This window comes from Sebastes fasciatus, chromosome 3 (assembly GCF_043250625.1).
Source record: "Sebastes fasciatus isolate fSebFas1 chromosome 3, fSebFas1.pri, whole genome shotgun sequence".
NCBI classification, from domain to species: Eukaryota; Metazoa; Chordata; class Actinopteri; order Perciformes; family Sebastidae; genus Sebastes; species Sebastes fasciatus.
The window spans coordinates 22,993,528-23,280,514 of record NC_133797.1 but is presented as its reverse complement, the minus strand read 5'-3'; the positions used below and the strand labels follow the sequence as shown (position 1 = coordinate 23,280,514).

Genomic DNA, 286,987 nt, shown 5'->3' with positions numbered 1-286,987 from the left:
GACACTGAGGCTGGAAAAAGATGTCACTGTCAAATTAATTTAATACTTTCGGCACCACAAACAAAACTCCATTCACGTGCATTGTTTGTAGTGAAGTCAGCAATCAGAGATACCTTAAAACCTGCACAAATTAAACCAAATGTATCTGCATGGCTAGATACCGATATGGATAAGTGAGGAAATGTGTTTTTTTGTAATATGGCTGAACCATCCCTTTAATCTATCTGTGTCAGCTGCATGTACCTTTCTAACAAATCCTGTCGTAACTGGCGTCCGTGTGGCAAAGTGACAAGCTCCAGCCCTGATCCAACTCCCATGAGCGTCTTCTGCTCATCAGTCACCCCAACGATGCGTGCAACCTACAGTACCACAACAATGACAAATGGCCAGTCAAGTTTTATATTCATTTCATTGATGAGTGATTATTCAAGCTACTCTCAGTTTGTGGGAATTTGGCCTGTTGAGTTTACTGAAAACACAATACCGTAAACCAGGGCACCAATTTATCAAACTACTAACATTTTGGACTTAATTGAAGGATAGAAGTACAAATTCCTTGCTTTTACTCACAAACGTAAGAATAAAAAGACATTTATCAAATTTCTTATGACTTAAAAATACAAATATCACTGGTCATGATTAATAATACAGTATGTTAACTGAAGCAATATGAATCATTCAGAATAGGGTGGTTTTAGCCTATTATCTGCATTTGATAGGATGTTACATCTTTGTTTTGCACTTGTGTGCAAACATAAAAAATGAACCATGTACTGATTCTGAAGTTGAGAGGGTTTAGAGCTACCTGGCAGTCAACACTGAGCATGTGCAAAGCGGTGGTGTTGCCGCTTGAGCGGTTGAAGAGCTCTTTCAGTGCCAGCAGGACACCGGAATCTAGAGGTCGGTTATTCTCCGGCAAGAGCAGCGACTCAAACTGATCCAACTTGAAACACGAGACCGACTCCACCTGTGATGGAGTAAGATAGATATTAGACGGATCTGAAATGTTCCATACTGCAGGAGTGAAATGCTCCAACTTATTTCACAGAGTTGCTAATTACTGAAAGGCTGTAATTTCTATATAATAACAAACTTTATATAGCACATCAAATAGACAGGTCCCAGGTTAGAAACAACATGAGGATAGATGCATAGATTCAGCTTTAAAGTTGGTCCATCTAAACAAGACTGTAGGAACATGCAAAATGTCCTTTAATGCTGCTGTTGTTGCAGATATACAGTTTAGCAACAGTACACTAATTTGCAGTATTATAATCCTGATGAGATTCTCTTGATAAGTAGCTTGTTGCATGTTTTAGAATATTTACTACAAACAACATTTATACTTTTCTTTCTGTTTGATATGAAAATCTATTTGCAGACTTTTGAAACTTGCTTGTGTTCTGTAATCAATTAGAATGAACATCAAGTCTGCATTTATCTTTGTCAATGCTACGTCATCGTTGCATGGTAATACAGCTGCAACTAAACATTATTTAAATTCTCAATTAAACATACAATTATTTTCTTGCAAATAATTATTTTAGTCTTTAAAATGTGAAAAAATTGTGAAAAAATGTCCATCACAATTTCGCAGAAGCTAAGTGCCATCTTGAAAATCCTACTTTTGTCTGACCAACAGTCCAAAAGCAAAGTGTGATTACGTTCAGACTTCAAAAATCAGGTGTTCATTTGTGAAGATTATCTTGCTGAACAAAATGTGTAAGTATGAAAGTAAATGTTGAAACTATAAACCGTAAAAAAATTTAATTTATACAAACCTGTGGCTTTTCAAAATGCCAGTCTTCCACTTCTTCTGCCGACTTCTTCTGCGGCAGCAACGGCGCCTGTGATGACGCTTCGCTGTTCTCTGCCTCCAGAAAGCCAAAGGAAGTCTCTGTGAGGCGGGCGCGGCTCTGCCACTTTTCCTCTGCGCGCAATCGGTCCACATGACCTGTCCGCCCGGACTGTGGCACCTGGACAGCAAGAGGACATAAACTCTCCATGGAGGATCTACAGACAGCCTGTAAGGACTAATTTCCCCCAAAAAGAAAGAGATGACAGAAAAAAACATGATCAGCTGAGCTGTGAGAGTGATTTGTTAGGAGTTCTTTACCTGGACGACCAGCTCATCGTAGAAAGAGGAGGGGTCAACGTCCCGGTCTCTGGGTGGGGGAGGGACGAGGTTGCCGAAGATTGCAGAGACCCTGAGAGGTTTAGGAGGAGCTCTGAGGTGCAGCTGTCCATCTGAACCTCGCAAAGTTACACCACCACCTACGTACAGGGACGGAGGAGGGAGTTATGTGTCTGTGTCAATGGCAGTCTCCATATTTGGTAGAGGTGCTGCTGAACCCTTGAGCTGCCGGCTCATTCACAGACAAGCTGATTCCCAGGTTCAAGGGAAATACTCAGAATACATAGTTGGCAAGATGTTGTCACCAACTATGTGTGAGAAGTTTGGCCCTGACCTGAACTAGCCACCTCTGCATCAAACAATCAAGGCCATAATCAGGATCCTAGAAATACTGAGATCATGTGAAAGTCATACAACATCCCCACCCCTTAAAAGATAAATGGAATATGACATTAATAACTATGCTTTCATTAGTTTATAATCACCTGAAACTAAGAATCGTTGTGTTTTCTTTACCTTAGAATGAACCCTTCATATCTACATAGGGAGCGGGTCCTCTTCAGAGTCCGCTATGTTGCTCCGCCATGTTTCTACAGTAGCCCAGAACAGCTTGGGCCAGAGTCAATGGTGTTACTCGCTCCCGTCGCCGCCGCTCTCTCTCTCTCACTTCCCTCGAACACACACACACTCTACGCACTGGCTCTGCTCCAAATGACTCTAGAGAGGGCCATTCACGTTGGCCACCGTAGCTCTCCAACACGCTTGGCACAACAGTCTCAACTTCACCGTTTAATACCACCAGATCCTACACACTGCCCCTTTAAATCTGACCATAAATGCAAGTCTTCAAATGTGTGTGCGTTTCACCTGGATGTGAGGGGCGTGTTTGTCGTGGACGAGGGCTCAGCATGGGTTCGCTGCCTGTGCGAAACACTGGCGAGATGGGGGCGGGGCCGGTGTCCTCCGACTGAGTGTTCTGTGGAGCACCTGGATGAAGAGGAGTGACAGCAGGAAGTTGAAAGATAAACAACACGGTCTCGATGGATTCTGTGTTTTTCTACATGTTCTGATGATGGTTTTGCTCCACACTTTTATGCCTCCTCAACACAAACACAATACAGGCTGATCATACAGGAGAGGAGGCTGACCACAAATGTCCACTGGATGCGTTGCATTTTTTGTTTTACAAGCATTGAAAACAACTTTGCAGCTCATTTATAAAGAACGCGGCAACAGATCCTTTGTGGTTGAACTCGTTTTAACTACTATACAGAGCACGATCTATTATCTTCATTTTGTATCTGTTTCCTGAATAGTGCATATTGGCAGAGGGGGAACTAGTTATTTTGGCAAAGAAAGACCAAAAAAGTAAATGCATAATTAAATATTAATTTCATGTCAACTGCCAGTAAATATTAGCATTTATATACATTTATAAGCCAATTTCACGCTTCAGAGACACGAGCTGCTCTGACAAAAATAGACCTGGCGTCTCATTACAGAAAAATATCCCTAACTGTTTGTCCTATCTTAAGTTTCAAAAACAGGAAAAAGATGTTTTGGCTTCACTTTTGGGGAGCTGGCATGTCGTCCATCTTTATATACAGTCTATTGGGAAGTGTCTAGAAGGGAACCCGCAAGTTGGGGAAACTCTTGCGAGATGGTTAAGGTTAGGCATTGACTTCAAATAGTTAAGGTTAGCCATTGATCTTGTATAGTTAAGGTTAGGTTAGGTCGTTGGGCAGCGAGTCTTGCGAGAGGTTTTTCAAGTTTTTGCAGATCTCAGTTCAGACTTCGCAGTTTGCGGGTTACCTTCTAGACATGACCAGTCTATTGCTTGCTATCATGGACAAAAAAAGACGGGCGTTACGTTTTAGCTGTGAGGAGTCAGAGGCACTAATTGTGTCGGTGGATGAGAGGAAACCCCCCCCTTTTTAATTACATAAATGTAAATATATATATATAAAATTTAGAGTTGCCATGTGGTTTGAGTTGCCTTTCAATCATTATATTTCAGTGGTCATGTTGTTCCCCATCTTCATTGTCAGTGATATACAGACCTAGTGATTTTGAATTTAGCCAACCTAAATTAGGATTCCTAACTTGGGAAATCTTTAAGTTAGGACAGTTCTGTAATTGCTAAATTCCTATCCTAACATAAGATAGGATTCAGTTAGGAAACATGTTTCTGTCATACCAAATGTCATCCTAAGCTCAGATAAGATAGGATTTCAGACTTAGGAAGTTTCTGCAATGAGGCCTCTGGTGCGTAAACAGGATTGGGAAGAAGAACCACACATTAGCTGCAAGCAGGACGCTCTGCTCCATGACAGCGCAGTGACTGGAATGAGACAGAGCTGCATCCAGTGGACATTAGAGGTTAGCGGTGACGGACACATGTATGTATAATGTACCAGTTCGTAGGTTGCCGTCAGATTGTGCAGACTGAAGCGAAGGCCTGCGTCCAACGTTCTCCAAGTTAGCAGGCTGACTTCCACTCCTGCTATGCATAAAATTGAGTTAATGAGAATATCTATTTGTATTTGTGTACATGTGTTTCACCACTATACATGTGTACGTGGGCTGGGCTACATTGCAACAGACTTCCTCCCACCTTAGCAGTGGATTGATGACCTGCAGTGAGTCGGTGTGTGCAGAGCTGTAGCTGCGCCTTTTATTGGCTTCATAGTGTTTTTCTCTCCCTGCACCTCTATTGCTGCTGCTGCTGCTGCTTGTGGGCTCTGCGTGTCGCTCGATGATGACACGCACAGGAAGGGTCCGTGTGATTGGGTGAAAGATCACAGCTCCTGAGGCCTGGGAGATGGGCCGACGTCCGCCCACATAGAATCGGATTAGAGCGGGAACATTGTCAAAGCGATCCTCCTCAAATTGGAACAGCTCCCGAGAGTAGCCCTGTCACACAGATAGAGGCACACACATAATATACCAGGCAGAGCCTTTAAAGGAATAGTCCAACAAAAGTCTATCTTTTCAGTAACAGATACTCACCACCTAGAGGCTAGAAAGGTGGCTATGACCTCCGCTAAGCTTGCAGCTTAGCGGAGGTCAGCTGGGATTCATAGCAGAGATGGGCACCCGAGTCTGCGACTTGGACTCGAGTCACATTTAAGTTGCACACACGTGACTTGAGACTTGTCATCAAAAGACTTTAGACTCGACTCTGACTCAAAATTTGGAACTCGTGAACAATCATTCATCATCGATACCCCGGTGCCAGCTGAAGTGGACTATACTCCAGGTGTGATTTGAGAAGTTCTGATATGGCTTTTTTATATTGACTCTGGGTTTCAATAGGAGTCCATTATCATAACTGCTGTGAATCACAGCTGACTGCAGCTGCCAAGCTACAAACTTTTCAGAGCAACCTACAGGAAGAGAGTGTGTACAATAAACAAAATATATATTTTTATGGCTATGATCTGCACAGAAACTCTATTTACAACATACTTACTCTATTTACAACATACTGACAAATCATTTAGGATAGAAAATGTAGGGAAAAACTTATGAAACCGAGAAAAGCAGAAGAATTCCAGTGAATGACCAGTGAATGTCTGGCATTAAATTATTTTTAACAATCAATTATTCCCCACTTGCCGCACATGGACAGAACATAGACACACCTTTTTGGGACGAAGGATCACTCGTATGATCTTAAAGTGCATGGGCCCGTCCTTCCAAAAGCAGCTCAAAACGTAGTCGCCAGGGGCGGAGCTGGAGTCCCGGACCAGGAAGTCTCCGTCCCTCTCAAACAGAGACTCTGCAGCCTGGAGACAAGTCGGCAGGTTAAGCTGGTCAATATTATAACCTTCGTGAAGGTAGGATTTATTGCAGGACTGTGGTATAGAGAGGGGAAGTCCCTCCCCTTCCTGTGGACCCCATGGGACCTTATTTTGGAAAAAACATGTACAGTAGTCAACGGCGCTATTTCTTTAATCTTTTTTTTATCCTTTCTTTTTACCACTGTTTGCGCCACGAATCACACATATGATGTTTGTCAATTTAAAAGATAATTTTGCAAGTCAAGAAAGTCGCAGTTTGTTGTAGGTTTGTTGTAGTATCATTTAGTTTTGTGTGAAACCACTCAGTGAACTACATTTATCGTCTGCCGGGAAGAGCGAGAACGAGCAAGACTTGTTGACCACGTGAGTACAACCCAGTACGAAACACACAACGCAACGTAGCTTCAGAGAGAGAAACGTCACTACGCAACTTTTGGGTGTGTAGTCTTGTACTTCAACAGTTTGACAAGAAACTGCGAGTTCTTGACTTGCAAAATTATCTTTAAAATTGACAAACATCATATGTGTGATTCATGGCGCAATTCAAATGGGATCAAAAAATGATTTGTCTCTAGCCGTTGACTACTGTTCATATTTTTTCCCAAATAAGGTCCCATGGTGGTCCACCAGAAGGGCCGAGACTTCACCTCTCTATTAGACGACATTAGTTTTAGCTATGTGTACCTAATAAACTGGCAACGCAGTGTATGAAACTGGAGCCACCAGCCAGTTAGCTTAGCTTAGCACAAATACTGGATTCAAGGGGAAACAGCTAGCCTGGCTCTGTCCAAAGGTAACTAATTCTGCCAATCTAATATTTAATCAAACAGATGTGCGAGTGGTATTGATCCTCTGATCTAACTCTTCGCAATAAAAATTTAACGAGTGCATTTCCCAACTAATAGTCAATCTATTCCTTCAATTTGTGTGTATAAAAATGTGATTTAAGCGTAACTACAGAGAAAATACTACGGTAGATTGAGCACCTCTCGGCTCAGCGGCCCGTGGTACCATGCGTGGCTCGTCGGGTCGTCAGTACTGAGCTTCAGCTCCTCCTCCAGCTCCTTCTTTAATGACTCCATGTCTCTCCGACCACCAAACACCTACAACACACACAGCATCGGCCCAGGAGAAACCAGTTACTCTGCATGTTTTCTGTGCTCATTTTTTCTGCGAAGTTATGATGGAAAATATGTAGAAAAAAGAGGCCGCTAGTGAGAGACGGAGAGTCTAGGTGCTTAACCTCTTACCTTCAGCTGGCTGAAGTATGCGCTGACACTCCTCCTGTAGCTGAAAAACAAGAGAGAAGAGGTGATTTTGGAGCGACTAAACTCAACCCCAGGGAGCCACACATGACGGTGCCATGTTTTTCTTTTGAACGTGAACAGTACAAGGATGGAAGGCCACTGCCAAGGTCTGGATAGGTTATTAACACCACAACAAAAACTGAGGGACTTTTAATAGCTTTTTCCTCCTTCCTTCCTCCCAAAGCTTCCACCTTCCTGCCTCTTTAAACACAAGGCTGGCAGATGAACAGCTCAGAGAATCACAGCAGGGCTCAACTAGATAACTCCCAGCCATGTCATGAACAATTACCCATTCTAGCAAATCTATGTCTGCCTCTTGCTGTGTGTGAACATGGGTTAATAATGTGGAACAAATCGAGTGTTCAGGGATTGCTGAAGGGATGTGCAACAAACAGTGGAGTGACGTTTACTTGTTTACTCTGCTTTGACCCTGAATACAACTATTAACTATACAACATCCAACACACACACACTTGATATTTCTATTTACAGCAATTTGACAATTTATTAGGTACAATAGCAAAAACTATTTCAGTCAAATATAAGAGTCCTTGTTGAAAACTGTTTCAGAAAGGTGTTGCGTCAACTTTATGCTCATTTTGGAGGCCGTAGTTTGTGGTGCTGTTAAAATGAACTTTAAAAAAAGGTTTCCTTTAATTATAAATCCATCCATAACCTGTTATTACACCGAGTCATACCAGGATCTTAGAAATACTGAGGTCATGAGTCAATGTCCTCTAACACCACCCCCCAGACACCAAAACAAAAGTCTCTAAATATTTTATACCATTTGCATTTTTAATATTTCATTAATCATTTACTGAGTTTGATGGTCAATTATATTTTCTGCAAGATTTAGAGCAGTTCTTCCAAGCTTATCTGGATATCAATGGCCTATAAACTAGTTGTTTAAGTTTATAGTCGGGCTGTCAATCAAATTGAATATTTAATCACGATTAATTGCATGATTGTCCATAGTTAATTGTGATTAATCATTTGTTTTATGTTTAAAATGTACCTTAAAGGGTTATGATTGGTACCAATGGACTCCTTAGGTTTTATAGGGTTTTTTTGATAGCAATATCTTCACTCTAGCTTTAAAACTGAGCCCACTACAACCTAAAAATCTCAAGTTGCGTTAATGTGTTAAAGAAATATTAGTGGCATTAAAACAAATTTGCGTTCACGCAACCTAGTTTATAGGCATTTGATTATTATTCCAAACATAAATGTAAGACAATTAATAAATACACATTTAATGGAAAAATACTGAATCTGTTATATAAAGTCTAAAAAGGCCCACCACTTGTACATTTTTAACCGTAGAATGTAAAATCCCCCAAGATGGTTAAAATCTCCAAACTCCAAAAATGACAAGATCATGACCTCAGTGTCTTCAGTGTTACTGTTGCTATGGTTGTGCTAAAGCCCAAGATTGTCCCTTCAAATGGCTTGTTTTGTCTGACTAACAAACCCAAATAAATTTATATTCAGTTTAGGCTACCATCACATAAGACAAAGAAAAACAGCAAATTCTCACAACTGAGAAGCTGGAACTAAGCATTACTTTCCTGAAAAAAGGATGTTATCAAATTAGTTGCCAATTAATTCTTTGTTGATCGACTAATTGATTCTTTTGTTTTTATTCTTGTTTTTTTTACTGACCTAACTCAACATGTAAAGTGTCATTTGAGTATTTAGGAAAGCACTCTGTAAATAAAACATATCATAATTAAATGTATTGCACATGTATTGCACACAGAGACACATTTTTTATTTTTTTTCATGATGCTCAGCACGACTTTCAACAATGTATTTTTCATGCGTTTCCTACAAATGTCCAGCAACACGTGATGTATATGTAAATTTCCGCTCCAGTCTTTTCAAAATAAAACTAAACTTAGTTGGGTTTAGGAAAAGATTGACTTGGTTAGGTTTAGGCATCAAATTACTTAGTTAGATTTAGGAAATGATCGACTTGGTTAGGCTTAGGCAACATGTGTATTGCATGTGTATTGTCTAACCTTCGTGATATGTGGGGTGGATAAAATATTTAAAATAATTCCAACACCACCACAAACTACAGAATCCAAAATGACCATACACGTTGAAACAACACCTTTATAAAACCACCTTTCAACAAAAACTCAACACTATAACCTTCATAAAGTAGCATTTACTGAAGATTTGTTGTGTCACAATGAATTGAGTTTAGCTGGGTGTAGCTACCTAAATAAAATGGCATCTGCTCTAGCTTCATAGTCATAATTAAATAACCCAAAAACACTGACAGACACGCACATAAAAACACAGATAAATCACAGCTTTATGGGGTAAGAGGGTGCAACATCCTGTTTAAGGGGCGTTGGTCCAGGCAGCACAACAGAAACAGAAACACACCTGTGCAATGTGCTGCAGACCTGCTGACGCCACATTCAGCTATATGTTTCAAACTATTTTATTAAGCTTCACCAGTCAACTGGTATTCCAATCAATGTATAATAATCTGATACCTTAAAAGCAACTATCTAACATTACTTTTAACTGGAAAAGATCGACTCGGTTAGGTTTAGGCATCAAACTACTTAGTTAGGTTTAGGAAATGATCGACTTGGTTAGGATTAGACAACAAACTACTTAGTTAGGTTTAGGTAAAGATCGACTTGGTTAGGATTAGACAACAAACCACTTAGTTAGGTTTAGGAAATAATCGTCATGGTTAGGCTTAGGCAACATGTGTATTGCACGTGCATTGTCTAACCTTTGTGATATGTGGGGTGGATAAAATATTAAAAACAATTCCAACACCACCACAAACTACAGAATCCAAAATGACCTGGGTGTAGCTACCTAAATAAAATGGCATCTGCTCTAGCTTCATATTCATAATTAAATAACCCTAAAACACTGACAAACACGCACATAAAAACAGATAAATCACAGCTTTATGAGGTATGAGGGTGCAACATCCTGTTTAAGGGGCGTTGGTCACAGGCAGCACAAGAGAAACACACCTGTGCAATGTGCTGCAGACCTGACAACCACATTTAGCTATATGTTTAAAACTATTTTATTAAGCTTCACCAGTCAACTGGTATTTCAACATATGTATAATCAACTCTCTAACATTTACTGTAGTCTTTCTTTTAACTGGTCTCTATAGAGTTTACTTAAGGGAACACAGACTTGTGAGTCAAGATTGTGCAACAGGTAGTTTTAACTGCTACAGGTAACGTTAAGCAAGCAGCAAGCAAGAAATAACCAAGAACATTAATCACTGTCGACGTTTTGTTGTTCTGAAAGAGACTACAAAGTGATATTTAACAGCTTTATGTGTCAAAACAAGGAACAAAAGTTCAGAAAGTAGTTTACTGAACACCAAAAAGTTAAATCAACGGTAAAAAAAAAAACGAGAAAGTCTCGCGTTAATTTACGATAAGTTGTTCAAAAACGTTCTATTGATCAACGGTCGAACCAACGGTCGAACCAACGGTTCCTACCTGCCGGTGTCCTCTTCACAGCTCGGCCGTACCGGACATGTTGTGTTTTACGGTTTGTTGTAGTCCAAACTTAACACCGACAAACAACAGCTGTGGAGTCACAACGTCCAAGCCGAGTCGAGCCGGTCCCTCCCTGCTCCCCCCATCGCCCTCCTCCTCCCTGCGCAGTTTCGGGACGAGTTCCCACAAGTTCTCCCTCTTTCGCCCTCTCCTTCTCCCTCTCCCTCTCCCTCCCTCCGCCGCCCCGGGCCCTGGTGCTGAAACACCGCTATCTCTCCTGGCATTCCTCGGATACCGACCCGACCCAAGCCGAGCTAACGCATCACCACCTGGCTGCAGTCAGAGTCAGCATTAACGGTAGGTACACTGTAAAAAAGTGTAAAATAACGGAAATTTAAGTACTTAATAATCTTATCAACATGGGAGTGGGCAAATATGCTGCTTTATGCAAATGTATGTATATATTTATTATTGGAAATCAATTAACAACACAAAACAATGACAAATATTGTCCAGAAACCCTCACAGGCACTGCATTGAGCATAAAAAACAATACAATAACAAAAACTATTTCAGTCAAATATAAGAGTCCTTGTTGAAAACTGTTTCAGAAAGGTGTTGTGTCAACTTTATGCTCATTTTGGAGGCCGTAGCTTGTGGTGCTGTTAAAATGAACTTTAAAAAAAGGTTTTCTTTAATTATAAATCCATCCATAACCTGTTATTACACCGAGTCATACCAGGATCTCAGAACTACTGAGGTCATGAGTCAATGTCCTCTAACACCACCCCCCAGACACCAAAACAAAAGTCTCTAAATATTTTAAGTCATTTGCATTTTTAATATTTCATTTATTGAGTTTGAGGGTCAATTATATTTTCTGCAAGATTTAGAGCAGTTCTTCCAAGCTTATCTGGATATTAATGGCCTATAAACTAGTTGTTTAAGCTTATAGTCGGGCTGTCAGTCAAATAGAATATTTAATCACGATTAATTGCATGATTGTCTATTAAGTATTATGATTAAAGTATTGAAGTATGATTAAATACTAAGTATTTAATAATCTTATTGACATGGGAGTGGGCAAATATGCTTGATTTATGCAAATGTATGTATATTTATTATTGGAAATCAATTAACAACACAAAACAATCACAAATATTGTCCAGAAACCCTCACAGGTACTGCATTTAGCATAAAAAATATATGCTCAAATCATAACATGGCAAACTGCAGCCCAACAGGCAACAACAGCTGTCAGTGTGCTGACTTGACTATGACTTGCCCCAAGCTGCATGTGATTATCATAAAATGGGCATGTCTGTAAAGGGGAGACTCGTGGGTACCCATGGAACACATTTTCATTCACATATCTTGAGGTCAGAGGTCAAGGGACCCCTTTGAAAATGGCCCCTGCAGTTTTTCCTCACCAAAGTTTAGCATAAGTTTGGAGCGTTATTTGGCCTCCTTTGCGACAAGCTAGTATGACATGATTGGTACCAATGGACTCCTTATGTTTTATAGGTTTTTGATACGAATACCTTCACTCTAGCTTTAATTAATTAATGGTAGGTACACTGTAAAAAAAAAAAAAAAAGTGTAAAATAAGAGAAATTTTCCGGCAGCAGGGGCGCCAGAAAAACGGAAAAATACTGTCTGTTAATTAACATAAATAAACTGTAAAAATTTTTTTTATTTATCTTCATATAATTGGCCTTTATTACTGTAATATTACAAGAAATATTTTACTTTTAACATATATTTATTGTTAGAATAGAGTAATACACCGTAAATCTAAGACCATTTACATATAAATCACAAATGAAACATGTAATTTTACGTCGCAAAAGCCCAAATTTACATTAACTCAGCAGTTTTGCAAAAAAATCTGTATTTTTACAAGAAATATTTTTAGAAATCCTTTTCTTCTAACATAAATTAATTTGTTAAAATAGAGTCATAATCATCTAAAAAAAAGAATAATTATCTTTAAAAATGATCAAGAAAAGCTTAAATACAGATAATTACTATTGTGATTACAAAAAATACTGTAAATATAATACCATTTACATATAAATCACAAATGAAACTTGTCATTTTTACTTGTTTTTTCTGTCATTTTGAAATACAGACAAAAAATGTAAAATTTCTTGAAAAAAAATGTAAAAAAAGTTTTTTTTTTGTTTTTTTACAGTGTAGCTGTACAGAGCTGTATGTGAGCACAAATCCCACATATGGTACTGATTTAGTCTCCATCTGACTATGTTTTATTACACAAACTGAAATTGATTGCCTAACACACGCTGTTCTCAGGTCAGAACTAGCTAACCGTTAGTTAACTAGTCCACAAAAGCCACATTCTTACCAATTAATCTAATTAATGATTGTCTGTTTATTATAATTTCTAAAAAAAAAAAACATCTCCCATGAACACTTGTTTAAAAAGCTGCTATGGATGTATTAAAGGTACCATATTGTAAAAAGTGAGATTTTCAGGTCTTTTATATTATTAAGCAGATTTAAGTGACATATATAAATACTGTAAAACTATCAAAACGCTCAATATATGGAGAAATACACACAGCCCGTATTCAGAAATTGTGCGTTTGAAACAAGCCATTAGGATTTCTGTCCATTTGTGATGTCACAAATATACAATATATATATCATCACAAGGTTTTAAACATAAAAATTCTAAATGTGTCCCAGTTTATTTCCTGTTGCAGTGTATGTAAATTACATCAGCTGACAGGAAATAAACATGGACCCAAACTGTTGCCTAGCAACGCAATTCCATTGAAATGCACTAAAACGGAGCGTTTCAGTCAGAGGGTAAATACAGGTATATTCAGGCAGACAGTATGAGGAAAATAAAGTTTTTTTTTAACATTATAGCAAGTAAACATGTTCTAGTAGAAACATAAAATACAAGTATGAACCTGAAAATGAGCATGATATGGGACCTTTAAGACAACGTGGATACCTGTGAGTTTGGGACCGCGCATTAATATGTATCTGTCGTGTGGTTGGATGTGTTTATCAGTTATTTCCACCTGGTTTCGAACATGTCTCAGCCAATCAGAGCGCAGCACCGGAACTATCTACTTCACTGAGCACCTACATATTTGGTTTACAACCATTCAGCACATTATGACTGGTGAGCAGCAGAGAGATGTGCCTGAACTTGACTGCCAGCCTCCATTTATACACTTTGTCAGTTGTATAACTCAATTATGTATGAAAGGAAACAACTCTATCAGCTAAATTAAAGGGTTGGTTCACCCACATTACAAAAACATACAGTCTTGTTTCACTTATCTCTTATATTATTATCTAGCTATGAAGATAATTTGGGTTTTATGTGCAGTTAGGTATAGGTGCAGTAGGGATATCCTGATCATGTTTTCTGCTCTTGATCACAATCTGAGTATGTTTATATATTTTGTTAACAGCTGCACAGTACAGGCTTTTAAATGTTTGTCAGCTAAGTTGCTCTGCTTTAAGAAAATATAACTTGTGCCGCAGGCTTTTTTGATGTTTTTATATAGTTCGTTACAGCCTAGTATATCATAGCTGAAAAATATTTGATTAAATGATCAACAATATAAAACAAACATCAGGTTTATGTTTTTTTAAATAATCTAATGGTCTGTATATTGACACCCTAGATACAAAACAGTAGATGCAAACCTAATGTTGCATCTACTGTTTTATATCTTTTATAATATAAAAGTGTGATTATTCCATTAGTCATGATGATATAAAATTTATATCATCATGACTAATGGAATAATCACATTGTTTACAATGGCCACCTATGGGCAGCAACTGGTTGTCAGCTGTTCAGCACCTAACTGCTTGACCAAAATGACCAAAGAGACCAGGGAGGCTGGCATCACTTCCCACACGTCAGTACAGAGTAGATAAGAGATATATTTTTTACTTATGGATCAACTAAAGCTACAAAAAGTTAGTGAACTAGGTAACTTTACCGTTAGCTACCATGCAATGGACCAGCTGAGTTCTAAGTCAAAGTTATTGCTTATTTCTAGCTCAACAGCATTGATCTGCTAAACAGACGTTATTTTAATATTAGCTACACTAACTTAGCTCAAAGGTAACGTTATAACAAAGTTATTAATATTACCCTAACATCTGACCGCTATGCAGCTGATTCCATAATACTGAATCTATATAGGATTTCTACATAAAAGATATCGCTTAACGTAGTATATTAGCCTTTCAGAATACCAGACAGTTCTTACATATTAAGTTTGGGTAAAATTGAGAAAAAAAAAAGATAATTTTCCGCAGTATAAATGCACAATTACGATATCTTCCTGATTGAAAGCATGATTTGTTCTCTTGAAGCTATAATAATAAAAATAATCTACCCAAATCTTTGTTTTTTTTTGTTCAATTGAGACAGACACAGTTGTCTTACACTCATTACTTAAAATAAAAAACAGTATTGGTGTACTGGTAGAAAAATACAAGCGTTATAAAGACAGCATAAGCCTCTTTCACCAGGTTCCAATTACAGCAAGTTTAAAACTGGACCCAGGTAAGATAATTGGCAACTGTTTTGATAATTTAATTGAACTAATATCTTTAGGTTTCGCCGTGTTGGCCAGGCAAATGAAACTGGAACATTGTTTCTTGAAAGACAAGTTGCTGTAAAATTTCAATGCTTTCAGGACCACAAACACACAGAATTGTGGTGGCAGCAGAAATCTCAGGTTTCTGAAGGTTTGGATATCTCCAGACTACAGCACATAAAACCCAAACTATCTGTATGGTTTAATAGAATAGCACTAGGGTTAGAGTAAAAATGAACATGTCTTTTTGTAATTTAGGTGAACTGGCCCTTTAATGCTGAAAGTGAGCCTGCATTAAACCTTCTTCTTTTTATAGGTCTGGACTTCAAGATTAACAACTTCCAAACACACACTGGCCTTTGTCATTCAGTCCTTAACGGCTCTCTGGGGGGAAGTGTGACCAAAATATCAAACCAAGATCTGTTGTTTACTGTGTTAGTCATCAAAAACAGCTGTTCTCCTGGTCGATGAAAGTAAGTAAAGTAAAGATCATGATGTTATTTTATATCCTCAAAGGTATTTCATTCATATTGTCTTTCCAGACTCTGACATTTTATGAGGCACAAGTTAATTATTAGCCAAACATGAAGCTGGAGAAAGTGGGTCACACACACACACACACACACACAACTCATTGAACCATTGTGGTTCACCTTACCTGCGTTTGCCGTCCTGACAGCGCTCCGCCTCACTGATAGCGTTGTCTTCATTCAGGGGGCGGAGCTGGGAGCAGGAGGCGGAGAGGCGGTGTTTCTTATCAGCGCGCTGGAGGCGGGGCAGAACACTCTGACGAAACAGATCTTTCTTCGGCTTCACCTGCAGGAAACGGTAGAGACCATAGACTGTATATAAAGATGGACGACATGACAGCTCCTCAAACGTGAATTCAAAACATCTGGATCGCCCCTGCTGGCTGGCTGCAGTATAGGTCATAAAACCCACCCCCTCCCTGTTAGTGAATGGGACATGGGCGAAACTAAAAAGTCAAAGTACACGTCAAATACATTTTTACCAAAGATGGTTTCTGTCATTTTAGGTAGTTCTTATCACACTGATGTATGTTCAAGTGTTCATTTTTCTTATAAGTTTGGTTTTAATTAGTTATTTGATGCAATAAAAAGGGGGTGGGACGTCATGATTGACAGCTGTGATTCTCTATCCCTGTCAAGCTGCGGCCGTGTTCAGCTCGCGATTGGTCCGGGCGGGTGACCTTGATACCGCGGCTCCACCACTCGATCTCTACTACGCAGACTCTGACTCCGAATGACGTCAAGATCTCACGATGGCAGCTCCCGTATCCGGGACATTTTGGCTTCACTTCTGTACAGTGGGAGGATGTGGAGACGCGTCGTCCATCTTTTTATACTGTCTATGGTAGAGACCCAAATAGTGTGCGTCCAGCAGCTGATGATTGCGTTGTCTTATTTTTAAAAAAAAAGGACTGGAGATGTTACAGGTGACGTCTACTGTTTTGTGATGCTATGTAGCGCCGATTTAGTGGTCTCACCAGATCCATAGAAGATCCCAGGGAGTACTTTCGGCTCACCCTGCGCTCCACTTGCACACCTGAGAGGACAAAAGGACATTTTAGATTTTCACATTTAACTTCTTCAACTAAGCAGAAACAAATCAGTACACACCCCAAATAAATGTTAGCATAATGTTTTGACTTAAGAAACAGTTGTCTACAAAGTTAATGCTAAGCATGAATGATCTCAACAGATACTGCTCTCTGCAAGTTAAAAAGGATGATTAAAAGATGAGTTTATTTTTAGGGTTATCTCATACACAGAAATGCTTGAACGCATCAACAACTCGTATAAACTAATATCCAAGATGAGCATGTAAACACAATCTGCTGTAAAAAAACAAACAAAATAAGAGCAAATAAAACTTAGTTTGCACTTAAACTTTAAGTGTAAGCCATAGTGTATATATTCTGTGTGTTTGACGCTGTGTGTGACACATGTAATAATGTGCCACTGTGTGCACAAGCACTGGATGACATGGCTGAAATCAATATCAAAGGTTATTTTTCCATTTTCAAAATATATTAGGGGCGATCGATCCCCTGCTCCTCTAGTCGGCATGTCGAAGTGTCCTTGGGCAAGATACTGAACCCCAAATTGCTCGCAAAGGCTGTGCCATCGGTGTGTGAATGTGTGAATGATTAGTTTAGATCCTGATGGGCAGGTTGGCACCTTGCATGGTGTCCTCTGCCATCAGTGTATGAATGTGTGTGAATGGGGCAAATGTTGGCATGTAGTGTTAAACGCTTTGAGTGGTCGGAAGACAAGAAAGGCACTATGTTAATGTTAATGACAAATCCTTTAAGGTACATTTTGAACAGATAAAAAAGGTGATTAATCACAATTAACTATGGACAATCATGTGATTAATCGCGATTAAATATTTTAATCAATTGACGCCCCTAATTTAATTAGAAAATTTTTATAACGATTTGAATATTGTATTATTGTCCAGCCCTTGTGTGCTTGCATGTGGCCAGTGAGTGTCACCAGAGTGTGGGTCCAGGCTCTGTCGGTGTCTTGAAAGTTGATTGAGGATGGTTTCTCTGTGGGTTGCATCCTCTACCCCAGAATCCTTCAGCTCTCCGTCCGTCACACTCAGCAAACCCTGCAGAGAAACAAAAACAGGGAGAGTGAGAAAGGAACAAAGAGAAATTGAGGGTTATGAAGACTGAAGCACAAAACAAAAGAAATTAGAGATATCAACAAGCATACAATATACATTTCACACATTCACATACCTCCAGACCATAGTATTCACTCTCTAGTGTCTTGATGTACTGGGGCAGGCCGATCTGTTTGAGCCACCAGGCGATGGAGCGATTATTCATGTCTGAACAGCAGAAGCAGAGGAGATACTGATTACATACCAACACAAATGCACACACACACATGCTTGTACATGTTTTTCCTGCTAAAGTGTCTGAGTAAAGTACTAATGAAACAGTAAAGTGACATCAGCTTACTTTAAGAAATCAGCCAACCAGACACGCAAGCAGAGAGCTCCTGTGTTGTTTGCCTTGCAGCAGCTACAGTATGTAACACCTACCTGTTTGCAGGGTCCACCGAAGCACTCTGGAATATTACTTCTCTCCGTTCTCCTTGTTATATTTCTATCTCATAATGCCTCTTTCTTTTCTTACTTTCCCTCTGTTTTCCTTCCTCCTTTGCAGCTGCTCTCACCTGAGTTGCAACCTCTGTCATTAAGTCTGTCTCTCACTTTCTCTTTGTGGTAACAGTGGAAGCCCGCTACCCCTCAAACCTGTAGGGTCTCTCAAAAGACCAATCAGATTGTGCAGTGGGCACACAGTGCCCCTCAGACAACAGCAAATCACAGCGCAGGAATTACCATGAGCTCTCAGGAGGAGGCGGAGAGCGCAGGTTGAGGCATGTCAAGAGAGAGAGAGATAGAGTTCAGAAAAACAAGAAGAGGGGATATGAAAATGTAAGACTGTTAGGCAGCTGTCAACATGTCAAGTCAGAGATAGGCATGCATGCGTCTGGCAACCTGTCTGTCCAGGCAGGCTGTCAGGAGATACAGTATCTGCAGGAATAAAAGGTGATGTGTATAAGGCTGACACCTAGTGTTGAAGTAAAAAGTGATACAGGCCTTTTCTCTCAGGGTGATTTAAAGCAGTGGTTCCCAACCTTTTTCCTTTTCTATCATTGAATAAACTGAAGACCCCTGACTAAGTGACATATTTTATGGATATTTCATATTATATTCAATGCATAACAATAATAGTTTAGAACAACTGTATAATTAACCCAAATAGTGAACGCAATAACTGCAGGAAGTTTGTGTAAAATGAGCAATTTGAATGAATTTTGAGCAGATCATTTCCTATGAATATTGCATCAGAGATACGTTTTCCTGTTACAATTCTCTGTATTATGTCTTTTTTTGATTTACTTACTTCTTCTTTTTTTTGACAAATTCAGTGTTTTCTTCTCCTTGACGCTTGGCCATTGTTCAATTAGCTCTTTGGTTGATTTAACTGCATACATTTCTAATGCAGGATGCTGCTGTTCAGCAGAGAGGGAAGGCAAAAGGTTCATACCGGTATATTAAATAATAATCTACAGTAAACTTTAAAAATGACTATTTCATTTACTTTTTTATTCACAGAAATTAATGAAATGCTGAGATATTAGCCAACTGCATATTTATAAAAAGTTGATACACCCCTTAAAATCAAAAAGGCCTAGCGAACCCCCACACAGTTTTGGTGACCCCCAGGTTGGGAACCAGTGATTTAAAGGGGCACTCCACCAATTTTACACATAAAAGGTAAATTTACTTATCATGAAGACTACCACTCAACCTGTTAAATTGCATTATGTCTTGATCACAAACTAGGAGCACTGAATTAGAAAGACATGGGTGTTGTTTACTAGGCTGGGAGCATCTAAGAAAATATGCTATGGAGCATTATGGGTAATGTAGGTTTAAGCATTTATGGACTAAGTTAGCAAATCTCAGCTAAAAGTTCTCCACTGCTTTCATTTTGACTGTTGTTTTTGTTTTTTATCTATCTCTCACAGGTCCCCCAACTTTATGGACGTGCATTACTAAATCACTGGAGTGCCCTTTGAAGAAACCGTCCTCAATCTGCAAACCGTGTTTCAAGCTTTCACAGCAGCAACCATCTGTCCTATCAAAGTGTCCTTGGTTATGATGAAGCTCCAGAAGATGAACTGTAGCTGGAAAGGTGAAAACACAGTTTCCCCTTGGCAAAATGTAAGTTTGATGTATTATTATTATCATTATTATTATTCACTTGTCACTCCTTATGATGTTTTTTTGAGAGGATGCAGGGAAGTGAAAACGTTTGTGTCATATGAGTTATAGCCTACAGCAAGCAGTAAATGCATTTCTCCACCCCTCAATCAGGCCCTTAAAAGCTACTCTTCCTTCTTGATCACATCTCTTACATACGTAGAGTTTGAAACGTTCTGCTTCAGTGGAGGCATATCAACACACCCTTCCCTCTGTTATGTTTGACTGCAGAAAAGACTGCAACTTAAATATAGTTATTTTGTTCTCCATCGATATGCTGTGCTTCTAACACAGTAACATCTATTTTCAGTCAGTGAAGAATATCACAGTATACAGTGATATAGTGATAAATACAGTTTGTTAGTCTGGTCGAATCATTTATGCTCTGGACTATTAATGATAAAAACTCCTAAATCAGCCATACAAATTTGTGAATAGGAGTAAAAGCACTCATAATGCAAGAAAATTGTCCCTGTCGAAGTGTATATGTTGTAGCTGCTCGTCAGATAGATAATTTTAAGTATGTTACATACTGTTGGATACTTCATTTTTAACAGTTCATAATATTTTGAATTGGTCATGGGTTTTGCATGGAAAATCTGCAAATAACTACAGCATTCAAAATAATGTAGAGGACTAAAATGTACAATATTTCCCTCTAATTGCAGTGAAGGAGCAAGTACCTCAGAATTGCATTTGAGTAAATGTACATCAAATGTGTCACCCTGTGTTTTACATCAGAACTTAATGGCTTTAATTACTGATATCACTGGTTAAGTCTTTTTGCTGATCCAGTGACACTAAATAAGTGACTCATAGAGTCTTTGTTTGAGATGTTACATGTGAAGGAGTTTTGATTGGTGAGATTCTCAGCTGTGAATCCATTAAAATCACCACTGGGTGCTGTCAGTGTCCGTGCAGCTGCTCCATTATTCATTAAGCAGCTCCTGGATTTTTCTTTAAATGATATCATGACAGCAGTCTGTCTCGCTGCTGCTCATATATAGATATAGGATTTTACTTTTGTAGTTTCCTCTTAACATACTGTAACATATTTAATCTTTTGTTATTGTGTTATTCTTACAGCATTTTAGAGACATCTTGTGGATCTTTGTGAAGAAACTTTCAACTTGATGCTTCTAAATTGTATGGGTGTTTGAAAATATCGAGCATCACGATATTATATTTTGGGATACTGTATTGAGTCCCAAAAACACTATTGATTTTTTTTATTAATAGTTTACATGCAAAGATTAACTCAGTCAATACTTTATTTCTAGGGCTGTTAAAGCAATACTAACGCATTAATGCACAACTAATTTCTTTAACGCAACTTGCGATTTTTAGGGTGTAGCTCCTAGCTCCTGTAGGCTCAGTTTTAAGGCTAGAGTGAAAATACTGGCATAATATGAAACTAGAAACATAAGGAATCCATTGGTACCAACCATGTCATACTAGCTATAAATACTTGAATCGATTCACAGCCCTAATTATTTAATTTGCAAAGATATGCGCCCTCTCAGTGTATGTGCCCTCTCAAAGTGGTGCTATGATGTTGATGTTACAGGGACTGTGACAAATTAAAATGCAGATCCCACTGTTCTGATTGTATAAAAACGTTTTTAAAACAAATTACTCAGATTTTATGCATATGGCTTTGTGTTCTTTATACTATGACAGTTTTCCTAAACTAGATTTAAAAAATAGCAATATATCGCCTTGCTTACAGTATTGCAATATATTGCAATATATTGAATCGTAACCCCTGTATCATGATACGTATCATATCGCCAGATTCTTAATAAATTGTCCATATGACCTCCATAAACTTAAATAACATTTGCATCGACTACCTCAAATAAGGTCATTTTACCACATTAGAGGTTTGTTTGGGAGGGGCTGTCTAAATAATGTTGTGGTTGCCCTTGCAACACATTTATAGTTTGTTAAACTTGCGTTCTGTACTGCACGTATACACACTCACTCTTATTCTCTTCTATAATTCACACCATTTCACACAGAGATCACACTCTGCTTTTATCAACATGCACCACTCATAGCAGCAGCAACAGCCGCAGCAGCAGCAGCAGCAGCAGTTGGTGTGTGTGTACGTGTGTGTGTGTGCATGTGTGTACGTGTGTGTGTGTGCATGTGTGTACGGCTGTGAGGGTGCGTCAGAGGAAAAAGGAAGTTGCGGGATGAAGTTAAAAGTCTTCGACACAGTGCAGCTCTGCAGAACACCCACCACGGAAGAAAGGCAGAACGAGAGCGCTGAAGTCTGTCAATGAGATAATGAAAGGAGGAGAACACCGAGAAAGAAGACATAGAAGTGCCAGGAGAAACTGAAGGTGAGAGCTGTTTGTAATACTCATCCTACACTGATATAAAGGTAGAAAAAATGATTACGTTTTCTAGTGGAGTAGTGGCCTTTTTGTTATTTTACCAGGTTTCAAGAAGGCCGCTTCAATATTTCACTGAAAGGACGGAGTGAGAGTGGCTGCTGCAGTGTTCGCTGTAGGCCAACTGATTTGGTCTCAGACTGATTGAATACATCTTCAATAATTTCCATATCCAGGTTCCACTTCACCAAGGAAAACAGAAGTAAAACTGACTAAGTGAGATTTAGAACTTCTTTATTTGTGTAATGAGGGAGCAAAAGTTGTCACGCCTCAAGGGATTTTCATATGTGTGAATTCAGACAGTGAATACATTTGAATTCAGTTTGAAACTCCACAAATAATCTAAAAAACTTTGTTCCTGGCTTCTTGTGAAGCTAACTCCTCTCTGATTGTCAGGAGAGCGTTAACTTGATCTGACTGACTGATTTACTGCTACTGGGTGTTGTACAGAGCAATAGTGCTCACTCGTTACTGAATATTGTGCCTGTGAGAATATATGTGGTGTAGCAAAGTCTTGTCTCATCTATCTATCAGGAAACAAAGATGGAGTTGTGGCGGCAGTGTGCGATGTGGTTGATCGACTGTCGAGTTCTTCCTGAGAACCACCGGGTCACATGGGAGGGCGCACAGGTAAATCAGCTGTTTCACATACAACACACACACCTGCACATGAACACACATCATCTTGGTTCACCAGTCTGATTTTGTGTGTGTTTGTGTGTGTGTGCTGTACCAGGTGTGTGACCTGGCTCAGGCTCTGAGAGATGGTGTGCTGCTCTGCCAGTTGCTCAACAACCTGCTGCCTCAGGCCGTCAACCTGAGAGAGATCAATCTGCGTCCACAGATGTCCCAGGTAACACACTCACACACACACACAAACCTCTTCCTGATCCATTTCCATAGGCCATTTCCTTAGCGACCAGGCAGCAGCACTGAAGCCCCAAGGCTGTCCGATAGGAAAATACTGTGATCTGTATCTGCTCACATCGGGGGAGCGTAGAGGTGTAGAGTGTGAGGAGGGGATGATGATGAAGAAGAACAGACAAAGAGAAACAACTAGAAAGTAAAACAAAGCATGTGCAATGAGATTTTGTCAATATGTTTTAACTAACTTAGCTTTAAGACAGGGAACAGGGGAAAACAGCTAGCCTGGCCTGTCTAAAGGAGACATAATCTGCCCACCAGCACCTCTAAAGCTCACTACTAATCACATTATATCTGTTACATATGCCGTTATATCCAGAGTATCTCTTGACCGTGAGCAGTAACTTTCTGTAGCCTGGCAGCTAAATCTCAGCCGAGAAACAACCCGACGCAAAACCCCCTGTAAAACAGGTTGTCGCATTTACATTTTGTTTTTTGTACAGATTAAACAAACAAGATAGACTGTAACATGTTGATTCAGCCCGTTCTCATTCAAATACCGACGAATTGTCTTGCCGTTTGATGCCGCCGCACAAGGCACCCTTTAGCGGCGGTATGAGATGCAGCGGGCTTTCCATTAACTAAAATGTAAGGCCATCCACGGCAACAGTAGACGCTCAGGGAAAGTGCTGTGGTGACATAGTTTAAAGAGCGAAAGACACACACACACAGGGCGGATGGGAGGGGAGGTGGATGGGTCCAACAACACAAGGCTTTCATCCAGGAGACCGATGTTCGTGTCCCGTGCGTTTAGTTTCACTTTCACTTTACAATCGGCTGTTTGTTCGTGTTCCGTGCTAACGTCAAGTGCTAATTTTAAGCCCAACCATGATGTTTTTTTCCTAAACCTAACCAAGTGGTTTTGTTGCCTAAACCAAAGCAAGCGTTTTTGTTTAATTCACAACATTTACCATGTGTTTACTGCGACCGAAAAGTGACTGACAAAGCGTCAGTATACGACGAGTTGGGATGAGAACGTGTTGGTTGATTAGTGAACTTTTAGAGATGCTGGTAGGTGGATTTTGTTACCTTTGGACAGAACCAAGCTAGCGTTTTCCTTCCGTCCCCAGTCTTTATGCTAAGCTAAGCTAACTGGCTGCTGGCTGCTGGCTCCAGCATATTTATTGTACAAACTTGAGAGTGGCATCAATCTTCTCATCTAACTCTCAACAAGAAAGTGAATAATCATATTTCCCGACTATTACTTTAAGAATGTTTTTCTGACAATACCTGGGTTAACCCAAATCCAGATCCACACTAAAAACTTGGATCATGGACTGTCTTTTCCCCAAATTTCATCCTCTTGTCAAGCTTTTGAGATATCATCCTAACTAATAAACAAGCAGTCAAGCAAACTGGTTTGAAAACATAATCTGGCAGAATTAAGAAAAACACCAAGATGGGTTGTGTCTGAGGGGCAGAGAGGATTCAAAGTCAGGGGGTGAGCAAAATATTAGACGGAGACATGAGAAAGACAGAGAACAAAGAGTGTGTGACAAAGAAGAAGAGACAGGATGTCACGTGATTATTTGCCTAAATGTCTCGAGGGGAATCCTTGATTGTATCTGATAGGACTCACCGTGATGTCTTCAAGTGTGTGTGTGTGTGTGCAGTGGTTAATGTGCTTCGACATGTGCATGTGAAACTCTGGGAAATCCTGTGAGGTCAAGAGCGGTTAAGAAACATCCGGTGATTAACAGAAGACGGGAGTCCACTCTGACGTGTACACACACACTCACCTGATGATATTACACAAGTAGAGGATCTTCCCTGTGCTCTTGCAACACTATGCTATGCTGCATGGATGTATCACTGTGTGCCTGACAGAGTGATGTGATGTGTGCAGCAGTATCAGTTAGATCTCAGCGTTTCCCCTTTTCTCAAATTAGAGTTCCCCATTTCCCACTGCTGAACAGACAGAGACACAGAAAGAGCGAGAGAGAGCAGCTGGTTCAGGAAGTTATGTAAAACAACATATGTCTGACCAACTTGTCAGACACACTGTGCACTGCGCTCTCTGTGGTTTCTATTGTAGTTATATATATTAGATATAAAAGTCTGCCCTTCGTACTGCTTCTTTTAGTATCGGACATTTCTTTGTGTTGGTTCAGTGCTCTTCGTGTTCCTGTGGTCTGTGTGGCTGTGCAGCATTTACATACACTTTGATAAGAAGTGCAACTGTTTATTTAGTAACTGAATCACTTAATGTGAGAAAGTTAAATAATTTGCTCATTAGACAAACAGCTGATGTCATGATATTCAACCATAGACTATATAAGAAGTGGACGTATTCACCGTGACATCACCCAATTTCCCCTGCGGTGATAATGGTTGGCTCAACAGTGCGATATGCTGCATCATTGACAATTTTTTTTTTTTTTTTCGCAAATTACTTAATTTATACTAATTTCAGTGCTATATAAATAAGCTTTATTGTAAGACTATTATGAGGTATTCTGTTGCTTTTTAAATGACAAAGATGACAGTTTTAAAACTAATGCAATACTGAAATACTCATGTAATAACTTATATTTATAGTTAAATGCAGAACACTAGAATTGGTTGCATCTGGTTGCTATGATACAGATATCTGCAGAAGTAAAAATGTCCACACAAGGTAGAGCACTTGCTCTGGATATACAGTTTGCGAGCAATGAATCCCTTTGCAAAGATTTTAAAAAGAAAAAATGTGAACATAGCGGTTGTGGCGGTTGCTTGCCATCCCCTTGGCTTGTCAATAGTAGGGTATTGCAATATTGCGGTTATTGCAACAGCCCTAGTAGCAACCTGTCAATCACAAGGTAGCCACGCCCTAAATCATCCCCTGCTTTATGGTCTATTTGACTCTAAATGGGACCATAATTTACTAAATGAACATCATGCTGTATTGAAGACTTGAAACTAGTGATTGAGACCATAAACTCATGTTTACAATGTTTACCGAGGTAATAAATCAAGTGAGAAGTAGGGTCATTTTTCTCATAGACTTCTATACAATCAGACTTCTTTTTGCAACCAGAGGAGTCGCCCCCTGCTGGCTGTTAGAAATAAAGCAAGTTTAAGGCACAGGGTTTTCAGACTCCGGAGTTGCCCACTATTTTCAACAATATTTTGATCATACAATGGTCAAAAATATCTATTGAGTCTGTTTGAAATCTGGATGTTTTATGTGATGTTTAACACTGGTTTTGCTTTATATATGCCAGCTTTACGGTCATCTTCCATTTGTTTGTAATGCCACGTTATTTTGTCTTTTAAATGTTTAGTCTAGATTGTAGTTGTCAAGGTTTGTATGTGTGTTTATGCTGAATGATGCCACAGGTAGTGCTTTAATTTTTTTAGTGGTGCTATCAGCATGTCGGTCGGTTAGTTGAGTCGATCACCATCACTTTGGTCCGGACTGAAATATCTTAACCACTCTTTGATGGATCGCCATGACATTTTGTACCGACATTCACGTTCCCCAGAGGATGAATCCCACTGATTTGGTGATCCACTGGCTTTTTCTCACCAGTGGCATTTCCATGCTAATTAGCAATATTAGAATGTTAACATGCTACACTATAAGGGTAAACATGGTAAATATTAATCCTGCTATTGTCTTTGTGTTCATGTTAGCATGCTTATGTTAGTATTTAGCTTCAAGTACAGCCTCACAAAACGTCTAGCGTGGCTGCAGTGTTGATCTTTGATAAATGACTTAAACTTTTGATAGATTATCAATTTGATAGACAATAAATTCAAATTGTAGTTGATAAATGTTGTGTCGATCAATTAATCAACCGATCGTTTCAGTAAAAGTAAAGTAACTTTTGTGTTTGCTTTTAGTTCCTGTGCCTGAAGAATATCCGGACGTTTCTGGGAGTTTGTCAGGAGAAGTTTCAACTCAGAAAGAGTGAACTGTTTGAGGCCTTTGACCTGTTTGATGTTCGAGACTTCGCAAAGGTATCACCCCATCGCATCTTTCCATCTTTCCATCCATCCATCCATCCATTACAGTACAGCACAGTAATTATGACTCCTGCAGGAGGGAAACACATTGTGCACTCTTACTCCAGTCATTATGGTAGAAGTCAGAAGCGTGAGCAGAATCCTGACTCCTCACTGCAGCTTGCAGACACCCACACAGCCCTAACAGGAAGCACTTTGGTGATTCTCTAATTGAAGCGTCTGAGTGAACGAATGAATTCAGTATTTCACAGCTCTCTTTCACTTTCGGTGCAGTGCAGCCACAGCGCTTTAGTGTGAACAATAGGGGAATTGAAATGTGCACTTGTTTGATTTGTATGTACAAGGTAAGAGGAAGCTGTGTCTTTAAGAACGAAATGAGTCAACAGGAGCTGAACCTCAAGATGTCTGTGGGGTCTTTTTAGAGCACTTGTTCTTTTTGTTTAGTTAACAGAGTGTTACTGTCACTGAGCTTCTCTTTTCACTTTACTGCTTCCAGTCAGTCAACCAGTACATTAAATACAGTAAACACATAGGCGTGGTGTTATCTGAACAGCATGATTTATGGTAGAAGAAGTATGAAGATCCTTTTAAAAGTAGTAATACCACACTGAAAATACCTCCCTACAAGTTAAAGGTGCTAAATTCAATATTCAGAGCATTTCCATTGCCTCCACCCAGCTCTCAACATGTTAGCTCACAGCTAACAGTGCAAACAACGGCAACAGCGCTGACAGAGCTAACAGTATTTACCTGGAGGGAAACGGTCATGGTGGGGACGGCGTTATCAGCTGTAACCGCCGTATGAGCACAGTGCAGAGCAGCAGCCGTGAGCTAGCCAGTGGGGCACGCTCAAACATGCACTAAAAAAAAACACACACGGCCGGTCCGGCTATCTGAACAAAGCACAGATAAACTCAGATTACAAGACACAAAGGGAGAGCGACTTCATTCTCTGCTCAGGTAGACATTACTCCTCTATATCTTTACATAGGAAGTAGTTGTTCGCTGCTCGGTAATGCTCTGAATATTATATAGAGAACCACACCAGGCAACGGCGAAGTGCAGCTTGCCGCAATAATTACATTGTTCAGCGGCCGGGAGGCGTGTTCCTGTTTGAGGTGGGAAGAAGTTCTTTTTTAACATAGGTCAACATGTCACAGGAGTCACAGGACTCTGTTTACTGATTAGCTGCGGGTCCTCTCTGGCCGCACGTCCGTCGGCGCTAAAAGTTAAACTATCCCCAACTTTTAGTTTGGCCGCACTTCGCCTCAGCTTTCCATAGACATTGACATAGACAGCCTTGCAGATCTCTGGAGGTCGCAGCTTCGCCGCTGCTCTGGTGTGTTTTCGGTGTCAAAGTTCTGCATTTAAAAATGTGTTTTGGTAAAAACGACAGTTCACCATTTTTTGGGGGTGGTTGTGTGTAGTCCTGGATATATTCCTCCTTAAACAACAAGTTTTCATTTTTATACTTCCATTTTTTTATGTGGATTAAACAAACAAAATATAATGTGATTATTAATGAGATTTAGAAGTAGGTGGATTTTGTTTGTTCAAGTTCTTCATTGTCATGTGCACAACACTACAGTGTTTCCAGTCTTTGTGCTATGCTATGCTAAGCGGCTGCTAGCAATAAATTCATATTTAACGAACAAACATGAAAGTGGTATCGATCTTCTCATCTAACTTTACACCAGAAAGATTGTCAGCGTTTTTCCCAAAATGTCTAATTTTAAAGTCTTTTTTAAAGCATTACTGTAAATCAGTCTATTCAAATGTTTTTTTCTCTAAACTTCTCCTGTAGACTTTCACTTCTTGTTTTGTCTTTCCTCTTCTCTCTGTCTTGAATAAAAAATGTAGAAATCAGACTAAAAAAGTTCAGCAGTACTGACTGAGAAATATATTCCTTATTTGGACAGTAGGATTATTTTATTTCAACAGACGTGTCATGAAAGAGAGGCCCAACGTCTTTTTATTTGTCTCTCTGAAAGAAAAGAACCTTAGTTCAGGAGGCAGCTTTTGAATTTTGATGTGTTTCTCACTGCAACTCTGGAAGAAGTTACAACTAGTGCAGAAGTCAAAGGTGCTTTTGAAGAGGGAGAAGTTATAAAACATTAAAACACATAACACCAAGTCCAGATAGGCCGAGATATTAGAGCTCACTGACACGTTGTTGTTTAATCAGAAAAAACAATCAGTTTAATTTTGATGGCCGCGTGCTATCTTTGAGTTTGTTTCTGATCACATCTCTCATGAAATTGTTTATCTGAGTTAACTCATCACGATACTGCAGTTCTCACAGTCAAACAGTGTTAGAATAAGAGTGAAACCAGGTTGGTGGAGAATTATTCAACGTCAATGTTTGAAGTGTGAAACAGCTCTCACTGTTTCTCTACAAGTCTGTGTCTCTCTCTTTCTGTTCAGGAAATACTAACTATATGCTGTTTGTCTGTGTGTGTGTGTGTGTGTGTGTGTGTGTGTGCGTGACAGGTTATAGACACGTTGTCCATCCTCTCTCACTCATCCATTGCTACACAAGGAAGACTCCAGTAAGTAACTTCCTTCCTCTGTTACGTAATTGAAGTGATAATGCAGCGTTTGTGTTGCTTTATACCCCCCCTTTTTTAGCATTTATGAGCCGTGTAAAACATCTTTTAAATGGTTTATAATACACTGTAATGTAGTTGTACACAGATATAAGGGCACTTTTAAGTGTTTATTAATGTACAGTATTTGCCAACAGTTAGAACTTCTCCTATGAAGACATATTATATATTATTACAACTGGGTTTTACTCTTAGAGAACAATTCTCTGATTCCAGCTTCTTAAATGTGAATATTTTCTTGTTTCTTTACTCCTCTATAACAGTAAACTGAATATCTTTGAGTTGTGGACAAAATAAGACATTTGAGGACGTCATCTTGGGCTTGACTTAACATATGACAAAGTGAAATCCTTTACACACATTACAGTGTTGCTTAGTGCCACGGCAGTAATGGAGGCTTGTCTACTTCCACCTACAACCCGGCTTCGTCTATAAGAACATTAAATACTTGATAACAATATTCATGTTATTGTCATTCTCCCTACACCTTTCTTCCTTTAGGCCTTTCCCTCTGGAAGGATGCCTTCCTGATGATGAGATCTACAGTGGCCTGTCTGACCAGATAGAGTGAGTCTTTCTACAATGTTAAAATAATAATCTTGAGGATGAAGAGATACAATTTTCAACAACACATCAGTACGTGCAGACACATGGCATACAGTACATACAGGCCATACCGACTGCAAGAAATACAAATAAGTATAAAATAAAAATACAAAGCAAAATTACTTTAAGTGTGCAAGAAAATAGTTGCTATACAAAACTAATACTTCAAGTTTACCCTGATGTTCCCAAACCATATGGTCATTAGATTTCCATTAGAACAAAATGAGCAGTTAGGAGACTGAAGTGTTTTTATTTCAAATGATAATCTCCTCCCAAAGAAAATGTAATGATATTTTTTTACCATCAAGATCTTCGGCAGGTAAACCTCCATGTAAAAAAAATGACAGCTGCACCTACAATTAGGAAAAGCACCCATCATTCCAAACTCAGCGATTTTATACATAAAAAACCTTATTATCTGACCTGACCTTGATGGTCCAAACATTGTATCATTAAAATGTGTCTTTTTCTTCTTTTGTTGTTTTTCTTCTGAAGTTGTACCCAGCTGATACCTCTATATATTCAAAAGAGGGCATGAGGGCTGACATCTCCCACACTGAGTCAGTTCATAATGTGGAAGGATAGCAGCAGTAGCAGGGCAACAACTACCAGAGGGGACTGTGTTCTACAATACAGACGTAACAAGTTTGGTCTTCTAAATCAGAGCCACCACCTACTAAAAAATCAGTCTTCCCATTGAATTAAGAGAGAGCACTAATTACCAAACCGTTAAACATAAATTTAAGAGATGGTGTAGTGGCCGTTTGTCGGAAAAATCACAATCAAACTTAAATCAAAGGGCCACTGACGCTCCAGGGATATGTGGTTTACGCAGGCAAAAGTCCATTGTCCATACAAAATGTATGTGTGTCTGATGATTTATTTATCAAAAAAAGCAAGCAAACAAAACACAAAGAAAACATGGATGTTGCTGCCTCCCTTGTTCTGGTAAAAAAAACATAAGGCCACCCAGATGCATGCTGGTCCTACCTGCCTACCTACCTATATAACCGAGGGTGCCCACAGAGTTACCCAACTCATAAACAAAAGAAAACAAAATACTAATTACACAAAAACCAAATTCACTAAACAAGAACATAATTCAGCTAAACAAATAACTAGCATAAGAAAACACTATCAAAAATCAAATCTAAATAAAGTAAACATCTAGAATAATAAATCATACAATACTACTTATTATTACACAGCATTGATGTATACTCAATTCTGATTGGTTAATCACGGCGGTCTGCTATTTCTTTATAGCAGACCGTTGTTATGAGCGCAGCTTTGATGTCGCACTCTGGCGGACCGTTTTGAGTCAAATTATTGATTTCTTAAGCAAGTAGCCGTGTAATAAGCGGGATAATGTACAGCTAGCGGGTCATTGTTGTGAAAGAAACCCCTTCAGGGCGATGAGAGACCCCTCCGCTTCTCTGTGGCGATTGTACTGACAAGACAAATATCATGATGATGACAATGTTGTGTGCATGTATCTTGTATATCAGTGACACCGTGGACGAGGATGATGACTTGTACGACTTTGTGGAGGACGAAGAGAACGAAGGAGACGAGATCTATGAAGACTTGATGAGGACGGATGAACCACCTGAAGCAGTGAGTCGACCCCACACAACATTATACCTCAAACAAAAACAAGGGTTTGGGCTGTCCGGAGGCTTTGACCATCCAAGAAATCCAGGGTCTGGTCTCTGTCTGATCATCTAAATCAGTGGTTCCCAACAATATTGTCTTGTGACGCCTTAAAATTAAGCAATTTGACCTCTTGTCACATTTAGATTATAACGATGGCTGTCAAAGTTAACACGATAATAACTTGTTAACGCATATTTGTTTTAACGCCACTAATTTCTTTAACACATTAACGCAACTTGTAATTTTTAGTTTGTAGCAGGCTCAGTTTTAAAGCTAGAGTGAAGATACTGGTATCATATGAAACTAGAAAACCTAAGGAATCAATTGGTACCAGCCATGTCATACTAGTTTGTTGCCAAGGAGGCTAAATAAAGCTCCAACCTTACGCTAAATCTTGACGAGGAAAAACTGTCATGGCCATTTTCAAAGGGGTCCCTTGACCTCTGACCTCAAGATATGTGAATGAAAATGAGTTCTATGGGTACCCACGAGTCTCCCCTTTACAGACATGCCCACTTTATGATAATCACAAGCAGTTTGGGGCAAGTCATAGTCAAGTCAGCACACTGACAGCTGTCGTTGCCTGTTATTACACGGCGATAATCGATTCTGATTGGTTAATCACGGCGTTCTACGGTCAGCTATTTCTTTATAACAGACAGTTGCTATGGGCGCAATTCTGATGTCGGACTCTGTGGACTGTTTTAGTCAGAGTTTCTTTCACAACAATGACCGGCTCGCTCTACATTATCCATTACTTGTTTTGAGTTGTTAATTGGTTTACAATAATTAATATATACATACATTTGCATAAAGCAAACATATTTGTCCACTTTCATGTTGATAAGAATATTAAATACTTGACAAATCTCCCTTTAAGGTACATTTTGAACAGATAAAACGTGCCATTAATTTGTGATTAATCTCGATTAATTATTGACAATCATGTGATTAATAAAGATCAAATATTTTAATCGATTGACAGCCCTAATTATTACCTTAGACGGTACAATTATTCAGTTATTTGCAAGAAAAAAGCAAAGATTAGAGGACAGCCTGAAAAAATAAACACAATTTTTATGTTGCATAAATATAATTTCTGCTTTCCTTTGCTGTTAATTATCTCGACCCCTCAGATTTATTTTGTGGGTGTTTTGACACCCAGTTTGGGAACCACTGATCCAAACCACCCAGAGTTGTGCAGAGATTTTTTTGCAATGTGTCTCCAGGAGCTACTTTAACAGATAACTTCAGATAGCAGCCCCATCCAGGAAATACATTATGTGTAAATGTCACCCAGCTGCATAATTCATAAAATCTGGTTATGATACACTACGGTTGCTGGTGCAAATGAGGCCTCAGGAGAGTCAGGGTTAGAAATTAACAGGGCCTCAAGGGACACAATGCCAGTATTGTACCATTTTTTGTCAAATATTTATGCATCAATTGGACTACTGCTTCCACAGTTTTATGTATGAAACAATGGAACAAATTGCCTCCAAAAACAACCAAAAATGCTGCCTGAAGTAGCAAAAAATACTTTATCACATAACCAGTAGAAGAAAAAGAGAACGCCTCTAGCATTCAGCATCAAGATACAAGTTAAAACAAATCTTAATGCTACAAATGTTGTCCTTTACAGCTAACATATATAAAGATTAAGACAAAAATATCCTCTTTACTGGTCTCTTCATGCTTCATTTGACATGTTTCTGTATGTGTTTCTGGAGCAGCAGAAGACCGGGGTCGACAAACGAGAGTGCTGCCTGCTGGAGATCAGACAGACAGAAGAGAAATACTCCGATACACTGGAATCTATATTACAGGTGTGAAACAAGTAACATATTGATGATAGGAGATCCATGCATTTACACACATATAAATCACACATGGGGAAAAAGTCACTCGCACACAGACGCACACAAGCAAACAGACATTTATACGCACATTTAAAGAGAGAGTAACAACCATGCTTTCTGTTTTTGTGCAGCACTTTATGAAGCCTCTTCAAAAGTTTCTCCAGGCTCCAGACATAGAGAGTATCTTCATCAACATAGTGGTACGGGACGAGATTATCTAAACCTGGATACGTATACAGTTCATCTTTACCTTTATTTATTTCGCCTTGTTTATATGTTTTCTGCATATTTGTAGGATTTGGCCGACACCCATCGTAATTTATTGGTGGAGGTTCGGAGTTCCATCTTAGATTATGGAGCCAAGAACCTGTACCAGGTGTTTCTGAAGTACAAGGAGAGGTACACACAGATACACCTTTTTCTGTTATACACTACAAATACATGTACGTTATAAGATGTTCTAATATACTTCGCCCCCACTCAGGCTCTTACTGTACGGACGTTACTGTAGTCAAGTGGAAACGGCGACAAAACACCTGGACAAGCTTTCGAATACGAGGGAGGACATCAAAATGAAACTGGAGGTGAGGAAGACACACTCTAAAACACAGAAGCACTGAACAGTATTTTTTTACGCAGCAGAAGATTAGGAAGTAGCTTAACACTGTTAGTTCTGTCAGCACTTTTAGCACCGTTAGCTGCGAGCCGTCGCTGTTGTGTTGATTACTGTTTACTCCGTAGATATGTTTCCCCCCTACCTAAACCTGAACCAACCCTTACCCTTAAACACACAAAACACTATTAGACGGGGGAACAGACTTCGATATAACACCGGCTCGTTGTCGCCATGTTGAGAGCCATTGAGAGGCAACAGATATGCCTCCAGTCCAGTATTAGCGCCTTTAAAGGTAGTTTCAGATAGTTTGAAGTTCAAATTTGTGCCGATTCAATCTGAACTAAAGGTAGTGTCACTGTACATTATTTCTACGCCTCAATTAGGTTTGACAAATTTTAAAACTACATGGTTTAAGAATGTATAATACAAAGAGTAGTAACTGGCCCTGTGTGCCGTTTGAGGTGTCCTGTCAGACATGGCTTTTATAATGATGGTCTACTGTACATGGGAAATGCTTTCATAGGGGCCATAGGGGAGTTTTGTACAGCATTTGGCCACGAGGGAAAACTGAAAGGCTGAGTCTGCTGCACAACATCCTCTTAACACGTCTATGGTTTACTGCAGATGTTTACTTCCCTTTCTCTCTCTCTCTCTCTCTCTCTCTCTCTCTCTCTCTCTCTCTCTCTCTCTCTCTCTCTCTCTCTCTCTCTCTCTCGCTCTCTCTCTCTCTCTCTCTCTCTCAGGAGTGTTCAAACAGAGCAAATAGTCGACGTTTTTCTCTCAGGGATTTACTCATGGTCCCTATGCAGAGGGTCCTCAAATATCACCTGCTGTTACAGGTATGTTTGCACAGGTGTGTGTTTCATGTGTTTGTAGCATTGATGGAATGTAACTAAGCACATTTACTCTGTAAGTACTTTACTTATTTGAGGTATTTGAGTAGTCTTTTTTGTTTGTTATACTGTAAAAGTGCAGTTTACAGCGATAAGAGGACTGACTGAAAATTAATTTGCAACTATTTTGATAATCGTCATATTTCATGCAAAAACATTTCATGGATTTGCTGCTTTACCTTTTCATTATTTTTAATTAATTTTGAATAGTTTTGAGGTTTTGGACTATACAGGGGTGCAGGAATGACGTATTTTTGTAGGCCAACCAGGAAGTAAGCCCCTGTTCTCTCGACAAAAAGCTAATGGGATTTTTCCATTGGATTTTGGATTATTGCAGAAAATAAACTCTGTGGGAAACAAACGTTTATGATACGTACACGTTTTGTTCAGTAAGATAATCTCCACAAATGAACACCACTTTTATGATTTCTGAAGTGTGAATGTAATCACCAGAAGTAAAAAGCTAATGTTAGGCTATAAACAAACTACACCACGGTCACATGATTAGTCTCATTTAGCCACTTGTTAGCAACCGCCTTTTTTAAGACACATAAAGGCTTTAAAATTCACAAGTGGGGTATTTACTGACCTATTTTAGATCGTAGAACAAAACGTTAAAATCTCTCTTAAGCTTGTGTTAACCACAGACCTTATTTCAGGCATCAAACTTAAAACCCATTCAAATAACCCATTGACTTCCAGAAGAGAGAACCGGAAGTGCTAAAATGCTAACTCATTTCCGGGTTTAAGGACTCATTCCTGCAACCTTTTGGCTGTACAAAACAAGCATTTTGATTTGGGCTCTGTGTAAATGTAACAGGCTTTTCTCACTATTTTCAGTTTCACAAACCAAACAATCAATTGATTAATTGAAGAAAAAATAATCAGCAGATTAATCCATAATATAAATAATCAGTGGTTGCAGTCCTAGACAAAATAGTTCCACCTCGACCAACAACAGTAAAATCGTGCTTTTACATTAATGCATGAGTAATAATAATCTAATGATATAATATGTAATAATTGATGCATTGAGTACATTTCATATTTTATTTTCCTGATTATTATCCATTGTCATTGATTATTTTCCATGATTATTATCTATACTTATATACTTTTATTTAAGTACATCAATGCAGGACTTTTACTTAAAAAACTTACTTACTTCTACTTGTATTTCTAGAGTGTGGTATTAGTACTTTCACTTAAGTTAAGGATCTGAGTACTTCCTCCACCACTGGTGTGTAGCTGCATTACACCCGTGCATATTCATTTCTCTAGTTTGTCTATAATTTGTCTGTTTGTGTCTGCAGGAGTTGTTGAAGCACACCACTGACTGTGCAGAGAAGGACAACCTCCGCACAGCTCTTGATGCCATGAGAGTAAGTGTGTTACGTATATGTGTGTTTATGTCAATCGCCAACTTAAATTTAGGATATTTAAACATTCATTCATTCGTCTATGTGTGTGTGATTGTTTGCAGGACTTGGCGCAGTGTGTGAACGAGGTGAAGCGAGACAACGAGATCATCAGGCAGATCACCACCTTCCAGTTGTCCATAGAAAACATGGTGAGGTCACATGATTCCGTTTTAATTTATTTTTGGCTCTTTAATTGAGTTTTTTCCTCACCGGTCATCCTCTTCTGCTCCTCAGACTCAGTCTCTAGCTTTCTACGGTCGCCCCAAGATCGACGGAGAGCTGAAGATCTGCAGCCCGGAGAAAAAGTCTAAACAGGACAGGTGTGTGTTGTTTGTGTCTCAGTGTATCCTATACCCCTCATGTGTTAAAGTATCTGACCTGTTGTATCTGTGGCTGTTCGTCAGGTATGCATTCCTCTTCGATAAAGCCATGTTTATCTGTAAGAAGAAGAGCGGAGAGACGTTTGAGCTAAAGGATATCATTGAGCTACAGCAGTACCAGATACGAGACGAAACCACAGGAGAAAAGGACAATAAGAAGGTCTATATACTACTCTATAACACCAATTATACCAGACCGTACATCTATTAGGCGTCCATAATAAGCTAACAGTGTGTGTTTGTCAACAGTGGTCCTATTCGTTCATCCTGCTGGACAGCTGTGGGGGGCCTGGATACGATTTATTCTTCAAAACCAGAGAACTGAAGAAGAAATGGCTGGAACAGTTCGAGATGGCTCTGTGAGTTATCACACATAAACAAATGGAAATACACACACTGAATTTTTCCCAAGGATGAGAGTAAAGAGGGTCTGTTTGCATCGATGTAGTTATCTCATGCAAGTACAAGATTTTGAGTAGTAATTTGGTACTTTTGCTGATCAATTATTGTCTTTTATAAAGCCTCATATACAGCATCTGATATACAGTATTATTCTTGAGATATACTTATTCCTGCAGTCTTCAAATAAAAGTTGGACAGTCTTCTTTAAAGCTTCTATAATCAATATATTTAAATGATTGTGTGTAATGTGAAAGATTCAATAATTCATTATGAAACATTGACTGGATACGACGGAGTAGAAGCGCTGCTGGGTCTTTGTGGTAATCACATACAGGGGCTCTTTGGATCCTTCAGGTGTACTGTGCTTATTCAGTCTTGTGAAAGGGCTTAAATGCATGGGTGGAATATGATCTCAAAAAAGTCTAAAATGCAAGTCTCCTTCAAAAATAATTCAATGCAAACTGTAGAGTTTGTACAAAATTAAAATGCCTTTATTTTACATGGTAATAATTGTTTTTAAAATGACCAACGTGTTGCGACCGCCATAGGTCTTCATCAGGGTCATTGTCAGCATTCAGTGGTTTACCCTTCATCTCCTCTTTCTTTCTTTCACTTCCTTACAGTTCCCCTCCCCTTATTTCCCCATTTTTCTCCTCTCGATTGATGATGTACAGTATCATTTCCTTGTTTTGGACCGATACTGTAGGCTTGCACATTGGTGGAGAACTACCCACCAACTCTACTGATTAGTGTAACACAATATAGGTGTGCAAGCTACTGCTGAATGCTGACAATGACCCTGATGAAGACCTATGTCAGTCGCAACGCGTTGGTCATTTTAAACAATTATTACCATGTAAAATAAGGGTATTTTAATTTTGTACAAACTCTACAGTGTGCCTTGGATTATTTTTGAAGGAGACTTGCATTTTAGACTTTTGTGAGATCATATTCCACCCATGCAATGAGCCCTTCACAAGACTGAAAAAACACTGATTGGAATTTGTCTTGGTGTGTGCAAGGTTAGACAAAAACAAATACACATCAATAATACAATATAAATACACATCAGCATAAACATGCAAATAGTCTTACAGAGTAAATTTAAAACACAAGTGTTTGGTGCATTAAGAGACCCGCTAGGGGACACAGTTTAGGTTAAGTTCAAGGACTGAGCTGATGATGAGGAGTTAAGGACCCTCACTGCCTCAGGATATGTGGTGTTACAGAAACGAGTAGTTCTGCTTTTAATGCTGCCAGGCGGCGCACTGAGAGTCAGTTTCCTGTATCTGTGTTACATGGGTTTCGCCACTCCGCCGCTTCAAGAGACTAGTGACATGTCCTGAGTCTGTTAACTCCAATGAGAGAAGTGAATGTGAACACAGATTATGACCGATTCTGTCGCCCCATGGTCACCAAAGTAAATATTGGACCCATTTTTCACAAACCACATATCTTCTGCACATTCTGACACTAAAATGACATTTTTCAGACAGACAAATCAGGAGAAAATTTTACTTTGTACGAGACCTTTCTCTGTTTCAGCAACACACGAGATCTGGCAACTAACGCCTTAGCAAACCTATTAGCTAGCTAATTTTCATGATGCTAAATATGGCTTTTATCTGTGTTAAATCTAAAAGGTAGGCAAAAGAAAATATAAATACAATATGCAAATATAATCTAATCTGCTTTCATCCATCCACATGGCATGGCCACGCCCACTTAGGAGACAGGAAGTGTATACCATTTCAAACCATGCTTGCAGAGCATCTTTGATATTATGCAACCTTTTCCCTGAAGGGCATTGGCTGGATGAGAGGGGTCTCTGATCATTTTCAGACCCATCCTGAGCATGCAAGAGTTATAAATATCACAGATACTTGGCAAATCTTGACCAAAGATTTTTGATGCTGCTTTTACTACCTTATTAAGCTCCTTTCTGTCATCGCTGAGCAGTTTCTATACAACACTGTGATAGAGAATGTGACAACGCTCTCTATCACACATCCCTGCCGTTGATACCTTAAACTTCCTGAGTTGTCGCAGAAATAACATCGTTGTTGGGCTTTCTTTCTTTCAATATGGCCAACATTGACATTTCATTCACCTGCGAATCCATATACGCCGGCACCTCTTGTTCTTAGATGTTTCAGCAGACAGGATGGCACAGTTAGCATTATGACCCGTACAGACCTCTGCTATAGCAAACAAACTTTACCTGCCTCAGAGCTTTGAAACACATTTTTCCGCAGTGGCTAACGATCGGATCGTACGGTGTGAGCACATAAATCATGAGCTTTGGCTTTACATTGCAAACGATCTAGTCGTACAGTAGGAGTAGGAATTACACAACAACATTTCTAAAATCGTACAGTGTATGCCCAATTTAGGGGCTGAAGCTCATCTGTGTTTTTGGGGAAGTCAACAACCATCTCCTTGGTTTTAGAGATGTTTGAGATTAAGTTGTTATTAGCACACCACTCAACTAGTGAGGAGACTTCTGCTCTGTAAGCTCTTTCATCATTACAAGAGATCAGACCCGTCACGGTGGTGTCATCTGCAAATTTAAAGATTTTAACTGAGTCATAGTGAGAAATACAAACGTTAGTATACAATGAATACAGGAGAGGCGACGGTCATAGCCGTCACGCTGTCGACGCTGTCCTGTCACAGAGGATTGTCACCAGATTGTCACCTAGATTTAAATGGAGCATTTAGCAGCAAGATATTCCCCTCAGGTGTTGGTGGAGACCAAAAACAGAGCTAAAAGAGAATACAAATTAGACTCACATTTGTCTTGTGACTTCTTTGTTCATTGCTTGTTTCCCCTGCCTCCAAGTGGCAAAAGATTTGTCAGTTATCACAGGTTTAAGTTGATCAAATATAGATTTTAAATTGTGCTTATGTGTGATTCTTTGTGGAAAAACTTAGTTTTACAGATCTGTTGATTTAATCAACTAATTGATTAGTCGATAAAATCAAATAAGTATCAGTTGACTAAGAATTTCTCTGGTCGAGGACATCCTTAATTTCAAATGATCAATCAGTAAATTACATCATGTAAAACACATCAGAGGAGAAACAAAACTAAATAAGTTCAGTTTAGTTTGTGTGTTGCAGCTTTGCTGATTGCTCAACCCTGCAGGGAATGAACATGATTTGTTGATTATTTTATTTGGAGTCTGCACTCATGTTGCTGCTGCTGTTGTTTTTTTCAGTTTCAAGAATACCAAATAGATGTTCTCTTGGCAGAGGGCAACAAGTGTTTTATTTTCACCCAAGTCAAACTACCTGCCAGTGAAAACCAGCTCTGTGAACGCTTGTTACCCCAGCGTTGTCAAAACAGTTTTACTTCATGTGTTGCAGGTCGAATATGTGTCCAGATAACTCCACAGCCAACAACCATGACTTCCAGATGCACTGCTTTGAGGAAACCACCTCCTGCAAGGCCTGCTCGATGCTGTTAAGGTACTTTGCCTCTCTAGCTGTTTCTCTCTGTTTCATCTCTTAGCTCCATTTTTTGAAAAGTTTTGTCCGCTGGTGCTGAATCTCTCCTTCTGTCGTCTGCAGAGGGATATTTTACCAGGGCTATCGCTGCACTCGCTGTAAAATGGCTGCACATAAAGAGTGTTTAGGCAGAGTTCCTGCCTGCGGACGAAACTCAGGTCTGTGTATGTGCATGTGTGTGTGTTTAAACACTTCTGATTAGTGTAATTATCATGAATTTGCGTAATTATCACTTCTCTGACATTGATTGTCCTCTTCTAATTACAGATCATGCTGGTACTGTGAAGAAGGTAAGACTATATTTATCTTTGACATTGTGAATATGTTTTATATTAATCAGGTCAAGGTGATGTTTAAGCCCTTGTTAAACGTTTTCCTCTCCCTGCACACCATTTTACACGTCAATATTAATGCTCTATTTTTATTTAAAGAGGACCTATTATGCTTATTTTCAGGTGCATACTTGTATTTTTGGTTTTTGCTAGAACATGTTAACATGCTTTCAAAAAATGCTTTACTTTTCTCATACCGGCTGTGTTGCAGCACCTCTTTTAACCCTCTGTCTGAAACGTTCCGTTTGAACTCCTGCCCCCCCCTCCCGAAAAGCCCAGTGTGCTCTGATTGGTCAGCTCGGTTTTGATTGGTCAACTGAACCAAACTCTTTGGATTCCGCTCCAGCGCCGCTCTAACTAGCTCTGTTTGAGGGCGTGCCGAAGTAGCCGCTAGGCAGGTATTATGCAAATGTGTTACTTGGTGACATCACCATGTTACGGAGGAAAAGGCGGGACTTCAAGCGAGGCGTTTCAGGCAGTTCAGGAGCAGTGTTTCTGTGGGGGAGAATAACTCCCTTTGGCGTGGACTTTGGGCTTTGTAACTTGGCAGACATTTTACAAGCACAAAAAACTATTAAAAGCACACTAAAGGAAAGGTGAAAAGTACAAAAGCATAATAAGTCATCTTTAACTTAGATATAAAGATATAAATAGATCAAACTTGAGGCACGATTTATCAACTTTTTTTTGTCTTGTGTTCCTTAAGCAGAAAACACAGAGGTCCTCCGGACATTCCAGCCTTGGTAAGACATAATGTGTTTAAACAGCACATTTTTTTACTTTGAAAAGTCTTAAACAAAACATTAGAGCCCTTCAGTGTCATGTTTACTCTCCAAGACAACCTCCGAAATGTTCAAGAGTAAATTAAATATTTGATGGAGTCAAAGTTCTGGCATCAGATCTCAACGTCTCCTCTTCCTCCTCCTCACTCTCTGTCTCAGGATTTCCTAAGATGGAGGTGTGTCAAGAGTATTATGGCTTGCCGCCGCCCCCCGTTGGCTTCGGCCAACCACTTCACCTCTCTAAAGGTGACATCATTGAGCTGAGCCGGGCCGATGTTGACCTGCCATGGTGGGAGGTAGCGTTAAAAAACAAATACAAGCGTATACACTCTGGGGGGGGGGGCACACATTGTTGTGTTGTCTTTTCAAGCCTTGCTTCCTGTGGTTAATGTGTAGGTGTGAGATGCTTTTGTGTCTTTCAGTCTCTTTTGTCATTTTCCTCTCTGTATCGCGTTCCACTTCCTCCCTCGTGCCCAACCAGCACACCTCCTGTGTGTGAGTGATTCATTTAAAAGGTTTTGATATGGAAAATAAATCAAAACACATGGCTGAATTCCATTTAGCTGCTTCGGTTTCAGGTTCCTGTATTGTTGATGTTGGCTCACTGTTATGCTGTCCTGGTTTACAGGGACACTTAAATATAACAGAGCCATCGTTAATGTTATTAGGAGCACTTGTGCTTTTCCTACTATGACAAGTCTGCTGTGAAAAAGACCGATCAGATGACATTTACCTTGTTGCAGATCATTTTTCCAAAAGTAAACTATAGTTTGTAGGCTGATGTGTGCATTTTGTACTACTTTGCATAGCATTGTTGCATGATAAAGCAGCTTAGATATTGTTTACTTGCTGTTGTTAAAGAAATACGAGGAAGTGTCTTCCTGTTCAGCAGCTGCTCAAGTCTTGAATGTTGAATCTTTCTTCACAAGTACAATTCCAGCTTTCACTGCCTTTAACTATATTACGACATACAAGCAACTAACTAAAGTAACTAAAAGTTATTTGATTCATTTAGCTCTTGCTGTGTGCAAGTTTCATTTTAAATGAACACAAATAAACACAAATAGAGGGGAAAAAAGAGATTTTTCTTTATTTAAATCTTAGATTTGCTCTCTTTTGTTCTAGTAAAAGGGCTAACGCATGCAATCTGGTTTCGTACTTTATTCTGGCATACTGTTTCAAGCTTTGCAAGACTGTAGAACCTACTTCCAAGGTGCAAGGAGATGGGAAAAAGTCTGAAGAGGTCAAAACACTTATAGTATATAGAACAACTTCACTGTAATACCAACGCCTTTTGGCTTAAGCCTTCATCAGGGTCATCAGACAACACATTATAATGCTGTTAAATGCTGTTTGTAATGTGTTTCATGATGAAGGCCTCAAACCGAACTGCATTGGTCTTACTTTAAAGCTGTTCTATGTACTTGTAGTACATAGAACAGCTTTGCAACGCTTTGCAAGACTTCCTCTGTAATCCACTCTTACACATTTGGTATGAATTGCTTCAGATCAATATCAACTGCATATGAGTCATTTATTTTAGGGTGGTGGTTTGTTTATAAGTTACTTATTCGTGTCGATCTGATGATTCATTTGTATGTTGCAATGACTGCGTGGTCCATCCTGTCCGTCCATGTGATTTGCTGTTGTTTTGTGTGTGTCACTCAGGGAAGGAACCTGACTGTTGGTCAAATGGGATGGTTCCCCTGCCAAAAAGTTCAGCCCTACATCACTGTGAGTACGATCCACCAGCCAACATGAGATCCTAAACAACAAACACTCACCAAGAAACTGAAATTCCATAAAAACTTAAAAAAGCAAAAATACCTGAGCACAAAAAAACAACCAAATGACAGACGTTCAGTTAAAGGGGACATATCATGCTCATTTTGAGGTTCATACTTTTATTTCGGGTTTCTACTAGAACATGTTTACATGCTTTAATATTCAAAAACACATTATTTTCTCATACTGTCCGTCTAAATATACCTGTATTCACCCTCTGTCTGAAACGCTCCGTTTTAGCGCCTGTCTCTTTAAGATCCCCTCCCGAAAAAGCCCAGTCTGCTCTGATTGGCTTGTGAGAAAAATATGGTGCACCTTTGTAATGGTAGTTCTCAAGCTGTGGGCTAAATATTCTAATGAGCCTACATGTGACATAGGAAGGGGAGCCAAATCTGAATGGCTTGTTGAATCACATGTTTTCTGATCTAGACAGCCCACAAAGAACTGACTGGGTTGTCTTATTTCACAGTTTGTAGGTTGGTAGACACTCCAGATACCTAAATGTATGAGCACAAGCACTGAACAAGTTAGTTTCTCATGGTATGTCCCCTTTAAGTCCAACGGTATGTGTCTGCTTGCACGTTGGCTACCATTTCATGAACTGAAACCAACATTAGCAGTATAGGAAGCGAAGAACAGTTACCACTATGACCACAGACCTTGTTTTACATCTAACCTCTGTGCGTTCTCACCCTTTCCCAGAGGCAGACCCCTGACCTGTCTGGCTTCAATTGGTGAGTATCAACAGGAACTAGGTTACATCACCAAACCCCTGGTAACCTCGTAGCTTTATTTCTTCCTGTATTGCAGCGAACTGCAACAGGCACCACAGAGCTGTTACAGAAAAACACCAACAGCCACAAAAACAGAGCCAGATACTGAAATGTGCTGATGTTTTTCTAAAGCAGCTTTGGGAATCTAGCACCTCACATCATTGTTTCACATGTATAAAGTAACCTTTAGTTCTTCGTCACTTATCTCCATGATACCCATGATCATTTTCACAGGAAATAATCTGCTCAAAATTCAACAAAATTGCTTGTTTTACGGAAACTTACTGCAGTTATTGCATTCATTATTTGAGTTAATTGTACAGTTTATCAGTTATTCTGCACTGTTATTGTTATGCATTGAATATAATATGAAATATCCATAAAATATGCCACTTAGTCTCAGGGGTCGTCAGTTTAGTCCACGATAGAAAAGGGGTTCCTTAAGGAAAAATGTTGGGAACCTCTGGTCTAGATGACTCAAACTGCTGCAAATAACAATGAATAAAATCTGAAACAGCTTGTGAAAACACTGGTATTGTCCTTAAAGTCACCATGTACAGGACTTTAAATGAGGTACTTTGGTGCCACCTGGTTGTAACATCAAATATGACACTGTTGAATTAAACAAAAACACAAAGTAATCCCACTGACAGCACCAAGCTTCACCCACATCATTTTTCTACAAACAAAAACGTACATCATCAGAGTCATTTCAAAGATGAGGCAGTCACATAATATAAAAATAAATACCACTTTGCTGGCACTTTAGTTTACATTCCCCTATTGAGCATTTGTAATCAGTAAATAAACATGTAATAAATTGTTTATTGCAACACTATATCATAGTTGTAAGCAGATATAAGTGTTTGTTATTTGTATAACTCCTCCTGTGGGCACCCTTAAGTGGAGGCTGGTGTTTAAACAGCTAACGAATGACACTACAGTAAAATACAGTTGTAATAATATAGAATGTCTTTATATTATAATTTATAACTGCTGACAAATACTGTACATTAATAAGCACTTACAAATATCCTTATAGCTGCATACAAGTACATTATAGGCTGTTATAAACTACTTATTACTGTGTTACTTTCAAACTTTTATTGAAACAAGACACTTTGACATTTTAGAGTCCAGCTTTAAGCAAATAATAATCTGATTCTCAATGTGCTTGAAGGTTCGCAGGGAACATGGACAGAACCGCTGCCAAGAACCTGTTGATGCCCCGGTCTGATGGGACGTTCCTCGTGCGGCAGAAAGATGGAGGAGAGTTTGCTATCAGCATCAAGTAAGCCTTCACAGGTTTATCAGTAAAGAGAGTTTTATCAGGAGGAATGTTAAGTTTCTTTTCTGTTGACAGATTGAAGATGGCCTTTCAGTAAATACTGATTTGGTCATTTACAGGTCAAAAGATGGCCAGATATCCTGATTAAAACTGGGCCAAATTTGGTTAAAAAGTTAGTTTTTTTTAGATGCCGTGGTCACCATTAGCCATTCATCTTTGCAGAAGTTGAAAAGTCTGTTTTCCTTCTTTTGAGAGGTGCAGCGACACCATTCATCTATCAGACACACTGACCTTTCCCTGTTATGTTATTTATCTCAGTTGACTTCCTTTAATGTTATCTCTTTTATCTGTAACCCTCTTTTTGCTCTGCCAGGTTCAACATGGACATCAGACACATTAAGATCACGTCCACCGAAGGCCTGTACCGCATCAATGAGAAGAAAGCGTTCAAGGGTTTAATCGTAAGTTTCACAAACCTCATCTGGCTAAAATATGATGACACTGACCAGAAGAAATCAGTAACCTTATTTCCTCATGTCAAAACCACATCCAACATCTGTTTCACATGTTACTGTTGTTCTTCCTGTGTCAGGAGATGATTCAGTTTTACCAGCAGAACTCTTTGAAGGAATACTTCAAGGATGTGGACACCACGCTGTGTACGCCGTTCAAACAACCAGAGCAAAGCAACTCGCCTAACGACACGCCAAACTCCACACCAAACACAACACCAGGTACAGTACATTCCTGTCACTTCACACACTTCTACCTATTATGATCACGTTAAAGGAATAGTTAGACAATTTGGTAAAAAGAGAGGCGAAGTCTCGCCCCTTCCGGTGGACCCCATGGGACCTTACTTCGGAATAAATATGAACGGTAGTCAACGGCGAGAGACAAATATTTTTTTGAACTGTTTGAATTGTGCCATGAATCACACATATGATGTTTGTCAATTTAATAGATACTTTTGCAAGTCAAGAAAGTCACAGTTTGTCATAAAACTGTTCTAGTATAAGACTGTGAAACTACATGATAGAGAACTCCAGGGATGACATATTTTTGTAGGTCAACCAGGAAGTTAGCGTCGCCCTGGTTCCCTCGACAAAAAGCTAAAGGGATTTTTCCATCGGGTTTTTAGATTATTGCAGAAAATAAGCTCTGTGGCAAACAGACATTTATGATACTTAAACATTTTGTTCAGCAAGATAATCTCCACAAATGAACACCACTTTTAGGCTTTTTGAAACGTGAATAGAATCGGCAGAAGTAAAAAGCTAACGTTAGGCTATAAACGAACTACACCACGGTCGCATGAGCGCAAGTATACACAACGAGGCTGCAAAGGCGGACGAGTCGGCGTGATGACGTTTAGTAGTCTCATTTAGCTACTTGTTAGCAACAGCCTTTTTTAAGACACATAAAGGCTTCAAAATTCACTAGAGGGATATTTACTGACGTATTTTATATCGTAGAACAAAACGTTAAAATCTCTTCAGCTTGTTTTAACCACAGACCTTATTTCAGGCATCTAACTAAAAACCCATTGACTTCCAGACGAGGGATACTAAATGATACTACGACAAACTGCAACTTTCTTGACTTGCGAAATTATGTTTTAAATTGACAAACATCATGTGTGTGATTCATGGTGCAATTCAAACAGGATCAAAAAAATATTTGTCTCTCGCTGTTGACTACCGTTCATATTTTTTCCGAAATAAGGTCCCACGGGGTCCACCGAAAGGGGAGGGACTTCACCTCTCTATACACCGATTCCCTTTCTTGCCGAGAGTCAGGTGAGAAGTGTTGCTCATCAAACTCTCGACAAGAAAGAGAATAAGGTCATTTCCCAAAATATCCGACTATTCTTTGAGGCTTATCCGTGTTGCCACGTTGGCCCTGTCTGACAGGAGGCAGTCTGAGGAGTTTAGGCGTAGTGAGGGCCAGGTACGCCTTCTCAGCCAGGGACCGCTCAGAGCTGTCGCTGCAGGAAGGAGACACCATCAAGATCCTCTCCAAGAAAGGTCACAGCGGTTGGTGGAAAGGAGAGGTGTACGGCCGGGTGAGGGATTTGCAAAGATGAAAAAAAATTAAAAAACAACATTTATAGTTTGTGAAGCGTCTTGTCTTATCCGCACTGCTCCTGCGTTTCCAGGTGGGGTTATTTCCAGCCAACTATGTGGAGGAGGACTACTCTGACTACTGCTGACGTGGCTCCAGAGGAGACGTGAAGACCTGCACTGTATGTTTGGAGGTCTATGTGATACCTGGTTTCCATCGATTGCATTAACCCATATGCACGAGTGTGGCTGTGTGGATGTGAGAGAGATCTGATGACTGTCTAGTGATGTGAATAAAACTTTTGTCCAGCTGACCCGATGAACGTCTGGTTCATGTATGTAACAAAGCGTGCACTTGAACTTTACACCCACATGTGATTGTTGAACATCTCACTTCAAAACAATGGGCTGCTAGGACAACCTCCACTGTTCTGGGAGGGATTTCCACAACATTTGGGGATCTGGCTGCAGGGATTTGCTCCCATTCAGGTTGTCACTGATGTTGGGTGATGAGGCCTGGCTTGCAGTTGGTGTTCCAATTCATCCCAAAGGTGCTGGATGCGGTTGAGGTCGAGGGAGAACCGTTTCTTTATGGACCAGGGACTTTTTAGCTGTAAAATTAGAAAGTTTGCTCCGGCTGGTGGGCGGTGCTTGGTATTTCCTCAACTGATCTCAACATGGCGACCGGGTCACAAACTTTCTCATTTTACAGCTAAACAGAACACTACAAGATGTTTCTGAAAACATTTGAGGAGAGAAATAGGCATTACAGTAACAGAATACTGATTTATATTTGATCAGCGCTGCCTAAATGACCGTTTGATCGGAGTTTGTGAGTGATTGACAGCTGCTCAGAGACGGCAGGCTCCAGCTCGGTTCTGACTGGTTGTTTTCCTCCGGTCTGTGAAATCTTGCAGATGCCGTTAGGAGCACCCGAGGACAGTGGAAGATTTAGATTACCTTATTATTATTTTCCCTTAGATTACCATATCAAACTATTCTATCATTGATTATATCTCCCAGACATTTAGAGAGGTCACAGTTAAGATTACAGGACAACAACGACAAGCACACAGCCTTGTGAGTAGGTAAATATCTGCTTTATTTCCAAAATATCAAAACAAAAACTGTAGAACAACAACAACAACAACATGTCTTTCACACAATTAGTGGGGGGAAAAAAATAAAAAAATCATATGCTAAAACTGAGATCTATGTGTGTGTGTTTTCTGCTCCTTCTCTCTTTTAGTTGTGTCGTCTGATCATGGTGGTTTCCTGCGAACGATCCCATCTGTGTGTGTGTATGTGTGTGTGTGTGTGTAACCAAGAACTATGGAAAGGAGGCTGGGTCACGCGTCATCAACGCGTCATATCTTCGGGGCTATAACACATGCGCAGTGAAATCTGGTCTGCACTCACTGAAATTGAGCCAATCGCAACGCACGACCGCAGCTTCAGTTACACTGCGAATGTGTTATACCCCAAGACCCATGTCCGCCCGTGACCAAGCCTCCTTTCCATAGGCCTTGTGTGTAACGAGGAAGAAGGTCATCTGTGTGGCATTAACTTTTGGTCCTCCTCTGGTCTACTGGTAGTACAGCTCCAGGTTCATCCCATCATGGATTTCATCTGCAGAGGTCGTGGTTAAGTACAACAGATCAAGATGAAATAGTTCTGCTTGGTACAAATTTACTACCAATAATATGATATGATTAGCATCAGAAAAATGCTCCTTCTGTTTTCATGTGGGAAAAAAATACCTTCTTTACTCATCTTTAAGTATAAAGATAATTTAGGACATTATTTTGATGTTATTTAAAATCAACATGATCTCCAAAAGTAATTAAAAAATGCAACTGCAAGTATATTACAAGGGTCAGTTCATCCAAATCAGTGGCAGATAAGTAGATACTACTAGTGCAAATAGTTTGGGACTTTTTACCCAAAGGTGTTAAGTTCCTTTCGACCTTTGCCTCCAGCCCAATACAAGAAAAGGTACACAGAATTTCAGATTATTGATAATCTGAATCTCACTAATTGTTGGGATTTGATTAGGGATGCACAATGTCTCCTAGGCTGATTTGTCATCTGCTGGTAAATTAGGAAATTGTTATTGTTCCAAAAAGTGCAATTTCAGCCGATAATTACTTCTAATAATGTGGAGGCTTTTCTTACAGTAACTGCAGTTCTTCGGTGGCTGTGAATGAATGTCAATGATGTCATAGACAAATTTAAATTAACAGCATTACTGCCCGTTATCAATTTGAGAAAAAGATAAACACAATGTCAGAAAAAACTTCACTTTTTCTTATGCCAACTATAATTTGTTTACAAAATGTGCATTAAAATGTTAAGAAGATTTAATGTCACTAATTTCTTTAACGCAACTTGCGATTATTAGGTTGTAGCGGGTTCAGTTTTAAAGAGTGAAGATACTGGTATCATATGAAACTGGAAAATCTAAAGAAGCCATTGGTATCAACTATGTCATACTAGCTTGTAGCGAAGGAGATTAAATAACACTCCAAACGTATGCTAAATTTTGGCGAGGAAAAACTAGCCTCTGACCTCCAGATATGTGAATGAAAATGGGTTCTATGGGTACCCACAAGTCTCCCCTTTACAGACATGCCCACTTTATGATCATCACATGCAGTTTGGGGCAAGTCATAGTCAAGTCAGCACACTGACACACTGACAGCTGTTGTTGCCTGTTGGGCTGCAGTTTGTCATGTTATGATTTGAGAGATTTGTGAGAGAGCAGCTAGAAATATTGTTTAAAGGATACAGTCACCCAGAGACACGTGGTCCTTGAATATGGTATACCTGCGGGAACAGAGGATGAACATTTAGCTGCTAATAGGAGACACAGAAACACTTGTTATGGTCAGTAATCCAGACGAGCAACTTACCATTTCTTTAATACAATCTTGTCAAATCGTGTTCCTGTCTGGGCAGCAATGAGCTTCTTTAGATCTCCAATGGTGTCCTCAGAGCTGAAACGTGTCGGTTAAGGAAGTAGCAGCGTGATGACACAAAACAAAGGAGGACGGTCTGCAGGACAGATAATAATGCACACAGTGCACTTTCATAGACTGAGCTACTGGAGTTACCCTGCACTATACTCATTTTTAACAGTCTCTTCTGCACTATATTCACTTTTTTTAATAGTCGTGTATCACAGCTGTTACCCTGCACTATATTCAGTTTCAACAGTTTTCCTCATCTCCTTGTATTTTTGTATCTGGTATATTTTTTTGTACTTTGCACTACTAACTTTTTTACTGCCTTTTTACTAACATGTTTTGCACTATGGAACTGTGATGCTGGAAACTTCAATTTCCCTCTGGATCAATAAAGTTACTATCTATCTATCTATCTATCTTATGCATATACATTATTACATTCCTGTTTACATTACATTTCATTCATTTTGAAAATTACTGTACACCTGTCTACCACAAATATAACCTGTATTTTTTTATATGTATATGTTATATTGCATCCGGATATTTTAACTTCTGCACTATTTTATGTCAGAGTCTAATTTTTTTTCTTGTATTTTTACCTTTTTATACAGGACACTTTCAAAAAACACCTCAAGCACCACCTGTTCATCAAGGCCTATGATCTTCCTACACATCACTCTTTTAATTACTTAGCTATAGTTTCTCCTCTGTGTTATTTATTAGTATGGTTTTGTGTGCCCCCTTTGTAAAGCATCCTTGGGTTTCTGAAAGGCGCTATATAAGTCCAATTTATTATTATTATTATTATTGTATGAGTATTGTTGGAGTGAGCCTGAGATGCAAGGACTGCTTCTCTGTAATTGTTGTGCTTAATAACAATAAATAACCTGAACCTCATCAACTCCACGTTGACTCAGCTATTACACACACGTGTGTCAGGACTCATTATTCAGGATGAATCTCCAGTTTCTCTGAAGGATACTTGCACTTGACCCGGACTTTCTTGCCCAGGCGATCGTTGCAAACCACCTCGATCATCTTCAGTCTCTGTCAGCAGGAAGGAAGGAGATGAAGAGTTAGTTATCATACTGTAGCATGTGAGGGCTGAGTCGCTTTAAAGCTATTCAACAGATGATTTAGGACAATGATACTCGTGTGTGTATAGTAGTTAAAAGCTATAACCAGACTGGTTCATTCACAGCGTGCCAGGAGAGAAACAGAAACCGATAAATGAGTTTAAATCAGCCAGGTGTTGTTTTGATGTGAGCTAACATCAGCTAGCTGAAGCTCACATCACCATTCACATGTTATACATTACCACATGTGCGTATTGTTACAAAGCACACAAGTAAAGATAGTCTTGAAGATGTCGAGCGTTGTGTTACATCTACAATAACTATGTGTTAAATGTGACATATCCTACCTGGAAAGATTCACAACAGAATAAGAGATATCTCGATGAGGTGCTGTAAGAACGAGCTCCGACCGTAAAGCGTAGTGATGTGTCGGTCCAGAACGAGTCGGGTCATTGAGCCGGCTCTTCTAAGTGAACGATAAGAGCCGGTTCATTGAGCTGACTCTTTTAAGTGAACGATAAGAGCCGGCTCCCGTCTGAGAGCCGTTTTTTTTTTTTTTTTTTAATTGAATCAAGGCAGAATGATAGGATGATCTTCTCCGCGGCACTGGCACTCCATGCACTGACTGTGACTGAATGTTGTATTATGATGTCCGTGCGACCAATCAGGTGATGACAGACAAGGATCATACCATCAAGCAGAGAGGGTCGAAGGGGCGAAGGTGCGCGGCGTGCTGACGGTCTACAGCAACGGTGCCCAAACTTTTCCCTTGGAGGGCCAAAACTGGATCTCAATGGAGGGCCGCGGGCCAGAATTAAACACCTATTGTATTGTATTGTTAAGATGCAAAATGGTACAAGGATCCCAAGTTCCCATGTATACTGCATTCAAAAAACTGCATGCTTTCCCCAAAACTGCATAGGATTATTATAAAGTGGGCATGTCTGTAAAGGGGAGACTCGTGGGTATCCATGGAACCCATTTTCAGTCACACATCTTGAGGTCAGAGGTCAAGGGACACCTTGACAAATGGCCATGCCAGTTTTTCCCCACCAAAATTTAGCCCAACTTTAGAGTGACATGGTACGTGTCCACAGGGGCGTTTTTTATCGCGAGGGGACGCGACGCTTGGTGGGCTGTCACTAGACACAAGGCTGTTCCCACCTGATTGGACGAATGCTTTCCCGCCATGGGTTGCTGCTCCCAGCTTTCAAACCGGAAACAGTATGGAGGCTCGTTTGGAAACTTTCTTCTCTTATTTCACGAAAATAGTTCACCGAAATGTGTTTCTGAAAACATTTGAGGCGAGAAATAAGCCACGCAGTTGCTGAATATGTCTTTATTTTGGATCAACAACGTTTATTTTAAAAGATTTTCTCGGGAGTTTCGAGAGGCGGCGAGTTGCGTTGGACGCCCCGTGATTTACATAAAGTAGACGAGCCTTCAACTTTATGCAAATAAGGAGCGGGCGTCGTGGCGCAGAAGTGAAGTTTGGGAGCCGAAAAAGCCGGCTCTTCTTTGGTGAGCTGAGCCAAATGATCTGACTCACTAAAAAGAGCCGTAATTCCCATCCCTGGTAAAGCGGGTCAGTGTGTGTGTGTGTATTAAGCCTCTCGACCAATCAAATGGGCATACTAATGATTGACAGCCCCCGCTAGCCAATGACAGGACAGTAAAAAAGGCGGGACCTGATTCTGAAAACAACTCGTACCGTAAACACGTTGCTGACTGTCGTACGTTGCCTAGCTGCAGCCTCAACACACAGAAGCTTCATTGCTAAATTAAACCTGAAAACGCTGCTGCAGAAAGAAACAATGGCAGACGAGGAGAAGTTACCCGGAGGATGGGAGAAAAGAATGAGCCGCAATTCAGGTAATGAACCAGAAACCCCTTTAGAGGAGCTAATAATGCTAAGCTAAGCTACATGTGTAGCTAACGTAGATGTTAGCATCTACCAAACATCTGTGTTTAGTGATGCAACCAGGCAGCTGGGACTTCAACTCTGATGGTGATATGCTGAAACTAGTGATGCATAACTCTATTGTACAGGTGTGTTGTGTTAAATGTGGTGTTTGGTGTGTTGTTTTGGTTGTTTTGTTTCATTAAAGGCGCTGAGCAGAGCTGATGCATGCAGGGCCTGCTGCATGACGTCATGCTGCTCAGTGCCTCACCTGCAGACTGATTGCACGAGCCTCAGCAGGTTATTTTACATATTGATTATGTTGGGAGGCCAAAGAAGCTTAGGAGAGTCTAATTCAAGCATAAATAAATCTTTCATGTCATCTTTTTCCCACTCAGCTTTGTGGCTTAAAGGTTACAGTACAACAGTATTCAGATCCTTTACTTAAGTAAAAAGTACTTATAACAAACTGAAGATCCTCCACTACACTTAAAGGTCATGCATTCAAAACTTTACTTAAGTAAACGTTTTTTTTAACCTTAACCTTATCCTAGAGAATGGATTTTTGACTTTGGGCTGGCTCTGATACCTCAATTCATCTTCAGAGCTCTCCTTTTCACACATTTAACATCTGTACATCTCTCAATATGTAGAACTCACTGGAATCATGTTTATGATTCAAGATGTTTATTGTCACGCAGGTTATATGTACAATCGTGTGAAATGCTTTTTGCTGGGAAGCTCCATTAAAATAATAAGTTATAATACAATTATAAAAGGAAATACTTTGTACAAGGGCACATTAAGAACATATACATATCAGGAAGTATGAATGTACATATATAAGAAATACTTTGTACAAGACATATTAAGAACATATACATTAAGAACATATACAGTATATACAGTATAAGATATATTTTTGTGTGAGAAGGTGTCGTATGAATTATCTATTTAAAAGTCTGATGGCCTGGGGTAAAAAACACTGTTCCTCAGTCTGCTGGTGAGAGTCCTGGGGGTCCTGTATCTTCTACCAGAGGGCAGGATGGAGAACAGGCTGTTGTGGGTGTGCGTGTTGTCCTTAATAACACTCAGGGACTTCCTGAGGCACCGCTGGGTGTACAGCTTCTGCAGGCTGGGCAGCTCGCACCCAGTGATGTGTTGGTTATGTGAAGTATTATAAGGTGCTGTGTCACCAAAATGTAGTTGGCAGCGTGCTGTGACTGCATGAATGCAAGTGGCTGCAGAAACCCTGAATTTTATATGATGATGATGATATGACAATATTGACAAAGAATCTGTATATCTAAAGTGCATCGGTCTCATCAGAGCCGATATACGATCCGCTAGATAAGGTTAGTATTGCCACTGATACCGATCTGGGGTATTGGATTGGTGCATCCCCAAATACAGTTGCCATAACAACTTAATAAGGTTAGGGTAATATGTTAGGTTGCTCAGCCGTCTCCATGATGAGAGCTGTGTGGAGGCAATAGACATGCTCTGAATTTCGTATTGAGCACCTTTTAATGTTGTGTCTTCAACTTGTTCTGCTGCCTTCATTTGCATAAAAAAAGTCAATGAATGCATCTTTAATCTCTCTTTCCCCTCCAGGTAAAGTGTACTACTTCAACCACATCACCAATGCCAGCCAGTGGGAACGTCCGGTGGGAGATGGCCATGGAGAGCCAGACAAGGTTATTATGTGTAATATTCTAAATGTATTTATTATTATAATATCAATACACTTTTTTATTATAGAGCACCTTTCAAAATAACAGTTACAAAGTACTTTACAAGAAAACATAAAACAAGACTGAACTAGTTTGATGATTAAAGTTAGTGATGGTTGGTAGAGGCCACATGAAGCTTTGGTACTTCCTGCCAATAAAAGCTTTGGAGCACTGAACTAACCGAGAACAGTGACATCTGGTGGTTTGCAGAAACTATAGCAGCCCTTTAAGACGAGCCAAAGCACTACAACACCCCGCTGATTCATACTGTGGTTTTAGTCCTGTGTGTGTAATAAAAGGCTTCATTTTGTTTATTTTAATCTATATTATAAGTGTTGCAGTATACACACATTTTGTGCAATAGCGTAGAATAGAATAGTAAAAAAAAAAACAATGAAATAAGTCAGCCTACATATCAAATATCTTTGACATTATATATGTATGTATTTTTTTGGTGTGTGCTTTTCCTTCATGGTCGACATTTAGGCTCTAACAAACAAGCTTTGGTGCCAATGTATCATCCACACATGCCAGGTCAAAATTTACGATGAAGTCAAATGTTACTCTTTAAGATTTTTAACAGCAGGTTTAATGTTAGAAGATAAGCGTTGGTGCTACCTACTCAGCAGTATGTTGAGAGCCGATAATAAGAATATCTGTCTTGTCAGAGTTGAACTGTAGAGTTTACAGGAGACCGGGGAGGTTTTTTATTTCCATAGTAGCTCAGTTTCACTAGAAACACAATTTGTCTTAAAGTTAACATCTTAATATCATGTTTTGTAAATGGTTCAAGAGGTCAGAGTAGTTCATTCATTAGATAACATTTCCCTGTTCCACACCTGTGTTGCTGCTGACATTACATTGATGATGTACACACCCTGTTGATCACATCTTTCTAATGAACTGTACAATTAACCGTTCCCATTCAGAGAAACACTCTGCTCATGTGTCAAACACAGAACAAAGGAAGTAATCAAACTGGCACGGGGTCATCCAGGACACTTTGTTGTTTGTAGGACTTCTTCATTTGATCACACAGTACTTTACACAGTGATGTACAATTGTGATTTTTCTCACCAATATTACGATTTTAGATTTAAATTATGTTCTATAAACTCCAGGCCTGTTTCTGTGGTCTATACAGTATTAAACAAGGTGCAACTGTGCCAAGGATAAACACAAGCTTATGTTATTTATACATGAATAGAATCAGATAAAATAACGCATTTTAATGTTGCTTGTCGTCGAAGTTCTCACAGGGTTGTCTTTTCTTTTTTCTTTTTACAAATCATCAGTCACTACTTATTTTAAGATAATGTTTTGGGGCTTTTTGCCTTTATTATAGTACAGCTGAAGATAGACAGGAAAGGGGGAGAGAGAGGGAACAACATGCAGCAATGGGTCTGATTCAAACCCGAGCCGCTGCTGGACTTAGCCAACTGTTTCCTAGTTGAAAAAATAACCAATTCAGCCATTATTTATTAATATACTACATGCTTGTGTACTTGACATAAATAATGATAGTTAGAGTTAGACTTTAGGGCTGCATCTAACAATTATTTTCATTATTGAATAATCAGTTTGTTTGTTGTTTTATTTTGATAAATCCTTTCGTCTATAAAATGTCAGAAAATAGTGAAAAATGTCCATCATAATTTCCCAAAGTTAAACGCGACAAGGGCTTCAACTGACGCTTATTTTCATTATTGATTTGTCTGCAGATTGTTTTCTCGATAAATTAATAATTCACCGTTTCTATAAAATGTTGGAAAATATCTACACAGGTGCCTCCAACAATTTATTGTCCTTTGTCATCACTTGTTAACGAGATGCACCTCGTAGTTTCGACACAAGAATGACGGCAGTGTGGTTTTTCATCCTATAATTAGTTATTGTGTTGTTGTTAAGGATTGTTATTATATTTAAATAGCAACTAATGGCACTATTAAAGGTTATGATTTATTAATTGGTGTTTTAAGTGAGGGATAAAGTACAGCAAGCCGGTCATGGTTGTGAAAGAATCCCCGACGGGGCGATGCTGAAAACAATAGAACAACAACATTTGGGTTACTAGGAAAGATCCATTTGGCGGGTTTATGATACCTTTGCGTTTTTAATGAGTTCTTTCATTCGTCAGGAGATGTTTTGATTTGTAAAAGCAGTATAATTAGCACTGGTGTCTTTAATAACATTTACAATGTTCTGTTCTGTTCAAGTGTTCCAGGAAGCAGAAGCAGTGACAATGAGCCAGCATGCACAATACCAGGACTGAAGCAGCTAAATGGCATTCAGCCATCATTTAGTGTAATAAAATCCATTTGTTAAGTACGGGGTAATGTACAGCAAGCCGGTCATTGTTGTGAATTAAACCCCGACAGGGCGATGCAAGACCCTGAAGGGGTTTATTTCGCAACAACGACCCGCTAGCTGTTCATTATCTCCCTTATTACACCGCTACTTACTTAAGAAATCAATACTAATTTTGACACAAAAATGATCCGCCAGAGTCAGACAACAGAACTGTGCCCATAGCAACAGTCTGTTATACATAGCAACGGTCTGCTATAAAGAAATAACAGACCATAACTTACTTTAATTAGATCGGTATCTTTATTAGAACTTCAAATAAAGTTTTGTGGGTTTAAACAAAGTTTGGCTGCACAGGGTCAGTTTTATACTGACTGGTGAGTCCGTGAGGTTTAAGGGGTTAACAACTTTATTAACGTTTACAATTCCTGACCCAATCAGTTAATGTCATGGGAGAAGTCGTTATGCCTAATTCATGCAACTAAATTAAAAACTCAAAACACTTTATTAATAATTTACTCACTTTAGTAAATCTTAAATGAATAGGTCATAGGTTTGTCACTTTCTAATTAGCCAAAGAGCGAATTAATATGATTGCATATGCATTTTTCTCCTTTCTTAAGATCTAATTTAAGAACAAAGTTAGGAAGATATTGGTGAATGAAGCCCAATGTTATGAGAAGGCTATGATTATCAGATCAATACGAACATTCAGGTCGCCTCACAGCAAGAGGGTCGCAGGTTCAAACCCAGCTTGGGGCCCTTCTGTGTGGAGTTTGCATGTTCTCTCCATGTTAGCGTGGGTTTTCTCCGGGTTCTCCGGTTCCCTCCCACAGTCCAAAAACATGCAGTTTAGGTTAATTGTTGACTCTAAATTGCCCGTAGGTGTGAATGTGGCCGTGAATGGTTGTCTGTCTCTGTGTGTCAGCCATGTGATAGTCTGGAGACCTGTACAGGGTGAACCCCGCCTTTGCCCAATATCAGCTGGGATCGGCTCCAGCCCCCCGCGACTCTGAATAGGATAAGCGGTTACAGATAATGAATGGATGGATGGATGGATGGATGGATGGATGGATGGATGGATGGATGGATGGATGGACGAACATTCAGGCTCCTTCCTGTGGCTTTGAAATTCTTCAAATTTATTTGGCGACCCTAATAAAACCTCCTGCGACCAACCTTTGGGTCCCGACCCAGTCTTTGGGAATGACTGGTCCAAGAGAAAAAAAACAAAGACTTGCACTCAATAGACCAGTCTTATTGATTCTGAGGTGATTTGACACTGATCAGTTTTTTTTTTTCCCACTCACTCAGGTACGCTGCTCTCACCTCCTAGTGAAGCATAATCAGTCACGTCGTCCATCTTCTTGGCGGGAACAAAATATCACACGAACTAAAGACGAGGCCCTGGAACTCATTCAGAGTACGTACGGCATCGGGTGGGGAGGGGGGGCGGGGTTGGAAATGTGGCTCGATCAGGTCTAATCAACATGTTTCATTTGTTCTTTATTTCTCTGTTTTGGTGCAGAGTACATAGAAGAGATCAAGGGTGGAGAGGAGAAGTTTGAGTCCCTGGCGTCTCAGTTCAGCGACTGCAGCTCAGCTAAGAACGGTGGCGATCTGGGATTATTTGGCAGAGGTACATACTCGCACACACACACACAACGATGCAACAGTATACGCATCACACTCCTATTCATGAATATACAAACCCACAAGAGTTGTACACATTACGTCAAGGGTTGCTAAATATGTGTGTGTTAATATGTTTTTGTTATTTTATTTAGCAGGACAACAAATATTCAACAAAGCTGTGTGATAAAAATATGTAATGTATGTAATGTATAGACTGATACAAAAACAATCCCTCCCAATAATCACTTCTGACCCACTAGAAGTGTGTTATTGTGTCTGTTTCTACAGAGACCCTGCAGCCCTCTGCCTGTAATCTCTCTTTTCTTATTATTTTGCGTTACTCTGGACGCTGCTGGGCATCTGAAAACAGCCTTTACGCCCCGCGTGGGGGTGTAACCCCCAGCCAATAACAGCGTACAGGGAGTGCTGCCTTTTCAGGTGGTCAAATATCGCCGCTTTGTCACGCCCCTCGGCTTCTGATACCGACTCACAAGTTTACTTTGCACCATTAGATAAAAAGCGACCGTATTTCACAGATTGGAACGGGTTGTGTTATGTGCATGTGTTCCAGTGATCCAGCAGACAGGAAGCCTGCTTTCATTAAAAATCCGGCAACTCTGCACCTTCCCGCAGAGTCGTGCGGAGTTAGTTGCTTGTTTATTAGTGTTTTTTAGAACGCAACTGCCGAGAAACAATCAGAAAATAACGCTTTATTTCTCTGATTTCGCTGTTTTGTTATCACTATCGCCGCTCCCTCTGTCCAGTCACTGTATAGCTCGCTCGACCATCGCTGCTCTCTCTCTCTCTCTCTCCTCTCTCTCTCTCTCTCTCTCTCTCTCGGCCTCTCTCGGCTTGTTGAGCTGTGGAGGTTTGGCGAACTTTGAATGCACCCGACAACAGTTACATATTATACCTTTGATAAGCATTACTCACCGGCCGTGCCCCAGAGACACACCCAAACTAAAACTTAATGAAATGTAATTAAGAGAATGCAGGACTTCATGCATTGTACACACAGGTCACAGATGATTTGTATTTGAATGTTTATAATCATTTTATTACTTTAAAGGTCACATATTATGCAAAATGCACTTTTCCATGTCTTTTAAACATCAATATCTGTCCCCAGTGTGTCTACAGGCCACCATAGTATCATAAAAGACCATCCTCTCTCTTTTTCTCCTCCTCCGTTTGTCCGGAAATGGGTGCAGAAATAAAAATTTGCTTTTTTCCTAGTCTTCTGACGTCATTAGGCAGAAATGCAAGCCATATATGGCTTTCCTGTTTCCAGTGAAACAGAACAGCACCCCCCTCACCCCATACCCCGGCTTGGTAACCCCGCCCACGGAGTAGCCGGCTCAGCAAGCTGCGTCCGCCATTGTTATTTCGACTGTTTACTAGTAAACATGCTGAAAGGAAAACCCGCTTGTTCTGTTGTTGGCTGCAATACTCCACACAAAAGCTTGCACCATGTACCCACTTCGGATCCTCTGAAGACCCAGTGGATGGACTTTATTTTCGCTGGTGCTGTGCCCAGGTTTATAAACTTTATTCTAGCTGCTATCTCTCCACTCGTCTCTCAGAGAGAGAAAGAGAGAGAGAGAGAGCTTCTCCGGGAGGGAGGGGGAGGGTGACGCTGTTGTTGTTGAGGAAGTTTGCTCTGATTGGTCAGCGTTTTCTGTCAATCAGAGTGGGAGGAGACAGGCTGTGAATCAGTGGTTTTCAGACAGAGGCTGAATTAGGCTCTGAGGCAGGCAGACTCAGGCTGCAGTATGAGAAGAATAAAGGGTTTTTTGAACATTGCAGCATGTAAACATGTTCTAGTGCAACATTAAAATACATCTATGAACCTGGAAATGAGCATAATATGTGACCTTTAATATAACATATCTCTTTATGTTTTAGGTCAAATGCAGAAGCCTTTTGAAGATGCCTCCTTTGCTCTCAAAGTGGGAGACATGAGCGGTCCTGTTTTTACTGACTCTGGAGTCCACATCATCCTACGTACCGGTTGAAAGGAAGAAGCCACATACTGTACTTTCCTCTTGTGTCCTCACACACACGCAAACACACACACACACACACACACACACACACACAGTCCATCCCAACCTGACCTGCTTTATTTTAATGACACCCAATAGACAAAGCTTATGGGCTGAATCGCATTAGTTTAATGGGATCATTTTGTTCCAAGCTCTATTGAACATGTATGAATAATGTAATCACACTGAACGTCAAGGAGTATTGCAGATTATTCCTTAAGACCTAAAGCTTTTATTAACCATGGCAATGGCATTATATAAAAACATGAGTGCCTGTGACTCTGTTGAAGTGAGTGCCCCCCCCCCCCGTGGAAACAGTTTCACACGATGCGCAGAGTTTGAGAATGCGTCTGTAAAAGCTTGTGTTGTGCATGTCTTCAAAAAGGACCATTTAATGTATGTTTTCCTGTAACCTTTTACATTTCTACTGTATGTGTGCCAAAGCAGTTCCTCGATCTTGTTTTGGAAAATGGATCCATGAGTTCTTTAAAATACTTTCTAGTCATTGCAGACCCCCTGCAGTTTGAGAAAGCACCGTTATTCTGAGTTCTTGACATTTAGCGTTGATTTAAGTTTGTTGTCCTTTGCGGATATCCAGTAACATTGAATCATTTGTTTTCATAATACACTCAGTAAAGTGCATGTCCCCCCCCCTCCCTTTAGGATATGCAAAGATGGCACAGCTGAAAACTTCCAGGTTTTAACAATCAGCTCCGCAGCTTTTAAAAGCATCAGAGTTCAGATGAACTGTTCCACTGTCGTGTCATTGATTGGCGTTTTTCTTTCATCAATAAAAAAATCTCTTTTTTTGTAATTATTATAATTATTAATTATTATTATTGAATACAGACAAGCTCATTCGCATCCGTTAGGATTGCACTTTTAGCTCGCTTATAGCTTTGCTATATGGCAGTGGTTCCCAAAATTTTTTCATGACAAGGACCCCTAAATTGATACACATTAGGTTACAGACCCCCTTTTGATAAGATTTCGCTTCAGGGACTTCCATCTGAAATGATTTTGATTGTTAGATATGATTAAGACCAGAATTATATACAGTGCCGTGAAAAAGTATTTGCCCCCTTCCTGATTTCTTATTTTTTTGCATATTTGTCACACTTAAATGTTTCAGATCATTAAACAAATTTTAATATTAGACAAAGATAACCCGAGTAAACACAAAATGCAGTTTTTAAATAATGATTTCATTTATTAAGGGAAAAAAGATATCCAAACCTACCTGGCCCTATGTGAAAAAGTAATTGCCCCTCCTTGTGAAATCATGAATTAACTGTGATCAACCACATGTTTTGGAAAGCTGAGTTCCCCTTAAATAGAACCTGTCTGACAAAGTTAAGTAGGCTAAAAGATCTCAAAAAGCAGCACATCATGCCGTAATCGAAAGAAATTCAAGAACAGATGAGAAACAAAGTCATTGTCATCTATCAGTCTGGAAAGGGTTACAAAGTCATTGACATCTATCAGTCTTGAAAGGGTTACAAAGCCATTTCTGAGGCTTTGGGACTCCAGCAAACCACAGTGAGAGCCATTATCCACAAATGGAGAAAGCTTGGAACAGTGGTGAACCTTCCTAGGAGAGGCCGGCCTATCAAAATTACTCCAAGAGCGCATCGACGACTCATCCAGGAGGTCACAAAAGAACCCAGAACAACATCTAAAGAACTGCAGGCCTCACTTGCCTCAATTAAGGTCAGTGTTCACGATTCAACAATAAGAAAGAGACTGGGCAAAAATGGCATCCATGGGAGAGTTCCAAGGCGAATACCACTGCTGACCAAAAAGAACAAGGTGACCAAAGCTGACCAAAGTTGAACTTTTTGGAAGGTGTGCGTCCCGTTACATCTGGCGTAAAACTAACAGCATTTCATAAAAAGAACATCATACCAACAGTCAAACATGGTGGTGGTAGTGTGATGGTCTGGGGCTGCTTTGCTGCTTCAGGACCTGGACGACTTGCCATAATTGATGGAACCATGAATTCTGCTCTCTACCAGAAAATCCTGAAGGACAATGTCCGGCCATCAGTTTGGGACCTCAAGCTCAAGTGCACTTGGGTTATGCAGCAGGACAATGATCCGAAACACACCAGCAAGTCCACCTATGAATGGCTTAAAAAACTAAAATGAAGGTTTTGGAGTGGCCTAGTCAAAGTCCGGACTTAAATCCGATTGAGATGCTGTGGCATGACCTTAAACAGGCCGTTCATGCTCGAAAACCCTCCAGTGTGGCTGAATTAAAACAATTCTGCAAAGACGAGCGGGCCAAAATTCCTCCACAGCGATGTGAAAGACTCATTGCCAGTTATCGCAAACGCTTGATTGCAGTTATTGCCGCCAAAGGTGGCGTAATCAGTTATTAGGTTTAGGGGGCAATTACTTTTTCACATAGGGCCAGGCAGGTTTGGATATCTTTTTTCCCCTAATAAATGAAATCATCATTTAAAAACTGCATTTTGTGTTGACTTGGGTTATCTTTGTCTAATATTAAAATTTGTTTGAGGATCTGAAACATGTAAGTGAGACAAATATGCAAAAATATAAGAAATCAGGAAGGGGGCAAATACTTTTTCACGGCACTGTAGTTGTCAACTACAGATGAGGAGATAACCGTGGAGGAAGTGAAACCATCAGAGAAAGTCACTCTTATGACTCTCACATTGGGTTCACTTCTATGTAAGGGATAATGTACAGCGAGCCGGTCATTGTTGTGAACAGTATTGTTGAACTCTTTTTAGAGCTTTTGGCCGGCGTCTGTTCTCAGCACCAGATCCAGGCCAAGTTGTGGAAGCTCTGTTGTAAATGTTTAACAGTATGAACGAATGTAAAGCAAGTTGCATAATATAGTTTGTTTTTGGTGAGAAGATATTGTTATTTCTGATATGAAGAGCGATACATTTTGGGGGAAAAAGTCTTTTCTGGTGTTGTTACTATTTTGTGCACCATGGTTAATTGCAATTAATCACACATTTTCATCATCTGTTCAAAATGTACCTTAAAGGGAGATTTGCCAAGTATTTAATACTCTTATCAACATGGGAGTGGGCAAATATGCTGCTTTATGCAAATGTATATAATTATTATTGGAAATCAATTATCATAACATGGCAAACTGAAGCCCAACAGGCAACAACAGCTGTCAGTGTGTCAGTGTGCTGACTTGACTATGACTTGCCCCAAACTGAATGTGATTATCGTAAAGTGGGCATTTCTGTAAAGGGGAGACCGGTGGGTACCCATAAAACCCATTTTCATTCACATATCTTGAGGTCAGAAGTCAAGGGACCACTTTGAAAATGGCCATGACAGTTTTTTCTCACCAAAATTTAGCACGAGTTTAAAGCTTTAAAACTGAGCCTGCTACAACCTAAAAAAAAACAAGTTGTGTTAATGCATTAAAAAAAATTGTGGCGTTAAAATGAACTTTGACAGCCCTAATATATGCATGTATGCATGCATACATACATTCATACATACATACATGCATACATACATAAGAGCCTTATGGGATGGTAATTATTTTTCTAGGTATTAGCAAGTCCTCAGGGTTACCAGGGAAACGGAGTGAATGGATTGTATATATAAATATAAAAAAATATATATTAATGGTCTTAATTTTTATTTTCTTTGGCAAGTGATCATGGTAAAAGTGTGATAATGCCCTTTGAGGCATCCATTATCAGTAATTAATGGACGACGTGGAGGCCAGAACCGTCGGACTACCAGCGGAGGACGATTTCTTCCGCGAAGTCGGGCATCATCGTGACACCAGGAAACGTCACCGGTAAATAAGATAATTCTAATGTTCCTGATAATTATTAAAAATGTTGTTGATCAAGCTTGTTGGAACAAATCCAACTGCAGCTGTGAGGTTTGTCCTTTAATTGTTTCTTCAATGATGTCACTATCTGACCTGTTAGGTAATTGCTATAAGTATAAATTCACTCCGTTGCTGTTCCCTCTTTACAGTCTCACCGCATCCCGGACTGACGCACACTCCTCATCTGCTGAGACCTGAAGAGGTAATATCATCTTTTTGCTTTTTGATTTTAGAAGAAAAATTGTTGACAGACTGAATATTTAAAGGGTCAGGATGACAAAATCTCACCACTAGTGGCGTTTTTTCTTTTTAAATTTTTTATTCTTTCCTCCGTTTCTTCTGATATGAAGACAGCTGAGATTTTTAACATCATCACAAATACTATGGACGTGAAAAATGACATAAAATGTCATAAATTCTTTGCTGTTTTGTTAATCCAATGTCATATTTTGGTGTTTTTAGTGCCACATATATAAGATTCCATTTAAAATCACTGCATTGGGATGGCAGTAGTAATCTCAAACCCATAGCAAATAAGACAACAGTGATCTAAATGGTTAGACATGGCTAGTGATAAGTGGGGACTTTTGTTTTCATTGTTAAAATAATGCCTTCCCAGAGCTACACATTACAGTGGTATTGCCAATTTCTATGCAAGTCAAGTTTATTTTTATTGCATGTTTTACTGGAGTTAAAGAGCTGTACAAGTTAGAGTGAACTGTGAGTAAAATTTTATCAACAAAAGCAATTAAACAACAATAGATTGCAATGGAAAAATACAAGGCAAATTAAAATTCTAATTACTACAATGCGTGTGAAGAAAAACAGCTGAGGCTGAATCACCATCATTCCTTACTGCTGCACCTATTATACTGGCATAACAGCAAGACCATTAACCTTGCTGATCAAGCTTTTAAATTTCATCATTATCACATGTCTTGCCGTTTTTATTGTTGTACCCACATGTACCACACTTTGATAAAAGCGTCAGCTAAATAAATTAGGCAAAAATTCCATAATAACCTTTCAGCATATTATAATTCAAGTGTTCTGAGAGAAAACTAGACTGCTGCACCTCTTCATGGCTATGTTTTCAGGCTTTAACAAATCTAGCCCTTGATGGGAGACTTTGACCAATCACAGGTAATTTCATTGAGAGAGCGTTCCTATTGGCTGTTCATTCAATGGAGGCAGCTGTCAATCACTCGTACTTTCTCATTTTACAGCTAAACAGTGCACTACAAGATGTTTCTGAAAACCTTTGAGGCGAGAAATACAGTAACAGAGAATTGATTCATATTTGATCAGCGCTGCCTAGTTTGACCGTTTAATCAGAGTTTGCGAGTGATTGACAGCTGTTCAGAGACGGTAGGCTCCAGCTCGGCTCTGATTGGTTGTTTTTCTACGGTCTGTGAAATCTTGCAGATGCCATTAGGAGCACTACTGTCAGGATATAGCGTTTATACCGTTTTATAAAAATAGCGTAATCATCTTTGCTCCAATCTCGCCTACTGCTGCTTTAAGAATATGTTATTAAAAATTCTGCAAATAATTTGAGGGTTAGAAAAATGACTCAAAGGTATAAAATAAGTTAATAAGCCGTCTCACAGCCACATCAAGGTAAAATAGCATGCTAAATACATAATAGATACATCAGATGAAAACTTGGAAATTCAAATTGAAAGAATTGCAAAGTCTGTCTGCTTTGCAGTTCATGTTAACTTCATTGATAATTACATTACAGCTGAAATGATGCTCACTGATGTCCTTTCCTACTCTCTTTGTCTCTCTGAAATACTTCAGTGTCTCTTTGACACCAGCCATGTTCTCCTCTTCAACCCCACCCCTTCTCTACCTGAGTTTCCTGCTCTTTCTGTCGTCCACTGTCCTCTCCTGCCGGACTGGGAACCGCAAGGAGTGTCGTGCTGCTCCCTTTGTACCGGGCCACAACCTGGCGGGGGAGGGCTTTGACGTGGTCACCCTGAAGCGAAAAGGAGCCTACTTGGTCGACGTGAAGACCTACCTGAACAGAAGAGGCACCTGTAAACTCTGCGTTAACCCTCTTCAAGGCAACAAGCTGCAGAAAGTAATTCAAATCAGAAAAGCACAAAGACAAACTTTCACATTCTGCAGCAACTTAGACACTTAAACAAGCACAACCATCGTCTTCTCGTCTTTATGCACTAGAGCTGTCTCACCTTCACTGGCGGCTTGCTCTTTGCACTATATGCACTCTCCCATAGCCATACGTTTTATACTACTGTTTTATAGAGAATTGATATTACTGTCTGTACTGTACATATCAGATTTATAGTGTATACACCGTATTCATATCATACCAGCTGTTTATTCTGTATATAATTTCTTACTATTAGCATTTCTTGCACCTACACCTGCACTATATTTATTTTCAGCTGCGTTCAGCCACTATTTTCTGTTGGCCGGTCCACAAAAATGTCCCCACCCTTTCGCCCTAGGAGGTTGAAATTCGACATGGGGGTCAAGTGTGTGGGTGTGAAAGTGTGTGTCTGTGTTCATGCCAATTGGCAAAAAGGGGGTGTGGCAGTGAGAGTGGCCTATAACAAAAAGGCACATAACTTCTAACTGGATTCACATACTATGGTCAAACCATAGACTGTATTAAACCAGTGGGCTGTGAAGCCAATGCTGAAGTGCCTTAAACTTGCATTCTTTCTAATATCGTGCAGGGAGCAACTCGTCTGGTTGCAAAAAGAAGTCTGATTGTACAGAAGTCTATGAGAAAATGAACCTACTTCTCACTTAATTTATTACCTTAGTAAACATCGTAAACATGAGTTTATGGTCTCAATTGCTAGTTGAGGGAACCAGGGCAATGCTAACTTCCTAGTTGGCCTACAAGAATACGTCATCCATGGAGTATTTTATATGATTTAAACAGGTGAGTCATATAGAAATGCAACCCACGTACAGTCATTTTTTTGTACCAGGCTGTAAACATGTAAAGATGGGCATTTTATTCTGTTTTATTTTAATTTGTACATGAAGGTCTGTGGGGATTGACCCTGTAGAATTGACTCGCTTTTGGAACCAGCCTCAAGTGGCCATTTGAGGAACTGCAATTTTTTGCAATTTTCAATTGGCTTCATTTTTCAGCTTCGGAGGTTGCTGCTTTGGCCAAACTCATGAACCGTTTGTCGTAGACTCTTAAGGGAGAAAACATTGCACCCCGCAGAGATTTCCTGTTTCAGTGGCGTGAGTTAGCCCGGCCCCCTATACTTAAGCCACAACAATCTAGTCAAGGTCCACAAAGCTGTGCGCACCCTATAACAACCATTCAACTTTCTACCCATAAGGCTGAAATTTGCCATGGAGGTCAAGTGTTTGTGAGGTTGTGTGTGTGTGTGTTTGAATGGATGCATGCACGTACGTGGTCGCAACTATTGCGAATTCACGCTTGTTTCCTCATACCTGCACTGTCTAGCATATTCATATTTTCTTCTTACCATTTATTCCACATTCTATATTTATTCTATATATTACTGTTCACTCTGTTATACTCTGGACACGCCTCACTTTACTGCTTTTTGCACTACCGGTTAGATGCTGAACTGCATTTGTCTCAGTGCAATGACAATAAAGTGGAATCTAATCTAATTTATTTTCAGCTGCCTCTCTCTGTGTTGGACTGGCGCTCATTCAGCAGCTGTAGTCATCGGAGCCAACAGAGTCAAGACTCCTCTGTCAGGTATTCTACATCATTATAAGCATAAATACCAAAATGTAAACCTTGATTCCCTGTAGCTGGGCCTCTTTGGGCTTCCTCAGTTACTGTTGCTGCACATGTGCAGTTTACAAACAAAAATTCATAGTATTTTTTTTAAACCATATGTCCTTGATTTCAGGCAGACGTAGACAAAAACAGGTTTAGAATTTTTTGCAGGAAAATGACCACTATGGCTGCAGATTTTATCTGCTGTAACTGACTCGCTAATTAAAGTTAGCTCCACGAATTGGTTGAAAATGCTGTCTCTGGCAAAAATCTCGGTTTCAAACTAACTTATTTCATAACGAGAACCTCATAAAAGTCATAAATATGCACTTGATGGCGATATTACATGATATATTATATACCTATGATGTGGACTAACGTGTTTGTAATGCTATTAGATCATTTTGATGGGGTTGCTGTGTGTAAACGTCCCCTAAATCTAACAGAGCGGGACAGAGCTGATAAAGTAGGATCCAGGACCAGCTAGTTTCCACAAAGTGGAAGTCAGTGTATGTGCTATTGTGTACATCCTCTTTCTTTTTTTTAACATAACTTGTAACCTCGTATAATAACGATGCATGAAATGCTTCTTGGGCTTGGAAATAACGCTAGGTTACCACTGTAGGTAAGTTAGTTAGCCAGGCATGCTAAAGTTTGCAGCCTATTTTGGAACAGACGAATACACTGTTTAATAATCCATTCATTACATTTGGTCTTTTTTTTGGTTTTGGTTTTGGAAGGGCAATAAAAAGACACCACCACCCTCCAACTATTTCTCTTAATACAGCCCCTTGCACATGCTTCAACATGTGGAGAAATGTATGTGTGTTTAGAGAGTTTAGATTACAGAAAATTAGTGGACAAATCATCTCAGTATTTTATGGTCTTATGAAATTGGAGAGATTTTATCATTTATGTCCTGTAAATTGTGTCCACAGCTCACTGGTGAGCAGATACACCTCCCTGTTCACTTCAGGTTGGAAGGTAAGAAACATTTCATAGATAATGTTGAAGAGAAACATACATTTTGTAATATTATTACTGTATTGTAACTGATATGTAGACATATATTGTTAGCATAATCAGCTGAAAACAGCACATGAGAGAAGGTTATTCTTATTCTACAGCGTTCGTTAGAGCAGAGGAGCACCCTGCTACTTAAATAAGATGCATAATTATGAGCTTTCGTATCTAAAGGTAATTGTTGAACCAATTATAGCCCCTCGGTGCTTTAGGAAATTAGGTTGATAATAATTTCAGCCCTCATTACAATATAAAAGTATTTGCATTACTTCAGTACCAGTTGTGTTTATTTTAAATGTTATGTTAATGTGGTGAACTATCATCTTGTTTCTAACAGATCGGCTTCAGTTTTAAGAAGAAGCTGAATATAGATCTGGCGGGAACTCGGTCCTCTGTGTATAACTTTGCTTCATCCAGGACCAGAAAGGACAGCTACTCCTTTAGCACTCACAGGGTGACCTGCAGCCATTACAGGTAGGGTGACATCGCCTCAGATTTTTAAACTAAGTTTTCATTCACAGTAAATTAACCAGTCTGTCTTTTTGTGTTTAGGTACCGTTTGTCGGGAAAACCGCGCCTCAGCAGGGAGTTCCGCAGGGATTTGGAGAGACTGCCCTATTCCTACAGCCACTCCACCAAGGCCCAGTTCAGACGTCTCATAGCTATCTATGGCACACATTATATCCGCCAGGTCAAAACACACACACTCTCTACCGCATTTTTATGCCTCCGCGCCAGCGCCAGCCGTGGCCAGAGCAATTAGGTTTTTGGGTTGTTTGTCCATCCGTACATCTGTCCGTCTGTACCTTTCTCAGGAACACCTGGAGGGCATTTTTTCAAAATTGACACAAACATCCACTTGGACTCAAGGATGAACTGATTAGAATTTGGTGGTCTAAGGTCAAAGGTCAAAGTCACTGTGACCTCACGTCTGCACCATTCTCGTGATAAATCAGGAAAGCCTTGAGGGAATTTCTTAAAATTTCACACAAACGTCCACTTGGACTCAAGGATGAACTGATTATAATATGGTGATCAAAGGTCACTGTGACCTCACAAAACACGTTTTTGGCCATAACTCAAGATTTCATACACTAATTATCAGACAAATGTCTAACAGGATAAAATGATCAAATGATGACATTTTGGACAGACATGGATGTAAACTACAACTTGACTAGTTGGCGGAGGCATACAACCGCGAGGCGGTAATTCTATTTTTTTCTTAGTTCACAGGAATAAATGACACTTTTTTTGTCTCAACAACATTGTACTTTATTTCAGGTTCGACTTGGGGGGGAACTCAGGAGATTCACAGCTACACGTACCTGTTTGTCTTCACTGAATGGATTTTCTGCACAACAGGTACACGTGACATGTGTTTCTGGACACAGTCTATTATTACGTATTCATTTTAAATAAAAAACATGAGTAAGCTACATCAACATTTTTCTACATACAGTAGATATATACGTATATACCCAGACCATCTTTTTAGAAGAAGCACTGAAACACAGTAATATACATAGAGCACCATAAATAACATCTTCTTTTCCCTCCTGTTCTCTAGGTGCACTCCTGCTTAACGCTGGGTTTCTCTTTTGGCTTGGGGAAGTTGACATCATCTAATAAACTCCGGTCTTGCAAAAAAGTCCTACAGAACCGGGACTTCTCCACTTCGTCCAGGTCCAGTCTCTACGACCATTATACAGAGGTGATAGGAGGCAGAGGTTGGGTCGGTGAGTTTTCTTTCACCCGTCAAGACTTCAAGGGCTACCGAAGGTGGCTGTCGACCCTCAAGGATCACCCTGATATTGTTCAATATTCCCTAAGACCAATGTACGAGCTGGTGTCATGCGAGGCACAAAAGATAGCAATGAAGGCTGCCATTGAGGCGTACGTGAATGAAAACGCCGTCAAGAAGATAGTCAAACTGCAATGTGGCATCAACTGCTGTCCTAAACAGGCCTTTTGGGGAAACATGGATGTGACCATCCTCCGAGCCCGGGGTCTGAAAGGAGATAGATTTGGCAGGACTGAAGCGTAAGTAGAGAAAGGGAAACAGAGGTGTTGACATAGGGGGCACTGTGATCATGATTCATCAAAGACAAATATGAATTAATTTGTTTATTTTCTTTCAACCGTTTTATCTAATTCACAGGTATGCTAAGATGTGGTTCAGTCATTTCTACCGCAGGACTGGTATGATCAGGTCAAACCGCCCTCACTGGAATGCTCGTTTTAATCTCGGCAAGGTCAGTAAATCTTCTTAGTCTTGATTTTCTTACGAGGTAATGACCATAGGAGCTTTTATGTTTCTACAAGCACTTCGTTCTTTTGCTACATTTCGGGCCCTATCCTTTTTTCATTGTATTTGCTGCCCTTGGGGTCCATTTTTAAGATACACAATATCTCTTTTCATTGTTTTGCTGATGATGATGCTGAAAAACAAATAGTGATGATTCATTGCAGCCTCTGTTGAACTGTTTAAATGATATCAGAACTTGGATTGATCTAAACTTTCTAAATCTTAATGAAAATAAGACTGAGATCATTACGTTTGGTCGACTTGACCTATTAGATGACTCCGTTGGTATTCTAAGCCCTTTGCCTTCACCAAAATTACCTTTTGTTAAAAAGTGTTTGTTTTTTTACAGCGCCTTCAAATTTGATAAACAAATTAGCTCAGTTGAAAAAAGAAACAGCTTTTTCCAGTTAAGACTCTTAGCAAAGGTAAAGGCCTATCTGTCATGCAGGCCTCTCGAGATAGTTACCCATGCTTTTATTACCTCTCGGTAAGACTACTGTAATTCTTTGTATGTGGGTGTAGAACAGTCGTCTCTTCGCCGTCTGCAGTTATTTCAAAATGCAGCTGCTCGCCTTCTGACTGGAAAAAGAAAACGTGATCACATATCACCAGTTCTGGCCTCCCTCCACTGACTTCCTGTCCATTTCAGGATTGATTTTAAGATTTTATTACTTGTTGTTGAGGTTTTAAATGGGCTGGCACCACCTTATCTAGCAGAACTATTGCACCTTCATACTCCAGTTAGAGCACTGAGGTCAACCAATCAGATGCTTCTGGATGTCCCCAGAACTAGACTCAAAAACAGAGGCGACCAAGCCTTTGCGGTGGCCGCCCCTAATCTCTGGAACAGCTTACCTTTTCATATTAAAACAGCTCAGACCACAGAATCATTTAAGTCGCTGCTGAAGACTCACCTCTTCTCGCTGGCATTTGATTAAGTTTATCTTTCTATCTATTATGTGCACATTATCTTTATTGTTTTTACCCTGTTCTTATTGTTGCTTGCTTTGTATTAATTTGTATTATGTTCAGCACTTTGGTCAACTGCAGTTGTTTTTAAATGTGCTCTATAAATAAAGTTTGACTTGACATGACTTGTAGAAATGCATAAAGATAGTGTTGACAAATTTGATACTTTAAGGGTATATGTTTGTTTCATTTTTACATTATTCTGATTACATTTTTATTTCAAATCTTCCTGAAGGCGAACACACGCGCAACTTTGAAGGTCGAGGTCTGGGACAGGGACCCAGGCAGGGATGACCTTTTGGGACAATGTACGATCAGTGTGCGCCGGGGGACACACCATCAGAGATGCTCCACCAGGAGAGGGTCCTTCATATTCAAGTACACTCTGACCTGCGACCGTCACCTCACTGGAGACAAGTGCAACAAGTACAAACCATCTCCATACTAAGAAACACATTGTGGGTGTGCCGCTTTCTTTCCTTTCATCGCAATATCACATCTGTTGATCACTTTTTTTAGGTTGTCATTGAACACAATCAAAGGGGAAACATTTGCAATCAATTAGAGGTACATTTACGAATTTATGAAACTTAAGTGTTATAAAAGAAAACTGATCGTGATTGAAAAAATAGGTTTCAGTTTTGACTAATATTTCTGACTTTAATAATTTAGATTCGGTGTTTGGTTACTGTTAAACTGTTTATTATAAGACAATTTGGGAGTGATAGAGTAGGACTATCCTTTGGTTTACATTTGAATCGCAGATTAAGCCTTTACGGTTACGGTTAAAATCTTTCTAATGACATTTTTGTGTCCTTTGTCATGCCAATAAAACCTATGAAAACTAATGATTTCTGTTGTTAGCATTTTTCTTTTGACAAATTCTTCAAAGCACATTTCTCTTCCGTGTTGTTTTAACATAGAGAAATTTACTCTATTAGGTACATTTCGACGTGAGGGCCATTCCCTGCTCAGCTTTTACTATCCTTTTCTCCTGTGATTTGCTACACCCTTCTTTCCTTTTATTTCCTCATAAGCACCATTAAGATAAAAGATAAAAAGCTCCCTCCTCCGTTTATTTCCAATCGAAGAAAAATAAATGGCTGTTTTTCTTGCTCGGTCTGATTTTGATGACTAGAAGAGGAGCAGTGAAATCAACTTTTTGGGCATTTTGAACAGATAGAAAACTATTTTTAAAATGTTACAGGAAGATGCCCACAACCATCTTTAATAAATCAGACTGGGAATTAATTTCAAAAGACTTAAACACCTTAAGATGCATCATACAGTAGACTGAGAGCATGGTTTGAGTTCTGATGCTGTCTTGAAAGTCCACATTCTGTAAATGTCAATCTCTATGTGCATTTACTCATCTCAATTCACTGGATTAACTCTGACCCCAGCCCCATCTCCCTGAAGATCTGGTTTGTCCTGTTGTTTAAGTTGTTTTTGTAAATTTGGCACGTGCAGTAGACTGAGGGCGTGGTTTGAGTTCTGATACAATATTCTTGCATTATGTGGTTCCAAAGGAATTAACATCAGAAATTGAGGATACAAATTTTATTGTGATGTATGGTCAATAATATTCAAGTGAGCATAATTCAACCACAACTACTGGGTTAAATGTGTTACAGTCCACAAAGGTGCTACAGTTATCTCCACTGTGGTGGTAGCTTTAAAACAAAGGTTGTGATCCATTTATTTTAATACTCTGTTTACCCAGAGCTAATAGCTACTAGGACAATTCAAACTCCCAACATGAGATAACAGCAATATAAGTAGTGTGCAGATGTATAGTTGACGAGGTGTGGCAATGCCAGGAACACAAAGCCCTGGTTGCAAACATCTGCAGTTCACTGATACTCATCTACAACTGAAATGATACCGTTCTATTCTACTCGCTTTGTCTCTCTCTGAAATATTTAATTGTTTTCTTTGACTCCAGCCATACTCTCCTTTTCAACCTCACCCCTTCTCTACCTGAGACTCCTGCTATTTCTGTTGTACCACTCCCCTATCTACGACGGAATATTAGGGCCACATTGAGGGGGAAAAAATCAGAGATTTCGAGCATAAAGTCATAATATTACGAGAAAAAAGTCGTAATATTACGAGAATAAAGTCATAACTTTATGAGAAAAAAGTCATAATATTACGAGAATAAAGTCATAACTTTATGAAAAAAAAGTCGTAATATTACAAGAATAAAGTCATAACTTTATGAGGAAAAAAGTCATAATATTACAAGAATAAAGTCATAACTTTATGAGGAAAAAAGTCATAATATTACAAGAATAAAGTCATAACTTTATGAGAAAAAAAGTCGTAATATTACAAGAATAAAGTCATAACTTATCGAGAAAAAGAGTAATTTCCTCCTCCACAAAAGAGGCAATTTCCCCCAGTTCCATTTGGTTCTTTCTTCGGAGTAAATTCAGTTTCTTGCACAATCTTTTCAAGATCCTGATACTGATGATAATGTGGTGCAGAGGTGCCAAAAGATTAAGTATTTAATTATTTGTGAAACCTAAACTAAAGTATAACTACACAAGATGCTCCACGTTGTTCATTTTCACACAGGCAGCACATACTAGCTTGTCATGAAGGAGGCGAAATAACCCTACAAACTTGCATTAAATTTTAGTGAGGAAAAACTGGCTTGGCCATTTTCAAAGGGATCCCTTGACCTCTGACCTCAAGATATGTGAATGTAAATGGGTTCTATGAGTACCCATGAGTCTCCCCTTTACAGACATGCCCACTTTATGATAATCACATGCAGTTTGGGGCAAGTCATAGTCAAGTCAGCACACTGACACACTGACAGCTGTTGTTGCCAGTTGGGCTGCAGTTTGCCATGTTATGATTTGAGCATATTTTTTATGCTAAATGCAGTACCTGTGAGGGTTTCTAGACAATATTAGTCATTGTTTCGTGTTATTAATTGATTTCCAATTATAAATATATACATATATTTGCAAAAAGAAAGCATATTATTAGTATTAAAAACTTGACAAATCTCCCTTTAAAGTACAATTTGAACAGATAAGAAACGTGCGATTAAATATTTGAATCAATTGACAGCCCCACAAATTGGTTTTATGGCTCACCTTGTCTTTTGTCTTATGCAAACACCCATCAAAATACACACCCACATCACTCCGACAAACACACTCATTATTTTTACATGATGGGATTTCTTGTAAGTCATCTGGTACACTACAAAAAACACCGGGAATGTACCTTTACAGGTTGAATGACACCTGAAGTGAAAAGGGACAAAAGCGTGTGTGTGTGTGTGTGTGTGTGTGTGTGTGTGTGTGTGTGTGTGCGTGTGTGTTGTTGAGTGTGAGTGTGAGTGTGAGTGTGTGTGAGAGAGTGTGTGTGTGCATGGAAAGTCCACATACTGTAAGTGTCAATCTCTATGTGCATTTACTCATCTCAATTCACTGGATTAACTCTGACCTTGTCAACTCAAATTCAAAGGTTTACAGGAAGGCGTGATTTTTGCAGCCCCATCTCCCTGAAGATCTGGTTTGTCCTGTTGTTTAAGTTGTTTTTGTAAATTTGACACTGAAGATCACCACATCATCCAGGTATGCAGCGCTGCAGTTGTCACAACCCTGGAGTACTCTGTTCATCAGTCTCTGGAAGGTGGCTGGTGCTCCGTGTAGTCCAAATGGCATCACTGTAAACTGGTAGAGTCCAGCTGGGGTTCGGAACGCCGTGTAGGGTCTGCTTGTCTCCTCCAGTGGCACCTGCCAATATCCCTTGCAGAGATCAAGGGTGGTGATGTACTTTGCAGCTCCGATCTTCTCCAGCAAGTCCTCGATTCTTGGCATGGGATAGGCGTCAAACTCTGAGATGGCATTGATCTTCCTGAAATCAATGCATATTCGGAGGGAGCCATCCTTCTTGAAGACGATGACCACCGGACTACACCACTCTGAGTTGGATGGTTCAATCACTCCAAGTTTCAACATCTCCTCCACCTCCTGCTGCAGTTTTCCCACCAGCTGCTGCGGAATACGGTAGGGACGTTGACGAATTGGTCGTCCATCTTTGAGGCGAATGACATGCTCCACTAGAGTTGTCTTCCCTGGGCTGGCAGCAAATAAGGACGGAGTCATCTTGAAGACCTGGAGGAGCCGTGCAACTTGTCCTGGTTCAAGATGTGCCAACACAGGAGCAGCTGGTGTAGTAAGGGTCTCCAGTCCCATCTCCACCTCTTCTTCACTGTCGACCTTCCTTGCCATCAGAACCTCCCCTGGTACCTGGATCAACCGGTCCTTCCACTCTTTCAAGAGATTCACATGGTAGGTCTGCTTGGGTTTCTTCTTGTCTGGGTGATGGACCTCGTAAGTGACCGGACCCATTTTTCGGGTGATGAGGTACGGCCCTTGCCATTTTGCTAGGAGCTTGCTGTTGGATGAAGGGAGAAGCAGCAAAACTTTTTGGCCAGGCTGGAACTCACGGCGCCGGGCCTGTTGGTCATACCAGGTCTTTTGGCTTTTCTGGGCCTCCCGCAGGTTAACCTCTGCCTCCTCCTGGTACCTTGCCAGCCGATCCCTCATCTCCAGCACAAACTGCACCACCCCTCTGTCGTCTTGCGAGGTGGAAGGTGTCTCCCAGCCTTTGCGGAGCAGATCCAAGGGTCCCTGTACCTCCCAGCCATAAAGCAGCTCGAATGGGGAGAAACCAGTTGATGCCTGGGGAACTTCACGATAGGCGAAGAGCAGGAATGGCAGCCAACGGTCCCAGTCCTTGCCAGTATCATCCACGAACTTCCGCAGCATATTCTTCAATGTCTGGTTGAACCTTTCAACCAGACCATCAGTCTGTGGGTGGTATGGCGTAGTTTTGATTGCTGAGATGCCCAGCTGCTTTTGGAAGAGCTGCATCAACCTGGAGGTGAAGTTCGTTCCCTGATCCGTCAGGATCTCATCAGGTATTCCCACTCTGGAGAACAGTTGCACCAACGCACGCAGCACAGCAGGAGCGGTGATCGTGCGCAGGGGAAAAGCCTCTGGGAAACGAGTAGCATAGTCACACACCACCAATATGTACTGATGTCCACCACTGCTTTTCACCAACGGGCCCACAATATCCATGGCAATCCTGCGGAATGGAGTGGAGATAACAGGTAGTGGCTGCAGAAAAGCTCGGTCAGACTTGCGGGCGATGCATGTTTTTTGACATGTTGGGCATGTGGCACAATATTTCTGAATGTCTGTGTACATGGAGGGCCAATAAAAGCGTGAACTGATGCGCAGATATGTTTTGTGGCGGCCAAGGTGTCCAGACCATGGGAGTGTGTGTGCTAGGTGCATGACGAGTGACCTACAGTTAGCAGGAACTACTAGGCGTTTATGGTCATTATCAACGGTGTACAACACATCCTTTTCCACAATAAACCTTTCCCTTCCCACACAATCTCCCTTTGCTGCCTCCCCCACCTTAGCAAACAAATGTTTCAAAGTTGTATCCCCCCTCTGTAGCACAGAAATATCATCAGGTACTGCCCACATTTCATTTGACAGTGTACTCTTTGTTTTGGGCTCTGCTGACTTCAGCTGCTTCTCAAAGCGGCGTTGGCGACGGGATTTTCTTGGGCCCTTGGTGCCACCATCGAACAGACTACTGTCAAAGTCTGGGAAAGGATGAGCACAAGGTTCCTCTTTTCTTAGCCCCTGAGTGCCACCCTCACACAGACCACGGTGAAGGTCTGGGAGCGGTTGGACCCCAGCTTTCGCCTGGGCACGAGTGATCACAGGACAAGAAACAGTGACATTGACTTCCCCCCTCTGCCCAGAGTCAGTTTCCACTGGCCTGTTCTCCCGCAGCAAGTCCAGAAGTACAGGTAAGTCCCAACCCAAGAGGGCAGCAACAGGTAACTTTGCAACCACCCCAACAGTCAACAAGTAAGACTGTTCATCAATGGTAACAGTTAATTCAGCTGTGGGATAAGGATGCTTATCCCCATGAACACATAGTATGTCCTCTTGTCTGCTGTAATCCACACTGTTTACAGGCACCAGATCCTGCCGCACCAGCGACATGAAGCTACCACTGTCCAAAAGAGCAGTAACCTGCTGGCCATTAACAGTCACAGTTTTGTAGCGTTGTAACCTCACTTCACTATCCTCCACCTCAGGCCGGGGAGCATAGCAAGCGCAGGTGAGTTTAGCTTTGCGTATGGGACACACAGAAGCTTTGTGCCCTGGCTGTTGACAATAAAAACAAACAAAGTCCTTACCGGGTCCTCGTTGGTTTAGGGCCGAGCTGAAGTTACCTGGTGGCTCCTGGCTAAACTCTCTCCTCGTAGGCCGGGGCTGGGGTAACTGAAGTGTAGGTCTGCGGGCTGCACTGTAGGAACGTGCAGCTGGTCCTCCTCTCCGAGCGTTGAGGTACTGTAGCGCCAGCTTGGCAGCGGAGAGTCCACCCTCTGGTTCATGCTCCTTCACCCAGGTCCTCACTTCAGGGGGGAGTATCCGGAGTAGCTGCTCCAGGATAATGGCCTCACCGACCTCCTCCTTGGTGTGCTGCTCTGGCCGAATCCAGCGTCGATAGAGACCCTTCAGGCGGTGGTAGGTCTCTGTGGGGGTTTCACCAGGTGGTACCACTGTGGACCGGAACCGCTGCCGATACGTCTCTGGAGAGATGTCAAACTTGGTCAACAGTGCTCCCTTCAGGTCGTTGTAGCAGTGGGCCCTCTCCTCATCCATCATGGTGTAGGCCTCCAATGCCTTCCCCGACAGCAGTGGAACGAGTCTGCATGCCCACTCATTCTCTGGCCATCTCCATGTTTTGGCAATACGCTCAAAACGTAACAAATAGTTCTCAATATCCTCCCCCATCTGAAACGGGGATAATTTGGGCTCGTTGTAATGTCTCCACCCTGGCCTTGGATGCTCAGGGCTGCTGTTATAGTCTATAGCTGCTACTATAGGAGAGAACGTCTCTGTTGGTGCATGCCATTGCCCACGCTGGGGTACTGGCGTCGGCAGATCAATTCTTGGACTGCTTGCTGTCACCGTGCTTGGAGTAGGAGCAGCGTATCTCAGGCCTCGGATCTCTGCTAACAGGCCCTCCTCCCTCCTATTTTGTGCTGTCATAAATTCTCTCATCATTGTCAATAGTTCTTCTCCTGGCCCTCCCAGTTGATGATGGAGCTGCAGGTGCTATGAGATCTTCTCTGTACCTGCTCCCCTCCTCATCTTCCTCTGAGGACGACGTAGTATGATCCGTCTCCCCAGCCGGGTCCATGCAGCCGCGCCCTCCTCTGACTGCCCTTGCCGTTGGGAACGCAGTCCTGTGCGCTCCTGTGTGGTTATGTCCTTCCGACTAGCCATCCCACTTCTGACACCATATGTCGCGGGGTTCTATGTCAAACCTCCGTGCAACATGAAAAACACTAGCGTAGTCGGAAAACGTATTAATCCCCTTTTTATTATGCCGGCCTCCCAAAGTGCAATCATTGCTTACTATTTACAAAAAGTGAAAAATAGAAAATAAGCTCTGTACAAAACATCAAATAGTACTGAAAATCGAGTTCCTCAATAACTCCATGATTTCTTTCAGAATAGGCAAAAACAATCCAAAAATACAATCTATATTTTACCTTCCTGAGTGTGACCTTCTCTGTCAACACTTCAAGATCAGACTCACCTCAGCTGGCCAAGATGACCCCCTTTTAAACCAATAGCCCCTCCCCTGGGCGTATTCCTTACACAGAAAAATAACAATTAACATTATTTTTCATCATAGAAGATATTTATAGTCCCTTTAACCTAGGCATATTTTACATATAAATGATATACCTCTGTCTAAACATTCCCCCCCAACCAAAACAAGTTAATTTGCAACATAATCACAATTCCAAATAATAAACATATTTAAACTGATCACATGATCTCAAAAACGCGCGAGGGCACCCTTTATAACGGGGGGATTTGTTACGGCCCTGTTTGCTCATCAATCCCATGAATGGGACATGACAGGATGGACACGCAGCGTTTCAGCAACTGGTGAGTGAGAATAATGTTTGTGTAAATATACGCGTATGGGAAACAGCAGAACAATCAAGTGTGCACCTTTGGTCGCACTACTGATAAACAGTTTAGGGGAGAGGGATATGTCGCGATGTGTTTTAACTACGGAGTGAATCAGGAAGGGAGCAGAGAAATGTTTGGCGTGTGTGTGTGTGTGTGTGTGTGTGTGTGCCTGCGGCGCAGCGGAGAAATGTTGGTGTGTGTGGCCTGTGTGAGGGCTTTGGTTTAGGACCCAGAAGCAGACACAGACACAGCTGGATGGTGGTTGAAAGTCAGGTGGATTTATTGTAATAAAGGTGGTGAGGGCGCTGGAGAAGGCAGGGGACAGGCAGGCTGTTGAGCAGGGTGGAGTAGCTGGAGGAATGAGCTGCGGCGGCGTGAGGATGGCTCAATGGGAGGCTGGCACTGGAATCCAGAAGACAGGAGAACACAATGTTAGATATCAGAAGCACTAGGAACCACAAGAATAACTCTGGTAATTATAATACAGAGCGGCCGAGAAAATACCAACTGGTAGGCAGAACAATCTGGCGAGGACTGGCAGGAAAGCTGGTGTTCTTGTACTGTGGGTTGATTAGGTGATTGTTGACAGGTGCAGAGTGCAGAGTGGAGAGTGAGACCAGGTGCTTGATGAGGAAGCCGCGCCCCTGCCACACCCACAGGCAGGGGAGGGGGAGACCCAGGGGAAGCAGAACACTGAAAAACTACTGGAGTCAAGGCCAGAGACGTGACAGGACCCCCCCCCTCAACGGGCGCCTCCGGGCGCCCCAGGCTTGTCTGGATGCTCCCGATAAAAGTCCCGAATGAGGGAGGCATCCAGAAAGAAGCTGCGCGGGACCCATGAGCGTTCCTCTGGGCCATAACCCTCCCAGTCAACCAAGAACCGGAACCCCCGGCCTCGGCGACGGACGTCCAGAATCCGCCAAACAGTGAAGGCAGGGTGATTGTCGATGATCCGGGGGGGTGGAGGGGGTTCGGCTGGAGGGCACAAGGGGCTGGAAGACACAGGCTTAAGCAGCGAAACATGGAACGTGGGGTGGACTCTCAGAGATGAAGGCAACTTTAACTTGATAGCAGTGGGATTAATGATCTTGTCAACTTCAAAAGGTCCAATGTATCGGGGAGCCAATTTATGGGACTCCACTTGAAGGGGCAAGTCACGGGAGGAAAGCCATACCTTTTGACCGGGTTGGTAAGTGGGTGCAGGGGATCGATGGCGGTCAGCAAGGCGTTGATTCCGGACAGCTGAACGGAGAAGGGCAGACCGGACCTCTCTCCAAATCCGCCGACACCTTTGGATGTTGGCTTGGACCGATTGGCACCGCCACAGCCTCCTCCTGGACTGAGAAGAGGGGAGGTTGATAGCCTAGAGAGGCCATGAAGGGGGACATACCTGTGGCGGCGCTGGTGAGTGAGTTATGGGCATACTCAACCCAGGGTAACTGTCTACTCCAGAGGACGGGTGGTGAGCAGTGACACAAACGCAGGGCTGCCCCGAGATCTTGGTTTGCCCGCTCCGTCTGCCCATTCGTTGAGGGTGGTACCCAGAGGAGAGACTAGCTGTGGCACCCAGAGCCTGGCAAAAGGCCTTCCAGACCTGGGAGGAGAACTGTGGTCCCCGGTCAGAGACGATGTCCTGGGGGATGCCATGAAGACGAAACACATGGAGGACCAGGAGGTCCGCAGTCTCTGTGGCTGAGGGTAATTTAGGGAGAGGGACAAAATGCACAGCCTTGGAAAAACGGTCTACCACAGTCAATATGATTGTGTTACCTTCTGACGGGGGTAAACCGGTGACAAAGTCCACAGCTATGTGGGACCAGGGTCGACTGGGGACGGGCAGAGGGCGCAGGAGACCAGCTGGGGGTTGATGGGAGGCCTTGCTGCGGGCACAGACGGAGCAGGCGGACAGGAAGGCACGGGTGTCGCGGGTCATGGATGGCCACCAGAACCGCCGTTTGATGAAGGAGAGGGTGCGGTGGAAGCCAGGGTGGCAGGTGAGCTTAGAGGAATGGCCCCATTGTAGAACTTGAGATCTGGCTGAATCAGGCACAAACAGACAGTTAGGAGGGCCATTACCTGGGCCTGGATGAGAGCGCTGTGCCTCCCGTATGCGGGTCTCAATCTCCCATGTAGCTGCGGCCACCACACAGGAATGAGGTAGAATGGTTTCTGGCTCAGAGCAGGATTTCTCTGGGACAGACTGGCGGGAGAGGGCATCAGGTTTGGTGTTGCGTGAGCCAGGACGGTAAGTGAGAATGAAGTTAAACCTTCCCAGGAACAGAGCCCACCGAGCCTGGCGGGAATTTAGCCGTTTAGCAGAGCGGAGGTAAGAGAGGTTTTTGTGGTCTGTCCAAACTACAAATGGCTGCTCAGCCCCTTCCAGCATGTGCCTCCATTCCTCAAGTGCCAGGACCACCGCCAACAGCTCACGGTTCCCACATCGTAGTTGCGCTCCGCCGGAGAAAGGCGCCGGGAGAAGAAGGCACAGGGGTGCAGCTTGTGATCCTTAGGAGACCGCTGAGAGAGGACGGCCCCCACACCTGAATCAGAGGCATCCACCTCCACAACAAACTGCAAAGAGGGATCAGAGTGAGTTAGAATTGGAGCACTAGTGAATAACTGTTTCAGAGTGTCAAATGCTATGTCAACCTCCGGCGTCCAAGTAAAGGGGATGGCTGGGGAGGTGAGTTGTGTGAGAGGGGCCGCCACTCTACTGTAGTCTCGAATGAACCGTCTGTAGAAGTTGGCGAATCCTAAGAATCGCTGCAACTGTTTCCGTGTAGTGGGTTTGGGCCACTCAGCCATCGCCTGAACCTTTGCTGGGTCCGTCTTCACCTGCCCCTGCTCGATGATGAAGCCCAGAAAACTCACAGAAGTCACGTGGAAGTCACACTTTTTCAGCTTTTACAAACAGCTTGTTTTCCAGAAGACGACGGAGCACTAACCTCACATGTTGAACATGTTCTTCCATGTTCCGGGAGAAGATGAGTATATCATCTAGATAAACAAAAATGAAGTGGTTCAGCATGTCACGGAGGATGTCATTAACCAAGGCCTGGAAAACTGCAGGGGCGTTGGTGAGGCCAAAGGGCATGACTTGATACTCAAAATGGCCCAGGGGAGTGTTAAATGCAGTTTTCCACTCATCTCCCTCTCTGACTCGGATCAGATGGTAGGCGTTCCGGAGGTCCAGCTTTGAGAAAACAGTGGCCTTGTGCAGGGGCTCGAAAGAGGGGTCGATGAGGGGTAGTGGATACTTGTTTTTAATGGTTATGTCGTTGAGGCCACGGAAATCAATACAGGGGCGTAGGGTGTGATCTTTCTTTGCAACAAAGAAGAAGCCGGCACCAACAGGAGAAGAGGAGGGTCGAATAAAACCAGCAACTAGTGAGTCGTTGATGTACTTCTCCATAGCCTCCCTTTCGGGACAGGAGAGTTTATAGAGACGGCTCGAGGGAAGGGGGGCACCATGGTGCAGGTCTATAGCACAATCATAGGGCCTATGTGGGGGCAAGGTTTGGGCCCGCTGCTTACTAAACACCTCACCTAAGTCATGGTACCCCGGAGGGACTGAAGAGAGGTCAGGGGGCTCAAAAGTAGGAGCAGCAGTTAACTGAGAGGGAGCTAGGGCTGACTGGAGACAGTGGGAGTGGCAAAAGGTGCTCCAACTAGCAATAGATGCGGTGGACCAATCAATATGGGGGTTATGGAGTTTAAGCCAGGGCTGACCTAGGACCACAGGAGCATGAGGTGAGGGAATAACTAGCAGTTTTATAGATTCGTGATGATTACCTGACAGGATGAGACTCAGGGGAACAGTGTGATGAGTAATGCGGGCCAGGAGCCTTCCATCCAGCGCATTGACATCCTTAGGAGCAGGAAGGGCTTCAACAGGGATCCCAGCTTGGGTAACGAGGGTGGAGTCAATGAGATTATCATCAGCCCCAGAATCAACCAGAGCAAGAAGGGGGATAGAGTCACCCTGGCACACAAGGGATGCATTAAATTGCATTCGGGGGTGAGGGGCTGATGGAGAGGTGGAGGTGTGGCTCATCAGGGCCTCTCCAGTTCCGGATGAGCCTAATCTTTTGGCAGGTGAGGACAAGAAGCGAGGAAGTGGCCAGCCTTGCCACAATAGACAACACACCAGCCTTGACTCGCCGTTGGCGCTCTGAGGGTGAGAGACGAGCTCGTCCCAACTGCATGGGCTCCTCCATTGAGGGTGATGCTGAGGAACTGAGGGGCTGGCTGGTGAAGAACTGGCTGTCAGGGATCACCCGGGGGGCAGGTTTGGACTGGAAAGGAGAAGTGGGGGCATGCGGGCGGCTGGCTCTCTCCCTACGGCGTTCACGAAGACGGTTGTCTAAGCGTATGGACAGGGAAATAAGGGAGTCTAAACTATCAGTCTCATCCCTTGCAGCCAACTCATCCTTAATATTCTCAGCTAACCCATGAACAAACACTCCTTGTAAAGATACTTCATCCCACCCACTCTCTGCTGCCAGGATCCTAAACTCAACTGCATACTCTGCAACTGATCCAGAGCCCTGACGGAGGAGAGGAGACGGTTAGCAGCCTCTTTACCCTGAACAGGATGATCAAAAACTTTTCTCAATTCAGCTATGAATACCGGGTAAGAATTACAAATAGGAGACTGCCTCTCCCACAAAGCTGTAGCCCACTGAGAAGCTTTACCAGTAAGTAAACCCAAAATAAATGCTATGCGTGACTTATCTGAAACGTAGGTGGTAGGTTGCTGCTGGAACACGAGAGAACACTGGAGAAGGAACCGCCCACAAGCCCCCAAATCCCCAGAGTAGCGTTCTGGAGTCGGAATGAAAGGCTCACGGGCTAGTGGGGCTGGGGTGGCATGCCCTGGTGGAGGCGTTGGGAGCGCTGGTGGGGGGTCAGCTGGTGAAGCTGCTGTGGCAGATGAAGCTGTGAGATGGGCGTTGACCTGGTCCATTTGGCTGCCGAGTTGGATGACATTGGAGGAAAGGGCTCGCAGATTCTCCACCAATTCACGGAGGATCTTGTCATGTTGTCCAACCAGCGAACCCTGGGAGGCTAAAGCATGGCGGAGTGAATCTGTGTCTGCTGGGTCCATGGTGGCCAGATTGTTCTGTGAGGGCTTTGGTTTAGGACCCAGAAGCAGACACAGACACAGCTGGATGGTGGTTGAAAGTTAGGTGGATTTATTGTAATAAAGGTGGTGAGGGCGCTGGAGAAGGCAGGGGACAGGCAGGCTGTTGAGCAGGGTGGAGTAGCTGGAGGAATGAGCTGCGGCGGCGTGAGGATGGCTCAATGGGAGGCTGGCACTGGAATCCAGAAGACAGGAGAACACAATGTTAGATATCAGAAGCACTAGGAAACACAAGAATAACTCTGGTAATTATAATACAGAGCGGCCGAGAAAATACCAACTGGTAGGCAGAACAATCTGGCGAGGACTGGCAGGAAAGCTGGTGTTCTTGTACTGTGGGTTGATTAGGTGATTGTTGACAGGTGCAGAGTGCAGAGTGGAGAGTGAGACCAGGTGCTTGATGAGGAAGCCGCGCCCCTGCCACACCCACAGGCAGGGGAGGGGGAGACCCAGGGGAAGCAGAACACTGAAAAACTACTGGAGTCAAGGCCAGAGACGTGACAGCCTGAGGTGATGTGTGTGCGCTGCCCACAGTCAGTGACGGCTACTCCGTCACAGAGAGGTATGACAACACTCATTCATGTTACAAGGTCATATTCTCAGGCATCTCACACAGAAAGCTGCACAGGCTGGCACCGCTGCAACAATCTGCACAGTACAGAACTCTCACAAGCAAAAACAGGCATCATTCGGTGTGTACAGCAAGAGGTTTATAAAGAGGAGCTCAAGTGTCTCATAAATGAGAAAGAGGTCTCCCACCGAAGTCCTCTCGAGAAACTTGATCCCTTTATTGATGAAGAAGGGTTGATGAGAGTTGGGGGCCGCTTGCAGTCAGCTGATCTGTCAGAACTGGAAAAACACCCTCTGATAATCCCAGCCAACCACCATGTAGCCACTCTACTAGTCAGGCATTACCACAACCAGGTAGCACACCAAGGCCGTCAGTTCACTGAAGGCGCATTGCGCACAGCAGGACTCTGGGTCGTTGGAGGCAAGAGGCTCATTTCCAGTGTAGTCCATAAATGTGTCACTTGCAGGAAACTGAGAGGACGGCTAGAGGAACAAAAAATGGCCAACTTACCTGCGGACAGAGTCTCTGTGGATCCACCCTTCACCAATGTCGGCCTAGATGTGTTTGGGCCGTGGAGTGTCACATCCCGCTGCACTAGGGGGAATAGTGCTGAAAGCAAAAGATGGGCTGTGATGTTTACTTGCCTGAGCACACGAGCGGTTCATCTGGAGGTTGTGGAGTCAATGTCGACTTCCAGCTTTGTTAATGCCTTGCGTCGATTCCTGTCAATCAGAGGACCAGTCAAGCACCTACGGTCAGACCGAGGTACAAACTTTGTTGGGGCCTGCAAAGAACTCAAAATCAATGTCAATGACCCAGAGATCAAAACATACTTACTGGACCAAGGCTGCACTTGGGCATTCAATGCACCGCATTCATCTCACATGGGAGGTGTGTGGGAGAGAATGATTGGTGTTGTTCGTCGCATTCTTGACGGTCTCCTGCTGAAAACCTCAACCACTCGCCTCACACACGAGGTGTTGACCACTCTTCTGGCTGAAGTCATGGCCATAGTTAACAACAGACCTTTGGTTCCTATTTCAACTGACCCTGAATCGCCTGAAATTCTCTCACCTGCAATGCTTCTGACCCAGAAAGCCAGCGTTGTTCCAGCACCTCCCGGCGACTTTGAGCTCAAAGACCTCTACAAAAGCCAGTGGAGACAGGTACAAAGTCTCGCAGACTGTTTCTGGAAGAAATGGAGGCAAGAGTATCTTGCAACGTTGCAGACAAGGAGGAAGTGGAAAGGCGAGAGACCCAACATTCAAGAAGGTGATGTCGTCTTACTCAAGGACTGTCAGGTGAAGCGTAATGAGTGGCCTGTCGGGCTTGTAGTCCAGGCCATACCTAGTGCTGACAACAAGGTGCGGAAAGTCGAAGTTAGGATCATGAAACAAGGAACTGCCAAAACATACCTCAGACCTGTTACAGAGGTCATTGTGCTCTTGTCTGAGAATAGACAGAAGGACTAAATGATAGTGGCATACTTGTTAATATACCAGGCGGGGAGTATTCTGTTAAGTGCATTACTGCCTCCTGTGGACGTTTAAGGTAGTTAGTGTTTTTTCTAAGTTTCACTTTCGATTCTCCATGTGGTTTTCAGTTGAACAAAGAGCAGCCCACAGTATGCATGCAAAAGCAGTTATCTCCCTTCATTTGAGCCTTGGAGTATATATGTCCGTAAGTAAAGATGTGAATCATTGTTAGATTGACTGTTTTGATAAAGAAGTAGTCCTGTGGAAGGAAAATGTTATTTGATTGATTGTTATGAATCTACTTTAGTCTACACATGTGTGTATGCTCACTTTTCAGATTGCTAGCTAACCATTGCTAGCTAACCAAGGGAGATTTCAATGGAGGTCTAAGCTAATAACTGTGCAACTTGTAAACTAACCTAAGTTACTTACCTGGTGGATATGTATGTTAAGTTAAAACACTAACCTGTCATGTTATTACCTGAAAAGAGAGAGGGTTAAAATTCATGGTCATTTAAAAAGAAGTTTAATTCATGTTTATTACATTAAGTTAACAAGCATTTCATAAGCAGAACTATTTACATTGTAATTTCATTTCATATGCTTGTATCTGCTGTGTATGCAGAATATTAATACATGCTTTGTATGTATTTATTTCAGTTTTACAGAAACGACCATCAGTAAAGCCGCACCTTTTCAAGACACGGTTTTATTGGAGTTTTTGTTCACTATCTGTCTACCTTTGCTCTGACACGTAATTGTGAGGACAGAATACCTGCGATTCAAGCTTTTACATTTCAGCTTCAATATCATGCACCTGCACAGGTTCGACTTCTGCTTACTATATCATTAAAACCTTTATTAAAATATATTGTCAAAAATTTTGCAAATTAATAGAGGGATAGACAAAGATACATCACATAGTAGCTGTAAAATGTAGACACTACGACCCTTTTTTATCTATAAAACACCTTGATCATATTATCGTCTGACATTTTCATCCGTGTACAGTGTCAGGGAACAGAAATAATCACAAATGTGTTTAAAAATTGCAGTTATGTTAACTTTATTGAGCTGAAATGATGCTCACTGATGTCCTTTTCTACTCTCTTTGTCTCTCTGAATTATTTCAGTGTCTCTTTGACTCCAGCCATGCTCTCTTTTTCAACCCCACCCCTTCTCTACCTGAGTCTCCTGCTCTTTCTGTTGTCCCCTGTCCTCTCCTGTTGGACTGCGAACTACAGCCAGTGTCAGTCCACTCCCTTTGTACCGGGCCACAACCTGGCTGGGGAGGGCTTTGACGTGGTCACCCTGAAGCGTAAAGGATCCTACTTGGTCGACGTGAGGACCTACCTGACCCCAAATGGCACCTGTACGCTCTGCTCCAACCCTCTTCAAGGCAACAGGCCACAGAAAGTAATTAAAATCATCAAGGCACAAAGACACACTTACACATAACTACTAACAAAGCAACTTAAACAAACTCACATATTGTTAACATGTTAAACATGTTCTCACCTTTAATTTCAGCTGCCAGCCTCTGCGGTGGACTGGCGCGCACTCAGCCACTGCAGCACTTATCTCCACGGCAGTCTACACGACTCCGTCAGGTATTCTGTGATATGGAGTCATAATCACTCATAGTGTTGTAACTAGGGCTGTCAATCGATTCAAATTTTTAATCGCAATAATCGCAAATTAATCACATATTTTGTATCTATTGAAAATGTACCTTAAAGGGAGGTTTGTCAAGTACTTAATACTCTTATCAACATGGGAGTGGGCAAATATGCTGCTTTATGCAAATGCATGTATATATTTATTATTGGAAGTCAATTAACAACACAAAACAACCACAAATATTGTCCAGAAACCCTCACAGGTACTGCCTTTAACATACAAAATATGCTAAAATCATAACATGGCAAACTGCAGCCCTACAGGCAACAACAGCTGTCAGTGTGTCAGTGTGCTGACTTGACTATGACTTGACCCAAACTGCATGTGATTATCATAAAGTGGGCATGTCTGTAAAGGGGAGACTCGTGGGTACCCATAGAACCCATTTACATTCACTGATCTTGAGGTCAGAGGTCAAGGCACCCCTTTGAAAATGGCCATGTCAGTTTTCCTCGCCAAAATTTAGCATAATTTTGGAGCATTATTTAACCTCTTTGCCGACAAGCATGTATGACATGGTTGATACTAATGGATTTCTTAAAGATAGGGACAACGATGTTGGAAAGCTAGCATAATTTGAAAGTAGCATCGCCTCAGGAGCTCCGTCTAAACCCCCCCCCTCACCTCGGGGCTCCTTCCAAGGCAACGCCCCCCACACACACATGCACGAGCACCGCCGCATTGTAACTACTTCACAGACACAGAGCAGAGAGAGGACCTCAACTCAACAACGCTACCTCAGGTAACCGCGGCAGTGCTACTTTTGGCTGAGTTTTCTCTTCCATTTTCCAGTAAACGTGCAGCGACGACGAGTTTGAGTTCAGGCTGGTGCACGCCAAGGGAAGAATACGAGCAGGGAGGCATCTGATTGGTTCTTTCCAAGTGGACCGCGAGGCGGTGATTGGTAGACGTTTTTACAGGATTACAGCAGCTACAGATGACGGTCCTTTTTCAGAGCTCAGTAGTAATGGATCGCTGTCGGGGTGTAAAGACCATTTCCACCAATATAACAAATAGTGTCTACTGGATAACATCGTCAACCCTGCCTTTACTTTTTCTAGTTTCCTATAACGCCAGTAACTTCACTCTAGATTTAAAACTGAGTCTGCTGCAACCTAAGAATCGCAAGTTGCGTTAATGCATTAAAGGGACTGTTTGTAACTTTTTAAGCGTATAAATGTAGCGGGTCGGCACACATGCGCGTTTGCATATGCGTGCTCGCGTGTGGCCGGAGCCTCGTCTCCGCTGCCTGCTCTCCTTTACTCAGACGGCGCGCGCGTCCTCGCTGTCTTGCTCCACCTCTAGACGTGAACGCGCGATCACTACACACTGCAGAAGAGTTAGTTTAGCTCTGAGAATATCTAGTGAATGTAGAGTGGACGTTTGTGCAGAAATAAATGCTGCAGCTCCTCCGGACCAGGTTTTCCGTGTCTTGTGAAGTGACGGGGCTCCTCAACGAGTTACGTTATCGTCTCGTTACCGACCGGGTGCCGGTGTCTTCGGCTGCCGACTGCGGTCGGGAGGCGATAACGTAACTCGTTGAGGAGCCCCGCTGCTGAAGCCTGCGCTGAGCAGGAAAAGCCAACACTAGGATCAGCATTGATTCATGGAGAGACCTTCGTCTGGTCAGCTAACATTACTGCCAAGCAGCTGAAATATAGAGTGATATTGTGGTTTTAGCTGACGTGTGTCGCCTCACTGTTTTGCGCGATGCTCGTCCATGTCTATTTAGAGCGAGCAAGCGCGAGCTCGACGCTGACTTTCGTTGATTTCAAGGCCACAGGTGTCGCTGTTAAGCAGCATTTCTGAATCTTACAAATAGTCCCTTTAAAGAAATTAGTGGCGTTAAAACAAATTTGCGTTAAAGCGTTAACTTTGACAGCCCTAGTTGTAACTTTTATATTTTTTAATTGTAATTTTCCAGATCAGTCAATACTTTTTAACGTCCATCCACCTTTAGTAATTATTACTGTTTCCTATTTATTTTCTGTTGGAAAAAGAAATTTAAATGTTTTTGGGAACAAATTTCAAGGCGAGTATTTTGTGTCCACAGCTCACTGGTCAGAACATTCACCAACCAGGACAGTTACGACTGGAAGGTAGGAAAGTTTCACGGCTATTGTTGAAAGGAATATACATATCATATTACTATTATTGTAAACTGTTATGTATGCATTATTTTAGCCTGACTTGAAGTTTATGTTTAGTAGGAATGCACCGATACTGATATCGAATATCGGGCCGATACTGACTATACAGTATATAGCTGGATTGGGTATCAGTAACAATGGGGCTGATTTATTAAATTCAATTCTATGTGTTTATTCTATATTCATTAAAGACTGCAATTGTAATTCCTGTGTAAGTTTTAACGAATTTGTTGCTGCATGTAAAAGGTTTACACCTGAATTGTAATTCATGTTCATTTTGAAGATTTCTTACCAAGTTGCTGGTGTATGATTAATTTTGTGATAATTTATTTATTATTTTATTTATTTAAACTTGGAAAAAAAAGTTTAAAAATTTGTGTTTGGTCGATTATTTCTTTGTTGTTACAATGCTATTTGGCATTGTATTTTACATCGTTGGAAAGCCTGTTTGTTTACCTTCACAATGATGTCCAACTTGTAAGGATCATGCATTTATGGGATGAGCAGCACAGCTTATTATGTGGGTAGCGCCCAAGTAAAATTTGCCAAAATTCTCTGCCAATGCTTGACCAAACACAAATTGCCAAACTTTTTTGCCGAGTTTATTTAATTTTTTATTTATTTTAATAATAGATAATTCAGTAAATTTATATCTATGTATTTATTTGTTACATTTTGTTTTACAAAGTTAGGAAAGCAATGTTTAAGTCAAGCCTGATGTTGCCTTACACATAAAAGAATGATCCCAGTCACTTCCACACAGTAAATGGTAAATGGTAAATGGACTTGGACTTATATAGCGCTTTTCTAGTTTTCTAGCTTTTCCGACCACTCAAAGCGCTTTACACTACATGTCAGTATTCACCCATTCACACACACATTCATACACTGATGGCAGAGGCTACTAAGGTGCCAACTTTTCCCATCAGGATTTAATCTAAATACTCATTCACACACCGATGGCTATGCCTCCGGGAGCAATTTTGGGGTTAAGTGTCTTGCTCAAGGACACATCGACACGTGACCCGGAGCAGCCGGGGATCGAACCACCGACCTTCCGATTGGTGGACAACCTGCTCTACCCTCTGAGCCACAGCCGCCCCACAGTGACGCATAAAACGTATTAATTAAAGACTGGTATCAGATCGGTACTCGGCATTTGCTGATACCCAAAGCCAAGGTATCACTATCGGGACTGAAAAAGTTGAATCAGTGCATCTCTAATATTTATGTACCTTTGAAATGTATTGTGACTGCTTAGTTACTGGACTCATATTAGTACTTCCCATATTTAATGTGAAAACAAGATGTGAACCGTGGGTTTCCTGGATGAAAACCCTGTTTTTTCTGTGTTTTGTGTCATCCATCGTTCCCGACCTCCACCTCATATGGCGTTTCATACTGTCTATATTACAACGCCCCGCTTCCACGTTTGCTCCTGTCATTAGTCACTCCGTCACTAGAGGTTGCAGGTGCCTTCTTTTATAACTTCATTCGTGATTGACCATGCCAATAGATGACACCTACTATTGGATGTAGCAGGCTTATAACCACTTATACCGCCTGTGTAATAGCCTAATGGTCTAATGGGCTGGGTTTTAAGATATCGGTGGGTGAAACTTCTGCTACTAATAAGAATAAAATAAAATAAGGGGGAATGTGATTTTTTTTGTGTGTGCTGCTCATGCCTCCTTTTTTTATCAGGCTGGACTAGATTATAAGGACTCCAGTCTGGAGGTGGGAGGAACACGTTCCACTGCGTATAGCTTTGCTACCACCAGGAGCAGAGAGGACCGCTACTCCTTCACCACTCACAGGGTCACCTGTAGCCATTACAGGTAGGGTGTGAAGACCCCCGTATCACCACAGAATGTCAGATTCTTCATGTAAGTTTGCATACAGAGGTAATTTACAATGCTGTCTTGTTGTGTTTAGGTACCGTGTGTCGAGCAGACCGCGCCTCAGTTATGAGTTTCGTGGGGATTTGGCAAGACTGCCCAGTTACTACAACTCCTCCACCAGGGTCCAGTACAGACGTCTCATAGAGATCTATGGCACACATTATATCCGCCAGGTTAAAACACACTTCTCTTTTATTTTCTTACTTCACAGGAATACATTTGCTTTGTCTCAACAACATTTTATTGTATGTAATTTCAGGTTTATCTTGGAGGACGATTTAGGCGAGTCACATCTGTACGTACCTGCTTGTCCAGATTGAATGGCCTCTCCACAAACCAAGTATGTTTAGCACACATGTCTAGTGAAGGCAGTAAATACAGATACAAACACAGATACATACACTCTGTACCTCAAGTACAAGGGCGTAGGTTTCGTTTCAACATTGGTGGGGACCATAGACTGTATATAAGAAGTGGACGTAGTCACCGTGACGTCACCCATTGGTTTGTGTACTGCCGTTTTGATGCCCCGAATGCTGAGACATTTTTAGGCAAACAAAAAGGTTATAATTATCTTTAATGAACTGAAAACACACTGTGAAAGGGTTAAAGTTGTAAGACGAAAACACGGACAACTCCCAGAACAGACAAAGCCGTGGTAGCAACCTGTCAATCACAAGGTAGCCACACCGTAAAGCATATCCTGCTTTAAAGTCTATTTCTAAATGTGACCATAATTTACTAAATGAACATCATGCTGTATTGAAGAAGACTTGAAACTAGCGATTAAGACCATAAACTTACGTTTACAGTGTTTACATGTTTAAAAAATGTACCTTAAAGGGAGATTTGTCAAGTATTTAATACTCTTATCAACATGGGAGTGGGCATATGCTGCTTTATGCAAATGTATGTATATATTTATTATTGGAAAAGAATGACAAATATTGTCCAGAAACCCTCACAGGTACTGCATTTAGCATAAAAAAAATGTCAAACTCAAGCCCAACAGGCAACAACAGCTGTCAGTGTGTCAGTGTGCTGACTTGACTATGACTTGCCCCAAACTGCATGTGATTATCATAAAGTCAAATCAAATCAAATCAAATCAATTTATTTTTGTATAGCGTCAAATCACAACAGAAGTTATCTCAAGACGCTTTATATGTAGAGCAGGTCTATGACCGTACGTACACCATAGTTTTGAGACCCAACAGGATCCACCAAGCGCACTGTGGCCAGGAAAAACTCCCCAATTACTGGGAAGAAACCTGGAGCAGAACCGGGCGCAGGGCGGGCGGCCATCTGCCGAGACCGGCTGGGGGGACAGATAGATAGAGTGAGAGAGAGAGAGAGAGATAGAGAGAGAGAGATATAGAAGCAGCCACAATAGCAGTCTAGCAGCTGTAATAACTAATACAAGTAGGGCTGATAACACAAAACCAATAGTGGTGGATGGAAAGAGTGATAATACAACTATCGGAAAGCCAGCACTGTCCAGCATCTCTCCTCAGTACGTCCATGTGTATTGGTGTGGGACGTCCCTGCGATCGATGCCCGTGCATTGGTTCCTGCAGCATCAGCATGCTTGCTGGGAGCTCTTGATGTCTTTGGCAGTGATTGAGAAGTGTTATTCTCCAGGCTGCCACATTGTCATTAGGTGTTGGAAATCCCTCGTTAGCATTGGTAGTCCCTCGTACAGATGTAGTTAATTAGGGATGGTAGCAGTTGGTGTCAAGCAGGCACCGACGCGGCAGCAGATGCAGCCACAATACCGGAGACCACCAAGATCCAGGTGAAACCCTGCTCCAAGTGTACCCATGCTCCAGGTATAACCTCGCTCCCTGGTGTGATCCCCCTCCAGGTATGACCTCACTCCAGGTGTGACCCCGCTCCACGGTTAGCTGCGAGACAAGGAGGCACAAGGACTCCCGGGAAGGAATGAAGTTAGTAACAACATGGACATGGGACATGAGTATATACAGAAGGAGAGGGGAGCTCAGTGTGTCATAGGAAGTTCCTTATGACAGTGTGTCATAGGAAGTCCCCCGGCAGTCTATGCCTATAGCAGCTTAAGTATAAGCGTTATCGAAGAGGAAAGTCTTTAGCCTACTCTTAAATGTAGAGACGGTGTCTGCCTCCCGGACTGAAACTGGGAGCTGGTTCCAGAGAAGAGGAGCTTGATAGCTGAAGGCTCTGGCTCCCATTCTACGTTTGGAGACTCTAGGAACCTCAAGTAACCCTGCATTCTGTGAGCGCAGTGCTCTAGTGGGGTAGTAGGGTACTATGAGCTCTTTAAGATATGATGGGGCCTGACCGTTTAGCGCTTTGTAGGTGAGGAGGACGATTTTAAAATCTATTCTGGATTTTACAGGCAGCCAGTGTAGAGAAGCTAATACAGGCGTAATATGATCTCTTTTTCTAGTTCTAGTCAGAACACGTGCTGCAGCATTCTGGATCAACTGGAGAGTCTTAAGAGACTTATTGGAGCAGCCTGATAATAGGGAATTGCAGTAATCGAGTCTAGAGGTAACAAATGCATGGACTAATTTTTCTGCATCATTTTGACACAGGATGTGCCTGATCTTCGCAATGTTACGTAGATGAAAGAAGGCAGTCCGTGAGGTTTGTTTAATGTGAGAGTTAAAGGACATATCCTGGTCGAAGACAACTCCCAGATTCCTTACGGTGGTGCTGGAGGCCAGGGCAATGCCATCTAAAGTAACTATATCATTAGATAATTTGTTTCGGAGGTGCTCAGGGCCTAGTACAATAACTTCAGTTTTGTCTGAGTTTAACATCAGGAAATTGCAGGTCATCCAGGTTTTTATGTCCTTAAGGCATGCTTGAAGTTTAGTTAACTGGTTTGTTTCGTCTGGCTTGATTGATAGATATAATTGAGTATCATCTGCATAACAATGAAAGTTTATGGAGTGTTTTCTAATAACATTGCCTAAGGGAAGCATATATAAGGTAAATAGAATTGGTCCAAGTACAGAACCCTGTGGAACTCCGTGACTAACTTTGGCGTACATGGAGGACTCATCGTTGACATGTACAAACTGAGATCGATCTGATAAATAGGACTTAAACCAACTTAGTGCAGTTCCTTTAATGCCAATTAAATGTTCCAGTCTTTGTAATAGGATGTCATGGTCAATGGTGTCGAAAGCAGCACTGAGATCTAGCAAGACAAGTACAGAGACAAGTCCTTTGTCCGATGCCATTAGAAGGTCATTTGTAATTTTCACTAGTGCTGTCTCTGTGCTATGGTGCACTCTAAATCCTGACTGATAATCTTCGAATAAATGATTGTTCTGTAGAAAGTCACACAGCTGACTGGCAACTACTTTCTCGAGTATTTTGGAGGTAAAGGGAAGGTTAGATATAGGTCTATAGTTGGCTAAGACCTCTGGATCAAGAGTGGGTTTTTTAAGAAGAGGTTTAATTACAGCTACTTTAAAGGACTGTGGTACATAGCCTGTTAGTAGAGACACATTGATCATATCCAGTAAAGAGGTGCTAACTAGAGGTAAAACTTCTTTAAGCAGTTTAGTTGGGATAGGGTCTAGGAGACAGGTAGATGATTTAGATGAGGAGATCAGTGAGGTTAATTTGTGGAGATCGATAGGAGAAAAGCAGTCTAAATATATATCAGGTTGTACAGCTGTTTCTAAGGTTCCTAAGTTTGAGGATAAATTGGTACCAGTTGACGGTAGGAGGTGATTAATTTTGTCTCTAATAGTTATGATTTTATCATTAAAGAAACTCATGAAGTCACTACTACTGAGGGTTGTTGGAATACATGGCTCAATAGAGCTGTGACTTTCTGTCAGCCTGGCTACAGTGCTGAATAGAAACCTGGGGTTGTTCTTATTTTTCTCTATTAATGATGAGTAATGGGCTGCTCTGGCATCACAGAGAGCCTTCCTATATGTTTTAAGACTATCTTGCCAAAAGTGGGCATGTCTGTAAAGGGGAGACTCGTGGGTACCCATAGAACACATTTTCATTCACATATCTTGAGGTCAGAGGTCAAAGGACCCCTTTGAAAATGGCCATGCCAGTTTTTCCTCACCAAAATTTTGCGAAAGTTTTGAGCGTTATTCTTCACTCAAGCTTTAAAGCTGAGCCCGCTACAAACTCAAGCCCAACATGGTTGGTACCAATTTGTTTAGATTTTCTAGTTTTATGTGATACCAGTATCTTCATTCAAGCTTTAAAACTGAACCTGCTACAACCTCCGAAAGATTGATTGCGTTAATGCGATAAAGAAATTAGTGGCGTTAAAACGAATTTGCGTGAATGCGTTATCGCGTTAACTTTAATAGCCCTACTTTCTGCACATTAAAAACATGTCCCACATATCTGTGTTCTCTGAAAAGTGAGAAAAAGTAATATTACGAGAATAAAGTCGTAACTTAATGAGAATAAAGTCAATATTTTAAGAAAAACCTGCCCTGTGCATTGCGTTATTGCTCTGCACCCTTGCACAAATAACATCTAATATCCCGTCCTTTCATCTAGGTGCTCTCCTGCTTGACACTGGGTGTCAATATCGGCCTGGGGAAGACCAAACTACTTGCTAATCTTAAGTATTGCAACAAGGTCCTACAGAACCAGGACGTCGCCACCTCATACATCTCCGGTCTCCACCAACACTACACAGAGGTGGTAGGAGGCACTGGTTGGGTGGGTGAGTTTTCTCTCACCCGTGACGACTCCGTAGGCTACCAAAATTGGCTGAAAACCCTCAAGGATCGCCCTGATGTTGTTCACTATTCCCTAAGACCAATGTACGAGCTGGTGCCATACTCGGGAAAAAGGACAGGACTGAAGGCTGCTATAGAACAGTACTTAAGAGACAACGGCATCAAGAAGTCGGTTAGTGGACCGTACTGTGGCAGCCATGTCCCTAACCTAGATAACAACTGCTGTCCTCGAGAGGCCTGGAGGGGAACCCTGGTGGTGACCATCGTCCGAGCCTGGCAACTGAAAGGAGATGCGTGGGGCAAGACTGAGGGGTGCGTAGAGAACAAGTCATGATTCAGAGGTGAAGGCACGGTAAACATAATGTATACTGACACAAACACTGATAGTGATTTGCTTTTATTTCCATGTTTTTGCCAATTCACAGGTATGCTAAAATGTGGTATGGTTCCATTTACCACCAGACTCATGTGATCAGGTCAAACTACCCTCACTGGAACGCTCGTTTTTATCTGGGCAAGGTCAGTACTAATCTTCTCTTCACCCTGACAGAAAAGGAAATCACTTTAATCCCTCATTCAACTTCTGCATTTTGGGAAATACGCTTATTTGCTTTCTTGCCGAGAAGATTGACACCACTCTCCATGTCTTTGTGATAAAGATGAAGCTACACTGCCGCCCTACAAAGCCAAAACATAGTCACTCCATATTTGGTTGAAACAAACTTGAATTACAGTTGGGTAGCTTACAGTTAATTACTGAGCTTTAGATGTACCACTAGGTGGATTTAGTTACCTTCGCACAGAGCCCGGCTAGCCATTTCCCCCCGTTTCCAGTCATTGTGCTAAGCTAAGCTAATCGGCTGCTGGCTGTAGCTCCATATTTATTGTACAGAGATGAGAGTGGGACAGTATCAATCGTCTCATCGAGCTCTTTGCAAGAAAGCCAAAAAGTGTATTTCCCAAAATAGACTATTATATAAAAGACTATTTCATTCTGTGTGATATACTTGTATATACTATACCAGAAATAAAGACTATGCTCCACAGAGTTGAATTAGATATTACTATGTTTTGTTCCCTGAAATGAAGTACTAAAACTTAAAGTATCATGGAATATAACTAAAAACATTTACTCAACACATTCACTTTACTTGAGTATTTTCATTTTTATGCAACTTTATACTTCTACTCCACTACATATTTATATATCGATTAAAATAATTAATTAATCGTGATTAATCGCACATTTCTTTTGTTCAAAATGTACCTTAAAGGGAGATTTGTCAAGTTTTTAATACTCTTATCAACATGGGAGTGGGCAAATATGCTGCTTTATGCAAATGCATGTATAGATTTACTATTGGTAATCAATTAACAACACAAAACAATGACAAATATTGTCCAGAAACCCTCACAGGTACTGCATTTAGCATAAAAAAATATGCTAAAAGGCAACAACAGCTGTCAGTGTGTCAGTGTGCTGACTTGACTATGACTTGCCCCAAACTGCATGTAGTTATCATAAAGTGGGCATGTCTGTAAAGGGGAGAATTGTGGGTACCCATAGAACCCATTTTCATTCACATATATTGAGGTCAGAGGTCAAGGGACCCCTTTGAAAATGGCCATGACAGTTTTTCCTCACTAAAATTTAGCGCAAGTTTGGAGCGTTATTTTGCCTCCTTCCCAACAACCTAGTATATATATATTTATATTTATATTTATATTTATATTTATATTTATATTTATATTTATATAGTTGACCTTTTTACTTTCTACACTCTTTTTGAAATCCTGAATATTCATCCATAGTGTGCTTTGATGTGATAAGCTGTAAAAACCAACCAAAATAACTGTAATCTGTACAGGACATTAAGTGAACAAGTGGAACAAAACAGATACCTTTAATGAATATTAGGTCACCAAAACATTTCGTATGTTTTTATATTATTTTGGTCTAACTTTAACTCGTTCGCTTTTTTATTTTTTTAATAAAGGTGGACACACATCCAGGTCTGAAGATTGAAGTCTGGGATAAAGACGTGATCACAGACGATCGTCTGGGATCATGTACGAAGTACGTGAGACAGGGGACTCACACATTCACCTGCTATGCCAAGAGAGGTGGCGTTGAGATCAAGTACTCTCTGATCTGCGACCATCACCTGACTGGAGACAGGTGTGACCAGTACAAACCATCTCCATACTGAGAAATGCATTCTGGGTGACACGCTCTATGCAAATACTGTTGGCTTGTCTTTGATGAAGTGTGATATCAGATCGGTTGATTATGAAATTGACACACTCTTCAGTTTCCTATTTTAGAGACTCAATTACATATTTTTGACTGTATAAATTAGAGGTATAGCTATTCATTTATGTAAGTGTTTGACTTTTAAATATTATATTCAACATTGTATGTGTTTCTCAGCTTATATTCAGTTGTAGTTTAATGTGAGGTGATTTTCAAAGAGATAGTAGTCCTGTTTTATCCTGTTTGGATATTTGGTGGTGCGGCCACATTTGGATAACAGATTATGTCTTTGTCATATTAAAAAGCTGTTTTTCAAAACAATGAGTATGATTAGAGATACATTTTGTGCTGTCTTTCGCGCACTAATAAAGATTGTGAAAACATGTAACAATTTTTTCTTAAGCTCCACTGATCAACATTGGTAACACTTTATAATGAGAGAAAGCAGATGTTTCACTGATGCATGACTCATGATGACTTAAAGCTGCAGTAGGTAACTTTGAGCAAATATGTGATTTGTATTGCCATTGGGTGAACATATTGTAATGTATCTTAAAAATTGAGACCATCCCCGACTTTCTCGTTTGCCTATAACAGCCTGTGGACTGATTTCTATGTAAAGGACTTATTTTACTTTACTTTACTTTATACTTTATTGTCAGACAGGTCTGAAATTTGTTTTGCATAACAGCAGCTCCGTTTGCAACATCACAGAAAGGACAAAGACAATAAACAAGGATACAAACATTTAAACATTACAATCACAGAAGACAATATTCAGGGCCCTTTAACGCACATTTGATCTGGGATTAGGCTCCATATTTAGTTTAAGGATTGACTGATGCAAAAAAGAGTGCTTCAGTCTAACCTTATTAAATCGTGGAACCCTGTATCTCCGATTTGATGGTAACAGTTGATATTCACTGTTCAAAACATGATTGGGGTTAGAGACGATGTTGTTAGCCAGCCTTAAGATGTTATTATGATGGGCTGATTCATAGAGTTTCTCAAGGGGTTGACCAACAATCTTTGAGCAGATTTTCATTGGTTGGAGCAGTTTTGACTTTAAAGTAGCTGACAAATTCTTGTACCATGTAGTATAACAATACTGCAGGACACTCATAATCACAGAAGTAAAAAACAATAGAAGAATTTGTTTACTCGCCCCAAAAGACCTGAGGCAGCGGAGAAAGTAAATTCTTTGTTTTGTCTTTTTACAGACAAATTCAATGTGGTCTTTCCAAGATAACAGATGATCAATCATTACTCCCAAATATTTATATGAAAATACCTGCAAGATTTTTTCGTTATGAATAACAATAGGAACTTTATGAGAATCAGATGGTGAACCAAATACAATTTCTTCCGTTTTCTTTGTGTTAATCTGAAGAGCATTACTGTCACTCCACTCGACCATTTTGTTCACGCCATGTTGGTGCAGCTCAGGGTCGTCCGAGTGACTTAACAGAGATATAGCCGTATCATCAGAATACTTTAGGATGTATTGATTTGGTGTATTTGTACGACAGTCATCGGTGTAAAAGGTGAAAAGCATAGCTGAACTCACGCAACCCTGAGGGGCCCCGACGTTGGTCGTGATGGCAGTGGAAAGGGTTTTATTTACTTTTACAATTTGAACTCTGTTAGTGAGAAAGGAGGCATACCAGTGTATCAAATAGGGATTCAGTTCCCGCTGGACCATTTTTGACACCAAGATGTCTGTCTGTATTGTATTGAAGGCTGATGAAAAGTCTAGAAAAAGGGCTCTTGCATAGGTTTTTGGGACCGTTTTGCTTCATAACATTAGCTGATGAAGTAATTTGCAAATGGCAAGCTAGTGTTCTGGAGGTTGGACATTACAGATAGTAATGATTGTAATGTAATGTCACGTCACTGTTTTGGACGATGCCCAAAGTGCATCTAAATCATCTTTATGTGTGATGAGTGATATTGCTGCAAAGGAGGCCATAGTGTGTTTTCCTGTCTGTGTGACACACAGTGGGGTGTTTTTTTTAATTTAAGGTTAAAGGAATACATACACATACTTGTAAAGGGACATACAGACAGCAGCAATAACATATATATAAACAAAAAAAAAGAAACATAAGAAAACGAAAAGAAAAAAAAAGTACTACCCGTTGAAATAGTGCAGTGTCAAGAGATAAGTTCATATTGATATACATACAACCAACCTCATATATAGATATATATACATACAGTATATACATATGTCTTAATCTACACGCGCATTCATATACATATCCACTTAGACACATTCGCTTACACAATTATCTATTCTATTATGCAGACAAAAAAGGGACATATTTACATCCCTTTAGTTGACCTTTATCGACATTATTTATTTATTAATTTTGTTTAACTCCAATCCTCACCCTGACTCAAAGTATCCCACCAACGCTCAAAAATGATATTCTGTTTTTTATTTCTATTAACATCCTTCTCTAGAACCCAACGATGTTTCAAAAACATTTTGAAACGTTCAGTGTTCGATTGCTGTCTTTTTATAGCTTTAAATATAAATTCTTTCCCCATCATAATGATGATGTTGTTCAGGTTTTTTCCTTTTTCTTCATCCCTTAAAGGGACTATTTGTAACTTTCAGAATTGCTTGTTAACAGCGACACCTGTGTCCGTTAAGTCAACGAAAGTCAGCGTCGGGGTCACGCTTGCTCGCTCTAAATATACCTGAACGAGCATCGCTCAACACAGTGAGGCGACACACGTCAGCTAAAACCACAATATCACTCTATATTTCACCTGCTTGGCAGTAATGTTAGCTGACCAGACGAAGGTCTCTCCATGAATCACTGCTGATCCTAGTGTTGGCTTTTCCTGCTTCAGCCTCCCGACCGCGGCCGGAGTGAACAGTGGCGACACCGGCACCCGGTCGGAGACGATAACGTTTCTCGCTGCGGAGCCCCGTCACTTCACAAGACTAGGGAAACCTCTGTTGGTCTGGAGGAGCTGCAGCATTTATTGCTGCACAAACGTCCACTGTACATTCACTAGATATTCTCAGAGCTAAACTAACTCTTCTGCAGTGTGTAGTGTGCGCACATGAACGTGAGGTGGAGCGACAAACGCGCGCGTTGTGTGACTGAAGGCAAGCAGGCAGAGGAGCGGTCTGAACAGCGTAGCCACACGCGAGCACGCATGGGACACCGACCCCGGTAGATTTATACCTGTAAAAAGTTACCTTTAAATCACCAAACATAATAGATAAAGGACAACTATAGAAATTTGATTTATAAACAGAGATCCACTTTTCAACTTTAATTCAAAATAATGCAACTTCCTTACAATACCAAAATAAATGAATGTCTGACTCCTCTTCCTCCTCACAGAATCTACATTGTGAGGTATTAACACAGTGGGGTGTTAATAATGTAAAGCACTAATGACCCTTCCTGTCTCATGTCTTCATGTCTTCAGACCTCCTGTGGTAAAGGTTTCCTGTGTTGCGTTTAAGTACATGCGTAAAAACCAGCTCCTGCAGCGACCGCTGGATTCCTCCTCTCTCATCTCTGGAAAATACGGATTGATTCAAACAAAACGAGCTCAGTGAACAGCCTGGGGGCCTGTAGTCTCTGTCCGTCCCACAGTACACAGGACACACCGTCCCACACACACGTGTAACTCATTGAGCTGACTGCCCCCTGACAGCACAGCGGTTTCCGTCAGGAGGAAATGATGGAGAAGGAAAGTTTTATGGTCTGACGCCTCTTCTCCGTTTTGTGTTGCTCGCAGGAGAAAACTGGAGGTCATTTCTCGCTTTTGCTTTACTTTGGTTTGCTCGTCATCATCATAACGCACAGATACTGTAAATCTGAACAATCTGTATATGGATTTGGGATTAAAAGGGTCTCCGACACTGAAATGTCTGAGGATTGGAAATGCAGCTCCACGCCTGCCTGTTGCTTCTTATTATCACAACAGGTAAGGAAATAGATCTGATTATGTAGCCTTTTGTTATAATACTATACTATACTATATAATATAATAAAATACTTTGTATTGGACACACTTTTTTAACTGAAACTGTTGTTTCATTTTAAGCTACTTTTAGATTTACTCTATAGTACTAATACTACTATACTAATAGTGTTCGTTATGTATGGTTTTTCTTTTGATCCTTTTCCCTGATGATGGGCCTTGAGGCTAAACAAAAAAATTGTGGAAGATGTGTATGAATGTGAAATTTATATATGTTTGAAAATATGAGTGTTATTGGTGTAACACATATATGATGTTGTATATAGTATGTATGTGATAAATTAATGTACATGATTTCGGACCCCAGGAAGACTAGCTGGTGCCATTGGTATCAGCTAATGGGGATCCTTTTTAAATAAATAAATACTATAGTGCTGCTTTGTTGTCAGTAGGAAATAGGTGTAGGTTTCTGTAGAGTTGTGGTAACCTTCAAGCCCAGACCCAAATCAAAGGGGTCATCAGATGAGTAAAGGGATAAGAAACAAGGGGGAAATATCTGTAATATATTTTATAAAAAAATTAAGTTTTTTTTTTGTTTCTCAAATTTTCACTAATTTCTCTTATTTTTGCTTTTACTTTTCTTGCCTCAAAAATCCTTCAATAAAATACTGTGTTTATTATCACAACAGGTAAGGAAGGAAATGTGCTGTAGATATGATTATGTAGCCTTGTAGTTATCATTGGACTTTGTATTGGACACACTTTATTTTAGCTGAAACTGTTGTTTCATTTTCAGCCACTTTTATATTTACTCACTTTAGTGCTGCTTTGTTGTCAGTATGAAATAGGTGTAGAAGGTTTCTGTAGAGTTGTGGTGACCTTCAAGCATCAGATGAGTAAAGGGATAAGAAACAAGTGGGAAATATCTGTTATATATTTTATACAAATTTATTATTTTTTTTTTCTCAAATTTTCACTAATTTCTCTTACTTTTGCTTTTACTTTTCTTTTTTTGCCTAAAAAAAACTACAATAAAATACTGTGACTGTCCTCAACCAAAGAAATTCTTAGTCGACTAACACTCATACGATTTTTAGGGATGCACCAATATACTGGATATCGGGCCGACACTGACTCAAATAGCTGGATCGGGTATCGGTGACAATGGGGCCGATCGATTCAATTAATCTCTATGTTAATTTACTATCTACATTATATACTAGCATTTTAATTCATGTTTAAGTTTTGACCAATTCGTTGCTGCATTAAAATGGTTTACACTTGAATTCCTGTTAATTTTGAAGATTTTTTACCAAGTTGCTGGTACACAATTTATTATTTTAATAATAAATAACAAAGTTAGAAAAGCAGTGTTTAAGTCAGGCCTGATGTTGCCTTACACATAAAAGAATGATCCCAGTCACTTCCACACAGTGAGGCATACAACTTATTGATTAAACACTGGTATCGGATCGGTACTCGGCATCGGCCGATACCCAAAGTCGAGCTAAATCCAGCTAAGCTCAGCTATTGCTATCGGTATTGGGACTAAAAAAGTCAGATTGGTGCATCGGAAATGCTTTTGTTGAGTAATCGATTAGTTGATTATCGACAGATCGGTAAAACTGAGTTTCTCCGCAAAGAATCACACAAAAGCACCACTTTAAATCTTGTGTTTACCTGAGATTTGCTCATAAATTCTTTGGAAATAAGTCATTAAGCATGAAAAAAGCATAAAGGACTAATCGACTAAAGAAATCTCAGTCGACCATCATCCATCCATCCATCCATCCGTTTTCTTCCGCTAATCCTAGCAGGGTATTCCAGACGTCCCCCTCCCCAGCAACGTTTTCCAGCTCTTCCTGGGGGACCCCGAGGCGTTCCCAGGACAGACGAGATATATAATCTCTCCAGCGTGTTCTGGGTCTACCTCGGGACCTCCAAAAGCCTCCAAAGGGAGGCGTCCAGGCATCCTGACCAGATGCCCGAACCACCTCAGCTGGCGCCTTTCGATGCGAAATAGCAGCGGCTCTACTCCGAGCTCCCTCCGGTGGTCTGAGCGCCTCAGCCTATCACTAAGGCTGAGCCCAGCGACCCTACGAAGGAAGCTCATTTCGGCTTCTTGTATCTGCAATCTCATTCTTTCGATCACTACCAAAAGCTCATGACCATAGGTGAGGGTTGGAACGTAGATGGACTGATAAATCGAGAGCTTTGCCTTCCGGCTCCATTTACCCTCCATTTTACCCTCACTCATGAACAAGACCTCGAGATACTTGACCTCCCTCGCTTGGGGCAAAGACTCACTCCTCGGAGGGCGCAATCCACCGAGGTAGTCGACTAAAACCAAAACAACTGATTACTCCTTTGGTTGATCTGCCCACAGCTTATCTCCATAATAAATGAGTTAGTTTTCACACAGAGGTCAAGAGATGTATGCCAAAGTGATGCCTTCTTTACCAGCATATCTTTTGTTTCTTTCCTCAGATAAAACACTGGCCTTGCTGCAGCACCACTGTGGAGGAAATGTCAGCCTGGACAAAGAGCCTTCTGGTCACATCAACCTCACTTTACCTGGACTTTCTACTGACGCCAACAACACACTCAACCCCGTGATTTGCACTTGGACGATAGGTGTTCCTCTGGGTCGGACGGTTCTTTTAAAGCCAGTATGGTTGGAGGGTGGTTCGAGCGTATCAGTGCGCTGTGTTTTGAACGAGGAAGGTCAGAAGGTCCTGGAGAGCGGGGGGACGGTTCTGCTGTCCCGCTGTGATGGAAACAAAGCCACATTCACTTGGACAGGAGCAGGACGCTCCTCAAATGAAGTTCAGCTGTTCTATTATGGTGAGAAACCATGACTCAATTATCTAGTTTAATTTATTGGGTCAAGATGGCCCAGTTTCCTGCACCCTGATCACGAGAGTTTGATCTAATTGTCGTAATAACATCTGGATCAGACTTGTTTTAGAGCTGCTTATTAGCTTATTTCGTTGTTTACAGTAGAAGAATGGTTACTTTGGCTGTACGATGTGAAACATAGGTGTTTCTGGACAATATTTGTCAATGTTTTGTGTTGTTAATTGATTTCCAATATTATACATTTGCATAAAGCAAGCATATTTGCCCACTCCCATGTTGATAAGAGTATTAAATACTTGACAAATCTCCCTTTAAGGTACATGTTGAACAGATAAAAAATGTCTGATTCAGTTGCGATTAATCACAATTAAATATTTTAATAGATTGACAGCCCTAAAATTAAGCTACCAACAATATATACAAATACAGCTGAAATGATTAGTCGATTAATGAATTAGTTAATCGACAGAAAATTAATTGGCAACTATTTTGCTAATGGTTTAAGTCATTTTTTGTGCAAAATTACACAAAAATATATGTTTTCAGCTTCACAAATGTGAGGATTAGTTCCTTTTTTAATTATTTAAATTTTGTTTTTGTTTTTTTCTGCATTGGGTACTTTTATTTTTAATACTTTAAGTACATTGTCCTAATTATACTTACAGTAATTTTACACCAGGTAACGGTTTTCTAACATTAACAACTTTATAACTCTATTTTACTTATTTATTTACCACCTTTCATACAAAGATGCAGCCCAAAGTGCACATAGAAAAAATTTAAATAATAAAGAATAATAAATAAAGAATAAAAAGATTAAAACTAAAAATGACAACAACAAAATGTTAAAAATCTATAGATAAAAGTCGATAGAATAATATTGTGGAAATGTTGTTCAAACTGCTATGAGCTGTAAATCTGTCCGTCGGAAAGTTCTTATCACACTCACTGTGGTGTAAGAGGCAGAGATATGTTATGTTGTGGTTTCCACTCTGTCTCTCCTCACCCTCTCCCTCTCTGTTTTTCTGTTTGTTCCTGGTCATCCAGTCCAGGAAGATGAGAGGAATTCCTCGGCGGACCACACCAGCCCACATTCAGACCTCTCACGTTGGTCTCAGACAGGAACCAGCTTTACAAGCACAGCTCCTGTTGGTCAAGAGGTGTCGAGTGGGACGGAAGGGGGCAGAGGTCGCCTCTACAAGGGTCTGGAGAGGAGTTCAGGGACACAGTCTGCGTCTAGTCCCTCCTCTCAGGACCAGGGGCTGCTGCGCCCCACCTCACCCCTGCAGGGACTCACTGTGGCTGGGACAGCCGATAGCGAAACTCTCCCTCTTCCTGAGGAAGAGCCAAACAATGGAGCGGATACATCTGGAGCTGCTCACCTCGCTGATGGCAAAATGTCTGCCAAAGAGAGAACACGCCCGTATTTTCAGCAAACGCTCAGCACAGACGCACTATTTCACACAGAAATAACATCAAGCAACGAGCTCCCTCAAACCCACATGGCGCTGACACAAGCAGCAGCCAGTAGCTCCAACACCTTGCTTGGCACAGACAAATATACAGCCACTCAGAAATCTAAACTATCCATAACCACACAAGCTCAACCCAGCTCCAGCTCTTCTCCCCCTGAGCTTCCTTCCTGGACAACCTGGGAGAGTGGCACCATCCTAATCCCACGTGGTGGAGCTGTTAGTGGGGCACCTGGAGAGAAAGTACCCCCTTCCTGGAGGAGCCAGCGAAGCACAGACTCTGATCTGACCTCTGCCGTCACCTCTGATCCTTTAAAAGCAGCTACCGAACCCCAGCAGGATGGGTCAAGCAGCGCACACACTGATGCTGAACCCACTGCGCCATCATCATCCTCATCATCATCCTCATCATCATCCTCATCATCATCATCATCATCATCATCATCATCATCATCATCATCATCATCATCATCATCATCATCATCATCATCATCATCATCATCATCATCATCATCATCATCAGCCTCACAGGGCCCCAGCGAGACTTATTCATCAACCACCCACATCACAGTGGAGGCTGCTTCATTTCATCCAAACATTAGTCAAACTGACTCATCTGTATCAGCTGCATCAGATGTTACCAGTCAAACTCCTGAGTCCTCCGATAAATTTGAAAACACGGAGACACTTCACACGTCTTTCACTTCTTCCACACAAAGTCAAACAAACACGCCGCAAAGCACAAACTCGCCACCTCCCGACACATCCTCCCAAGAAGAGACACAAACGGCAACACACGGACATTTTGCGAACACCATCTCCTCCTCGCCTGACGTCACAAAAGTTGATGACCAGACTTTGAGTTTCACGGGTTCTTCTTCTACACCCAGAGCGGCTCTGACGTTGGGAGATGTTGTCCAGGACTCGTCTCCCACAGGAACCACTACTGACACCGAAACGTACACACCGCGTCCCACTTACACACTCTTACATGACAACTCACCCTCACCGACTCCTGTTCCTCTTCTGTCATCCAGTACATCCTCACACTCATCCACACCGTCACTCCAAACACATTTAACTAACACACCCCTGCTTTTGACCTCCACTACCACTGAATCCGCCACACCCCTCATCGACCACAAAATCACGCCTACACCCTCACAAACGTCAACAATCAAATCAGCATCTTCACCCACACCTCATACGCAGAACCCTCTGCCTTTGCCATCTTCTACTAATGTCCCAGTAACACAGAAACAGACCCACGACTATGTTACTACTGCACATAGGTCTCTAATCTCACTCACAACTGCAAAACCAGATTATGGACATGGAGATAGAGAGGTAGAAGAAATAGAGGATAAGTCTTGGCAGTGGTTTCCCAGCAGCACAACTACACAGTCTCCCACAGCTGGAGCTCCGACATGGACAACTTCGCACAAGACACTCACACCGTCTGTTTTAACCTCCACTTGGAGCTCCACCACTACTCAGACACCCAAGTTCTACGTCGTGCCAGACCAACCAGCCGCCATCAGAGGTATTGTACATGTTTGTGTGTAGTTAAATGATAGGTTGGTGTGTTCAGGTCTGTTGTAATGGAGTGTGTATGTTCTTGTTCTTTGCCCAGAGGAGAGAGTTGAGCTGCTGCTGCAGATCATTGTAGAAGAGTCCAGGTCGGCTTCTTCTTCTGGTTTGGAGGAAGACACCGCTGCCTGGGTGAGAGATTATGCACACACCAGGGTTATTATAGTAAACTGAAACTGAAACGAAAACGAAAACAAGCAGTGAAAAATATTTTCAGTTGAACTGAAGCTAAATAAAAGCTACATCTATATCTAAATGGTAAATGGACTTGCATTTATATAGTGCTTTTCTAGTCTTCCGACCACTCAAAGCGCTTCATATATATATCTATATGTAGATATATATATACAGTATATGACAGTAAACTGAATATCTTTGAGTTGAGGACAAAACAAGACATTTTAGGACATCATCTTGGGCTTTGGGAAATTCTGATTGTCAATTTTCACCATTTTCTGACATTTTATACGTTTTCCAAGCTTTGTCTGAGGGGAGGTCTACGGCCTCAGACTATGAAAACCACTGATCTAGTAGGTGCTACAAAGTTGTCACTTCCTGTTTCTTTCAGGTGGAGCCGTACCTTCAGAAGGCTCCGGGGTTCAGCAGGCTGCTGGGAGTCTGGAGCAGGTGAGGTCTCATAGAGTACATTTGTACTGTAGCCAAGCTTCATTTAGCCCCAGTTTGTGCTTCTTATGTATTACCATTAAATTCAAGAACATGGTTTAAACACAAAATTGACATTTTAACACATTTATAAAGTTGTTATTGGCAAATAGTTGCTTATTTAAGCACATTTATTTAATTATATTGAAGATGAAAAAGGAGAAGAGCCTTCTGTGTTTTTCCTCTTGACTTTACTCGCTGGCTTGTTTTCCTCACTTTCGTGTCTCTTCTCGTGCACTGATTCGTTTAAGCTAAACCACCAATCAGAGTGATTTCTCTCTCTGACGGGCGCCGCCGATTCAACATGCTGAATTGGCCGAAAAAGCTCCGACATGGGCAGACTAGAGCCGATGGTGCAGGACACACCGAAAAAACTAGGCTGCCGGACGATCACCGACGGCCCCAAACTGTCCGACGGCTTGGTGTGTCAGGGCCTTTAAAAGGTCTGCAAAGTTACAAAGTCCAAAGTCCACTCCAAAGGGAGTTACTCTCCTCTACAGAAACACTGATCCTGAACTGCCTGAAACGCCTCATTTGAAGTCCCGCCTTTTCTTCCGTAACGTGGTGAGGTCACCAAGTAACACATTTGCATAGTACCTGCCTAGCGGCTAGTTTGGCACGCCCTCAAACAAAGCTAGTTAGAGTGGAGCTGGAGCGGAGTCCGTAGAGTTTGTTTTGGTTGACAACAAACAAACAAATCACAACAGAGTGGGCCAGCTGACTAATCAGAGCGTTTCAGACTTAGGGTGAAAAGAGGTGCTGCAGCAATAAAGTGTTTTTTGAACATTAAAGCATGTAAACATGTTCTAGTAAAAACCCCAAATACAAGTATGCACCTGAAAATAAGCATAATAGGTCCTCTTTAATCGAATGTTCATTCTCCTTTTAGCTCCCCTGTGGTCTCCTCTATCTCCTGAGGAGGGAAATATTTGTCTCTTTAGCTGATGAATGCTTCACTATGTCCTTCAGCTATTTACTAGTTACTATCTGCCGTTCAGATATACCTTCAGAACAGCACTAAGTGTTGTTAAATAACCTGGGTTTTTCAAAAATGGACAGGTTTTTTTTTTAGAACATTTGATGCCTGGCTGAATATAGTGGTAACACATGAGAGGATTACATTGCAGAAGGTTGTGTGCAGAGAGCTACAACAGGTGGATGTGCTGTTGTTTTAGTGGCCATGCAGTGCAGAGTCTGGTGGAGTTTAAAACCAGCGGGGCTCTGCAGTGGCTCAGCATGACTGGACCCACATCACTGTTGGAACGAACGGGACTAGCTCAGGCTGTTTGTGACGGGAGGAGCTTCAGATCATCCAAGATCACCAACATCACACTGGGAGGTAAGCTTAGTAGGTAGAAATGCTCACCTATGAACAGCTGACCGAAGATGACTAACTTTTCAGGTGCCCTGGTGGTCTAGTGGTTTAAAGGGTAACCTCTGTATTTTTCAACCTGGACCCTATTTTCCCATGTTTTTGTGTCTAAGTAACTAATAAGGACAACAATTTCTGAAATTGATCCAGTATTGAGGGATAACGCTCTAACCGGCAGCCGCGAAATGAGCTGCGAGGGCAAGTGAGCAGCGTCAATGTAACATTATGTTTACTAAAAGTGTTTGTTTTTGCCACTGACAGGCTCAGATTGTTATTATAAGTGTCTGACAACATTATAGAAAGGACCCTACAGAGAAATAAAATGTTTTTCTGACCTTTCTCTTGATCCAGTCTGTTTGTTATTGTGTCCAAGTCCCGCTCAAGGAGAAGTCTTGTTGTAAAATATGAATATCCGGATACTCTGGCTCAAATAAATACGGGCGGCCATCAAATTCAAAGACCTCATCCACACTGTTGAAATCATCTAAATATTAAGCCAAGACATTGAACGTCTTTTAGATAACACTAAGCTACGCTTTCTGTACTTCAACACAACAAACTCCATAATGTCAGACACTTATAATTACAATCAGAGCCTGTCATGGCAAAAGCAAGCACTTTTAGTGGACGTAAATGACGGTGCCAGCTTGCCCCAACAGCACCATATTACAGCCTGTGAGCAGCTGCCGTCTACAGTCTCCCTCAATACTGGACCAGTTTCCGAAATCGTTGTCACTATTAGACACAAAAACATGAGAAAATAGGGTCCAGGTTGAAAAATACCAAAGTTACCCTTTAAGGCGAACCGGCCTAAGACTTTTTGTTTCATGTCGTTTTCCTCCTCTCTCCCCTCACTTCCTGTCATCTCTTTACTGTTGACTCTCTAATAAAGGCACAAAAAGTCCTTAAACTGCCAGATTAGCATCAACCACAGTGGCTACATTTACCTCAGGGGGAATTCCATTCTTAACCTGCTTACTTAATTAACCCAGTTACAGACAGACTCGTTTAAACATTTTAACTCAGTTAGATTGACTCAATTAAGCTCACAATCCAGTTATGACGTCTGGCTTACACAGATATTAAACTTGTTACTGTGGCATGTAATCATCTCACTGTACTCCTTTTACTTCGGGTGTTTGCCATCTGCACAAATTCACAACGGCACAACGGCACAAGTGCATGTTTGCTGTTGGATGAATTAAATTGACAGGCGTAATCTGTTGGCAGATTAATTGGGGCAATAGGGATTCTTGTTTGCAGAGAATCAAATAAGACAGTATAAACAAGTCGGCCATCTCTGCATGTAAAGAAAGTCACTAAATTATACTAAATATCCAAAACATATATGTCATTTTATTTGCTAATTATTTTGCAAGGTATTCAAGCAGACACATTTAAAGGGTAATGCTGGTAATATTGTATTTTACAGTCAGCAAACCCCTTAAAATAAACAAAAAACCAACAACAAAATGTATCCAGCTAACAAGTATCGTCTGTGTACCCAACGCCTGATATATCTTATTCCTCTGTGCAACAGAGCTCGATTGTCCAGAAACTATTTTTAAAAAACATAAATGAGACGCACTGTTGGACTGGCTGACATGTTCCATCATTATGATGAACATTTAATTTACTTATTTGTTTATTTGATAGGGACAGAGCACATTAATGAACATCTGTATAGAATACAAGATGTAAACATGCCCGAGTTAGCGAGATTGCTAATTTACATCCGTACTCCGTAGGCAGGTAACAAAAACAAGCGCCAATATACGGATACAAATCTACAATACCCAAGTAGAAAAGACAAAATACATTGTGCAACAAGTTAAAATTGATGATCACAGTTCTGGTTTGCCTTAAGCCATTGTTTTAGATGGGTCTGAAAAGTGGAATATGTAGGGCAGTCCCTTATTGCACGTGGTGAGCCTTTCCAATATTTACTTCCCGTTACTGAAAGCACAGTTTGATCAAATGTGGTGCGCCTATGTGGCACCTCTCAGTCCCCTCTAGTGGCGGCCCTGGTGCCATTGCCACTGTCATTTCTCTGTTTGATGAATTCATCTAAAGGAACATAAAACAAGCATATTTGAATTTTTTTAAAAGATTATTTCTTCTCAGAGTTCTCTGTTATTTTTATAAACTTTTAATGCAATTCTCTGTCTGTATTATGTATTTTTTTATTTTAACAATCATTCATACTTAACAGGCTTCCTTTTTGACAAATTCAGTAATTTCTTATCCCTGACACTTGGCCATTTTTCTATTAGCTCTTTGGTTGTTTTAACTCCGTACTTTACAAATTTTTAAGTATATATAGTAAAAAATAATCCAAACTTTAAAAATAACTATTTAATTTGGTTTTCTTCACAGAAATGAAGGAAATGCTGAGATATAGGCCAACCGTATATTTAATAAAAAAGTTGTCTTACACCCCTTAAAATCAAGGCCATCAGCAGAAAATAGCCCCCAAAAAATGCTCTATTTACTCCTGTTTGAGTAACATTTGCTAAAAAACTGCTGTTGCCAGCTGTTTTTGTACATTGCTTTTCCTTTTAAAAAATGACACGACGTATTTATGACCAATTTTTAAAGATGTACCTCTTCAGTAGGTACTGGTGGGCTTGGGAGTGAGTGCCACAGACAGACAGGGTAGGGAAGGACGGAGACTGACTAACACAATGTTGTTGTTGTTGTTTTGTTGACAGTAATAAAAATGTATAATAACACCAGCCTCATGGTTTAACACACGTCTTTCCTCCAGGTCTGCAGGGTGATGTGTGTGACTGGTTACTACAGTGTCCAGCAGGATACAAGTGTGTGTTCCAGCCTGGCTCTTCAAACTATAGCTGTTCTTCTGTCTGCCACTTTGACTACTGCCACCACCACGGCATCTGTACTCATCACCCGGGCACTCTTCCTGTTTGCCGGTAAGACCACACGGAGGCACTAACACAAACACTAATGTTGTATCCATCCGTCCATCCTGGGAAGTTCTGTGCATGTGAGCGTGTTTTTGTTTGTGTGTTAGCTGCCTGGTAGGAGAGGACTTCTGGTACATGGGTCAGAGGTGTGACGTGAGGATGACTCGAGCGCGGCTCGTGGGCGTATGTCTTGCCATCTTACTCATCATGGTGACAGTGATTGGCGTTTTGGCCCTCGTGGCAGTGCGACGCTACCGAGCCATTCTGATCCAGGCCAAAGTAGATCAGACTCGGAGCAGGTAGGACTCACACTTAAAATTACACCTAACATACAACCTGCAATACAAATATTAATACACCGAATTCACAGATACCACCCTGATACCCTGTACATGACATATGATGTGTAAACAATTAGACATTTAGAGGATGTGTCTAGTAAAAAGAAATATGTTGAAAATGAATGAAATGGTCAACTGTGTTTGTGTAACAGTGTATGTAACAGGGTTATTATAGTAAACTAAAACTGAAACTAAAATGAAAAATAAGCAGTGAAAAATATTGTTGGTACACTGAAACTAAATAAAAAGGATATCCTTTATGAAAAAAATAAAATAAAAGGATAAAAAAACTAATAAAATAAAGAATTACGTAAATTGTTTCAGTTTTAGTTTTTTTTAGATATAATATATCACTACAGAAAAAAAAAGAGACGGCATGAATTGCAGTTTCTGTGTTTCAATGAATGACATTGAACCACAGAAACTGAACAGACTTGACCTTCAAGGAGATGGCGCTAATATGCCACAATTGCTTCACTAAGTAGTGCAAAGATTAAACATTAAACATTATGGCAATTCCTACACAGTTCTCCAACCATGAGTTTTGGATGTATATGTAGCTACATACTTCTGAGACATTATAGCTGACCCTAAAAAAACTTAAAACTAAACCTTTCTGAAAAACTGAAACTAGCAAATGCTAAAAACTAAAATGAAATAAAAAAGTCAAAACTAAAATAAAATAAAACTAATTGAAAATTCAAACTATTATAACTTTGGGGTGAACAGTCCTTAAAATAACACACGTTAACACCCACACATTGAAGGTGTGTGTGTTACGGTGTGTAACACACACACCTTTGGTAAACATAATAATTAATTTGACTTAACATGACTCCAAACGACTCGGATTAGTGTGACACATGGCAATAAAACAATGGACACCTTGGGGGAGATCATGTGTCCTGACTCTGAGATGGGCATCTCTGCACAAACAGTAATTGTAGTTACAGTAACGTCCACTAGGTGTCATAGTCTGGCTGCCGAACAACATACTGATGAAGACTGTGCTGTAGACTTTATGTGAAATGTTGAGACAGTGTGACTGAATCCAAATGTCCACAGCCTGGACTTGCTGACAGCCCCTAGCAAACTTCAGTCATGCCTACCATGATACGTTCACTGTCATCACGTCAAGTCTGTTGGGGGCCACAAGGGGATAAAATGTGTTATTACTCATGACTTCAGACCTCACTCACTTCCACAATTTCAACCTTTTTTTTTTAATTATTCTTTTTATTGTTTCCTTAAGAAAAATGACTACAAAAACCTAAACCATAACAAATAAAATAATATGTACATATAATAACAGATAGTAGCTGTAAATTGAAAACAAAGTATTCAAAAACAAGGGAGGACAAAAAATTATAGTAGTAAGAATAATAATAATAATAATAATAATAATAATAATGATGATGATAGTAATAATAATAATAATAATAAAATAAAAAACAAATACATACAAATGATAAAATAAAAAAGATAATAAATTACAAAATATAATAAGTACAATTTTAATAGGAATAAATACATAAATAATAATAATTACAACAACAACAACAGCAATAATAAAGAAATATAAATTAATTAATCAAAATTTCACCTCAAAGTATTTTTCTGAACCATTTTCAAAGGTAGGCCTACTCACATTTGCAATTTATGGAAGATAAACTTCACTACATCATATATGTATACAGTATATATATACTGTATATACATATGTTATGACCTATGGGTAATCTTCCAAGCGTAGTCTGGAGAAATCTGGAAGGGGACTACAAGAGGGAAGAGTTTTATCCACCTTAACTGAGATGCTGTAGTTTCATCCAATTGCTGAGATTAACTTCTAATATAGGATGAGGACACAGACAGAGAAAGTTCAGCCTGAAGTTAAGCCTTAAATCCAGAGTGTCTCATTAACAGCAGGGAGAGAGCATCCTGTCCAGAGAAAGTTGGACTCTCAGAGCAGAAAGTGAGGCTTTCAAAACTCGCATAAAATGGGGAAAAAAATATATGTATGAAAAATATTTATTCTTACTAAATTGAAGCAGATAGAGTTAATATTGTACCCTGTGAATATACAGTATATACACATATTATGGTTTGTTGTGTGTGTGTGTGTGCAGCTATCGCAGGTTCAACCATTTCGATGAGCTGTCAGGACGGTTCTGGTTGCGTTCGTGGGCCGGATCAGCAGACTCACTAGATAATCCCGCCTTTACACGCTCTGATGAGTTACTGCACCTGCGGGCGCTCGACCGCCCCTGCTGTTACCACGACGACACGCTGTCGCTGGCCTCCACCTGCCCCAGCCACGGGACACGCATCAATACAATCTACCCTCACAGGTACACACACACACACACACACAAGTCCATATTACACATGAAAGGTTCATACGCAGAGTGTTATTGATCATGAAGGGAGCAAATGTCTCTGTACTCCTCAATCTAAACATGAATTACATACTACACAGTATGCATACGATATAACCCGACAGTCAAGTGTACACCATATGAAGGAACATCAGATTTAAATGACAACTAAGAACATTACGATACATGCTTACAACCTGTTACCTGGAGCTCCTTTACAAAAGCCCAGTGCAGCCATCAAGCAATAAGACTCAGCCTGTTGATGGTAAACACAACAAGATTTCTATCTAAACAGGCTGGTTTTGAAAAGATCCATCCAGCTAACTATCTACTTTTGCTTCCAATTAAATGTTACGTTGGGGTCTGTTGAGCAACCAAGCAGAAAATAGATCTACAAACCAAACTTACACACCATCTGCAATTAAACATCACTCAAACAGAAAAACTGATCACGCTTTAAAATTGCATGTGTGAACACTTTTACTTTAAGGTGTGGTGTGTAGGATTTGGCGGCATCTAGTAGTGTGGTTGTATATTGCAACCAGCTGAGTACCCCTCCGCTCAATCCTCCCTTTCCAAGACTGAGGTAACGTGAGCCGCCGAGTGCGAAACCGTGGTAACGCCGTTCGCCTCACTCAGAGGCCATCCATACCATAATAACACTACTCCAGGAACAATATATAAAGATGGACGGCGCGTCTCCACTTCCTCCCACTGTACAGAAGTGAAGCCAAAATATCCTGGATATATACTGCCGTCATTTGGAGCCAGAGTCTGTGCAGTAATGATCGGGGGGCTGGAGCCGCGGTATCGAGGTCACCCGCCCGAACCAATCACGAGCCGAACACGGCCACAGCTTGTCAGCGAGAGACTCACAGCTGTTAATCATGATGTCTCACCAACTTTTTATAGCATCAAACAACTAAATAAAACCAAACTTTTCAGAAAACTTAACACTTGAACATACATGAGTGTGATAAGAACTACCTAAAATGACAGAAACCATCTTTGGGAAAAATATATTTGACGTGTACTTTGACTTTTTAGTTTGGCCCATGGCCCATCCACTGACGTGGAGGGGGCGGGACTTATGACCTATATTGCAGCCAGTCACCAGGGGGCAAACCAGATGTTTTGGCTTCACTTTTGGGAGTTTCATTTCGTCCATCTTTAAGAACAATCTATGGGTAAAACTAAAATAAATGGTTAAAACACAACAACTGAATGAATGCAGATTAGTGACATTAAACGTAACGCATAACATAACAATAAGTGTATCATTGATTGGATTTGTGATTTGACTGTAGTTAAAATATTGACATTAATCCCTTAACTACAGCTGAATAAATGTGTAAAATTAAATAAAAGTTTAAATGAAGTGAAAAAATCATTAACATCCAATATCAGTGAATAAAACTACATTTCTGGCCCTTTCTTCTTTTTATTCCTTATAGTTTCCCTAACTTTTTCTTAACAAAAAACTATGTCTGTAAGTATTGACACACATTCGCACATACAGTGTAGAGACGATGTCTGTGTAAATAATCCCTTGGCTCTCTGTATTCCCTGTAGCTCTCAGTACGGTTGGAGGGGAAGCGAGATGAGCATGGGGGATGGTGTGTTGGACTCGGGTAAAGCCAGTGACCTCTCTGTCTGTAGCTGGCCTGTGGAACCCATTCAGTGGACTCCTTTTCCACTTCTGCAGCAACTGGCTTCCCACAGGACGCCCACAGTGAGTGTTTGACTGTGTGTGTGTTTGTGTGTGAGAGACAGAGAGAGATATATATCCGGTTCCATCACGTGTTGTTTCCCTGTGAAACCAGGTGAGGGTGTCGAGGCCACGGTCCTACTGTGAAGGCATGGAGCTGGTAGACCTGGGGAAGAGCTGGACTGCTTGATACACATAAAGAAGAATCAACACTGGATAATTGACACTGGTATTTGCAGCTCATGTTTTCATTGTAGTCCTCAAATGTTCTTGTTTTGTTGATAAAAAACTATAAAACAATAAGTGTAAATGTGTATATAAGTGAATATTTTTGTAAGATTGTTGCTACCTTCTCCAGTTTGAATCTACAATCTGTTTCTTATAAGCTCCCTCTGATGAGATGTAGGATATACTGTAAAGAAATGTCTATGGTGCAGAGTCTTACGTAATGCTTCAATAAACATAAATCTTACTCAGGGCAAGAATAAATGTATTCTATTTTTTTGCTTTTGGCAGTTAAAAATGTCCATACTGAGCTTTCCACTCTGAGGTCACCATTTAGCAGGGACAGTTTATTTATGTAGCACAAGTACATATAAATTATACATACACAAAGGCAGTGTAAATGATTTACATAATGCATTAAAGGAACAGTGTGTAACATTTCAGGAGAGCTATTAGCAGAAATATAATATAATATTCATAACTATGTTTTCATTAGTGTATAATCACCTGAAACTGAGAATCATTGTGATTTCGTTAGCTGAGAATGAGCCCTTCATATCTACATAGGGAGCGGGTCCTCTTCACGGAGTCTGCCATGTTTCTACAGTAGCCCAGAACAGACAAACCAAACACTGGCTCTAGAGAGAGCCTTTCGTGTTTTTACGTTACCTGAAGACCACCGTAGTTCTCCGTCATGCTTGTGAAACTGCGGTAACGTGAGCCGCAGAGTGCAAAACCGTGGTACAGCCAGCCGCCGTCTGACTTCTGTTGCTCCTAAAATAGTGTTATTATAGTAAGGATGGCCTCTGACAGTCTTGGAAAGTGAGGAGTGAGCGGAGGGGTACTCAGTTGGTTGCAATCTGCAACCACACCACTAGATGTTGCCAAATCATACACACTGTCTCTTTAACACATTTTACAGAAAGCACAGCATAAACCATTAAAACACAAATTAAGACATACAAAAATATGGGATTAATTACTCCTTATCCTTCCAAAATATATTCTGGTTTGTTCCAGGCAAAACTGGATTACCAGCTGGGCAAAGTAGGTAACTGCCCTATAGGGCCCCAGACAGTCGTTATTTAATTTGATTAATCACAAATTAGTTTAAGAATTTGCACAGTACAAGCACACTATCAATTAAGGTGGATTCCATATTATTACTGTAATCTTGTGGTGTCAAAATCTAGTTTTAAGACTTTATTTGGAACCCAAATCAAGTTTTCTGCCTCTAATTTGGCCATGGTTCAAGCTCTGGGGTGCATAGCAACTAAATGTTGCTTCTCCATGTTTAGCTTGGACTCTGGAAATGGTTATCAGACAACTGATTAGCTGAGAGACTGAGAACTATATGGTTAAAGACTACTAAAGACTATTTTGGCTGAAACCAGAATAGAATAGAATTCCTTTATTGCCATTGCACAGACTACAACAAAATTAAAAAGCAATCCTGACCGTGCACACATATATTAAACAGTACAATATAAAGAACAGTAAAAAATACATAGAAAATGTGTATTTGCTTGACCTATAAAAAAGTAAGATATTGCACTTCAGGTATTGCATGTTGCTGAGTTGTATTAGCTCTACACAAGTGATGAATAAATATGGGAGTATAAATGTACAAAGGAATAGAGTGCTACAGGAATGAGTTCTAAAACCCAGAAATTAGTTAGTATTTTAGTACTTCCGGTTCCCTCATCTGGAAGTCAATGGGTTTTTTGAATGGATTTTTAGTTAGATGGTCTGTGGTTAACACAAGATTAAGAGATTTTAACATTTTGTTCTACGACATAAAATACATCAATAAATATAATATAATGTAAACAGCTGTGACCATGACAACGGTAAACTCCCGTGGAAGGTTAATAAGCCTGCAATTTAACCAAAGACTATAGAAGCATAGATGCAAAACTCTGGGGCTTTTTTTGACAAAGAGATGGCGCAATTTTGGGCTGTAAACACCAACGAGTCCATATAAAGAGACTCTGTAAATCGGCCATTTCGGTGGAGACATTCAAATTATGACAATAGAATAGAAATAATTTAGTTTTAATTTTGTGCGGCACTTTCTGGGTGAACGTTTAACTGGTAGTCGACTCGATAACAGTCCAAAATGGCGGCGGCGTAGGTCTGCTGCTGGGCGCTGGCTTTGCAATGGAACGTATAATTGACTTTCACTTCTTAGCAATATACACTACGTTCTTTGATTTAACTGTCAGGTCCTCCAAATCAGAAGAACAGTGACTGTCTATGATTTGGTTAAAGACAGTCAGGAGTGTATTTTGGCTGAAACCGCTGTAAAGTAGTAGTAACTGAAGGCCGGTGCAGAGACCTGAGAATTGGTGTGATGTGTTCACTTGTCTTGTGTTCACTTGGATTTTTATGTAGAAATTTGTATCTTGTAATATTACATTTCACAGAATATTTCACATCCTCTCTCTGTTTCACTCGAGCACGCACACACACGCACACACACACATACACACACACACACACACACACACACACACACACACGCCACACCTCCTCTCAGTGCTGTGTATGAACCTCAGCTGGAATGTGATGCCATAAATGACTGGAAGAGACTGGTAGAGAGAGTGAAACAGGCAAATATGTACACTACATTGCACTCCTATAATTGTCCCTGTCCTGGGAAAGGGGAATAAAGGGAGTGATTGATTCGGGGAGAGAGGAAGTGTGGTGAATAAAGGAAGAGAGTGAATGTGTGTTTAAGGGAGAGAGAGAGAGCGCGCTAGTAGATAGGGATGAGTGAGAAGTGGTCAGAAGCTACCTGCTAGCTTCTTCCATATACGGTCTTAGTCAGAGCCAAGAGCAGGCCTATGAATTTCTCTGACTGTGTGAGTGAGCAATGCAGGGAGTGTCTACATCTGTGTGTGTGTGAGTGTGTGTGTTGTAATGCATGCATGAGTCACGCACGCCACCGAGTTATGAAATGGCATGAGGAAAGATACGAGAGGAAGGAAATATTGAGAAATATCTGTTAGGGGGGAGTTGATGAATGCAAAGTTTAAAAAATAAAAATGTTTTTTGACATCTCACTTTCTACGTAAATCTCAGGGTACAGAAATCAAACCTAAAGCAACACGCACATTCACATACACAGCCTTAAAAAGGGAGATTCATTCATTTCCTCAGACTGGTCACATGACCTGCTGAGTGCATTCTTCCCCCCCATGTGACTAGCTCCAATATCTCCTTATATGGACCTCATCCAAAGGAACTCTTAAAGGGATGGTTGTCCTGCCCTGGGTCTATACTTGGTGTGTGTGTGTGTTGAGTGTCTGGCAGGATAATACCACTCTGAAAAGCTGATCAGCTCATTCAACCCCCCTCTATGTTATCCTTAGCTGCTCCTTACTGGGTGACCGATGGGCATTTGGGTGTGTTTGTAGGTCTGTGTGGTCACTTCCTGCGTGCATCTACAGAAGTGAAGCACTGTGAAACCTACTTCCTGTCTCCTTTAGTGAACCAGCTCTCATATATCCTTATTAGGAACACATAGAGCCAGTGAGAATTCCTCCTGTAGGTTTATGAGTCTTTGTCCGGTGCCCTTATTGAGTTAAAACAGCACCCCGACCCACCCACTTTAAGTTCTCTAGTCAATTTATAACATGAGCTTTGCATGATGGCTTCCAAGTATGTTATCATAACAATAAGTTAGGTCCGTCAATTGACTGAAATATTTAATCGCGATTAATCGCATGATTGTTCATAGTTAATCGCAAATTAATCGCACATTTTTGTATCTGTTCAAAATGTACCTTAAAGGGAGATTTGTCAAGTATTTAATACTCTTATCAACATGGGAGTGGGCAAATATGCTTGCTTTATACAAATGTATGTATATATTTATTAATGGAAATCAATTAACAACACAAAACAATGACAAATATTGTCCAGAAACCCTCATAGGTACTGCATTTAGCATAAAAAATATGCTCAAATCATAACGTGGAAAACAGTCAATGTGCTGACTTAACTATGAATTGTCCCAAACTGCGTGTGATTATCATAAAGTGGGCACGTCTGTAAAGGGGAGACTCGTGGGTTTCCCATTTTCATTCACATATCTTGAGGTCAGAGGTCAAGAGACCCCTTTGAAAATGGCCATGACAGGTTTTCCTCTACAACATTTAGTGTCAGTTTGGAGCGTTATTTAGCCTCCTTCCCGACAAGCTAGTATGACATGGTTTCCATAGGTTTTCTAGTCTCATATGATGCCAGTGTCTTCACTCCAGCTTTAAAACTGAGCCCTCTACAACCTAAAAATCGCAAGTTGCCTTAATGCATTACTATCGTGTTGACTTTGACAGCCCTAAAATCAATTTAACATCTAAACATGTATTTCAGGTTAGAGACACCCAAGCCTTTTCTCACATATGGGTGTGTGCAAAACAGTGAGTAATACTTGCATAAGGCCTAACAGTTTTTAATTTTTGCACTAAATGTAGCTGCGTTGCGGAAATTACACACCTGTCTATTGAGGCAAGCAAGGTAAATCCGCCCCCTCCACTCACTTAAGTGATGAGAGGTGAGAGATTTACAGCCTCCTGACTGTTTGCTGTAGACATACCTCAGCTAAGCTTGACCACATGTATCACTGTCACTCTGCACTGCATGTGTATGTGTGTAGTGTTAGACACTGGTATGCCGGGGCAGACGTGTTAATCAGGGTGTTAACAGTGCTGTCAGTGACCCTGAGATTGTATCCTCCTGGCACCACCAACCTCGAGTGTCTGCCATGAATGTGCAAATGCATTAGCACACAGTCTTCAGTGCAATCCAGCTCTCTTGCATTTCCTTTATGTCATTCACTTAAAGGGACTGTTTGTAACTTCTTACACGTATAAATCACCCGGGTCGGTGTCCCATGCACGCTCGCATATGCGCGCCCGCGTGTGGCTACGCTGTTCAGACAAGACTCCAACACGAACTACACGGAAGCACCAAAACCGCAAAGTTATATCTAGTGAAGCCCATCTTGCAAAACAGTGTTGGCCGCGGTCTGAGGACGCGGGGGAGACCGTAGCTTTGGTCTCCAGGGCCGGAGACCAGGAGCAGGGCTCTGCTCCTCTGCTCCTCTGCTCCTCTGCTTGCCTGCTTGCCTTCACTCAGCTCGCTCCACCTCACGTGCATGCGCGCACACTACACACTGCAGAAGACTTTGTGGCTCTGACAATATCTAGTGAATGTACAGTGGACGTTTGTGCAGAAATAAATGCTGCAGCTCCTCCATACCAACAGAGGTTTCCCGTGACGGGGCTCCGCAGCGAGAAATGTTATCGCCTCTGATCAGGTGCCGGTGTCTCCCTCTGACCACGGTTGGGAGGCTGAAGCAGGAAAGGCCAACACTAGGATCAGCATTGATTCATGGAGAGACCTTCGTCTGGTCAGCTAACATTACTGCCAAGCAGGTGAAATATAGAGTGATATTGTGGTTTTAGCTGACGTGTGTCGCCTCACTGTTTTGAGCGGTGCTCATTCATGTCTATTTAGAGCGAGCACAAGCGTGAGCCAGACGCTGACTTTCGTTGACTTGACGGCCACAGGTGTCGCTGTTAACAAGCATTTCTGATTCTTACAAACAGTCCCTTTAAATGACATGAATAGTGGATCTGTTTGTGTCCTGCACTGTCCCTCCAATGCACAGAGATACAAACCGAAGACAATAACATGGATGTATGAATAAAGTGATTAAAACATGATGAATTACATCAAAATGTGCTCATTAGCTCAACAGAAAAGCACAACTTGTTTCAAGGACTGCTGTGTGTTTTGAAGCACCGATTTGTTGCCCCATACCTGTAAGTCATCCCCATTGCGTTTCATCATAATAAACAATGATGAAGACGGATATGAACACGTGTTTTATTGAACAGTGAACGGCCCCAGATTGATAGTATTGATAGTATATAGATTAGTTACTTGTCTCTCCTCTGTCCTGTCAGAGCTCAAGGAGCGTTATCTGCATGCGCCACACCCAGTGGAGGCGGCTCGACCAATCAGAGGCCGCCGTGCGGAAAGTTGTCCTTATATGGAGAGGGGGGCTGCAGCGCGAGCTCTGATAAAACCCTGCAGTTTGTATGCCTCCATTGCAGTCGAGATCAGACACTAGGTCCTACCGGAGTGTAACGCTCTCAGTCACAGCCCTCTTTTAAAGCCGATAACACACCCTCAAACAGGTAAGACAACTGGCGGAGTGAAGATGAAAGTTGTTTTTGTCATATTTCTAATGTATTTAGTTAACTTATAAGTGATGTTTTAGCCGGGAAAACTGAATTTTTGTGACTTTTCCCTCAAGTCGAAGCAACCGTTGGGATCGATCACGTTGCCATAGTAATCATTCATTGTATGTTTCTGACCGTCAGTTACAGTTTGAGAGGGATGCTAGCTACCAGATAGCGGTTAAAGTGTAGATATGGTGCTGGGATGCTGTCTTTATAATTTAACAGATGGTGGATTGCAGATGAGACGGATTCAATTTAATATATTTAAGTAAAAATTGCAGATAGTGCGTGTAGAAATGGTTAAAGGTTGCCATAGATATTACAGCTATAGGAAGTCATCAAGTTAACGTTACAGCTAACGAATATCAGTTGACCGTTTTCACTTAAACTTGTAACCATGGTGATCACGACCATAACGGTCATCTAACTGCAGCTAACGAATGTCAGTTGGCTTTTTTCCCCCACATAAACTTGTAACCATGGTGATCACGACATAACGGTCATCTAACCTATAGCTAACGAATGTCAGTTGGGCTTTTCTTCACATAAACTTGTAACCATGGTGATCACGACCATAACGGTCATCTAAACTAGCTAAGGAATGTCAGTTGGCTTTTTTCCCACATAAACTTGTAACCGTGGTGATCACGACATAACGGTCCACCTGATGACAGTGAATGGAAGTTAATTCACCTCAGCTGTTATAACGGCTGTGTTAAAGCGGTAGAGGTGTGTGTGTGTGTGTGTGTGTGTGTAGGTTGATCCCGGTGAAGGGAGTGGCCGGCTGTCTGGCTGTCTGTCTGGTGTCATTTGAGGTTTAACAACACACAGGGCGGCTTCACGGTCCCGTCGCCGCCGTCTCCAAACGTGCTCTCACTTTTTCCTTATATGGCCACAGCCAGACCCGAGAGGAGAAACTGCCCTTTGTGTTTCTCATCTCTCTGGATCTGGACTGGGACTCTGCGCCACTGCGACATCCAGCGTCCAGTCTCCATAATGACAAGTTGATGATGTTTGCCAGATGTAACACGTAGCTGTCACATCAGTCTTAAACATCCTCCCCTTTTCTCTCTCTCTCTCTCTCTCTCTCTGCCCAGAAAATGGATGACGAAATCGCCGCCCTCGTTGTTGACAACGGATCCGGTATGTGCAAAGCTGGCTTTGCAGGAGATGATGCTCCACGTGCTGTGTTCCCCTCCATTGTTGGACGTCCCAGGCATCAGGTACGCATAATATCATGTAAACTATAAATACAAAAGCTTGCAAAAACTGTCCTACATTTCATTTCATTTTTGTCCTGATTATAAATTGTTTCTTTCCTAGGGTGTGATGGTCGGTATGGGCCAGAAAGACAGCTATGTTGGTGATGAGGCGCAGAGCAAAAGGGGAATCCTGACCCTGAAGTACCCCATTGAGCACGGTATCGTCACCAACTGGGATGACATGGAGAAGATCTGGCATCACACCTTCTACAATGAGCTGAGAGTTGCCCCCGAGGAGCACCCAGTCCTGCTCACAGAGGCTCCCCTGAATCCCAAGGCCAACAGGGAAAAGATGACCCAGGTAATAATGGCTGATGCACTGACACAATCCCCTCACTCAGGAAATCCACTCAGCTCACCTGCAGGGTGTCACAACAGGAGAATGTGTTGCCGCTCAGGCATTTCTTCTTCTGCTCAATCTGTCCATTTCATCCTGCTCCTTCGATCTCCAGGTTTCTTCTATCCTGTGCTGATCTTTTCATCTCTGCGGATGCTTCAGGTTTCTATCTCTCTGCACTGTGATGCATCAGGAATGACTTGTTGCAGCATGGCCACTGCTGTTTTTCAAACTAGGGTTGTTTTAGACGTGCCAAAGTAGATGACGAGCACCTAACTACACTGGTGTCTGCATGATGCAACAGATGACAGTAGAGCAGGTTGCCAACATGACCAAACTAAAGCACAGGTTCTTGTAATGACTGGTTTTCACATGGTGTTTAACTCAAAACGAAACAGGCCAGTGTGCTGTGCTTTCCTGTACTGACTGTACTAATCCATACTAGTTTACTTAAGGTTACGTTGACTCACTGATTCAATGACTCATCCCTCGTCTCCTCTCTCCTCCAGATCATGTTCGAGACCTTCAACACCCCTGCCATGTATGTGGCCATCCAGGCTGTGCTGTCCCTGTACGCCTCCGGTCGTACCACTGGTATTGTCATGGACTCTGGTGATGGTGTAACCCACACGGTGCCCATCTATGAAGGCTACGCCCTGCCCCACGCCATCCTCAGGTTGGACCTGGCTGGCAGAGACCTCACAGACTACCTCATGAAGATCCTGACCGAGAGGGGTTACAGCTTCACCACCACAGGTTAGCACAGAAAACACTGACTTCAAAACAAACTAACATTTGAAGCTAATGAAAAAAAAAAATGGATCTGACTATAAACGGTCTTATCTTACAGCTGAGCGTGAGATCGTGCGTGACATTAAGGAGAAGCTGTGTTACGTTGCACTGGACTTTGAGCAAGAAATGGGCACTGCTGCCTCCTCTTCATCCCTGGAGAAGAGCTACGAGCTGCCTGACGGACAGGTCATCACCATCGGAAATGAGAGGTTCCGTTGCCCCGAGGCCCTCTTCCAGCCCTCCTTCCTCGGTAAATGAAGTCAGGGAAACTGGCTGAAATACACTTATGGATTGAGTTTGATAAATGCATAAAGGGAGTTGTTTTTAAATTTGATCAAAGTATGTTGAACACAAACTTACTTTCTACTTCTCACCCTCTCACAGGTATGGAGTCTTGCGGTATCCATGAAACTACCTTCAACAGCATCATGAAGTGTGACGTTGACATCCGTAAGGACCTGTACGCCAACACTGTGCTGTCTGGCGGTACCACCATGTACCCCGGCATCGCTGACCGTATGCAGAAGGAAATCACCTCCCTGGCACCCACCACCATGAAGATCAAGGTATAACTCCGCCTTCATTACTCCAACTGGCATCCTCCCCTGAGGCAATGATGTGAAAAATGTTCCAGAAAGCTCTTTACCTTTACTGCCACTCAGTGGACAAACATGGTTAATGCAGCAGTCAAGCTCTTCTACATATAACTTTAGAAAATACTTGCAGGATTTCAGTGCATTTGCCAACACGTATGGATTGAGTTTAGTATTTTAACCCCTTTTTTTCCCCATCCTTCTCCCTGCAGATCATTGCTCCCCCAGAGAGGAAGTACTCCGTATGGATCGGTGGCTCCATCCTGGCTTCCCTGTCCACCTTCCAGCAGATGTGGATCAGCAAGCAGGAGTATGATGAGTCCGGCCCCAGCATTGTCCACAGGAAGTGCTTCTAAACAGACTTGTCAGTCCCCTCGCCCTAAACACACACTGCTACAAACCCAAACGACCGGCTCTGCATACATGCCTACACCAACACACTGGTGTATGCTGAGCCCACAACACCTCTTCCCATTTTCCCTCATCACTATGGCTATGGCACCATGCCCCTTGATGGGGAGAAACACTGCAGGAAGTACAGAGCGTCACAGGCGGTGTGAATGTGTGAAGAACATGAAGTCCATTGTCGTGTCTGTGTAGGTCATTCCAGATGTGTTTGTTCACTACCTTATTTGCCTCTATGAAGGTTTATTCTCTGGTGGGCCCACTGCCCAACAGACCTGTAGTATTGCTTATGTAAATTATGTAATCTTTTGTTTTTGTACTTTCAGCCTTAAACAATACTTGGTCCAGTTTGTTTTTGTCATTATGCAAAAGACAAAGCTTCTACCTTGTATGGTGGTGTTTGAAGGTTTGTGCATGGGGCGTCAAGCCTCCGGTGTACACAACAACCCAATAAAGCGCACAAGTCTGAGATTCCAGTCTGTCTACTTGGTGTTTATTCAGCTTGGCTCAAATATTAAAGGAAACACTTTAACTATAACAAATTAAAAGTCTGCTGTGATAAAGGCCAGTACTATGGATGAATCTAATGTCTCATTTAAATATTAACAGCAAATGCTCTCTCAAGCAAGTATGATCAGACTAAATGAATTACACACATTACAATACAGCTCCTCAGTTAATAGTCTTGAACACTAAAGTCATGCAGGATTTTGGCACAGGAGTTGAATGAGAAGATTATTGAGAAGGATATTTGAATTGCATTTTTTCCATCTTGAAAACTTGTCAACATTGGAAACCATAAGTGACATAATTCAACCTGATTGTTCTTAAAAGCTTAAAGCTGAAATAGGCGAGATTGGAGCAAATATGATTAAAAAAAGTTATTTTTATAAAACGGTCGCTATATCCTGACAGTAGTTCATGAAACAGGTAACCTGAGAAAAATCATGTGCCTCTGTGTCCTCCGGTGCTCCTAACGGCATCTGCAAGATTTCACATACTGGAGGTAAACAAGCAGTAAGAGCTGATCTGAGGTCTGCTGTCCATCTGCTGATTATGAGAGCCGGCTGTCAGTCACTCGTGAACTCCGACCAAACGGTCAAACTAGGCAGTGCTGATCAAATATGAATCAATATTATGTTACGTTAATGCCTATTTCTCGCCTCAAATGTTTTCAGAATCATCTTGTAGTGTACTGTTTAGCTATAAAATGAGAAAGTTTGTGATGCCGCCGCCATTGTGAAATCTGGTGAAGGAAGTTCCAGTCACATGACCGGAGCACAGCCAACACGAACGCTCTCTCTCTGAAATGACCTGTGATTGGTCAAAGTCTCCCGTCACGGGCTAGATTTTCTAAAGCCTGAAAACAGAGCCATGAGGAGGTGCAGAAGTCAAGTTAGCTCTCAGAACACTTGAATTACAATATGCGGAAAGTCTGTTATGGAATCTTTGCCTAATGATGTCAAAAGTATACTGCCTACTGCAGGTTTAAACGCCACCTTTCAGTATCACTTCACTGTGAATCTTTTTGTTATAGTGCCATCATGTGGACAACAAAATTAATGTGAGAAGTAATTATTAAACAGATATTTATTTCGTATCAGTGAATTTGTAGAACGAACTACTAAGAAGTCATATAGTTGTAAAATTGAAAACATAGGTCACAGCAACTCAGCTAAGGAATTTTGATTTGATTAGTTGGAACACAAAGTGTACAAGACTCTGCTGCAGGAGTAGTTTGAGAAGTTTGTAGTGTGTTATTTCACATTATTACACGGCTTTGTTGAATACTCGATTCTGATTGGTCTATCACAGCATTCTACGGTCTGTTATTTCTTCATAGCAGACCGGTGCTATGTATAACAGACCGTTGCTATGGGTGCAGTTCTGATCTCAGACTCTGGAGGACCATTTTTGTGTCAAATTGATTTCTTAAGGAAATAGCCGTGTAATAAGTGGGATAATGTACAGCTAGCAGGTCATTGTTGTGAAATAAACCCCTTCAGGACGATGCAACAGTTCACAACAATGACCAGCTCGCTGTACATTATCCCTTACATGATAAATATCCATCTCTTAGTGAATATTTGATTAAAGCGAGACATCTTCTGTCATCGTCCTCACACATCCTTCTTTGTTTAAAAAGCAGGCTATTTCCTTTACCTGTGTCCCCACATATTGGCAAAAATGTACTTCTTTTTTAACAGTGGAATTAACATTTGAAGCAAACGGGCTAATTCACTTTGGGTTGTAATAATTGTATAACAGTGTTTAATAACTACAGAAACTAGTTTGTAGTTCTGGTGCTGGTTTGTTCATTTCTGTCTCAGAATTTAAGAACCCAAACAGTACATATATTTCCACAAAATAAAACATATAAAATTGTTGCTAAATTTGATTTGGGCCCAGTAAATTCACCAAAAAAGTATGTATTGCTGTTTTTTATAAATAATCTAAAAAGTATATTAAAACCATTGGTGGAAAGTAACATTTATTCAAGTACTTTAAACACTTGTACTTTACTTGAGCATTTCCATTTCATGCTACTTCTACTGTGCTACATTTCAGAGACAAATATTGTATTTTTTACTCCACTACATTTATTTGACAGTTATAAGTTACTTTGAAGATGAATGTTTTATACAACATATGTGCTCAGTTTATAAAGAATAATGCATTATAGAGTACTTGTTATAGATTAAACTACCCAACAGGATAAAACAGTTTGAAATTAGCTTAATTTTGACCAGCTACAACATAAAATGCCATTTATACCAGTAGCCATCAGACTTTATAACTCCTCCACCTTCCTCAGGAAGGACAGCTAAAAACACCGGACACTGACAACAACAATAATATCAATATCACTGTTCATTGTGTGCAATATTAATGTCCAACATGTGCAATATTACTTATTTTTCTGTTTTTTAAGCTTACTTTACCTTTGTTTACTTTACTTATCTTATTTACTCATTTTACTAAATGTGTCTTACTTAACTGTTATTCTTTTAGGCGCTGGTGCTAGAAATAGTACTTTTTTATTTTATAAACTTGTATTTGATACACTTGAACTTGTTGTAATTTTTTGTTGTATTTTTGAGCAATCTCTGGCACAAGAATTTCCTTCGGGATTAATAAAGTTCTATCTTATCTTATACAGTCATGCATAGGTAATAGCCTAATAATCCAATAATATAATATCCCACTGACTGGGGTCATTCTGCTGCCTAATGAATTCTTTTACTTTTGATACATTTTGCTGCTATTATTTTTGTACTTTTTAGATTTTTAATGCAGGAATTTTAGTAGTAGTAATTTTACCCTGAGTTATTACTATTTTTTTTAATGTAAGTAAAGAATCTGAATACTTTTTCCACCTCTGATAAAACCATAAATCTTTCTATTATTATTGGTTATAAAAATTAATATCTCCTTTTTTTGGGTTAAAAGTATTTTTATTGGTATTCTGTACAAAACCCAATAAATCACAAAAATAATTGTATAGACAAATTATACCCCCCCATCCCTATAACAATATTACTGCACCATTAAATAAGCAGACTCAATTTCATAAACAATTACATTTATACATATAAATTAATTAAATCCGATAGAAACATAAACGAAACATATACAAAAAAAAAAGGAAAAAGGAAAGGACCAAAAACATAAAAAGATAAGTAAATTAAAAATAATAATAAATATATTTTAAATAATATATAATAAATATAATATCTCCTTTTTTAATTATATTTTTAAATTACTACTATTTTTTGCTTTCTTCATTGTGTAATTTCTAGCATTATTTAGGTGTTCTGCACATTTTTTGAAGGACAGTTTTAATTAATCAAATGAGGAAATTTCATAAAATTACAATTATTTTGTATGTAAGTAAACAATCTGAATACTTCTTCCACCTCTGATAAAACCATAAATCTTTCTATTTTTATTGGTTATAAAAATGAATATCTCCTTTTTTGGGGTTCAAAGTCTTTTTATTGGTATTCTGTACAAAACCCAATAAATCACAGAAATAATTGTATAGACAAATTATACACCCCCCCCCCCCCCCCCCCCCCACCCCCCATCCCTATAACAATATTACTGCACCATTAAATAAGCAGACTCAATTTCATAAACAATTACATTAATACATATAAATTAATTAAATCCGATAGAAACATAAACGAAACATATACAACAAAAAAAAAGGAAAAAGGAAAAAGGAAAGGACCAAAAACATAAAAAGATAAGTAAATTAAAAATAATAATAAATATATTTTAAATAATATATAAATAAATTATTATTATTATTATTATTATTATTATTATTATTATTATTATTATTATTATTATTATTATTATAATATTTTAAATTACTACTATTTTTTTCTTTCTTCAGTGTGTAATTGTTCTGCACTTTTTTTAAAGGACAGTTTTAATTAATTAATGAGGAAATTTCATAAAATTACAATTATTTTTGATGTAAGTAAACAATCTGAATACTTCTTCCACCTCTGATAAAACCATACATCTTTCTATTATTATTGCTTGTAAATATTAATATCTCATTTTTTCAATTAATAATAATAATAATAATAATAATAATTATTATTATTATTATTATATTTTTAAATTACTACAATTTTTTTCTTTCTTCAGTGTGTAATTGTTGAAGGACAGTTTTAATTAATTAATGAGGAAATTTCATTAAAAAAAAAATCGCCTTGAACGGAAGTGTGTCCGTCACTGACAGACTTCCGTCACTGTGCAGCAGTAAACGTAATCCGTGCTGTCACCGGTTGGATGTGAACGTTACATCGCCGGTGCTTCACCGTAAAGCGGATTCATCGGAACATGAGTCGTCGGCCCGGCTGGATGAACATCTGAAATATAAATAAAACATCCCGAGGACCATGAGTGGGACCGTGAGAGGAGTTTCAGAGGACATGGACCGACAGATTATTGTCCAGGTGGGTTAACCGACTCAACAACACATGAATAGTTAACGGTACCGGGACATGGACCGAGCAGCTGGACCAGCTAGCTCATGATAACTAGCGGAGTGAGGTTACACCAGCTCCACACACATCACTGCAGAGTTACTCAACCAAGTTTAGTTTACACATTGTGGTACAACGACGTGTGGTTTGGTGTCTCCTTTTTATTAACCTGCTAAAGAACAGAAATCCTCTTTTGTATGATTGGACAGACAGACAGACACAATGTGGCTGCTGCTAATACTCATATCAATATGTCTCAACATGTCTGTACATCTTGTATCAGGGTTCAAAAGGCTATACTTTCTAATAAGTAAAATAGTAATGGCATCATCTCCTAATCCAAAATTGTACTATATGTATGTCAAACTGTATAAGACTGAGCAATATAGATAAATGCCATTTTATATTGTACTATCCATATCATTGTCTTTTATAGAATTAAAATGATAAATAATAAAAACTATAATGAAATGTAAAGATAAAATAACCAGATAAAAAATTCTGATTTTGGCAAATCCAGCAAATTAAATACCTGACATTGATGCAAATTATATAAAAATCAAGTGTTGCCATCAGGGTCTGGAATCAACCTTTTTCCTCATCTGCCACTGTGGCAGGTCACTGAACATTTCTACCGGCTGCCACTTTGGAAATCTAGGTAGAACGCTTTAAAATTGTAAACACAGTCAGTGGTACCAGACTGTAGAATTATGGATTATATCATGTAACCTTAATGCATGACTATAATATTTCTTAATATAAGGAAAACCTGTCTGCCATGGTGGCAGGTGACCTGAAATCTTTACCTGCCACAGCCAACATTTACCCTGTTATCTGGCAGGTGGCAGGCGCTAATGTCATTCCCTGGTTGCCATAAAGCAGTCCCACTCATTAATTTGCAGCATTGCCTACAATGGCTTAATACAACCAGAAACATTAAAAGGAGAGCTACCACAGTATGAATGATAAGTTGTCATATCACCTCACCCAGCTATAATCTAGTGTCCTAATAACCACTTCTGTCTCTGTGTTTGAACTCAATAACAAAATACCAAGAATTAGTAATTGATACCACACAAATTTTCAGCATCTTTTCAAGATTCAAGATTCAAGCCCTTTATTGTCATTGCATAGTACAACGAAATTAGATTGTGACAATCCCATAGGTGCTAAAAAAGATAATAGAAATAAAAAAAAGAGATAGTGCAATATAAATATAAAGAATATAATAGATAAAATACAATATAAGATTTAAAAATACAATATGTATATTGATGAGATGACAGTTTTGCCAGATGACAGTTTTGCCAGATTATTGCACAAAGTGTCCGTCAGATAATTAAGTAATTATTGCACAGCATCAGATAATTATTCCTGTGATCAGCATATGTTATTGCACATATTCGTAACAGTAGATTGTCAGTATTGGTCTTGGTAATTCTTTCCAAAGGTTGACTGAATACACAGAGGGTCTAAAAGCATTTAACCGTGACACTGTTTGCTGTCTGTCTCAGGCTGTATTCGACGAGGACACAATGTCCTCTACCTCGGTGGGAATGTCAGATTTGTCCGATGAGATCCTGCTGTGCATCCTCCGCCACGTTCCAGTGTGTGACCTGGTGCAGAACGTGGCAAACGTCTGCCACAAGTTACACACACTGTGCTATGATAAGACCCTGCTCACAAACGTCAGCCTGTCTGAGGAGTATCTGGTAAAGCTGTTGAAAACGTTATTTATCATCATTTGAACTGATAAGGCATGTCTCAACATTGTTTTAGTGAAGATCTCTATCACAGTTTTCTATTAATCTACAAGTTCATGCACGTGTGTGGAACTATCTGTATGCTTTGAAACATTTCTTCAACACATACTTGTTGCCTTTTGAAACATTCGATAAAATGTGTTCTTTGTTTCCTCCAGGCTGACGATCTATTGGTTCAGAACGTATTGAAGCAGCTAGCCAATCACGTGCAGTCTCTCAGCCTGAATGGTTGCTACTGGCTGTCTGCCGCTACAGTGGAGCTTCTTGCTCGCTGCAGAGGAGTGACGCACCTCGATGTCACCGGCTGTCGCATCACTTCCCCCCGTCTCTCCCGTCTCCTCTCCTCTCTCTCTCTGCTCAGATCACTCGCCATTGATGTTACGGCAGGCTTCAGCACAGCTACGCTCAGTTCGGCGGCGGTGGATTCACTGAGCCGCCTGTCGGAGCTCAGACAGACGCTGTTGACACCGAGTTATGGTGTGGTGCCATGCTGCATCCAACTACGCAAGTAAGGATCTCTCAGATTACTGAGGTTTCACAGGAGGCCTGTGTCCAGAATCACCCTCTTTGGCAGACTGCACTATATACTTTGATCTATCTTTTTGTGATTCTCTTGACACCAAAATGTATGCATCATGTGTGTCTTTAGAAATGTTGCTAGGGGCTCTGTTAGGCTTTACTATGTAAATACTAACACATCTCAGTTTAGCATGTTAGCATGCAAACATTTTCTCATTTGCACAGAGTGCAGCTGAGGCTGATGAGAATGTCATTAGTTTACTGTTTATCATTTGCATTTATGCATATGATATTTACCCAGAATGACAAATAGGTTTACCATATCTGACACCTTCCTCCAGAGACCATCCATATAGATCAGGACTTGAAATAAATCAAATGAAGGATTGCCAGTTCCGATATTTAACCAGCTGTAAAGATCCTGCCAAAACTGTAATGTGATTGAACAAGAGAAAAATAGATGCTCAACAGTTTCAGGTTCTTTCAAGCAAAACCTAAAAGGATCTGTTTCAAAACGAAATCTTCTCCGTAGAGTTTCTGTCTGCACCTACTTAGCTGTGGAGACATTTCATTAAAAACTACAAAAGTCAGCCTCAAGGTGGAGCCAGAGGAAAAGTCAGGGGTTCCCCAAAGTCAGCAGGATATATCATCTGGGGATCCCGAATGGCTACGAAATGTTGTGCCAATTCCTTTTTGTAGATGTTGAGATATTTCACAAGATAATTTAAAGTTTGACCTGCTGGTGGAGCTACAGGAAAAGTCAGGATGACCAAAGTCATTAGGATATATCCTCTAGGGATCACGAATGTCTATTCAAAATGTCATGGAAATCCATCCAGCAGTTGTTGAGATATTTTTCAGTCTGGATCAAAGTGGTGGACCTAGAGCCATGGCATGGCTAAAAAAAAAATGCTTCACCTGCTTGTGTCACAATTAGGGCTGTCAAAGTTAACGCGATAATAATGCGTTAACACAAATTCGTTTTAACGCCACTAATTTCTTTAACACATTAACACAATTGCGATTTTTAGGTTATAGCGGGCTCAGTTTTAAAGCTAGTGAAGATACAAGCATCATATGAAACTAGAAAACCAACCATGTCACACTAGGTTGCACCTGTTGGGCTTCAGTTTGCCATGTTATGATTTGAGCATTTTATTTATGCTAAATGCAGTACCTGTGAGGGTTTCTGGACAATAGTTGTCATTGTTTTGTGTTGTTTATTGATTTCCAATAATAAATATAGACATTTGCATAAAGCAAGCATATTTGCCCACTCCCGTGTTAATAAGAGCCTTAAATACTTGACAAATCTCCCTTTAATGTACATGTTTAACAGATAAAAAACGTGCAAATAATTTGCGATTAATTGTGATTAACTATTTTAATCTATTGACAGCCCTACTAAAATGCAAAAGTGTAATGATTCACCTGCTTGTGTCACAATCAAATGTTGCTCTATCCTTTAGTAACATTATATACTAATTCAGAGATGTCAATCTGCATTTACTTGTAACTTAAAAGCACATTAATTTCTGGTCTGGTTATGTGCGAACAGAAATTCATCATCTTAATGCCTTTGGTCCATTGGGTTGAGTTTAGCGACACGATGCTCATGGAACTTCATGCATTTACATTGTTGTTGCTGTCTCAGGACTTTGTGTTACTGCTTTACTACCACATTGTTGAGTGTGTGTGTCTGTGTTTGTACCCTGCAGGCTGATGCTGCAGTTTGACATCTCAGACAGGACCAGAGAGGGATTCAATGTTTGCTGTCCTTTAGTGGTGGATCAGAGCAGTGTGCCACCTTACCAACATCTGGAGGAGTTCACTGCCAGGCTGGCTCCAGGAGGGGTGAGTTTGTTGGTGTGCATGTACATGTAATATGTTCTCATTAGGGCTGTCAACCGATTTAAATAGTTAATCGCAATTAATAGCAAATTAATCACAAATTTTTTCATCTGTTGAAAATGTACCTTAAAGGGAGATTTGTCAAGTATTTAATCCTCTTATCAACATGGGAGTGGGCAAATATGCTTCTTTATGCAAATGTATGTTAATATTTATTATTGGAAATCAATTAACAACACAAAACAACAGGTACTGCATTTAACATTAAAAAAATGGCAAACTGCAGCCCAACAGGCAACAACAGCTGTCAGTGTGTCAGTGTGCTGACTTGACTATGACTTGCCCCAAACTGCATGTGATTATCATAAAGTGGGCATGTCTGTAAAGGGGAGACTCGTGGGTACCCATAGAACCCATTTTCATTCACATATCTTAAGGTCAGAGGTCAAGGGACCCCTTTGAAGATGGCCATGATAGTTTTTCCTCGTCAAAATTTAGCGTAAGTTTGGTTTGTTATATAGCCTCCTTCTCGACAAGCCAGTTTGATATGATTGGTACCAATAAATTCCTTAGGTGTTCGCAAATTGCGTTAATGTGTTAAAGAAATTAGTGGCGTTAAAATGAATTTGCGTTAACGCATTATTATCGCGTTAACTTTTGACAGCCCTAGTTCCCATATGTCTGCAGTATACACTGCAGTATTGTGCAGTTTGTAATTAGTGTATCTGTGTGTTGATGTCCTTAGGCCAACCAGGAGTTGCTTCTGCTCTACCTGGCAGTTTTCAGCGTTCACATTCCAAAGAGACTCAGAGTTTTCCTTGTGTCGATTCCTGGCCCAAACCCTGCTCGCTGGCATGCTGCTCGCTCACTGGCCCAGACCTTGGGTCAACAAGATGACCTGGAGGCCCTGCAGCTCCCTCTGTCCTGGCTGGATTCCTCATCCCTAAAGCAAACCCTGGAGGGAAACAGTCCGAAGCACCTGAGCTTCAGCCGCTGCCCAGCGTTGTGGCCACAGGTTTTCCAGTCGTTGCTGGAGGGAGGAGTCAGAGACGCCACACAGCTGACCAGCCTGAACCTCAGCGGGATCAACAAGGTCCTTTACTCAGAGTGTACGAGTGTGGAAGATCAGCTGGTTCCTGCGACAATAGGCCGGTTGGCAGTTGTCTGCTCCAACATTAAACACCTGAACCTGATGCACACACACTATCATCATGAAAACTCACCTGAGCCAGGTGGAGAAACACACCTGTGTGCCAGCTTAGCCAAACTCGCACACCTGCGCTCGCTCACTCTGCCTGCCTGCGCTCTGTCAGACGGCTTAAACACACATCAAATCTCTAGAAACAACATGACTCCCTCTGGGTTGTTCCTGGGGTTGAAGAAGACGCCACGTCTGGGGTTCCAGAATTACAAGCCCGATTCAGAGTCTCCTCCGTCAGGGGACAGCACTTCAGGGCTCACTCTGCTCTTAGCTGGCTGCCCTTTTTTAGAGGTCTTAGAGCTCATCGGTCCAGGATTTGTCTCCGCGCTGCCTCGGCTCGAGCCCCGCACTCGTGCCAGCGTGGAGCCTCGTGGTATGTGTGCGTGGGCACAAGGAGTTGGCGACGCACACTTAGCGGCACTTGAGGCTTTCCCTCGATTACGTCGTCTGACTCTGGCTGGGCTTCCTGGGGTCCTTAGGGGGACAGGGCTGGTACAGCTGACCAGGCAGTGCAAAGACCTACAGGTATTATCCCTTGCCAACATGGGATCACTAAAAACCATGAACTACACCCCTGCCTTGCTGGACTCACTTAAACAGTGCACACAGCTACAGGAACTCAGGTTAGAAGCTCTCTTTGTGTACCCTTCATTTACTGTAATACTAAACACCAACTAGGGCTGTCCCGAATACCATTTTTTGGGCTTCGAAGCTTCAGTGAGAAATATTCAAAGGTATTCGAAGGTATTCGCGGTGGCTGATGTGTTCTCCTGTCTGTCTCCATCTCCCTTGTTTCAGTGCCGCTTCCGTTCTACTGTGCAGACCTCTACTGTGCACCTCTACACACAACAAACAGCGATGCCCGTCAGAGAATATGTTGAAAATGTTAAATATGACTAATGAATAATGTGGTCGGATTATTCCTTATTTCATGGGCTATTTGGGGATTTATACATTATTATTACATACTTATTTATAAAAATGAAAAAAAAAACAGAAGCATTCGAATACTGATTTGGAGGCAGATTACCATGGCAACGGTCGAAGCTTCGAAGCATTCGGGTCAGCCCTAACATTAACCATCAGATTGTACATGTCATAATTATTATTATATGTCCCTTTAGTTAACAGATTGTCCCTCTTTCCAATAAAGGCATTTATTATTAATTAATACTAATATTTCATTTATTATTTTAACTAATAATTTAATCCTAATGATATTTTCCTCCCTGGGGTGTTAAGTAGATTCAAAACCATTAAATGCTTGGCTGATAACATGAAGAATCAAAACATTATCTCTCAGCAGCAACATTATCTGTTGTGAAAATTTTGAATTGGCAGATTGTATTTTTTTTGGTGATAATTATGGGAACCCCCAAACTATGGAGGACAGAACCTGCCAAAATCAAAAATAAATAAATATTATTCATTAAATGCAGCAAAAATAATCATGCAAAATAAATAAATAAATTTAAAAATAAAAAAAAAAAAATACATAAATAAATAAAAGGGAAAATTAAACAGAAGAGTAAATAAGGGAATATTACAGAGATAAATAAATAAAGAAGCAAGTTAAACAAAAATATCAATTTATGTCACATTTTATCAATTGATTAATGACTACATTTATTTTTTATATTATTTTTTCTACATTTAATGACATTTATTTGTTGTCATTTATTTATTTATTCATTTATTTTTTTTACTTTGGCAGGTTCCATCCTCCATACTAAACAGGCAAACCATACAGCCAGATTTACCTTGTAGTGTGATGTAGTGTTTATTTCATGTAAGGTTGTTCCTTAGATTCACCACAAAAAATAGGGCAGTACACCATTTAGTCTAATTACATTTAATGGTAGAAATTCACATGTTTGCTCAGCTTGTTGTTTTTATTTATTGAACACTGTGTGTGTGTGTGTGTGTGTGTGTGTGTGTGTGTTTTAGGTTAGAGCAGCCCTACCTGAATGCCAACGCGTCATTCTTTGAGGCTCTGTCCTGCTGCTCCCGTCTGCAGCGTCTCTGCCTTATCTCACGCAGCGGTACCTTTGACCCATCGGCCGCCGAAACCTTCATGGAGCGATGCCGCCATGTAATCATGTGCCACATGTTCATGGGTGGCACCTTGGTGGCTTGTCGCACGCTGCAGAAAGCTCTGCTGGACAGGTCAGTATTTGTGTGTGAGGACAAACTCGTCAAACGTTAAATCTCAAATTCACCTTTTCTTCTGTTTTCTCTCCGTTAGATTTTCAGTGGAGCGCTCGGCCCTGAGTGTGGTCATCTATCCAATACAGCATGAAGATCTGCATTCAGTCATCAGAGACATCCCACTAACGCTGCTGGATAGGATTACTTTGTTCCAGAGCCACGTGGCCCAACCACCGCATTTATCACCATTGTGACATCACCAGAAAGCATCAGTGGGATTGGCGCTCAACAGCTGCTCAGAGGTGCTCAGACCCATTTTATTCTGCAGGAAATGAAATTAAAGACTGTCATCTGCACAGTGATTTCTGATTGAGTTATTTGTTACATCAACAACTGTTTCCAGCAGCTCTACTACAACACATCAACCATGATTGTTTTCATCTACATGACAGAGTAATGATGGTCTCGGTAGGGAGTTTTAGTTTATTGTTCCAGGTAGGGCTGCTTGATTATGGTACAAATTATAATCACAATTTATTTTGGTCAATATTGAGATCACAATTATTTACAACACCAAATTGAATCTATTTGATCCGTTTACATAGACACAAATTTCCTTCTTTTTTTTGTGATTCTCAGCACGAATTTCAACAATTTACTTTTCTTGTGTTTTCCTACGAATGTCCAGCAACACATGACGCATGATTTAATTTTCGCTCCAGTCTTTTCAAAATAAAACTACTTAGTTAGGTTTAGGAAAAGATCACGGTTTGGGTTAAAAAAAACTCCGGAAGTGCTGTAACTTAAGTACGTGACAAATAAATACACTTTGACTTGTGGTTTGACACGGGACACAAATACCGGTCTCCTGGGTCTTTTAACTTCCTGGTTTACTGTTACATGGATTACTTACAAATTGATTTTGTGCTGACCATCACAAAAACAAATATGAATTCATGTCTATGTACACAAATCAATACATTAAGTTTCATTACTATTTCACTAACTGCTGTGCGACTGGGCTGGTATTTAACACGATTACTCATTGACTTTGGAAACAAAATGCATTGAGAAAACATTTTGCAGCTCACATTTTAAAGTTAAATCCATCAATCTGGTGCACTTTGAGAGCAAAATTAATATGTTTTTGATGGAACTTTGTGCTCTAGTTAACAATTGAATCATAAACACATTGGTTTTGTAGAGATTAATTGTGATGAAACGGCAAAGAAGTCCCCACAAAGCATGGTAAACGAGATTGGGTCCGTGATCAGGTTGGCCAAAATCACCGCACTGAGGACAGTATGCCCCGGTTGACCATCGCTCCCGCAGGGTGACAGGCCACAGCGACCACTAAGCGGTGAGGTCTGGGCTTCACCCTGGGTCTTTCTAAGCCAACCTAGAGCCGTCTCTGACCTGCCGTGCGGGGTGAAAGGGCACCGCCGTAAAGGAAAGGGGTGCGCTGGATTTATAACCCAAGACAAAATGACAGAGTCATTGCAAAAAGGAATGCAGCACAATTATCATTTTATGTGTAGTGGCTAGAAGGGAGCCCGTAAACTGGGGAAACTCTCGCGAGATTGTTAAGGTTAGGCATTGACCTTGAATAGTCCTAGTTCCAGGACATTTCACATTTGCTGCCATTTGGGGCCTCAATTGTGGCGTCTCAGTCCAAAATAATGTCTGTTACTACACCACTCTGCTACTTTGAAAATAAATGCCAAAAATATAAGTTAAAGGATGTATTTGTTCAGAGACTTTGTACAGAAGATCTGAATCAAATGATGTAATAAACTCCATATCGATTATCTTTTAATTCTCTGTGTACCGTTTGTCTGTTCATGTCTTTTTTTAAATGATCACTACAGATACACAGTGATCATACTGTTGCTGGTGTGACCCAGTCCCCACAGTTGTGCTCGAGTAAACATTAAGGAATAATTTTGACATTTTGGGAAATAAACGTATTTGCTTTCCCGACAAGAGTTGAATGAGAAGATTAATATCACTCATGTTTTAGAGTGGTATCGATCTTCTCATCTAACTCTCTGCAAGAATGTAAGTAAGTGTATTTCCCAAAATGTCTGCATTAACACGTACAGGGGCTTGGCACTGTGATTTAGTTTATTTTTAAGGGAATGGTGTGTAGCATTTAGGGGGATCTATGGGCAGAAATCGAATATGATATTAATAAGTATAGTTTTCTTTAGTGTATAATCACCTGAAAATAAGAATTGTTGTGTTTTCGTTACCTTAGAATGAGCCGTTTATATCTACATACAGAGCGGGTCCTTTTCACAGAGCCGGCCGCCATGTTTCTACAGTAGCCCAGAACGGACAAACCAAACACTGGCTCTAGAGGGGCCATTCATGTTTTCACGTCGGCCACTGTAGTTCTCCTACACGCTTGGCACAAGGGAGAAGTTTCAGTTGGTTGCAATCTGCAACCTCACCACTAGATGCCACCAAACTCTACACACTGCACCTTTCATTTTTTCAAGTACTTTTATTACATATATACTCATGAACACTCATAAACAGTACCATGTTAAATTATTATTAAAAAAGTGCGCAGTCAAAGTTTAATTTTGGAAACCCTATAAAGGTACAATCAGCAATCAAGTAAAGTCACATATAAAACATGATACAGTTAATCCCTCAATAAAGTTGCAAATAGCACCCCAAATAGGAAGTTAGTTAAAAACTTTATAGTCCACAATGTAGAAAATTGTCTTTAGCTTCACCACAATCAACACGAGTTACAAATAAGACAATAGTAAGAAACAGTAAAAACATTGTGGGAGCTTGACGTTCAATCATATGCAATCAAATACAGTTCCCTAGGCCGATTACAAATGTACAATGTGCAAATTCTGCAAACGAGACGATTGTGCAAATTCAGCGCACGGTGGGGGCAATGATCGTAAAATGCAGTGTGAATTTTTTTCATATAAAATACTATATATAGTATTTCACATGTCACTCAGTTGTGGCTGAGAGAACAAATAGGGTGCTAAGTCACTGAATCTGCACTCTGACAACATCAAACTTTTTGGTTTCGGAGGTGGAAGGTGCCAATGAGTGTGTTTACATGTGTATTAGTGTCCGAGTCATAATGTAGATAATCTTTGGAGTATCCCACTTATGTGTTTGTACATGTAAAGAGCCTTTCTAGTTTTTACGTTACCTGAAGATAACTGTAGTTCTTCGTCATGTTTGTGAAACCGCGGTAACGTGAGCCGCGGAGTGCAAAACCGTGGTATCGCCAGCCGTCGTCTGACTTCCGTTGCTCCAAAAGTAGTGTTATTATGGTAAGGATGGCCTCTGAGCAAAGCGAACAGCGTTACCACGGTTTTGCACACGGCGGCTCTCGTTAATGCAGTCTTGGAAAGGAAGGAGTGAACGGAGGGGTACTCAGTTGGTTGCAAACTGCAACCACACCACTAGGTGTCGCCAAATCCTACATGTTGTCCTTTTAACAGTAAGAGTCTTTCCGATTAAAAAAATATATATATATATATATTTTATCAAATCTTTGGGTTGTCATAATTTGCTGACATGCAGTGGTGGACTCAGACTGTCTGAGGGACAGGGGCGATTGACATAAAAAGGGCACCAGCTGATTGCAATAGGGCACCAGCGAGCAGAAAGTTTTCTAGCATGTAGGGCAGCCTATATAGCACTGCATCGCGTTTTATCCACTGGAAGGGCACCCTAGACGGCATCACATGACACTTTTTGGCCGGACCTCTACTCCAGGTCACACAGCTGCGCGGTCTCTATGACCCACAGCCCGGGGTAGAGCGGCTTTGTGAACGTCGTTTCTTCTCTGTGCATCAGCTGCAGCGTCGTGTCACAGACGCAGTAGAAGGCCAGACAACCCGCCTTATGATCGAGGTACACGCCGACTCTGGAGGACCGAGGCTCCGGCACCGCAGTCTCCTCGTCGTTGTGTCTGAAACATCTATTGTTGTTGTTTATGTCTAAACTCCAGGATTTGTCGTTGCAGCCGAACGCACACTCGTGATAATAGTCTGATCTGCCTAGATCTTTGTAAGCCACCGCTACTTCAACAGACCCTTCAAACTCCACCTCCCAGTAACAGCGTCCAGTCAGACCCTCTTTACACAGCACCTGAAAGAGGTGAGAGAACCTGTCTGGGTGTTCAGGGTAGTCCTGGACTATAGATATGAGCTCCGCCTTTCTGTTCCCCTCAGACAGAACAATCTCTCTGTACACTGTGTTTGGGTCCAGGGTGAGGTGACAGTAATCTGTGAGAGGAGAGGAAGAAGTGGGTGAGTCTTTCCTTTATACACCTCACAACTAATGTGTTGTACTGTATTTCAGGAATATATCGGCACTCTCAACTGGGATGATTTAAAGGGGACATATCATGAAAAACTCTTTATCAGTGCTTTGCACATACTGTACATTTAGGTATCAGGCTCATTAGAACAGAGGTTCTCAGTCTTTTTAGATAAGTAATATATGTCCATATAATTATAAAATTATTGCAACCTTGCCCATTCTTGGCTTCGATACTCAACTGTATGTTCAACATATCCTAAAGAGTGAACAGCTCATTTTTATGGCATGTCACCGTTATCTGATTGTGTTTGTTCTTCGGTCTGCGAGAGACTGTTTGGTTTAGAGATTAAAACAAGACTCACATCTTAAGAAGTCTGCTCTGGTCTGAGGTTCATCTGTCAGTGAATCATCTGCTTTACAACACACACACACACACACACACACACAGCACAAATTCAGAGTCTTATTTTATAAATAGTACTTTATATGACTATTTTAGAAGTGCATTATCTCTGAGGAAAAGTATATGTAGAGCTGAAATCATTAACAATTAATAAGGATATTTTTAGACAGCAGTGTATTACATAATATGGCAGATCTCTACAAAATCACTCATAAAACAACAAAGCAAATAACATCAGATTAATTCAAACAAAAAATGTAATAACTTATTTTATAACAGCTTGCTCAAAACCATTCATCTGGACAACAGAACAGAATAAGATCTTATGATATGATTTTAATGAAATTGGATAAATGATAACACTGTAAGAAATGATAACAACAGTAATGTGTTTATATGGAACGAAGTCCAGTCATGTGTGCTGCTGGTATGTTTGTCTTGTGGGTGTGTACCAGGATCAGGCGTGGGCACAGGTTGGTCAGGTGGAAGCTGCTGGTCTTGTACAAAGATTTCCTGTAGAAATTAGTATTAGTATTGTGTTACTCTGGCAGAATACAGAACATTGTCAAAAACTGAAGCACAAGGACTGAACATTCATCCACTTATCTGCAATCCCAGTAAAAACAGTGAGAAGGTTGTGTATTTCTATACACGCTCAAAGTACTCAAAGAAACTTTATGTGATGAAGAGCACAAGCGCGAGCCCGACGCTGACTTTCGTTGACTTAACGGCCACAGGTGTCGCTGTTAACAAGCATTTCTGATTCTTACAAACAGTCCCTTTAAAGTTATCTCACACAGCCTCAAAAATATATGAAGAACTCAACTGATTCAAGAAGTAAAGATGTTCATAAACCATGAACCAAACTGTTGCAAATAAATCATCCATATGATGCTTTTATTTACAGACTGGCGTTTTAATAACTACAATAATTAGCTTTCCATGCCAGGATATTAAAGGTCCAATTCTTGAACTGAACTTTGGAGCCTCCTGCTGACACTAGTTAATACTCTGTTGAATGGCTTTTCCTTACATGGTAATCATGCAGACTGAAGATATATAACCTACTTTTGCACTCTGCTATTTATTGCCTTATTTATTTAATTATTGTTATGAGCGTGAAACTTTACAGATATCTGACTTTTTCTATACAAACATACAAAGTCAAATAATTTCTGAATAATATGAGTGTGTAATGAGGTCAGGTGTGTCAGACACAGATGACACACTTGTTATAATAAAAGTAATTTCTACCATAGGCTCTGGAGGTGCAGCTCCTTCTCTCTCTTCCATTGCTGAGGCTGATGCTTAAAACATGTGTCCAGGAAGCCTGTGTCGACTCGGACAGCTTTGCCTCTGTCTAAATTAATCAAAACGGCCTTTAAATACTACTTATTTAGTCTGGCTCGCTGTCTTCACCTTATTTCAACCCAGGAAGAGACTCCAAACATCAGCTGTATGACCAGCTGCAGGGAGTGGCCTAGATTTACATCCCACAGACATACTTATCTATCGCTGATGTAGTCGATCGAAGTGGGACTTCCTATCCAGAGTAGATGCAGCTTTTTCATCAATTCATGTAACTTATAAATAAACAGTGGTATATTTTAAACTCAATTAATGTCCGTGTTAATTCATTTTTAAGGACTAAAGCGCCAGACAGGGTGCTTTATAATTATTGTTCGATATCTATTATTCAGGTCTTGTCTAGTGTTTGTCATTGAAGCATCGTGGTGCGCACAACATGACAGAAGAATAGTTCGCTAGATAAAATCACTAAACATGTTGTCGTCTGTCGCCTGTTCGTGTTTGAGAAACGGGAGGAAAGTCTCGGTCCCGGTAGCTACGTGGTCCCTCTTTTCACCGGCTAAGACCTCGACCAGGACTCTGACTCTGACACACCGGTCACCGGGGCTCCTCACACCGACTCACCGGCAGCTGCTGTCCGCCAGATCAGTGTCTCTATCGGCCGCTTCACATGGAGGTACAGACCCTCTGGACGACCCTTCAGACCCACCACCACCACCACCACACCGGGAGGACTTCGGCTCCTTCTCCGCCGATTTGTCCTCCAGGAGGTCGTTCAGGAAAACCAGCCCGTTCATGCAGGACCTGCAGCACCGAGACGACGAGGAGGAAGAGCCGGTGAGAGGTCGCAGGAGGCCCGGGAGGACAAACACACCCTACTGGTACTTCTTACAGTGCAAGAAGCTCATCAAAGACAACAAGGTGAGTCACTTTGATGAGCTGCTCTGTTTGTCTGTCTGTAGAAACAAAATAAACAAATAAATAAACAAATAAATAAATAAGAAAATAAGAAATAATAATAATAATAATAATAATAATAATAATGAGGAAAACTCTAGATTCGTTTGACTAAATCTGCTGAGTTCTATTGTTGAAATTTGTTGTGTGTTGTTGTGGTTTTTTTTTTGTTCTTCTTCTTTGAGGTATTTATTTGTTTTGACTCTTTTATTTTATTTGTTTTCTTTATTAGATCTGTGAAATACATGAAATGTCATGTCTTCTCTTTCGTTGATTACTGTGGAAATTCTAACTAAACATTCTATTGTGTAATTTAATTATTAATATTAGTTAGTCTGTCTGTATGTGTATATATGTATACATTTTTATATGTAAAATTCAATTAAAAAAAGAGAACAAGGTGAGTCAATTTGAGCTGCTCTGTCTGTCTTTTCAACTCATGTTTGTGTATAAATAAAGATGATGTGATGTGTCCTCTCACAGCTGCAGGAGGCCCTGGATATGTTCAGCAGAGACATGCTGCAGGGAGAGAGGCTGCAGCCGGAGGAGTTCAACTACACGGTGCTGATAGGAGGCTGTGGTCGAGCTAGACAGATGAAGAAGGCCTTCAGACTCTACAATGATGTAGGGAGGTTTTATTTAGACACTTTTATCATGTACACTCAGTATTTTCATTAACATGTCAGATGATCAAATCAAATCAAGTTTATTTATAAAGCACATTTATATACAACCAGTGTTGACCAAAGCGCTGTACAATAAAATAACATAAAATAAAACAACAGTATAGAGATACTATAACAATACTATCCCATGCACAAATAAATAAGTTTAAGGTCCGATATCATGCTCATTTTCAGGTTCATACTTGTATTTTATGTTTCTAATAGAACATGTTTACATGCTATAATGTTCAAAAAAACCTTTATTTTCCTCATACTGTCTGCCTGATATACCTGTATTTACCCTCTGTCTGAAACGCTCCGTTTTAGTATACGGAATTTCAACAGAATTTCGTTGCTAGGCAACAGTTTGGGTCCATGTTTACTTCCCGTCAGCTGATGTTATTAACATACACTACAACAGGAAATAAACTGGGACACATTTAGAATGTTTATATTTAAAACCGTGTCATGGTCTAAATATTGTATATTTGTGACATCACAAATGAACAGAAATCCTAACCGATTGTTTCAAACGCACAATTTCTGAATACGGGCTGTGTGAATTTCTCTGTATATTGAGCATTTTGATAGTTTAACAGTATTTATATAATACTTAAACCTGCTTTATAATGTAAAAGACCTGAAAATATCACTTTTTACAATATGGGACCTTTAAGAAACAGATAAAACAAAATATAAAACACAGAAGAGTAAAATGTGAAACATAAAACCTTAAAGATCCAGTGTGGCAGAAATGAAATATAATATTGTGTGTGTGTCTTGCAGATGAAGAAGCGAGGTCTAGAAGCTACAGATGCCACCTACACCGCACTGTTCAATGCCTGCGCTGAGTCGCCATCCAAACAAGCCGGTCTCCAGCAAGCGTTGAAGTTGGAGCAAGAACTTCGTCGCAAAAACTACCCCCTCAGCACCATCACGTACCACGCCCTCCTCAAGACACACGCCATCGCCAACCACCTTCAAGCCTGTATTCACACGCTCAGGGTACGACAAGGGGTCACCTTTTGTACATAGGTGTATGGAAGGTTGGTTTACAGAATTGTGTCAGATTTCTTTATGAGTTTGTGTGTGTTTGTTAGGAGATGCTGCAGAACGGCCATGCTGTAACTCAGGAGACGTTTCACTACCTGCTGATGGGCTGTTTGAAAGACAAACAAACTGGATTCAGACTGTCTTTACAGGTAGATACATGACTTAAAGGCACCTAACCACGTTGGTATATATTCTCTTCCTGCTCCTGAGGTTTTTGGTGCACAGTTGTGTCAGCGCTGTGGCCATAGCGTATTTTGTTATATTTTTTATACACTAGACTGGCGCAGATGAATGATGCATGTCATTTCTTGCATCAGCTTTTTTAACCCATTTACATTACAGCAAAATGTATATTTTACACGCTGATACAGATTGCAAGCAAGACTTTCTTAGACCCAACTCGCACATTGAAACATAGAATAAGCTGGTAATGTTGTTGTTGCCTTTGCGGCGACCGCCCAACCTCTCCATTTAAGTCGCTGCTGAAAACCCAACTCTTTTCGCAGGCGTTTGATTAAGTCACTTTATCTTCTTTTATGCAGAAATTCTTTTACTACTATCATGTTCGCATTATGTTTATTGTTTTCCTTTGTTCCTATCGTTGTTTGCTTTGTGTTCATTTGTATTTTATGCCGGTCCAGCACTTTGGTCAAGATCAGTTGCTTTTAAATGTGCTATACAAATAAAGTTTAACTTGACTTGACTTATCACACAGTCAGTAGGCGCCTTACCTCTTTGTTTTTGTTTCAGGTTTGGCGCCAGATGCTGAGGTCAGGGATTCTTCCAGACTCAAAGAACTATAACCTGCTCTTGCGAACTGCCAGGGATTGTGGGATTGGCGATCCTGCCCTGGCCACTGGCGTGCTGCTGAGGCCCGACCGGCAGTACGAGAGGGAACGTGTGTCACATGTGAAGTCAGAGTCTGGACGCAAGGATCTAATAGACATTGACTTCCTGGAGAGGCAGTTGTTTCTCCAACCTGATCCACTTGGTGACAGTCAGCAGGACAGCAGAAGCAGTGAAGAGGAGTCCTACAGCAGACAAGACTCAACCCAGTTGGTCCCAGTCAGACAAAGAGAAACCGCCTCACTGCCTGTTGACTTAGCAGCTGATTCTACAGCCCCCAACCTGCTGGACCTTTTTGAGGGTAAGCGGGGTGGAGTGGTCTCCCTCGGCACCGTGGATGGAGCATCAGATAGGCTCGCACTCATCGGAGGAGCTAAAGGATTCCTGGAGAAGATGGCAGCTAAAGGACTCAGTCCAGACCTCAGAACTTTGACACTGCTGGCCGACACGATGGAGCCGGGATATCAGTCTCTGCAGATGCTGCTGAGGGTCGCCAAGCAGCACAAAGTGAAGCTCGACCGCGCCTTCTTTAACACTGTGATTCGCAGAGCTGCCAGAGCTGGTGACCTGGAGGAGGCAAAGGTACACACACTCTCTCTCTCAAACAAACCACAGTTACATTCAGTTCACCCAAATGAGAATCAAATATTTTCTTACGTACCTTTAGTAGTATCGAGCCATGCAGATAGTTTCGGTTGTATCTTGCCAGGTTTCTGCCTCCACCCCAATATATGGATTTTTATCCCCACCTGTGGTGGAAACTAACTACATTTACTCAAGTACTCAAGTATTTCCATTTTCTGCTACTTTAAACTGCTAATCTTCTGTGGGAAATATTGTACTTTTTACTCTACTACATTTATTTAATAGTCTCTTTGTGGTTGGTACGTGTCTCTTTGAGTAACATTTCGTAGGTGAAGGCCTGGGGGCCCCTGACACTTTGGGCCCCTAGGCCTATGCCCAGTAAGCCTGTTCAGTAATCCATCCATGAATATATAAAGTAATTAAAACTAGTACTAGCTTTCTATTGCATTTGCATCAATATTTCTAATCCAGTAATATAACATACATTATTCTGAAATGGAACTTTGTGCATAATGAGTACTTATACTTTTTGTACTTTAAGTATATTTTGATGCGTTTGATACTTTTGTACTTGTAACAGAGTATCTTTACACTGTTGTTGGGCTATTTTTTAATTAAGTAAAATATCTGATTACTTCTTCCACCTCTGGAATCTGCAGCCCTGGCTTTGAACAGTTTTCATTATAACTAATTTCTATCGAAGAAACCGTCCCAATGAAAACTTTTGACAGTGTTTCTGTCCACCGTGTTGATCTTTTTATTTTATTTTTCAATGCTGAAATTCAAAATCTGCGCAAATGAACCCAAACCGATCAGCTCCACTTTATAGCTGAAGGGACCTTTTTAAGTTTGTGTGCATATTTTTGAAACAATTCTTTCTCTTTCCAGGCTGTGTTGAGTGTAATGCGACAGCGCCACGTAAGCGTGGATATACAGACATTTGGAAGCCTTGCATTAGGCTGTGAGCGACAACAGGACGGGCTGCAGCTGCTGAAAGACATTGAGGTGAGTCACGTTATATTTTGTATAACTGAGATATTCTGCCACAGCTGCTTTTTCCAACTTACATTTGTTTTATGTTCATATAAACACAGAGAATATGGAAAGTATAAGAAAATAAAAGTGCTGGGTATAAGCTGCACTAAGAGATGAACTGTAACATTGTCATATGAAATCCTCCCCTAACACCAACAGTGATCGTATTAGGAGTTGTAGTAGTACTAAAATATGACATGATCTTTACACGTTTTTCGCAGGAGGCGGGACTTAGGCCTAACGTCCAGGTGTTCTCTGCTCTAATTGGCCGAGCAATTCGAAGACTGGACTACGTCTACCTTAAAACAATGCTCAAAAGCATGAGCAGCATGGGGGTGTGGCCTAATGAGGTCATCATCAGACAGCTGGAGTTTGCCTCACAGTATCCTCCCAACTATAACCAGGTAAGCAGTAAGCATACGTACAGTACATCAGGGAGTTCCACCAACTAGTCAATACACACCTGAGCATGAAAACACATCTGTGTGGATAGGTAGGTGCAGATTCTGATCACAACCAAAGAACCTAAATACTGTGCTGTAATCTTCATGGCACAATCATTTTAGTGGAAGTGAATGAAATAGGTTTAGAATGAATGAAAAACAGGTTTCCCAAAACTCCTTGTACCAAAGACTTGAGAGCTCTTAAAAAACTGTGTTGTGATAGTGGTTACGATAGTGGATTTTTAAAGGCCGATATAATAACGATAGTTTTGAGTAGGTAAAAGCCAATAGCCGATTAGTCAGCCGATATCTTCTTTACTTCTGCAGCAGCCTAGTCGGCTACTTTTACATACAGTGTTTTTAATAAATCCGTTTCTTCTTGACTGATTCATGTTTTTATGTTGCCTCTTTCCTCCTGCTCCCCTCTTTATTTTGCCTCCTTATCTTTCCTCTCTTCCATTAATCCCAGTACAAGTCCAGAAACAACTACCTGGTCCAAATCGATGGTTTCCGTGGTTACTACCAGCAGTGGCTAAAAGACATGCCTGCTCAGAGCGCTGAGGACGTTCAGGCAGAGCTGCAGTCTGAGACGGACGCTGAAGTGCTGAAAACAGAAGCTGCAGATGGACTGACAGAGAACCAGAGGAACCAGAGAGCAGCTTCAAGGAGATATAACTCTGATTACAAGGGCAAGACGAGCAGCGCTGCTCTGTAACAGCACTCCTGAAAATATCTCTTCATGTCTCTCATTGATCCTCTCTTGATCTGTTTGCATCCAGCTGTGTAACCCTGGATGGACTTCAGGTCAAAGTTGTAGCTCATGGACCTTCTGTCAGTTAACTTGTTGCAGATGCATTTTTCTCCAAAGATCGACGACACTGTAATTTATTTTGAAATTAAAGTAAAATGTAAGTTTGAGACATTAAATCTCATCTTGGTTGTCTATTGCATTATATTCTATTTTGAAACCACTTAGCCGTTTGCAATTAGTGTAGTGATGCACAATCGCATGCAAGATGCACAATGTGTTGTGGTCTTTATTTTTATTTGAATAAATGTCAAGTACATTACATAAGGACGCGTATAACAACCACCAATTAAACCAACAAAGAAGAAAATAAACGTAACATCCGGTGTCAGTAAGTTTGGAGACAGCCGCGGACGCCATCCATGGCGGGCGGGCGCCATCCATGGGGCGCACTGCCAAAATGTATTAATTAATTTTGTAGTAAATAATTACACTTGTACTGTTGGTACAATCTGCGATGTTTTTTTACACGTATTTAACTTTCTATTTTCTTGCCTTGAGGAAAGCGAGCTAGCTTCTTAAAAGTACAAAAACACGAATGTGGTTTGGTCTGTTTAGGAAAGTTAACGCTACAGAATAATGAAGTCGTTTTTGTGACAAAGACACGGCAAAGTCTCATCCGGATGATATGTCCTTTATATTTTATTGACATGAATATTTCTTTACTTATTCATCCATTTCTTAAACTTTATGCATTAATTTACTCTAGTGCGCCACACTGCAGTCCAGTAGGTGCCTTAAAGGTCCCATATTATAAAAAGTTAGATTTTCATGTTTTTTTATTATAAAGCAGGCTTAAGTCCTATATAAATACTGTGAAAGTAACGAAACGCTCAGTCCACAGGAAAATACACACAGCCCGTATTCAGAAACTCTGCATTTGAAACAAGCCGTCAGGATTTCTGCCCATTCGTGATGTCACAAATATACAATATTTAGACCCTTGACACAATTTTAAATGTAAACATTCTCAAAGTGTCCCAGTTTATTCCTGGTTGCAGTGTATGTGAATGTCATCAGCTGACAGGAAGTACACATGGACCCAAGCTGTTGCCTAGTAACGCAATTCCGTCAAAATACGCTAAAACGGAGCGTTTCAGACAGAGGTAAATACAGGCATATTCAGGCTGACAGTATGAGGAAAATAAAGTTTTTTTTAACATTACAGCATGTAAACATGTTCTAGTAGAAACACAAAATACAAGTATGATCCTAAAAATGAGCACAATATGGGACCTTTAATACCTCCATGAGTAGGAGGCAGAAGTAGACATATAAGCTGGTTTGCCAACCGACAATTAAACCAACAAAGAAGAAAAAAATCAACGTCACTTCCGGTGACGGTAAGCTTGAAGAACCGGGCGCCAAAAAAAACCTACTTTCTTATTTCGGACAACAAAGGTAAGAAGCGTCGTTAACACAACTAAAACAACTATTTAAACTTATTCTACATCTATATTGTGTAATAAATAAGTACACTTTTACTGTTGACACAAGCTGCGACAGTTTGTATACGTGTTTAACTTTCTGTTTCCTGCTTTGAGGAAAGCTTCTTAAAACTACTCTGGTCTGTTTTGATTGTTGTTTTTGTTCCAAACATCCTAAACAAGCCAGCCTGTAAACTCTCAATGAAGGGTTTGATGTGTGACCCTCTGAAAGACCAGACCTACATCTTACACAGAGTATCTGAGAGTTAAAGCCTTTAAAGAGGGACACAAATCCCCCACACCTCACCTCCATACCATTACTGACACACAGTACACCTGAACTGAATGGACTGTAATGCTGCAATATGCTGCTTTACACTGTGTTATTCTCTGAAATATATATTTTTAAAAATATTTTTATGAGAGTTACAAGTTCTTTTAACATGGTCATGGAGCATATATATATATATATATATATGTATATATATATATATACTGTATATTTGTATTCTGGTGGTATTGTTCCTATGCAGAGGGTAGTTTAGTTTATTTATTGACTACTAGTTTATATTATAATAATTGATTTATTTATTGTGTTGAGTTGAATGTGCTACTTATTTTGTACTGTAATTACCTTGTGCCTTTTCTACCTTTTTTCTTTTCTTAAAGCTGACTCGGTGTAAACTGCTCAGGATTACAATGTACTTATATTAGGGTGCAAATGGCAAATAAAACTTGAATCTTGAATCTCTCTTTCCCTGTTTTTGTGCCAGATATTTCTGATGTGTACAACAGTGGACACTGGAGAAATCATCATCATCCTCAGTGATGATGATGAAGACTGTGAAGATGACAACATATCCTGCAATGAACCCTCGGTTCTCATCGTGGAGATGGATGATGTGAAGAAGAGTGGTGGTAACAACCGTATTTACTTTACACACCAGCAGCCTGTATGTGAAGGTTGTTTATGTTGCTAAATAATAATTAATGTGCTGCTAAAGACATGTAAATCCAGAGGACAGATGGTCATTTTGTAATGGGTTATGTATGAATAATTGTGATGTGTTTTGTTTTTTTTGTCTGATGGGTATTACTTGTCTGTCTGTTTATGGTAACAGTATGTCTATTGTATGTGTACTTTTATCAAACTGAGCTGCCTATGGATGCAAAATGAATTTCAGTGCAAACTGACAATAAAGTTGTATCGTATCGTATCGTATCGTATCGTATGTTATAAATGGTCACCAGCTGCTCCTCTTCTGTGTTTCAGAGTGTGCTGTATCTCCCAGTGCTCCTCTGGATGGAGAAGACCTGGTCATCACCTTCTCGCGCCGCGCTGAGGTGCTGCCTCATGCACGCTATGACTGCCCTATACATCCTTTTACGTGAGTAAATTGCCACACACACTTTGCGATATACTTATAAATGCTTTTTTGCCCTTCTATAACTGCACCTCCTCTCCTCTGTCCTGCTCAGGGCTACAGATTGTGAGATCGGCGCTCCTGTGGCCGGTAACCAGCTCATGTGTGATCAGTGCTTCTGCTACATCTGCGACAAGCTGGCATCATCGGTATGTGTTGACTTAGTCTGTAAACTGAATACACAGCCTCATTGACTTACCGTTGTGGAATAATACACAGCACAAACACAGACATCAAAACTCCCTGAATGTATTCCAAAATAAAAAGGGATCATTTTTTCCCACATCATATAATTTGTCAGAATCACTAAACAATGTTCAGCTGTGCTCTGGACAAACTGAACACATTTTTTTATTTATAGATAAATATCAGGGGTTCGGGACAAAATCAATACAGAATAATATTGCGATATTTTGCATGGCGATATTTTGCGATACACGGACGGCAAGAATCAATCTTTTATTATATAAACTATTAACCTCAACAATCTGACGGACGCTATTCTGTCTTTCAGAGGTTGTAGCAGGCTCAGTCTTCATAAGATCCTGGTATCATATGAAACTATAAAACCTCGATATAGAAATTGATATATTGGTACCAAAGAAGGAATGAGGTTAAATAACGCTCCAAATTTACACAACATTTTGACAAGGAAAAATGAAATGAATGAAAACTCTGAGATGAACTGAGTGGAAACTGTATTTTATTAGATAAAACAGATGTCGACAAACTACATAATTTACACTTGAAAAAACATAATAAATCGCAATATATCTTATCGCATTACTCAGCATATCGCCAAATGTTTACAATCGCAATAAGATTGTATCGGGATTTAAATATCGTGATAGTATCGTAACGTGGGGCCTCTGGTGATTCCCAACCCCCGATAAAGATGATTTCAAGTTTTGTTGTTTTTCACGTTATCCTGTGTGTGTGTGTGTGTGTTTTCAGTGTCAAGTGTGGTGTTCCAGCGGTGTGTGTCACTGCAACAGCCACAAAAAAAGCGACTTCTGGAACAGCATCAGAAACATCACACTGCTGGGAGGACTGCAGACTTTCAACCTCACTCTGTCTGAAATAGATTCTCACCTCCGACATGCAGGTACTCGCTCTCACACACACACACATGGAGATCACAGTGACATTTGGAAAGCTTCAGACTGAACCACTTTTTGTATGACTGTATTTACATGTCATTTCACTGCCGCTGGATTTGTCTTCCTCTTGTCCAGAGACGATGCTGCAGAGCTTCAGACAAGGGCTCGCTGCACACTTCTTGTCCTTCCTGAAGGGAAGGCCTGTAGTGCAATATGGTCCGAACCAAACGAACCGGAAAGTCCTCGTCTCCGAGTGAGTGACAGAGCAGAGCTGTCCATAATGTTGAAAGAATATTGTAATCCATCCAGATGATCTTACACCATTTATATATCAGGGATCTGTGTTTTTTTTTTAATGAAAAATATGTGGACACTCAAACATTACATCCATAAATGATTATTGAACATTGTCATTCCAAAACCCCCAAAAATGTCTTTTCTCTTTTTTCTCCAGTCTGTAGCACTGACATTATTAACAAATGAAAAGTGACCTTTTTAGATTTAAATGATTATTTTCGCAGTTACACGCCTGTGTACGATTTTGTGTCATCGTTCCTGAACAAAGCGGATAAAAAGGATGGCAGAGCTGCGGCCATCATGAGACTGGGAGCCGCTGAGGACTTTACTCGACATTTTCAAGGCTCAAAGTATATATATATTTATATATATATATAGACACACACACACACACACACACACGCACATCATTAGAAGCATTTCCTGTTCTAGGTTAATGGTTATCTTCACAGCTTTTATGTTTTCTTTGTATTCATTTTCTTCAGGACTTTCATCTTACAGTCTCCCATGGCTAATGCTACTGTAGCCAAACTGGCGTTACTGACGAGGTACACACACACAGACACACACACAGAACCCATGTTGTGTCCTGCTTGTAACTAATTCATTTGGATATTTACCTTCTCCTGCGCGTGTTTGGGTTTTTCCAGGGTAATAGTGTCCGTGCAGAGACAGATGGTGATGGCTGATTTTACACCAGAGTTCATCCACAAACTGCAGGATTTTTCCAAGAGGTTGCATTTCCCCGCTGAGCTGAAGAGCATGAAGAACAGGTGTGTGTGTTCAAATGAGTATCTGAAACAGCAGTTCATAAGAGCTTGTGTGTGTTTTATCGCCAAGGTTACACATTAAAGCCTTTTTGTGCATTATTATAACTTTGTGTGTGCTTCAGCCTGTGTGTTCGTCTTTGGGACGACATCCTGCTGGTGTCTGTGCTGAAGGGACAGAACGTGTCGGGGGTCCGCAAAGACAAAGGCAAGAAGGACTACCTGTTTGAACATATTTCTGTCGTTCTATTGAGAACAGAGCTACTACAGCGACAGCACAGGTACAAAACAGATGCACGCACTTTCACGCTGATATAACATATAGACACACACTAAAGCCTTTTACAGCTGCTAATAAAACCAAACCTGGCTGTGTTCTTACTGTCTGCAGGTACAGAGAATTGTGTCGCTACCTACGAGTCGTCGAGACGGACGATTCCAAACTGTGAGTGTTCAAATAATCACAAATACCTAAATAATTGATTTTTTTGAAGTGGGGTTGTATGAGGTATTTATCCATAGTCAGTGTATTACCTACAGTGGATGGCGGTCGGCATGACCCCAGTTTGGAGAAACGGTACTACAGGAGTACTGCTGTGGACGGGGCCGACAGTAAAACATGTTCTAGACACCTAAAAAAAATCTATATATTTTAAGTGTTCACTGTATTTAGTATATGTTTATCTTGCCGTCAGAGAGCCAATTCGGATGAATAGTTTGTTTTCTGTTATTGTGTGACTGGTGTGTTTTAAAGGTTTAGTTTGCATTCACCAAAGTCAAACAACTCAAACTCTCGTGACATTGAACCACAGAAATTGAAACGGACTTGACCTTCCAGCAGATGGCGCTATGCTGCAATTGCTTCACAATTAATCCCTGTTGTTTTACACATGCAGTCTAGTCTTATGGCCATTCCTACACAGTTCTCAACCATGTATTTGTTTTAATGTACTGTATATGTAGCTACATACTGCTGAGTCATTATACCTGGCCCTAACAAAAACAAATTAAAACTACTGAAATACTCAAACTAAACCTTTCTGAAAAGCTGAAACTAAACTAAAACTAGCAAACACTCTGAAAACAAGGCAAAAGTGAGCATGGTACAAGGCACAACTAGACCACACTGTCAACCATCATACCAAATTTGAAGTTCCTAAGTTAAATAGTTTCCGAGTTCTGCTCCGGAAACGAAAGTGTGACACGCGAACGCACGGAAGGACACGCGGAGCGCTCTACAGTATACCCCCGACTATGTTGTCGCGGGGGTAGACTAAAACTAAATTAAAATCAAAGAGTCAAAATTTAGTCAATCAAAAATTCAGAACTCTTACATCGTCTTACCCGCTCAATATTTCAGCTTTACTTTGATTGATTTTTATTTTATTTGATAGTTACGATGCAATTTAACATAGTTCCCATACAGGGCATGAAACTGATGTGCTGCACAGCGACTTTATAGCTACTGCTATTTTCAGCTCTTGTCCCTAGTTGATTAAAATATACAGCCTTCTTCTATATCATAAGACCACAATACACTACAAATAAAGAAATACAATAAAATACATATCAAAATACACCATGGTAATTTACAGTACAATTTTTAAGGTTTGAAGACTATTACGTGTCGACCCAGTGATGGATACGAGCAGGGATTTTATATTGTGAGCGTGATGAAAAATAATGTCGGCATAAAATGTTGTAAATATTAGTAAGTAAATATTTGCTTAAATAATCTAAAGACTCTATTGCAGTTCCCATAATTTAATATGACTTCCCTGACCTGAGAAGGATCCCCTTTTGGCAATATTCTGTTACTAATTTGTGTCAGTGTTGTTTGACAGAGATTTGACAATATTTCAAAGTTTGAATCTGTGCTTCTAATCAGAATCAGAAATGCTTTATTGATAATTGGGGCGTTACAGTTGCTCTTGTATAAACGTATAGAAATAAAGGAGTGTGACATGTAAATTATGTACATCATGCTACAATATAACACAGTATATGTAAAGAAATATAAGTACTACAATTAAAAATGACAATATAAGAATTTGAAGAATGGTATAAATAAGAAATTAACAAGAATATATCTTGAATATTCTAATTTATTAATGACAGAGTATTGCACAGATCATTGTACAGGTGAGGTGCAGGGTCGTCAGCTGGAAACCTCCGTTCGCTGATGTTTCGCCCCTTAGGCCCCCAACTACTGTCCTTCCTCCGGAGCCACAGCCAGTAGCTGGCTCTCTCTGCCTCCTCTCCTAGCTCCTTCACAGCTTTCTGCAGGTTTGAGTTAAGTCAGTATTGTATATAGCAGCTGAAGGGTAAATAAAGTCCATATTTTTCAATGATGTGGATATTAAGACACAGAAGCAAAGCTCATGAAGGTTCTGGCTGTTTTTAAAAAAAGTAGTTATTACAACTTTAACCTTTAAAAATAAAATCTCATGCATAGTTTTATATATTATTTAGACATGGTTGTTGACTTGCTGTGTATTTGTTTTTGTTTCTCCGGCAGCCTCCATGAAGTACAAGACCTCATCCCGTTCTTCTTGTGCATGGAGGGCTCCTTAACGGGCGCTCTGGACTGTTTGTTCCCCTCGGTGAACGCCCCGGCCTTGCGCTTCACTCCACAGCTCTTCCTCTTTTATTTCCGCGTCTTTAGAACGGCAACAGCGCCGAAGCTGTCGGTCAGTCAGCCCGCACAGCTCTGCTATTCTGTGGCAGCGTGGGAGCCAATTAAAGGTCAGACATACTGTCGATAAATTATAGATACTTACATATAACACCTTTTTCTAAAAAAGCAAACTCCCTTCTCTCTCTAGATGCTGTGCCGCTGTCGCATGTTGCGCTGGTGAGGTTTGCTCTCAGGGTTCAGAGATGCTGCTCTGCCATCTTCGCTGATGTAAGTCCACAACGCTCATCACTGTTCAGTTTCGGTCTTAAGCCTTGTAGCCATTCTCTCTGGTCTCAGAGGGCTGTGGAGCGGCTGCAGCTCGTTCATGATGCTGCAGCTAGATGCTTAACAAGAGAGCCTGTTGCGCCTAATTTAACATCACTGCACTGACTTCCAGTAAACACTAGAAAACTGATGCAAAAAGTCATGGAAAATCTAATTTGTGAATTTGTAACCAGGCGTTAATTGTGTTTATTACACGGCAATGTAGAATACTCGATTCTGATTGGTCAATCACGACGTTCTGCAGTCTGTTATTTCTTTATAGCAGACCGTTGCTATGTATAGCAGACCGTTGCTGTGTATAACAGACCGTTGCTATGGGCGCAGCTCTGATCTCGGACTCTGGCGGATTGTTTTTGTGTCAAAATATTGATTTCTTAAGTAAGTAGCCGTGTAATAAGCGGGATAATGTACAGCCAGCCGGTCATTGCTGCCCTGTCGGGGATTCTTTCACAACAATGACCGGCTCACTGTACATTATCCCTTACATAGCAGACCGTTGCTATGTATAACAGACCGTTGCTATGGGCACACTTCTGATCTTGGACTCTGGAGGACAATTTTTGTGTCAAATTATATTATTGATTTCTTAAGTAAGTAGCCGCGTAATAAGCGGGATAAGTTAGTCAGTGGGGCTCACGTGCACTAAAAGCACCTGCGGCCGGCCCGGCTATGTAAACAAAGCATATAGAAGCTCTGATTACAACACATACACAGAGAGAGTGACTTCATTCTCTGCTCAGGTAGACATTACTCCCCTATATCTTTACATAGGAAATAGTTGTTTGCTGCTATATTAATGTATTAATTAATGTATTTCTTGTATCTTTTAAGGTTTTCTCAATGTTTTGAAAGCACTGAATAGTCTTGTTCATAGACAGTAGGCGTAGGACATGCTAGGAGCTACCCAGACCTCTCAGGTCATGTTCATTTTATAAGCTCCCATTTACTGGTATGACCTTCTTGGGGACTTGAAATGTGCACTGACTGCACTTTTTGGGGTTTGTTTTTAATGAGTGCTGTCTTGAATAGTTTATGTGCTTGTTGTGACAGAGTGATTCTGAATGGCTTTTTTAAAATTCTTCTTTTCATTTTTCAATCAATGTGGTTTATTGTTCGTCTGTTCCAGTCTCAGTGTTGGACCAATTTACTCACAGTCGTCAACACACTCACCGCTCTCCCAGAACCGAGCCCACGGTTTCTACACGTATGTATTTCTTGTTTCTCAACAGCTCCTTTTTATTTTTAGCGGTAGTTGTTTTCATTCTGTATTCTCTGTCTCTCGTGTCTGGACTTCAGGAAGCGAAGGATGTTGTGAATTCGATACTGCTCGACGAGCACAGGTCAAACATACAGATCCCTCGATTCTTTCAGGAGGTATGTACGTTACGATCTACACACTCAAACCCATGGATGTTACGAGTGGGTAATAAACTGTTAATATATGTGTGTTTGTGTTTACAGGTGTACCCACAACAGGCCATGTTGCTGTTGGTAACGGGGGCTTTAGGTTTGAGAATCATTAATGCTGCTCTGAGTCCAGCCCTCCCCGTGCTCAACACGTTTAAGGTAGTTTGCAGACATTTAGTCCAAAGAGCTGAACAGTTTCCTGACTTTTACACAGTCTCCATGTTCCTTATCTCCATGAAGCTGAAATGAGGATCTAAAGGTTTTATTTCTGTCTCTCAGGAGAACGTGTGGGCTCTCGGGTGGCTGTGGGATAGTTTGTCATCCAGCCCAGAACGCCTCAGGTCCTTCTTACAGGAGGTCTCACAGGAGATGGGAAACACGACAGGTGTGTGTGGTCGTCTCTCTCACAATAATGACTCACTGCACTTAAACCTTCAACATGCTTATGTGGGGGATGAATCATCAAAGATACGTAAAGTTTATCAGTAGGACAGCACTCTGATTAAATTATTCATTAAATATGTATTTGATGCAAAGATATTTTGGGGTCTTGTTAACTAAAAGAACCAACAAGTTACGTGCACCCTTTGGTGACACCTCATGGCAACATGTAGGAACTGCACCAACTTGTAACCCCACAGCAATATTATGTTCCTGCAGTGGAGGAGGCTGCAGTTTCAAGACCGCATTTCTCGGACCCTAGTTTTATTCCACCCAAATACTACTTTCTGTCCACTGCAACATGATCTCACAGAATACAGGTTAGGTTTATGCAACAAAACTACTTTGTTTAGGTTTAGGAAAGAAAAGATCATGGTTTGGGTTAAATTAAGTAACGTTTCGTAACTTAACCTTTGGAAACCGTCTCCCTGTTTGTAGAGCGGAGGACGACAGAACCGAAAGGTCTCATCGACCCCTGAGAGAGAGAGAGAGGGATGCAAGAAAACCGAATAGAAATAACATGTTATTGACATTTGACTGGCCGATAACACATATTGTGGGCAATCAGCAGAGTTTAATTATAATGATTAATTAAACTTAATTAAAATGGTAAAACAATGACTATTAAACAACCATGTACACTGAAGACAGTATGCTTCACGAAAAACTAGGGTCCTAGAAATGCGGTACTGAAACTGCAGCCTCCTCTATTGCAGGAACATGCTACTCCCCCACAGGCCAAGCCAGCATGATTAAGATGATGAAGTTAGTTATGTGTTAGCAAGCTACTAACATAATTCTGCATAGCTTTCTGATTTATCAATATTCCACTATAGCACAAGCTGCATACCGGCTAAATGCTTTTGAAATTGAGGTCCGTTTTGCTCCCATTCTAGAATATAAATATATAAAAATAGAGAAATATAGATAATAGAGAAAATATAAATAAGCAACATATATAACAGCAGTGCAAATTAATAATGCTGAAAAATAGGATCTATGCAAATTATATAACTGCACGCATTTATAAAAATTCAAGAATAGTGTCAAATAAGAATATTAGAAAATGTTCTGTATAAATACGTGCAGTGTTAATGCCGGAGTAAACCACATTATTTCAGAGCTGAATGAATGCACTAAATTATTGTACTGTTAAGTCAGTATTGCACAGTTGAAGATATAATAAATTATAGGGTTATAACTCCTGATAGGGTAAAAAAGAATAAATATATGTTGTATGTGTATATATATATATACACATACATATATATATATATATATATATATATATATATTCTAGACTAAACAAGGGTATATTTGATCCTAAATACAATCTTTTTACGTTATGTTGTTGACGTTTGTATGACAATGAAGTAGAATAAATTAAATGTCTATCAGTTTGAGCAGTTTACAAGTAAATTTCCATTTCCACTCCCCGTGAATTGGTTTGGAAAGGCACTTAATATGGCGGACCCTCCACGCAAACGCGTAAACGGAGTGGAAGTGGGTAGGGAGAGGGTGTAGGGGCTGGATTGGAATTGGGCCTGAGTGTCAGGATCCCCCAGTTTTCCCATTCTTCCTGCTGATGCCTCACTTTTGTCTTCTGAAAGGTTCATTTCTTTTGTTCGGCAGCTTATAAAAACGTAGTTCTGGGTTCTTTACCTTGTTGGTAGTTCATCCCACCACACAGCAGCTTTTAGGCATTTTTCTGTTGTTTGCCCGCAGACAGAATTGACAAGGTGACGCCTTCACGCAATATAAAGTCAATGGAGAGCGGTGGAATGTTTTTCAGTCTTAATTGCGTTCTGTCTCAATATTCAAGGAGTCAGATTGGGATCAGGGCCAAAAAAACTTGGTCAGGACATCCCTACTCTCAAACTTTACTTTTTAATGCCTTTTTAAATCATGACATGACATCAGAGTAGAGCGGCAACTAACCATTATTTATATTATCGATTAAGCTCCCGATTATTAATCGTTTGGTCCAGAGGTGTAGAGGTCATTGATTACTACTACATCTACTAGGTAGATGGGTAGTAGGTTACTGAGGAGGAAGCGGGTATGCTCTCTTATATATTCCAATGTTTTTTTGGCTGATAGGTGGGTAAACTGTAAACCGCCAGAAAAAGAAGTTGGTATACTCCATATACCTGCGTACAAACTCTATTACACCACTGGTTTGGTTTAAAAAAAAAAAATGTAAATTAGTGAAACACATCATCATAGTTATCTTCGGTCTAAGGTGATGCCTTCAAATGATGTCTTGCTTCTTAAGATCAAAAGTCCAAAACCCAAAGAGTTTGTAATTATAGAAGCAATTAAGCCAGTATTCACATTTGGAACCAGAACAGAAGTTGTCGCCAGTGAATTTATGGCATTTTTGACTCGAGCGATTAATCAACGGCTAATCAGTATTATCATCGCCATAGTCATCTTTTCGTCCGAGAATAACATGCTGCGTTCTGCATTCAGCAGGGATTTGTATCACGTCACCTCTGTGCGAGATACAAACACAAAGACACGCTCATTATTCTTTACAGTGCCACTAGTGTTCAAAACCTCTTCACTGTATCTGTGAATGAAGATTCTTGTGTACAGAAGCCAAACCGCCTCGAGGTACGACAGCATAGCCACAAACCATAGCATGTTTTTGTTTCTCTGTCTCTGTCAGATGGGGACAGTTTGTTAACCTTTCTTCGCACAGTCTTCCTCAACAGAGAACTTGGACCAGTGAGTCATATTTAATTCATAACAAAAGCACCACAACCCTTTTGAGCTAGAAAATCCAATGTGGACATTTTTATTTTCCTTTCATACTGGATTATAAAAGATCTGTTGCCTTGTTTTCCATGACCTCCCCTGATGTGGTGGTGATCAGCACCTACTGTAAGTCGCTCTGTCACATCGTGGTGATCCTTCACAATGTGTCTTGAATGTTGTGGTGTTGATTTAATATTCTGCATCTCCTCCTCGTCATGTAGGCAGTCCAGTGGACTGTTAAACTCGACTCCTCCTAAGTGAAGGCCCCGTCGCAGTGTCAGCTGTAAGTCCCACACCTCTAATCAGCTGTTCCTCGGCATCTTTGAAAGCAAAACTGTAAATTAAGTCACTTTTCATTCAGTATTTGTCACTAAAACACATCATGTGAAACTGCTGCGTTCACACCAAACGCAAAGCGAATTTTCGCCTTGTAACTCACGCGAGTTTGACTGCCGCGATCATTCGTGTTCATTCGCATCACTCACGCTAGACGTGCCGAGAGTAGGGGGAGTGGGGGCTTAAGATACCACAACGTTTCATCAACCATGGCCAAAGTAACAACTATTGCTGCTTTGTACATGTTGTGGAAGGTCCACATACGTCAGAAAACCAAACGCCGTCGTGTCTGGGTTCATAACATCATCCGGCGGTGCTCCGTGAATTAATCTATCGTGCCACATGTCGCTACAGCGGTATGAACCCAAAACAAACAGATTGTGCTGTGATTTAATTGCAATAAACGGATCAAAAGGATGCCGAAATAACTACGTAATGATGCTGATTTGTAAAAGGTCTGAACTTTTAAAATGCTTGTTTTCTGAATGGAGTTTGGGTCGATCAGTGCTAGGCTATGCTAACATTGTAGCTGCTCCATCGACACACGAGATAAAGTCATCTAGGCATAAATACCCCAGCGATGTTATTGTTTATACCAAATATGAAATATATTAAATATGATGTACTATTGTAGCGCTGGGTGACCACAGACAGTTACATTTATTTTACTCCATTTCTGATTAGACCATGTCAGGATGTCAGGATGACAGGAGGAGAATCTCGAAGCTGAAAGGCTTTCGGGAAAGCATCACTCGAATGTCTCGCTCGAGTTGAAATATTTAAACTCGCGCAAATGACGCAAATTTCATGTATTCAATTTGCGTCGCCCGGCACGAACCCGCAATTATTCGCCTCTTTGCATTGATTTTGTATGTAATTGCGCTGCGCAAAAAGTTGGCTTTGCATTTTGTGTGAATGCCCCATTACAAATGTGTCGATTGCATTATTTATTTTTTGAACATGCACTTTTTACAACAGATAATACTCATCTTCTTTCCTGCCTTTTGGTATTGCGTCGCTCCATTTCATGGCCCAATATTGCCACCAGCTGTCCATCAGTGGAATAGTGTTAAAGGTGCAATTTGTAAGCTATGTCCAGATTTTTAGATTATCTTAGTACAGGGGCCGTGTACGTTTTGAAAGCTCAGTGCAGTTTTTTTCATAGACTATTCAATGATATTGTTCTTGAAGGTTTAGAAAAGCACATTGAAATTGTCTTTGATGTTGATTGGTCACATCTGGCCTACAACTAATGTGTGTAGTAAGCTTAGAAGTTTGGCTTTTTAACTTAACAAATGACAGTTAATCGATTAATCTTCAGTGAATCAACTAATTGATTAATTGGCTAATCATTTCAGCATTAGTACTAATAAGGAGTTTGAAGTAGTCTGAGTGGATGTATCATAATAGTGTTTTTTTCCCCCTCAGGGCTGATCCTCTCTCGCTACTGGCTCTATTTGCACATAAAACAACCAAACGTAAGTGCTACTTCTCAGATGCACATGTTGATATGAAGCCTCCTTTAACCAACAGCTTCCAGCAGCTAATGCATGTTGAAATAATATGTTTTTGTCCTTTTGGTGGTTGCAGCTGGACCTGATTACACACTGATGTTCCTGTTAAACACTGAGATTGCTCAGCTGCACCCTCTTCTTCTCCAGACTGAGAAGAGAACAGAGGGAGAGCTGCAGGAGCCACAGATTCATGTGAGTCTGAGTTTTCATACAGACATCAGAATGCACCTGGACAGACCAGGTGTCAAGAGACTTCAAACACATCCTCCTCCTTATTCATCACTCAATAACAATGTAGAGACACTTCATGTTGCTTCATACTTTAATGACTTGATCAGTCCAGTATCCTGATCGTCTTAAATTTAATTCTGCACTGTTTTTATTTTAATTTGGTGGCGTTTGTGTTAATAACTTTCTGGAAATGCTTTTGGATTTTCACTTTTGTTGCAAATGCTCATAAGAGGATATCGTGTAATGTTGGTAAATAAATGGAAAAATTGACTATTTAATGCTGTTTTTATTGCTAATGTTCCATAATTTAGAATCACAATGTAAAATGATTTTACTATCGGAGTAAAGATAAACACTAAATTTCACTTGGGATGTTTTTGACCTTTTTTTGACATAGTATTACTTTTTTATAACTTTTTTTTTGACGTATGGAGCTTTGACTTTGTGACTTCGACATACTATACTATGACTTTTTTATGACTTTTACTATACTGACTTTTTTATGACTCTTTGAAGTACTATACTATGACTTTTTTTTCATGAAATTTTTCGACGTATACTGACTTTTTTTAGTACAATTTTTCAACATACTATACTTTGAGTTTTTTTAGTGAAATTTTTCTTGATACCATAATTTGAGTTTTTTTCGCAAAATATTTCAACATACTATACTATGAATTTTTTAAAGAAATTTTTCGACATACTATACTATGACTTTAATTCATGATTTTTTTTTTGACATACGTTTTTTCGGGACATTTTTCAACATAACATACTATGACTTTTTGTTATGAAAGTTTTTTCGACATACTTTGCTGAATTTTTTTCATGAAATTTTTCGATATGACTTTTCTCTGAAATTTTTCAACATACCAGACTGACTTTTTTCATGAAATTTTTTGACATACTATAGTGCATACTATAGCGCTATACTATAGTGCTCCTGACGTTCCCTCTCCTGACGTTCCCTCTGTCGACGCACCGTTTGTTTGTTTTGGTCAGTAGTGGCTCCTGTGTAGATGGCGTGTTTCCAGTGGTGATCTTTGTCACCGAAAAACTTGCCAAAAAGCCAAAAACTTACAGTCGGATATACAAATCAATTTATTTTCACACTATAACAAAAGTATGTTACATCTCTTCAAGTCAACACATCCATCTTTAACCTGACTCACAATGAAAAACCTTTGCGCCACACCTGAATCAAATTAGTCCCAGTAGTACTAGACTACCATGCCCACAGCGCCACTCCTTGGTCACCATTGAAATGGCTCCCGTTAAAATGAAGAGACTTCAAACACATCCTCCTTGTTATTCATCATTTCATAACATTGTAGAGACATTTATGTTGCTTCTTCTTTAATGACTTGATCAGCTCAGTATGCTTATAGTCTTAAATTTAATTCTGCACAGTGGGATTGTTTTTATTTTAACCGAGTGGCAATCATGTAATGTTTTTAAATAAAAGGCAACTGTTTTTATGATTTTATGCTGTTTTTATTGCTTATATTGCTTAATTTAGAATATCGATTTAAAATATATGATTTTATTTTCAGAGTAAATACACACACACACGCTAAATTCGGCTCATATTTGCATCAATAAAAAAATGACAAACATCAAAGTACAGTGTTAAACAGAAGGAGGCTGTTGCCCTGTCATTAGCTGCTTTTTAGAGCTAAACCTTTTTTTTTTAAAAAGTGTTGTCTGGAACAAATAACATGACCTAATTAATAGATTATATAGTTTTCATTCATTACATTACAACTTTCAGAATTTTCATTTAGATCATTCTACTAAACTTTTGCATGTCTCAGTTTTCAATAAACTGCCTCCAGCTTGTTCAAAACTCTGCTGCCTTCCAGACAAAAAAAATATATTTACTGAAATGACTCCAGTTCAGCCTCATTACACCGGCTCCCAGTTCACTTAGGAATCCATTTAAACAAATCTCAAGTCAAGGTCCACTATCTAGCTTTTTCCAGGGCTTTCAACTACATCTGATGTCTTCAGCAGATTGCGTTAACTCAGTTGTCATGACGTCACAACAGCTGAGCCATCTCCATGATAGTCAGACCTATATTCACACTGAATATTAAAAAGATTTTATCTAACTAAAAGGAAGTGCAAGGCACAGTCCTGGACGATATTTCTGACCTTCTAAAACCATATTATCTTTAACTAAGTCTGTGGTCAAACTAAGGTCTCATGTGTTTAAACCTGACCTGTATTCACTGAAGTTCAGCTAAAACCTGCAGTACACATGGTGCTACTCCGATTGTAATGTTAAAAAACATTATCATATCATTACCATGGGTTACGATCTAGATTAAAAATGGGATAGAAGATCCCCTTCTTCAGACAAACTAAAGTTAAACATCTAACCATCAGAAAGACATAAGGTAACAGTAACCCCTTAACTGAACCACACGTCAAGTTATGGCAGGGCAATATGGCCAAAATCTTCTATCTCGATATAAGTCATTTTATATTGGGATAACTATATATATCATGATATAGCATGTTTTCTGCAAATTCAATAGTCAATATGAAATAACCACATGTAAAGCCTATTTTTGTTTGAATTAAATACTCAAAGTCTCATTTTAAAGAACTTGAGTGCAAAGTGAACACAACAGTTTTAAGTGAAATTATAGAGAAAAAATAAATAAATAAAAACCTAGCCTATATCACGAAAGAAACGATATAGACAAATATATACAATAGACATTTTTATATCACTTTGATGATATATATCGTCATATTGCCTAGCCCTAAGTTCAGCTCATGCTAAGACGGCTTCTAGTTTTTCATTTGTTGGTGAAATAGACAGGTAAGGCTAAAATAAGTCCCACTACAGTTTAATGTAGACTAATGTGATATTGGAAGTGGACTGAAGGGAGACCGAATTTAAATTTCTAGTGTATTCTCATTAATAGATTTTGAACTTCTTCATGAATTTGTGAAATTGAACTAAATAATCTTAAGAAAAAAAAAAGAAAAAAATTTCTTGTTATGATCTGGTGTTCACCTTTAAGAGAATAAAAGCTGCAACAATTAATCGATTCATCGACTAACTATTAAATTATTAATTATTAAGCTATTAAATTAATCGCCAACTATTTTGAAAATGAATCAGTTGCGACCTTAAAGAAAACAATCATGTTAAAGTTGTCTTTCAGCTGGCATAAACTCTGAGAGAACCAATCTTTTATTCTACTCTGCAGCTAAGCTTGTTAAATGCTAAATGACAGAGCAACAGACCTAGTTACAGCCAAGGCTGTTTATAAAAGTAAATAATTACCAGTCCATGTGGTACCATCAAGATTCACAAGCTACATGCAACAACACTGTGCTGGCTGAACAGTAATCTCAAACTGACAAGGTTTCATACCTGTATGTGGCTCAATTATCTTAAATCATAAAGAGTTCACATGTGATTCAGTGATAAGCTTTCATTGTAAAAACACACTCCAATACAAAATGAAGTACTTCATCTGTCGAGGCTGCCAGCATGTAAAAGTCTTTGGTGCCAGTGAGGCACTAGTGCAGTAATCCAGAGAGACATGGCTCACAGCATCATGGCGTAAAAATCATGCATACACACTAACATTCAACACTGCAGATAAAAACATACAGGCGTGATTCTTCAGTGGCCAGACAACTCAGTGCATTTGGTTGTAGGCATTATAATAGACTATCCCTAGGACTAGATCATTATTTTTGTCCAACCAGTGTTTATGCTGCATACGTATTTCTGTGCAGGTGCATTGAGTGGTAAGAGAAACTTAAAACCGGTGGTCCACGTCCTGCGTGGCGCTGTTTGATGAGGTCACACAGGAAATGCATCACCCTCAAATCATACTCACTGCCGCGGAATACTTGCGTGAACAGGAAGTCCTTTTCTTCTGTGCCACTGTTCCCTCCAGCAGTGTTCGGGCGATGTAAAGCACGATTAAACGTGTACAGCAGAGCCTTGTTGGCCAGCGCAGTCAGGCAGCTCTCCAGGTGCAGCAGGTAGGTGAGGCCTCGGCTGATGCCGGTGTGAGGATCAGCCAGTCTGCTGATGAGAGAGCCAGAGTATGAAGGACAGCGCAGCGTCCTCTGGTCCAGATCCAACATCGCCAAATAACGACTGTAGCGAGTCAGAGAGTGAAGAATGCTGGCCGAAGAGCTGGAGGATGATCTGGTCCAAAAGAAAAGGAGAGCATGTAACAGAATAGAGTTTTCATTTGTTCTTAACTTTGTCTTAAAAACATTGACTAGGGTCCCTAAACAGTCTTTTTAACTGTTTAAAACTAAATGAACTACATAAATTGGGTATGACTGTAAGGCTGAGACTCTTGTGGATCCAACTGTATTCATGTGTGATGATGTTAGACTCCATAGTAGCCATTTCATTGTAGTGAGATAATTTTTTGCTTGACCTCACTGTATAAAATGACCTGTGGTGACCTCTAGGATAATCACAGCCTCATGAAACATTACAGCCACAAACTAGAGACCTAGAGCATTCAGCGGATGGATGACTTTCCTAGGTAGATGGACAATAAGGGGGTTTATGAACAGTTTCCAGAACAGAAGTGCTCGCCATCCAATCGCCAAAAAATGCAATTCTTGCAGAAATCTCCAAATGTCAAAAGTTTTTGATACCAAATCACAGCATAGCTTTTTCTATGGTGTTCCTCAAGGTCTTGGTGTCTTAATGTGTTATTTTGGAGGGATTATTGATAATTTTTATTAATCTCGAGTGGTAAAAAATGGTTAAATGTATTTCTGATTAATGACTAGAACAGCTTGACACACAGTGCTGAGCTGCATCTCAAATGAATCTTCAGGTTCCCAGCTTTCAGATGATGTACACCACTTCTATGTGACATCTACTGTTGACCTGTTATCTCCCCCTAAAAACAAGCAACCAAGAAAAGATGACAGGCCACCTCAACGTAAAAATGAATTAAGTGTTGGACTCGACTAAAACAAAATACAAAATAAGAAAAAACATAGAAATATGCAGACAGGCAGGTGATCGGCAGTTGACTGTGTCTTGTGGAGTACCTGTGTATTCCTATCAGTCTCCAGGTGAGCAGGTCGGTCAGTTGAAGCGGCGCGGTCAAACACAGCACCACAGCGTTTCCATCAGGACCAGGAGCAGGCAGGAAGAGACTCAGAGCGTCCACCAGTTTTCTGACCAAAGTCTCGTCTCCCCCGATGACGACCAGCGGCCGACCGCTCAGGAGACAAAACACGGCATGCTGGGAGAAGGAGTTCTGTTTGAGGAACCTTAGGGCTCTGAGTCCAGCCTTCCTTCTCTTCCTCCTTCTATCTGTGCGGGTGTTGCTGTGGAAATTTTGGTCGGTAGAGGGCGGGTCTGAGGAGCCGGTGAAGCTGGCGCAGTCGGACGCCTCGTCGACGCTCAGCAGCCTGAGAGGAGTGCAGGGTGGAGACCACCGGTCAACCTCATCCAGGGCAACGGGAGGGGCGAAGTTGACATGAAGGTCAGGCACCGACTGCACCGTCTGAGGCACTTCAGACCACTGAGGCGTCGACTCCACTGTAATACAATAATAACATTGTATCATCAAGTTACTACTGAGATTCTCATACACGGCAAAATCACTAAAAAGAAGTCCAATGGGGCCAGAAACATGAACATGAAACAAACTGTTTGTTGTAAACATCCATCACAGTTTGCAGACTGACTTCCTGGTTCAACTTTGACCTGATGTTCTTGTGCATGCAGTTTTTCTTGATCAATACTCCAAATGAAGTGGTTTAGATAATCTGACTCGTTTATCTGCTTATATTGCTCACCCCATCGGACTTTGCCGTGTTCCCAGATATCAGAGTATTATAACGGCTGTAACTGATAGAAATAAAGGCCAAAACTACAAAAAAAATAGAGTTGTAATAAATTGAGTTATCCTTTAATAAAATATAACTGCAGACATATAGCTTGTATCTGTAATTAATAAAGTAATGAGTAATTTACTACATGGAATAAATTACAATGTGTATCATTATTGTGTGCAGCTGACTGATCTCTGCTGAGAGATGTTATTTAGTCTCAAAACTCCGACAGCTCAAGAAGGAGCCCTTGGGGTTTACAAATCAAGGTTCAGTAGTTTTTCAAAACATTATTTTACCAATTTTGTTGAGTTAAGCCACCGTGTTTTTCCAGCAACAACCTCAGTTCTGTTCACTGACTGGCTGCTGTACTTGTGCACTATTTAGAGCTGAGGATGGAGTTTTTTTTAACCTCTCTGGCTTGTCTGCAGGCGTCTGCTGTCTGCTGCTTGTTTAGCAAAGGTCGGGTTATGATAGAAATAGTTGTGTAACAAATTAAGAAGGAGAGCTGGAGAGAGAAGTTCAAACCAGATCAGATCAGATTGTCAATTTCGGAAAGTTACAGAAATGGTCGGATGCAGCCCCCCCTAATTCAACATCGGGGGGCAGGGGATCTCTGAAGCTATGCAACTCTCGACAAACAATTCTGAAGAAGCATATTTTCACTTTTGAAAACGCTCTCAATTTTGTTCCTCTGCTCGTTTTGGACACTTAAAAACAGCTTATTGACAACGGTCACTGAAGCAGAATGACTTAAAAGTCTTAAAACGACAGCCTCGCATTTTAGTGTGGACAGAGATCTTTACTAAAACAATCTGTAAATGCAAGTGGACGTTGTTGTCACAATTGTTCAATCTTCTGAAACTCATTCATGGTTATACTGTCATTGTTTCACCGTTTCATATCTCTGAAAGGTACTGTAGGGCTGCTACAACTAACCACATATTTATTTTCATTGTTCAATTGTCTCGATTAATAATTGTCTCATAAGATAAAATGATGAAGTGATGACATTTTGGACAGACATGGATGTAAACTGCTTCTTGACTGGTTGCCAGTGGCATACAACTGTGAGGCGGTAATTCTAGTTTCTATTTGTTAGTTGCTTTCTGGAGCTAGGCACAAAATAATTTCACTATACGTGGTACTGTGTATGTGACAAATAAACATGTAGTAGTATGACGTAGTCTTGAATCGTGTTTAAATGGGGCTTTAGACATTAATAATGTAGCGAATGTTTTACCTTGCAGCCGTTTGGACGTCTTCTCAGGACTGTTGTCTTCATGGACTTGATTGCTCTTCAAACATTCAATGACCTTCTCCTCTCTCACTATAACCTCACCCCTAACAGTTATTTGCTTTAAGGCCTCATCTCTGTCAACACGACCCTCATCTTCCTGAACAGGCTCTTCGTTTTCATCGTCATTTACTAAAGTAGTTGCATTCGACGTCTTCTCTTTGAGGACGTCAGATTTACACTCTGTCAGTATCTCCTCCTCCTCCTCCTCCTCCTCCTTCTCAAAGCCGTTACTCAGAGGCTGGTACTCTGCATCTTCCTCTGTGATGGCGGTGAGGTCGTCAGGAAAGATGGACTCGGTGGTACTCAGTACCTCGATGCTGTCCTCACTGTTGGCTCGTCTGGCGTACGCTCGCACGCGCCTGAATCCTGAATCTACTGTAGCTCGCCTGTAATAGGTGTCCGTCATTCCAAGTGATGCTTCTGTTGAAGAGAGTGAACTGTGTCAGCTTGTCCAGTTGTCAAAGAAGCATGTTTGAGGGAATATACTGTCATATTTTTTTTATTATCAATTAGTTAATCTTTTAATCTACAAAAGGTCAAAATAGAAAAGAACTCCCATCACCCATCATCTAATTGTTTGTTGTACCTCTGCTGTCAGATCCAGCGACGACATGCTGCGTCCGATAAGACTTCTCAGTCCCGAGCACTTCAATGCTGTCGCCGCTGCTCACACTTCCTGTCATCTCCGTGGCAACATCGAGGTCAGGGGTCACTGTCCCAGCTTCTCCTGCCTCCAGTTTGATGGGGATCTCCTCCACGCAGGAGCAGAATGACTCCAGGCTCATTGGTTCTGATTGAAACATCTCAACGCCGCTTTTTCTCCCCGTCGCCCTCTGCAGCTCTGCCTCAGTGCTCTCTCTCTCCTCCTCATCATCTCCGTCTTCTGGGCTCCACAGCTCAAACAGGAAGTTGATAAGCGTGAGCCTCCTGGACAACGACCGTGTGACACATGCAGTTCGCAGCATACTCCTGTCGCCTCGTAGGCGGCGCTCTATGTCGGCGAGCTGATCCTTCATTAGAGTCAGGAAGTATGCATTGCAAAGCTCATGCAGAGCCTTCAGGCGGCGCTCGGACCTGCAGGAGGTGGAGGTGGAGAGGGAGGGACAGTGCTCAGGAGGCAGTAACGCAGTCGGATCAGTGAGGGAGTCGGCTGGGTCGTATGGCAGGAAGTCAGGCTGTTTCAGCTTCCTGTTTGGGTAGGAAGTGACCTGGCGCAGGAGGTCTCTATGACTTAAGATTGAACGCTCTACAGCTTCAAGCTCATCTGCTTTTTCTCCCTCCTCTGTGAACCCATTTGTTGTCATCGGAAGTTCTGTCTCCTGTAGCAGAGTCAACCGCGAGTACCTGAAACAGTCAGAGAGAGTTTATTTAGTCAGCGCAGAGTGTACCTACACCAGGCTGTAGTGTTGTAGACATTGATATCTCCACAGTGGCTGAACGAGTTTTTAAAATTCAAACTGCATTTGAGACTTCCATCTCCCTTCATTCATTTGTAATTTGAGCTGCGAAGATAGCCCTTACCAATCTCTTACAATGTTAGTTTATCTCAACATCCTGGGAACATAGGGATGACCCCCTCTGTATTGCAATTTCAATAAAGTGACATATTGGCCAAAATGGATATATCTGTAATAAGATAATATCGGCCAATTAGCCAGAGGTGGATGCTGGTGTGTCAGTCAGGCTCTAATTCATAAGTATATGTACATTGTTATTTCATCCTGATCTTACTCAAGCTCCTGTAATTTTCTCTGCAGCTCCATAGAAAACGCTTGTCTGTTTCCCGTCTTGAGGCTGTCGGAGGCCTGAGAGAACCTCGTCGACAGTTCAGAGAAGTTCTCCATCAGCTTCTTCTGGTCAGAACACACGTACGCCATGCAGAAAGGCCGCACCATGCCCCGAGCCTCCAGGTCATATAGGGTCATGTGGTGAACGTATGCAAAAGCATCCTCCGCCGAATCTCCCAGAACCACCTTGGAGTCCTCATTGAAGTTGAGTCGAGGGCCGGGGGATGCAGGCTGGGAGTGGCAGGGGCCGGACGCCTGGTAGTCCACGGACATAATGCGAACAGAGAAGTGGTTGAGGTCAAACGATCCGATGACTCCGAGGTCGTCCGGTATTGTCAGCACAGGTTTGGGTCCCACCTACAAACATACAACAGAGGTTTGTAGAGACGCAGTACAATATAAACATTAATCTACAGCAGTGGTCTGCAACCTTTCTTATAAAGTGCCATTTTTTATTTTTCTTGTTAATCAGTGTGCCATATCAACATCAAGGTTAACATTAAGTTTAATTATGACACTATCAAATTTTAAATCTCAACAGATCTGTAATTTTATTCCATCCATATTTGGCAAAGTGTATAGTGACGACTGTGTGACGTTTGTGAATCTTGTGAAGAGTATTTATGCAATTTGTTCTCAGGTCTCTCTTGTAAAAGAGATCTTAATCTCATTGTGACTTCCTGAATAAATTAAACTCACTCATCAGTTGCGACACCATTACCATGAGAGAAACAGAGGCGCAATGTTCATTTTGTTGAGAAAATGCAGCAATATAACCAGACTTCATCTAATAAACAAAAGTAAAAGATATAAATAAATAGAATATATATTAAATAATTAAATATTCAGAGTTTTAATGAAGTTCAGTGATTTGTTAACATTAAATAACTAATAAAACAGAGGTAATTCACATATGTGCAAGCAATCTATATCATTATTATAATTATTATTATTATTATTGAATCCTAGAAGGTTACTCTATGACACTACACATATTATTTTATTGTACTACATATCTATTATGTAATTTTATATTTTTAATATTTTATAAGTCAATTAAGAACAAATTATTATTTAAAATGGTAGCCTGGTAATATATAGTATCATTATTATACACCTTATATCCCATAATTGTTATTATACCCGATTATATTCTTCACTTTGTCACTTTGCACAGGAATATGAGGAAACTGCATTATTGTTGCATTTTTTTTTGCACATTTACAACATTAATGCACATAAAGCACATTTATGTACACTGGACTCAGGTAGGCTATTGTATTTTAGAGGTTTCTTATTTGAATTTATTGCATATTGTTTTACTTAATGTTTCTCCTCTACTGATTTGTATCTGTATATACAGTAGCTTTAATATATTTTTATCCTTATCCTTTTGGTATTTTTATCTGCTCTGCTTTATGTGCTGCTGTAACACATTTTATTTCCCCAAGTAAGTCATTAGTCTTATTTCATTCCCCTTTTCCCCCTCATGATGTAACTCCTACATCTTAAAACACAAGTGAAAGTCCCTGTCAGATATTGTTTAATGATTCCCAAAACACAGCAGGTAAAGTAAAGTAAAGTCAAGTAAAGTATAGTAAAGAAAAGTAAAGTATACTAAAGTATAGTATAGTAAATAAAGTAAAGTATATTAAAGTAAAGTAAAGTATATTAAAGTAAAGTATGGTATAGTAAAGTAAAGTATAGTAAAGTAAAGTATAGTAAAGTATAGTAAAGTAAAGTATAGAATAGTAAAGTATAGTATAGTGAAGTAAAGTAAAGTATAGTAAAGTAAAGTAAAGTATAGTAAAGTAAAGTAAAGTATTGTAAAGTACAGTAAAGTAAAGTATAGTAAAGTATAGTATAGTATAGTGAAGTAAAGTAAAGTATAGTATAGTGAAGTAAAGTAAAGTATAGTACAGTAAATTAAAGTATTGTAAAGTACAGTAAAGTAAAGTATAGTATAGCATAGTAAAGTAAAGTATAGTAAAGTATAGTAAAGTATAGCATAGTAAAGTATTGTAAAGAATAGTGAAGTAAAGTATTGTAAAGTACAGTAAAGTAAAGTATAGTATAGTGAAGTAAAGTAAAGTATAGTATAGTACAGTAAATTAAAGTATTGTAAAGTACAGTAAAGTAAAGTATAGTAAAGTAAAGTATTGTAAAGTAAAGTATAGTATAGTATAGTATAGTAAAGTAAAGTATAGTAAAGTACAGTAAAGTAAAGTAAAGTATTGTAAAGTAAAGTATAGTATAGTAAAGTAAAGTATAGCATAGTAAAGTAAAGTATTGTAAAGTAAAGTATAGTATAGTAAAGTAAAGTATAGTAAAGTACAGTAAAGTAAAGTATTGTAAAGTAAAGTATAGCATAGTAAAGTAAAGTATAGTAAAGTACAGTAAAGTAAAGTAAAGTATTGTAAAGTAAAGTATAGTATAGTAAAGTAAAGTAAAGTATTGTAAAGTAAAGTATAGTATAGTAAAGTATAGCATAGTAAAGTAAAGTATAGTAAAGTACAGTAAAGTAAAGTAAAGTAAAGTATAGTATAGTAAAGTAAAGTAAAGTATAGTAAGTAAGTACAGTAGTAAAGTAAAGAGTATAGTATAGTAAAGTAAAGTAAAAGTAAAAGTATTGTAAAGTAAGTATAGTATAGTAAAGTAAAGTATAGCTAGTAAAGTAAAGTATAGCATAGTAAAGTATAGTAAAGTACAGTAAGTAAAGTAGTAGAGAAAGTATAGTAAGTAAAGTAAGTTAAGTAAAGTAAAGTATTGTATAGTATAGTAAAGTTAAAGTAAAAGTATAGTATAGTACAGTAAGTAAAGTATAGTAAAGTAAAGTAAAAGTAAAGAAAGTAAAGGATAGTATAGTAAAGTAAAGTATAGTATAGTAAAGTATAGTATAGTAAAGTAAAGTATAGTAAAGTAAAGTAAAGTAAAGTATAGTAAAGTAAAGTATAGTATAGTATAGTAAAGTAAAGTAAAGTATAGTAAAGTAAAGTAAAGTATAGCATAGTAAAGTAAAGTAAAGTATAACACACACACACACCTGCTCTGAGAACTCAGCCACCAGTATGAAGTCTCTGAGGAACTGGGCCGAGGTGGTCCAGGGGTTGGATGGAGGTAGACGGGGGACAGAGAGCTCTTCAGGTAGACCGTCCTGGTCCTCTTCTCCTAGACCAAACCCCTCAGGGCTGGTGAAGGCCAGCAGGTCCGGAGACCCGATCATCTCCACACCGTGAGGAGGGTCAGTCAGTCAGAGTCAGCCCATGGAGGAACTACTCAGCACCGGGCTGAACATCACAGAGTCCCGGTCCGGCCTTCAGTCGGTGAGTCAGCTGTTCACACGGGACGCCACCACAAACACAACAACAACAACCGGAGGGTTAACAAACTTGTTGCGCAGTTGTTTAACACCACCAAGCCGTTCAGTTAAAGCTTCAACTCTCCGCTTAACGTCGAACAGAAACTATCCCAGCGGACGTTTACAGGAACAAACACCAGCCGTTAACGGAGAAGTGAAACTCTCCTGCGGGCTGCAGTCACACGGTTAGATAACCTTTGTCCCGGGATCTGTGTTCCTCTTTACTCATAATGAGCCGAGAACTACTACCGGTGCCTCAGTGTCTCGTCTTCGACCGGCAGACTGAGCCCTCTACGGCCATATTTAGCCGTGTGACGGACACCGGCCCGGTCCGTTACCAAAGAGACGCTTCACCGGCTGGAGGGCTCGAGCATGAACGTTTAACAGCCGTGGTCTCCAGTCAAGTCAGTTACAATGAGGAAGACTTCCGGTCACCAGTTTCAAAATAAAATGTTTTTTGTTGTTTTTTTTACATCCGCTGGCAATTGACAAACATATGTTTTTTTGTTTGTTTATTAAGATCCCCACAGCAGTTATTCTTCCTGGGGTCCATATAGTTTACATGGTGACAATACAAAAATACACATTCACACTAATCATCATACACTAACATAACACATCGTAATACACGTCAATTGTAAATAAAACAATAACTGACACAGTTTAAATGACAAAAACACAAAGAAAATAGAGCGGCTCCGACTGAATCTATCATGATCCAACAGATACATATCATCATTTAACATGATATGCCCTTAATACCCTTACACACCAAAGAATACTTATTACTAAAGTTTCTTCTGAAGTAATGCTCTTTTAGTGTTTTTTTAAAACCATATATAGTATTTTGTTGTGTAATATGATTTGGGAGTGAATTCCATTCTTGCATTGCTCTGTATATTGCTGTACTTTGACCTGATTTGGTTTTGGATCTTGGTAAAGTAAAACAACCTGCAGCAGCAGCATGCCTTCTGGAATAAGTGTGTGTATCTGTACTAAAGGATAGTTTTGTTTGATTTATGGCGCAATTCAAACGGGATCAAAAAAAATATTTATTTCTCTCTCCCTTGACTACTGTACATATTTATTCCTAAATAAACTCTGAAAAAAAGGTTCGGAAACTTGTGTTTGGTGGATTATTTCTCTGTTGTTACAATGCTAATTGTCATTGTATTTTACATCGTTGGAAAACCTGTTTATTTACTTTCACAATGATGTCCAACTTGTAAGGATCATGCATTTGTGGGATGAGCAGCACAGCTGATTATGTGGGTAGTGCCCAAGTGAAATTTGCCAAAATGCTCTGCCAATGGTAAACAGTGTATTCTCCTGTTGGTATTGACTCTTGTTTTGAGTTGTATGGTATACAGTAAACAGGTAATCTGAAAAGAAATCATGTGCCTCTGTGTCCTCCGTTGCACCTAATGGAATTTGCAAGATTTCACAGATTGGAGGAAAACAACCAATCAGAGCTGATCTGGAGCCTGCTGTCTCTGAGCAGCTGTCAATCACTCGCATACTCTGATCAAACGGTCAAACTAGGCAGCGCTGATCAAATATAAATCCACATTCTGTTCGGAGTTTGTGAGTGATTGAGAGCTGCCTCAGTTGAATGAACAGCCAATAGGAACGCTCTCTTTCTGAAATGACCTGTGATTGGCCAAAGTCTCCCGTCATAGATGTTTTAAAGCCTGAAAACAGAGCCATGAGGAGGTGCAGAAGTCTAGTTTTCTCTCAGAACACTTGAATTACAATATGCCGAAAGGTTATTATGGAATTTTTGCCCAGTGATGCTAAAAATATACTGCCTACTGCTGCTTTAATTACTGATTACAGAAGGAAGAAGGAGGAGGTCTCCCCTGTGACAATTAAGGGTCAGCAGATAGAAATCGTCCAGTCACACAAATATCTTGGTGTCTACCTGGACAGTAAATTAAACTGGAAAAAGAACACCAATGCTGTAGTCAACAAGAATCAGTCAAGACTATTCTTCTTAGGGAAGCTTAGATCCTTTGATATCCGCAAGAAGCTCCTACATGGATCTTAGCTAGTGTTCTCAGCTAGGGCAGCTGTGACTTGGAGGTAGAGCAGGTCGTCCACCAATTGGAGGGTCGGTGGTTCAATCTGCGGCTCCTCCGGTCACATGTTGAAGTGTCCTTGAGCAAGACACTTGACCCCAAATTGCTCCTGAAAGGATAGCCATCGCTGTGTGAATGAGTATTGAGTAATGAGTATTTAGGTTAGATCCTGATGGGCAGGTTGGCCTCTTGCATGGCAGCCTCTGCCATCAGTGTATGAATGTGTGTGTGAATAGGTGAATGCTGACATGTAGTGTAAAGTGCTTTGAGTGGTCGGAAGACTAGAAAGGCGCTATATAAATGCAAGTCCATTTACCATTCCTCTTTTATGCTGTGCTGTGCTGAGAGGCAGCATCACTGTGGATGATAAAAACAGGATCAATAAGATGATCAGAGAGGCTGGCTCAGTCATTGGCCTTATCCCAGACTCACTTGCGGTCGCTGTAGTGAAGAGAACAAAGGCCAAATTAAAAAAAATTTCTGTATTTTGAAGGCCATCCATTGCACAGTGTTTTTGACCGACTCAGTAGCTCATTCAGTGAACGACTTAAGGATGTCTCAGTGTTCTACTGAACGATTCTCTTTTGTTCCAGCAGCGGTAACATTTTTTAATGAAGACTTTTAGATGTGGTTTTTAGATGTAGCATCATTCAGCTGTTAATCATGTCTCAGATGACTCTTTATAGTGTAATGTATGACTATGATACCAGCTCCATGAAAGAAGCAGTGCTTTCACTTACATTGAGAGAGCATGAGGCCAGTGATGAAGACAGATGAGTCAGCTACCCACAATAGATGTCGAAGAGGTGGATTCCTTGGCCGAGGAGCTTTCCTCATTTCATAGGTGGAGTTCTCGGGATCCCTGTTGCTGCACTGAAACGGACGTTAACAAGACTCATCAACAAAAAACACGCACCACAGCTACAGCTAAATTAATGAATAAATAATTAATTAATAAATGAAAAGCATAATACAACTAAAATAGTCCAATATTATCTGATACATTTCAGCACATTAAAGAGTAGGTTCACATTTCTTCAAGTCTATCTTAAAGGGGACATATCGTGAAAAACTCACTTGTTCAGTGCTCATACATTTGGGTATCTGGAGTGTCTACCAACCCACAAACTGAAATAAGACAACCCAGTCAGTTTTTTGTGAGCTGTCTAGATCAGAAAATATGTGATTCAACAAGCCATTCAGATTTGGCTCCCCTTCCTATGTCACAAGCAGGCTCATTAGAATATATCACCCACAGCTTGAGAACTACCTTTACAAAGGTGCACCATATTTTTCTCACAGGTCAATCAGAGCAGACTGGGCTTTTTCAGGAGGGGTTCAGAGACTGAAAATGAGCATGATGTGTCCCCTTTAAAACAATCTTCATAATGACCAATGAAAACATTATTGGTCACTGCAATCACTCCTGTCCATATTGACTCTGAAGAGATCCATTGTCTCTGTGCAATGTCATGGGGAACAAATTCCACAGTCCTTATCCTGTGTAAATATTAAAGTTCAGCAGAAGCTATATGAGGCTCCACCGCAGCTCAGCAAGGAAACACTGTGCGGACATACGAAGAGAGAATATTACACTAAAAACATAGTAACTCTGGAAGCCACTTAAACTTCAGTTGTATTTAAATGTACAAAATGAGGACTGAAGATTTTGTCCCCCATCACTTGAAATCACTTTCGGAACAAATCTCCTCTCTGCCAGCAGGGACAGGAGGAATGATTACTGTGATAACTCTTTCAGTGTACATATGGGCATGTCAGTATTGTTTTAACACAGAGTTACACTGAAATAACTTCTGTACATACAGAAGTCCATGTGACATGTTGGAAGCCATCCATTTCTGTTATTTAGGCTATCAGATGATGGTAACAATTATTAGCTGGCTCTCACATGACATGATTTCAGCATTTTGATTGCATGAAATTTGAATGAAACTATTGCAAAAAGTTTGCAAAGCTGAATGGCTCTCCTCAGTTAAAGGCAGGGGGCGTTAAACACCGACACTGATGAACAAAGGTGCATGAAAACGTTTGAGATGCAACACCAGCCTGAGACTTGAGATTCAAGTTAGAAAAAGAAACATTTCAGAGCAACTGAGCGAGAATCTAAACAAATGCTTTAATTTTTATTTGCAGTTTCACTGTTCAATCACCGAAAAATAAATTTTCTTTCACTCAGCAAGAAAACACAACTGAAGAAATGGCCACGACATTCACACGGTATTTAAAAGCAACTGCATCAAATTATTAGTCGACGTTAATAATTTAAAGGGTTAGTTTACCCAATAAGATTGGCAACAGACTGAACACTAAACGAGACAAACAAAATACTGCACACTTCCACCTCCAGTACGATAAAAGATAAACTTTGCGTTTAAATAAGTCCAACTCAGACAGACTGAATTGTTTAATTAGTGCATCGAAACCTGTTGGTTTTCAGCAGGTCATTATTTTCCTGCATAGTTGGAATATATTAGAGATTTAGGAAAATAATGCAGACCACACGCTATCAGCTAGAGGCCAGAAAGAAATATAATAGTCACACAAACTTGAATGCAGACTTGACTGTGGTGTTCTAATCAGGCACATCCTGAAGCATTTCAAACATCTTGATAAACACTTCCTCAGCTCCTTTCCTTGGCACGTCTCCTTTCCTCGGAGTGGTTTGTTTAGCTTGATTATCACTTTCAAATCCTGTCTCTCTGTAGCTTCTCCTCATCCTGTGTAGGCATCAGTCCATGGTGCCGGCCATTTCCTCATTCCAACTGTACCCGGTTCCCTTGCATCGAAGTAGGACGGAGAAGCTAAGCAACGCGAGTAGGCGGTGAGAAAAATGCAACATCTTTGCCTTGAACCAAACATTTTGGCTGATAAAATATTACTCATTTTATCTGTGTGTGTGTGTCAGAGTTTGAGAAATGTTAAATGTTATATGAGCAGTATCTCAGGCTCTGACACAGCGCAGTAGAGCATGAAGCCCATCTGGTCCACCTGGTCCTCTGACAAGCCGCTCAGCAGATTGACAGCTGGCTTGAAGTAACTGTGTAACGCCGCTTGTTCGAGGTAGCCAATCAGCTCTGTGATGCACTGCTGGAATCTAGCATCCAGGCTGACCTCAGACCAGTTGCTCTCGCTGTCACTGAGGTGCAGGATGAGATTGGCCAGCGGGGCGGCTTCGAGCGGTCGTAGGCAGGGGTTCAGTCTGCACACCGCCTTGAGGATTTTAAGTGTGTGCCTGCGGTATCCGCCGTCAGCGGTGTCGAGCTGAGTCAGCCGCTGAGTCTCCCACGGGTAGAGAGACAGGTGCCAGGCGTTGACCCAGGGAGAGGTGAGCTCCGTCTGGGCAGTCAGAGCCACGTCCTCCTTCCTCAGCAGAGGCAGCACGGAGATGAACAGGGACTGATCACCGCTCTCTGCTCCTTCTTCAGTTCCATGCCTGAAGGATTAAAACAGGAGAAAAAGTCCATTAGAGAGAGAGGGAACATCAAGTTTAACACACGCAAACGTCAAACAGGTTGATTGAAGTGATCACGCAGAAAATAACCTGTGTGATCTGTTTTTTTGGCCACTTGGGTTGCCTATTTGAACATCCAGCAAATAAGGAGTAACATCAGCAATCATCTGGAGTCGTGTTTCTGGCCACATGATGAATGTAAATCCAGTATTCATTCTCCTTTTACCTCTGTTTTCGTCTCCATCAGGTCATGAGGAAAATATCTCCTTAGCTGCAAAATGCTCCACTATGTTCCCCAGCCAGTCACTAACTTTGTCTGTCTGCCAATAGTGTACAGTGGGTCTATCAAAGCTTTTCAATAAAAAACGTTGAGAGTGAACCAAAACACTAAAGTTGTGGACTGTAAAACCAAATGAGCTGTATGCCAATGAGCTGAGCAATGAGCTGAAAGACACTAAAAAGCTCCTTAGCGCTGTGGGGAACTGCAGGGTTGGATCATAACTGTGTCAATATTGAAAACAACAATAAAGAACAGACACACACCGAATCTCCAGTTTCAGGTCTGGTCCTCCCAGTACAGGTCTGACGAGACAGTCCATAGTGCTGCTGATAGACGGCCAATTTATAGTTTCCATGACAGCTTTACTAAACATGTTCACAACAGCTTCTGCAGACAGGTAACCGCCCACCAGGTACCTGCAAGACACAAGGAGAGAGTGTTACTGAATGGCAACATTTTCTATTACCGTTGTTTCACCACCGTGCAGCCCTTAGACTCTATAGCCCTTAGAATACATCTTTAATTGCAGAAAATATTTAGTTTTAGTCAGAGAAAATTGATCAAAAGTAGTGAAAAATGCCACACGTTCTCTGATTACAGCCTCTCAATGAGGTGATTTGCTGCTTTTCTTTGTCATATATCACTGTAAACTCAATAATTTGGGGTAACATTTGAAGATGTCACCTTCTGCCCTGCAAAGTTGTGATGGGCACTTCATAGACTAAACGATTATAGACTAGAGGGAAATTCTTTATTAGGAATAACCCCCCTGAGATGTGCCAACTCGCTTTCAAGTGAGTCCTCAATGACAATAATACAATAAAAGCACAATTTAGACAAAACATTTAACAAAAAAACAAAAAGATAATTAGACAATACAAATGTGACAAAAACAAAAAAACAAAATAAAAAAGTTAAAGACATACAAAACCAGGGGTTCATACTCCAAGCAGAGCATGAAAGTGGATCATTCATTTAGAGTTCATAGAAAAGTATTAATGTCAGTGAGTCAGTAAAAAAGTTATAAAACATAATTACAGAGGCAATATTAAAGACATGTACAACTGATCCTATAATAAGAGGACAGGACATTTTTGAACAAGTGGAAAGATGATATAGATCGAATATTTACAGGTAGATTATTCCAATCTGAAGGAGATTTAACCATAAAGGCTTTCTTTGCGATCGACTTAGAGACTGCAGGAACAGAAAAAGAGAGCTGTGTTGAGTGTCTCAATTGATAATTAGAGGAGAAAGGCTGTTTTAAATAGCGAGGGTAATTGAAACGTATACATTTTAGGGCTGTCAAAGTTAATGCGATAATAACGCGTTAACACAAATTTGTTTTAATGGCACTTTTTTCTTTAACGCATTAACCAAATCGATCTTTTTGAGGTTGTAGCGGGCTCATTTTTAAAGCTAGAGTGAAAACATTTTGAGACCTTTGCATAAAGCAAGCATATTTCTGTATTAAATACTAAAATACTTCTCCCTTTAAGGTACATTTTGAACAGATAAAAAATGTGTAATTAATTGCCATTAACTATGGAAAATTATGCGATTAATCGCGATTGAATATTTGAATCGATTGACAGCTCTAATACATTTAAAAATAAACTGCAGCTTAATCAGAAAAACATATAGATAATGAAAATAATTGTTAGTTGCAGGTCTAGTTTTGGTTATTTACTGATTTACATGAAAGAAATGTTGGCACAATAATCTTCCTGATAATCACTTGTGCATTATTTGTAGTAAAAACACAACACAAACACAATTGTTGCTAATGAGCAGTAATAATCTACTATTGACATCAACTGACCTGATTTATTTATATAGAAACAAACACCTATACGTGCAGGTTACCTGACGAATGAAAAAATATTGTTGTTATCTGTGTGTTACCTGTCCCAGTAGCTGAGCCCTCTAGGAAAATATTCCAGATTGACCCGGCGGACCATCCAGTGCAGCGGATGTGTGAGTAGCGTTTCCTCTCCCGGGATGAGACGCCACAGAGACTCTTCCAGCTGTAGAGGCACCAGCAGACACGCATGGTCCGCATTGACCACCTGAACATACACAGAAATAAACCCAGTTGGTATTCATTTAACACCGGCAAAAAAGTAATGTAAAAGTGTATTATCAGCCAGAAGAATACGCATTGTGTGTGTGTGTGTGTGTGTGTACCTGCAGGTCATCCAGAAGAGAACCTCCGAGGCTCATTTCTCCCAGGGGCATGTCAGGAAGACGGCTGTGCAGAAAGCCCTGGATCTCAGTGCAGATGTCCAGAGCTAGAGACTGAGCCCTCTGGACCTCATGTGGAGGGAGTGCCGCCCTCGCGTGATAGTACTGCTGCAGGCGCTCCTACACACATTTTATACATTTTTACAATGATACAGACTTCAGGCAGACAGCTACTGTACCACGTCCATGTATGTGCATCCTTCAGAGAGGCACAGTGTTGCCGAGATAACAATATGAAGTTAACAAAACAGTTTTGGAGTTTCTACACTTCCACTGGGAATACATACAGCTGTCTCTTGAGTAATATAATATTCAAAGTCATTTTGTGCCTCCAAGCAGATAAGAACACTGACAGGATGATGCTTTGCCGGTTAAGTTGCTGCGAGGAGGAAAAGTAGTAGACAGCAGAGGAACAATACTGTGTGCTGTTCTGTTACTGTAGTTAAAGAAGCATTTAAATAGGTGAACAATCGATCCTAAAAAAAGTGTGGTTCCTGCAGTTTATAGCGTATTAAAGCCCGACCCATTGCAAAACAAGACACATCTGAAACAATGGACACTGTCATAGAGTTTGCTCATTCTACTGTGGTACCTTTACAGAAACAAGTCATTAAATTACAAGTATTGGCAAATATTTTTTTCCAACTATACACTTCCTAGTACTCATTGTGAAAGCAGCGTTCCAGAGATGAAGAATAGAAAATTAAGATGTGCAATTATTCATAAAAGATACAATTTGCATAAGCTTTCTTTAAAGGCAAATCCTATTGTGTCAAATCCCCTCTTATGTCCAGTCATGCGTTTGCAGCTGCTCTGCTAACATTTACTGAACAAATTGTTTCATGTAGCTCATACAGAACAACCCTCTACATTTCTGCTTATGTGGATGTTCTGCACACTGACTCTTAAACCTGCTTTCATGCTTGTTTGACTTCGTCTATACAGCCAGTGCACAAGCACACACAGTATTTTGATTATGCAGGGGACTCTGGGCTCTGTGCAGCCTAACCGATGCATAACAATGCGTATCCCCTAAGCACTGCGCTTTAAAAAACATGTTACACACGCATAAATGGATGAGCCAACACTGAGCAGAGCTCTTACAGCAGCTGCTAAGACTGAATGCATAATCTATGCCTTCAAGAGCTCAGAGGCGGAAATGTCAGAGCGTACCTGCAAACTGAGGATGCACAGCTGGAGCCTCTTGGACTTTGACTCAGGTTCAGCCGGCAGCTCCTGAGAGGACGTCTGAGGTTGTTGGCTCAGGTCAGCTGATTGAAAAAGAGGTGCAGAGGGACACAGAATATATACCTTATGATATACACTGCTATGTATTTTTGATATTTCTCTGTGTGTCATTTGCCGGTTGTTGAGATGTGGCACATACCTTTCTGCTGTCTGGCTGCCTTGGCAACATGTTTCATCACCACACCCTCAATGCCCTTCTTGATCAGTGTGGGGGAAGCAGAGACCAAACTCAGCTCCTCCCAGCTCTCAGCCATCTTCTGCTTCACCTTTTCATCTTCGGCTGCACGGCCTGCCCGCTCTATCAGCTAAACAACACAAACACTCATCGTCACAGCCAGGCCGCACTGCATGACTGATAATGCACTGCCCAAATACAGAGTACATACACCGCCATAACCTGCAGGCAAACCAATTTAGATTGAAGAGGCACAAAGGTAACCTCAGACTCCAGGAACTTCAGAGACCATCATCCCAAGAAGCTTTTGCACATTTTAATCCAATACCTACAAATTAAATATTTTACATTACTGCTGACCATTTTTCAAATTAATTTTTAACTAAACACACAACTCAACAGACATATTAGTTTTTTGAGTGCTAGCATGGCACTTGTTCATTAAAGATTCATGGAGAGTTCCGGGCTATACAGCTTCTTTCCCCCCCCCCCAGGTCAGAATTTTTGCAGTAATGAATGTTTCATAATACAGATGAGTGTGGAGTGACTATAAACAACGGACTGATGTGGTATTAACAACCTGAAAAACACTCACCCGTTTCACTGCCAGTGTAGCAATTCCCAGCACAGCAGCCCCACCGACTCCCAGAACCAGCTGGGCATTAGAAAGCAGGAAGTCAATCACCGCGGCGATGCCATCCTCTCCTCGCCGCCGACTGCTCTGGAAGTTCATTGCTTCCTTTTTTGTGGTTAGCCTTAGGAAAGGAGAACGCATGACAGAAATTCAAGTGGGCAGAGAGTAACACAAGACATAACTGTCAGGTAGAGAGAAGATGAACTCTACCTGCAGCTGTCTTTATCTCTAGAAGTCATGGGATGCAGCTGCACTTCCACATGAATGTCAAGAAGTCAGAATAACCCATGAGATGAACTGACAGGACAAGCAGCAGAATAGTAAAATGTGTACTGACAGGAGACAAAGTAAGGAAAAATCTGGATGAATGAATAGATACACTTAACAAATGACCATGCACATATTGTTTGGCCTTGTCCATATGTTAAGTCTTTTTGGAAAGTAGTGGGCCATTTAGTCTTAGACATTCTGAACCTGAATTGTGATTTTCTCTTTTGTTCCTAAAGGTGTCAGTAAAAACGACACATAATGTTTTGAAGATTATTATGTCTGCTAGAAAGAAAACTATTACAAAATGCTGCCTCCAGAGGAACCCTGTCTCCATGAAAAAACGACTTTCGCTCTTTGACTTCAAAAGGAGGAGGAGGATAAATACTGGGAAAAATGGGATGGTTATAACCATCTAGACTCTTAACCATTTTTCCTTTGTCTTAACTCTTTTATGTGCATTTTGAACTGTACCTGTGCCTTTTTATTTCTTTCTTTGATGATGTATGATTACTGATTATGCTGTAATGTGCCAGTCCTCACCTGTTCTACGTTCATAAAAACAAAACAAATAAAAGTATTAAACATGTCATGTGACATGTTCTACATGACATGTAGAACTGCATGACTTTAATAAACAAGGATATAACTTGTTATTGAATCATGGAGAAACCAAACAGCTTTGTTTTTGCTGTAGACGCATCATCATAGCATCAGATTAAATGCTTGTAAGTGTAGTTTCAAAACAGTCACTGATGTATTACATTATGCAGCTGACATGAAGAACATTTGCTATCATGCTTTTTTATGCTGTATAGATTGTAAATCCCTTTGAGGCAAATTTGTGATATTGGGCAATAGAAATAAAAGTGACTTGACTGATTAGTATAATTTTCCCATCATTCATAACTTTGTTGACAATTTCAGTTTTGGGAAAATAACCACTCTGCTGCAGTCTCTCGTCGGCCTTAAACACGGAGCATCCGGGGTCATATTTTAGTCCTTTAACAACCATGGAGAATTTTGTTTTTAGAAACAGGAAGTTCACAGAATAATCAGACATGTATTCTACTTATAAACAGAGACTTAATGGGAACCAGGCTGTTGGTTTGTTTCTCTTGGCTGCTTCTGTGCCAGAGAAGTTGGTGGTAGTTATAGAGGCCTTTTTCACAGGAGACACTTTGAGGAAAATCACAACTGCAATTAATAACATTAACAATTGTTCTGTTCGGTCACCATTGACATATTAACATGTTTTCTGTGACAAAGTTGTATTGGTACAACAGCTGCCTGTCATGCTCATTCGTGGAGCAGGCACATACATATGTGACCATTATATAAATATACGTTTAGTTTGTACAAAACGTCAACATGTGCACTGTGCTTATCATATTTAGCTTCAGGCACCTGAGATCCAGAAATAGCCGCAGGACATGACTCTAAACCATTTCAACTGAGCGCATGTCCTCTCTTTTTTGCCAGAGGTACAGGTTCCCAAGAATGGAGACATGCTCTATTTATAGACCATGCTTGAGTCACACATGCTGGGTCAAATATATAACAGCTTTCCTAGTCGAGTTACAGCACAACAAATGTCTGCAGCACCTTCAGTACTGAGGGGGCACTTTCAACGTCAGGGTAGAGATCACATTTATGTTTAATGTTACTTTACCATCAGTTCAACCAAAGGACTCCTGATGTTGACATATGTTGGTTGAGCTGACTATTGCTGCAAACAAATGGGGCAACTCATAAACTTATAGATCAGTCAGTTAATAATGCTATTAATACCCAATATGCTATTTGTTGTTTACAGTCAGTGAAATGGTGTTTTGCCATACCACCTTCCAAGACAGTTTATTCTACAATTTTAGCTTGAAATATACCTAATATTGTATTAATACAGTGACATATTTGTAGAATTAGCAGCATCATACACCGCCAGGTTGTTACTGTAAGCAGGGTCTGAAATTAACCTTTTTCCTCACCTGCCACAGTGGCAGGTCACTGAACAATTCTACCAGCCACTCATGTTTTTTTGTCTGCCACTTCTGAAATCTAGGTAGAACGCTTTAAAATGGTAAACACTGAGTCAGTGGTACCAAACCGTAGAATTATGGAATATATCATGTAACCTTAATCCATGACTATATTTAATAACGCCTCATTTTACAGGTCCGCAAATTTCATGATAATTAGCAAGTAACCTATTAATAGCCCTTAGGCTTGAGAAGCGGCTGTGCACTGCTCTTCATCGGAAGTGGAAAACCAAAACTAACAGAAGACACTTCTGATCAGCACAAATCTCACCATTGTGTGACTTATTGTCCACACAAATGTAACCTGGTAGCTGATGTTTATTAAGACATTTCAAATAAGTTATTTGCTAATTATCATCTATTTACAAGCAGACATGGAAATAAAGCATATCAATTAACTTTGTATTCTTTTCCTGGAAGTGTATTAAATAAATTATTAGCTATTAAGAAATAGTGGAATATAATTATTAAATAATGTTTATAACAAAGTCATTTTCAATACATTTTGAGGTAAATATTGGGGGTAATTTGGCAGTAATTCCAAAGAAATTTCAAATAGGTTACTTGCTAATTATCACCTAATTACCATGAAATTTGCGGACCTGTAAAATAGTTGTTATAATATATTTAATTGAGACATTAGAGTTGCTTATTAAAAATAACATTACTTAATATAAGGAAAACCTGTCTGCCATGGTGGCAGGTGACCTGAGATCTCCTGCCACAGCCAACATTTACCCTGTTATTTGGCAGGTGGCAGGTGCTAATGTCATTCCCTGACTGTAAGTGAGGGGACAGGCAGCATCTCTACGTGGGGTTAATAGAGTAAGCAAAAAAAGCGTGGTACTGTTTTCTTTAGTGTTTGTGGGACACTGTACTGGTGGCAGCACTGCGAGTTGTTACCTTACATAAAGAGCACTCTGGCTTCTCCTACAAGGATCTTAAACAAATAGTTTTTCTAAACTTATCTTGCAGTATAATTAAAGTTAATCCTCCTGGCTGTACTGCTAATATTTTACACATTTACGTACTATTAACATTCACCTGATGGTAACACTGCTCCCAGTAGACCACTTACACACCAAAACACTCAATAACCTGATATTTTCAGGTGGAATTTAATTTCATTCATGTCATTCTCACTGTGCAATATCATTTTCCACTTGTGCAATTCTGTTAATAGTCTGTTTATTGTCAATACTGTATGTACTGCTTATCTTCTTTATTATCTGTGAATAGTAGTGTTAGCAATAACAGTTACAAATCTAACGCCAGATTTTAGTAACGTTGACAACGATTAATGTCCATCTAACGTTAACTAACCTGCTAATCATCCAGTCGGCCCACTGATTGTATTTATGTTATCAGCATGAAGAGCAGCGAGGAGATAAACATCTGTCAACAGCTGCTAGCAGCTAACAGCAGTTAGCAGGTAAAGCTAACCAGCTAGTTGCTTAGCTACATTAGCGGTTAGTGACAGCTGACTGAACTATACTCACCACTCAGTAAGGAGAACAATATAACAGTCCGACTCCACACCATTAGTGTTGTGATATAATGCGATGCTCTTTAACAACTCCGTTATAAAGTTAACGTGACTTTAGTGTGTTCACGGACAGTAGCTAGCTAACAGCTGCTGTCTCCTTCTTCTTCTGTTTTAATACCGGTTGGTTTTAACCGTTAAGGTGCAGCAGCGCCCCCAGGAGGAGCTCCGGAGCACTACATCAATAAGAGGGTTCATTCAGCAGTGATGGAAAGTTACTAAGTGCATTTACTCAAATACTGGAGGCATAATTATTACAAATGTGAAATACTTGTACTTTACTTGAGTTTTTTACATTTTATGATACTTTGTACTTCTAGAGCTGTACTTCTTCAATACCATTTCACTACATTTTGGAGAGACATACTGTACTTTTTACTTCACTGTATTTATTTAAAAGCTATAGCTTACTTTTCAAATTAAGATTTTGCATACAAAACATATGATCAGTTTATAAATGAAAGCAATTAGAGAGCTATACTGGGGAGGCGGGTGGGGGGATTTTATGCAGTTTCTTATTATTTCTTCAAACCATGATTGCTACTGACACATTCAGATTTATAAAAGTGTATGTGCACTAGATATGTGTGTTTATTATTTATATAAATTTAATTCAATATGCATATATATTTTCTTACATGTTTTTTTTCTATTCATCTTTCTTTAATATTTCACTCATTCCTTTGAATGTATTTTATATTTTTATATATTGATTTACTCATTATTATTACTATTATTACTATTATTATTATTATTATTATTATTATTATGTAAAGTATATTTCATACAAGGTTAGGTCCATTATCAATAATATATCATTACCACATTTTTTTTCTATAATTATTAATTTCTTAATTTATTTTATTTTATTTTCTGGTTTCAATAATTGTTAATAAAAAATTAGCTAGCTCCAACCTGACCAAAGACAACATTAGAGCACTGCTTACATATTAATACATCAATCATAGTTATCCAATATTATAATACCCTAGTATAACACTGACAGCAGCCATTATACACAGCACTTTTGATACTTTAAGTACATTTTTTTGCAAATACTTCTGTACTTTTACTTAACTTTAATTTTGAATCCAGGGCTTTTACTTGAAGTGTTGTTTTTTAATAGTGTTGTATTGCTATTGATTTGAAAACTTCTTCCATCACTGCAATTTAGTAACAGTTTTAGTACTTTTGATCATATCACATGGTTTTCATCATGGAAACTTTTGGACAAACTCCAACAGCTTTTTCAAGGTCAAGAATGAACTTTGAACCTCTTATCTTAGAGACCTTTTTCCAAACATGCTGCCGATCGATTTGATTGCCAATCTGTCAGTTCTTCCTTTGTAGTCAAAACCCAAATTATTATGACGGCCTCATAGCTTAAAGCCACATCTATTTATGCATTTGCTACCGAGACTTTATCATATTAAATTTGAAAAAGGAAAAGTAAATGAATGTGAGGCTGTTCCCTTGATCTTTTGATTTTGTTAATTGTTTTAGAGTTCATCACTGATTTGTGAAATCCCCTCAGGATGGAATCCTGTGTGGGACAGTATTTACTGTATTGGTTTCACGTAGCGGGACACTTTCTAGCCATGACACTGGTTCCCAAATGCCAAACTTGAACAGAAAGGTCATTTGTATATTAAGAAAAATTATATTCTATGGATGCACCGATACCAGATCAGATATCGGTCCGATACTGACTCAAATAGCTGGATTAGATATCGGTGACAATGGAGCCAAACCATTCAACTCAATTCTATGTTAATTCACTATAAACAGGAATTTTAATTCCTGTTTAATTTTTGACCAATTTGTTGTTCCATTAAAAAGGTTTACACCTGAATTTTCTTTTTACCAAGTTGTTGGTGTAGGATTTATTATTTTAATAATAAATAACAATTCAGTAAATTTATATTGATGTATTTATTTGTTACATTTTGTTTTACAAAGTTAGGAAAAGCAATGTTTAAGTCATTCCTGATGCTGCCTTGCACATAAAAGAGTGATCCCAGTCTCTTCCACACAGTGAGGCATACAGCTTATTAATTATAAACTGGTATCGTATCGGTACTCAGGATCGGCTGATACCAAAAGCCCAGGTATCGCTATCGGTATCTGGTCTGAAAAAATTGGATTGGTGCCTCCCAATTATATTCTTATGGAGAATTGAGGGGAAAAAAGAGAAACATATCTTTGATACTGTGGCCAGTTATTTGCTTGATCATTTCAAATAGGTCAACCTGAATATGAATCCAGATTAATAACATGAGTGATTACTGCTGCTGGCAGGAAAAGACACACTTCCCCCCTGCTTAGTGCTTAAACAGCGAGCTTGGTTGAGGGACAACCCTGCTTTAATGAATGGCAGACCAACTCTGTGGAGACAATTTCAGCTTTATTTCAGTCAGCCAACACCGTTTCAGTCCCAAAAAATGTGACCAGTGAAACCCATGAAGCCACCTTATGTGCCACCACCATGTCCACAAAGTTAGTGTCCCATTCTCTGTTTGAAGTGCTCCAGTATTTTCCTATTGCATACTTTTAACTTTTCCTAACATCTTCAAGTTCACAGCTGTAGCAGAGCTTCCGAAAACCATGAACACAACTTGCCCTTTTTTTAGAAAGTAATTTCTCATTTGAGGTGAGGTTATTTTTGTTCGTGTGTAATTCCAGACTAACCTAGCAATGAGCTAATAAGTACCTCTGCCAAATATGGCTGACTGGGAGCAAGAAACAAATTTATCTGTGTTTACACAGCAAATCGCAAGGACAAACACATCTGGAAATTGAGTTTCTTCTCAGCCATGTGTTTAGACACAAGTTAAACAAGACATAATAGGGTCGGTGTTGTTCTGTCTGACCCAAATATCACCCAATTTAAATGAAGAAAAATTAGATTTAATACAGAACTGCAATAACATGGCCTCTGTCACTATATAAGGTAACTTCAAACTGAAACAGGAGTGTACAAGGCCTGAGTATTTCATCACTCCATAAAACATCAGTTTAGTTGTGACCTCCACCAGAATGAGCCGTACAGCTGCATCAAATCATAACACAGAAAGCATGGCTGCACATCTGCCAGTTGTTTCAACTTAAGCTGCGACTGGGAGGCCGAAGTGAACAAAGATCTGGGATGACACAGTAAAGGTAAGGATCAGAAACGTGGGTGCAAAAAAAACAAATGTTTCTTTCTGCATAAAAGTTCCCCCAATCAAAGACTATACAAACGTATTGTACATTATAACAAGTTAGATTACAGCTCAGGTTTTCTTTTGTACACGTCCATACATACATCTTTCTTTTGCGGTCTGTACATCTTGGTTACAAAAAAATACATGCCATTTTGAAGTATCTATGGACATAGAAACAAGAAATGTTCAATTAAAGGTAACAGAGCCTAACTGCAGTAAGTAACTTACTGCGTAGCAGAGACGCCAGCTTCGTCTGCCAGAAACAAATAATGCACTCAAACTGATCCAGACTCAAATCAAAATGCAGACAACATGATGACTGTGCTCCTCGTGCCAGACTAAAACTGGAGCGAGTAAATGATGACTGATCAAAAGAATGTTACGATATTGAAATACATAAAAGAACGGGTATATTTATATGTGTACATGTGTGACGGAGCTGTGCTCAGTGGCGTCTCATTTTCACTTTGCGTCCTGAACTCTCCCGGTGTTTGTCGGAGTCTTGACCGCGTCTCCAGTAGTTCTCTGAGCTGATGCTGTGACGGCGGTGACGGGAGTGCGACGGCCGTCTGTTCTCCTCTTTGTCCATCTCCAGCACCCTCGGCCTGGTGGAGGACAAACATTGAGATGACAAGTCAGATTTGGATCCCCATTTAACACTATAGCAATTTACATGACACCAGCTCAAAAGGAACACAAACGAACATCGATACAGTCTCAGCTATCTCCTTTGCACAAATGTGTCTTACACCCTTTTCAGACATGCAATACGTAACATTACTGGCTTCATCCATCTGTTAAAGTGATGCCTTTTTGTCCTTCAGACACAGGTGAGTGTTAAGTTAACGTTCCTTATGGCTTCATTCAAACATGACAGCACATTTACTGGAGTGCAAGAGAGAAAGAAGAGCGTTGTCTGTTCTTTCACAGGCTGCATCGCTCATGGATTTTAAATTATTTTGCCTTTGAAGTCTTAATTAATAACCATTGTGGGCGTGAGGGACGCTCGCCCCCGCTTCCCACAGTGAATCCACTGATACATACTTGCATTAATCTCATCATTTAATGTTATTAGAGAGCAAATTCTGCTGCCTGTTATATAAAGTCAGACAGCGCAAAAGCATTGAATGACAGGACTTTAAAAGGCCTTTACACACCGGGGGTGTGACAAATAAACGACACGAAAATATGAAATACTTGCTTGTGAATATTTAGCATCCAAACTATTCATACCAGCAGAGATGCGACAGTTGCAGCACTTTTTGAATAAATGGTTTGAATAGATTTGCGAAGCTATTTCAGTTTCTTTTTAGCGAAATGCTCTGAGTGAATTTGTCTCTGGTAAACAGTTACGCAATATATATGTCTAGGGCTTTTATTGTGAAAGGTAAGAACGGAAGGAGTGGATCTGGTCTGTGCTGCTTTTGTCAAGGCGAGAATATTGGTCTGATTATTACTGTGGTTGCACTTTTCTTTTTTTACTTCACTGCCCTGGTAGCACCACCGGTAAATAGTTTTTATAGACTGATCTGCTCTGAGAAGATCGATCTCCTCAACAACTTAAAACGGGCTCTTTCACAGTGTTTCATAGTTTATTAAACTAAGTTTGTGCACAAGATATGATGACCAGGATAACTCCATTAAAGTAATCTTAGAAGGTGGAACAAGACGTGCATTTCTTTCTGTGCATTCTTTACCATACTAGCAGCCTTTATGTTAATCTGACTGCATTCCTTTCAGACTTGTCGTGTTGAAGGTGACAGAAATGTTACTATGTCCGACCTTGTAAGATTGCTGTCTTGACTTTTTTTTTTTTTTTTTAAGTTATTTTTTTGGAGAGATTTTTCAAGCATTTTATTGATAGGACAGTGGATAGAGTGTTGGAAAGGGGGAGAGAGAGAGGAATGACATGCGGAAAGGACCACAGGCCGGATTCGAACCCGGGTCCACCGCTGCTAGGACACAGCCTTGGCAATACATGGGCGCTCGCTCTACCGACTGAGCTAACCAGCCGCCCTGCTGTCTTGACTTTTACATAAAAGTCAGCAGGGTACTTATTCAGACATGAGACAGATTAACGATAAGGTGGCTTTGAAGGTCATCATGGATCCACACGGTTCCTAATAACAAAGACCCGATCCATGATTCAATTTGGGCCTGTGTCCAAATTACGTTCAGTCTAACTCGGTCGAGACAGGGTCTCATTGTATTGCTGGGGGTCTGGGGTCAGTATGTCCATGTAGCTAAGTGAGCCAACTGAAAGCAGTCCTACAATAACATAAACCTGCGTTAGTTTCACGTCCCGGTGAGAGGGTAAAATATGATCGAGGAAGTACGACTGGAGAAACAGATCCATGAGTTTGAAGGCTTATCAGACGCCAAAACATTGCACAGTGATTATGATGTAATGAGAAAGGATTGCACTGCTCTAGATTTTACGGCTTGATCTTTTGTCGCAACGATCTCGGGGTAAACAGCAGAAATACGGCATCCATGTTGCAAACTAATCTACCAGGAATATGTTCTTAGACTTATTTGATTGGCCAACGCAGCGCTTTGCCGGATGAAGCTGCATTGCATTCCTGCAAAAGTTGAGCCTGGTTCAGCGTTTTTTGCCAGACAAACCTGGAGATCTTTGGCCGGAGCCCTCTGAGTTGGCATTCCTGCTATGTCAACAAAATGACCTCAATCAAATGAATGAGGGGGCTCCATTTTTTTTTTGTGCAGGGCCAATACCCAGAGGACCTTTATCATATGATGTGCAATAATCAGTGCAAGAGACGAACATGTTTTTTGAGGTGAAATAGAGTGGGTAAACTGTGGATTGGAAGAAAATAAATTACACATATTGTTACTTTTTTCGACCACAGTGGTTTGTCACGCATCATGTTGCTGACAGTGTTGGTGTTATGACTCTACTTCCAGCTTTCCCTGTAGCTTAATGAGGCTGATATCATATTTTATATTATAAAAAAATTTAACAACTTATTCTGACATTCGCAAAGTGTCTCTAAATATCAGGCGGAACTAGCACAGGCCTGTTTTTCAGATTGACCGACTCACTGACTGTTCTAAGGCCCCCTATGGATCAGGTCTATCTTTTTAGTTATTAGTTTATGCAAGTGTGGCAGGTTTTCCATGAGTCTGTTTCAATTGGACCCATGAGGACCTCTTCTGTATCAGTATGTCTGTGGGGGGTATATACCTGTGAGCAGCATCAGGGTCTGCTTTGCGATGAGAGCGTTTGGCTTTCAGAGGAGCAGGTCTCTCTACAGGAGAAGCGCTTAAAGGGCTGTCGGAGTCCAGTCGAGGAGCATCTGGTCTGGTCCTGGCAAAAAGAGGAGGGAGAACAAGTACGAGGATCAGAGTGAGATTTCACACACGATTGTTACTTTTTTAAAGTGATCGTATGTTGACTCACTTTCTAAGGATGATAACTGCACGCCTCGCCTTGATGTCTTGGGGCCGGATGCAGTGGGTAATGTCATCAGCAGCGTAGCCACTGAGAGAGAGAGAGAGAGAGAAAGAAGCTGTAAGACATGCTGTAAGAAAACAAAAAAATGCAACCAATGCATGACAGCAACAAACACACACACACACACACCTGAGTACTGTGACACTCCCTCTCCTCACAGGCAGCACAAACACAGGCTCTGACACCCGGATGGGTTTGAACTGGAAGCGACAGCCAAAGCAGAGAGCACTGTCACTGAAGAAGGACACTGAGACGATGGGGCGTGCAAAGATGTGCAGAGGATCCACATGTGACACAATGCAGCCACCTGGTTGATAATCATTGATGACTGCACTGTTCACAAACCCTTCTGGGACCACTCCACTGGACACCAGACGCTTGATCACTAACTCATGCACCCAGCTGGGGATGTCATCCACCTCTCCTTTCCGGTACAGCCTCTCCTGACCCGGTCCACGCTTCTCCAGCTGGGATCCATACGTGTAGCCCTCTCCGAAGAAGTACTTGTTGCGTAAGGGCGCCCTGTCCACGGTGTGCTCCCGGTAAAGTCCAGCCTCTCCCTTGGCCACCACGTCGTCGATCTTCCCTTCAATGAGAGCGCACTCCTCCGGTGTGAAGATGTTCTTCTGCAGGATGCTGCTCTTCACACGGGTGGCCTCCTGCTCCCGGTTCTCCACGCTGTCATCGCTGTGATCGTGGTCGTTATTATCCTCATCGTTGTCAGACTCTCGGATCTTGCGTTTTCGTGCTTTCCCGTTACTCGTCCCGTCCACCACGTATTTGTTATTCTTGAGCTCGTCTCTGTGTGGAGTCATGGACTTCAGCTTCTCCCTCAGGTCAGAGTAGCCGCTGGCTGCCATGTCAACCAAAACAAGACCACTTCTGTAGTGTAGTTAGCTCACAGTTACTGCATGTCAGCTCTGTTTCAACAGGCTGGTTATATATATATATGAAGCTAGATGTCAAAGGGAGTCTTTGATTGAGGGTAACTTAAGGACCTCTCACTCTCACAACCAAAACAAGACCACTTATGTAGTAGTTAGCTCACAGTTACTGTATGTCAGCTCTGTTTCAACAGGCTTGTTATATATGTGAAGCTAGATGTCAAAGTGAGTCTTTGATTGAGGGTAACTTAAGGACCTCTCACAACCAAAACAAGACCACTTATGTAGTAGTTAGCTCACAGTTACTGCATGTCAGCTCTGTTTCAACAGGCTGGTTATATATATATGAAGCTAGATGTCAGCTCTGTGTTTAACAGGCTGGTTATATATGTGAAGCTAGATGTCAAAGTGAGTCTTTGATTGAGGGTAGCTTAAGGACCTCTCACAACCAAAACAAGACGACTAGTGTAGTAGTTAGCTCACAGTTAGCACTGCTGCATGTCAGCTGCTTCAACAGGCTGGTTATATATATGAAGCTAGATGTCAAAGAGACTCTTTGATTGGAGAAGTCGCTCACTCACTCTCAGCGGTGTGTCCAGCTCACACTAGTAGCTAGCTAGCATTAGCTACCAGTAGCTCCTCCGGTCTGTCTGTGCACCAGAACAGCAGTCTAAGGAGTGAAACTGTGACAATCTGCAGGTGGTATTAGAGGGAAGCTTACAAAACAAACAGTTGTGATATAAACCGTCGACACACTACGAGGCTGTAACGGTAGCTCTCCGAGCCGTTGCCTAGCAGCTAGCAGCTAGCTTCCATTAGCCTGGCTTGGTCTGTCCGTCGCCGCCTGGAAATACCGACCAACCACGCAGCAACATCTCACATGTCACCGCTAACACTCCCCAAACCCTCCGGTTGCTCCGGTAGACGGTTCCTCCTCTCAACAGTCCAGGAGGAAAAACATGTTGTTTTATCTGCAGTAAGGGTCAGTTTACAGGTTTACAGCACGGTAACTATAACCAGGCTGCTGCTCCATGAAAAATAAAAAAGGCTGGAAATAAACTCGTGTAACCTGCCAGAGATCTGCGCATGCGCAGTGGTGGAGCTGCCAGGGAATGTGTCGGTCGCGAACGAGCTGGTTTAAAGAGCCGGTTCTTTTAAGTGAACGATAAGAGCCGGCACCCGTCCGAGAGACGTTTTTTTTTTTTAAAGGGACTGTTTGTAACTTTTTACACATATAAATCTACCGGGTCGGTTTCCCATGCGTGCTCGCATATGTGGCTACGCTGTTCAGACAAGACTCCAACACAAACTACACGGAAGCACCAAAACCGCAGAGTTGTATGTAGTGAAGCCCGTCTGTTAAACAGTGTCAACTCGTCCTGCTCCAGCCCCCCGACAACAGCCAGAAGACACAGGAGAGACCGTAGTTTTGGTCTCCAGGGCCGGAGTCTCTGCTCCTCTGCCTGCTTATCTTCACTCACACACCGCGCCCGTTATCACGCTCCACTCTTACGTGCATGCGCGCACACTACACACTGCAGAAGAGTTAGTTTAGCTCTGAGAATATCTAGTGATACGTTTGTGCAGAAATAAATGCTGCAGCTCCTCCAGACCAACAGAGGTTTCCTGTGTCTTGTGAAGTGACGGGGCTCTGCAACGAGAAACGTTATCGTCTCTGATGCCGGTGCGGTGCGGTGCGGTGCGGCGCGGTGTGCGCGAATAGCAGACAAGATGAGTGACAGTCGGAAACGAAGCAGCATGTCAAATTACGGTATTCTGGAAATTATAAGGTTTAGTATAATTTTATTGAATAATTTAAGTGATATATGTGCACACATACTAATCATAGGTCAAAACAATGCTAAATTTGGCTGAACTATAAAAGGCAGAAATTATAAAATGAAGAGTCGTTTGGGAGAAGAAAGAGCCGGCTCTTCTTGGTGAGCTGAGCCAAATGATCTGGCTCACTAAAAAGAGCCTAAATTCCCATCACTATGAGCTGCCAGTGTGAGGAGTGACTGTCACGTGACCTCCTGACACATAAAACACATAACAATCCATTTTTGGGAGCCCCGAGGGCACCATGCGCAAGGCGACTGCTAATTTTGTCCCACTAACCTCTTATTGACTTCCATTAGGTTCAGTGTTCATTTAAGGTTGGTATTTATTGTGTTGATGCATATCCATTATTATTATTATTACTATTATTATTATTATTATTATTATTATTATTATTATTATTATTACTTTTTTATTATTACTCACCAAAAACTGACAATAACTGCACTATACTGTATAATGGCTGTGCAATATCATTATCATTATTACTACTAAGGTGTAATTCATACTGTGCAATATCATTATCATTATTACTACTAAGGTGTAATTCATACTGTGCAATATTTTCAGGTGGAATTTCATTTCATTCTCACTGTGCAATATCATTTTCCACTTGTGCTATTTTGTTAATAGTCTGTTTAAGATAAGATAAGATAAGATATTCCTTTATTAGTTCCGCAGTGGGGAGATTTGCAGTGTACATCAGCAAAGGGGATAGTGCAAAAAACAAGATGCATCAGCTAAGACAGTAAAAAAAGAGCTAAACAAAGTGAAACAAAATAAGAACCATTTAAATAGAAGGAAGTATAAAAATAGGAGCAGTATATACAGTATTGACAATAAACAGACTATTAACAAAATTTGAACCGTCTCATCCAAATTCACATCTTTTTTTGCACATTTTTTACTTGGAAAGTGGAAAGCTTATTTAGATTTGTAAATCTTATGTCTTATTTATTGTTTCCATCACCAGACCCGTATTATCCCTAACAGCTGTACATTGAAATATGATTTTTTTTTTTTTTTTTTACTTTATTTCTATGCTTATTGTATTTGTTACTTTACCTACATACCTATATTTAGATTTTGGTCTGACATGATTTGTCAATTAATCAATTAGTCAAATTTATCAGCAACAATTTTGATAATTTATTCATTTTAAATTAATTTATCATAATTTCTGTTTTGTATCATTATAAATTGAATACTTTTGGGTTTCCAACTGTTTTAGACAAACAAGCAGACGTTGCCTTGGCCTATGTGGACTTGTGATGGCTATGTTTTAGGCCTTTTTGCTATTCTTATTATTATTTTGTGACATTAATATATCAAACAATTAAATTGATTATCAAGGAAATAATCTACACATTAATCAATAATAAAAAAAATGCCCATCACAATTTACCAAAACCCAAAATGACATATTCAAATTGCTTGTATGGTCCAACCAACCGACCAAAACCCAAATATGTTTAGAGAAATATTATTAAAGACGCAGAAAAAAAAGTTGAAGTGATTTTTGGGCATTTTTGCTTAAAAATAAACTCAAACAATCAATTTATTAGGAAAAAATGTGCAGATTAATTTCCCATTGACCAACTAATCGATTAATCAATCGTTTTTATACAATTTTCTGGCATATTATAGATTAAGCAATTATATGTTAAATATAAAATTAATCAATAATGAAAAAGTAGTTACGTGCAGTTGCAGCCCTGCCTGAGACACTGTTCAATAAAATAAATATAAATAAATAACTTTATTGATTTTTATTATATGATACCTATTAAAACATTCAGTTGTGCCATTTTATACTGATACCTCCAAATACTTGTTGTGTAATAATTTTAATCACTCTCATATCTCTCTCTTTAAAATAGCGTATTTTATTTTGATAAAATATTCTTTACAAAACAATCAAGTTGATGCATTAATATCAGTTGAATACAACAATTGTTTACACTGACATCAAGTTTTACATTAAACAGTATCAATAAAAAAATTTAAAAGACATGTTACATATCAGTTATAAAACTTTGTAATGACAAGGCACCAGCCTGTGAAGCTTCCTCGCTGTTCAGTAACAGTTTCTGTACATTTTAAAACATCTTTAATGTTTAATCAATTAAAACTAAGATACTAAGTGCACTTATAAAGGTGTCAACCTGAAAGAAACATTATTGACTTTTCACTGTCTTCAGGATGCACTTTGTCCAGTTAATGCTGAATAATAATCAAGTAAAAGTGAGACTGACTTCAGGGTACACGTTAGAACACCTGAAGGCAAGAAGAGGTAGGATAGTTATAAGGGTTTTGTCTACATGTATGTGAGTGTGTTTGTACAATGAAGCATTTGTTATAACATGGTGATTTCGCTGGGTGGCAGGATGAGCCTCCTCTCCCGCACAGACATCATGTTTTCCACCTGCATGGCAACGACTCGACACAACTCCAGGCCCTGCGGACAAACACCGTCAACATGAGCGCAGTAACAGCAGCTCTTCTGAAAATGATCATGTGTGGCCTCTGAAGAGTGTCCTTGTCTGTGTTTGCGTCATACCTGCTCCAGCTGCAGCTGAGTGACCCGCTGTGTGTTCATGTCCCCCAGGGTGAGGTCTACGTACGGGTAACTCGTTCCAGCAGTGGGCCTCTGGGTGCGGCTGGACTGCACCTCCACCAGGGGGACCGTTGCCATCAGCTCCTGCACCACGGAGACCAAACATTATAACATACAGCTGTCTACAGCGTGACTCTACTTCTGGGCTCATGTTTCAGTCACGGTGAGCTGAGTCATATGGTTCCTTACATGTGTATTTTTGTGCAGGAAGTGGAGGCCATGTTGATTGACAGCAACAATACAGGGGGCGTAGTAGGTGGTGGAGCTGCTGCTGTGGATGTAGAAGAACGAGGAGCCGAACATGGGGAATGCACTGATCAGTCCTGCACGCACAGAGAAACAGAAATTAACAAGAGTGAGTGCAGATTGTCACAATTCTATTCATCACATGAATTGGACCAAAAAAATACTTTTTTAAAAGGGGCAGTTAGACTGTTATTAGGTCATTAAATAGGTGTTATCAGTGGTTATAAGCCACATAGATGTGGATCAGAAGGGGTCTGCTATACCCACTAGTAGGTTTTATCATTGATTCACATGGTTGATCAGCGAAAGAAGGAATAAAAGACGACGACCTCTTGCAACCGTAGTAATAATGACAGGAGCAAAAGCGGAAGTCAGGCGCTGTTGTATAGACAGCGTGAAACTTCTGGAGGAGGACCCCAAGACTCCCCGCTTTGGTTTTGAAATCCTCCCTATTTTTGAGGTCTTAAGGTTGGCAAGTATGCAAAACAACCACATTTGAAGGTATCTCCTCGAACAGAGCCTTCAACAAAATGTGATACACACAGCACAAATGGCTGGTGATGGGGCTGGTCTGGGCCAAAATGCCAGGGCCGATCTTTTGTCTCAGTCCAGCCCTGGTTGTTACACATGTAGAGAAAAATATGTAAAAAACTGACCAGTTCAGCTAAAATCACAGTTTCTTTTTACCTGCAGTGCCTCCTCTTAACATGAACAGGAGATCTTACCCAGAAACTGTGCTCTGGCCTGGTGCGGGTTCAGGGTCTGCACTTGCTGCACGTGTTGCGTCACCATGGTAACCCACTGCTGGGGTGGCTGCTTTTTGAATAGAGGCGTGGCGATGTACTCTGATAGTTCATGTCTGGAGGAGAGAAGTAGATAAACAGGAGTCTGCTGCTTCACTCAGTGACTTCTCAACATTTCTCAGGATGATTTAACTCAGCGAGCTGTTTCTGCTCTGCTGTCGGCTCCGTGTGTGTGTGTAGGTGTGTGTGGGTGGAGAGAGATAGTGATAACAACAGTACGAAAGGACACAAGTTCTTACAGTTGAGAAAAATAAAGTGTCACCCACTTTAAACACAAAAACTATTGTCTGCATTCTCTCTTCAACAATGAGTTTCTTCCTGTACGGTTGTTGAACATCAGTGCTGAATGGAAAATGTAAAAAAACATCCAGTACAGCTTCAATGCTGCTGTACTGTAACTATCTATGTGTTGTCATGTTGTCCCCATTACACATATAGAATAAAATATACAACATTTAACAACAACACATGCCCATAAATCTAATGTGCGTCTCCAGTAAATGTGCTGAAACAGAGGCATAGTTTAACCTGCTAGTAAAACGGATCTTTGTGGAGAAATTTATGCTAATATCACTTTTATATTTTGGTCATGTTAAAAGTCAAATGAATCCTGAAAAAATGGATTTAAAGTATGATTATCTACTTAGAAAAGTCAGAATAATTGCTTTAAATGCAATTAGATTCTGGAGGCTAAAGGGAAACCAAATGGAAATAATTACTGGAGCAAATTAAAAGCATGGCGGCAGTGTTGACTGTATAAAAACAAGATGGCCTAAATGGCTGTGCTGTGTACATTGAAATCTTTGAGAGAATGGATGACATTTAGTGGGTGGATATTAGGTGGCAGATGACCTCTGGGTCTGAAATGTGAAGTCAATGCTGAAGTGCCTTAAACTTGCATTCTTTCTAACAGCCAGCAGGGGGCGACTCCTCTGGTTGCAAAAAGAAGTGATTGTATAGAAGTCTATGAGAAAATGACCCTACTTCTCACTTGATTGTAAACATGAGTTTATGGTCTCAATCACTGGTTTGAAGTTTTCTTCAATACAGCATGATGTTCATTTAGTAAATTATGGTCCCATTTAGAGTCAAATAGACCATAAAGCAGGATATGCTTTAGGGCGTGGCTACCTTGTGATTGACAGGTCGCTACCACGGCGTTGTCCGGTCTTTGAGCTGTCCATGTTTTCATCTTACAGCTTTAACCCTTTCACAGTGTGTTTTCAGTTCATGGAAGTTAATTGTAACAGTTTTGGACGCCTAAAAATGTCTTATTCAGCGTTCAGTTGTACTTAGCTCCAACCTCTCAGGTCACTTCTGGTTGCCAAAAATCAAGATGGTGACGGAGACTTTTAACCACCAAAATCGAATCACTTCATCCTTGAGTCTAGGTGGACGTTTGTGCCAAATTTGAAGAAATTCGCTCCTGGTGTTCCTGAGATATCATGTTCACAAAAATGGGACAGATGGACGATCGGACAACTGAAAAACATAATGCTGTCGCCGGCGCGGAGGCAAAAAACAATATGTTTGGATTATCTATAAGACTCTTTAATCCCCTGATCACTGAAACTAGAGTCTGTATTGTCAAACATTGTTATCTTACATGGTGGGGATGAAGATGATGTCTTTGGCTCTGTGCTGCAAAGCTGCCAGTTTGGAGATCTGGTGGAATTGCTGATCGCTCACTTTTCCGTGTGGAAGAACATTTAGCAGGCCTTTACGGTAGTCTGGCAGGATCTGAACATACACACAAACACAGTTACACACTCACATGCAGGTAACATGTACTGTATGTATGTGAGACACCACCTGTCATACCTGGTTGAAGTGCATGGCGACGCAGAGCTCGTTCTCAAACTTGAGCGGTTGAGACCAGACGACTCGTCTGACCCAGAAGCTGTAGTTGCTGTCGACTAACTCGGCCTCTGTCGCAACATCCAGGATGTACTCGCGCTTGTTCAGAGGACGCACATTCTGACCTGAACACACCCACATACACATGTGATGTCATTTATTACACAGAGATGTGCATATGCATCTGAAGATAAACTTAGACACAATGCAAAGAGTCCTGTGTGAGTGGTTCAAGGAACAAAAAAAAGCGTTGGGGCTTTCAGCACTGAAAACTTGATAACCCCGGGTTCACATAGGCCGCGATGCGCCGCGCTACGTGAATCGTGGCGCAAGCCGAAACCTGGCTGTGCACATCAGAAGCACATTTCTCCCCGCTGGTCAACAAGCTGTTTGTGCGTGTTTAGTGTGCCTGCTCGTCTCTCTCGTTCTCTGTTTAGACACGACTGACAAATATGTGGAATAAGAACGTAATTTAAAATCTACGATCACAAACAGCAGTGACACCAGGCTATTTCTAATAAATATTGTGGATGGATTTTGAAATATCATTGTGTGGAGGGACTGGAAGGAATCAAAACTCTGGGAGAACAGCAGCAAGAGAGGGGAGGGAAGTCAAAGGTGTTTGTGGGATGCAGATTTTATCATCTTATCATAATCAGATCATTCATATCACATATAATATATAATTTATATTGTTTATAGTAGATTATCAGTGTATTTTCTTGCCAGATTCGCCCGCTGCACATGGAGAAAATAGACCAGACGCCAAGATTGCGAGCCGGCTGCGGAGCTCCGTGATGCGTCGATTCCTATGTGAACAGCTCAATTGATTTACATGGGTGCTGAAAGGACGCGGGACGCGGTTCTCCGAAAATCGCACTGTTTTCGCGGCCTATGTGAAGCTGGGGTAAGATTGAAGCAGCAGGTGCATTGTGCAAAGGAATATGAGAAAGTTGTACGGTCAACAATTACCATAACAAAAGCTTAATTTCATTTGATCAGAAAAAATTTAAAAAGCACAAGCAAGTTCCTTTTGAAAAAACTAGAAAAAGTTATATTACGTCATGTTATGAACTACGTATTTATTCACTAACGCTGGCAATTTGTACATTATGTTTATAAAAACATCTATATAGATACACAGCATGCAAATGAATGGCACCTTAACATCTTGGTATATAATAAAGACGAAAGACGTGTATTGTGTTGTTATTGCCAGAGATTCTGTGTTGTGATATCGGTATCGGAAATGAAAAGGTGATATCGAGCCATCTCTTATTTTGCCACGATGGCCCGAACAGGACATGAGTGACTTTCTCCCACAGCTAGAAACCAGAGAACAGTCTGATATGTGATCTGTGAGTGGATCTGCTTCACCGACAGTGACGACAAGATTGACTTTGTGCACTAATACAACGTTTCATGTGTGTTTGTGTGTGAGAGGGAGAAGCAGACCTCTGTTGGTGACTAAAAATATGGCATATTCCTCCATGGCCTCCAGTTTGTGTAAACCCATCTCATAACACAGCTCCTCAATCACCTCCAGGGCAACCTGAAAAACACGATAATATCAACACACACACAAGTATATCCAAGCCGTCTCCTCAAAGACATCAGTGGTGCTGAACTGCAAACACTTACAGAGCACGTTTTGATTTTCACGTGACGTTCAATGCCTCCAGGAAAGAGAAACAGCTGACGTTTTGAACTACGTCCCGCCTGGGGAAGTATAAACACACACTCATTTAGTATAGACTGTACATACACTAGACATGTTGGACTATAGCTGATTCTTTCATAACACATATAAACCTACATATATAACAGTGGATGGTAACTATATTCAAGTACAGCTCTTATGTGATGTGCAACTTTGAGATAGGTTTGTGCTTTACCTTAAAGGTACAGGGTGTAGGATTTGGTGACATCTAGTGGTGTGATTGCAGATTGTAACGAACTGAGTACCCCTCCGCTCAACCCTCCCTTTCCAAGACTGCAGTAAAGTGAGCTGCCGAGTGCAAAACCGTAGTAACGCCGTTCACCTCACTCAGAAGCCATCCTTACCATAATAACACTACTTTAGGAGCAACGGAAGTCAGACGGCGGCTGGCGGTACCACGGTTTTGCACTCTGCGGCTCACGTTACCGCAGTTTCACAAGCGTATCGGAGAAGTACGGTGGCCTTCAGGTAACGTAAAAACACGAAAGAGCTCTCTAGATCCAGTGTTTGATTTTGTCTGTTCTGGGCTACTGTAGAAACATGGACTCTGTAAAGAGGACCGGCTCCCTATGTAGATATGAAGGGCTCATTCTAAGCTAACAAAAACACAACGATTCTTAGTTTCAAGTGATTATACGCTAATGAAAACATAGTTATGAATATTATATTCCATTTCTGCTAATAGATCCCCTGAAATGTTACACACTGGACCTTTAAGGTTTTATATAAAAAATATACTGTAGCATCCGTTTATAAAATATGATTCAATGTTAGAAATTAAACTACACAAACGTATATAGAATAGTTAAAGGATAAGGATGGTGATATTCTATTGTGCTCTTATTGTCAACGAATCCTATGAAAAGAACAAAACCAGCAAAGTGATCGTCTCATCACATTTTGACTTCTCTAACCTGTCTGTGATACTCAAGGCCCACCGGTTCCTGAATAAATCTTCAAAAACGACTTAAATAGTGCATTTGTTGGGGGCTATTTTCAGGCTACAGTGCCCATGTTTATTGTAATGAAGGAAAATGACACCCAGTGCAACAGTGTGGCTCCTTAATGTGTTTTTAATAGTTTTTTGGAGCTCTGTGGCACAGAGGAATAAGTTATATCTGACTACACAGAGAGTACTTTGATTGTGATCTTTTCATGAAATTTGTTTGCAATAAGAAAAAATTGTATCGTCAGCCATGTCCTTCAAAATTTGCTCCAATTTGACCAACTACCACATTAATTTGCAGCTTATATCAATAACAGGAACATATACAATAACATAGATGTGAATGTGTCTGTTCTTCATAATGAGTAGTGACAATCTTTAATGGAGTATCTTTACACTATTTTAATTTAAAGGGTAACTTCAATATTTTTCCACCTGGACCCTATTTTCCCATGGTTTTGTGTCTAACTGACTAATAGGGAGAACAATTCCTCAAGTTGGTCCAATATTGAGGGAGAGCGCTGCAGACGGCAGCTTCTCACAGGCTGCAGTATGGTGCTATTGGGGCAAGCTGGCTCCGTCATTTACATCCGCTAAAAGTGCTTGTTTTTGCCATGACAGGTTCTGATTGTTATTATAGGTGTCTGACAACATTATGGAAAGAGTCTCGCTCAAGGAGAAGTCTCGTTGTGAAATCTGGCGAGGTAACGTGTTGCTTGACGACAACAGTGGAATAGTGGAATAGTGGAATACATCCAAACGTGAGTGGCAGCCGGTCAGAGTTTGTTGTGTTGGAGTACAGAAAGTGTAGCTTAGTGTTATCTAAAAGATTTTTAATGTCATTGCTGGATATTTAGATGATTTCAACAATGTGGATGAGGTCTTTGAATTCAATGGCTGTCCGTATTTATTTGAGCCAGAGTATACGGATATTCAGATTTCACAACGAGACTTCTCCTTGAGTGGGACTTGGACACAATAACAAACAGACCGGATCTAGAGAAAGGTAAGAAAAACATTTTATTTCCCTGTAGGGTCCTTTCCATAATGTTGTCAGACACTTATAATAACAATCTGAGCCTGTCGGTGGCTAAAACAAGCACACTTGGTGAACTTAACGTTACATTGACGTTGCTCACTTGCACTCGTAGCTCGTTTAACGGCTGCCGGCTACAGTGTTATTCCTCAATACTGCACCAATTTCAAAAATTGTTGTCCTCATTAGTCAGTTAGACACAAAAACATGGGAAATTGGGGTCCAGGTTGAAAAATACCCAAGTTACCCGTTAAGTAAAGGATGTGAATACTTCCTCCACCACTGCAGATAAATAATGAGGCACTGACCATCACAGCCTTCAGCTCCATGCTGTTGGGTGGAACAACGCGGCCGCCATACTGGAACGTCTTCTTCAGGTTCTGCTCACATGCTTTAGCGATGCCTAACACATTGAAGGAAAACATTACATGCTGCTGCCGTTGGTAATGTGTACAACAGTTTTAAACTCGGTGATAGTGTGTGTTTTTTACCCTGATATTGTGCTCCAGCGCTGCGAGAAGCCTGCTGCAGGCTCTTCAGCAGGAAGGGCTTGAGGACTTCAGAGCAGCGATGGAAAGCGGTCAGGATGTACAGCAGCCTCCAGCCTCGTTGGCAACTATCACTGTACGACACAAGAGTGCACAGACACACTGAGGATTACAGGCTTGAAGAAGAAAGAGGAGCGCAGTGTGGGTCGGTTTGTTGTGTGTACGTTGTGTGTGTGGGAAAGCAGACTCACGGTTTGGAGCTGGTGTTAGCCGTAAGCTGTTTGAGGAGTTGGCAGTAAGCCTCATCCCTCATCAAGGTGAACTCTCCTATGAGCTGTAGGGAGGGCACACACACACACACACACACACACACACACACACACACACACACACACACACACACACACACACACACACACACACACACACACACACACACACACATTAGCAAACTGTCAAAGAGAAAATAGTAGCCTATGAAAGAAAAAACTGTATTTACCTTGAGGAAAGTGTTGACCACTTCCTGTTCTGTTGATCCCCTTGACGGAGAGTCCCCCATGAAACGCATCACCGCTACAGACACACACACACACACACACACACACGCAGGTCAACAGTATTGAATAGCATATTTTGTAGAGAAATCCAGCACTTGATAACTTAAAATCTGATCAGACTGTCTCATTTGAACAGAGGATGAACGGGAGCCCAGGTGTAATAAGAGTAGTGTAATAAGATGATGTAATTAGAGGAGAGATGAGAGAAGGTGAGGACTCACACAGGAAGAGATCAGTTGCCACTCTGTTCATGGCCAGGTCCGTAAACTCTATCAGAGACTCAGTCAGAGGAGTCTGCAAAGGAGATAAATGTAATATGAACAACTCAATACAGACAAAAAAAACACCTGGAGAAGATATACATTATGAGATGCTTTAAGAAATTATAGCAATAAGAAAGGCACCTTGGAGAACCTGATCATTTCAGTGGGCTCTCTGGAGTCTCTGTTCTTGCTTTTGCTCTTCAGCGAATCTCTGAGAACACCAATCAGTCACAAAGTGCAGCATTTAGATTTAAACATTGTTGGAAGAAGCACTCAGATAATTGATTGTATACAGTATGCAGCAATACTGCACTATCAAAATACTCAAGCATTCAAAAACTATTTAATTAAGGTGCAGAAGCATTAGTGACAAAATGTATTTATACTCATTATGCAGATTGGTTTCTGTCAATGTTTTTTATCATTCAGTCATTATTATTGATGTAAAAATACTTTAATGTTGTAGTTGGTTAAGGTGGAGCTGATTTTATGTACTTTATATGCTGTTGGGTTCATATATCATATCATATATTATAAACCAATGATATGTTTTGTATGTAAAATTAAAAAGGTAACTAGTAATTATTGCTGTTAAATCAGCCAAATAGACTGTTATCAGGCCATTAAAAAATAGGTGTTATTGGTGGTTATAAGCCTCATAGATGTGGGTCAATAGGGGCATACTATACCAAATATTAGGTTTTATCATGTATTCACATGGTCGATCACCGAAAGAAGGTATAAAAGAAGATAACAGCGACCTTTAGCGTCCATAGTAATTAAAAAACATAGGGTTTTCACCCAGGAGACCGGTGTTCGCCTCCCAAATGAAATTAACAACGTGTAGTTGTCTTTTTGTTCACAAGCGTTAAGTTTCACTTTTGAAATGTAGTTATTTTAAGCCAAAACATGATGTTGACCCCTGCACCTAACAAGTGTTTTTGTTGCCTAAACCTAAAGCAGCCCTTTTGGTTGTGTTCAACACGTTTCATTCAGGTTTACAACGTGTTAGAACGTGTTGCTTTTAAGTTTTGCTTTCACTTTTACAATGTAGTAGGTGTAGTAGACCCCTAATGACCCACACCTAAGGTGGTTATAGCGACCGATAAGATCTATTTAATGGCCTGATAACAGTTGAATCGGGTGGTTAAATTAATGTAGTAGAACAAAAACTACAATATGTCACTCAAAAATGACAAAATCATAAAATTGCAATACTCTAGTAGAGTACAAATACCTCAAAATTGTACTTAATTGCAGTACTCAAGTAAATGTATTTAGCCACTTTCCACCACTGTATTTGAAATGGTCAAGGTTGTGAGGTTAGTGTTTTTCTGAGTGTTTGTGAGGATTTCAGTGTGTGTGCACATTTTTTTTTTCTGTCTCACCCCTTCATGTTGTTTCCCTGTCTGAAGAACTTCTTGGCAAACTCCAACATGTCATATTTACTGTCCTGCAAGGCCCTCTCATCCAGATCTCCTTCAGCAAATCCGTCAAGGGAAACCCTCTGAAAGTCAAAGATTGACAGTGAAAAACAACCTGACACTCAGTTTGACAGGCAGAGAAAAACGTACTGTATGTGAGCGAGTGTGTCTGTGTACCTCAATCGTTTGATCTATCTCATGTGCAGCCATAGTGGACGCCACGGCAACAGCGACGGCTGATGACACGGCGAACTGTCCCGCCCCTCCTCGAGGGTCTGCCTTGCGGTCCAGCGGCAGCGACAGGAAGTCAGGAGGAGCGACGGGGTGGACGCACTCGGCCGGGAACGCACCGGAGCGGCCGAACACAGCACCAAACTTCCAACCTGACACACAGAGCAGAAGGATTACAACACCCAATCATTCAAACACACACACACACCTGGTCCTGATCACTATCTGTCTTTCCTCTAACAGCAGGTCAGCTTTTCATTTACACAAGTCAGATCTGTATCTGCATGCTTTTCTCTCTCATTTAGAAGACTTAACTCTCACCCGCGGCTACGCTGATAACCTGGCACAAAATGCAGCCTTTGGTCTAATTATAGATACTACACACTTCTGCCACTGGTGAGGACACCGTATTGACTTACATTAATTCCCTGCATGACCACTATATACCTGATCCCAACCCTTAACATATATCTTTTATTAACCTTTATTAAGCTGTGCTAATCAATATTTTTATATTAAAGGTGCAGTGTGTAGGATTTGGCGGCATCTAGTGGCGAGGTTGCAGATTGCAACCAACTGAAGCTTCTCCCCTGTGCCAAGCGTGTAGGAGAACTATAGTGGTCGACACGAAAATGCAAAAAGCTCTATCTAGAGCCAGTGTTTAGTTTGTCTGTTCTGGGCTACTGTAGAAACATAGCGGTTGGTTCTGTGGAGAGGACCTGCTCTATATCTAGATATAAACGGCTCATTCTAAGGTAACGAAAACACAAAGATTTTTTATTACACACTAAAGAAAACACACTTATTAATATTACATTCAATTTCTCACTTTCATCACACTTTAACAATTCATGAAATGAATGTGTAATGCTAAAGGAGTCGCTCGTAATGATAAACCCACAGAGAATCAGCACCTCACACTGCAGTTCCCCTCAGCTCTATAAAGCTTTTTAGCGTCTTTTAGCTCATTGTTTTGGTTTTACTATTTTGGTTCACTTTCACCGCTCTCATCAACTTCCAGCAGCAGTATGCAACATTTTACCATGAAACAAGACTCGGCAAAAACCGAGTATATGGCTGAACCGTGTATGGTTAGTCTGTGAATTTGTGGCTAAATTGTTCTACAAATAGTCAGTGTTCATGTCTATAATGTTAAATCCAGCTGTACATGTCCACCTGGTCCGGCGAGGACACTAGGGGACGCGCTGTTCCACTCAACTGGCCATACAAGCAGTGACGATTCCTATCGTGAAATGCACCTGATTGGTCCCCGGTTTTCTGCTTGCTGTTTCAAACAGGAAACAACATGGCGGCCTGCTCGTAAACTTTCTGTTATTCCATCTAAACAATCCACCAAATCTACTTTTCAAAAACATTTTAAGCAAGAAATAGTCTGTGCCACTGCTGAATCTCGTTTCATTTTAGAACCAGATCGCCTAGTTTGACAGCTTGGTCCAAGTTTCGTGGGCCATCGCATCGGACGGGTTCATTTCCATAAAGGACTGTTCCAGCCTTTTCATTTTGAAAGAGCAACGGCCAATGAGGAAGCTCCAACACTGCGCCGACCAATCGTGTAACTTCATCACTCAGTCAGTCAGTCAATGACAGACTTTTGCGTTTGTAGGGCTGGCCCTCTGCGGTCCAGCCAAAAACTCAGATAAACTCACTGGATGCTATCCGCTCAGCACCAAACAGCAGACAGAGAAAGTTAGCAACTAGTTGATGAACAGGGGTGGAACATTTAGCAGATACTTCCCTCAGGAGTTGGTGGAGACAAAAACAGAGCTAAAAGGAGGATCCATCAGGTGGCCATAAACAAGACTCAAAACAAATGATAAATGCTGCTCCATATCTGCTGGATGTGTAAGTTAGCAACTCTTTGCTACAGGTCAGACACATTTATACGGTGATAATAAGTCAGTGCTGTAGTATTTACATTTAAGTGGGGACTAGCTGTTTGTCCCCACGATGTGAGGTAGGTATTCACAAATACAAGCTGTCCTCCAAACACCTCATGACTTTCTGAGAAACACTTGATGAAAAATGTAATAAGTAATTCAGCTCAGATCTCACATTCACATCTGATATTATTAAAGTTCAGACCTTTAGAAATGCAGCCTTTTTACCTGATTAAACATGATAACAGATCTCTGTGGATTGTATGGTAGTGGATTGATTCAAATTCAGAAAATTTGACCATAGGGTTCTATGTGAGGTTCATTTAAGGACGGTATTGAAGTCCAAATGTCAGAGTCCAAAGAAAAAACAAATACATCACAGTAAATTACAAAACATGTGTGAAAGTACACTCTGAGTTTATCCTTCCTATCTGTTAAGCAAAGGAATGACGTGACTTCTCCTCATCTGTGATCATCTTTTGTGCCCTCAAGAAATGAATCAATGAATCAATATTTTTCAAATTGCATCGCCTTCTTCCATCTGAAAAATAATTTTCTGATACAATATTGTATTTAAAGAGTGCTGTGGGCATTGTCAACATCACTGCAGCTATTTCTCCTTGGCTTAAGATGCCATCACTCCTCCAGGGGACACAGACACAGACCAGGTTAGTAAACCTCTCAAAGCTGTCTGTTTCAATTGTCGCCTTGTTTATTGTTGGGGCCATGGCTTTAATATCTGGTTACCACGTGCAAAGAGGGTGAAGTTTATAGATCTGATTTTGTTTTAGATTAAAATTTAACGAACACTCACCAAAGTCTTGCGTGTCTCTTTTCAGCTCCTCCAAAAACACCACCTTCTTCCTCACCACACAGCCGTAGCTGTAACCTGGAGGAGACACACAGACACGCGATTGGATCACAGATTCACTCGTTAGATAACAGGATTTCTACTACATGTACCACAGTGTCACAGTCTCACCCTTCTCCAGCCCGTCCATAACCTGCAGCCTGATGATGTCACCTTTGTGAAAACTGAGCATCGAGCGATCGTCTGTCACAAAGTTTCGCTCTGCAATCACATAATCTGAGTCCTGCAATAAAGAAAGACGCACAAATGGATCACACTGTTATTGTAATGTTATATGCATTCACAGTATTTGGACTGATGTTTACCCTCAGCTTGACTCATCTACTTTTGCTTCAGTCGCTGATTTTTCCACACAAACTCCAAATACTCCTCATTCCAACTGCAGCAACCATTGAAATACAGACTTTGGATAGAACAAGAGTGTGTGTGTGTGTGTGTGTGTGTGTGTGTGTGTGTGTGTGTGTGTGTGTGTGCGCGTGCTGTACCTTTTTAATCTCATTGATGAAGGTGTCTATGAGATTTTTGACTTGCGGTGCTTTGGCTGAGAACAGGATCAGCTTCTCGTTGGCCAGATTGAACTCCAGCATGTTCTCAGAAGGGATGGTGACAAACAGGATGTCTGCATAGCTGGAAAAACACAGTGCAACAGGTAATTTCAGTCAGACAACTCACATTTGAAATGTTTATTACAACAGCAGGACATAGTTACTCCCTGCAGATATGATTACATGAGACAATGGGGAGCGCTGATTAAACATATTCCTCCCCGTCGGAGCCTGCAGGTGAATGTTGGGTTGGTGGTGGGGCTGAAAGAGCAGGCAGCAGCGGCATTTACAATGCAGAGGTAGAGATGGGAATTTTTTCTTTTTAAATAGGCCGCCATATTGGAAGGGTGCGTTTGATAGATGATATGGAGAGTGAGGCATGTCACGTTTAAGTGTAGCAGTGCAGCTTGAGTTGACTGCCTGAACTAGCTCGCAGGCATTGCTTCATATAGTACAAAAGCTTCAGACTATCGCATAAAACAAAGCTACGGAAATAGAAGAAATGTATATAGTTATCAAATATGAATACTACCTACATGCTAAATGTACTACATTTCTTATGACAATCCATTGTTTCCCTTTTATGCTGATTATCAGTTTGTAAATACGTTATTTAGTTTAGTTTATTTGAGGGGAGAGTGCAAATTAATAAATGCACATGGTATAAAACATGCCAGAATTAGCCAAAAGGCTATTTTTCATGTGTTGTCCTGGCAAAGGTGTAACAGAAGGCATCCTGTAATACATCAAAACAAAAACAGGGCATGCAGTTTAAAAGTCTTTCTAAAATACATCAGATCAAAAACATAAATCAGAACATGCAGTTTAAATGTTGGAAAAGGACACACAGTTAAAAGCAGTACAGACCGTGGCGACATTCGTACATATAAAACGACATTGTATACAAGCAGGACATATAGATAGAAGCAGCAAAAAGAGTTTAGTGCTGTATGTATTAATCATCCATTGTTTTAATTGGGTACTGAAAGATCTATAGGTGTTAAGTTGTCTGATGTGAATTGGAATTATATTCCACTCTTACTCTTTACTATAGAAGCTGTATTTTTGTCTGTCCTGGTGATTTAATTTTTTATTTAGTTCTTTTATGTTTGTGTTTTGATCCACAGGCCTGAAGAAAATCTTCTCTCAGACATAACGCTATCAGTGTATATGTTGGCTGATAAGTAACGAGATATTGCAAAACAGAAACTCTCAAATATGGGTATTATATAGCCTCAAAAATACAATATTGCTGAGGCTAGACGCACAAATCAATTTTCCCCTGAATAGTAAGAAACAAGCAGAGGAAAGTCAAGATAATCAGACAATTTGGTATATGTGTCTGTGTTTTACAACTCACTCTGAATTGTAAAACACTCATATCTGGAACTCCAAACAAGATAAAAGAAATGCCAATAAGTAAACAAAGACCTAAAAAACTGCACGTACGTGTAGGGTCGTAAGACTCTGAAGTAGTCTGGAGCTGCAGCGCTGCTTTTTACCGTCTTCAACAGCTTTATACCGTTGTGGGACACCGACAACACCTGCACACCTGTTCCTACACTACCCTGCACACACACAGACAGAGGTTCAATAAAAATTCAAATAACACACTATATCATAATTATTATCCTCTCAGGATTCAGCGCCCTCACCGATGCAGGGAACAGACGGGAGAAGTAGATTTCCCAGGTTTCCCTGGCAGCCGTCACGATTGTTTTCTTCACGTGCTCCTCCACCGGATCCATATTCTGTTGAACTCCGTGTTTAGCTGTCATTCACACAAACACACACATGGACTCATGAATGTCAACGAGACGTGTTTGGATCAGAGCATACGGTCTAAAGAAGAAGAACAGACAGACTACCGAATAGAGCCTTCATTTTCTGCCTTTCATCCCGGGTGATGCGAACACACGCCTCTGACAGAGTGTCGTTCACTATCTGCACGAGACGACAGACAAGACGAGAGGTGATATTAGAAATAATTTAGTTTGATCCCTCTATGATTTTTATGTTGTCAGGTAAAAATACGGATGATGCTTCATCTGTTCATCCTGCAATAATTGTCTCTTAAGTTACCTGTTTGAAAATGAGGTCCAGCACCAGAGGATTGTTGAAGCTGTCTTTGGGATAGAAAACCTGTAAAAGCAAGAAAAATACTCACAACAGAATAAAACACAAACGCGTTGACAGTGGATCAGGATGTTTGTGTGTTTATTTTGTGTAAGTACACACCTCCTTTCTGAGGTAGAGTCTCCAGGGAACATTGGTGTAGGTGTAGTGCTCTTCATTGGTTCTCTGATGAAGTTGTGTCTGGACGGTCTCAGTCTCTACAGGAAGCTCTCGAGAAACTGCACCAAATAGGTCACGTTACCTTTTAGTTTCACCTTTATTCGATGTCCTTATTTTGACAAAACTGTATTAATCGAGCGTGTTAATGATCTGTTGCTGTCTCGCTTTAGGACAGTTTGACTGACTTTGCTCCACTGTTACTCCAGAGAATGGAAGAGCATTTTATTGTCCTAATATTGTTGTAATCTTGTTTACAGAAATCCAAATGCTTTAAAGCTGCAGTTGGAAACTTTGAGCAAATATGATAAAAAGTAATTTTTAAAAAACGGTCACTATATCCTGACAGTAGTACATGAGATAGGTAATCTGGAAAAAAAAAATCATGTTCTTCTGTGTCCTCCGGTGTTCCTAACGGCATCTGCAAGATTTCACCGCCCAAATACAATCACCCAATCACAGCCGAGCTGTCTCTAAAGCAGCTGTCAATCACTGCTCGCGAACTGCGACCAAACTGTCAAAGTAACTACTAACTTAGTGTACTGTTTAGCTGTAAAATTACAAAGTTTGTGACCTGGCCGCCATGTTGAAAACAGTCGAGCCAAAACCAAACTTTCTCATTTTACAGCTAAACAGTACACTACAAGATGTTTCTGAAAACATTTGAGGCGAGAAACAAGCATTACAGTAACAGAATATTGATTCATATTTGATCTGCGCTGTCTATTTTGACAATTTGATCGGAGTTTACAAGTTTCGTGAGCGGCGATTGACCGTTGCGCAGAGACTCCTTGGCGCTGATTGGTTGTTTTCCTTTCGGCGTGGTGAAATCTGGCAAATGCCATTAGGAGCACTAGGAGGACAACGTCACTTTCACTGATTGAAAATGAAATGATGTCAAGCTGAATGAGGAATAATTCAACAACAACTGTAATGACTGAGAGAACCCGGCTACAGAGAGAGACACGATGCGCAAAAATAGATATAGGAATAGTTCAAACCTATGTGTTTTTTTAAAGGAATATTCAAATGTCATTTTTTGCTAATTTTGACAGCCCTAAAGTCCCATGAGGAAGAAAATACAATCAACATATTCTTTTCAGTTCTCAACAAAACTAGAAAGCGGCGCAAGATACCGTTACCTCTGCAAAGTGCTGTAGCCTTGTCTGAATATGTGGATGTACTTTGAGAGAGTGTGAGTACCTGGAGGAGGTATGGGGAGAGGACGATCAGGTGGTCTTGTCTTTGTGGTCTTGGGGGGTTTAAATCCCGCCTCTTTCATTGCAGACGCAGACGGCGGGGGGGCAACAGGACGTTTGGGCTGGACAGACACAAAAGCGTTCCCCTGCATGACTGATCTCTAGCATCATCTATATAATATCATTGTATGCACTGCTTGTGTTCTGTGTATTCTTGCATTTTTCATTCATGTGTGTGTGTGTGTGTACCTGTGGAGCAGGAGGGTTGTCCATCTGCGGCTTGAGGATCTGTAAAGCTTCATCACGAGCAGTTTGCTGCTTCCTAAACTTCCCCTCTGGTCTTCTAAATACATCCACACAGTGTCAACATCACACATTACAGTTTGCAGGATTAATGTAGTGTACTGTATAATCTGTGTGTTTGTGCTTAGTGTGTAAATACAATAATTCTGGTGCTGTGTGCTCACTGCAAGCAATAAGATCCCAGTCAGTATCTGTTGGTGGTTTGTTTGTATGCACATGTAACTCTGTGACTGGAGATAGCATCAACTGCATCAAGTGCTGCATTTACAAGCAAAACTGTGTGTGTTTGTGAGACCTTACCTCTTGTCAGTTACCCGTGGATCTTCCGGTGGAGGTGGGGAGTTGTACCTTTTGATGATGTCTTTAAAAACAATATAAACCATGTGAGAATTATGGAGATTACACTTTACATCTTCTTTCATTGTTTCTTCCAAATCCAAATACCAACCAATGTGTCTGTTAGAAATCAGTAAATACATATCGACTACATGATCATCATTCAGTCATGTTGTATAAACCCGTGACATCAATATGTTGAAGCTTTTAAATTCAGACACCTTGGATATCTTGGCTGGGGACGAGGTGATCTGTATTCCGAGCTGAGTACTTCACCACCTCTCCAGCAGGGGGCGGAGGAGACGTCACCACTGGGGCTAGAACAAACACAAACACACAACAAACAAAAATATATATACAAACTACAGCTTTTAAATAAGAGTTTTAGTCAAAGGGACTGAAGGGACTTCCTCTCTGTTCTGTTGTCTCATGTTTTCTCTCTCTCTTACCAAACTTCCTGGCCGGTGTGTCCTTGTTTATGGGGATGCCTGGAGCCTTCCTCCGAGAGGCGCTGTCCTTACCTGACTGAACCTGAAAAAGACACACAGAGACGACGGAGAGTTTGAACTCAAGGCTTTGCAGACGTTACATTTTGTCTATTGAGATTTATGTTGCAGTCAGAACAATGTCAGAGCAAAGAAAAGGGAAGAAAAAGGACTTTACACAGGACTGTGTGAATGCAGCACATTTCTTTTGTGACAGATAGTAGAAATGTGCTTGTTTTGATTTTGTCAGGGTTGTTGTGGCGTTCTGAATGTTTCTGTGAAGTTCGATGAACAAAATAATTGCATGTAACATCATGAACTGCACCCTAATGTTCAGTTTTGTCAAAACTGGAGTCATTAAAATGGTTTAACTAAAATAAAATGTATCTGTGTCACCATCTCAAAAGAATCTGTATTGTACATCACCTTTAAAAAACAGCTAAAGACTCACTTATTTAAGGTGGCCTTTGTGTCACTTTGTGCTGTTTAGTTTTGTATTTTTTGTGTTTCTAATGGCTGTTTTATTGATTGTTTTTATTGCTTTTTTATTGTTTTATGGTTTTATGTTTTTTTTTTTTATTCTTGTAAAGCACTTTGTGACTTGCGTTCTATGAAAGGTGCTATACTAAATAAACATTATTATTATTATTATCATCACATCATACGATGATTCATGTGACTGAAAAATATTAAATTGAAATATTGAATTATTGCCCTTTATAAAAGCAATTATATCACCAGAACTGTATCACTGCAGACACTCACCAACCTACTCAACTAAAACTAAGATATCTGAACAAAAAGAAAAGTTGCAGCACATACTCAGAAGCAGCTGGAAGAGCCACATCTGCATCACCCCTCAGTCCAGGGTTTTTCATCCCACAATTTTAAACTTTTAACTTCTATTCAGTGATGTGATTGTTACTGTGTGGTTCTGTTTGTTTTTATTTCTCTTTACTCAGGTCTCTCTGACAAAAGAGATTTTGATTTCAATGATTAAATAAACATATTTTCATTTCACTCTCAAGTATGCTTGCTTTTCCATTTTCTAACCAGCTTTTGCTCATCATCCTGACTGCACAGTTCTTCATTTTATTGCAAACAAACCACTCACTCTTTCCACAAAAGGAAACTGCAAACTGTCATTTTTCCTGAGGAAGTGTTGCTTGTTGTTGTTGGAGTTCACAACAACAACTATAACATCTTACATGAATTAAAAAAGCACTGAATCATTATGTAATATGTCAGTTTGGACTGTTAGCTCACATGTCTGAGAGTTACTGACCCGTGCAGCAGCGCTGGCTTTAGGCGGTGCTGGCTCGGTCCTGTTAGTCGTGGTGGAGCTCCGCTGAGGCTGAGGGCGAGCTCCGGGCTGAGTCTGGGGCTCCACGGGAGGCCGAGCTTGAAGGTGCGATGGAGTTTGTTCCAGTGGAGCGGGGGGAGGGTAGGGAGTGGGAGTGAAGTTAGCGTAGGGGCTGGGTGGGATGTTAGCGTATGGACTCGGGGGTATGACGGCATAGGGGCTGGCGAAGGCGTACGGGCTGGGAGGGTGGTGCAACAGAGGGCTCATGGGAGGGCTCGTGATCGGGGAGGTAGGGGGGCTCGTCACTGGGCTGCCGACCATGGCCATGGCCTGCATGGTCATCTGCTGGGCCTGAGAAACAAGACGATGACGCATTAATTCCAAAACGCTGGAACAAATAAACAGACGCAAGATCCAGACGGAGGGTTTACCATGATGATGGCCTGCTGGTTCATGATCGCCTGCTGCTGCTGGGCCAAAGCAGCCTGCTGGGCATCTGGAGGAGAAACACAGTAAACAGGAAGGAGGGATGGAAATTATGTTTGATGAGGTTTTTTTTCCTCATATTTCTCTTCACACTTGATACGAACCAGGTGTTACAGGTGCCACGGCAGCAACAGGAGGCGACATCACGCCTCCCACGGGAAGGACTCTCACAGCTGTGGACACACGTACACACACACGTCAAATTTCAGATTTTCAGTGTGTTTGCTTTATTACACAATGATTTACTGAGATACTGATGTTTCTCAGTGTGTGAGAGTCTGTGGCTATGTTCAAATGACTCCATATACTTTATAGTGCACTTTATCTACTGCCTGCTATTTTATTTGAGTGTAAAATGTATGCTATGTAGAAAGCCCTCTGTTGGATTTCATAGATGGAAAAATTCAAGTTGTGCGGCGCTACACCTGTCAGTGACGACATGATTTACTACATTCACTAAACTATCGAGTGTTTATTAAGCAGAAAATAGTGAAGGAGTGAACCAGGGAGTGATTTCGGACAGAGCCGGTGTTTCTGACTGACCTCCAGGTGGAGGTGGGGGGCCGGTTGACTGGCCTTGCTGTTGCCACCCTCCTCCAACTCCCCCAGCCCCTTTCATCCTGCTGGACAGTCCTGCAGCTGATTCCACTTCCTGTTTGGACAGACAGACAGACTTTAGGACTGAACATAAGATTACAACATGAATGCAGGCTGGTATCAAACTGATTTATCAGTATCAACGTATATGATGGCTGATATAAGAGTCAATAGCATTTCCATTCAGTGTTGGTTTTCCCATCCATCCAAAGATGCACTTTAAGACTCGCTTATACTATATACACGGGAGAAGTTTCAGTTGGTTGCAATCTGCAACCTCACCGCTAGATGCCGCCAGATCCTACACACTGCTCCTTTAAAGTAAGGCATCTAAAAAAGTATTATTTTGGTATCAAACTCTGGTATCGTATAAAAAAAAGGTCATATGACACCCAGCCTTACCTCTGACAGGTGTATAGTTTGCTCCTTCAGGGGGAACAGCAGCTGTATTCAGCTTTAGACTGGTTTTACTGCAGTTATAATAGAGTCTAATGGAAACCCAGAGTCTTAACACAAAAGTCTCAAAACCAAACCACTTCTCTACAGCTGATCTGTGTGTTCAACTCCAAAGAACTGTCACTAACAAATCACTAAAAATACTATATTCAGTGGTGATTCGGGGCTATGAGGAGGTGATAACATATCATGGAAGTAGTGCATTTAGAAATACATTGACATGTTTTTTTTGTTAATTTTTTCGTAGTGACTCTGGTCCCCATTGTAATCCATTTCTAACCAAGCTGACGACGCCTACTGTCCTCTGTGACAGAGCAAACTACAACCCTTTCATAGCAGCTTTGTAAGCCAGATATTCCTTAAATCGCTGCATTTGTGAGTGTAGATATCAACAGAAGTGCAAGAGAAACACACAGAAGGATAAAAAACTACTTGTGTAATCAGAGCACTTTCTGACTGCCAGTTCAGAGGAATCCCCCTTACTGTATGGGAGCAGCCGTTCCATCAGAAATCAGCCACTGACCCATAAATCCACAGCAGTGTGTGTGTGTGTTTATAGGCCATGTCTCATTAAATAGTAAGCCCTTCATTTGCCAGAGTGTCAGTTCCTCGTAAGCAGATCCCCGCGTTGCCTGGGTGGGAAATCACCGTGGCGATCTAGTCGCCGTGACAGTTACGGTAACTGGGTAACGTAATAGGTTGCTGGGCGGGAGAGGTCTGTAGAACACATCTGATACATGCTAATTCCTGTCAGCCACATCCGATAGCATGGATGACATTCAGCATGTCGCCGTCCCAGCTGAAGACTGATAGATCCAACATGGCCAGCAGCATTCACTGCCACATTGGCCAGACTAAATACGCACGGATTTAACTCAATCAACAAGTACGACGTTTGCGGTGGGTAATGCATCATAACCGAGCTGACATAGGTGTTTTACTGCTGCCCAAACTGCTAAATATACAATGAGGAACTAGTCTTAAAGAGAAACTGTCATATAGTTTATACTGCTTGTGTTTACATGTGCATTAGGCTTGGTTCATACTACTAAAAAAACATGTGAGCAGGCATACTCTTACTGCGTATTCTACTGCACTGTACCCGGAAATGTACACTGAGTCTCCAGATTACAGATAAAGGACCATATTTGAAACAATGGCTGCAAACTACGACGAATCTGGTAACTACAGCACATGATCTGGTAACTACTTAGACCTACCTGAGCTATCCCCTGTGTATGCACTAATGTTGGCAAAACTGCTTTCAGGTACCATCCACCCTTTAAAACTGCCCTTAAACTAGAATCTTGAATTTCCCTTGGAGATTTTAAAGCTTTATTATCTGATGTATTTTTTATGATTCTTGAAACTGTTTTTAATTCATGATTATCGTGTATTTGTGTTGTTTCTGTTTTGCTGTTTGTGTTTCTTGTTCTCAGGTGTCTCTTGGAAAAGAGATGTTAATCTCACTGATGATTAAATAAATAAAATGTGTCTTATTTTATAAAATCTGGGACTGAGAGGGCCTAAAGACTGGTTTCACAGCTGAGGGGATTAGCCTGGAAAAAAAAGAGGACTCAGATCTGTAGAAACCGCTGCGTCTGTACTGTTCATATGTTTATTGACAGAATTTGTCATGTGATTGTGTGACTGTTATTCAGTGTGTGAATGACAAGAAGCTCCTTCCCTTCCTTTTGTTTATTTTATTACTGCATTATTAGTAGTGTTGCTTGTTTTTAGTTTATACATATCCCTGCTAGGTAACACTTTATAATACCCATCATTAATAAATGGTAAATTGATAGTTAATTAAACTTTAGTTAATAGTTATTGTACTGTTGACAAACAATGAAATGATAATTTATACTGTTTAAAAATGAGTAGTGATGCTATAATTTAATTTAATTTGTAATTTTAACAGTGTATTGTTGCACACATTATAACATTTTATATACAATATTAAGTATTTGTTATTGATTACCAAATGATTTGTAAACCTTTAAGAAATCGTTTGTAAACCATCTATAAACATTACATAGACAGATGGACCAGATTTTTAACACCTTGTTAATGGTTGATAATGGGTTTGTGAACCGTCTATAAACATTATGTGGATGGCAATTATAAAGTTGCAACTGGTGATTATAATACCTTGTTAAATGCTTAATAAATACTTTGTAAAGCGTCTATAAACATTATTTAGATAGTTTGTCAATGGTTAATAATTGGATTATAAACAATGTGTTAAAGGTTTACAAATCATTTTGTAATCATTAACAAATACTTTATTAAGTATTTAAAATGTTATAATGTGTGCAACAATAAACTGTTGATAGTTTGCTAATGTAATCATAATTTAAATGGTAAATCATAATTAAATTTATAAACTTCATATTACACAAACTAATGATAAAATAACATTATAACATTACTAATGATTATTAACATATTATCATTTAATTGTTTGTGAAAAGTAAAATAACTATTAATTAAAGTTTAATTAACTATCAATTTACCATTTATGATGGTTTATTAATGATGGTTATTATAAAATGTTACATGTTCTTTTTCTTCTTCTTTTAAATTTATGTTTTAATATATTTACTAATTTTCCTCTTCCCTTCCTCTGTTATGCCAAAAAAGTATATGGAATAATATGTAACCAGGCGGTGTAGTTATTAAAATGTACGGCTTCAGTCATTTAAAGGAGAATACTCGTTATGATGTAGGTTCACTGGCGTGCTAAAAATAAACAAATAGAGCTTTACACGACCTGTTACAGTAACTGAGAGTGAATAGTTAACGGAGGTTTCCCCTCTCAGGTGGTCAAGTGTGTCAGTGTGAGTGAGTTATGTAACTTACTCCAGTTCCCTCAGACAGTACGGGGTCAAACAGGCTGTCAAGATAACGATCCATCCCTCTCTGAGGCTCCAAGTCTGTGAGCAGAAGGAGGAGAGAGGAAGAGAGCACTTCATCGTCTACTGTAATCAAAGTCAATGCGTTTCAGTCTTCATATGTTTATGCCTTAATGTGTACCTTGCCCATCAGAGCCTGGTATGGTTGAAGACATGAAATCACCCTTCATGTCAAATCCACCACCCAACAGGCTTCTGTAAAACAATAAAAACTCTTCATCAGCACTTATAATCATAATAATGTGGAAGATTTTCATTTAAATAAATGTCTGTTATTCACTAGGCGGTAACACAATGGTGATTGAGCCTATGGCCCACTGATGAAAGTATTACAATATTTATATATTTGCAGTATTATGAACTGCTAATGCAAAGCGAACATTTCCTACTGCTGCAGATTCACATTAAACACATTTACAGTAGCTGGTGTAACACAAGTCGTCTTTCACAGGAAATGCAACAAACATATTTGTCAGTGAGCTTGACACTGAAGCTGTATCGTTCATCAAAAATGCTCCGTCTACAAAACAAGACTACAATAATTTCCGTCATTTTTTTGACAGTGGATCATTTTTAAACATTGCAGGGAGTAATGGAACAAGAAGTAGCAGCCACAGTGAGCTGTTGGATGAAGAGCTGCAGGCGACAGGCTGCACAACGCCAACTTCTCATCGAGATAACCAACTACTTTCACTTTCGCTGTTCATGCTGTGAGCAGCAGAAGAGCAAATCACAGTTGCCCACAGAATGGTGGAAAAAGGCCAGTGATTGCCTGACCTGTTTTTTAAAAACAGCAATAGTTTGTTTCGTTGCCCCCAGTATTGTAGGACCTGTAGTGTTGAAACACATTGACTGTGACCACCAGTAAACAGGAGTGTCGCCAAATCAACCAGGACTGAAGTCTTACTGATTGCCACTTCAAACCAACCTGGCAGTGGTTGAAGACATACTCAAAACCTTTACTTCAGTAAAAGTACATAATCAGCAAAATGTACTTAAAGTATCAAAAGTAAAAGCACTTTGCCCATGTGACTAATGCTAATCACATAACATTATTAGACTGTCAATATTAATGCATCAATGCATAAGTAACATTTAACTTGTAGCTGGTGAAGCTAGTTTTTACTACTTTATATACAGTTAGGTAGTTTAGTCCGGCGGTCAGATCCCCTTCAAAGGGTCACGAGATAAATCTGAGGGGTTATGAGATGATTAATGGGGTAGCAAAGAAGAAAATCAAACTTCTGCTTCAAAAATGTAACTCATATTTTTTTTCTTTTGTGAATTCTTGGATAATTTGATCTCTTTGGGCCTCAAACAGTTACTTAAATAAAACCATCTACGAGGTTTAGATGCTGCTAACAACTCATAGACATCTGAAACCTGTGACAAGGGGCCCCGAGTAGAAACTGCATTTTTGTAAAGGGGTTTGTATTGTATTTTAAAAACACATCGTATGTTTCTCAATGTGAAATCTTCATCTGAAAAGTAACTACAGATGTCAGACAAATGTAGTCGAGTAAAAAGTACAATATTTCCCTCAGAGATGACTAGACGTATAAAGTAGCATAAAATGGAAATACTCAAGTAAAGTACAAGTACCTAACAATTGTACTAAAGTATAATAATAGAGTAAATGTGTGTCTACATGCTGGCGTTGCGCCGCACTCTGGTTGGTTCCTGTGCAGAGATGATGAAGTAGCTGCTGTGTTTGGGGAAGTCAGCAGGAAGCTCCAGGTCCGACATCAAGTCCAGAACGTAGTCTGAGCCCTCCAGCTCCACCCACTGAGCCGGCTCCTTCAGCAGCACCGACCAGCCTCGACGGCCCTCCACCACACCCCTACACACACACACACACACACACACACACAAAATACAACAATGCACACAAAAATATGCTCACATCTAAAAACATGATGTAACAGCTCCGCCTAAACGTTACATTTAGTTTCTTAATTATAACTTCTCTCTGTAATCCAATCCATGTATTTAGTGTCTGTGTTTTACACTAATATGATACCTGTGTTGTAAGATGTCTTTGGCCATTTCTTCTCCTGTTGTCCAGGAGTGTAGAGGACACAGGAAGGACACACCTGGAGGAGAAAAGACAACACTTTAGATAGACAAATAGCCTCTGATGCACAGCAGTAACTCAACAAAACGGACCACTTTGAAATGATGTGGGTTGTTTTTTTCATCTTTTAATGCATTAAAGGGATAGTATGGATGTTTTGAAGTGAGGTTGTCTGAGGTACTTATCTATAATCAGTGTATTACCTACAGTAGAGGACAGTCAGCGCGCCCCCAGTTTGGAGAAACAGACAGGACTTTCTGCACAGAAGCAAAGCAATGTACTGCTGTGGACGGGAGCAGCAGCGAAACGTATTTTAGCCACCTAAAAGAAAGGCCCACCTAAAAAAATCAGTATCAGTTTGTTAAAAGGGACTATTTGTAACTTGAAATGCTTGTTAACAGCGACACCTGTGGCCGTTAAGTCAACGAAAGTCAGCGTTGGGCTCGCGCTTGCTCGCTCTAAATATACCTGAACGAGCATCGCTCAAAACAGTGAGGCGACACACGTCAACTAAAACCACAATATCACTCTATATTTCACCTGCTTGGCAGTAATGTTAGCTGACCAGACGAAGGTCTCTCCATGAATCAATGCTGATCCTAGTGTTGGCGCTTCCTGCTTCAGCAAAAGCGGGTCGGTGCCGGGGCTGAAGCAGGAAGAGAAACGTTATTGTCTCCGACACCGCCACCCGGTCGGAGGCGATAACGTTTCTCGCTGCGGAGCCCCGTCACTTCACAAGACACGGGAAACCTCTGTTGGTCTGGAGGAGCTGCAGCAGTTATTTTTGCACAAACGTCCACTGTACATTCACTAGATATTCTAGAGGTGGAGCGAGACAGCGAGAACGCGCGCTGTGTGAGTGAAGGCAAGCAGGCAGTGGAGAAGTGACTCCGGCCACACGCGAGCGCGCATATGCAAGCGCGCATGGGATCCCGACCCGGTACATTTACACGCTTAAAAAGTTACAAGCAGTCCCTTAAAGTGTATGCTATATTTAGAATATTTTCACAGTTTTACCTTCCGGTCAGAAAGGGCTGTCTGACGGGAAACTGAAGGCGTTATATCATCTATGTTCTCTTCAAAGTCTCTTTGTCTGTGTTATTGTGCGACTTTGGATTCACCAAAGCATAGATAACGGCTTCAGTTCCCCGACAGAAAGGGATGTCTGACGGCAAGGTAAAGCGGTGAAAATATTCTAAATATAGCATACACTTAAACTGATATTGATTTTTTTAGGTGAGCCTTTTTGTTTTAGGTGGTTAAAATACATTTTGCTTCTGCCCCCTTTCCACAGCAGTACATTGCTTTGCTCCTGTGCGTTACTGATGTCACTGACTATGGATAAGAGGCGTTTCAATCAGGTTATGAAAACAAAGTTTGTAGCACTCTCTCCTTTCTGTCTATGAAGGTTTACACAGACAGCAGCATCAACAAACAGACACAAACAGAGCCAGTGAACCAGAGTGGCTATCAGGTGTCTAATCCTCAGTAGACTTGCCAAAAGGCCAGAGGACAGATTAGCTGGATGAGAGGAGGAAATGAGAGACAGATAACTCTTCCGTGCTGGATAGTGCACACACTGACTGAGCTCAGGTAAAAACAAACTAACACGGAAAGGTGAGGTTGGGTCAAAATCAATAGGTTTCACGTGTATAATACACATTACTTTGACATTGACACATATTACTGCTCTGTGTTTATAATGTGATCTGCATATTTAAGCGTTGTGCAGCGCTGCAGCCTGTGATTTAGACCAATCGTAACACACATTCTTAACTACAGATGCAGATGGTGGTCTAGTGCTTTTCTCAAGGGCACTTAACTGCAGATGTTGAGTCAAGAGTTGCTCTCTCATTTCTATCCATCCAAAATTTTGCAACTAGTGCTGAATATAAAATCTGGAATAAACCACTCTTGAGTAACGTGTTGTGTGTGTGTGTGTGTTCTCACCATCAAAACAGTGTATGTGCAGAACAGTGTGAGCTCTCTTGCGATTGGCGGTCCACTCCAGTAGACAGGGCGGGTACGTCCGGACGTACTCTGGCCCGACATTCAACCGCTGCAGAGCTTGAAGCAGACGGTGCTGACACACACAGTCGTAGCCCTCCGGCCCGTAGTCTGACACAAACCTACAACAACACCAAGCCCAAGAGATGCAAACAAGCACTGAGGTCATGTGCAACGATCACAGGCATGCACAGAAAAGCAGGTAATAAACAGTACAGTATAATTATTGCATAGCCATTTCCAAATGCAGTAAACATATTCCACTGTTTTTCTTACTTCAGCAGGTACTTGGTCAGCCTCTGAGAGGGCAGGAAGGCAGAGAGACAGGAAGACAGGAGGAGCCAACCACGCTCTGAATTCAAAATGTTCGGATTCCTCCACACCTAATGGAAGAGAGGAGAAAGTAAAAAGATCATGTGCAACAACAGGTGAAAGATTCTGTCTCATTTTGGGCTTTCATTTCTATCCCACCGGCTAGGACAACGAGCTGGGCCTCACCTGATTGGCTACCTGAGCCAGGATCTCATCTCGGAGGCTGGGATTAGCAAGTCCTCTCTGGATGATGTAGTTCCCAAAGAGATTCTCCTGAGCCCCATTCAAGTTTGGGTCACCCATAAATCTTAGTATCTATCAAAAGCAAAGGCATTTACAAAACATACTTTAGCCCTACAAGTGAAATTACACCTATAAAGATTTTAAAGCTTTCCTAGAGGTCCTTAGTCTTAGCTTTTCACATTATGCTTACACCTGCTTGAAATATATAGATATATCTTACTGTGAGAATAGCCTGGATCATTGATTTTTTTATGTGTTTGCATGTACAGTATGAACTGTACACATGTACACGATGTATATTAGAAAAACAATCACATAAAGGCTCTCCAAAATTACCAGAGAGGTTTTAACTGACAAATCATGGTGGTAAAATCAAGTTCAACGCTGGGAAACTCCAGCTGAATGCATGTGAATGCAACACTTACCAGAATGAAAACGTTCAGAGCTCCTTGTTTTAGCTCCTCATCCATTCGAATCAGTGAACTCTCCAGCGGGGCTGTCAGCATCCCAAACAACGGCTCCTACAACACACACACACACACACACACACACACACACACACACACACACACACACACACACACACACACACACACACACACACACACACACACACTGCTTACAATTGATTATACACATTGAGTGTTTAAATAGTTATATGGATGGAGAGCTGCAACAACATTGTCCTGGCTCTAATCCATAGACTGTATATAAAGATGGACGACATGCCAGCTCGACAAAAGTGAAGCCAAAACATCTGGATCGCCCCCTGGTGGCTGGCTGCAGTATAGGTCATAGAGCCCGCCTCCTCCATGTTAGCAGATGGGACATGAGCAACATACATGTCAAATAAGTTTTTCCCAAAGATGTTTTTTGTCATTTTAGGTAGTTCTTATCACGCTGATGTATGTTCAAGTGTTCATTTTTCTGATAAGTTTGGTTTTAATGAGTTATTTGATGCTATGAAAAGGGATTGAGACGTCATGATTGACAGCTGCTCTGAGTGAAGTAGTCGCAGCCGGAGGCTCGGGGATTATATGAGAGAGGAGATGCAACTGTAACTTTCCATAACCGTCACAAGTCTGTGTAATAGAACATGTGTCAGTTTGATCATAAATGTAATTATAGAGATATTAATGTTAGTTGTTGTGTCTTTCTAGGCCAAACAGCTACCGTGGTGCTAACGTAGCAGCTAGGTGGCTCACGCTAACAAGCTGTGGCCGTGCTCTGCTCATGATTGGCTCAGGAGGGTGTGTGGGCGGGACCTCGATACCGCGGCTCCAGACCCCCCAATCACTACTGCGCAGACTCTGGCTCCAAATGACGTCAAAATCTCAAGATGGGCGCTCCCGTATCCGGGATATTTTGGCTTCACTTCTGTACAGTGAGAGGAAGTACAGACACATTGTCCATCTATATATACACAGTCTGTGGTCCAATCAAGTTCACCAAGGTCAATGAGTGTATGTTTTATTCATGTGTTCAGACAGTTCCCGTTAAGATTTTCTGTGTGTGTTTTCTGTGTGTGTGTGTTTACCCTAAATATGGCCCGGATGTAGTGCGTCATGAGGTAGTTGTTGATATCCAGGGGCAGGGTCAGCTGGGGGTCAACCTGAACCTTTGGAGCCTGGACCACCGCCAAGCAGTCCGAATGCAGCTCTTCACCACCTGCACACACACGCACGCACGCACGCACGCACGCACGCACGCACGCACGCACGCACGCACGCACGCACGCACACACACACACACACACACACACACACACACACACAGACAGCAGGCCAAGTGTCACCACAGAAATACGAAATACCTGCAAACAAGGTGGAACACATCTGTTGATGGAAGTTTATTTATGACACAACCTGACTGCAGATCAGTGTGTTGTATATATGTGTGTGTGTGTGTGCACACACCTGAAGCCGCCTGTAGCAGAACTGCCAGCTCAGCAGGGATAGGCAGCGTTGTCACATTCACCACTTCCCTGTTGATGCGATCCTACACACATTGCAAACACACACACATACACAAACACGTATATTACACACTGATGCTGAATCTTCCTCTTTTTCTCTCAGTTTGCCTCTGCTTCCTCTCAGACACTTTATTCCGCACCCTAACTCACCTCCTCTGCCTTCCTTGCAGGCTCCACCACTGTCTGACAGAAAGACAACAGTATCACACTTCACACATTTGTTCATTTTTTAAAAATTCATTTTAGAAATACTGCAGATGACACAGACGCTGTGTGCCATACCCTCATGTAGCGCTGGCGGTTGATGATGAGCAGCACGACGGAGCGGATCCTGATGAGGTACTTCCTCCTCAGAGCAAACTTTTTTCTGTTCAGGAAGAGCGTTAACAAAGGAAGACGGATTATTCATGCAGATAAGAGAAGAAAAAGACGTTGAAGGAGTTGGCACGTTTCACTTCTTAAGTCTGACATTTTACTATAACGTCAATCACAGCAGTTAGAACAGACAGCACAATCGGTGTAGCGAGATTTGTCTTAGTCACACTTATAGAGTTAGTGATAGTTTCTGTGCATGAAGTGTAATTTGCCTAAATTCATCAAAGCGCAACCAGCGATCCCTGAAGTATTATTACAGATTCAAAAGGTTTGACCTTGCGTTTATTGCCATTTTAGTGCCCTCATTACGCCAGTTAGTGACGTTTTACGCATTGAAATAAAACGCAAATCTCCAGCATGTCTCCGGGTTTTGACAGACTGGCAGAGAGATAGAAATCTATCACCTTTGACGGATGAGCATGGCCTGAATCCTCTGACCCTGTCTCCTCACATGAAGGACAAAAGAAGCAGGTTATCTGTGATAAGCTTTGACCCATTTGGCTCTTGGAAACCAAACACTTCAGTCTAAATTGCCAAGCTCAAGAATGAAACTCCAGACTCAAGCAGGACAGGGTGCTGCCCATTAAAGAAAGCTAAAGCTCCGAAGAGTCAACTTCCATTAAAAGACTGATGATTCGAGTGGTTTTCAACCTCAGCACCAGGATGAATTGCCAGCCCCAGTCCAAGTGTGCAAACTTATTATGTGACTAATGGGGACGATCATTTTTTTAATTGGTCCAGTATTGAGGGTTAACATTATAACTCGCAGCTGTGAAACGAGCTGTGAGGGCAAGTGAGCAGTGTCAATGTAACGTTATGTTCACTAAAAGAAAATGTTTTTCTTACCTTTCTCTTGATCCGGTCTGTTTGTTATTTTGTCCAAGTCCCGCTCAAGGAGAAGTCTCGTTGTGAAATCTGAATATCTGTATACTCTGGCCTCATCCACATTGTGGAAATCATCTAAATATCCAGCCATGACATTGAAAATCTTTTAGATAACACTAAGCTACGATTTCTGTACTCCAACACAACAAACTCTGCTCAGCTGACACTCATGTTTCCACCATGGATGTATTCCACTATTCCACCGTCGTCTTCCAGCAACACGTCAAGTCAAGTCAAGTCAAGTCAAGTCAAGTCAAGTCAAGTCAAGTCAAGTTTTTTTTGTATAGCCCAATATCACAAATCACAAATTTGCCTCAGGAGGCTTTACAATCTGTATAGGATATGACATATGACCCTCTCATCGGATGAGGAAAAACGTAACCCAAAAAACCCTTTTAACAGGGAAAAATAATGGAAGAAACCTCAGGAAGAGCAACAGAGGAGGGATCCCTCTTCCAGGATGGACAGACGTGCAATAGATCTTGTGTGTACAGAGTAACAACATAATGAAAATACAACATAGACAATCCATATGACAAAATAAAAATGATACACATAATGAGAAACACGTCACCTCGCCAGATTTCACAACGAGACTTCTCCTTGAGCGAGACTCTTTCCATAATGTCAGACAATTATAATAACAATTTCATGCCTGTCATGGCAAAAACAAGCACTTGTAGTGGACGTAAATGACGGTGTCAGCTTGCCCCAATAGCACCATATTGCAGCCTGCGAGCAGCTGCCGTCTAAAGCGCTCTCCCTCAATACTGGACCAATTTCAGAAATTATTGTAACTATTAGTCACTTAGACATAAAAACATGGGAAAATAGGGTCCAGGTTGAAAAATACCAAAGTTACCCTTTAAATGTAAGTTGATGTTGAACTCAGGTGAACATTACCTGGCCAGGTAGCCTTTGCAGCGAGTCTGGAACAGGGTCACACGCCGCCGCAACTTGGCAAAGTTCTTGCGGACAAAACATGTGCGAGTGTATTTCTGCAGCGTCATGGCGGCGATGTTCAGCACGCGGTCACGCTTCCCCTCCAACAGCTGATACAGCTCCTCTTTCAGGAATATCTAACACACATAAATCACAGAATCTCAGTATTGATTTCCTATGTATGCTTCATTTGATCTTATTTTGTGTATGTTACTGAGAGAGCTCACCTTACTGACTCCCAGCTGATAAGAGCCGTTCTTGACCGGTCCAAGCCTGTGGAGCATGGTGACACAGTTTTCTCCGTCTGCAGGCGGAGGATCTTCCAGGCAGAGCAGGGCTTTGTACCTGTGCATGTTCACACACAAATCTAAAAGTGATAATCAAATATGAATGGTGGAGTAAATGTGAACAAGGATCAGGGAAATCCAAAACTGCAACATGTCTCTGTGTGAGTGAATGTGAAATTGTTAGAGACCTACTGTAGTGTGAGGTTAACTGGGATTCTAGGTATTCTGAGTTTTGGTAGTTAAAGGAATACTTGACTCACAAATTTACCTTTTGTATATCAATTACTCACCCCGTGCTACCTTGAATTCTTAAAGAAAACCTAGCTTTTTTCGCATGCCCCCACAGTGAGCGAAGAATCAAAAAATTGGGAAAAGTCTTGATGAATTGAAGTAAATGGGGGCAGTGTTTAACAACAGCAAAACTATATCAAAACATCCGTTAACAAACTCTCACACAACTCGTGCAGTTTAATCCAAGTTTCATTTATCCAGTCGTATGCTCACTACTTCATGAACACATGCATCTTTGCTAAAAAACGTACTATTTAAAACACATCGGACTCGCAGGGACGAGTAGCGTGCCTGTGCAAGCGTGAGACTGTTTATGCATACAACTGAATAAACAAGACTTGGGGCCGATCACACAGAGATCTGTCACTGCAGGCGTGGCTGCTTCAAAAACGCCTTGGCAAAGCTTGTTGGGCAAAACAGCGGTGCATCTGTGGAGCGGGGCTGTGTGCTTGCAACAAGGCGATCAAATGTGATTAACAGGAAAATGTGGTCTCTCTCTCTCTCTCTCTCTCTCTGTCTCTCTCTCTCAAATACAGTAGCCTACATGAAACTATCACAACATGAGATAAATATGAATTCCCCTTTCCCTCTTACAGTCCAACAGCTAACTAGCTGGCTAGCTAGTCCCTAGAGTTGTTCCGATACCGATAACAGTATCCGAAATGCGTCCGATACTGCCCAAAATTCGGTATCGGGTATCGGCGAGTACGCCAGTCTTGATTTGATTGGCTGCCTGAGAGCAGGGCGACTCCGTTGACGCTGGAAAGGTGAGAATATTTGAATTTATATGCGCACCTAAAAAACGCTATAAAGACGCGATGTGCGGTGCAAGAGAGGAGTGCGTGCCGTATCATAGGAAAACAATGTTTTTACTTTGCACAAGTTGTGTGACAGTTCGTAAAAGGATGTTTTCATATAGTTTTGCTGTTGTTAAAGGCGGTGCCCATTTACTTCAATTCATCAAGGATTTACTCCGTTTATTGATTCTCCGTTCACTGTGAAGGCATGCGAGAAAAGAAATTCAAGAGTTCAAGGTAACATGCGGTGAGTAATTGATGCAAAAATGGTCACTTTGTGGGTGAAGTATTCCTTTAAGTGTCTGTTTGTATTTAGTAGTTTTGGCGTGGATCTAATTGGCTGTGAATGTTGGACTCTCAAACTGTTTTTCTGCAATACTATAAGCCACAATACTTTGGCAGCCAGTGGTCGGAGGTGCTGTGAGATCAATTAGTTTCAGCTGCTTTCACTTGGTTGGCAAGTGCCAGATGGTTATTTCAGCATGAAGAAACTGGTGTGTGGATTGTGCTCTCGCCAGAAAAAGACAATAATTCAATTTTGACAAACTGAAGGTTGTGAGTGGTAAAAGGAACAGAAACAATTCTTTTTAGGAAAGGAAGCTGAACAGGAGACTGAGACAGTTTGCACCATATTTTAGCTCACATGGTTCAATTAGAGCTTACACTTGTCCTCAATGTGAAGATTAATAAGTGACCGACCTTTTTAGGAAGCTGTGAAAGTGCAGTCTGATTGGATAACCCTCCTTCCTGATATGGATGGTCTCCATGATGCCCGAGTAATGCAGCTGAGTGTTGACCAGCTCCATGTCAAACACTCCTGCCTCCTACACACACACACACACATAAACATACACATAATACACGAGCTGCATGTTACAGATCTATCTAAATGCAAAACACTGCACACGTCATCCAACTTGCAAATCTACCTTATGATGGTTTGGCTTGATGCATCGCACAAAATAAGGGTTACACCTGTCACAGATAGATGAGAACCAACGGATGGATGAATGAATGTACGATTTGATAAAGGCTTCATACAAGGAAGTCAACTTTCCAACTGAGAGGAAAAGCAACTAAGTAAGAAACTGCTAGAGCATGGTAGGGTTTTACAGTTGAAGCTACATATAAACAGTTTCAGACTGACAGACCTCCAGAGGCCTCTGTTTTTCATCTATAAGAGACACGACTGAGCTCAAATCAAGCAAATAAAAGTCATCTTCCCGAGATAAATGGCTCCTTCAAACACTGACATCGGAGGCTTATAAGAACTGATCTTGAATCACTTTAGTCTATTGGTGCGCCAAGGCACAACACATTGCTCAGTACTCATTGTCTATTTAAGGCACAAGGCTTTAATACAGTATGTGTCACTCCATATTTCACTCATTCCTTAGTCCCACATCGTACAGACTCTCTACATCTTGCAACATCTAACAGAGTATAAGTGACAGTTAATGTGGGAACGTATGAGGGCCCCAGATTTTAGATTTACAATTTGGACACTCAAATGAGCTAGAGGAAGGCAATTATAACACTAATCAGTGACAAATAGGGAGCGGTTTAAATCGCAACTTTACCATTTTTTCCCTGATGTTAGTTAGATAGATAGATAGATAGTAACTTTATTGATCCCGAGGGAAATTCAAGTTTCCAGCATCACAGTTCCATAGTGCAAACATGTTAGTAAAAAGGCAGTATGAAGGTGTGTTAGAGGTTTCCACATTGCCCTAAGGCTTAAAAGTTTGACTCAAACCTTTCTATCTTCTCCAGCAGCTCCTGCAGGCTACTCTGGAACTTTGCGCTGACCGTGTTGGCCTGATAACGACGAGCCGCGCTGCTGCGGCGGCCGTTAGACGCAGACTCTGAATGCTTTAAGAAGAGGCTGGATACCATCTGTACGCACACACACACAACACAGAGGACAAAGAGGTAAGCCAAAGCAGTCAATCCTGAGTCACTAAAAATGCATTTCCAACTCAAAGCAATAATTACTAAATAGGTTGTTGGATATTTCTTAACAGAAAAGTAAAAAGCACAACTCACAACATGCAATTGTATACTGCCACACCACTATAATACAAGATGAGTAACAATCATGATATTTAAAATGTGAGTGAAGATCACTTGAGGAACAAAGAATTGGGATTATTGTAAATGTTGAAAAACTAACAGAGAGAGTAAGGAAGAAGAAAAAAGTGTGTTTGAACATCTCACTCTGTTGTTGCTCTGGATGAAGAGGTCTAAAACATCCTGGCGGACCGTGTCGAAGTTCTTATCCAAGAATTTGTGCACCTGACCCAGAAATCATTAGAACAAAATTCAAACCAGGGATTCAACAGTGGACAAACAAACGTGTAACAGCCCCGTGCACATCAATCCAAGGTGGAGAATTTAAGAGTATTAATAAATGAAGAACAAATTTAATCTTGAAAACAAAGATTATTATTTGATATTGTTATCAGAGGCGGATTGGCTTTGGGAGATTGGATTCTATGTGCGTAACACAACACGTGTTTACAAATTCTAGGAAATGGAAGAATTATATTCATTTTTTTTTATCAAACTAAACAACTTCTTACTTACTCAGCAATGTTGGAGATTGTGTGGGCACGCGAATGCTAATCATTCCCTCATCTTCTGGTCATATGAGAAGATTAACATATTTATAATAGATGTTTAACCTTTATAAATGGAACCTCCCAGACAATAGATGGCGATGATACAAGAAATATTGTGATGTTAAAACAGAAGGTCATGGACATTAAAGGCATAATTTGGGTGTTTTGAAGTGGGGTTGTATGAGGTACTGATCAATAGTCAGTGTATTACCAACAGCAGATGACGGGCGGAACCCCCCCAGTTTGGAGAAACAGACAGGAGTACTGACACAAGAGCAAAGCAATGTACTGCTGTGGACGGGGGCAGCAGCAAAACGTATTTTAGCCACCTAAAAGAAAGGCTCACCTAAAACAATCAATATCAGTTTAAGTGTATGTTATATTTAGTATATTTTCACTGCTTTACCTTGCCATCAGACAGCCCTTTCCAACAGGGAACTAAAATTATTATCTACGCTCTTCAAAGCCACCAGACTCCATTGACAAAAACAGAAATTTTACCTCACTGAAGGAGTTTCTGGTCTACCGCTGCCTAGATTGGTTAGTTTGTTTGTGCTACTGTGTGACTTTGGTGAATCCAGACAAACCAAAGTCACTCAATAACACAAGCAAACTAACCGAAATATATATAGCATACACTTAAACTGATATTGATTTCTTTAGGTGGGACTTTCTTTTAGGTGTCTAAAATACATTTTGCTGTTGTCCCCGTCCACAGCAGTACATTGCTTTGCTCCTGCGCTGGTACTTCTGTCTGTTTCTCCAAACTGGGGGCGTGCCGACCGTCATCTACTGTAGGTAATACACTGACTATGGATAAGTACCTCATACAACCCCACTTGAAAAAATCCAAATGATCCCTTTAAGCCAGTAGAGTAAGAAATGCATAGCCTACTTGGTTCTCATGTTGTGTTGATGTTTGTTTTTCCTTTTCTTTTGTAAAGCATCTTAAATTGTTACAAATATTAAAACTGTGAAAATGGAAAAGTTTTTCGGAAAAAAGAAAGAAAGAAATGTACCTGATACGTGACTTTCCCAGCAAAGTGTTTCAGGGTGAACTCTGGCAGTGGCATCTTTGGCCTGGCATATAGCGGGTTGTTTCCATGGTGATAGTGGCACTTCTGAAGGAAGGTGTGGTCTGTTGCCTGGCGATGATTGGAGACGGTAAATGGTTGGTGAGCCATGGAAACTAAACCTCTACAGCACAAACACATGTCGCCTGTGTGTGTTCAGCAGATTGCCTCAGTCAGTTACTCATGTAACGCCGTGTTCATATTCCACTCGGAGCATCAGAGACATTTCATAACAATGTTTATCTCAAGACGAGCTCAGTCAGCTTCTTATATTAGGAGCCCCGAGGAATAAAGATAACGGCAGGTAGGCAATTAAGTGAGCATGTGGGACAGTTTTGTATTGATCTGAACTGGCTACAATACACTCCTGGTTTATGAGAAACCCAACAAGTGAGATGTTTAACTCAATTTCTTCTCAAAATTGAAAATTTTGAATCATGTTATTGTCATTTGTTGCCTTTTTTCACAATACACCTAAATAATGTAAGATTTCAAAAGTTTCTTGCGATCTCATCTAACTTCATTTTAAGTACACATGCTCGCCAAAGGAGTTAGTGGTTTGATCAAGTACTGTTTGTATGAATCAATCATATTTCCAGCTCACTTTCATCAATATCAGCTTTGTTTATTATTCATTTGTAGTGATTTCCTTGTAACTTTAGATTACTTCAACAAGTGTGGATGTACCTGAGGGAAGCCGCACTGGTCATCCAGTATGCGCAGTATCCCATGAGGCTTAGCAGCGATAAGGTCGAGACAGGCCTGGTTGTGGCTGAAGGGCTGCTGCTGCCACTGGATCTGCTCCCGCATGTACTCCTCCTACACACACAGCACAGAGTTCATCAGGATGGTGTTTATAAAACTCCTCTAACTGTTTCCAGTTTTCACTTCAGCTGAAGTATCGCTGTGTCCACTATAGTTTGTGAGGTTTAATGACCTCGTGGGTTTATGAGAGCTTCTCTGAAATGAGTCACGTTACAAACAAAGCTGTATATGTTATAATATTTTCACTCAGCATTAACATTTTTGTAACGCTACTGAATCTTTTCTTGCTTCTTAACTAACTATAATTACTGCTTTGTGGTTGTACGCATCCGCCAACCAGTCAAGTTGCAGTTTACATCCATATGTGTCCAAAATGTCATCACCTCATCATTTTATCCTGTTAGACATTTGTGCGAAATTGTCATAATTAGCATGAATTCTTGAGTTATGGCCAAAAACGTGTTTTGTGAGGTCACAGTGACCTTTGACCACCAAAGTCTAATCAGTTCATCCTTGAGTCCAAGTGGACATTTGCGCCAAATTTGAAGAAATTTTGGCTTCACTTTTCTACAATGGGAGGAAGTGGAGACGTGTCGTTCTTTTATATTTACAGTTTATGTTTTGGACCAGCTATGATACACTGATCCTGACGTGTGTGTACATGTATGTGTGTCAGAGGCTTTGGGCCGATGGGGTGCAGTGACAGGGTCTGTAGTGAGAGCATGCACAGCTTTTCTTTACAGCGTGAATGTGTCTAATGTTTGCTAACAGTCCACTGGTTATCTGTGGACTTATTTATTCTTATACAGGCTACTTTTCATCAGTTTTAGTTTCAGTCTGACTTCTAACATTAGTTTTAAATGATGCATCGCTATGTGTAAAAATCTTTCATCCTGTTTAAAAAAAATTATTACGTGTCTATATGGCCAAGAACCCGGCTTTCCACAAAGTCTCTAATCCCCCTACCTCTTGCGTTCTTGTACACATAGAGTTTAAGAAATCAGGTTACTGTAGAAGGCGGACTATAACCCAGTTACTTAACTGCATGTGAAAACACTGAATCAATATATTGCAATGTGCAGCTAGGACCTGTCTCATGATTATACCGAGTTGACTTATGCTTTTCTTTCATACTTTGACTTTTCAACCATGTTTACGCTGGTTTACAACTAGATGTCTTTTGAAATCAACAAATCCATCCTCACTGGGAAAATACAAATATATGTATGGAAATATGAACTTGTAGTTTCCCTGACCTGCTCCTCCTGGAAGATGACCTTGTTAAAGAAGAACTGCAGCGTTTCATTGGCGTAGTTGATGCACAGCTGCTCAAAACTGTTCACCTGTAGCTCCTGGAGGGCAAAGACAGGGGACAGTAGGGGAGTGGGGGAGTTAACAGGTCAGCTCAGACGCATAAGCGCTGTGGCAATAATGAGCGAGATCATTCTTCAGCTTGACCTCAAATCCATATATGTCCAATATGGAGATGGAGAGGGCTTCGTTGCGAGGGTAGACCCGTCCGTTGATGCGCTCCGTCAGCCAACTAAACAGCAGCGAGTACAGGATCTTGGCAACGGCATCTCTATGAAAAACACACAATAAGGTTTCTATGGAAACAGAAAACCCGGTTCCTATGGAAACAGAGGACATCTGAAAAATCTCTCCCCCAGCCCTGACGTCCTTTGTCCTCACATGCCTCCACCAAAGATTGGATGAGAACATCAAAGACGCTTCACTCCCTCTCAGTCGTCTCATGGTATGATTCATTTTTTTTAAATGACGACAGTAAAAAGCCTCAAATAAGACAATCGGATAGGCTTTTATTTCAGGTTACTCCATGTAGAAGTAGGCGCGTAGTATTTAATTTAACAGATACTATATTCAGACTCACTCACCTGGCATCCACAGCACTCTCCACTGTGAGCGGCGTGAAGATCTTCTCCCTTACTGTATCCTGGGGGATCAAACACATCCGTTATCTGACAACATCTCTTTAATTGTTATAATGTAATTACCCTAATCTATGGCTTGTGTGATAAGTGTGTTCTGCTTACCGTCAGTCTGAAGGTGACAGATTTCTGTAGGCCGTCAGGTGAGACCTGCAGCAGCTCAGCTACCATCCTGATCTCCTGCGCACTCACCACAGACGCGACCTCCTGACCCTCAGCCTGCAGGGACGCACACCCACACGTACGGAGGCATACACATTCATTATCACCGTCATCTATCAACATCATCATTATCATTCAGCCGTGAAATTAAATGCATTTATTTGGCCTGGGTGTGTGTGTGTGTGTGTGTGTGTGTGTGTGTGTGTGTGTGTGTGTGTGTGACAGAGCGACCTGGTGTGGCTGGAAGTAGACGTTCCCCAGATGGAGGACGGAGGACAGCAGTCTGTAGATGCTGTTTAGCTCCTCTGGGGTGAAACACAGAATGTCCATGGCACTCAGCAGACGCCTGAAGTCCTCTCCATCATCCTTTCCCTCTATGGTACAATCCCCTCCCTGCACACATGAACACACACATCACACACACACACACACACACACACACACACACACACACACACACACACACACACACACACACACACACACACACAGACACACACTGTTATCAACACCAACATACTCACCCTCAGACTGTTTAATCATATCTCTAATTAAGGAGCAACTTATTAACGGCTAAAAGTTTTGTTTTTGCAGACCTCCGGGGGTTGAACTTCTCACCTTGATGCAGTGATGTAGAAGTATACGCCAGGGTGTGTCAGTACCATAGAAATAGAATAGAAGTAGAACGGATATTCCCATTCAAATCAACGTGGCAAGATGGTAAGAGCGGCGGACATTTTTATGTGTACCATTGCCATTGCGACCGTTGTAGCGGGCTGACTTCCACATAAACAAGGGATGTGCATTTCTAGCAAAAATACTATTCGATAATCAATGGGAACTAGTCGATCATTTTTCGAAAACCGCGATGAATTAACGGTTTATTTCAGCCATTTTGTTGGAACAGCGGAAGAGACCAGTGGAAAGACTAACTAAGATGGTTTTATGTTGTTTCTATCGGGTTTGAATGAAGTGTGTTTTACGATGTTCCACCGCTTGAAGCTGATCTACCAGCTGAAACTACGAGGGGCGCAGCGCGGTGCACACACCTAATCACACACGCCGACGGAAAAAAGCCAAACTGAACATGTCACACGTTTTACCAGTAGTAACGTTACTACCAGGCGGCGCCTGCGACGTAAATACAAGGGAAAATATATTTTTTTAAAACAACATGATAAACTAAGAACATAAACTTTTCAATTTTTTATAATTGAATGACCATTTGAAAATCATGACCCATCCCTAGTATGAAACTAAACTGACTTACGGCAAATTGCGGACTCACTGAGATGAAGTTTTGCAGTAACGACTAAAACGAGCGGTGGAGTAGCAGCGTTACAAAGCCACCAGTTAATGAGTCAAATTTAAAAACTTGATGGTTCATCCACACACTCTTGTCACAGCGTAGGAAAGCACAGTGCTATCGCCAGATGAGTGACTTTGATCTCGGTGGGATTAGTGAGTTAGCTAGCTAAGTAGCAGACAGCTGGCTAGTTAGCTAGCTTGCTAATTCTGCCATGCTTTCATGCTACACTGGTTACAGAAAATGAGCTGAACAGCGGACTGGTGGCCAGTAGCAACGTGGGCAGCGCTGGGTCTAACGGTCCCTCCACCTTACTCCCCATTGCACCAGAGAAGGACAAGCTACCAGGATAACCAGCCAACCATCTGTCTCTCCGGAGCTGTGACCACACTTTACAGCCCCACTGACGTGTCTTGTCACCAAAACAACCAACATCAATCTCTATTTTCTTTTGTAATAGTCAACTGACCACTGAAAACAGTTCAATATCCATTTTACTCCTGGTCAGTACACTGTGACATCACTGCTGGGCGTGGTTACTGACTACACTTCTAACCACAGAGGGCAGTGAAACATTACTTTTCAGCCTGGAGTTACATTACTATTTAAAAAACATAAGCCAAATGTGTTTGGAGTAGTAACAATGTAATTAGTCAAGGATCTTTAATCGGCTTTGCCATGAGAAACGTGTTTGTGTTACTTTGTGTTTCATCACATCTCATAAAGTGGTGCAAAGAAATCAAAGAGAGCAAACCGGCTCAATGATGGCAACAAAGTGTGCAGGAGCAGGGCTACTCTATCAGAGAAATAACATAAACCTGAAATCACAACAATTCTTTTATACATTAGTCTATCCTGTTGCTAAACCAAAATCAGTGTGCTGCTGAATAAGATCTGAATCCAGAGGATATAATGTGATATGTTAAATTGTCATAACTGTTTGAATGTGTTTTGTACGTCTATGAAAGTGTCATATGTGTAACTGTATGTTTAACCTGGAAGTAAATTTCTTGAACGGAACTGCATGAGGATGCAAAATGAATTTCAATGTAAACTGACAATAAAGTTGTATTGTACCACATCAGGTCTAAATGCAAGATAAATCTGAGGGGTTGCGGTTGTACTGTGACCTGAATGGTAAACGTCAGCATACAAACACGCTCTATAAACCAACACTAAACACAAAGTACAGCTGAGGCTGATGTCACAAGGTCAACTAGGATTACCGCCTGGTGGTTGTATGCCTCCACCAACCAGTCAAGTTGCAGTTTACATCCATGTTTGTCTAAAATATCATCACTTCATCATTTTATCCTGTTAAACATCTGTGTGAAATTGTCATAATTGTCATAATTGTCATATGAATTCTTGAGTTATCGCCAAAAATATGTTTTTTGAGGTCACAGTGACCTTGACCACCAAAATCTGGTGAGTTCATCCTTGAGTCAAAGTGGATGTTTGTGCCAAATTTGAAGAAATTCTGACCAGACGTTCCTGAGATATCTCATTCAACAAAATGGGACAGACAACCCGAAAACATAATGGCTGTCGCGTGAATAGCAAACCAAAAGCTAAAGGAAAAGTCAGGGGATCACCAAAATCAGTAAAATTCTTCCCCTGTTGAACATGAATGTCTGTACACAATTTCATGGTAATCCATTAAATAGTTGTTGAGATATTTCAGTCTGAATCATAGACTGTATATAAAGATAGATGACATGACAGCTCCCCAAAAGTGAAGCCAAAACATCTGGTCGCCCCCTGGTGGCTGGCTGCAGTAGCCCGCCCCCTCCATGTTAGCGGATGGGACATGGGCCAAACTAAAAAGTCAAAGTACACGTCAAATATTTTTTTCCCAAAGATGGTTTCTATCATTTTAGGTAGTTCTCATCACACTGACGTATGTTCACGTGCTCATTTTTCTGATAAGTTTGGTTTAAATTTGTTATTTGATGCTATAAAAAAGGAGGTGAGATGTCATGATTGACAGCTGCTCTGAGTGAAGCAGTCGTGCAGCCAGAGGCTCGTGGATTACATCACTATCCCCAGAGCCACGCCACAACATATAACTATATCTATTTTTTTCACACTTTTTTTCCATTCTTTCCATATTTGTGAAATGTTGGATAGTTTCAGCTCCTCGGGAAAATTACTCAAATGAAACAATCTGAGAAGGTAAAATTCCTCTCTGGTTAAACTCATAGACTCATGCGACATATGACGAAGGCTCACGAGTAGACGTGGCTTTGTTTGAAGGGGTCGTAACCACCGCTGAAGAACAATAGAAATATCACAACATCAATCATTCAAGCCTTCCTAGAAGATACACACAGTAACCACGAGTCATATATCCACTTTGGACAGAAATCAGCACATTACATTCATCACTCAACATATCTCAGATACAAAGACTCCAGACCGCAAAGGTCCCTTACTCTGTATTTGGGTGCCGCAATGAGTTTTACGCTTGTGCCATTCATCACTTTGTAGGATAAATGTGACATTTTCAGAAAATTGACATCTCATTTGTTAATGTGACTGTGAAACTGATTACAGTGGCCACTCCTTACCTGTGCTCTGTGTGTGTGTGCGTGTGTGTGTGTGTGTGAGGGGAGAGTGTAATTCATATTTCAGCACCTGATTCAGATAGTAGTAAGTCTCAGCTTCCTGCAGATACAGTGAGTGCTTCTCATGAGGAGGAAGACCTGCCAGCATCTCATAGAAGATGTGATAGTTCCTCTCCGATTTGGCCTGTGGATGAACACACACACACACACACACACACCCATAGACACACACACACACGACAGACATAAATCAACTATCGTGTGCACACTTATATGCATACACAATTAGAAAAGCTCTACAATTTAGATGTGTGATGGTAGATTTACTGAAATGGAAATAACGGTGTAGAGAACACGAATGGATGGATGATTGATGGACAGACTGCGATGTGTAACAATAGAGTGCAACATGTTGGACACCTCTTCCTCTACAATCTCTTCTTTCTCACAATGACTCACTGGTAAGAAGACTCCACCTGTCCTGCTGGGTGTGTGTGTGTGTGTGTGTGTGTGTGTGTGTGTGTGTGTGTTTGAGTCCATGTGTGTGTTTTTCACCTGAAAGACAATGCGGGACTTCTCCAACAGGTATTGAGACGTTATGGCACCGCTGATTACACCCCTTGTAAATGACACACACACACAGGCAGGCACACACACACGTACACACAGTAAGTCCGAGTTAAGTAACAGGTCATGCATGTGTAATGTGCTTGGATCTTCTCTATTCTTGCAGAAGATCAGCTACTCATCTGACTGTGTTACTGGGACATGTTAGCATATTCTCCACTAAGCCCACAGTGTGTGTGTGTGTGTGTGTGTAGACCATGTGTGACCAGAAGCCTATTCAGAGTTAAGCTAATATAAAGGCTGCTTGTTAGCTTTATAAGCAGTGGGCGATTTGAGGGGGGATGCTATCCCTCTTGTTAGCAAAATGACCAAATTGCATGGCCCTTGTTAACCTGCCATCCCACCTCTCCATCCCATAGTAGCAGAGAGAGTGCAGGTGCAGAGCGGTTGTTTAGTTGAATATGTTAGTCTAGTCTGCCCGACTCATTGATCCTTTATCTGACTGAGGTTTGTGCAGGTTAAAATCTATGGCTACAACCATGGCTCTGAAATATCAGTATCCTAACAGTGCTGCATATTGATGAATCCATGGTGCTGTCCGTGGTTCTGAAGTAGCAGACGGATTTGTAATTGTGACTTTTTTTGAAGGAAACAAACCATCCACCCTGTTAAAAATTAACTAACCGCCTAGTGTTTACAAGGGCTCGTGTTTATCCCAGAGATACTACAGCCAATCTGCACTCAATCTGTTGTAGACAAGTGTCTGATCAGATTTCAACGGAAATATTGTTTAATTCTAAGCTATGACATACAGTAACTATGGTAACACATTACCATGGCAACAATCAAATATAGTCTGGCATCATGGGATTAAGAAAAGGTGAAAATCAAATGGCATTTTTACACATTTCCTGGACAAATAACAACTTTTTCCAAGTTTTTGAGGTCGATGTTCAATATGCCGCCTGCTGTACTCTTTATTTAATTTAAAAGTTGAATGAGATCCAAAAAGTTTAAAGTGCTGCCCATAGGAGGAAAATCCTCAGTTGTTCCAAATCACATCAGGCATTGGTGCAACACATACTGTAAATGGACTTGCATTTATATAGCGCCTTTCTAGTCTTCCGACCACTCAAAGCGCTTTACACTACATGTCAGCATTCACCCATTCACACACACATTCATACACTGATGGTAGAGGCTGCATTGCATCAGGATCGAATCTAAATACTCTCATTCACACACCGATGGCACAGCCTTTGGGAGCAATTGGGGTTCAGTATCTTTCCCAAGGACACTTCAACTTGTGGACTGGAGGACTAATACAACGTAGCAATGTCTCAGGCAGTGACATGAAGGTCAGTGGAGCGATGACCACGCTTAATTTGGTTTTAAAGCTCATTCTTTAAGAATACAACTATTACATCATGTGATCTGATTCTGATGATCTACTGTAGAAACAAGGGAAAATCCTTGTTTCTAGATTTTTACTTTTCTGGACTTGGAAGTCCTGAAAACTCAAAAATGGAGCGACGCCTGCGAGCTAGTTCCAGCAGTCAACTCCTCGCTCTCCAAATCATCTACCAAACACACCCTCCCAATTTGTCAATCTATTTAAGCCGCAAAAATTTCCCATCTCTGCCTCTGCCTTGTCAATGTCGCTGCTGCTCTGCATCAGTATTGCTGCTGCTCATTCAGGGGGGGGGGATAGGTTTAATAATCACTCCCCAATATCTCATGTAATCATATCTGCGGGGAGTGATGAGGCCGGAGTCTAGACGCCAAACTCTAACTGTGTTCTGCTGTTGTAATAAACATTTGAAACGTGAGTTGTCTGACTGAACTGTTGCTGATTTGTATTAAGTTCTTCACTACATTAGTGGAGGGTGTTACTACTCACTCCTCCATGTAGATCTGCGTGTATTTGCCAAAGCGTGACGAGTTGTCATTGCGCACCGTTTTGGCATTCCCAAAAGACTCCAACAGGGGCGTGGCCTCCAGGATCTGACCAATCACCACAGACAGAAATGTTACCATGGCTACCTTCAACAGGGATGGTGGTCGTCATGAGAGCAAAAACAAGCGAAGGAACACTTTACCTCTATCTGATGGGAGACGGTCAAGAAGAACAGAGAACGGAAAGCATTAACAGTTATCTTAAATGACCACAGTAATGACATTATTCGTTAGCATGCATGTACTGATAATATATTGTATATATCTACCTGTTGTGTGACGTTGCCTTTGTGATGTATGGCTGTCAGGTAACGCAGGATCAGTTTAGTAGCTTCAGTCTTTCCTGACCCACTTTCTCCGCTGTAATAACAAAAACAGACTTTTATAGCACTTCTTTTTCTTCATTACTCATAAAGAGGATGATACACAATCTAATTTAAAACAATTCAACCTGAGCATATAGCATTTCACTGTTTAAGTGTTGAGTTTTGTCCAATTGCTGCTAGTTGAAATGTTGCCTGTGACAGTAACAGCTTTTCCTACCTGATCACAATACACTGGTCCTTTTTGGCATCCATCATGGTGGTATATGAGAGATTAGCAATGGCAAAAAGATGACTGCAACACAAAAGAATATTTATTAATGAAAAAACATATTTATATGCTCATTGGTTGTGTGTACGTGTGCCTGTGTGTGTGATGTGAAGTGGTAGTGAAATCCATAACCAAACTCTCCCTTGGCAACCAACCAACAGCAGCGTAAGCGGAGCCTCTAACTAACACCTGAGAGTGCTGGCATTTACACTTCTATTTACCACCATACTATAACTCAGAGCACAGCTTACGTTACAGGTAGACAGATGTGGTACGACAGCACAATCACACACAGGGACACGCAGGCTCAAAGGTTACAGTTAAAGGTTAGACAGAGTTTTGTTGGTGTATTCTCTTCAAAACTAGAAAGCCCTCAGAGAGCTTTCTCATCCACCAAGGCTGCACTGTCATTTAAATTGGTTATTTAATGTTTTATCTGCATTTGGACCTGGATATGTTTTAAAATACACATAGTGACAATCATGGGATAGATGTGGCATATATTCATTGAGTGAAAAAATAGTGAAAATATAAAAGAAATGTCTTATATTGCGATGTTGAAATTTAGGGATGTCATGCTACCAGAAGTTTTGTAGACGATACCAATACCAGTTAAATTCCATGATTCTCGATAACACGGTAAAAAACAAAACAATAAATCCCATGTACTTCAACATCCGGTCTTTTATTACCGTTGGAATACTGTTTTTTGCAAATTTATTATTAATTCCTGATGATCCGCCTCAAGTTTCTCGGCAAAAACTAAATTTCACAAGATTACATTTCAACACATCATGATGTTATAATTTATTTTCGCCCAGTACTCATTTTTACTGAATAGAGCTTACATCATAATGTAACTCAATGCAACCTCCGTTAACGTTAGCTATTAGCTTGGTTATTTAGCCAAACAGGGCTTTGCTGCCCACCGGATGCTAACAAGTAACGTTACAAGGTCTACTCCTGTCGATGTCAACACGGATTTGTTGTTCACAATAGCTGTGTTTCCATTCACATATTATTATGCACATTTAGAAGCATTTGAAAAGCTGTAGGGATTCGGCAAAATTCGATAAAACTTCCTGAATTGCAATAGAGTTTACGCTCCCTTGAGGTGGTTTTTGCGTTTGTCGAAAAAGAGCTGATGTGCTAAATGAATAATGGAAACACTTTTGCCGAATAAATTTTGACGTAGCGAACATTTAACTCCCATGATTGATCAGCTGTTTCATGCTGTCAGCGTCTTCTCGGATATTCCCATAACGTGCAAATGTTCGTCTTTGTCTCTGGACTGCATTAAACATGGCCAATACTAGCTGACATGAAAGAACAATTCAAAGTTGCCCAACTGAAACATGTTCCTTCCATTTTTTCTCTCATAGATGGTTAGATGGGTAAGGCGACTTGTTTTGTTTCTGGTTCACAACCTCTACTTCTTCGACTCTGTTTACTGATGGATTACAGCCATGCGTAGCCTATAGCGCCAACCTCTGACCAAACTACGCTGTAGCCGAGTTTATTCTCTCCAAACCAATTAATGGAAACAAAAGTTTGCTTAAAATTTGCTTGACAATTGAATGGAAACATGGCTACTGTAGCATTATCAGGAACATTTTCTATTATTCCCGGGACAACGGTACGCCGTAAGTCTTAAGCCCTGATCCCCGGTACCTATGGTGCCTGTGGTACTGTAGAAAAATAAGCACTGTCGCGTTTTCAGAATTTTGGCATCAACTTGGTACCGAATAACTATATACCGGTATCGTTTCTCGTGACATCCGTAGTTGAAATCTTCTAAAAAAATGCTTTCTCTGAATTAAAAACTAATTACTAACTTTCCATCAGATTTCATAGAAATGTGCAAACACATTTTAAGATTTCCTGCTTACCAACGGACAAATAAACCAGACAAAAATCGTAACCTCCTTGCTGGAGGTAACAAATTTAGCCAGGTCTAACACACACACACACACACACACACACACACGCACACACACTCGCAGGTCTTACGGAGGGTTGTCAGTCAGGCCGCGGCCCTCATACTGAAGCACCATGTCTGTCCCATAAATGTTGAGCAACTTGTAGGGATTCACAGACACGAGGATGCTGCCTATGTAGCTCTGTGTGGACGAAAAGAGAGAAAGAAAAGGACAAGAAGGAGAGCGGGTGAGTGGAGGAAGCAGACGGCGTCCATGACATTTGATGATATTAGTTATCTAATTTGCATATTAGAAATGAAGCATACATATACAAGTTCCTGGTCGTAGCGCTTCTTCAGGTTCATCAAAACTGTGGTGTCATTCAGCTCACTGAAATTAAACACAGATAAAATTAAACTCATATACAGAGAGCATATTATCACACTGGAGCTGGATGCCCACACTCACATTGACATCCAATATTAATTACTTTCCAGTGACATTCAAGACGTCAAAATCAGACATCAGAGAGAGTTTTTACTTTGCAGCAAGTCAGGAAATAATTGTGGAATAATAAATGACACAACTATCTGATGAAGGGGATTCCTCGGGATGTAAAGAGAGATCTATTTGGGTGTTGTATTTTAATAAAATACTTCACATACTTAATGCAAGGGATTTCTTTCTAAACTCCACAAATGTTGAAGCCTTCAGGCACACTGGGACACACACACACAAATACACACACGTACACTGTTAATAGTAGCTTGAAGAAACTGAAAGGATATGCATCCAAATGAGCTGCGCTGCAACAAAGTACTTGTAAAGTGTGTGACGTGAATGACTGTGGAGCTGTTTGTTAATACTGGATTCTGCTTACGGCAGCTGTGTCATGTCCTCCATCCCCTCCGCCCAGCGTTTCACCCTGTGGCCGGTTGTGGGCATGCTCAGGATAGCGTAGATCTGGACACACACACACACACACACACACACACACACACACACACACACACACACACACACACACACATAATGGTATGTAATTAGTCCAACACTGGCATGCAACGTTGTCAAAGCTTGAGGGATATTGTTATCAGTTGATGTAGAGTTGATATAAAATATGCATAAATTCAAATATTCTGTTTTTGTAATGATTTTGTGGGCCATCCAGCTTCACAGCTATTGCTTGAATAATGTCTATATCTCACTAATCCCTATCCCAATTTATTGTCCATCAACTGCCATAAAATAATCCTCCAAAAATGCTGACTTCTACAGACGCATATGAATAAATACATGAATGTAGCTACCTTGTCATACCAGCTTTTGCCAGGTACTCTAACTCTGTCCGGAGCCCAGTTTGGGTCCCGAGGCTGTCCGCCCACAGGTCGAGGTGTGGGTGAAAATCCTTCTAACACCCCTTCTTCTCTGTACATGGACCACTTTGACAGATTCTGGACCGTCTCGTGTGGTAAAACCCTCTCAGCCGCCCACACGTCTTCTCCTCCTTCCCCTCCTCCTCGGGCATTCCTGGCCCAGTGTCCTGAGTGCGGCCCATAGGGTGGAACCACAGCATAGCGGTTATCCTCCCCCTGCAGGCCTGTTGGCACCCTGTATGAGGCATAGCGAAGCTGCTGGTTTTGGACGGCTTCAGTCAGGCTTGGGTTATGGAACCGACGTGTGAGAACAGAGCGGTCTGACAGCCTGTGGAACAAGGAAAGGTTCTTTTCAATTAAGAACATGTAACACAGGGTTGTACGACATTGATAAAAATGTGACATTGAAATTAGCCATGTTTCCATTCAATTGTCAAGGGAATTTAAAGTAAACTTTTGAAATGTTGTAAAAAAAGAAATGCGAATTAGGCGCGTTTCTATCAACTGATTTGGAGCAAAAAACTTGGCTTCAGCAGTAGTAGTTTAGTCAGAAGTTGGCACCAACAGGTTGCGAACCGGAAACAAAACAAAACAAAACAAGTCGTTCTCTGTCCTAGTTTCCATTTATAGTGTCGTTCCCTACCTGTAATTGATACCACGAAGTTCCTCGTTCCGCAGCGCAGAGGATAGGTTGGGAGTTTTGGGTTTGGGTGCGCCTGACAGCCCAGAGCTTTCTGTTAGATTATAGAGATCTGTAGACCGAAGTGCCGTGTTTCGCCTCAGAGCAGATGAAAGGTTGGGCTTCTGGCCGGGGATAACCAGGGTACCATCAGGGAGCCGGTATGATGCACCTCGAAGGCCCTCATTCGAAAGAGCCTACAGAGCAAGACACCAGGTAGTTATTCAAGGTTATAATACAACAATTTGCTAAATTATGCAAATTATTGTCATCAAATTGAAAATTTCTTAAGTCTGTAATGGCTAAATGATTTTCACTGGGTTAATGAAAAAAGAGACAATAAAACAAACAGTTGCTGCAACAAAGTTGAAAAATGTAACAGATACACACTGAAGACAGGTTAGGGCCAACTGGTTTCCGTGGGTCAATGATGATGGTTCCATCAGGCAGGGTGAAGGACACACCCTTTAGATAGGGATTCTGCAGGGCAGCTGCCAGGTTGGGGCTCTTTGGTTTCCTTGGGTCCACTATAATAGTTCCATCTGGGAGGGTGTACGAAGCTCCTCTCAAGGCTGCGTTATTGAGGGCCTAAGGTTAAACAAGTTCAATTCAATTCATCGTCAGTACAGTTAAAGCAGCAGCTTAGCATATTTGATTACCAATTATTATTAGCAAAACAAGACCTATGTCAATTTGAATTCCTACTATATAGATGAGAAGGGAGGAAAGACGAATAGATCAGCGCACACGCACGCACGCACGCACGCACGCACGCACGCACGCACGCACGCACGCACGCACGCACGCACGCACGCACGCACACACACACACACACACACACACACACACACACACACACACACACACACACACACACACACACACACACACACACACACACACACAAAGTAACAGGTAGTGTGAAAGAAAGAGAAAACATACAAAACCAAAGAGTGTGAACCCGTAGCTAACCTTAGCCAGGTTTGGTGAGATGGGTGTATTGGGGTCCTGGACCCCTTCTGGTAATGTGAAGGAGGCGTTCCGCAGGGCAGAGTTTTGAAGGGCGCCGGAGAGGTTCGGGGAGACAGGTTTCCGTGGATCAATGATGATAGTACCATCGGGCAGGGTGTAAGATGCAATTTTCAGGTAAGGGTTCTGAAGTGCTGCTGTAAGGTTCGGGGACTTCGGTTTATTGGGGTCAATCACAATGGTGCCATCGGGCAGCGAATAGGAGGCTGCACGCAGAGCCGGGTTGCTCAGCGCCTTAGCCAGGTTGGGGGAGATGGGTTGCTGAATGAGCAGAGATGGCAGAGCGAGAAAAAATATCCATCAGCTTTAACAAATACATGGTTAACCATTTTAGGAAGAGAGAAGAAATTAATATAACAATAAGAGGTAAATCCAATTAAAGTAAAGGATAATGAGTCATGGGTTACTTGCTGTCTCGGGTCTACAAAGGTGCCATCAGGGAGAGTATATGAAGCAGTCCTGACATTCGGGTTCTGAAGAGCTCTGGAAAGGTTTGGAGACATGGGCTGCTGGGGGAGACGTGGGTCCTGTGTGGGTGGTGGTGGAGAGTAATACAGGAGAGTACAACTGTAAGAAAACAGTTGTTGCTGTTCTATGTGTAGACAAACACACATGGCAGATTGTATACATATTTTGACATGTTCCTCATATACATCAGACCGGCAATACGTCACCCAGGGTAGCCTCTCATGGCCAAGACGCCTTTTGGGGGAAAACAATCCTGTGTCCCTCACAGACGGGAACAGCGTAATATGTCTCCAAACTTCTACATTAAAAGCTACGGTGGCCGACGCAAAGACGAGAATGTCTCTCTTTAGAGTCACTTGTTGTAAGAGTAGCGTGGGTCATTTGAAGCAGAGCTAATGAGGAAGCAATCCCTTTTAAACTATATAAAAATGTGATAAACAATGATAAAAGTATTAATCCTATAACACTGTTTTTACTACTGAAACAGCATACAATCATAGTGCTGCTGTATTGATCCCAGTGCTGTAATACTCACACTGGCCACTGTAACTCACAGCTCTAGTGATGTAATGCTGATCCAAGCAAACCTTGCAGCTGCAGGGGGCCCAAAACAGGGAATCTGGCAGAGGAGGTACCAAGATCATATGTATGGCAGAGGTATATGCTGATTAGTAGGACAGAGACCAGTAGAATTGAGGAATACTACGATTTATGATGACAGGAAAAGAGGGGTGAGTTCTTTGTTCCAAGTATATAAGGTTATGATGTAAGGAACGCGGGCAGTTGCGTCCGGACAGACGTGTCCGGACCTGCTCGGGTTTTGGTTGTGTTTATGTCTGTTGATATTAAACACCATGAAAACTCTGCTTTTTGCAAAATACTTGTACAGCATTATGTGATTCATTTGAGTAACCTGTGTTGACTTTCTGACACCATTAAAATTGAACCTGAAGAACATTGAGCTGGGATCTCTGCCGTTCTTAGCCCAAGGCTTGAGATTTCCAGACTCAACATTTGGCGAGCCAGCCAGGAGGGTCGGAGCTGCCGGGGACCTGAGGACCTGGGAAAACCACGCCTGCACCGAAACACACCAGTTTTGTGGCCACTAAAAAGGTAAAAAGAGCTTTTTCTTATATCTTTGACTGTGTGTTTCGGCGTGAGCGATGATCCACCCAGGTTTTTAAAGGTACCTCTGCAGCATTCTACCAAAAGAACCTATTTAAGTTAAAATTGATAACACTTAAATAAACAAATCACACATAAATTGTCTAAAGTATAAACTAATCTCACTGGCTAAAAACAAGTCCATTGCAAATGCATGCGCTTTGTGTTTTATAATTTACTATGGTGTGGAAAGTATGGAGGAATGAATGTTGAAAGTAAATAATTAATGGAATATATGTCTGTGGTGCATTAAACTAATTTGAGCCTATTAGAGGATAGGTTGAGTGAGGGTAAAGATAAATAGATTGGGGATATTGACAGGTTGTTTAAAGGTAAGAAGGGCTTGTATATTGCATTTGTGTTGTTATTGTTGTTATAATATAGTTATGGTATTTAAATAGAGTTTGGTTTTATTGATTAGCCTGTTTGAGCTAAGAGTAGATAGAAAGTAAGTGAACAAGCCACATAGTTTCTGCGGATACCGCGTTCTTTTTTCTGCATGAGTTCTGGCCATTTCCAGGATTTTGTCAGATCAAGCAACGGACAGAACGGGTAGATAACTAGTAAAGTTGGTTTTATTGATTAGCCTGTTTGAGCTAAGAGTAGATAGTTTCTGCGGATACCGCGTTTTTTTTTCTGCATAAGTTCTGGCCATTTCCAGGATTTTGTCAGATCAAGAAACGGACAGAACGGGTAGATAACTACTAGGAAAAAAAAAAAAACGTGATCACTGTAAATAATCTGTACAAATATACTTTAAACCATTTTTTTATCAACTTTCCTTTGTTCATAGCCCCCCCCCCTTTTTTCTTTTTCTCACTCCAGCCCTCCCTGCTGCACCCTCTGTCCCCCTGGGCAATCCTCCGCCTCTTGTACAAGCCCCCACCTTTTTTTCATCCTACTCCCTGCTTCATGTCCTCTCCCATTTGTTCACCCTCTCTGTCTTGTGTAAAACATAGAGTGTGAGGAATATAACCCGTGTAGTAGAATAAACACTGAGAAAATAGTATTAAAAGAAGGAAAAGAGAATAATAAATTGGAAGATAGTAAAGTAATGTAAGATAACATTATAAAATAAAAGTACTGTTTATAAAACTGACTAGATAATAAATAAAACAAGTATTTAAAGAAATAAAATAAGAGTACCGTTTATAAAACTGACTATATAATAAATAAAAAGTATTTAAAGAAATAAAAATTGAGCAGACTGATCCACCCGGTGACTGCAGAAATAGAAAACTAATTACACGGCGGGCGTAGTATATTCTGTGGGGGAAACATAAGCTGTTGATTGTGGGAATTTCTCTGGATCAGAGATCGAAGCGCACCCTCTCTGGATCACTGTTGTCACTCACGCCGTTGGGCGTGATGACACGGCCGGTAGGAGTGGACGCTTGTTTTCTCTGCAAAAGAGGGATTTCCGGGAGATACAGTAAAAAGAATGAAACGATGAGCCACTGAAATGAGCCTGGTTACGATAAACGCATACACATAAGATAAATAACTATAAACCAGGACAAATAAAGTGGAGTTGTGTAACTGCAGTACCCGTATGACCCTCGGAAAAGAATAGAAATATATAATAATAATAATAATAATAAATAAAAAACCCTAATAGATACTAAGATAAATACATATATAATAATAAGATCGGTTACCGTGGTGACCTTTCTCAGAGAAAGTTGAAATAAAATCTAACTAAACTCTGCTAATAAAAGCCCACATTCCCAGAAAGAGTAACAGATACTAATAAACTATATATTAAGGGAAGTGCAAGAATTTATTTTGGGCATTTCCCCCTTTTGAATAAAACCTTTTAAATACCTTCATAAGCCCTGGCATCACAGGATACACAAGGCTTCATGGGGACCGAGCAGGGAAAACCATATAGCTCAGAAAAAATCCGGTAGAACCGATTATATCACGTCATCCGAGTCACAAACGGTGTATTCACCAGTGCATGACTAAGTGGTATAGGAGGACAGCAGGTAACTCCCGCTGGCCTAAGGAAGGAAGTTTCGAAATGGCACGTTGTGAAGAGGTGGAAACACAAATTAGAAACAAAGAGACCCAAGATAATAAGAAAAAAGAAAAACAAAAGAACTAACGGACGAAAGAGAGGCAGGTGCTAAGCTGGTTTAAACAAGAAAGCTACAAAAGATAAATGATGCTAAAATAAAAGACAAAGAGGAAGAACAAAAGTGACCCCCACAGCACCGCCCTTGCCTGAGCATCCTCCTCCTTACAAAAAAAAAAAAAAAAAAAAAAACGTCAAGTAAAAGGACTGTACCCCGTGAGGACACCGAACCCAGATTGCGAAGACAGTGACATAGTAGGGGAGATGAATATGGCAGGAAACATGTCCGGAAAATTCACCATGAAACTTAAACTATGAAAGAATGATGACAACGATGGAAGCGATGGCAGACCATCCCCTAGAACCAGCAGAAGCATAGAAAGGGAGGCGACTAGAGAAGATACCACTGAGTCAGAATCAGAACCCACTACTGATGAAGATACATCAGGCTTGGACCAGTTCCAAAAAAGTGACAGACAGCAATATAAATCACTTAGGCAGCAGAAAACCAGATCCCGCAGATCATCAAGAGACAACAAAAGCGCAGAGCGCCGCCAACTCCTTGAACAGTCACGACGAGAAGCAAAGTACCTGGAAACTTCCCGCCGACGTGTGATGGGAAAAAGCTACGAAGATAATGAAGACGAGTCCCTCTACGAAAAGACTAAAAGACAGGAGCGACGATCACACAGCACCCCCAATGTGCCCAGGGCACTACGTGAACACGACGCAGGCTCCCTCCGTGACGAAGAAGCTGCCACACGACCCAAAGAATCTTCATGTCCCGCCCCCAGGTCCCCAGACGGGCGGACTGAGCCCTTCCCCAGGGCTATTACAGGCCATGTCTACCTGGAGGAGGCAGAGGCCGCCCGCCTACGATATCAGAGATTGGGAAGAGACAGAAGCAACAGAATAGAGGGCATCAATAATCAGATGGACCGCACAACAGCAGAGATCAATGACATGATGAAAACATACGAGGACGGAAAGCGTGCGGCTCGTGATAGAGAACGCCAAGAACAACACGCTCTACGAACCCGAAACCAATCATATCCTCGCGACCCACTAACACAGTCGCAAGATCGATTCCACTACGCTGGCTTCAAGAAGGACAAGAGGAACAGGCACAGGTGAGAATATGCCCAATACTGGACAAAACAGGTGGCGAAGTGTACGTGCTCTGGTCTTTTATGGACATGATTGGCTTGGCCAATAGACTGCCAGATCTCACTGGAGGAGCTAACAAGTGGATAACAGCTGTGGAAGAAAGTACGGTTGGAATACGACTAGCCCTAGGAGACCTCAAGGCTCTGCTGATGCACGTGTCTGTAAGAACCATCACAGATGAAGTACTCAACGGTGCAGGACTGACTAGAGCTGTGACAGGACATACGGCGGACAAAGTGGGATTTGATGGATTCCGAACAAAGTTATGGGAGCAACTAAGAAGCCAATACGCTGAGAAAATGGAAATGTCCAAACTGGAAGGAGAAACACTGGGAGATGTAAAGTAATGTCCAACCACATTTCTACACGCTTTCCAGCGCAGATGAAGAGAAGAAACAGGAAAGTCCTGTTGGAAGACAAACCTAAAACACAGATGTCAGTAACAACAGAACAAGAACATTTGTTGGATCAAGATCCAGCGCACCTATGGTCACAACACAAAACTGACGTGGGTTTTGTAAAATCAGCAGCACCAGCTAAATTTAAGATAAAAACAGGGGCCAAGTTGCCCTGCCAAAAGCAGTATCCACTTTTACCACATGCCATTGCAGGAATACGACCTACCATTGAGGGGTTGGTAAAAGCAGGAGTATTGGTTAGAACCAATAGTCTGTGCAATACCCCAATTTTTCCTATAAAAAAACACATTCCAACGATTACCGATTGGTACATGATCTAAGAGCAATTAATGCTACTATAAATGCTGAAGTACCTATTGTTCCCGATCCACACACTCTGCTCTCTAACATCCCACCTGAAGCAAGATGGTATACTGTAATTGACCTCTGCTCTGCTTTTTTCAGCGTACCAGTACACCCAGACTCAAGGCACCTGTTTGCCTTCACGTACGAAGGACAACAATACACGTACACAAGATTACCACAAGGTTTCAGTGAAAGCCCCACATTGTTCAACTGCGTGTTGATGCAGGACCTTCAAAATCTAGATGTCCCAAGTACCATCTTACAATACGCTGATGATTTGTTAATATGCAGCCCCTCAAAAGCTCAATGTGAGACTGACTCCATCGCAGTGCTAACTACACTGGCAGAAGGAGGACATAAAGTAAGTAGGGATAAAACTTCAGTTCTGCCAGCAGACGGTAGAATATCTTGGCAGACAACTAAGTGGGGAAAAAAGGCACATTTCGCCATCACAAGTGGAAACTATAACAAAAGCTCCACAACCAAACATTGTAGGACAAATGTTGTCCTTTTTGGGAATGACTGGGTTTAGCAGGCCCTGGATATGTGACTATGCGATAAAAACTACACCTTTAAGAGCTTTAATAAAAGCAGCTGGCCAAATAAATAACTCTGCCCATCTCACATGGACGGAAGAGGCTCTGGGTGCCTTTCAAGCGTTAAAAAATGACATGCAGACTGCACCGGCACTGGGAAACCCAATTACACAAAGCCGTTCCACCTCTACGTAACAGAGAGAGCTGGATACGCATGCGCTGTACTAATGCAGAATACACCAACAGCCATTAGCTTACTACAGCACTAAAATTGATAACATTGAAACTGGTTTGCCACCCTGCTACCAGGGACTGGCAGCAGCTGCATTTGCGTACCAAAAAGCTTCGTCACTCACCATGGGACACGCAGTGGTTCTGTATACGTCACATCAATTACATGCACTACTCACAAGTCCTCGATTTGTTTTGACGCAAGCTAGACGCACCGGATATGAGATAATACTCTCCGCCCCAGAGCTCGTCATCCAACGATGTAACACAGTAAACCCCGCAACAAAAATTGTTTTGCCAGTAGATGGCACACCACACGATTGTGTACAAACAACAGAGAAATTTATGCGAGCACGAAAAGACCTTCATAATCAGCCGATCCCAGCCGATCTCACATTGTTTGTAGATGGCTCATATTTTCGTGACGCGACCGGAACCCGCGCAGGGTGCGGCGTAGAGTAATTGAATGACCAAGATGGTACCTTTACCACATTGCAGTCCCGCCAGGTTGATCAGCCCTGCTCTGCTCAATTAGCTGAAATCAAAGCTCTTGCAGCTGCCTGTACCTTGACCGCTGGTAAACGTCTTAAAGTTTATACAGACTCTGCCTACGCTTACGGAGTTTGTCATGTTCATGCTAACATTTGGAAACAGTGAAGATTCTTCAGAGCAGACAGCACTCCGTTAACGCATGGAGAAGCCATTTCCCATCTTTTGGAAGCATTGCATCTCCCAACTGCTCTAGCAATAATCAAATGTCACGCACATCAAAAGACCAACTCTTTGATAGCTAAAGGAAATAATTTGGCAGATGAAGCTGCTAAACAGGCAGCACTGGGCTGCATAATAGCCCCGATACTCATAGCAGATGACTGTGCACCCCTAACCACTCTTAATTCCCTAATATTAGCTCAAGATAGGGTAACAGATGCTGAAAAACGTTTGTGGATACACAGAGGTGACACAAACTAAGACAGGACCTACAGTCTACCCCATTATAATCACCTGATATGGTTTTGTTTGTAGATGGATCCTGTTACAGAGATGGACAGGACACTACTCTATAGTTCAAATGATGCCAGACAATTGCCATATGCTAGAAGGCGCCCCATGTGATCGACCATGCTTAGCTCAGCTAGCAAAACTAAAAGCTCTAACTCAAGCCTACACCCTTGCGGCAGGTAAAGAAGTTGATATATACACTGATTCGGCATACGCCCATGGAGTATGCTATTTGTTTAGAGCAGTGTGGGAAAAGTTGTGAGTTCATTAAAACAGATGGCTCGCCTATTCAACACCATACACAAATCCAGTTCCTTTTACTGGCCATGATGAAATCGTAACAAATTGTAATCGTAAAAAACATAGAAAAGACTAATCATTTATTACGAAATATATTAACAAAACCGATGTAACTGCCCAAGTAGCGGCTTTGGCCTTCCCCACATCTATTCTAATCCTAAATAACATCGGCACCAGGAAAAAGTATCCCGTGTTTGAATGCTGCCTTGAAGACAAGGTCACGGAAACTGATCTACGCGACCTACAAAACACTGTCTCACCAACCGAAAGGGATCTTTGGGTGTCAAGGGGGGCGTCAACTAATGTGAAAGACCTGTGTAGAAATCATGAAGGCCTCCTATTAGAGCCCTTTATTCTCTTGCACCTTATGATTCAGGATGCACATGGGTTTGCCCATGTGACAAGGGGGGAAGTAATGAGGAAAATCGTAATGAGGAAAAAATCGAAATAGAATTAAATAAAATTTCTGGGCTCTAAATTGCTGGGCTCTAAATTTCTCCAAATTGTCGATGCAGCCATCAGCTGATGCAAAATATGCTTTAAAAAGTAACATGAGATGAGGTATTACCACTCCAGCAGGACACATACCCACTCCTAAAGGATCATTCCAACACCTGACAGAGTATTTTTGTAGATATATTCAAACCTGTAGGAGGCAATAGATGCATGTCAGTGGTGAAAGACAGGTTCAGTAGATGGGTAGAAGCAATACCAGCCAGATAAAGATGCCAACACTGTAACAAAGTTCTTGTGCAGAGATCATTCCTAGATTTGGTATAAATCAACTCAGACAACGGGAACAGTAAAAAACAATGTTCAAGGAATGGTTGATGGAATGGTTGAAGAGAGCGAATGATGTGCTGAAAAGCAAGCTACTAACAATATGCATGTGCACGGAGTTAACTTGGGAAGCTACACTAACGCTTGCACTAATGGCAAACAGAGGATCTGCGCATAAGACCTCAAGCTTACGCTGCATAAACTGCTTACGGGTCGACCCATGCTTACGCCTGTATAACATACATGCCAAAGGCCCCTCATGGGATGTTTTTATGATAAATATGTAACTCTACATGAAACAAATGACTAATGTGCAAAGGAGTATCTATGCTCAGGTTGAATCATTACAGGAGGATGAGAAGGAGAAGGAGAAGAAAAAAGGAAAGAGAGATCCGGTATACGTTAAAGTGGTCCTCATGACGTCACCCACAGCAGTCACAGTTGACGGAGAACCATCCTGGCAGTACCTAGAGGCCCAGGAATGCTCAACTCCTCCAAACAGACCGCCTGGTCAGAATCCCACATATTCTGTCCAGTCGGGGAGCTCGGACAACTCAAGCTATGAGTGCTGGCCGCTGGACACGGTGTCAGTGCACGGCTTCTCATCTGAAGGCGACGAGGACGAGGACCACAGCCCAGCTGAACCGCAGCCGTCAACTTCTCAGCCGGTGTCATCATCTCGTCCAACCGACAACCGAGAGAGGGACGTGCCGACCCCGCCTCCAGAGGAATCACCCTTTGCATCTGAGGACATCATCAAGCTTCTTGAGGCTCTTGACGTTGATGAAGCCTGGCCCCAAAATATTACCCACAAAACGCTCCAAATTGCCCTATGCAACTTGCCTACTAACAAATACAGAAGGCTGAAATACCAGCTGAAATACCCATTACGAGGTGTAGTGCACACCCTACGCGCTAGACAGATGAAGTACGACAAGAGTAGATACGCTAGAATAAGAAAATACCAACGAATGACTAACTTGACCTTTGAGGTTATGAAACTGACGACTGACAACAGAGTCCTCACCGACACCGTTAAGTTTCAGGAAACTGCCAATAGCGTACTCCGCAGGCAGATTCAGACCCAGGAGACTACCATAGCTGAGTCGACAGTAGAGATAGCTCAGTTAAAAGCAGAAGTATTCAGAACAGAGACAGTGTTGACACATTACCGACGCCTGAGATACACCATGTCAGGAGCTAATGCTCATAGGTTATAGGAAATGAGTGGGAGTTACTGTAAGTAGTCGACAGTTCAGACTGAACTCTTAGACTTGCCGCCACTGATTTGGAACCCCTTTTATATGATAATAGAAGCAAAATGTACCCGCACCAGGTCAAATTTTAAGCCAAAGAAAAATTGTTCCATTTGATCCCCGGACTCCTTATGATAGAAATAAGTTACTGTAAACACCGTACATGGCCTTATGACTCAGGAAGTAGTTTATCTTGACACAATTACCATACGTCAGTCATATTCCTGTCCCAACGCATGTCTACACCAGTGCCAGTTACCCGCACTGCATCTGTTGATAGCCCGGCCCTGGAAAATAATGCCCCAGACCTAAATGAACTCATCCGGCTCATCATGGACTCTAGATCTCTGGATGATCCCCAAATTCCGCAGTTTGTCGTTGACACAAGCTGTACAGGACACTAAAGTAACCCCTCCAAAAAGAAGAAGAGGCGATGGAGACATAAACGTAAATGTCCTCCTCGCTGATCAAGAGACTTTCTACCAACTACACTGTCATCATGTGTGTGTCAATGTTTGCTTTTCACGAGCAACATCCCTTTCACAATGGACTTTTTGAGTAACTTAGATAATTATTCACATTTTATTCTTATACGATATATTCTTATATTCAATGTATGACTTATATATTTTCCTTAGAGTAACTACATAAACCTTGGCAAGGTGCTAAGTATCCTCAGTTGTGTTTTTAACCCAATTGATGTATGATGTTGCATGCTTACACTTACACGTAGTATTTTATTATGTGGGACTTTATAGTCCCAAAGGGAGGAATGAGGAAGCAATCCCTTTTAAACTATATAAAAATGTGATAAACAATGATAAAAGTATTAATCCTATAACACTGTTTTTACTACTGAAACAGCATACAATCATAGTGCTGCTGTATTGATCCCAGTGCTGTAATACTCACACTGGCCACTGTAACTCACAGCTCTAGTGATGTAATGCTGATCCAAGCAAACCTTGCAGCTGCAGGGGGCCCAAAACAGGGAATCTGGCAGAGGAGGTACCAAGATCATATAGGAGGTACCAAGATCATATGTATGGCAGAGGTATATGCTGATTAGTAGGACAGAGACCAGTAGAATTGAGGAATACTACGATTTATGATGACAGGAAAAGAGGGGTGAGTTCTTTGTTCCAAGTATATAAGGTTATGATGTAAGGAACGCGGGCAGTTGCGTCCGGACAGACGTGTCCGGACCTGCTCGGGTTTTGGTTGTGTTTATGTCTGTTGATATTAAACACCATGAAAACTCTGCTTTTTGCAAAATACTTGTACAGCATTATGTGATTCATTTGAGTAACCTGTGTTGACTTTCTGACACCATTAAAATTGAACCTGAAGAACATTGAGCTGGGATCTCTGCCGTTCTTAGCCCAAGGCTTGAGATTTCCAGACTCAACACTAGTGCGTAGAGTGTGTACTTGGGAAATGAGTGGTGAAACAAGAGAGAGAGAGCGGCGGCGACGGGAGCAAGTAACATTATTGACTCCGGCCCAAGCAGGAAAAGTTAACGGAGTTTGGTTCGTCTGTTCTGGGCTACTGTTGAAACATGGCGGTGCAACATGGCGGACTCTGTGGAGAGGGGACCGGCTCCGTATGTAGATATAAACGGCTCATTCTGAGGTAACGAAAACACTTTTTTTAATCATATTTGCTCCATTTCTACCCATTGCTGCTTTAACGTTATAGCAGCATCAGACTGTCATTTCCATCTAAATCTCAGCCTATATATCAAACAGTTGGCTACAGTTGGTTATTTATAGGCAACACAATGGGATCTTCGGTTTACTATCCCACCAAAAGGCAAACTACCCATATGTGCTGGTCTGATGTATACCTACCCTGATTATTGATCCATCAGGCAAGGTGTACGAGGCTCCACGGAGTTGTTGGTTTTGCAAGGCATGGCCGAGCATCGGGGAGGAAGGTGAACTTGCGTATGGTGACACCAAGCTTCCATCTGGCAGCCGGTACGATGCCTGCATCAACTGCCGGTTTTGCAGGGCACTTCCTAACATTGGTGAAGAGGGCGGTGGAGGTCCATATGGGGACCGTCTGAGTTGCATAGGTGTCTGGAAAGATGCTTGGCGGAGGTTTGGGTTCTGTTGAAGAGCATGATGGAGCTGAGGCCTAGCTGGTGCGTAAGGGTTACGGCGCTGCATCATAGGGGATCTTAAAGATGAGACATTCTGCAAATTAGCGCGGTTCAGTAGGGCGTCATTAAGCAGTGGTGATGGACCAGGCTCAGTGATGTAATCATATGGAGTGACAACAGTCGGTCCGTATGGTGAATGGAGCTGTGGAGTCTGATAAGAAGCCACACCTCTTAGTGCCTGACCATGTCTCATGGCTCCAGAGAGCATTGGAGATGAAGGTACAGATGAGGCATATGGGGACTGAGGCCTCTGAAGAGGAGACGCATAGGAGGCTTCTCTCAAAGCCTGGTTTTGCAGAGCTCCAGACAGCATTGGGGAAGAAGGGGCCATAGGCTGCTCATAAGGGGACATTGGCCTTTGTAAAGGGGAAGCATATGATGCATCCTGTATAGCTTGATTCTGCAGAGCCCGAGACAGCATGGGAGATGAAGGGGCCATGGGTTGCTCATAAGGGGACATTGGTCTTTGTAAAGGGGAAGCATAAGATGCATCGTGTATGGCTTGATTCTGCAGAGCCCGAGACAGCATGGGAGATGAGGGGGCCATGGGCTGCTCATAAGGGGACATTGGCCTTTGTAAAGGGGAAGCATAAGATGCATCGTGTATAGCTTGATTCTGCAGCGCCCGAGACAGCATGGGAGATGAGGGGGCCATTGGTTGCTCATAAGGGGACATTGGCCTTTGTAAAGGGGAAGCATAAGATGCATTCTGTATAGCTTGATTCTGCAGAGCACGAGACATCATGGGAGATGAGGGGGCCATGGGTTGCTCATAAGGGGACATTGGCCTTTGTAAAGGGGAAGCATAAGATGCATTCTGTATAGCTTGATTCTGCAGAGCACGAGACATCATGGGAGATGAGGGGGCCATGGGTTGCTCATAAAGGGACATTGGTCTCTGCAGAGAGGACATGTAGGATGCATCCCGAATTGCCTGGTTTTGCATTGCACCAGAAAGCAAAGGGGATGAGGGACCATAAGGTTCTACATATTCGGTAACCATCCCACCTATGTCTACCACCTGGACTGACTCTGGGCCAAAGGGGGAAGCAAAAGAGGCCTGTCGGATAGCCTGGTTCCGCAAAGCACCAGATAACATGGGAGAAGAGGGGGCGATTAACTGCTCAGTATAAGGATCAGCATAGGGGCCAGACACATACGTTTCTGGTGCATAAGTGGGCGGATGGAGAGACCGAGGGGGCAGGCGGCGGGAGGAGTGACGAGAAAGTCGAGGAGAGAGGCGTGGGGATGCAGGATGTGGCATGTGTTTAAGGGAGAGCTGTGGAGAGGGGGGAGGCATCCTTCTTATAGACTGCTGGAGGGGACGTCCTCGAGCCACAGGGCGAGGAGGAAACCGTCCAGATTCTCTCCTCCCCATGGGGGCACGGTGCACCATGTGAGGGGAGTGAAAAGGGGAGCAGAGGGAGGAGTCCACTGTGAGAACAGAAGACCTATTGCTTCGTATGGAGGAGTTACGAAATGGACGCACATTCTGGGTGGGTGGGGGCACTGGGCGCCCTCGGAGACCCATAGGTGAGGGTCTGACAGTACCTAATGGAACATTTCCCCCCATCCTAGGCCGGGCCATTGGCGTTGGCTCCCTGAGCTGCCGAGTTGAGCGACGAGAGAGGGTAGGAGATGATTGGGCAGGCCGAGGCCCTGCAGGGGACAAACTGCGACGAGATAGGGAGGGAGAGGGAGATGGTCTTCTACTGAGTTGTGGAGAGTGAGGGGGAGATGCATGACCAGGGGAGAGGGGAGGGGATTGTGGACCACGCATCGTCCTCCCTCCAAACGGGCTGCGGGCTGGCGTGGGTGAGGCTGGGGGACTTCGCCTCCTCATGGATGCGCGGGGTGAGGAAGGTGGAGAACGTCGTCTCATTGACGCTCTTGGTGAGGCTGGAGGACTTCGCCGGATCATGGAGGTACGGGGAGAGTGAGGGGGTGAGGGTCCTCGAGCCATGGGAGACGGTGATCTCTGAGGTTGCATTCTACGACGGGCGTGGGGGGACGCCATGGGGGAGGAAGGAGATGAGATTTGTCTCGACATAACAGAGGTGGGTCTTTGGGCATTGATAAACCCACTCCTCATGGATGGTTGCGGGGAGGGGCTGCGTCTCTGTTGAAGCATAGGAGAGGGTACTGGAGAAGCCATGGCAGAGGGATGGCGCTGCATCTGTGGGGAGGGCATGATGACAGAGCGGCGGGATGGAGTCGGAGAGGGTTGCAAGCGCCGCGAAGGACGGGGGGACATACTTGCTTGCTTAATGATCATGGCAGTTGGAGTAGGGATAACTGAGCCATAACCCTGTGACATCATCATCGGGTCTGTCATCATCTGCTGCCAGAAAAATACAAAAAATATGTGTACAGTAAATAGAGAATGAAAAAAGAGGCACAAGAAGCACAGGGAGTGAGAGTCAAACAGTCAAAACTAGGCAGCGCTGATCAAATATGAATCAGTAGTCTGTTACTGTTACAGCTATTTCTTGCCTCAAATGTTTTCAGAAACATCTTGTAGTGTACTGTTAAGCTGTAAAATGAGAAAGTTTGCTCTGGCTGGTGGACGGTGCTTGGTATTTCCTCAACTGATCTCAACATGCCGGCCGGGTCACAAACTTTCTCATTTTACAGCTAAACAGTACACTACAAGATGTTTCTGAAAACATTTGAGGTGAGAAATAGGCATTACAGTAACAGTAGTATCACTCATTGACTTGTGCTATATTTTTTGATTTCACTACTTGAAAGCTAACAATGTGGCGGAACATTTTCTTAGTTGTTTCTTAGAGATGCTTTGGCTCTCCCTCTAGGATGGGATTACTTAAAATAAGGAACTACAAGCTGTGTTACTGCGTGTGGGAGTGTGCTCTCTAGAATACAGTGGGATGTTTTGTCTGACTTTCACATGTTCACCCCACATTATATATAGGAATCATTTTAAAAACTTGGCAAAGTTGCCCTTCTGTTACCCCGTAGCGTTAAAGAGTATGGTTATACAACATCAATGACACAACAGAGCTAGAATTACCTGTGGTGAAAGCATTTGTGGCGACATCATCTGTTGTTGCTGCAACATCATCTGCTCTTGTGGTGACATCATTTGTTGTGACATCATCTGCTCTTGTGGTGACATCATTTGTTGTGACATCATCTGCTCTTGTGGTGACATCATTTGTTGTGACATCATCTGCTCTTGTGGTGACATCATTTGCTGGGGCATCATCTGCTGCTGTGGCAACATCATTTGCTGCTGTGGCAACATCATTTGTTGCTGTGGTGACAGACTCTGTGGTGGCATCATTTGGGCGGCCATGCTCTGTTCTTGTTGTAACATCATCTGCTGCTGTGGTGACAACATCTGTTGCTGTGGTGACATAATCTGTGGGGGCATCATCATAATTTGCTCTTGAGGGGACAACATATTTTCTTGTTGAGAAAGCATCATTTGCTCTTGAGGAGACATCATCATTTGCTGTTGTGGGGACATCATCATTTGCTCTTGAGGAGACATCATCATTTGCTGTTGTGGTGACATCATCATTTGCTCTTGAGGAGACATCATCATTTGCTGTTGTGGGGACATCATCATTTGCTGTTGTGGTGACATCATCATTTGCTCTTGAGGAGACATCATCATTTGTTGTTGTGGTGACATCATCATTTGTTGATGTGGTGACATTCCCATTTGCTGCTGCATTGACATCATGTCACCAATCTGACCTGGTGCAAGAGAATACTGGTCTTCATACTGGATTTCTGACATGTCTTCAAATTCTGGATCAGGTGGCAACATAGGTGGAGGGGGCATGGGCACATCTAGACGCTCTTTCCCAAACAGGCGCACTTGAGGTCTCGGAACTCTGAATGTCATCTCCCCTCCCTGAACTTCACCGATATCATCCCCATATTGATTATACTGGTCTGCATACTGGTCCCCATACTGCCCCTGTACCTGATCCATCCCTTGCCCTCCAAAGCCCATGACCTGCTGGCCTCCTGGTGGGAACCCGATGGCCTGCTGGGAGCTGTAGTCTTGGTAGGGCATGCCAGCATCAATATAACTAAGTTGATAGTCTGGTGGTAATCCCCCTTGCATTCCCATAGTTGCTGCATAAGGGTCCTCATAATAACCTGCCTGTGCGTTGTCATAGTAACCCCCCTGTCCATCACCGTAGTAAACTCCTTGACCATTTTCATCATAATAACCCTGAGCCTGAGGGTCAAGGAACCCATCTACATCTTCACCATACACATGGCCCTCACCCATTAGCGCATAGTAGTTCAGACCCTCGTCACCGTACATTGCCTGTTGTTGCTGGTAACCATAGTAATCAGCTTCCTGGTTGTTATAGTAGCCCTGGGCAGGGTTGTAGTAGCCCCCCATGCCATCATCGTAAAGATCACCTTCATAATATCCTGCATTTGGATCGTAGAGTCCTTCTTCCTCATAGTAACCCTGGTCTTGATAGTCTGCTACCCTTGCTCCATTTTCATAGTAACCCAACTGACCCTGGTCTGCATATGCCTCGTCTCCATAACCGCCATAGCCATCATCATAGCCTCTATGACCTTTGTGGCGGCCTGTATGTTGCTCGTCGTATCCATAAGCCTCCTCCCCGTTCTCATAACCATCGTTATGGTAACCATGAAGATGACCTCTGGAGCTGGCGTGTCGGCCATGTGATCTATGTCCGCCCAAGCCATGGTGTTCTCGCGTTTTAGTGGACAGGAAGCGTTTGGTCAGCCAGTTAGTTGCTGCTGCAACCCTACCCAGCACCGCGCTTCTGTTCTTGAAGTCTTCAGGAGGCCCCTCGCTGTTCTTTTTTCCAAATAAGTTTTTGAAGAAGCCCCCCTTCTTCTCATTTGATTCTTTCCCTCCTCCCAGACGAAGCAGCATGTAGGACGGCTTCTTCCCATCATTCTCCTTCTCTTTGTCGTCCTTCTCCTTTTTCTTCTTTTTGCTGGCCTTAAACCTCATCATGAATCGAGAGGTGTTCTTCAGCATGGATTTGCGGCGTTTCTTCTTAGCAAGGCGATTCTTTCTCTTCCCCAACCCCAGGAACAAACGCGATGTACTTTTCAGTTTCTTCCTGCTGTTCCGGCGCCTCTTGAAGCCAGAAAACTTCATGAACATCCTGGACATGTTCTTCAGACCTTTCTTTGGGATTTCCTTTATCGGAAGCTGCGGAGCCTCGTCTTTCTTTTTGCCTTTCTTTTTCTTCGCATCAGCATCAGATTTCCCTCCTTTATGGTGGCGGCCGTCTTTAGATTTCTTTTTAGAATCGTAGTCGTCATCCTCATCTTCGTCGTATTCATCCTCCTCGTCATCCTCTTCTGAGTCCCCACGTCTAGACTTCCCCCCTTTCTTTCCCTTAGCTCCCTTACCTCCTCGCCCCTTCCCTCTTCTGTCATCCTCTGAGTCTTCCTCATCATCCTCGTCACTGAACTCTTCATCCTCTTCCTCATCACTCAGGAGCTCGTCCTCTTCCTCCTCAGACTCCACTTTCTTACCTTTCCCTTTGTCTTTTCCTTTCTTTCCATCATCTTTCCCCTTGGGTGGCTCCTCCTTTCCCTTCTTCCCCCCTTTCTTGTCGTCTTTCCCTCCTTTCTTATCATCCTTTCCACCTTTCTTATCATCCTTGCTGGCTTTCTTGTCATCTTTTCCTCCCTTTTTGTCATCCTTCCCTTTCTTTTCCTCCTCTTTCTTTTTCTCTGGTTCAGGTTTTCCACCCTTCTTTGCGTCCTTCTTTGCGTCCTTCTTGGAGTCTTTCTTGGGCATTTTCACAAGTGGCTAGGAGCACACCATGCCCTCTCTTCAGGATGCAATGCTGTAAACCTTCAAACACACAAACACAAATATTACTTGCACACTGTACGGAAGGCAATACTGTATTTTAAAACAAAGAAAACATGATGTGATATGTTAAGAAAATATGATCAAGAGTCTGACCTTTAGAAGATTCCTTGGTTTAGATATGCTTAGTTGCACCAGCACTATATGCAGGTTGTGTGTGAGGACAGGTCCACCTGGCCAAAGCAGTTCTACACTGCCCAAATCTGGTCCCCATGAAGCCTCCTGTCCAGACATACATAAAGCTAAATGTCAGCAAACTGTATCACACACACACATAGATACATGTATATACACAAACTCTAGCATAGATACAATGAAACCAAGTAGTTAAGTAAACTCTGATCTTCATATCACCGCCCCATTCAGGAACTGTTCAAATGTATTTACCAAAATTATTAAGTCAGTGCTAAAGGCTTAGCTCCACAAACTGTTTTATACACTTCAGTGGAGTCTCTAACCGCTATCCATCTTGCTACCAAATGATCCTCAAGACCTACCTCCTGACAAACGCAAAATTCATACCAAGCAGCAGCGAAGTGCAGCTTATTATATTTTTCTGGGTTCCCCGGTAGCTCACCTGGAAGAGCGGGCGCCCTATGTACTAAGGTTTGTTGTCTGGCTGATTGCTTCTTGTAATTCGTTAATTATGTTCTGTGTGTATTTATTTTGTTTGATTGTAAATTCAGTTTTATTGTACTCTCAACATCATTGAAAATGAGGGCATGCCCTCAATGATTCCTCGAGGTTTAAATAAAGGTTGAATTAAATGAAAAAGGCTGAGTCCTTACTGCAGCAGCCCGGGTTCAAATACAACCCACGGCCCTTTGCTGCATGTCTCACCCATTCTCTCTCCGCCTTTCATAACTATCACTATCACTTTCAATACAGGAGGCGCATTCATGAGTCACAGGATCTGTTTACCGATTGGCTGCGGGTACTCTCTGGCCACACTTCGGCGCTAAAAGTTTAACTTTTCTCAACTTTTATTTGGCCGCACATCGCCACAGAATCAAATGGTCGCAGCTCGCTGAGCTCAGGAGTTGCCATCACAGATTTTCATAATCATTGCATGGCAGTTCGCTGTACTGATATACTGATACCGATACTGGATCGGATATCGGGCCGATACTAACTCATATAGCTGGATCGGGAATCGGTGACAACGGGGCTGATCTATTCAATTCAGTTTTATGTTTATATACTATATACATTATTTACTGGAATTTTAATTCCTGCTTAAGTTTTGACCAATTTGTTGCTGCATTAAAAAGTTTTACACTTGAATTGTAATCCTTGTGCCGCCATTGTGAAATCTGGCGAAGGAACGCCAAGTTCCGGTCACATGACCGGAGCACAGCCAATAGGAACGCTCTCTCAATGAAATGACCTGTGATTGGTCAAAGTCTATCGTCACGGGCTTGATGTTTTAAAGCCTGAAAACAGAGCCATGAGGAGGTGCAGAAGTCTAGTTATCTCTCAGAACACTTGAATTACAATATGCTGAAAGGTTATTATGGAATTTTTGCCCAATGATGCCAAAAATATACTGCCTACTGATGCTTTAAAGACTGGGATTGGATTGGTACTCGGTATTGGCGGATACCCAAAGTTTGCCGCAGGCCCCACTTCGCCGCTGCTCTGGTGTGAATTCAGCTTAAACCCTGCTCTGAATCATTAACCCCTGCTCAGAGTTCCTCAACAGCAAGCTATCTATCATGCCCTATCCCCATATTTGTACAAATCACCCAGAAATCTCTAATGTGAGAGCTCTGACTCTTATATAGAGTTATACAACCCCTATCAATAGATTACCAATCTCTACCCATCAATATCCAGCTATATTATATGCTTTAAGGTCAAATAAGGTCAATTAAAGGTCTAGTTCTGATTCTGTATGCATATCATTAATTGCATTATGAAGCTTAACCTCACTGCGAACTCTCACAAAACCCCCCATTTTTACTGTGTTGGTTTTGCTAATTTCCACACAGTGTGATGCCTGCTGCATCTGCTTCCTGTAAAACTGTATACAAACACTTAAAAATCACACAAACAAAACATGCAGCTGTTACTCCAGCTCAAAGTCTACTTCTCTCTATGGTCAAGTAGTCTTTCTCTTGTAGTAAAAAGACAAACTCTTGTGGCAAGTGTGTCACCACACTCATTCACTAAAACAGCTTTCCATCATAGTCACCTCCACATTCAATGACAAACAGTACGGAGGAGCAAGTGTGGTGGTCGCCAGAATCTCTGCTTCAAAATTGTGTTGCGTCCTTGCAGTAGGTCTCTTCTTTAGCGGTTAAAAAAACCCAAGTAACTCCAGGACAAAGTGTTGAGGTCACACTCAGCTTCTTCCTTTGACCTAGTCCGTCCTCTGTTGCTCACTACAACACATTCCCTCACTCAACACAGCACACTGCCCTCCTCAGAGTGTGTGACAGCTATCGTGTGTGCAAGTCAAGTGTGTGTGTGATGGAGAAAGACAGAAGGGCAGATGGATTGCCTGTTTGTGTGTACGTGCGTGCGTTTGCATGTGCGTATATGTGTATGTGTTTGAGTGCAATTGAGGAGTTCCTTGCGGCGGCTCGTAGAAGGAGTCTTAATTTGTCATCTGGCTCTACAGGTGAAACCTGAGAGCTCTGGGCGGCTGAGGGGGCGGGGGATAAATAATACAAAAGGTAGAGAGAGAGAGAGAGAAAGAGAGACAGACATGGGATGCAGACGATAAGACTGACTGACAGTAAGATGTCATCAAATCTGCAAATATCCAATCACCTCTAATTTCTGTATCATTAATGTACGCTTATGCATAAACAAAGTCGCATACACACACCTTTACGCTATCTGACCTTAAATCTACTCCTCTTTTTCCAGAGTAACATACCCTGTCAGGTGTGTGTAAGAGATCAGTCTAAGAAATACTATATTTAAACAGCATCAATATGAGAAACGCAGGCAGCCACCAACCTACTTCCACATACGTAACAGCAGGAGAAGGAACAGAGGCAGGAGAAACACCCACTTGTATTGTAGATGTATGACGTCTTCGCTCTGGGTATCAATAACAGAGGAAGGACTCTCTCAAACACACACACAGAGCCAGTGAAGGATCGGTAACAGGGCTGTGATTATTAGTGCCATCAACCAAATTATTCCTCTTCCAGAGGGAAGGGGTCGGATTGCCAGATCTGCCCTGTTACAGGCTATATAGGTGTTGGGTTGCCAGATCCTGATCTTTTGGTCTTGGTGTGTAAGTCTATCTGATCATTACCAGCCAGCAAAGAGCACATGTGTGTGTGTGTGTGTGCATGTGACCGCAGTGTGTTTATGCAGAGTTATGTCTTTGAGTGGGTGCACATGTGCATAAAAAGACGGAGAGCGTGATGAAAGAGTTTTTTTTTTCCTGGATTTCCCACGGTTTGTCTCTAACCGTACATCTGCCTTTGAAGCGTAATGAAAAGACCCTATCAAACGTGAAAAGCTCTGAGTAGCAGCCAGTCTCCATCTTCCCAAAGCAATCGCTGCTGGCAGGTGGTCCTCCATCTTTTGATAGAATTTGTAGAGGAGAGACAACACAGAGAAGCTGGGATACATGCCCGGGAGAGAAAAGCAGACTTATGACAGAAGTGGACTTGATGAGGCTCATCAAAAGCATTCAGGTCCTGAGGGGGGGAGCAGTAGACCATCTTTGTCACTTTACACACACATTTACACACACACACACACACACACACACACACACATGAAGCAATCTGCTGCTATCTAGTGGACCAGCATTACACCTGCAGCACTCACTAATAGTTTGGAGTTTGTTCAGGTTAGTTTACACCTTGCAGGCCTGCATGCAGCAAGTGTAACACCCTTGCACAACACAAAGCAATCATCTGAGCACGTTTGCATTGCATTTTTCGTGATTCAATATAGTCTTATAATGAGCGGAAAGGAGATACATTATGTAGTTTAACTCCAGGATAAACATTTATCTTGCACGAGAGAAGAAGATTAACGAAAGTGTGCAGGCATAGACGGAAGAGTTTATGTGAGGACCAAAGAGGAAGGAGGAGGACACTCACTCCTCCTCAATAATGTATATTATTGTATTCTAATTATTGATGCATTAATGTGTTCATCACTTTAATGTTGCAGCTGGTTAAGGTGGAGCTCATTTTAATGACTTTAAGCTGCTGGGTATCCTGTTGGAATAAAGTAATTGTTAATTATTTAACTGCAAAGTAGTAATGTGTTTTTGATACCTCTTTGTATTAAATCATACCGGCATGTTTGCTGAAATTGATTGGATGTGCCAAAGCCCCACCAAGAAAAAACTGGAGTGTACCTATAATAAAACCTACCTGTCCTCCGGCACACCCACGCTGGAGCTCCGTAGTCACGTTCCTCCATCCTCTTTAGGTCAAAAAAAGGAAGAAATAAAAAACAAAAACTACATTTTACATGTTCTTAATCTTACCCAGTTCCTCCTCACCTCTGCTGCTCCCGGCTCAGAGCAGCAGGGCTCGGTCAGTAGAGAGGAAAAGTGTGCCAGGATGAATATTTAACGACACCGCTATTCTTCAGCGGCCTGCCGGGGGCTTGAGTTCCACACTCCCAGTGAGAAGTGATGAGCACCGCGGGTGGGCCCGTGTCTCGGTCCTACACGGTGATACACACTGATGTGTACAGTGGTAAATAAAAGGTGGGTAAAGTTAAATATAAACGTGAATGTGATTTGAGTTATATATATCTGGTCCTTTTTAGTTTTACAAACTGCCTGTTTTTTAGCCTAACGGTCGAATGATCTAGCCATGCTTAACTCCTGTAACCTAGGTAACGTTAGAATTAGTTACCTAGCCTTAAAGCAGCAGTGGGTAGAAATGGAGCGAATATGATTTTTAAAAAGTTATTTTTTATAAAATGGTCACTATATCCTGACAGTAGTGCATGAGACAGGTAATCTGCAAAAAAAAAATCAGTGTCCTCTGATGTCCCTCTGATGTCCTCTGGTGTCCTCTGGATCAAATATTAATCAATATTGTGTTACCGTAATGCCTATTTCTCGCCTCAAATGTTTTCAGAATCATCTTGTAGTGTACTGTTTAGCTGTAAAATGAGAAAGTTTCTGACGCCTGCAGCCATGTTGAGATCTATTGAGGAAATACCATGCACCGCCCACCAGCCGGAGCTCAGCCAATAGGAACGCTCAATTGGGAACGCCTCTCTCTCTGAAATGACCTGTGATTGGCCAAAGTCTCACGTCACTGGCTAAATGTTTTAAAGGACCCATATTATGCTCATTTTCAGGTTCATACTTGTATTTTGTGTTTCTATTAGAACATGTTTACATGCTGCAATGTAAAAAAAAAACTTTATTTCCCTCATACTGTCTGCCTGAATATGCCTGTATTTACCCTCTGTCTTAAACGTTCCGTTTTAGCGCATTTTGACGTAATTGCGACGTAATTGCAACAGAATTGCGTAGCTAGGCAACAGCTCGGGTCCATGTGTACTTCCTGTCAGCTGATGTCATTCACATACACACTGCAACCAGGAATAAACTGGGACACATTTAGAATTTTTACATTTAAAATTGCGTAAAGGGTCTAAATATTGAACGCAGAGTTTCTGAATACGGGCTGTGTGTATTTCCCTGTGGATTGAGCATTTTGATAGTTTAACAGTATTTATATAGGACTTAAGCCGGCTTTATGATAAAAAAAAACATGAAAATCTCACTTTTTTATAACATGGGACCTTTAAAGCCTGGAAAACAGAGCCATGAGGAGGTGCAGAAGTCTAACATTACAATATGCTGAAAGGTTATTATGGATTTTTTTTTTTGCCCATTGATGCCAAAAAATTCTGCCTACTGCAGGTTTAAGTGGGGAAAAAAAGAGTTGGTTTTCCCTCCATTAAGTTACCTGAATGTTGACCGGATGTTTAGTTAGTGGATATGTAACTATTTCCTGTCATCCGGACTGTGTAAAGTGTCATGAAGACGCCTCTCGAGGGATAAATACAGCGCATATCGGATGAAGGTAAGAACATGTCCAGTTAAAGTGTCCATATTGATGAGCAGTCCTCGTGTTGTCCGCCAGATGGACCCGCCTGACTACAAACAACCATCAGAGAGCCTCAAACTGCTGCATCTCCACTGGATTCACTCCATAACCCAGACGACCTTGCCGTCTCCCCCACTGGCTGACTGCCGGTATCAAAACAGGGTTTGGCTTTGATATTGAACCAACTGTGGAGAGAGACACGATGCAAGACCAAGCTGGCTTTTCTGGGTTTTTTGTATTTCTTTTGAAGAAAAAACAAGCCTTTGGCTACGTTTGAGCTATTTATAGAGCTGTTCCTGAGACAGCCATTTACATATACTTTATCCAATAGGCACATTGGCTGTGTTTTGGGGGGTTAACACACTTAACATAGTGTTGATATTCTGCAGCTGGCAGCCAATGTCTTGGTCAGTGCAGGCAGCTCTCCAACCTGCCAGCTGGGTTTCTAACCAAAAACCAGGTCACTGCTTTTATTTTTTTTGTCCACTGTGACAGCAACATAATCAATTACTAGGCTACTTAAACAGCTGCTTGAAAATACACCGACATATATGCAATTAAATAATTAAAACTCTCTTAGTCATACTATAAATTAGAATAAATTAGTGTTTCCCAGTCTGGAGGTCAAGACTCCCTTAAGGGGTTGTGAGAAGATAAACAGGCTAGGAAAGCAGAAAACTGACTTTCCTTGTTTTTTTATCTCTTCTAAATTACTGGATGGTTTTACGTATTCACTATAAAACTAGGGCTGTCAATTAATTTCAATATTTAATTGCGATGAATTGAAAACGAATAACACCATTTTTTATCAGTTCAAAATGTACCTTAAAGGGAGATTTCTCAAGTATTTAATTCTCTTAGCAACATGGGAGTGGGCAAAAATGTATGCAAATGTATGTGTATATATTAATTATTGGAAATCAGCTAGCACATAACAATGACAAATATTGTCCAGAAACCCTCACAGGTACTGCATTTGGCATACAAATATGCTCAAATCATAACATGACAAACTGCAGCCCAACAGGCAACAACAGCTGTCAGTGTGTCAGTGTGCTGACTTGACTATGACTTGCCCCAAACTGCATGTGATTATCATAAAGTGGGCATGTCTGTAAAGGGGAGACTCGTGGGTACCCATAGAACCTATTTACATTCACATATCTTGAGGCCAGAGGTCAAGGGACCCCTTTGAAAATGGCCATGACAGCTTTTCCTCGCCAAAATTTAGCGTAACTTTGGAGCGTTATGTAGCCTTCTTCGCGATGAGCTAGTATGACATGGTTGGTACCAATGGATTCATTAGGTTTTCTAATTTCATGATGCCTAACTTTAAAACCGAGCCTGCTACAACCTCGGTAAGAAAATTAGTGGCGTTAAAATGAATTTGCGTTAACGCGTTAACTTTGACAGCCCTATCTAAAGCATATTTCAATGAAACAAAGAAAAAATGCCTCTTTAATGGTTGAACTGGTCACAATCGGTCAACCAGTGCCAAGGGGCAGCAAGTAGACATGATTTCATTTTAAGGAGTGACATGCCAAAACGCCTGAGAACCACTGGATTAGATTAATGATAGCTCAGGGCATCACTCTTTTTCTTTCTCTGTGTTTTCTTTGTGTTTTTACAGAGCTACAGGGGAGTATAGCTGTAGTATAGCTGCTCTCTGGGAGAAAGCCTTACCTGAATTATGTGGATTTTTTGACGGCAGTGTTGCGACCAGGAGTTGCTGCTAGAAATTGTGTCCCCCTGACAACAGCTTGCTTTAGGGCGCTGAAACATTAAATATCTATAATGTTTGGCATGTTCCATGGCCCCTGTCCAGCTCTGGGGACTGTGAATCATTCAAGGAAAGTAATGGCTTCATCCTGCAGGCACAAGCTACTCTTTTTCCAAATAACATAATAAAGCCTTGTTTCAGGAAGGTGGTGATGTTTGTCAAGAAAAATGTTGCAACAAGTATCGAGCTAGACCTGCATTATTTCAGTACAGAAATATCGGAGAAATGTCAGTGATAAGTGGAACGAAGAGTTAAAATGTAAGTAGCCTAAACTTGCAAAAGAAATGCCAGTACCGGTGAGGTGAAAGCAGAAAAATTAGCTCCGACTCACTGCCTCCGAGCAGTCGTGAGCTTTCCCATTACCAGGCTCTGCTGGTCGGACAGCAGGCAACAGATTGGTGAGCGGATCACCAACGTTATTTTTTTCTCCTGAAGGAGCCAGCTGAGTCTGGAGCTGAAACAGCTGCTCCGAGACACCCGCTCTCTGCAGCAGGTCAGAGGGAAAGTTC

At 41.1% G+C, this 286,987-nt stretch overlaps 17 protein-coding genes and 1 long non-coding RNA gene across 32 annotated transcripts in view; 11 read left to right on the top strand and 7 right to left on the bottom strand.

Annotated features, from left to right (window-relative positions):
* sh2d3a (SH2 domain containing 3A) overlaps positions 1 to 18,217 on the bottom strand; it is a 24,277-nt gene extending 6,060 nt beyond the window's left edge. The window contains exons 1-15 of the mRNA XM_074629711.1: positions 18,113 to 18,217; positions 17,862 to 17,979; positions 16,797 to 16,908; position 16,595; positions 16,001 to 16,215; positions 7,188 to 7,227; positions 6,924 to 7,040; positions 5,779 to 5,922; positions 4,749 to 5,047; positions 4,549 to 4,634; positions 3,002 to 3,121; positions 2,117 to 2,274; positions 1,782 to 1,976; positions 806 to 967; positions 244 to 359 (exon numbers count right to left, since the gene is read on the bottom strand). Of these exons, the coding sequence (XP_074485812.1) occupies positions 244 to 359; positions 806 to 967; positions 1,782 to 1,976; positions 2,117 to 2,274; positions 3,002 to 3,121; positions 4,549 to 4,634; positions 4,749 to 5,047; positions 5,779 to 5,922; positions 6,924 to 7,040; positions 7,188 to 7,227; positions 16,001 to 16,215; position 16,595; positions 16,797 to 16,908; positions 17,862 to 17,979; positions 18,113 to 18,202 (1,973 nt within the window). The 5' untranslated portion in view covers positions 18,203 to 18,217. The remainder of the gene's footprint in view (positions 1 to 243; positions 360 to 805; positions 968 to 1,781; positions 1,977 to 2,116; positions 2,275 to 3,001; positions 3,122 to 4,548; positions 4,635 to 4,748; positions 5,048 to 5,778; positions 5,923 to 6,923; positions 7,041 to 7,187; positions 7,228 to 16,000; positions 16,216 to 16,594; positions 16,596 to 16,796; positions 16,909 to 17,861; positions 17,980 to 18,112) is intronic.
* Positions 10,737 to 48,711, top strand: vav1 (vav guanine nucleotide exchange factor 1). 6 transcript variants are annotated; one of them, XM_074629703.1, is made up of 32 exons: positions 10,737 to 11,101; positions 19,917 to 20,112; positions 22,212 to 22,499; positions 22,727 to 22,766; positions 23,085 to 23,180; positions 23,287 to 23,403; positions 27,303 to 27,419; positions 29,916 to 29,974; positions 30,533 to 30,598; positions 32,146 to 32,254; positions 34,027 to 34,119; positions 34,284 to 34,352; positions 34,448 to 34,551; positions 34,637 to 34,736; positions 35,512 to 35,607; positions 36,975 to 37,043; positions 37,145 to 37,231; positions 37,317 to 37,402; positions 37,487 to 37,622; positions 37,712 to 37,821; positions 41,234 to 41,335; positions 41,438 to 41,532; positions 41,642 to 41,664; positions 42,413 to 42,449; positions 42,648 to 42,784; positions 44,157 to 44,222; positions 44,976 to 45,007; positions 46,227 to 46,337; positions 46,708 to 46,795; positions 46,927 to 47,068; positions 48,248 to 48,399; positions 48,493 to 48,711. In XM_074629703.1, the coding sequence occupies exons 5-32, from the start codon at positions 23,094 to 23,096 to the stop codon at positions 48,544 to 48,546; spliced, it is 2,544 nt and encodes an 847-aa protein (XP_074485804.1). In that variant the 5' UTR covers positions 10,737 to 11,101; positions 19,917 to 20,112; positions 22,212 to 22,499; positions 22,727 to 22,766; positions 23,085 to 23,093; the 3' UTR covers positions 48,547 to 48,711. The 6 variants fall into 6 exon arrangements, with proteins under 6 accessions (XP_074485804.1, XP_074485806.1, XP_074485807.1 ...); XM_074629705.1 differs by lacking the exon at positions 22,727 to 22,766; XM_074629702.1 differs by lacking the exon at positions 22,727 to 22,766 and having other exon boundaries at positions 10,738 to 11,101; positions 22,215 to 22,499.
* Positions 48,712 to 49,475: 764 nt separating this feature from the next.
* Positions 49,476 to 52,933, bottom strand: ubl5 (ubiquitin like 5). Its single transcript, XM_074629710.1, has 5 exons — positions 52,790 to 52,933; positions 52,349 to 52,413; positions 51,310 to 51,393; positions 51,186 to 51,223; positions 49,476 to 50,026 (listed from the first exon to the last, which is right to left on the bottom strand). The coding sequence occupies exons 2-5, from the start codon at positions 52,402 to 52,404 to the stop codon at positions 49,983 to 49,985; spliced, it is 222 nt and encodes a 73-aa protein (XP_074485811.1). The 5' UTR covers positions 52,405 to 52,413; positions 52,790 to 52,933; the 3' UTR covers positions 49,476 to 49,982.
* A 1,203-nt stretch (positions 52,934 to 54,136) lies between these two features.
* pin1 (peptidylprolyl cis/trans isomerase, NIMA-interacting 1) lies at positions 54,137 to 62,876 on the top strand. The gene is made up of 5 exons (XM_074629709.1): positions 54,137 to 54,314; positions 55,957 to 56,039; positions 59,697 to 59,805; positions 59,911 to 60,021; positions 61,923 to 62,876. Exons 1-5 carry the CDS (start codon positions 54,257 to 54,259, stop codon positions 62,030 to 62,032), a joined length of 471 nt encoding a protein of 156 aa, XP_074485810.1. The 5' UTR covers positions 54,137 to 54,256; the 3' UTR covers positions 62,033 to 62,876.
* A 3,114-nt stretch (positions 62,877 to 65,990) lies between these two features.
* Positions 65,991 to 74,798, top strand: LOC141765385 (perforin-1-like). The gene is made up of 8 exons (XM_074631440.1): positions 65,991 to 66,101; positions 67,703 to 67,985; positions 71,011 to 71,147; positions 71,226 to 71,364; positions 71,958 to 72,038; positions 72,244 to 72,716; positions 72,835 to 72,928; positions 74,186 to 74,798. The coding sequence occupies exons 2-8, from the start codon at positions 67,722 to 67,724 to the stop codon at positions 74,396 to 74,398; spliced, it is 1,401 nt and encodes a 466-aa protein (XP_074487541.1). The 5' UTR covers positions 65,991 to 66,101; positions 67,703 to 67,721; the 3' UTR covers positions 74,399 to 74,798.
* Positions 74,799 to 87,671: 12,873 nt separating this feature from the next.
* Positions 87,672 to 89,895, top strand: LOC141764441 (uncharacterized). Its single transcript, XM_074629698.1, has 2 exons — positions 87,672 to 89,398; positions 89,854 to 89,895. The coding sequence occupies exon 1, from the start codon at positions 87,712 to 87,714 to the stop codon at positions 89,188 to 89,190; it is 1,479 nt and encodes a 492-aa protein (XP_074485799.1). The 5' UTR covers positions 87,672 to 87,711; the 3' UTR covers positions 89,191 to 89,398; positions 89,854 to 89,895.
* LOC141764442 (perforin-1-like) lies at positions 89,886 to 102,281 on the top strand. Its single transcript, XM_074629699.1, has 10 exons — positions 89,886 to 90,018; positions 90,327 to 90,609; positions 90,724 to 90,803; positions 92,927 to 92,972; positions 94,728 to 94,861; positions 94,959 to 95,097; positions 95,184 to 95,264; positions 99,452 to 99,948; positions 100,062 to 100,155; positions 101,634 to 102,281. The coding sequence occupies exons 1-10, from the start codon at positions 90,005 to 90,007 to the stop codon at positions 101,844 to 101,846; spliced, it is 1,581 nt and encodes a 526-aa protein (XP_074485800.1). The 5' UTR covers positions 89,886 to 90,004; the 3' UTR covers positions 101,847 to 102,281.
* A 3,299-nt stretch (positions 102,282 to 105,580) lies between these two features.
* Positions 105,581 to 121,640, top strand: LOC141764439 (uncharacterized). The gene is made up of 11 exons (XM_074629697.1): positions 105,581 to 105,847; positions 108,332 to 108,688; positions 109,751 to 111,718; positions 111,809 to 111,897; positions 112,334 to 112,392; positions 113,604 to 113,767; positions 116,568 to 116,733; positions 116,835 to 117,026; positions 119,195 to 119,416; positions 121,016 to 121,175; positions 121,267 to 121,640. Exons 1-11 carry the CDS (start codon positions 105,805 to 105,807, stop codon positions 121,339 to 121,341), a joined length of 3,495 nt encoding a protein of 1,164 aa, XP_074485798.1. The 5' UTR covers positions 105,581 to 105,804; the 3' UTR covers positions 121,342 to 121,640.
* Positions 121,641 to 127,426: 5,786 nt separating this feature from the next.
* actb1 (actin, beta 1) lies at positions 127,427 to 131,495 on the top strand. Its single transcript, XM_074629696.1, has 7 exons — positions 127,427 to 127,585; positions 128,728 to 128,853; positions 128,954 to 129,193; positions 129,739 to 129,985; positions 130,080 to 130,271; positions 130,406 to 130,587; positions 130,827 to 131,495. Exons 2-7 carry the CDS (start codon positions 128,731 to 128,733, stop codon positions 130,968 to 130,970), a joined length of 1,128 nt encoding a protein of 375 aa, XP_074485797.1. The 5' UTR covers positions 127,427 to 127,585; positions 128,728 to 128,730; the 3' UTR covers positions 130,971 to 131,495.
* Positions 131,496 to 135,773: 4,278 nt separating this feature from the next.
* fbxl18 (F-box and leucine-rich repeat protein 18) lies at positions 135,774 to 143,857 on the top strand. Its single transcript, XM_074629695.1, has 7 exons — positions 135,774 to 135,992; positions 137,537 to 137,734; positions 137,944 to 138,293; positions 140,023 to 140,158; positions 140,901 to 141,979; positions 143,304 to 143,522; positions 143,602 to 143,857. Exons 1-7 carry the CDS (start codon positions 135,936 to 135,938, stop codon positions 143,756 to 143,758), a joined length of 2,196 nt encoding a protein of 731 aa, XP_074485796.1. The 5' UTR covers positions 135,774 to 135,935; the 3' UTR covers positions 143,759 to 143,857.
* Positions 143,858 to 145,990: 2,133 nt separating this feature from the next.
* Positions 145,991 to 149,661, bottom strand: LOC141764433 (stonustoxin subunit alpha-like). Of its 2 annotated transcripts, none has more exons than XM_074629691.1 (4): positions 149,470 to 149,661; positions 148,668 to 148,728; positions 148,175 to 148,222; positions 145,991 to 147,775 (listed from the first exon to the last, which is right to left on the bottom strand). In XM_074629691.1, the coding sequence occupies exons 1-4, from the start codon at positions 149,506 to 149,508 to the stop codon at positions 147,255 to 147,257; spliced, it is 669 nt and encodes a 222-aa protein (XP_074485792.1). In that variant the 5' UTR covers positions 149,509 to 149,661; the 3' UTR covers positions 145,991 to 147,254. The 2 variants fall into 2 exon arrangements, with proteins under 2 accessions (XP_074485792.1, XP_074485790.1); XM_074629689.1 differs by having other exon boundaries at positions 148,175 to 148,225; positions 149,470 to 149,660.
* A 176-nt stretch (positions 149,662 to 149,837) lies between these two features.
* ptcd1 (pentatricopeptide repeat domain 1) lies at positions 149,838 to 156,039 on the top strand. Its single transcript, XM_074629681.1, has 8 exons — positions 149,838 to 150,444; positions 150,964 to 151,104; positions 151,932 to 152,150; positions 152,246 to 152,347; positions 152,949 to 153,626; positions 154,518 to 154,634; positions 154,886 to 155,068; positions 155,577 to 156,039. Exons 1-8 carry the CDS (start codon positions 149,998 to 150,000, stop codon positions 155,820 to 155,822), a joined length of 2,133 nt encoding a protein of 710 aa, XP_074485782.1. The 5' UTR covers positions 149,838 to 149,997; the 3' UTR covers positions 155,823 to 156,039.
* A 1,153-nt stretch (positions 156,040 to 157,192) lies between these two features.
* Positions 157,193 to 170,852, top strand: LOC141764432 (uncharacterized). Of its 7 annotated transcripts, none has more exons than XM_074629683.1 (22): positions 157,193 to 157,316; positions 158,116 to 158,260; positions 158,616 to 158,730; positions 158,822 to 158,915; positions 159,721 to 159,871; positions 160,002 to 160,119; positions 160,388 to 160,513; positions 160,649 to 160,711; positions 160,814 to 160,936; positions 161,056 to 161,211; positions 161,322 to 161,375; positions 163,449 to 163,675; positions 163,756 to 163,835; positions 165,019 to 165,096; positions 165,189 to 165,266; positions 165,354 to 165,458; positions 165,579 to 165,684; positions 168,412 to 168,470; positions 168,619 to 168,626; positions 168,722 to 168,783; positions 170,265 to 170,314; positions 170,427 to 170,852. In XM_074629683.1, exons 2-20 carry the CDS (start codon positions 158,125 to 158,127, stop codon positions 168,759 to 168,761), a joined length of 1,917 nt encoding a protein of 638 aa, XP_074485784.1. In that variant the 5' UTR covers positions 157,193 to 157,316; positions 158,116 to 158,124; the 3' UTR covers positions 168,762 to 168,783; positions 170,265 to 170,314; positions 170,427 to 170,852. The 7 variants fall into 7 exon arrangements, with proteins under 7 accessions (XP_074485784.1, XP_074485786.1, XP_074485787.1 ...); XM_074629685.1 differs by having other exon boundaries at positions 168,571 to 168,626; positions 170,427 to 170,456; XM_074629686.1 differs by having other exon boundaries at positions 168,412 to 168,471; positions 168,593 to 168,626; positions 170,427 to 170,456.
* Positions 170,853 to 171,664: 812 nt separating this feature from the next.
* Positions 171,665 to 183,272, bottom strand: smcr8b (Smith-Magenis syndrome chromosome region, candidate 8b). The gene is made up of 6 exons (XM_074629679.1): positions 182,556 to 183,272; positions 179,457 to 179,869; positions 178,312 to 179,069; positions 177,669 to 178,145; positions 175,637 to 176,132; positions 171,665 to 174,764 (listed from the first exon to the last, which is right to left on the bottom strand). The coding sequence occupies exons 1-6, from the start codon at positions 182,733 to 182,735 to the stop codon at positions 174,317 to 174,319; spliced, it is 2,772 nt and encodes a 923-aa protein (XP_074485780.1). The 5' UTR covers positions 182,736 to 183,272; the 3' UTR covers positions 171,665 to 174,316.
* Positions 183,273 to 187,066: 3,794 nt separating this feature from the next.
* Positions 187,067 to 196,958, bottom strand: mief2 (mitochondrial elongation factor 2). 2 transcript variants are annotated; one of them, XM_074629678.1, is made up of 8 exons: positions 196,807 to 196,958; positions 192,963 to 193,122; positions 192,332 to 192,497; positions 192,118 to 192,215; positions 190,888 to 191,064; positions 190,606 to 190,769; positions 188,964 to 189,116; positions 187,067 to 188,402 (listed from the first exon to the last, which is right to left on the bottom strand). In XM_074629678.1, the coding sequence occupies exons 2-8, from the start codon at positions 193,098 to 193,100 to the stop codon at positions 187,895 to 187,897; spliced, it is 1,404 nt and encodes a 467-aa protein (XP_074485779.1). In that variant the 5' UTR covers positions 193,101 to 193,122; positions 196,807 to 196,958; the 3' UTR covers positions 187,067 to 187,894. The 2 variants fall into 2 exon arrangements, with proteins under 2 accessions (XP_074485779.1, XP_074485778.1); XM_074629677.1 differs by lacking the exon at positions 196,807 to 196,958 and adding an exon at positions 193,212 to 193,315.
* Positions 196,959 to 198,702: 1,744 nt separating this feature from the next.
* Positions 198,703 to 205,500, bottom strand: alkbh5 (alkB homolog 5, RNA demethylase). 2 transcript variants are annotated; one of them, XM_074629693.1, is made up of 5 exons: positions 204,922 to 205,500; positions 203,658 to 204,643; positions 203,475 to 203,555; positions 203,259 to 203,381; positions 198,703 to 200,658 (listed from the first exon to the last, which is right to left on the bottom strand). In XM_074629693.1, exons 2-5 carry the CDS (start codon positions 204,386 to 204,388, stop codon positions 200,499 to 200,501), a joined length of 1,095 nt encoding a protein of 364 aa, XP_074485794.1. In that variant the 5' UTR covers positions 204,389 to 204,643; positions 204,922 to 205,500; the 3' UTR covers positions 198,703 to 200,498. The 2 variants fall into 2 exon arrangements, with proteins under 2 accessions (XP_074485794.1, XP_074485795.1); XM_074629694.1 differs by having other exon boundaries at positions 203,658 to 204,625; positions 204,905 to 205,489.
* On the top strand, positions 204,336 to 205,114 carry LOC141764436 (uncharacterized). The gene is made up of 3 exons (XR_012593266.1): positions 204,336 to 204,460; positions 204,743 to 204,838; positions 204,979 to 205,114. It is a non-coding gene; the product is annotated as an uncharacterized LOC141764436 (long non-coding RNA).
* A 2,208-nt stretch (positions 205,501 to 207,708) lies between the features above and the next one.
* Positions 207,709 to 278,408, bottom strand: myo15ab (myosin XVAb). The gene is made up of 74 exons (XM_074629692.1): positions 275,817 to 278,408; positions 272,472 to 275,126; positions 261,284 to 261,403; positions 260,820 to 261,137; positions 260,238 to 260,435; positions 259,812 to 260,044; positions 259,103 to 259,496; positions 258,673 to 258,755; positions 258,119 to 258,182; positions 257,884 to 257,993; positions 255,823 to 255,897; positions 255,549 to 255,639; positions 255,423 to 255,428; positions 255,224 to 255,327; positions 253,312 to 253,375; positions 252,827 to 252,940; positions 249,115 to 249,276; positions 248,827 to 248,940; positions 248,668 to 248,726; positions 248,231 to 248,354; positions 248,029 to 248,124; positions 246,695 to 246,826; positions 245,954 to 246,079; positions 244,531 to 244,608; positions 244,070 to 244,209; positions 243,243 to 243,288; positions 243,013 to 243,137; positions 241,166 to 241,283; positions 240,900 to 241,075; positions 239,019 to 239,103; positions 238,887 to 238,919; positions 238,678 to 238,759; positions 238,299 to 238,429; positions 237,187 to 237,282; positions 236,705 to 236,833; positions 236,483 to 236,589; positions 236,150 to 236,328; positions 234,146 to 234,218; positions 233,774 to 233,965; positions 232,247 to 232,320; positions 232,073 to 232,146; positions 228,701 to 228,809; positions 228,262 to 228,330; positions 228,103 to 228,167; positions 227,654 to 228,022; positions 226,333 to 226,414; positions 226,105 to 226,200; positions 225,848 to 225,908; positions 225,494 to 225,587; positions 225,249 to 225,366; positions 223,992 to 224,107; positions 223,836 to 223,895; positions 223,622 to 223,697; positions 223,409 to 223,524; positions 223,203 to 223,321; positions 221,694 to 221,835; positions 221,320 to 221,431; positions 221,152 to 221,226; positions 218,386 to 218,591; positions 218,173 to 218,291; positions 216,926 to 216,995; positions 216,743 to 216,815; positions 216,464 to 216,537; positions 216,216 to 216,298; positions 215,968 to 216,098; positions 215,785 to 215,879; positions 213,416 to 213,493; positions 213,230 to 213,326; positions 211,739 to 211,899; positions 211,524 to 211,657; positions 209,840 to 209,973; positions 209,058 to 209,191; positions 208,812 to 208,952; positions 207,709 to 208,709 (listed from the first exon to the last, which is right to left on the bottom strand). The coding sequence occupies exons 1-74, from the start codon at positions 277,929 to 277,931 to the stop codon at positions 208,608 to 208,610; spliced, it is 13,206 nt and encodes a 4,401-aa protein (XP_074485793.1). The 5' UTR covers positions 277,932 to 278,408; the 3' UTR covers positions 207,709 to 208,607.
* Between the last annotated feature and the right edge of the window lie 8,579 nt (positions 278,409 to 286,987).

Coding starts and splice junctions, on each gene's coding strand:
- smcr8b (XM_074629679.1), bottom strand. CDS start 182,735: ATGATCGGGTCTCCGGACCTGCTGGCCTTCACCAGCCCTGAGGGGTTT. Junction 179,870..182,555: donor TGGCTGAGTTCTCAGAGCAG/GTGTGTGTGTGT, acceptor GTATGTTTGTAG/GTGGGACCCAAACCTGTGCT. Junction 174,765..175,636: donor AGACTGATAGGAATACACAG/GTACTCCACAAG, acceptor CTTTTGGACCAG/ATCATCCTCCAGCTCTTCGG.
- LOC141764433 (XM_074629689.1), bottom strand. CDS start 149,508: ATGGAAGAGAGAGAAGGAGCTGCACCTCCAGAGCCTATG. Junction 148,226..148,667: donor TGTGCCCACGCCTGATCCTG/GTACACACCCAC, acceptor TGTGTTGTAAAG/CAGATGATTCACTGACAGAT. Junction 147,776..148,174: donor CAGAGCAGACTTCTTAAGAT/GTGAGTCTTGTT, acceptor CTCCTCTCACAG/ATTACTGTCACCTCACCCTG.
- myo15ab (XM_074629692.1), bottom strand. CDS start 277,931: ATGTCCAGGATGTTCATGAAGTTTTCTGGCTTCAAGAGGCGCCGGAAC. Junction 252,941..253,311: donor AGTCCCGCATTGTCTTTCAG/GTGAAAAACACA, acceptor GTTCATCCACAG/GCCAAATCGGAGAGGAACTA. Junction 243,289..244,069: donor CTGCTGGAGAAGATAGAAAG/GTTTGAGTCAAA, acceptor TATCTGTGACAG/GTGTAACCCTTATTTTGTGC.
- vav1 (XM_074629705.1), top strand. CDS start 23,094: ATGGAGTTGTGGCGGCAGTGTGCGATGTGGTTGATCGACTGTCGAGTT. Junction 23,404..27,302: donor TGCGTCCACAGATGTCCCAG/GTAACACACTCA, acceptor GTTTGCTTTTAG/TTCCTGTGCCTGAAGAATAT. Junction 37,044..37,144: donor CAGCTCTTGATGCCATGAGA/GTAAGTGTGTTA, acceptor GATTGTTTGCAG/GACTTGGCGCAGTGTGTGAA.
- LOC141765385 (XM_074631440.1), top strand. CDS start 67,722: ATGTTCTCCTCTTCAACCCCACCCCTTCTCTACCTGAGTTTCCTGCTC. Junction 71,148..71,225: donor GTGACCTGCAGCCATTACAG/GTAGGGTGACAT, acceptor TTTTGTGTTTAG/GTACCGTTTGTCGGGAAAAC. Junction 72,717..72,834: donor AGATTTGGCAGGACTGAAGC/GTAAGTAGAGAA, acceptor TCTAATTCACAG/GTATGCTAAGATGTGGTTCA.
- pin1 (XM_074629709.1), top strand. CDS start 54,257: ATGGCAGACGAGGAGAAGTTACCCGGAGGATGGGAGAAAAGAATGAGC. Junction 59,806..59,910: donor GGCCCTGGAACTCATTCAGA/GTACGTACGGCA, acceptor GTTTTGGTGCAG/AGTACATAGAAGAGATCAAG. Junction 60,022..61,922: donor TCTGGGATTATTTGGCAGAG/GTACATACTCGC, acceptor TTTATGTTTTAG/GTCAAATGCAGAAGCCTTTT.
- LOC141764442 (XM_074629699.1), top strand. Junction 95,265..99,451: donor ATGGCCTCTCCACAAACCAA/GTATGTTTAGCA, acceptor CCTTTCATCTAG/GTGCTCTCCTGCTTGACACT. Junction 99,949..100,061: donor GCGTGGGGCAAGACTGAGGG/GTGCGTAGAGAA, acceptor GCCAATTCACAG/GTATGCTAAAATGTGGTATG.
- LOC141764439 (XM_074629697.1), top strand. CDS start 105,805: ATGCAGCTCCACGCCTGCCTGTTGCTTCTTATTATCACAACAG. Junction 108,689..109,750: donor AGTTCAGCTGTTCTATTATG/GTGAGAAACCAT, acceptor CTGGTCATCCAG/TCCAGGAAGATGAGAGGAAT. Junction 113,768..116,567: donor CACCAACATCACACTGGGAG/GTAAGCTTAGTA, acceptor TCTTTCCTCCAG/GTCTGCAGGGTGATGTGTGT.
- ptcd1 (XM_074629681.1), top strand. CDS start 149,998: ATGTTGTCGTCTGTCGCCTGTTCGTGTTTGAGAAACGGGAGGAAAGTC. Junction 150,445..150,963: donor AGCTCATCAAAGACAACAAG/GTGAGTCACTTT, acceptor GTCCTCTCACAG/CTGCAGGAGGCCCTGGATAT. Junction 155,069..155,576: donor ATCCTCCCAACTATAACCAG/GTAAGCAGTAAG, acceptor CATTAATCCCAG/TACAAGTCCAGAAACAACTA.
- LOC141764432 (XM_074629682.1), top strand. CDS start 158,125: ATGTGTACAACAGTGGACACTGGAGAAATCATCATCATCCTCAGTGAT. Junction 158,731..158,821: donor TGCCCTATACATCCTTTTAC/GTGAGTAAATTG, acceptor TGTCCTGCTCAG/GGCTACAGATTGTGAGATCG. Junction 161,212..161,321: donor CTACTACAGCGACAGCACAG/GTACAAAACAGA, acceptor TACTGTCTGCAG/GTACAGAGAATTGTGTCGCT.
- actb1 (XM_074629696.1), top strand. CDS start 128,731: ATGGATGACGAAATCGCCGCCCTCGTTGTTGACAACGGATCCGGTATG. Junction 129,986..130,079: donor TTACAGCTTCACCACCACAG/GTTAGCACAGAA, acceptor CTTATCTTACAG/CTGAGCGTGAGATCGTGCGT. Junction 130,588..130,826: donor CCACCACCATGAAGATCAAG/GTATAACTCCGC, acceptor TTCTCCCTGCAG/ATCATTGCTCCCCCAGAGAG.
- alkbh5 (XM_074629693.1), bottom strand. CDS start 204,388: ATGGCAGCCAGCGGCTACTCTGACCTGAGGGAGAAGCTGAAGTCCATG. Junction 203,556..203,657: donor GGGAGTGTCACAGTACTCAG/GTGTGTGTGTGT, acceptor TCTCTCTCTCAG/TGGCTACGCTGCTGATGACA. Junction 200,659..203,258: donor GACCCTGATGCTGCTCACAG/GTATATACCCCC, acceptor GTCCTCCACCAG/GCCGAGGGTGCTGGAGATGG.
- ubl5 (XM_074629710.1), bottom strand. CDS start 52,404: ATGATCGAGGTGGTTTGCAACGATCGCCTGGGCAAGAAAGTCCGGGTC. Junction 51,394..52,348: donor AAAGTCCGGGTCAAGTGCAA/GTATCCTTCAGA, acceptor GACACGTTTCAG/CTCTGAGGACACCATTGGAG. Junction 51,224..51,309: donor AAGATTGTATTAAAGAAATG/GTAAGTTGCTCG, acceptor CTGTTCCCGCAG/GTATACCATATTCAAGGACC.
- fbxl18 (XM_074629695.1), top strand. CDS start 135,936: ATGAGTGGGACCGTGAGAGGAGTTTCAGAGGACATGGACCGACAGATT. Junction 135,993..137,536: donor ACCGACAGATTATTGTCCAG/GTGGGTTAACCG, acceptor TGTCTGTCTCAG/GCTGTATTCGACGAGGACAC. Junction 138,294..140,022: donor TGCTGCATCCAACTACGCAA/GTAAGGATCTCT, acceptor TGTACCCTGCAG/GCTGATGCTGCAGTTTGACA.
- LOC141764441 (XM_074629698.1), top strand. CDS start 87,712: ATGACAACACTCATTCATGTTACAAGGTCATATTCTCAGGCATCTCAC.
- mief2 (XM_074629677.1), bottom strand. CDS start 193,240: ATGACTTCTAGAGATAAAGACAGCTGCAG. Junction 193,123..193,211: donor AGAGATAAAGACAGCTGCAG/GTAGAGTTCATC, acceptor TCCTTTCCTAAG/GCTAACCACAAAAAAGGAAG. Junction 188,403..188,963: donor GACCTGAAACTGGAGATTCG/GTGTGTGTCTGT, acceptor TTAATCCTTCAG/GCATGGAACTGAAGAAGGAG.